General features: G+C 34.3%; 4 protein-coding genes across 16 annotated transcripts; all 4 read left to right on the forward strand.

The window, feature by feature from the left end:
- The first annotated feature begins 333 nt into the window (after positions 1 to 333).
- Positions 334 to 4,563, forward strand: LOC149423208 (uncharacterized). 4 transcript variants are annotated; one of them, XM_089632566.1, is made up of 4 exons: positions 334 to 1,611; positions 1,763 to 2,183; positions 2,335 to 2,469; positions 2,620 to 4,563. In XM_089632566.1, exons 2-4 carry the CDS (start codon positions 2,105 to 2,107, stop codon positions 4,515 to 4,517), a joined length of 2,112 nt encoding a protein of 703 aa, XP_089488692.1. In that variant the 5' UTR covers positions 334 to 1,611; positions 1,763 to 2,104; the 3' UTR covers positions 4,518 to 4,563. The 4 variants fall into 4 exon arrangements, with proteins under 4 accessions (XP_089488692.1, XP_089488693.1, XP_089488694.1 ...); XM_089632567.1 differs by having other exon boundaries at positions 334 to 1,324; positions 1,477 to 2,183; XM_089632568.1 differs by having other exon boundaries at positions 334 to 1,156; positions 1,235 to 2,183.
- A 3,217-nt stretch (positions 4,564 to 7,780) lies between these two features.
- On the forward strand, positions 7,781 to 16,132 carry LOC149423209 (chymotrypsin-2-like). Its single transcript, XM_089632916.1, has 5 exons — positions 7,781 to 7,847; positions 10,650 to 10,857; positions 12,058 to 12,292; positions 14,166 to 14,333; positions 15,919 to 16,132. The coding sequence occupies exons 1-5, from the start codon at positions 7,796 to 7,798 to the stop codon at positions 16,066 to 16,068; spliced, it is 813 nt and encodes a 270-aa protein (XP_089489042.1). The 5' UTR covers positions 7,781 to 7,795; the 3' UTR covers positions 16,069 to 16,132.
- A 4,848-nt stretch (positions 16,133 to 20,980) lies between these two features.
- LOC149423210 (uncharacterized) lies at positions 20,981 to 226,488 on the forward strand. Of its 10 annotated transcripts, XM_089632583.1 has the most exons (24): positions 20,981 to 21,201; positions 33,238 to 33,379; positions 131,184 to 131,352; positions 132,809 to 132,914; positions 135,386 to 135,513; positions 139,404 to 139,795; positions 145,758 to 145,812; positions 146,680 to 146,856; positions 148,051 to 148,352; positions 149,485 to 149,630; positions 150,748 to 150,968; positions 151,384 to 151,699; positions 152,945 to 153,069; positions 153,890 to 154,015; positions 156,892 to 157,072; positions 157,819 to 158,016; positions 213,298 to 213,511; positions 214,628 to 214,654; positions 216,835 to 217,005; positions 217,228 to 217,377; positions 218,196 to 218,269; positions 219,075 to 219,132; positions 221,500 to 221,508; positions 223,618 to 223,758. In XM_089632583.1, the coding sequence occupies exons 2-24, from the start codon at positions 33,260 to 33,262 to the stop codon at positions 223,624 to 223,626; spliced, it is 3,474 nt and encodes a 1,157-aa protein (XP_089488709.1). In that variant the 5' UTR covers positions 20,981 to 21,201; positions 33,238 to 33,259; the 3' UTR covers positions 223,627 to 223,758. The 10 variants fall into 10 exon arrangements, 9 of the variants coding, with proteins under 9 accessions (XP_089488709.1, XP_089488700.1, XP_089488705.1 ...); XR_016302279.1 differs by having other exon boundaries at positions 219,075 to 221,508; positions 223,618 to 223,755; XM_089632574.1 differs by lacking the exons at positions 219,075 to 219,132; positions 221,500 to 221,508 and having other exon boundaries at positions 223,618 to 226,488.
- Positions 226,489 to 242,771: 16,283 nt separating this feature from the next.
- On the forward strand, positions 242,772 to 245,624 carry LOC149423211 (patched domain-containing protein 3-like). The gene is made up of 2 exons (XM_089633064.1): positions 242,772 to 244,017; positions 244,441 to 245,624. Exons 1-2 carry the CDS (start codon positions 242,772 to 242,774, stop codon positions 245,622 to 245,624), a joined length of 2,430 nt encoding a protein of 809 aa, XP_089489190.1.
- The last annotated feature ends 9,435 nt before the right edge of the window (positions 245,625 to 255,059 follow it).

A 255,059-nucleotide genomic window follows, 5' to 3' on the forward strand; every position in this document is an offset into this window, starting at 1 on the left:
TTGTTTTTGCGAAATTTTCGTTTCGATCTAAATACGCATACATTTCTTATAAACAATTCAAGCAACACACGTCATTTTGATTTGAAACGGTACCATTTCACAGTCATTTCATGCGATATTCGACTCTAGAGACTAATACTTTGAGTTCAATATCACAAAAGATTACGGAATCACATAAAACCTTGTGATGAACAGTCCACCGATTGCCCCTTGATTGGTTCATTTAGTAAAACCATATATAGGGACACAGATCAACTTTGTCTAATAACTTCTTACCTGGATCAACATACTACGGGAATAGATCAATATATATGAGATCAACATAAGTATCGTCGCCGTAGATGTCAAGAGAGTCAAGCCACAAATTTGGCGAAAATGAGTTAAGTATGCAGAAGTGTTTGAAAACCTTCAAAGTTGCCGTGGTCAAAAGATTTAAGCCATAAAACACTCCGTTATTGAGTATTTTGAAATTTGCCAATAGATCTAACACACATCGATGAAAACAATCAAAGCAGTCAAAAACTACAAGCCGCATAGACTTTTGACTTTCGAATAATTTTACACAAGTTAAAGCAGTCTATGACGACAAGCCACATAGATCTTTTGACTTCCCAATAATTTAATTTTATGCGTGGCTTGACGCCATTGGCAACACAAACTTCTCTCGAAAGCGTGCGCACCTCTACTCACATTCGACAATGATTTATAGTGTTGTCTTCCTCTAACTCAGCAAAATGCCTATCGTGTCGGTTTGTTCACGCTTGCACATACGTCTGCGCCCACGACAGTATCGCGAATCGCGAACTGTCAGTTCAGTGTTCAGTGCGTCGGTCAGTGTTATTTTAATACAACATCAGTTCGGTTCGTTCAGCGATTCTGTGCTTTATTTCGTTTTGTGCCTACAAACGTTTGTACTTTCAACTTTATTTAGTGAAACAGTGATAAGAAATGAATCATTCACGCGGAAAACAAATGGTTGCAGCAGCCAGAGCTGCTTTAAATCCACCGGTTCGACATAACATATTGGAATCTTCACGTGGCAAACAAATGATTGCATCAACTAAAGCTGCTAATCCACAGAACCTAATGAGTTCTTCACGTGCTAAACAAATGGATGCAGCAGTTTTAAATCCACAGGATCAACATAACCTCAAAGGTAAGAATCTAGTTAAAAATGTTGATTCCGATTGTTTGAAAACAATGCGACAATCTGACAGTTTTACTTGTTTTGTAGATTCTGAGGGGAATGCTGTACAAGCTGGACGTGCAGAACACGACCTGAACATGCAAAATCTGGACGTCTCTCGAAGCATGTATGTGGGAGGTTAGTATTTTTATTTGTTATCAATACAATATGCATACTAGTTATTATGTTGGCTGTGTAAAACCTGTGACTATCAGAGAAGCATTTGCTTGTAAAATTCAATGTTTATCTCGGTGTTTCAAAGAAGTAAACTACTTTGTTTTGTTTTACAGGCTCTCCTCTAAATGGTGTGCAAGCTGGATGTGCAGAACACAGCCAGAACGGTGGCATGCAAGTTCCGGATGAAATTGCTGTCCCAGCATTATACGCAGAGCTCCGAAGCTTCGCTTCAAGCACGCATGCGGGAGGTCAGTATTTTTATTTGTTATTAATACTAATGCATACTAGTTATTATGTTGGCTGTGTAAAACCTGTGACTATCAGAGAAGCATTTGCTTGTAAAATTCAATGTTTATCTCGGTGTTTCAAAGAAGTAAACTACTTTGTTTTGTTTTACAGGCTCTCCTCTAAATGGTGTGCAAGCTGGATGTGCAGAACACAGCCAGAACGGTGGCATGCAAGTTCCGGATGAGATTGCTGTCCCAGCATTATACGCAGAGCTCCGAAGCTTCGCTTCAAGCACGCATGCGGGAGGTCAGTATTTTTATTTGTTATTAATACTAATGCATACTAGTTATTATGTTGGCTGTGTAAAACCTGTGACTATCAGAGAAGCATTTGCTTGTAAAATTCAATGTTTATCTCGGTGTTTCAAAGAAGTAAACTACTTTGTTTTGTTTTACAGGCTCTCCTCTAAATGGTGTGCAAGCTGGATGTGCAGAACACAGCCAGAACGGTGGCATGCAAGTTCCGGATGAGATTGCTGTCCCAGCATTATACGCAGAGCTCCGAAGCTTCGCTTCAAGCACGCATGCGGGAGGTCAGTATTTTTATTTGTTATTAATACTAATGCATACTAGTTATTATGTTGGCTGTGTAAAACCTGTGACTATCAGAGAAGCATTTGCTTGTAAAATTCAATGTTTATCTCGGTGTTTCAAAGAAGTAAACTACTTTGTTTTGTTTTACAGGCTCTCCTCTAAATGGTGTGCAAGCTGGATGTGCAGAACACAGCCAGAACGGTGGCATGCAAGTTCCGGATGAGATTGCTGTCCCAGCATTATACGCAGAGCTCCGAAGCTTCGCTCCAAGCACGCATGTGGGAGGTCAGTATTTTTATTTGTTAACAATACTACTGCATACTAGTTGTTATGTTGGCTTGTAAAACCTGTGATTATCAGCGAATCATTTGCTTGTAAAATTCAATAATTATTTCAGTGTTTCAAAGAAATAAACCACTTTGTTCGGTTTTACAGACTTGAACGTGAACCTTTCCGAAAATGAAGACAATAACAGGCAAGAACATTCAAATCAACACCACGTTAATGCCTCAGGAACATCCATTTCTGAAATATTGGAAAGCAACCAACAGACAGATGATTTAAGTAGGAAACGCAAGAGAACCCCAAACCAATGGAAACGGAATTCCCAAAAGATATTGAGAATGGCAGGTAAAGAATACCAAAGCAGATCCGGAAAGACAGTTCAAGCAAGGACAATTAGAGATGTTAGCTGTAAATGCCATTATAATTGCGCATCCAAAATAGGAAAATCTCAACAGGAGCAAATGTTGGCTGACTATCTGAGTCTGGATTCCGACAGAGCGAGATGGGCCTTCATTGGTGGCAATGTAAATTGTATTCCAGTAAAACGACGATACCGTAGTGGAGACACCATCAAACGACAACATACATTCGAATATACGGTAATGTTAAATGGAGAGAGAGTCCAAGTGTGCAAAAAATTTTTTTTGGCCACCTTTGTCATCTCGGGAACAAAAGTTGAAAGTGCAATGAAAAAGTTGACTCCTTCAGGTGTCACTGAAATAGATCAGAGAGGTCGCAAGGAACCGCCAAACAAAAAATCCGAGGAAGTTAGGAATATAATCAGGGACCACATCAAGTCATTGCCCGTAGTTGCCTCGCATTACTGTCGGAGCAGCAGTAAAAGAAAATACTTGCCATCTGGTTTGAGCGAGACAAGAATTTACTTAGACTATGTTGAGTATTGTAAAGAACGTAACGTGGTACCAGAAAAGCTCGGCTTCTACAAACAAATATTTGTGACAGAATTCAATTATGGATTTCACACACCAAAAAAGGATCAGTGTGATTTTTGTACGCAGTACAAAAATAAGTCTGACGAAGAGAAGTCAAGAGACGAAGATCAATTTAATCTTCATTTAACAAGAAAAACAGAAGCAAGGGAACACAAACAAATTGACAAAGCCCAAGCTATGAATGATCCTAGCATCAGTTGCTTCACTATGGATCTGGAAAAAATATTATTGACTCCGAGCTTACAAGTGGGACAGTTATATTATACAAAAAAATTAAAAACGTATAACTTCACGGTGTATGAGCTGGCTTCCAGACAAGCAACGAATTACATGTGGCACGAAGGTGTGGGCACAAAGGGTGCTTCGGAGATCGCTACGTGTCTGTGGAACCTCTTGGTGTCATTAGGCCCCAAAAAAGTAGTGACGCTGTACTCGGACACGGCTTCTGGTCAAAATCGGAACTCAGTAGTATCCGCTATGTTCCTACGTGCAGTGGAACAGCTGCCGATTGACGTCATCAATCAAAAATTTATGGAATCAGGGCACTCAGAGATGGAGTGCGATTCTGTGCACTCCACAATAGAGGCCCGAGGAAGAAAAATAGACGTGTTCACACCAGATGGATGGTACGTTGTTGCCCGTACTGCAAAAACTTCTAAACCATACCACAAGGTTGTGGAAATGGATTATGCTGACTTCCTTAACTATAAAAAATACAGCAATAAAGTTATGACAAACAAAAATATATCAGAAAATGGAGACAAATTAAAGTGGCTCAAAGTAAAGTGGTTTCAATACCGAAAAGGTGAACCCACTACTGTTTTTTATAAGTATCAATTGAGCCGAAATGACTTTGATACCCTTAACATTCAGCGAAGACGGCTTCGAACGTTATCCTGTGCAAGCGTAGAAGTAGAAAGACTGTATTTTTCAAAGCCAAAAATAGGCCAAGACAAATTAAAGGACCTACTCAAATTGTGTGATAAAGGCAGCATTCCGTCCACCTATCATGATTTTTATAAAAATTTGCAGCCTGAGGACGGTCCATCTCGGGAGAATGATGGCTCGGAGAGTGACGGAGAAGATGGAATTTAAAAATTATTATAACATTTTTGTAATAAATATTTTCTTCAGAATCTAACTTTGTATTAATTTTTTTTATGTACCTCAGCCAACTTTATTTCAACAGGTATAAACATAGTAACCATACGATAGATTGCTTGACTATGGACCAAATTTTAAGGGATGATACAGTAGTACATTCACAGACTTAAAATGCAAAAAATGGAATGCTGATACCAATCTTAATGTGTATGGCAATGAGGCATAGAACTGGCAGAGGAAGTATACTATGAGCGTAGAATGATAGATTAGCCTGATTTATTTTGGGTTTTATGCCGTATTGCGCTACCTTCTTCTAATAATGGACACTAACGCTGTTCGACACATTGAAGAAGGTCGTAGCACAACACGGCATAATACCCCAAAAATCAATCGCTAATACTTTTGGTCGTGAAAATCTCAAATCTTGTCTGAATGAATTTTGGACAAATAAGATCTCTGAGGTGTATGTGTGGTAAAACCATGTTTTTATTGTGTGAAAAATGTGGTAATTTGCAAATAATGTAAGCGTGATGAGAAAAATTAAGAAAAGGATGGTTTGAGCGTGTGATCGGAATAACGAAGCATGTAGAGTGGATGAACAATGACATGTAGGAGGACTCCTGAGAAAAACTTGGCGCGATTAAGTGAACCAGATACTATTGTCGGGCCGTGCCATGAGTCAGAATAACTGAAGGGTTATGTATGAATGTGAATGAAGCAAGCAGTGCCAAGCTCTGTTTGGCGGTCCATCCTCTCTGCTCAACCCTTAGAGAAACAGCGCGGTGGTTAGATAGTTAATAGACTTTCCTTTAGAGTTTAGAGTATAGTCCAAAAAAAGTTAGTAATTTGTCCGCAAATTCTCAGTAGTCAACAGGCGTAAGAGGCTTAACTCTTTTGACTACCACACAAATGTACCATCTGTTTATTTCAATATTCAGTGGTCAAGAGATATAACCCAAATAACTTTTATAATACTGTTTTTTACATTTATTCAATCTAACTAATAAAAAGATAACATCACAAAATATCTATGTCTAAAATTACACTCTTCTATCTTTAAAAACAAAAAAGTTATGACAAAAAAATGTGATTTTTTTGTAGCCAAAAATCTTTGAGGGCCGTTTTCTCAGCTTTCTGGTTTTGTGGCTTGACTCTCTTGGCATCTACGGCGACGGTATGCCAATTTGGGTAGATCAACATAAATTATGCATCCGATTTCCATACAAATTTTGAAAATTTTATTAACAGTATATCAAATGGTTTTTCTGGCAAACTGGCAACATTGATAATAATTGTACCACTGTTGTCAATTCATTCAGATGTATTCCATAATAGCCAAGTTATGTGGTGTTAAAGGTGGATCAACTTAGTCTAACAACTTCTTACTGGATCAACATAATACGGGAAGAGGACAATATATATATATATATATATATATATATATTTTTTTTTACCACTTATTTGTTTTTATGTAATTAGAAATTGTTAGTTACCAGCCTCAGAACAGACTTTGTCTAGTGAGGAGGGTAAGGAGAAAAATCATGTATGTACATAACTAATAATAAATAAACGCCCGGGTTGCCGGCACTGAAATTGAAATATTGTGAGGATCTCACAATGGGAAGTAGCACCCATAGACGTAATGTGGAAACAATGATTTAAAAACGTAATCGATATGTCACCTACAAAGTACCTACCTATGTATCAAAACATGGCAGTATGTAGCAAATCTCTCAGCGTCTAAAAATATGCATTATCAATAAACCATAATGGCATTCATTTAAAAACAGTCCTGCAAACCATCTAAGGTACAAGTCCATCCCTATGCGGGCGCAATAGGAGCAGTCCACTGCGGGCGCCGAATTTCCAAGGCGCCGAGGCGCTGATAATACCTAACACCTAATAGTAATTACCCTACATAACCTAACCTAACCTGCATAATAATGCGCTGATAATATCTAACATTAATTACTCTACATAACCTAACCTAACCTGCAGCCAAGGCGCTGATAATACCTAACACCTAACAGTAATTACCCTACACAACCTAACCTAACCTACAGCCAAGGCGGTGATAATACCTGACAGTAATTACCCAACATAACCTATCTTAACCTGTAGCCAAGGCCCTGAAAATACCTAACACCTAACAGTAATTACCAAAGATATTAGAAGAACGAGATATGCTATGTTGGCCGCCGGACCGTAGGCGGAGTACTACCTAATTAGGGTACTTTGAATACTATCGGGACGTGTACGCACAGAAATCTGTTCTATGTATTAGTGCGGATACCTTAGCGTAAGCGAAGGTGTGCAGTAGTATTGATGAAAAAAACCGGCGACACTGGGCAAAACAATTCCACACAGTATGAACTGTTCATAGTACATCTCGTTCTTCTAATATCTTTGGTAATTACCCTACACAACCTAACCTAAACTGCAGCCAAGGCGGTGATAATACCTAACAGTAATTACCCTACATAACCTAATATTCCTAAAACATCGCCATTGAAATTATTTTTCATAAAAAACGGTTCTCCATAAACTACCAATCATTCGAATATTATTGATTGTAGTGATCATCTACCTAGGCACTACTGGTTTTGTCAAGGGGCGCAATGTTTGGCTCAGGGCTGGCCATAAATTCTTTGAAATATTCACTAGAGTGGTTTCCATCTTTTAGATTTTTTAACAAATTAGTCTACAATGTAATATTATATTTTGATGCGTGCGGTCTGCGGGTCGTATAATGTGTATCCCTGGATTAGAGTTAAACTAACGATCATTGTAAAAATAGTAGCCGGGTAGACAAATGCGTCGGGTTACAATTCAGCCATCACTGGTTCAATCCTCTTCTCCTTGGTTTCTGTTCCTAACCATATATTATTTTGATCCCAGTTCTTCTATCATATACTTACCACATACGTTTCTTGAAATGGTTATAAGACATATTTTTGGTATCGTTAAATAAATAAAACATTACGCAATAGTGTTACTCAGCTCATTAGTTATTTTGGGTTTTATTAATTAAATAATCTAATCCGATTCCAGTCAATCAATTATTTTGACAAGGTCCATTGGTTCCTACAGAGATTATGAAATACAACGATTTAATTTTATTATCTCTTCAGACTGGGATTCTTTAAATCTAATATATTGATAAAGCCTTTATCTCAATGATATCTTTATTTCAATTTTAGATCAGCATATAAATGGGAAGCAATCTTGTGGTCTTCAGTTCATTTGCTATATTTGATACTACTAGAAACATGGCTTCTTTCTCTCTATTCGTTATTTTGGCGCTCGTCGCTTGCGCTGCTGGTAAGTTGATGTGTTTTTGTACTTTGTTTAAACTGGATATCAGAATCGTTAATATTAAGGCTATGCACTACGTCGTGTAATATTTTAAATTGAGCCGCTATCAATAACAACCCTTACGTAGATGGCGATAAGGTTTAAATTCCCGTTTAACACCATCCGCCTGTTTTGATTTATGCAAGAAAAAACATGGTCAAAAAGTGCCTTTTATTTTATTTTGTGGATGTTCAGGCATAAATGTGTAATTTTTTTCGATCATTTTATAAATAACTTAATTTTCCACATTAAACAATAAAATCATAACCGAAAATGGATTCGTAAGTAGGAGATTTTGAACATTAAAGATGTTTTAATAGGCCTTTACATTATTTTTTTCTGGGCTTATAAAAAGACTTATTTAAAAAATAATCGATTATTTCAAAGGCCAAGATGTATTCTACTCACAGTATTTAATTAAAGAATCTGAAACTTTTCTAGGCGACCAAATTTTCAAACCAAAAACACATGATTTTGCATTACTACGTATGGCATCGCTTTAAGTTATACGTGAGAAGTGAAAGCTGTAGACGGTGTCCGGAAACTCGTACTACAAGCGGGAAACTGATAAATCACATAAAAATGATCTTTGCTAATGACATCAAGCTATACAAAAAAATAACTGATGTAAATCATTGCCAAATACTACAGTCAAATATTATTAAAGATTGGTGCTTACAAATCTATTTACCTTGAATTTCTACAGAAATAAAAATCCTGTTTTATTTGAATATTCCATTAACAATACAGCTTTAGAAAGATTCACGGAAATGAGAGATCTCCGAATTATTTTGGATGAAAAACTAAGTTTCGTTAATCATATCCACCAAATTGTAAATAAATGCATGAAAACACTAGGCTTCGTATTAAGAGCAACTAAAAACTTTAACTCCATACAAGCCATTAAACGGTTATACATATCTCTAGTTGGAAGCATAATTGAATACAATTCAGTAGTTTGGTCTCCCTCTTACAAAATTCACTTGTAACATTGATCGAATACAAAAAAATCTACTTTTTATAAATTTTAAATTTTATATCCCACTAAAAGACTTACAATATCATTTCTTATTGAATACACACATTGGAAGACAGGCGTAAAATAAATGACTTAACTTTTTTATTAAAAATTCTAAACTGTAAATTCGACTGTTGCAAACTTCTGCAAGTCATAAACATACAAATACCTACATCTACAATAACAACACGACAAAATACACTATTCCACTGCAACACACATAACTCCCCAATACAACGGTTTCACACTATTGGAAATCAATACTTAGGTGATATCGAAATATTTAATATTAACTTTGTGAATTTCGTGGATCATGTAAAAGATTTATTCCAACACTATTCCTGAATAGAAGTTGTATTTTTGTAAGCCAGTCAAATCGCTGTATTTTTTAATTTATTTTCTTGTTCTTTTTCTTGATTTTTTTAAATTTAATTTTTACTATTTCTTTCTTATGTTTCAAAATTGTCTGTCATCAAAATTGTACCACCTACGTGGCGTACATTCACCGGTTTCCCGTTTGTACTACCAGTTTCCCGTCACCGTATATAATATGTTTTTTGAATAAATGGCATACAGAGCTCCGGGCCAAAAAGGCCCCTTTCTTTTTGGACCGGAGCTCTGTATGCCATTTATTCAAAAAACATATTATATACGGTGACGGGAAACTGGTAGTACAAACGGGAAACCGGTGAATGTACGCCACTATGTATGAGTGAATGTACAAGTATGAGTATTCATTGAAATAGCTTCAGCTATGTATAGTGACCAGATATGAAGAGAAAAATATTTCCCAACGACCCCATTCGTCTCATTCCCGACTAAAAATGAATAGAACTTTCGCAGAACTAGAATTTAACTTTTAAATTTGATGAATTTTTCAAATTCTGTGAAACAACCTATTTACTAATCTAATGGCCTCCGTGGTCGAGGGTAAGGCTCTCGACTAGCAATCCGAAGGTCGCGGGTTCAAATCTCGACGTGCGCAAGCAGGTTTCATTTGATGAATTTGTGTTATTTCACAAGTTATTCATTTAAATATAATATATAATAAATTTGCGGCAAATTCCAGTGTAGAAGATACTCTCAATATCGCCCTGGTATAAGACCACCATTCTGAATTAAAACTTTGTTTTAAATGGCTTTAGACGTGTTTTGTGACCTGATCTAAATAGTCAGGCACTCCCCCACCTTCCTCCTCCGCATTTCCTTCCCCTTCTAAATATCTTTAGCCTCACAATATACACATATTTAGTATGCTATATACTCACTAGTTTCAGACGGTCGCGAGCAGTTGGGACTCTTGTGCGCTTAAAAAAAAAATCAAATGGCCAATGCAGAATAGTGTATATTCATTGTTTTTTACTTTTTTTATGTAGACGAATGAATTTTCTATAACTATTTTAAATGTACCATTTTTATTTGCCGCTAAACGTCACGATCGTTTTTATTCGTGAATTGGCCAAGAGCATTGGCACCAACGTTGGTTACGGTGTTCATACGTTGGTGAGTTGGGCAATGCGTTGGGCTATCGTGAATTAGGGGAATAAGGATTACAATTAGGAAGTACAAATTCACGTATCAATAGTTTGCTGTTATACCAAATCAATCTTGGTTACTGATTTTGCCGCGGCAAGTAAATGTAGCAATTGTAGAATGTAAATACCTAAAATATTATGTTGCCTTTTTAAATTTGGTCCTTCGAGCCGGATACCGTATAATTTAATCTTTTTAATTTTTCCTTTTTTGTCTAGCAAGCGACTACACCAGCGGGCGCATCGTTGGAGGTGGAGTGGCCCCAGCTGGCCTGGCCCCCTTCGCCGTGTCTCTCAGGACTGGTGTCCTCATCAAGAGCCACTTCTGCGGGGGCTCTCTCATCACCGACAAGTTCGTGGTGACTGCTGCTCACTGCATCGACGCCGTGTGGAACTCTGGTATCATCGGATCTGGATCCTTATCTAGGTAAACCAGATAACTTACTATTTCATTTTAAAATATTTTACATTATTAGATAATTTTCGATAACAATAAATTATAATTAGATAACAAGATTTTATATAACTTCAATTTGTCGCCTGCTCTCAACAGAAACCTAGCGAGACAGATATAGTACAGGGTGGGGCAAAAGTAATCACACTATTTGAAAACTATTGAATAACTTTTGCAAATGGCGCCAAATGTAAATCCGGTTTTGACATTTGTGAAGTAAACAAACGCAGAATACAAATCGACAAGACATGAATCGGTTTATATTCATGTAAACAAATTTCACAAGCAGTACCAAAGTTTATCATAAAAAAAAATTACAGCAAAATAACATCGGGTGATTACTTTGGCCCTAACCTGTTTAACCCGTGTTGTCATTTTTAAATAGAGATTAAAAATATTATACGGTTTTAAATTCCATTCTTTCACCATTGTCCATTTTAAACTTCTACCTTTTTTTACAGTTTAAATAGTAAACGGCAGTTACTGTAGCTATTGGCGAAAATACACTTGGCAGGGTAATTTTTAATACATATTTTTATATTGGCATCTACAGGTGAACGTAGAAAAATGACTAATGCTAATTTATTAAGAATCTCTCAAAATTATTGGGATTCCGGTTCAAAACGGGATTGCAGGCCTTACATACGAATTAACAGGTTGTAGATTTAGTAAATTACGAATATATTATCATGATGCCGGAACACGTGTTCATGAAAATATTTTTTCATTTCGTCAAGATTTATTAGGTATTAAGGCACATGCGTGCGCATTTGCTTGATACTGCCGAAATATTGAACACTCCAAAATTATGTTTTATAAAACTTATTATGTAAGAAGTTAAAGTAATATGTTTACAACAATCAAATAATCACCATATAACCTAAGTGCCAGAATTTTTCTTTTATATTTAATTCCGAATTTTGTATAATCAGCGCAGAGTAGTTTAGGATCACTTGCCGTCATAGAGTTCTCGATATCCTTGGTCGATGAGGTTCCGTATATCCTATGACGTCAGAGCGGATCCGGTGCGTTTATATAAAATGTTGGCAATACACCGATTTATTAATTGTACAAATAAGATTCTAGGAATCATTTAGAACGACTCGTTAAACAAGGTACGCATGATTTTGTAGTTTACTAAAAAATCACAAAGTATTTTTCGTGTTTTTTTAGCAATCTGCAGGTGCTGTCCGGTACTCAGAACTACAATGACGGAGGCATCAGGAGCACCGTCAGCCAGAACTTCACCCACCCAGCCTGGAACACCAAAGAGATCAAGAACGACATCGGCCTGTTCCTGCTGAGCACCCCCCTCTCCCTCACCGGTACCACCAATATCATCAACCGCAACCCCGCTTACATCGTCGGTGATGTGGATGTCATCGCTGTTGGATGGGGATATACTTCAGTAAGTAACCCAACTAATCTTTTAAAAACTCCGACGGTAAACACTACCTTTGGACAAAGACACCATAAATACCACGCCATTAAAGCATTCAACAGTCTTCCACTTGAAACAAAAATTGAGGAAAATAAAAATAAATTCAAACACAAAATAAAAAAATGGATTAAAGAACAAAAAGACAATATTACCAAAATTCTATGACATAAAATAATAAAACATATACACGCAACACAAAAAAAAAATAAAACACGCAACACGCACAAACACATAAATCATTATAAATGCCGATTTACATTCTCTTTTAATATTTTTCTTTTAGTGTGATAATTATATTTTAATTTTTAATCTTTATTTTTTTTTAGTTTAAATTAATCTTTATTGTTTTTCTTTTTTTTTTTAAATGTATAAATTCTTATATTATAAAATGGGGGCCTCAGCACGGGTAAACAACCCAGTGAGGCCAACATTACTGAATTAAAATATGAAATATTGTAAAATAATGTATCAACAATAAAAAAATAAAAAAATCGAAACCTAACCAAATCAAAAAAGTTTAGACTTAAATCAATACTTCTTTTGTGTGACACTTTTGTGCTCAAGTGTTCAGAATATATTTATTTTTTAAATAAACCCTTACACAAGAGGCTCTGAGGAAAATAATTTCCCTCGGGGCCTATATGGTCTTTGGATATGTTACGTGGACGGTATTTAAAGTAGAGGGAGGAGATGAAGTTCTGGAAGGGAAAAAGGTATGAGGGTTAGATAGGAATCTAGGGATCAGAATGTACAGGAGTGACGTAAAAATATATCCCTCCCGATGCGGCGCAAAACTCTGGGTCGAGAGACCAGTTGGACAGGTCAAAACCAGCCTCTCCCGATCTGGCATGCCACGCAGGTGGTGGGCAGGCACATTCTGAACACATCTCCCTCGATGAACCCGGGAACCCGTGCTAAATCACCAAACATAGTGAAACACTTGAGGTGACCCATGGCAGAGGTGTTGGTTATCTTATAAATGGTTCGTGGGGCGGCGGTACCCAAACCCGCCTCCCAAATTAAAAACTTTTCACTTTATAAAGGGGGTATTTTTATCATAATCCTAACTAATATTATGAATGCGAGAGTATGTTTGTTCGTTTGTACTTCTTTCACATCGCAATGGAACGACCGATCGAAGTGATTTTTTGCATAGAGGTAGATGGAGGTCTGGTAAGTGACATAGGCTACTTTTCATACCGGAAAATGGGATTCTTAGTACGGTAATTTCACCCAAACAAAAAAGCTTTATAACTAGGACAGCAAAAACTCTAGAAGGGTGAAATATAAACAGCTATTTCAGTCTGGGATTTCAAGATCGACGCAATATTTTTCAGTTCTTTAAGTCATGAGCTTTGAAATATCAATTAATGGAGCGGTACTGGCACAAACTTTCATCGTTCCTCTTTAAAACGAAATTAAGATGTCCATTTTTAGCCGATTTATTGAAGTGTCAAAATTACTTTGATGGAAACTGTCGCTCATTCGGGCGCAATTATCTCCCACGCACCAGTTACCCGGCATCGATTATTATAAACTCTTTCACAACAAAAAATACATTACCATTTACTATACTTAGCCCGTCTCTCCACTGGATCGGTATTGGTTCTGAATCGACAAAAATCCGGAGACCTGCGCAAAAAAGTAAAGTTAACTACGGTTTGTAGCGCAGCCATCGTGGGATTTTTCTGCCCAGGGTCTCCGTTTTTTATCGATACGATACCGATACCGAGCCAATAACTTGATCCGGAATGGTGTAAAGTTCATCAAAAACTTAGCAATTCAAACTGTACGATGTTCACTATTTCTTATACCTTCTGATAATATTTTTGTTCGATAGTACCCTGGATCAGTGACCAGTCAGCTGAAGTACCTGGAGACCGTCGCCCTGACCCACGAAGATTGCGTTGCCAGGCGTGACGAGGCCGCTATTGGTGACCCCACCTATCCCCTCATCTCCGAGGGAGAGATCTGCACCCTGAAGGCCGTGGGACAGTCCGTCTGCAGCGTAAGTATTTAAAAAATCAAAAAAGTACATTTTCTATTTTAGAGGAACAGACCGGTGGAAGCCATACTCTGCCATGTAAAATAATATGTAAGAAATAACAATAAAATGTATAAAAACATGATGACATAAAATAGCAATACAAAAGAAAATATGAATAAACTAGGGCAGTCTTGTTAAAAACAACGGCGTATTAGAATTATTGTGAAGCTTGTTTGTGTAAAGAATACATCAGAATAAGGACAATAATTGCTGCAGAGCGGTTGAAACATATTTTTGTTGTCATTTTCAAAAATGGAACTGATATATCAAGAATGACAATTCAGAACAGTGACAATTTAGAAGAATTTTGGAAAGTGGTATAAATTCATTAAAAGATGAAATAAAACTAGCCTATAAACATAACCTAGTTTTTTCGCGACTTACTGGTAAAATAATATCTTCCTTATGTACGGTACCCTCCACCTCACAAACGTAGGATCCCTCCCAAACGAAGGTCACCTCCCGTGCTTCAATTATTATTTCCGCGGGAAAATGTGAAATGTAAATTAACTAAAGGATGAACTTTTAATATTATTTATTTAAACATTCTACATATAAAATATGGCAGCCAATTTATGGATGGTAAACTATATTTCTTAGTCCTCCTCACTAGAGTGACCTGTACTGAGGCGGACTAAAGTTATTCACTTCTATTTTATTTGTTTAAATGTTTTTTTAGAGTTTTTGCATTGACCTCTTTCAGCCAGATTTTTATTCTTAATTTGTAATCAATAAACTTTCCTTTCCGCTTTTTATCAGGGGGGAAGGATGTTGTGGGAGTTTTGTCACAAAATAAATGTAGTTTCTTTGTCCGAATGTGGTTTTCTAACTTAAAAATATTTTTTATGTTATTGTGATGGTATAGTAGAAGATTCCGTATTTTTATTAGTTTCAAGAGTATATTTTTATCACATATTTGTTCTACATTTGGTACATCAAAACTATTAAAAATTTCAATCGAATGCGTTTATAGGTACTTTCAGGATGGGTTTTATGATTCCTTTTTTAATTGTATTCAGGTTATGTATATAATTTGATACAGCAGATCCCCATCCTATAATTCCATATTCAATTCGAGAATGACGTTTCTTAGATTTTTAAAGATATATAAGGCTTGTATATTTCTATGATACCTTTGATCTGTAGGTCCCATCTAAGGTTATCATCTATTTTTTTACTTCGCTTTGTGATTTTTTTTTATAACCAGGCAGTGACATTGAACATTATTTCTATGGCATTCGTGTATTTAGTTTTGCTTATATTAAGGGTAAGCGCGTTAATTTACAGCCAATTTTCAAGTGTGCCCTTGTTCACACACATAAAATGTTTCCGTCCAGTTTTCTTCTCGAAATAATATAACAAAACTGATTATCTTTCGTTCAATGTTAAGGTTAATTATGTCATTTAATAAATAGAATCGGTCCCGATACAATTATGAGATAACCCAACTCCTTACCGAATTCTGTCACCTAGTTTAGAAAACCTAGTTGGTCGATGGTAATGCACGATGGTTTCATACTAAAATGAAATTTGTTCTTTTCCCCAGGGTGATTCTGGAAGTGCCCTGTTCCTGGAGAAGGAGCTGGTCGGCATCGTGTCCTGGGGCCTGCCCTGCGCCAAGGGAGTTCCCGATGTGTTCACCAGGTACTCTGCCTACGCCGAGTGGGTCGACCTCATCCTTTGGTTGAACGCATAAGAACGTCATGATAATCGTTATGATAAAAACATGAAAAGCCATTACCTGGATTGATGAACTGAAATAAAGCATTTTGATAATTTTTGATATTGTTTATTTTAATTTTGAATAAGGGAGAGTGGAATCATCATATACATGATAAATAATTTTTGATGTCACTTTCCACAATCTACTGACTTCTAACAGCGTAACCTGAATATAATTTGGACACCGTGGTCGACAATCTGAGAACTCTGTCTCTAACCTGAAGAAACTTATGGTTACTGGCAAAGTGTTTGGTATTTGGCCGGAGAAGCAGAGAAGTAGAGTAATATCACCGATGTGTTGCGTTGGAGTCGGGGCCGGCTCTGGGCAGGCGCAATTGGAGTAATACCTAACACCTAATACAGCGCCCTCGAGCTCCTGGTGCCATTTGGCTCAGCCCTTCAGAACTTAGAGGGAGATTGAGGCCACTAATCTGGATAAACGAACTTTAATATGAACTACAATATGTACATTAAGAGGCGTACACTCTAAGAGAAACTCCTCCAAGGGCAAGTAAAAGTTTAGTTGATTGATATGTTTTATTTCACGATTAAGTCATTAAAAATAATATAAGGTTTATTTGTGGCACGTTCCAGAGTTGAAGATACTCTCAGTATCGCCCTATAGTATTGAAACATTGCTTGAGATGGCTTTAACTGCGTTTGGTAACCAGATGTGAATAGCCAGGTAATTCCCCACCTAACTCTTCCACGTCTCGTTCCCTACCTTCAGCCTCACAACATATACCCTAATTGGGGGTGCCATAGTCTCACTGGCTCCAGACGGTCGGGTTAAGTTAGATTGGGACAGTAAGACATGGAATTGGCAGAGGAAGGATGAAAGATGACAGAATGATACACAAATAAAATCATAAAGGATTAAAAAGAAAGGATAACAATAAACAAGGTGTGTGGATCCTTCTAATTAATTTATATCTATGTTTTCGGTGCGGGGCACCTCCTGTATTTACTAATTAACCATTGTGGTTAGATTGCTAACCCTGGAATTTTCTGACACACTTCGGTGGCCACAGTCGCAAAACAAAACCCGAGGAGTTCAAAATCGAAGCATTCTCATTCCTTGTTCAACAGCCCAAAGCAGGGCCATTCCTTTTGGCTAGTGACCGATGAGTCCAAACTCGTGATTATTTTAAAACTGAAGACTTGGAATATTGGAAATCGGAAGTCATCTGCTGATGCTGCGTCCTGACTGGTATTTCACATGAAAAGAGCTGATGACAAGGCTCCCCGCTCTATTAAGGAAGAAATATTTTTGGTACATCGTACAAGTTCGACTTCAACATCGCCATGAAATTGCACAGTTTCTCACCATAATATTATTAAAGCAAGCCATTTTGCCAGACTAAGGGTGCAATTGGTTATACAGTATTATGTATTTTTTTTAATTGTTACGCTTTCTTTCTGTCACAAATAACCCCATCCGTTTCGTTAAGTACTTTACAAATAATTTCATTAAATAATAATTGATAATTGTAGCCATCTAATTCCGGGGTAACAATTATTGAGACCGCACAGTATTGGAGATTCGAAAATAACGCTTAGCTGATGTAACGATTCAGAAAAGGGTGCATAAAAGTATAGAGAGGCTAGATGGGGAAAATATTCTTAACGAAAGATGTCGGGAAGCTCGAGAAAGATATGAAAGAATCAAGTCATTTAAATACCTCAGTCGGATCGTGTCAAGAGACTGTACAACAGAAAAGGATCAATGTGAATGGAGCAATGGGTGCAGTGTGTGAAGGCAGAGTTGTGTGGTGGTCCTCGGTCTATAGACTATGCCAACCTTGCTGAGAAACAGAAAAATGGAAAATAATTGAGTTAGGTACTGAAATTTCTTCTGGGTCCATGCAAAGGGTAACAATAAACTTTTCTCTCTCGTATCGTATTCACAAAAAAACGTAGCCACTCAAGTACCTAAAGGTTTTCCTTGATGGATAGGTTAGGTACTTATCTATCTTTACACGTGACTTAGGTAAGTACCTGTTCTAATCCGACACCACATCAAACAAAATGCGAAATTAACACTCGATTGGGTATTACCAAATCGAAGTGATTTTTATTACTAATCAATAAATAACACGATAATACAAATAACGATTATCTAAGACTATAGATAATCGTTACTTCCAGGTAAGTATGTTTTGGTATCTTTTCTAAATAACAAATGTAGATCCTAGGAAATAAATTGTACAGCGCCCTTGAGGTGATTTTTCACAAAAACGACGCTCTACAAATTATCCAATTATTATTATTATTATTGCTGATATACATGATTAGGAATAAGAACAGTAAATAATCAATTAAAAATTGTTGTTTATTAACCATTGTGTTTTCTTATCTGTTTAGAAAACAAGGTTGAATAACCAGGAAGGTAAAATGCGACGAGACCTTTTGTAACGAGTTAGATTTCTAGCCTAGATGTTTTGTTCACACGAGGGGGGAATCGTAATATTAGCGGTAATTTACGCAGAGATGACATTCCTAACAAATTTCTGAAAATCTGCCGATTTGGTCAAAAATCTATCGATATTCGTAGAAAATCTACCGAAATTTGTGAAAATCAACCGATTTTTTATGAAATCTGCCGAATTTTTAAAAAATCTTCAGTTGCAGTTAAAATCCACCCCAAGGATGCGAAATATTGGAGGAAAATCGTATTTTCGGATAAATCAATAAATTGCTTACCCCCCATACCCAATTTCTACCGATTTATAACAAGTTTATCGTTAACTGTATTTATTGTAATGCCGAAACGTTAATTATATGAAATTCCCTTGATAGAATAAAATCGCAAAATAAGCTCAAAAAATTATTAAAAAAACGTTTTTTTGTTGTTATTTTATGTGTTATGTTATATGCATAAACAATTATTTATCTATGCAACTAAAGCATTTTTTCGAGAGATTTTTGCTCTATTTCAAACAAGTTGTCTTTTATTAAATTTTTTCACCTTTTTCGCTTAATTATTATCGTTTTTTTTTAATATTAGCGCGATCCTTCTAACATTCTTATTTATATATCTCCCTTTCAAACCATCTTTGAACGCTTACTACGGGGCCTTAAGGTAGAGCGACCTGTGATGAAGCCATGTTAGTTAGGAACAATAATGATGTTGATAGGTTTTACAAACATATCAAGCACTAATTTCTCGAAATGTTTCGATAAAGCACACAATATACAAATTGGTATGTAGTTTGATATATCGCTTGTATCGCATTTTTTGTGAATAGTTGTTAAATCACTCCTTTTCCACTGAGCCGGAACATTTTTGATTTTTTTTTTAATTTTTCCGACTTTATTTCCGGGTTAAATCTTCCCCACAGGAAAAATTTAACCCTTCCACACACTTTTCCACAAATGATCATCTAGTTAATCCATATTATGCAAGTGAACTATATAAGCATAATAAATACAAAACAATACAAGAAAAACACGTCAACTCACCAGAGGTCAAATGGGAAAATAATTCACCGACTCCAGATATTTTCATATGTTCGGCTCGGTAGAATTCCTAAGTGGACCTATAAATCCTACTGATCCCTCAATATAAATATTTAAAAAAATTATCGTAATCATACAATCTACATGTATTTAAAATGACTGATTTTTGCATTTTTATATATAAATTCTTTGACAAATCTAATACGCCTAAATTTTGAATGAGAGAGCTAGGTATAATTCCAGTAGCCGAAATAACAATAGGTTATTTATTACCTTATTTTAATAGTTGGAGAATGCCGAAATTCTTTTAAAATGTAAATGAAATTACCATTATTTTTTCTGGACAAGAGTTTGTATTTTTGCTAAAATATAATTAAATTCGTATTTTAACAATATACAATATTAAAAAAAAAATTGTACACAAAACCATTCCAAAGATTAATAAAGGGACTCTCAGATGTTTTGGACATGTAGATTGAATTCTCGAAGAAAGGAGTGTAAGGAGAATATATGACGCAAATGTGAGTGGTAAAAGAAGTCGGGGACGTTCGAGGAAGACATGGCACGATTAAGTGAATCAGGTACTTGAGTCGGGCCATGTCAAAGAAAGTGCAAGAGACGAAGAGTGTGTGGCAAGAAAGAAACAAACAAACCCAGTATAAATAAATAATACCGAGTTGTTTGGCGGTACGTGCTCTGTGCCTTCCCCTGCGGGGAACAGCGTGGAAGTCCTCATTTGTCAATACCTATACAGGATAACTTCTTTCCTTAACTTCTTAAAATCCACACTCGTCAAATGTTTTTAATCCAAAAGTTTACCGAACAAACTAAGAATTAGATCTTATTTGTGGGGACCTTTACACTTAACAATATTATTTTCTTCTGAGAATATCTTTTGTACCTGCTCATCCATTTTTTGTTACTTTTTCTAACCGAAACATTCAATCAAGCTACAACTTCAACACAACTTCCAAAGATGGTGCTAACATTTGCCGAGAAACTGAATGCAACATCAATCGCAGACGAACACAAATACAACGAAAGCAATTTAAACCAATACTCAAAAGTCCTTATCAACAATACGAACGCAGTATTCCAAAGCATACCAATACAATGCTCTTTTTAAAAACTTGCACGAAGATAATGAACTGTACTTTAAACTTTGTTTATTCACGACCATACTTGAAGTTCGTAATCGGTTTTAATCGAGTGTAATAAAACAGCATTTATAACCAAGAGTAAAAAAGATTTATGGTGGACTTCCGATGAAGATGCAGGTTTGGTATACGATCTGAGCTTTTTATAAAGTTGTAAAATTTATCATGTAAGTGAACTAGTAAAGTTTTAAAAAACACACGTTGGTCGTATTTTGCTTCATACACATTTCGTACAACGAATATCAAGTGACAGGTGGCTAGAAGTGGTGTGTAGAGAGGTTGGTTGTGTTCTGTGTTGTTAGTTTTGTGTTTTGTCTGTTTTGGAGAGTCGTGTGTTGTGTCGTGTGTTTCGGTGTAACCATCAAACTTGTGTGCTAAGTGCTGTTAAAATGTAAACAAACTGTTTTCAATGAATGAAAACATGTCCTGTGGTGTGAAATGATAAGTGCATTCAATTACGAAGGTTATTCAGTATAACTCTAGCTAAAAAGGTATGCTTAAAAGTTTTTACATACATTAAGAACCGCCTTCAAACATTCTTCGGAATAATATTTAAACACATTTGAATATCCAATTCTAATAAGTGTCTTATTAGAATTTGATTTTGCCTTGGGATTGAGTCATAAATATTTATTAAAAATTATAATTATGCACCTTCCTGCATCCTACGCGAATATTTCTTCAGGTGCGATAATCAGGTGATGCCTATATCTTTATACAAAAGACAGAGCACGTAATGTATTGTCGTTTATTTATTTCTCTTGCTGTTACGTTTGGTTCTACATTATTCCCAAATTATGTTCTGGTTCCTGGCAACAAAAGTAGCATTATAAGTTTCAAACGTTTCAAGTTTCAAGTAAAAGTCGAAAAGCATTGAAGTTGATTGAAGTGTTTAAAATTAGAACATTTTGTATATTATTTTTTTAAAGCATTTAATCATGCCGGTAGGTGTAGATAGGTACTTACCTGCATAATATTTAATTTAAATCAATTTTCGCCTTGGAAAACGGACGGGAGGTCGATACCATAATTCTGAATGATATTTATACCTTGTTTTTACTGAATATTATCTTATCTCTGACACATAATATTAATTTAATTGCGAGTGCAAATTCGCATGTATGCAGTAATAGTAAGTTTTAAAGTATCCATGGAAAAAACGTATACAATATTTGGGAATTACACAGTAGATTGAACTTTGTAAAGGTCGGTTCTGTTTAGAAATCTACACACTTTGGCTTCTTTCTCCATTTCCAACTAGGTAATAAGTAGCCACTCCTTGTGGTAAAATGTTTTTTTTTGGATAATTAAACGAAATATGCATAATATAGTAAAAATATAGTTCCAAGTTAGGGAGGGAGGGGGCAGATTTTTTTATAGAGCTTACAACGAAGGAACAGGGAAGTAGTCAGAATAAACTAGAAATATTTACGTACAATCAGACGCACGTGAACGTCGTGAACCCGGTGTTTACAATATTCTAAATAACGCTCTTATCATTATGAATTGTGTATTACACAATTTACGTATGAAAATATTCTTTTGAATTAGGAAAAGTAAAAAAAAAATTAGTTGTATAAATTTTTGTAGTTTTGTAAATTTGCTAATACCACACATTAGTTTCAATTCCTCAATAACCTTGGAGCCTGTGGAACTACGGCATCCCCCACTGTATGGAGTAAGTGACGAAAGCGAAAGGAACGAAATATTAATTACAACTCTCACATAATAAAAAGCAAATAGCGCCGCAGGCGACATTTTTTCCGTGGTATCCCAAATTGGGATAGGTATGTGGTGTGAGTGAAGGAGGTGGATTAGTATGCGAGTGAACAAATGAGTCGGTTTTCCACTCACACGGAGATAAATGAGTATTGCTGATTTATTAAAAAAATCTCTTCAAATTATTTGTAATCCGGTTAAAAACGGGATTGCAGGCCGTTTCCTGATAAACTTTTAGCTCATTCCTAATATATCGGAACACGTGTTCACGCGCCTGCACCATGCCTTGATAATATATAATGACGAAATGCGGAAATTTTACGGTTTTTACGAAAACGTGTTCAGACATCGTGATAATGAATTCCTCTTTTACAAAAAGTTTAACAGGAAACCTGTCAATTCATTTGTTAAGGGCCTGCAATCCCGTTTTTAATCGACGAATATTTGAAGAGATTCTTAATAAATCAGCAATATTTTATATCAGTTAGTTTTCTCCGTGCAGGCGTCGCGAGTTCAAGCCACTATTAGCGAAGCCCTCCATCATTGCAGGAGAATATATATTTGTGATTTTTGTGTCCTTAATGTGTATCATTTTGGCACTTAGCCGGGACACCTTCCGACATTGGGGCCCTACGGCCCTGTGTCCTCTGTGTACTTTCCATTTTCATAGCATCCCCAATGTTGATGCCTTAAAAGGAACTCATTTTCCTATCGCGGTCTCCTATGTGGTGTTAATGTTAAAAAATAAAAGAAAATAGGTCCCTGGACAGGGCCCCCATCCTAAGGTTGAAACTCTAAGCCGAGGCCTTTCGGGCCTACGGGCGTTACGTCTGCATCTAATACTAAAAACCTGTCAATTTTATTATAAAAAAATAACAGTTTTGTGGTTTTGGCAACAGTTATGAACGTCTTTTATTTAAAACCAATTTTTATAGGGGGGGACTGACTCCCGCCCCCTGTCGAAGTTCATACCACAGGTATATCTTGTGCATTGTAAATAATATAACATTATTTTTTCATGGCAAGCAAACAGTTTGAAATCGGCCAATTTATCGATAAAATTAAAATGAAAGAATTGGAGCAAGGGTCACATTTTTTATGCAAGAGCCGAACCTGTTTCCGCCGTTATCACAGACATAGGAATTAATAGACGAGAAGATAATGGCGAGGGGTAAAATCAACTGTTGAAGAACGAAGGGGGTTAAGCTGACTGTGATTCGTCAATAAATCAATCTGACAGTAAATAGGCATCTCGCATTATAATATCACCATTTACTTCTTAAAAGTAAAATCTGCCTTTAAATGAATAGACATTTTTACATGGGAGCGCAAATTACTCGCCACGTTATGAACTAATTTGCGAAGTCCAAATTCGGCAAAGTAAATTTCTTCTGTTTGCAGAGTCGTAGTTAGTTTCAGGGTATTTAGTTAAGACACTTTTATAAATGTTCATAATTTACTTCCCAGCAACCCACCAGCTTTGTGTTTCGCGTCCAGACGTTTCTCGATGTGATAGTAACAACTGATTCATATTATACGATGTGAATATGCTTAAAATAAAGTAAAATAATGCTTATATATGGAATGTAATACGACAATTGGGTTTATTCTCTTTTCACATCTATTTTTACAAGTTTTCATAGTACAAGTCAACATTTTGCCGTGTTATTTCGTAAAATGAACCGATGATGCCTCGACCATAGTTCGCACAAGAATGATGACGTCACGTTTTCAAATTTCACTTGAGGCCATATGCGAGCCCAGCCGGCTCAATGGAACCGGTATGGGGAGTGGGGATAATACGCTTTTAATCACTTAGGGCAGGTCTACTAATATTCAGATGTCTATGGCCGTTATATACCACGTTATTCAGAGTTTCTTGTGCTAAGTGCAACTTAGAGCACAATGCACTTAGTTTTGTTAGGTTCCTAAACAATATTGCAGCATATCATTAACTGGAAAAGTGTATTTTCTGACACTTTTTCCACTAAGTGATAATTTAAACATTTTAACATTGTGATAATTTAAAAAAAAACTTTCCTAGTTTTGGTTTATACAAGGTGAGAGCTTTATTACCCGATTTCGCCCGAGATTGAAATTGAAAAAGGTGTCTTCTATTTTACTGATAAATTAATGTTTTCAAACTTTTTAGCTCATGCCGGAGATGACTACTTAATGATATAACTAGTTGACGTGTAACCGGTGTAGCTCGACTTTTCTCTACTTTCATTAAATATAATATCCATTTATTATATATATAAACCTTCCAGAAGAAAATCTCTAAATGATAGTTAAAACCCTATCAAACTCCGTTGCATAGTTTAGAAGAACTAAGCGCCCAAACATACAGACGCGGAAAGTGACTTTGTTTTAGGCATACTATTTAGAGATGACATTTTACTTTAACCTACAATTGAATAATTCTTGACAAAAAAGCTATGCAAATTTCATGACGCCAGACATACTAGTCGATTGAGAATTTTTGGTGGTTGTGAAGATTTTTTTTTTAAGAGGAAAAAAGCTCACTTTTCGCCTTCCTTATTTTGCATGACATCTATTGAAGGTTGGACACGATAATGAAAATGATTAAAACAAAAGAAATTAGGCTTACTACTCTTTATCTTATTTTTTATAAACAGCTTCAGAAACATAGTTTTCTGAAGCTATTGAACCTGAAATTATCAACTATTATTATTTACATTTACAGCATATGGTTATTTAAACTTTAGAGACAATCCCTCTAAACAATGGAGTTGTAGGTACTAAATAACCATAAAAAAAACTGCACTGTGCAAACTATATGTTATTATTTTTATTTATTTTACAACAGCTGTTCCATTTTATTATAGAAGATTCTCGGCGTACGGGTTCCTACTTCATTTTTGTTTAAAATTTACTTTGAATGAACAGTTGTTATTTGTCAAACCTACTCCGTATTTGCCAATGTATATGTGCTTTATACGCCCAACCAAAGTATTATTTGCATTATATATTTATTATGAACACATTTGGCAATGCATACGCAGTACCTCGTTCTGCATTCCCATCGAGTAGCTACTTATGTTGTAGGTATAAACTTATACCGGAAAAGAAAATATTTAACATTACAACAGCAGCATGTAAAGAAGCAGAAATAAGAAACTTAAATGATTTATTTTTGTTGTTTTTTCCCATTTAATGATCGCGAAAGCAATTATAATATTGTGTCTAATGTTTTTTTTAATGTAAATCCTAATTCCTTCTGCCCAGAGCCAATGGGGACATTTTTTTTTTTTTAGAGAATACCTCACAAGAGTCCCAACTGCTCCCGTCTGGAGCCAGTGAGACTATGGCATCCCCAATTGGGGGATGTTGTGAGGCTGAAGGTAAGTGGGGAAGGGAAAGAGGAAGGTGGGGAAGTACCTGGCTATTCAGATCTAGTCACTAAACACGGCTAAAGCCATTTGGAGCAACGTTTCAATTCTGAATGGTGGTCTTACACCAGGGCGATACTGGTAGTATCTTCCACTCTGGAACGTGCCGCAAATATACTATATATTATTTTAATTAATTAATTGTGAAATAACACAAATTAATCAAATAAAATTTATTTGCGCACGCCGGGTTCGAACCCGCGACCTTCGGAATGGCAGTCCAATGCGTTACCACTGGACTATGCCGGCCGTCACATATTAAAAATACCATAGAATTTCACTAAAAACATATCGAGCAATGTTTCGATCCCTTTCTTGTGAATGATAGTTTTCAGTTTTTCATCAAGGCGGTGCAACACCGAGAATATCTGCCACCCCGAATGTTTTCAAAATTCTCCTGGTAAATCTACTAAAACATATCTACTTATCAAAATTAGGCCTTTTGTTAACCTGCACTGTAGAAGACACGTTAATGATCGAAACCGGTTGGCTTCAATCAAATGTATTACTTCTTTGTAATAATAATGATTCGATTAATTATATAGCACCGTTTTCATGGGAAAATTTCCTGAAGGGAGCATTACAGCTTAATTTATTTAACCCGTAACTTATCAGTCGTATTAAAACTAATTATATGACTTACAGCTAAGATTTATTACTAGTGCCTTACAACTAAAATTTATAACTACACAGTAACTCACAATCAACATTTATAACTACATAGTTATTTAAAACTAAGATTTATAGCTACATAGTGACTTACAACTAAGATTTATAACTACATAGTAACTTACAACTAAGATTTATAACTATATAGTAACTTGCAACTAAGATTTATAACTATGTAGTAACTTACAACTAAGATTTATAATAGCTAACAACTAATATAATCGTTAATTTCCTTGTGAAATACGAAATACGCGCGAAAGAGATGATAAAACGTAATAGGCAGTGGGAGGACTGTAACTTTTATTTTTATTTCTAAAGAATTTGTCATTGTTTTAAATTTGGTTTAGCGAGCAATAAAACGAAACTGAAAACAAAAAGCGCATTAGTATTGACGTGTCACGCTACTGGTTCCATGATTATATTGTATGTCTATATAGCTAGACTGCGTACCCGAATTCCTTGTTTAATTACACATTTAACATGTGTATACATATTATGGACACACTTTCGCCTTTCCTCATTTTAATCTAACAATACTTTTTTTATGTTAAAAGATAAGATAACAGGGCCGTACTTGATTAATCCGGCAATCTTTTGTTTGTAGAGCTTTTTCCTTAATTCCACAATAGAATATATTGCACAATTAAATATCCAGCGTATCTAAATACTCCGTATGCATTCTGACGTCATATTTACCGTTTGGGGTGTCACCGAACGGGGACATTATAGACGTAACGCCATGTGATGCTATTATACTCCTCCGCATTGATTTTAAATTGTGCCATTTTGGCGAGGTAAAAACAATAATGTGACACGTTTTTGTTGGTTGGTGAATATAGTTAAAAAAATGCTGGTATTCCTGTTTAGAAATACGGTTTTATCAATGGCCCCTTAATTCAAATCCAAAATTGATCATTTTATAAATTTCCTTAAATACTACCACACAAGATATATTATTATGCAACTCCGTTTAGTCCAACAGTTTATTATTACGCGTGACGGCTATTTTGCCTTCTGAAGGCACACCGGTAAAACTTACTGAAGTGAAATATTGTTAATGTATTAAAAGTGTTTTGTATGTTAAAAATGGGACTGGAGGCCTATAACGAATGATTTGACAAGTTTCATAACAAACCATCAGTAACGCACGAATATGTTAAGAGGAAGTCGGGACACGTTTTCTTGAAAAAAATAAAATTATAGCATCTTGTCCATTATATTTATTCGGACAGGGCCACCTGCGTTGCACACAGAGATGTGCAAAATGGGTACCCAAAACCATTTGAAATGCAAAATGGAAATAGGTCAAAACTTTTCCATTTGAAAATACAAACTGCAAAATGGTTTTAGAAAAGCATTTCAAATGCAAAATTCAAAATACCTATTTTCAAAATGCATTGAAAATGCAAAATGGTTTCTCAGGTCAAACAGTTAAAATAATTATAGAATTTTTAAACAGTTTAGTCATTTAATAATGGACATCAATGTAGAACAAATATATTATTAATCAAAAAATGCCACGACTACGGATTATGAACCACAAAAAATTTGCGCGGGACTAATTTTGCCAACGTAAAAACATAGAAACTGCTATCTAACATTTAATATTACAGCGTCATGGCCCCATGTTCAGTATTTGAATCAGTAGTTTTTGTAATGGTATCACTCAATTGCCAGGGCTCCTACCAGGGAGCAACTTGACAAATGTAAATTATCTCTCATAGCGAGGTTGAGGACCGACTGATATTTTTTTTTTTTTTTTTTTTTTTATATTTACTCCACACAGGAGGCCCTGAAGAAAATAATTTCCCTCAGGGCCTATGTCATCTTTGGGGATGCTGTGTGGAGGGTCTTTTTGTGGAGAGGAAGGAGTGAACATGGGTCTTGAAGAGTCCCATGTTGTAGGAGGGAGGAAACACAGAGGCCGGCAGTTCGTTCCACAGCCGAGCTGTTGAACTTAAGAACGAATCATAGAAGCGACCCGTTCTCATGTGACAAGTGTCAACTGTGTACAAATGTTGGGCGCGCGTTTGGCGTGTATCCCGACTACGCACCGGTGCCGAAGGGATCAATGACGCTAGTTCCTCAGAGCATCTTCCATTGTAATACCGATAGAACAAGGACAGCATACCTACCTGCTCTAAAGATTGCAGTCCGTTTGTTAAGATTGGGGAATCTATCAAACGGACCGCCCGTTTCTGCACAGAGTCAAGGGTTTTTTTCAGGTATTTTGGGGCTCCAGACCAGAGATGGCTGCCAAATTCGACAGTAAAGTATTTGGGGCTTATGAAAAAAATATGAGTGGAGATAGTAAGAAGAATGTTGCAAAAAAGCATTTTAAATGGAAAATGCACTGAGAAAAGCATTTAAAATGCAAAATGGTTTTTAGAAAAGCATTTAAAATGCAAAATGGAAAATACCCATTTTGCATTTTGCATTTCCATTTGAAATGGATTTATTTGAAATAAAGTACATCTCTGGTTGCACACGTGTTCAGATATATTCCGAATGAACAATATTTTAATAGGAAATGGTCAAGCAGTAAATTTTTTTACGTATCTTGATATATCTCAAAGGACGACATAAAAGTAAGAGGGTTCCTAAAAGTACATTAAAAAGAAGAAAAAAATGGCTACCTTGAACACATGCGACGGGTAAACTAGGTATTATCGTAATCTTGTTATTTATGTATTATCCCGAAAATGCCATGAAAGAGGGGTGAAATGTCGCAGGGGTGCAGAGTGTAAGAGATATGCTACGTTGACCGGTGAACAGATGTGCAAGTTGTGGAAGAACCGGGATAAGTTTGGCAGAAAGTTCTTAAACCTCAATTCCTCCCGAAGTAGGAGACGTTAAAGATGAATGGAAGATAATAATAATAATGATTATTATTGGATAATTTGTACAGCGCTGTTTTTTGTGAAAAATCACAAAGGAAGCTTTACAAATATTACTACCAAGAATCTATCTAATTATGAACAAAGAGATACAGGAACCATACGTATATAGAAGATCTCTTTATACACACAAGATAGTTTTGTTGTTGTGGTTTTGCTGGAATACATAATTATATTTCACACTTTCCAATGAATATTATTATTTATAGGTAGTTCAATAAAAATTTATTATTCTTCACACGAAAAATATTATTTGATTATTTTGCACCCTTTATACTCGGCCATATGTCACGGGAACTGGGCAGTTGGAAGTGAATATTAAAAATATATTATAAATTATATTTTTATAATTCACACTTTCCAATACAAATATATTATTATTCACACGAAAAATATAATCAGATAATTTTTCGCCCTTTATACCTCAGCCATATGTCACGGGAACTGGGCAGTTGGAAGTGAATATTAAAAATATATTATAAGTATAGTCAATAATGAGCACATCCTCAATATTCCAACTCATTTCACGCATTCATTGTTTTTTTCAACAGGTCCCGTACCTATTTCTCTCACTGTACCTACTTAGTTAGAACTGATATTTAATGCAATACATATACATATTTAACTATTAATTTAACAAAAAAGAAATAATTTCAAATAAGAAACAGATAGCGATGGCGATCTTGACAGCCGGCCGCACATTTATTCTAACCTGGACTCAAACTCAAACATTAAAACTCTAACCATTTTTTAGATTTAAAGAAAGCCTTTGACACAGTCAACCATAGAACTCTCTTAAGGCGATGCCATACGTAGTAATGCAAAATCATATGTTTTTGGTTTGAAAATTTGGTCGCCTAGAAATATTTCAGATGCTTTAAATAAATACCGCAAGTATAATACATCTTGGCCTTTGAAATAATCGAGTATTTTTTACATAAGTCTTTTTATAAGCCCAGAAAAAAATAATTTATAAGGCCTATGTAAACTGTTTTAAAGTTCAAAATTTCCTAATTACGAACTCATTTTCGGTTATGGTTTTATTGTATAATGTGGCAAATTAAGTTATTTATAAAATGATCGGAAAACATTTAAATATTTATGCCTGAACATCCACAAAATAAAATAAAAAGCACGTTTTGGCCATGTTTTTTTCTTGTCTAAATCAAAACAGCTGGATGGTGTTAAGCGTGAATTTAAGCCTTATCGCCATCTATGTAAGGAGTGTTATTGATGGCGGCTCGATTCAAAATATTACACGACGTATGGAATCGCCTTAAAGAAAATATCCAACATTGGAATTAAACTTAAATGTCTCATGCTTTACATAATATACCGGCACCGCCTAAAAAACATATTCAGTATTCATCTAACTTTTCACTCAGAACACCATACGTAGCATGTTATAATTTAGCAAGCTTTTAGGGCTAGCCTTCCTTTCCCCTTTCAACATGTTTATAACTATAATAACTATAATCCTAGTTAAGGTTTACCATCTCTAACTTTAAAATCTTAACCTGTACTTACCTAATGGTTTTGTTGTATGCATAGCCAACACCTTCCTAAAGTCAAGATGGTTGTCGATCTTGTTCAAGCAAAAGTTCTTATAATACAATAAAATTGTAAATTTAATAATCAAATTTCGCAGCCAGTTCTAGACACAATGTCACGACACGTCTAAACTATTCTAAAAACTGTCTAAAACAAACTTTTTATTATAAATTATTGATGTTATTATTTTTTAAATAACGAAACAGTATTCATTTTTCTTAATATCTACCTAATACCTAATCTTACAATAATTTTATGATAAATTCGGTTAAATTTAATTTCACCGCTATATTCTTCTATCGGATTTTGTTTAGTGTCTAAAGAACTTTGTAGAACTGCACAAATTTCGAAGCCATTCAGGTGCAGCCACTTTCTTTATCATGTTTCCATTATTTCTAAATTTTGGTAATTTTGTGAATTGGTAAATTTTGTAGAACTATTAAACAAGAAACTGATGGAAAGACACCCGAAAACAAACAAATCCGTTCTCCAGTGGTAGCAATCAAAGGCATACCGAAGAAGAGAATAACTGTATGAAAATTTTTGAAAGATTCAAAGTTTTTAAGACTGGAGACAAATGGCAAGGGTTTAGAGCAAGAGGAGACTATTTTTTGTGGCAGGCAAAATCCAGAAACATTTTGCATGTAATCGTTTCCAAAAAATCTGGTTGTTTAAGATATTAGAAGAAGACGCCCATGAATCTGGCGGCTGGAGGCTGGTTCGGCCCTGCAACCTGTAGACGTGTGTAGTGTGACCGGTGCCGCTTAGGTCCGCCATACCCGTATGATCCGGTCCTACTTGCTCACGGAACGTGAAGCGATCCACTATCTTGTCCGTGGATCTGAAAGTCCGCGAAATGTTTAGAACTTGTTATTCACGGCTAAAAAAATGTATTCACATCGGAGCGGTGCATTTCGCTAGGCCATTTGCATTTCTACATAGGAAGTGCTCACCGGAAAATAAACCCATTGGCAATAATACCAATACGAGTTGCCCATTTGTCGCATTCTTTGTTGAGAAAAATATATTACCAAATAAAATAAGCCACGATTAAATAAATTGTTGTGCGAGTAGGTTAATTTTTACGTTTGCTGAATGGATTTGATTAAAATGTTTATAATTCGCATAGTTACCTATAAAATAGATTTTAATATTATCAAGCTTCTCGTTGCCATTTTTGTCAGTTTCACGAAAGCTTCGAATGAACTAACAGTCCTGAAAATTTAAGAACTCTGCTACGGTTGAACGTAAATCTTCCTACTAGTGTCGGAATTGTCCAGCTTCTGTTTGCAGAATTCATGGCAGTTTATTGATTCTAATTCCGATAAGACTCCTCCAGATTTTCCTCTCTCCGCTTTGGTGACCTCGAAAGTCTCTTCTCACACAATATTTGCTTTTGTTTTGCCTCCACAATCAAGTTGCCCTTCCTCTCTAGAATTGCTGTTGTACGATAGTGGCTCAGTGAGATCCAGTTCATCTGAGAGTTTTCTTTAAAAAGAGCAATTTTTAGCTATAGTGGAGCTTCTCACTCAGTCCCTCGTGATGATTTACGCCACCCCTTTTAAAAATCTCATTTCCGCCGACGAATATAAATACCGTGTAATGCATCTCTCGTTAATCATTCGAATTTCTTTAACTTTCTTTTCATACGAGTTTGGCGTTCCATGATCGTAATTATTGATTGATCCCCATATTCGTGTCTTTTTCTAATCACGTCTTATTGCTCAGTCTCAAAAGTATCGCCGAGTCTTGACATTGCTGCTCCGGTAGGTAGTTTAGTCATTATCTAGAAAAGAAGACGGAATGTTTTTTTCTCTCATCTCCTTTATCTCGCCTGTTTCTATTTAAACTCTCAATATAAGCAGGGCGTTATACTAATTAAAGAACTACAGCTACTAGCCTATCTTAATATCTGACTTAGACCTCCCTCAAATATCCTCAGTTTTGCCGATTCTTAGCAGTAGGCAGTTCTCTTTAAAGTTAGATCTTGTTTTTTCCCTCTTCCGAACAAATAACATCAGTAAATGCTATCGGAATGAAACGAAATCCCTGTTAGTTTTGCTACATGCCTTTTAGACAAAGATTAATCATGCAGTTTTTGACTAGTTACACTCGCACAATATGCTAAGACCCTCAAACATCAATTTCCGTCTATATTTAAGTACGTTTATTCAATTTATTTTCTTTGTATCAATTTCCAGAGATTGATCAACCCTTCGTGCGCGACTTTGACATGAACCAAGCATGGTATTTATTAACTCTTTGCTTCTTGTTCCAGGGCTGGAGACTTTAGTGTTCTTATGGGGCAATGCGTGTCCCGCAACCCCATGGCGCCCTACGCCAGCGTCCGCCCTTATGACGCCGCCAGCCTCGAGGGGTTCTCTTTGCCCATCCCAGGCTATGAGGACTACTGCTATGGGGTAAGTTCTTAAATTTATGAATCTCTAGATTCCTAAACATTTTGAAAAGATCAACAAAGATTTCATTCGGGTTTACAGATTTTATTTTTGTATTCAGAAAATTAGTGTACCTACAAGATTGCGTGTACAATGGACGCATGGGCCCAAAGGACTCTGAATTGATTGAATGTTAACAAAAACAAATTACACAATACATCGTACAAGAATTTTTACCCCAAAAGTTTCCACTGTCTGAATAACCCAAGCATTCCACTTTGATATCCACCGTACGAATATGGAGAATTATTATTACAATATTTTGTTGGTTACTGCTCTCATATTGAAGCACACCCTCGTGTATGGAAGAGGTGAGTGTACCGTATACATCAGTAACTATATGATTAGATACTAATTACGTTAATTATAACAGTGTTCGTCACTGTACTATTAATGTATTAAAGTTGAAAAGTATAGCTATCACGAAATGTTGCGTCGTAGAATCGTAGTAAAAATTTCAACTATTAATTTATGGCAGGTATCGTAACTTATATTTCATTTGCACGAAAAGCAGAAATAATGTTGATATGTACTAGCTACTGGAATCGGAAAAAGGTAATAACATAATCTATGAAAGTAATTGCGAACATATTTGGCAACACGTTAGTGATTTTTTTTAAAAAAATTAGTTAATAATTTCTTCTAATATCCAAAATGGCAATTGAAATTAGTTTTGAAAACAACCCTGAAGCTGCATGAATAAATTAGTTAGATTCAAGGTTTAAGAAGCACCACTAATTCAGCGCCACCAGTAAAATTCAAAATAAAATAAGTTTTGCAAGAGTAATTCATGATGTCATTATCATGATCACGTTTGTGATTCCATTTAATTTGATTAGAATCGGTACGGATAGATTAGCCACGGATATAGCGGAGACCCTGAGTGTCAAGAAAAGATATCTCCTGAGATTGTGAAGTTGGATTCAACCACTTTGTGAATCATCAACTGTCCATTGACTCTACGATCAGAGCTTCTATAAATACCTTAGTACTTATATTACCAGGCTAAGTTCAAGAATTTAACTGGTTTTCACATGTGCATAAAGACCAGGAATTTCTTGTTTTATAAAGCTCGAGTCAAGCATTTTAACGACTTTACTAATGCTTAGATCTCAAATATGTAGGTACATTTGAGTTACATTTAGAAGTTGAAAGCAAGTCAAGCAAGTTAAGCATGTAAAATTTGAGGGTTTCCACAAGAAAGTGAATTTAACCCTACATTAAAATAAATTTGGTTTCAATGAGAAATGGAAATTCCTCAATAAATCCGATACACATCGCCGTTCTATTCACTATCATTTGGAGTAATATAGATTTACTTTACTCAGATAAATATGAAATGGCACTATGATTACTTAGGTCAATAGTACTACTCTTTTCTGATTACAATAAGCATGGATCAATCTTACTACAACCAGTGTTGCCAACTCAACTACTTCAAAATATGCTATAGTGATGGGAAAAATATGCCAAAAATATGCTAAATTACTTTAAAAAATGCCAAAAAAAAAACTAACATAAATTTAACTTAGAAATAAAATCAGTGAAATAAAATATCAATATCTTCATCTTCTTCTTCTTCATTAACATCAGCTGATGTGGAAGGCTGAGAAACGGAGTCGTAACTTTCTTTGGTCCCAATGCAGCGTAGTACTTCGTCAGGAACAGTGTAAGAATAACAGCACTTTCCTGCTCTCTTTAGGCCAAATCTCACGTATAAAATGGCATTCAGGGTTCTCACCGCCAAACGATTTCGGAGTTTTGTTTTGACCAGACTCATTTGGCTAAATACACGTTCAATGTCCGCATTTGAATGCGGCAATGTTAAAATAGACATTGCAAACTGACATAAATCACCGAAGGGGTTATTATTAGCTGCATCTTTATATTGCATGACTTCATTCCAAAACTGTACAGTGGAAGTCAAGGATTCCCATTTAATGTGAACTATGTTTCTCCATTGAGACACCAGTTTTTCAATCGTAGGTTCATTTAGTCGGAACTCTTGGGCAATTTTTACAATGGATGGTTTTACTACTTTTAAAGTATCTTTTTCTTTATTGCCCGAAAAAGTGTTTCCATAGTGCAAGTGAGGTGGGGAGACTGACAAAGTTATCGATATCATTTTTGTTAGTTAAAAAATTGGTTCTTATTATTTTCATGTTTCTGTAAAAATAAGCCAAATAAATATGCTATATGCTAAAAGCATAATAGTTATGCTAAACATGGAGTAATTATGCCAAATTTAGCATATAATATGCTAACTTGGCAACACTGACTACAACAGCAATGTACATATCTGACAATAATTGTGACCACTACAAAGCATTTTATCCTACACATATTTTGGGTTTGGGCTGATCATGTTTTTCTGCAGAACTGTTTTTATTTCAGTCCAATAATTTCTTACTTTTCTTGCAGTCGATAAATGTTCCTGTCAATATTACCTGTGTTCGGCATGTGAATTGCCCACATAATATGACGCGAGTATAACGTATAGTGTTTGTGTGAGTATTTTATTTTCTCGTCACGAAACCTGATTGCTTTTAGACATGACTAAGCTTTTTGTGATCACGTTTCCTTTCGAATATGGTTTGTTTTTTAATTAGTATTTTAAGCCATTTATGGTGCACGCGACCTTTTAATGTTTAATCAAGGCTGATGCGAAGAAAATATTGCTTATAGTTATTATAAACCGCACGTTCTTCATTGGTCTTCCCATTTTGAAATATAAAACCTTTGACGACATAGTCGTCTTTCATAACTTTGTTCGTTATTCTTTGGAAGATCTAAGTGCTGCATCAAATCATCATTAATGCTAAGATAGAAGGCTTTCAGCACTAAAAACTATGATAAATGTATGCACAGTGTATTTCTGTACTGTGCGCTCACATAATAAATTATCTTTGGAAAGAACTCAAAGAGCTATTGATAAAAAACAACTGTGGAATAAAATTATAAAGTTGATGATAAATGCCTTAACACGTTAGGCGTGTAGTCAGATTTTACATAAATCACTTCAGCAACAGAAGGCTTTAGTATTTTAATAGATAAACTTAGAATCGTGGAGAATACCTATTTCATTAAAAGCTTTATAAAATTACTAGTTTGTCTCCCGCTCTTTCACAAGTTTCAACGCAACCAATGTTCAATAAATTATAAATAGGAAGTAAATACTAATGAGTGTTATTTTTTTTACTTGTTACGGAAATGGTTTTGTGTACTGAAACAATGGGGTATTATCACAAACTATGAATACCGTTAAAAATGTATGGAATATTTAATGTTTATTTTTCTGATTCTGACAATAAGGAAGTTGAGTGAAAAATATTTTGACTTATAAAAAATATGTTCATGTAGATCAAAAAATATCGATTCTAAATATATAAATATATTTCTATATTATTATTCTTAGAATTAGTTAAACGTTCTTGAAAAAGCATTAAATAGCAATAAACTGAATACGCTCCACGATTGGTCGAAAGAATTCTGACGTCACATGTGTCGTGGCTTGTATATCACTGCAATGTCTATGGTGCATCTCTTTCTATTACATGAGAGATGGTCGGTTTAGATGAGAGAGGTGTATAGGCCAAACGTTTATTTGGTCCAAATCACAGCCGGTCGTAGAGTTAAAGCTTCCAAGTAAGTATATCAAATTATTAATTGTGTTCATTTGTACGTTACGATAAATATAATACATTTTTACAGTATAATAATCATTGCGTATCTACCCATCTGACATTTCGCCATAACCACTAGTTTTGTGCAGGTATATTTATTGATTTCGCATGACATGATAATTATTCTCTACTCATTATAATATATATTATAATGTGGTGATGGCTTTTAAATATTTCATCTTTTGTTTACCATATAATAAGGCACTGCTGAAAACCAGCTGCATTCCCGGAGAAACCCCCTTATCAATAGGATCTATGTGAAAAAAATAGCTCCCATCTATTGTCAAATATTTATGTAGGTATTTGTTGTTATTATTAAATAAAATAGATTTCTAAAGATACATATTCGTAAAGTGCTTTATAATAATATGTTGTTTATTGCATCGCTTAGAAGTTTTTATTATTATACATGTCACATTACATGTGATTACACTTCAGGCCTCTGCGCAGAAAAGTCTCACAGTGAACTGGGCTGTAAACCGTTATTTTACTTTTGGTCTTACTTTTCTGCGCGGCGGTCAACAAAAAGCGTCTTCAATACCGTGCCGGGCGGGCGGAAGCAAATATTCTAACTTTAAATATTAATTTAACTATGAAATCTTAATCAATTTTTTTTTAATAACATCAATTCTAATAGACGGTTAACATTGGTAAAAAAATTACTGGAATTCCTTATTGAAGAATTAATTTTTTTTCCATACAAAATGTTTAAGCGACGTGGTTCTCACAGTTTGAATGACGTCACACCCACACCCCGCCTCTTACCGCTTGGATTCCGCTCGTTTTGGCGGGCTTAATAAAATTTAAACTTTGAGAATTAATTTAATTATGAAAACAGACTTAAAAAAAAATACCAGTATTTAAGTTTGAATGCGAACATTGATAAAAAAAATTTAAAAAATGGACTCAACTTCCTTATTATACTAAAAATGTGTAATATTCATTCACAATTATTGAATTGAAAAACAGCACAACCTGAAAGGTTCCAACTGGCTACAACGTCATAGAAACTGTCAATGTTTGGTTAGACAGAAGCTGTCACCAACGTGGCCCGGCATGACATCAAATCAAAAATGGCACATTTAAAATAATCATTGAAAATTTATTCGTCAACATAAAAATACCTTCATTATTGTATTTTTTTCTAAAATAAAAAAAAAACATGGAAGTAACATATTGAGTTATCCTAGAATTTTCTAAAATACTGTGAAAATTTTATAACACCAGTTTAGATTTTTTTTTTGTTTGGGACAATGCAAATTTTGTGCTTTATAATTAATAAATTTTAAGAAAATTAAAATAACAGCAATGCATTTATAAATGTCGTAAATCATCTCGAGTATAGAAATAAAACCAAAACACTATTATTTATTATGCAAGAATATTTTAGAATGCAAGGCGAAATTTAGCAATTTATTGCTGACCGCAAGATAATATATGGACATAATAGAACCATTTTAACGTAACACCAGATCATGCTTGCGAATTTACGATTTTCGTTTAGTTTTTATTTCATAATATACAATTTTTTCCTCGTAATTCACCATTATCATTTTTATTAGTACATATTAAAACTTATTTCACTACAAAATAAATTTAATGAGTACCAAATCTAACACGAGACTTCCTGAGTTGTTCTTTGTTTATTCAGCTAAAACAAACTACTTTATTAATTCCTTGGGTATAAATTCAGTTCGCTGATATTTTTATTTGTTACATACTAATTTTTTTTTCGCCAACTTCATCAATACTTTTTTTTTCTTCTCTCTTCTATGTTTTTGTTTTTCTTACGTGTATTAAGTTGATTCATTTTGTTCCTATCTTATTTTTTTATATTCTTTTGTTTTCTATACTGCCACTTATACTGTTATTGCAATTGCAAATCGCATTCATGCAGCTGGGATTAAAAATATTATTTCTTTTATTATTGTTGTGTTAATTTGAATGCCCTATGTAATGTAATTAATTTTTACTTGTTTTATGTAAAAGCCCGAAGGCCGTTAATAAATATAAATTGTTATTTCTTTAATTTATTTAAGTAGTTATGCTTATAGAATATTATGTAGAATGTTTTATTAAATTGGTCTCCGAACGAGACACCCACTTTGTTTTTAATGGTTCGTGAGCACATTCATTTACAGTAATGGAAATAGACACCAAATGAGAGATTTGAATTAATACAAACTCATTTTTGTCATACCTGCATGAGCACAAAACACAATCACGTAATAAAAACAACTTATTACACATTCACTTAACATAATATTATATTAACTCTTTAAAATAAACTCAACAGAATTCAGTCTACCAAATGAACTTCTACCGGTAGCAAATTGAATAAAAAAATATGTGTCACTGTTTATGCGCAATGTTTACTAAAATCATATCTGATTACATGGCTTGTAATAATTTTTTTGATGGAATATACGTATCAATTCTTCTTTTTTGTCTTTATTTATATTTAGCGTTTCTACTTTATAAAATCTGTTGCATCCACTTTTTTATTCAAGCGGGCCTTACTTTGACTAGAGGGCTAACTTTGACTAGGTGGTTAACTTTGATTGACCTTTCAATATTATGGTACTTACCTACCTGACTGTAAAAAATTTGAAAAAAGAATTGTCATAGATATATTTACGTTAATTTGGACAAATTGTACAATTCCTTATTTGAAACAAATCAATGTTGGCATTTAAGTACCTACTCACAAATTTTATGATATCAAAGAAAATTAGAAATGTACTTTTGAAACCGATGACACGAAGTCATCGGTTTTACACAGAACTAATAGTTTTTTTGTTACATCATGGCTTTAAAGACATCTAAAAGTATTACGCTAGAAGTATTACAATAGATAATTATATCACAAAGATGGCCAGGGCATAAAATATAATATGGCTTACTGCTTCCTACTCCAACTCCTCGTTGCTAAAATTTACTTGTACTAGTTCAAAAAATATTGTACATAGGTCTTGTAAATATCAATCAAGCAATTTCTTAACTTCTGAACTTAGATGGAGATAAACATAAAACACAACAAAGGGGTGTGGAAGAACATTCTCTACCTTTGGAAGAACATTCTTTAACTTTACATAGACGAGTCAAGGCGATAAGATGGATGAATGTATCTGGAATGAAAAATGGTTCAAGACAAGAAATATAATTATTAAACTCGTTACTGGTCTATATGATCTACGAACGATGGTTGCTAGACCTAAGAGAAGGCAGAACAAAACGTGACTTGGTCTAATGAATGGACCAACAATAGAGGATCGGATGACGTTGGATACTTTATAATATATGAAGATGATGTTCAGCGGTTTCTACAGCGTACAATTGTTTATCTATTTAGTTTCGTATACATTGCGGTTTGTATAGTAAAGCATTGTTTCTTGTACTACAAATGAATATCGTACAATGTGGTAGGGACTGGTGTAAATCAGTGATTCCAAAAGTGGGAGATATCGCCCTTCTGGGGCATTGCAGGGTAGCTTGGGGAGGGCAATACAATGCGATTCAACATTCTGTATTATTAGACTAAATATCTTGTATCGTCGCAAGAGTAGGTATTACATTTGAACAATCAATATCATAATAAGTGGGACATAAAAATATCACTTTCCACAAATCCAAATTATAATAAGTCGATTCAGCAAATTGTCCTTGAAGAAGTTAAATAAACTGAAATTTGGGAAACTGTGATGTAAATGGTTAACTTTGCTTTGAAATACGAGGCGAAGGTTGTGGTCACCCTTTCAGCCAGATTTGCTACCGTAATCTCCATTGCGAATCTTGGAAACGTCCAAAGGCTCAGCGATTTTATTATCTTTGGCTGATTGGTGAAACCCCTGCCTGATTTGGCTAAGCCACCGCGACGAATTGGTATTTAGTCTGAGTGAATTAACTCTTTTAAAACCTATTTAAAATTAATGAAATGGATATAATGTTTTTTTTAAAGTTTTTATAAATATTGAAATTTTTCGTTTTGAAAAATAATACATACAATTAATGAATGAACTAACATTATCAGGAGGCTACATGACAGAAATTATATGCTTTTTTTATAGCTAATAATATTGCTGAAAATCGGGTACCGTAATGTTAAATAAACACAATGTGTAATTTTGTAAAACAACATATTTGTAGCCACCGACGACAAAAACACATCAGCTAACAATAACGCGGGGTTTATAATATATAGATCTAAATCTAACACGTTTCATATGGCCCTTCACGGTTTGTTTAATCGAGTTAATCAAGCATCGAGCACATCAACCGTATAATCCCTTAGAATACCACTTTGCTTCAACAAATACTTGGTAATTTAATCCATGTGACCTTTAGGGTTACAGTTTAGCAAGGCATGAGTGGACGTAATAAGCCATAATATCGCCGTAGGCATACTGCTCGTACCTCCGTTGTAACCTCTTGTTCTTTATCATAAAAGAGAGGTTACAACGGAGCTTTTAGCAGCGGAACATGCCGTTAGGTTAATAGTAAAACTGATTGAAAATTTCCTATTCTATAAATAATATCGCACGTTCTTGTGATGAGTGATCATTTTTGATTTAGATGAATGGTAGAACGTAGACCTTGATAGAACTATTTAATTGATTTGAATTTAAAATTGTACACTGATCCATTATTCTCTCCTAAGTTCTTTTAAAAGACTATATTATTGTTTGTTTCAAAACTAATGGATTGTGTAGTCAATCGTCAATATGCTGGAGTACAAAAATCAAAAGTCAGTATTGTAATAGCAAAAATAGACGCCTTATATCATCCACATTCTTGTAAAAATCCTTTAAAATTCTACTGATAAATGTGTGTAACGCATACTTTGAGCCACATATTTATATGTGTCTTTATACGGCAACCTGTCGATTTCGAATATAAATGCGAAAATCATACATTTTGCCCTTTTTTCACAAAATTTCAGTACCTTGAGTGAACATTTGTACGTCTTGAAAATATTATTGACCCAAAAAAGCATCGCGATTTTATTTATATTAAATCAATGTTAGGGATATCCCTGTGTTGTTGTGGTATTTTAGCCTATGTATTTAACGGAGACTGGAGTAAATAATTAAAAATCCATCACGTAATCAATGTTAGGGATATCCCTGTGCTGTTGTGGTATTTTAGTCTGTATATTTAATGAATATTGTATTAAATTAATAAAAATCCATCACGTAAGAAATCATGTTTGACTCGGCGGCCAACTTGAATGCCAGTGTGCAGACTTTTATATAGGAAGGCGTTGTTAATATCCATAAAGCGTCGTTACATTCCTTTCTTGGTGTTGCTTGTGTCTTGTACCTATAATAGAACACGGTGCCTTAATTTTTTATGAATTTTTTATGAATTTCAAATCCGTTAATAACATTATTAAAGTTTCTTTCTTCATCGGCTTTCTTTACTTGTTTTTGTAATCAGAATTTTTCTAAATTGCTTTGTGTGGATTAACCATTTTATTGTATTTATTATTAATATTATTAGTAATTACACCCTTTAAAAAGCCTAGATTTTGTTCAACCAGGTTTTTCTCTTGCATTTCTTATATGCGTCAATTTTGTTCAGCCATAATGTATAGTGACTGATGACATAAGTTTTGTTTTTTTATATAAATACGTTAGAAATTGGGCAACTAGCTTCTCAAAATAAAATATAATACGTCTTATCGCTATTTTCTTTACTTTACTCGAGTTAAGTTCAGGTCCATGTTTCGACATTGACTTAATTTATAAACTTTCGGAAAAGTGCTTTCGTAGCCTTTTTTTGTCCGTCCTCATCGAATTGCCATTTCGAGTCCCACTTTGTCTTTATTAAAAGGCGACGCAGCGAGCAGTGATTGGGTAATCGTGCCTCCGACACTTGCTACAGCGTCCAGCTCTGCGTTGTATCTCAGCCTCTTCTCTGGCGCGGAGTAACGGTCCCGGGTGAAAGGAACTGACCCGAGATGTTGACTGGCCCCAGGGTTGCCTTGGCGAGCTTTCGAGATGCTTTTAACGGACATTCTCCTGTTTAAAACATTCCTTGGGTCTTCATCATTCTTCCTCGCAGTCATAGTCAGTGATTCATAATATATTATGGTCAAACCGAAACCTTTTGCTAGTCAAACCAAAATCTTTTAGTTCACTTAAAATATTGATTATTAGGTATTTTAGAAAATAAATTAGAATATCACTACGAAAATTTGTTTTAAAACGTGTTAAGGTAGCAAAGTTGAATTTTTTATTTGTGGCGACTTACAGCTATTTTTTTGCATTTCTTCGGCATCAATTACGTAACTATTTCTAGACATTTTGATGAGATTTTCTAGACATTTTGATACAGAAGAGTTTTCCTTACCTACTAATAAACGTTTTTTAAAACTGATAAGCCACCATTAATGTACCCATCGCAAATGATTTTTAAAATCAGTTTTGTTATATTTAAAACATGTTTATTTACTATAGGGAGTGAATCTTTGATTAAATCATCAACTTCATAACACGTACACATCGATATATGATTAATACTTGGTCGATACACGTATAAGTAAATTAATTTGTTATACTGTAGGAATGATAGGGAATGAAGAATTAATTCCGTGTAAAATTTGGGAATTAGATTCAGTGCGTCTAATAAGGGAATTGATTATTTTAATTAATTCAGTCGTCGTCCTCTGAATATCTACGTAGGTTACCGTTGGTTCCGGGCCATTTTTAAAACTATTTTGAAAAACTCCTTTGTAAACCAAACGCTACGATTATGTTTCGTCGTTGACTGATTTCAGTTTGTGATGATCCTTTCTTTTTTTAAGATTACACGGGTCCGAGCGATTCCTGCGAATCACTATTAGATAGCTTATAAGCAATGATCACAAAACCTCGTCCCAATTTAATAACAATTTAATGAATGTGAACATGTTACCCATCCCTGTGATTTGCGATTCACATTCCTTGGAGAGTACTATCTACGTAGGTTTAGGTATGCAGTACGCCGGTACCTGTCTGTGCATCACCGTACCTAGCGCCCAGCATCCAGCGAGCGGTAAGACCGTAAGGCGGCTCCTCCCTGGCCATTCCGTAGATTCTGTTCAGTTCTGCACACTGCACAATGTACGGAGCTAAAGTCGAATAATTTTGTAATGATAGCTGCTGCCTGCATTGGACCGCCTCGATTGAGGGTGCATTCCACCTGTGCTGCATTTTCCCAGAAGATTTATTTTCTGTAGGTAATTACTGATACAGCGTAAATAATGAAAATACGAGTATTTACAGTGTTCACATTTATTCCGAGAATCTTCAGGGTGTTATTATTCACGACAATTCCACTAAACATCCTAATAGTGTTTAAAATAAAGCCATTCGAATTATACGCCTCTTATTTTATATATAGCGTGAGCCTAACTTTAAATTTGGCTTCCTAATGGTACGTATACATATGCTAACCGAAACGTGAACCGTACCACGAATTACGGGAAAGGAACGAATCAACTGCAAACAGCGTTTCGCGCCATTTGCGTTTGCTTCGTTTCTTTCCCATAAGTTGAGGTTCAGTTCGGCAGTTCGGCTTGCGGATGTATACGTAGCATAAGATTACGCCGTACGCGGGTAGATCTTATTAGCAAATTTTGGTTAAACTTTTGTGAAGTTAGTTACTCGGAGAAGAAAATAAAAATGAATAAAAAAGTATCGTTTATAGGAATGCTTTGTCAACCCGTTACAATTGAAAGAAATAAAACTTTACGTATTTCCACATTTTTTTCTAAGATTTTCTTGAATCCCCTGAAATTTCGCGGTATAAACACGATGAACATTTATTTATTTATCTGTGGCCGAGTTGACATCGCGTTTGGATCCCACCCAGGCGTAGTGTGTTCAATTCCTCGGCTGGCTGAGTCCTCCATCACAATACAAGCAAAATTTTCAGCTTTCTGTGGTGGTAGTAGGAGATTTTCAAATATTGTCAGGTTATTCGTAACCAAGGAATGTTTGACTTTCTTTAAAAAAAAAAATATACGCCCATATGGTCTTTTACAAACATTTGCTAATATGTATATAATAATTCAGTGAAACAGTAATCAATTTAATTCAATTAGTTTATTCCTTTAAAATCATTACAAAATTACATTTTATTTCGTTTTTAAGTACATTTGTAAAATGGTATTACATAATAAGTAAGCGGTGTATCAACTATACCAGCATCAATAGAGCTTAAAAGGCAGAAGGCCTTTTAAAGGCAGCTTCACCGATGCTAAATATGTCGATATCCGAATTGATTCTGTTCAACAGAAAGACTGCTCTCCCCAACGGCATGACCATTGGCAAGTTAGTCCTGCAGGCCGGGAGATAAACCAGTCTATGCTGTCGGTGACGGAGATAACCATCAGGAACATAGAGACTAATACTCTCCATGATAGTCGGATTTTCAAACCATCCACGAATCAGTTTGAAGAAATGTGATACAATATGCACATCTCTTCTGATCTGTAGATGGTTCATACCGAGCACGCCCAAGAAAAAGTCAGTAGGATAGAGCCACGGGTAGTAGCCATACTCCCTCAGGTAGAGGAATCTCAGAAATTTCTTCTGCACTCTCTCCAACATGAGGGAATACTTCACCTGATGTGGGCTCCAGACCACCGACCCACTCTCAAGCCTACTCCTAACCAACGCAATGTATAGCACTTGGAGAACCCGGTTGTCTCTAAAATTCCTCGCAGTGCGTAGGACGAAGCCCAGCATTTTCAGTGAAGCACTACACGTCATTTCGATTTAAAATTAAAATTATATAGAACCTATGCAGAAGAACAGTATTATGCTAACCTTAATTGTTATTATTACCTACTGAGGTTTTTTATTATAGCCTTCTTGTAAGCATGTACCATGCAGTTGAAAACATCTAAAATTTCTGCGAAAATGTATGCAATGACAGTTTCTCAATTTTAGATCGAGATTTAGAATCAGTCAGATCAAGTCTGTCTATAATTTCATTTGATTCTGTAAGACACGTTATTTAAGTATTATTTATAGAATTAGAAGATCTTAAGAACTGTATTCTTACGCCAGTTTCCTTTAAAAAAAAAGTAAATTATTGTGTTTCTCCTTCGTTGAATTCGTTTATCTGACCTTTTGATTTTTCGAAACATTCATCTTTTGTCCTTGATATTAAAACCTAAAAACATTTTACCTTCGACCTTACCAAAATATTGTGTACCTTCTAAACTTGAAAAGGTTAACCTCGTTATTTTAAACATCAGTTGTAAAATATATATCAGTCATATCCAATCCGCCATATATGTAAGTTTGTCGGCATTTCGTTTATCACCCACTTTGTTTTCTCTTTCAAAAGATCCCAAATAACTTGACAGGTGAAACGCAGAAGCTTTGTGCTTGCATTGTTAAATAATAATTAATGATCTGACAACACCAACGTAAGATAATACTCTTCATTAAGTACTCATTTATTTTCAGACCTTCAATACTTAACGGTGCTGTTTGAACAATGGCAACACTAATGGCGCAACAACTTAATTAATGCTTGTTTATGGGGTCAAACATAAAGACAGAATTTTCCAAAGATATTCAGCGTAAAAAATATGTTCTTTTTGCAAATAATATTGCAAAACGCAATGCAACTGAAATTTTGAGAAATAATTTCTCTAGGCTACGGACCGTGATGCATAAGCACAACTAATTGCGTATGAAAGTAAACATGCATTTCATGTTCATATCGGGTGGGTAAGGGTATGCCAGTCTGCAGTTAAAATTGTATATATTTGTTATCCAGACCGTCGGGGTCTTTTGGAATACCCGTATTCTAAGAATATTGTAATTCTCCTTATATTATAGTCCGCAGTAAGCTGAAAAGTGGCTCGGCTATTTGGAGTCCTCACCAAATGGGTTGCTTCCTCATGTTGGCTAAGTAGAAAAAACACACAAAAACAAGAGAGGGGTATGCCGCTACCCACTTTTTTACACTACTGCAAGGCTGCCATTTATAATACAAGAATTCAGCTATTTTGCAACGGGTAGATTATATTATGGTTTATGTTCTTGATGACTATCTAAGACATCGTCATAATAAATTATTGTATCATCCTGTCCGTATGACAAACCTGCCAATGGTTATCCTGGTGAGGAGGAGAATATTGCTCTCGAACCAAATTTATTCGTATATAGACATATTATTTTGCGTTAGTGGGGAGAGATTCAAAAGGAAATTTGATTGTTTCATAAAAGAGTCTCGCCTCATTGACCCGATTTCTAACACTGTCTGCATTTTTTTCCTTTTCAATATGGTAAGTCTTTGCAATCTTGTATCTTTATTTCTCATATAGTATTTCTTATATGTATTAAACTTTTTTGTTTGTAATGTGTAAAGAATTTAAAACTGTACTCGTACCGGTCAGGTAGATTACGAAGCCACGAAGTGTTGCGTCTTACATACGATACGACCAAGATATTGAGATTTATTACTTGCCCCTCTGTTGCCATACGGACACCAATGTCTCCTAGATCTCTTCTACGTCAGTAAATAACATCCACTTTAAGAATCACTGCTCTAGAGGTAATGCATAGATCTCTTTAGATTGTATTTGACTTAAGTCCAACACAATTTTAAAAGTTCCCATCGCCTTTCGCATGGTTAAATTTATCTCTAATCAGCCTTCTTGAAAGGGAATGATCCGAACACAATCGGATCAGATCAGATTTTTAAGTGAAGTGACTATTACAACCTCCAATTTTCTCCGTTTCTAATCTCCCCTGATCTTTATTCATTGTTCTCCTGTTCTCTACACCATGGCCCCGTAACCATGTTATAGTCGGTGTGCGATGAGGTTCTTTTTAGGCTCGGTGAATGAATTCTTTAGTATTTTACCTTCATTAAAGTAAACACCATTAGCTGACCGCAAAACGCTTTGGAAAATGTGAAAAAAAACTGTCGCACAACACATCATAGTCACGATGCACTATTACGTCTTTGGAATCGGGAAATAAAAGTCATAAACGATTGTGTCATAAAATATGTGTTTTCTAATAAATTAATACCAATAAAGGCTCACCTTTCATTGTTGAGATAAACGTAATCATACATTTTTAAAGCTTATTGCATTTTAACTGTTTTAGACATTTTTCAACTGAAATACACGAAACACAAATGTGACAATCCACAAGATGCCCACTTCAGGTGCCTTGGTGATATGGTGACTATGTATTTTAGTTTCGAGAGTGGATTATTGTAATAGTTTTTAATTCTGCCTAATGCCCATTTGAACAGATTGCAAGAGTTGTTCAACAAAGCAGCTCAAGTTATATACAGGGCCACCGGATATCACGAAACTGCAGTAATGCATTGACATCGAGTTTATACTCCTTGGTCGGCCTAGACTGATACATCTCACCGACTTGTTGGGCTTTCTCAAAAACATGTTTAGAATTCTATGCTTTTAATTCCTTAATGTATTGTAAGGTTATGAAAGAATGCTATTTACGAAAGTAGACGTTTATTAAAGAAAGCTGCGATGTGCAGTGCAACGGTGACACATAAGATTGTCCCAGACAGACCCAGATTAACTAATAACGTGTGTTAATAACTTGTTACCGGTCTGAGAGCTACTTTGTCTTATTTATGGTTCATCTCCCATAATTATCGTCCTCCTTAGATTCACTCTCTCCATCACAGGTCCATGTAAAGAAAACACGTTGGCTTCGTACTTTGTAAATAAGGCCGCTGAGATTAGATAAGTTCTTTTCTCTGATAACAGAAACAAGTGGGCCATTGGAAATCTTTGAATTATATTATATCTAAAAAAATACCTGAATCTGATCAAATGAATTCGTGTAAATATATAGGTACTACGCTAAGCTATGCCTCTAACAAAAGACACAAAAGCCTTTACATAAACCCGACACATTTTTGGTACTATTTTAATAAACTATCGTTTGCCATAATGCGCAACCAAGAGTTCTTTATAAACACCTGCTAAACTACTACTGATTAGTAATCAATATAGTTATGCGGTTCATACTCTTTTTAGAACAGTAAAACACAACCGAAAATGATGATTTCTTGCAAGATCGAATAATTACTTAATAAATACATCTGCCAAACTCGGGAAACAAATTTTCAAACACAATCTTCTCGCAATCCATAAATTGGAAACCTCTACTACGATTAACTCAAATAATGTCGTTATATATAAGTTAACAGTTTATAAGGATAAGTATAAGTACTACATCGGAGTTGAACTAATTGAATTGAAGAACCTTGAAAATGCTTTGAATCTTTATAACATTAAACTGAGTGACCTATACTGGTAATAGTTATAATCTCAGCCTCCGGACATAAACCGATTCCGTAATTGAAATAGCGTGTCTTTTATCAATTTACAGTACTACGATCCGATGTATTTCGTGCTTTAAACTGTACATTTATTGTTGATTGGAGGTGATTTTGGGTGAGTGTTATTACAGACATTATGCTTTAAGCTTAAACTCGGGCCATAAGAATATTTGAGTGCTAATTCCTCCACTGCAAACAAGACATTTTGCTAATTTAAAAAAATTGACTCGTTTGAAAATAGAAGTGAGAAAGACAGGCGCAGCAGCTCATTGTAACATTAATGTATTTAAATTGGTTACATTCAAATTAAATGTTCATGAGAAAAAAAAAATTGAAATATTAATACTCTCAACACTAAAATACTAAAAAAATAAGGAGAGTGTTAATTTTCGAATTAAGTGTCATAATAATTTGCTGTTTTCATGAAGAATACGAACGACAAGTAACTCCTTCTGGTTCTCGTTTTCCTTTCTACAGCTTTTTGATAGCGTCTACAGTATTAAGTGCTTTATTAAATGAATTTCCTGCTGTCATTGTCCTCATTAGCCTTTCCGTCTTACGAGTTACTTCCAAAGTGCACAAATTAACCCACTCACAAAAGTTTCACGCATTACAAAACACACTGTTTTCGTATCCTCTAACTTTGGATTGAATTAATTCCGTGGTATCACCTGAAGGCTACCAAATCCAAACAAACCTGTATAATAAGTTAGCTATACTAAGCCGTTTTACATAACATGGAAGCCAAAAAGCTTGACCCATTTCTACTGGAGCTCTGTGTCACATTGCACGAAGCCTTAGTCTATGTTGCGAAAATAAAGCTTTTGTAGAAAAGCAATTATTTAAAGAGATAAAGTGCACCAACTTCGGAAGGTGATTCTACATGAGAGTACAAAGTAAAAAAGATAAAAAACTTTTTCATAATTCCAGTTTTTAAGTTTTCAGGTAAAAAAGTTTAACTGTTTTTGTAGAAATAAAAACTTCTAGGGAAAAATATTTTTCAATGAAAAAAAAATGGAGTTTCTAAAAAGGTTTATTTTTTACTTCAACCACACAAATTTTAAAATAAAAGAACAAATTGCGCTGATAGTCGATTTGATCCGCAGTTAAATGTGACGGTTGTTAGTTCAGTTATGTGAATTCACAGTGTAACTGATTTCTGGAACATATTTCTTGCTTCTAGAAGAGATTTATACGAGTTTTAGTTATTTATTGTATTCGCGTTTGCAAATATTAATAAGGCCAATAAGTTTATGAATTATCGTGGGAAGACGTTCAATTTGATAAAATCTTGTTACGTTTTACGAGCCGCCATGTTTTGTTCTGATTTCCTCATCTACTGTGTTAAATTTGAACAGGTCGTAAATCTTGCGGTAAAGAGGAAAATCTGATTGGTTCCTATAGAAAATGAAAGACGTTTTACATACAATGGTATTATGCTGGAATTTATGTGCCATGCATATTTCAAACGATTTTGAATTTTTTCTCAAAAAACTCTCTCTCTCTCTAACTATTTATGAAATATAAAAGGAATGTTTGTTAGGAACAAAAAACAAGTGTAAGAAGCATGTGCAAGCAGAGACTTGCATTCCATATAGGCGCATAAGCACTGCCTATCCTACCGTACTAACATCAAAATACAAATAATATTGATTTTATAAAATTATTGCAAGAAAAATAAGAAGAATACGCGCGAATCGCAGCGCTCTATTGATTGCCCTACCATAACGTGTCAAAAGCAGTAACTAAGTTATTATGAATTTAATTTAATTTAACTAAGTTATTATGTTATTATAATTATGAAGACAATGTAAAGACAATTCAAAACTAAATACAAAAATTTAAGATAAACTACAGGTCGCCTCAGAACAGGAAACCCTAGTGAGGAGGACTGTGAAAAAAAATACAAAAAATATACTTATATAATACTTTAAAGCTACATAATGTACAAATTTTGCTATTGATATTAATAAAAAAAAAAAAAAGCATGTAAAATGAAGCATATGTCATATTATTCAAATGTTGACTTATTCTACATAAAAAAAGTACATGCGCATCAAGTGAAGACTCGTTTGTGTTTTGTACCGAAAAAGGCCGTGCCTTTCTGTACAAATGTATCAGTTAATGTCATCTGTTGGTACCTCTATTAATTGGTACAACTTAACGAAATAAAAATCGTCTTCCACACACTTGTGCGGTTGACATAAATATTAAATTTACATATACATTTCTAGTAATAGGTTTGCAATATCCATATATGAAGCGGTTATTTGGATATTCGACGTGACTGATAAGTAATCCCAACCAATATAAGCCAGCAGCGTTCGGTGGTAATTTTTTTTAAAATTTATATTATCTCGCTTCTTTTCCTACTCCCTACCCTTATTAACAAATCTGTGCACACCACTGGGTGCAGGTGTTATAAGAAGAAATACAAAAAAGGGTTAAAAATAAAATATGCACACGGAGAAAAATGAGTATTGCTATTATTATTAAGAATCTCTAAAAAAATATTGGTAATCCGGTTAAAAACGGGATTGCAGGCCTTTAAAAATGAGTTTGTAAGTTTCCTGACAAATTTTAGTAAACTACGAATATATTATCACGATGTCGGAACATGTATTCATAAAAAACCTAATATTTCCGATATATTATGAATTAACTAACAGTTTATCAAGAAACGTTCAGCAATTCTATTAGCAATAATTTGAAGAGATTCTTTAATAAATTAGCAATTCTCATTTTTCTCCGTACAGTAATGAAAATACATATCCAAGACATTTTTTAAAGGTTTTGTTGCACGCCGACCCATGAATTATTCTTCTACCGAAAAAAAAGTTTAGTGATTTGATTTGAATATTGGTTCCATTAAGAAATCGGTAAAGTTTTCATTTGGGGGTCTCTAACAGAAAAAAACTTTACAATATCGGATCGATATGCGTAACTACCGATGATTTTATACAGATTTCCCGAGCACGGTCGCGCTGTAGATAGCCAGAATGATGTTGATAATGCAAATGGATATACGCTGGCAAAACCGGTGCATGTGTCTGTGAATTGACATTCATAAACGTCAGACGGCTATGCGAAAGTTAAAAAAATAATAAATTGTAATTGGATTTTTGATACTAAAAAGGGAGTTAATTAGTTCACGAGGTCTTAATTAATAAATAACAACTTATTTTTTTCTGGCTGGAACGGAATCAATTGATCACGTCTTAGATGAATTAATTAAGTCAATGGCATATAATGTCACAGCGCATCCGAGACCTTGGAGGCCTCGCTAAAAATAGCGGCTTTTGTCTATCGACTGCCGGGATCATATTCTGAACGTGCTCGCAAATATCGCTAACTGACTATATATGACGGTGTTTCGTCAATATCATTTTTACAAAGGGCTTTATCGATCGTCCGTGCTAGACCTCCAGGTAAGTAGAAATTTCGTGTTCAAAACATTAATATATATTTTTTAACGATTTTTTGATGCACGTTGCTTGAAAATTAGGTAATAATATTGATTTGGTGATTAAATTTATACAGATGATTTCTACAGCGGTGAGGCCATGATCGCGTTTCCTTTAGAGATGATGATCTTCTCTCTGGTATTACAATCTAGTTACTCCGTGAACATTTCATCTAGAAATTCCTCCATTGGTCAAATGTTTCCTCTCTGAGGGTTCGGTCACGATTTTAACCTTCGATTGTTATTTAATATTTTCTTGGCACTGCTGCATAAAATATTAAGCAGTCGGATAGTCATTGATATAGAATACAGTAGAAAGGCTACTGAATTAGATTTCTTAAATAAGCATCTTATCCAATCGAGCGATTTTTGGCTTATTATGCCAAGTTTGCAAAAACGTTTTGAGCGATCGCTTGGCATAATGTGCAAAATATAGAGAACCTAAAAATATGGGATAGATGGTAAAATCTAGGTAAATTCATTGGCTTTTAACCGCGGTAAGAAGATTCATATATCCGATTTGATAAAATGTTGTTACGTTTTACAAGCCGCCATGCTTTGTTCTGATTTCCTCATCTGCTGTGTCAAATTCGAACAGGTCGTATATCTTTCGGCAAAGGGGAAAATCTGATTGGTTCTTATAGAAAATGAATGACGTTTTACATACAATGGTATTATGAAATATAAAAGGAATGTTTGTGATTAACAAAAAACAAGTGTAAGAAGCATGTGCAGGTAGAGGCATGTATTCCATATAGGCAAATAAACACTGCCTATCCTACCGTACTCAAATAAAATACAAATAATATTAAAATTTATAAAATTATTGCAAGAAAAATACACTTAAAAATACTCGCGAATTCCGATGGCAGCGCCCTATTGATTGCTCTACCATAACGTGTCAAAAGCAGGAACTAAGTATGTAAAATGACGCACATGTCATATTATTCAAATGTTGACTTATTCTACATAAAATGTACATGCGCATCGAGGGAAGACTCGTTTGTGTTTGTACCGAAAAAGGTCGTGCCTTTCTGTATAAATATATCAATCAGTGTCATCTGTTTAGAACAACTTAATGATGAATAAAAATCGTTTTCCATACACTTGTGCAGTTGATATAAATACTAAATAAAAAAACGGTTAAATATGGGTGGATTCATTGTCTTTAAACTGCAGTAATCAGTTTCATATGTTTCAATATTAATATTTTGAGGAATGATATTAATTAAATAATATGCTAGCCCTTCTGGGCGGAAGGAGAGAGGCTCCTCCGACTACCTCTCACCCCAGAAGATAGGTGGAAACTTGAGTGGCAAACGGCTAACGTGGGAAGTGCCCATCTTATACAGGACCCCACCGAGAGACAGCCTGGGTTCTCACTGCCTCGCAAAACCTGGTCCGCCATCAATAGGTTAAGGTGCTCCCATAGCCGCTGTGCCCACATGATGCACAGATGGGGCCTTAAAGAGTCGGCGATGTGTGAATGTGGTGCGGTGCAGACTACCGAACATGTGGTCAACGAATGCCCGCTCCATTCATTCCCCGGCGGGATTGATGAGGTTCACATGGCGACGCCTGAGGCCCTAAAATGGCTCGCAGATCTAGATGTCCCCCTCTGACCCCCCACCATACGAAAGAAGAATAATATGCTCACTATATATAATAATAATTGGTTTCTCGCAAAATTATTCAATTTGATACGTTATATATTATTCAAGTTACCGCTCAAGTTAACTGGAAAATTTACGGTATAATATTTCATTTTAATAGAAAAAGGAAAAGACGCTTTTTTGTTTAGTGTTCAATTAGATAAAATGTTTCCAAAACGAGTGATAGTAATACTAGTGAATTATTATAAATACACACACACGCACGCTCTATATGACGAGTACGAGTGTAGGTATTTATTAATGTAAAACAAATAAATATAAACTGGGAGAAAGAAATAGCAGTGATAACAACTATAACAAGCCGGTTAATTTCGGTTGTCTGTGATGTGCTGTGCGTTAGTCAGACCTGAGTCAAATCTGGTTCAATTACCTCAAATTTACTTTGAATTTGGTCATTTTCAAAATTGGAACTGATTATTTGAAGAATTAAGACTAGCCATAAAATAGATACCTACCTCAAAATATAATTTTTATTATCCTTTTCAAAATTATAACTGATTTGTCAAGAATTCTGTCCATCCCGTGATTTTTCACGATCTTCGCTTGTACAATATATTTAGATATAACGGGGAGGAACACTAAAATCACAAAAAAAGTGGAAGCTTTTTTATTATAGTTTCTGTTCCGCAACAAATATAATAAAATTCTAAACGTTATTTTTTTAACCAGTCAAGATGGTTAAATTATGTATTTAAACGATAGCCAAGAACACCTACGAAGATGAACCTAAAATCAAGTGGAAGCTTTTATATTAATACTTACTGTTCCGCAACAAAAAATTAAATAAATTCTAAACGCTATTTTTTTAACCAGGCAAGACAGTTATAGTATGTATTTAAACGATATCAAAGAACACCTTCGAAGTTGAATAACAGATACATTTCAAAAGAAACTAAGGCCTCTGTAATGTTTTTACTCAATACCAACACTGTTTACCATTTCGCACAACATCAGAAAATGTTTTTCTGCAATCACTTAAACCATGAACTCCACCTCTCACAGCAGTTGAAATACTTATCCTTATATTAATGTTGTCTTCTATTTCATTCGTTAGAAAACACCGTTTGCATTATTTGTTATGGGTTCTAGTGAATCTACCGTGCTATCTGATAGCGGTTCAATCCTATCACCATCCAATCGGGCTGAGATCAATATACAGTTACAATATTTTCCTTGTGTTTATTGTACTCTGGCGATTTACACTGTGAGTCTTACTAGCAATCTTCTACAACTGTATTAAAGCCAAAGGCATTAGTTTATGTTCCGTTAATACCAATTTTTCTAATTTAATAAAGCTTTTTAAGATATCATGTAGACGTGTTTGTAAGAATAAGTCCGATAACAACGTGCTTTGCTTCAAAGTTCACAGCGGAAAGGTTGTATCTTAAGCTAATAAAAGTTATTTTTAGAAGAGAAGGAAAATATCATTTAAGTAGAATAAAAAATTATATAAAAGGAGAAGATGGTAAAACAATATACTAATTGAAATATATTCAGGATAATGAAGAGTAAAATAATAGTAAAAAAAATAATTATCCTGACGAAGAAGCCATTGACTTTGAAACATGTAGATTATTATTGATTAAAAGTGGCATCAAGTATTTCATTTATATCCTAGTATAATCAAAATTACGCCACAGACTAATTTTACAGCTATCGAAGAAGTTTCAAAATTTAATTTTTGCTTATATAATAATTAATAATTTTAATTATTTTATTACTTATTACCTAATTTATTTCAGAAAGAAGAACATTAAATATAATATAATTTAACTATAGAAACTACGTAGCTGTTTATCTTACTAAAGTTTGGTAATTTTCCTATGGTACACTCCATAGTGGAGTATCTAGTTTCCACTTTATTTCGTTTTGACATTGTTTTTGTTTAAGAGGTTGTTTTTTATTATGTCTTCTATTTTCTTTTTGATTTTACTTTGATTTCTTATTTTTTTTTAATTTGCTGTGTTTATTTAGATATTCTTTGTAAAAAAATAAGAAAATAACATGTAAACGCCCACCCGGGCGTGAATTTATGGATAAATAAATAAAAAAATTTAATAGTACTTATTACATTTTTTTTTCCTTGAATATGCTTATTCTAGGTTTATTTTTTCACTGGGAACTAAGCTATATATTTGTATGCCTTTATATAGTAAACATTCTGTGTTATTGATTTTTTGTATCTTTTCAGTACACTGAAAATGTGTGTAATTTCCATCCATACGGGAAGGAAAAGGTCCAACTTACTCCACTAGCATTTTCTCACCTAGAGCTTTAGCTAACGAAAGTTTTGGTGATTTTAAGTACGTTTATGGGAAAGATAAGTGTCAAAGGTAACACATGGTCGAATTCATAACTGCAAGTACCTCAATTTCTTCAAGGGTTATTTTATTAACGGTTTTCTGAGAAAAGCCAACTCCAATGATAATTATGGTAAGTTATATAAACTAGATACCCAGATACTTCATTAAAATACGTGATGTGTTGAATTGGAATCACACCGATCACTATAAAAAAGGTACTGAATTAACAGAGTTTTTTTTGTAAGCTGTGAGCTTGATCATCGAAAGGTCATCGTCGATTTAATAATAATTGATTCAGAGTATAATAAGAAAAAAATAAATTTATACGCTGTTTGAACATCTTCTGATATGATTCTTCTTGTCATAACTTCCTCCAGTTGGACTATTCGGTTCTTCAGTTTACATTTGACACCGTAGTATTTTTACTAATACAGCCGATTGCCCGAAACGTCCTACTTCAGTTTTGCACGGAGAAAAATGACTATTGCCTATTTATTAAGAATCTTTTCAAACATTGGTTATTCCGGTTAAAAACGGGATTGCAGGCCTTACGAATGAATTAACAGGTTTCCTGAAAAACTTTTAGCTAATTACGAATACATTATCATGTTGTAGGATCCGAATATTTTGCAATACATTATATAATATATTATCAGGACAAATCGATAAAACATTATTAAATTGATGTTTTATTAATAAGGCATATTAATTTGTAGTGAGGGCACTATTCGATTTCTTTCTATAAAAACCGGGACTGCTATGGCCATGGCAGTAATTTTCCAGACCCTGATGAACAATGATTTATTTATTTATTTGAGGAACATAAACAGTCTTAGTAATACAATATGCATAAGAGGATAACAAAAAACAGTCCAATTATTAATGTTCACAGATAGATATTCAGAAACATAAAAGTAACCTGTAAACTAGAATATTTAATAAAAATAGAAAAAAAACAGAATAAAGCAGCAAATAAGAAAAATAATAATACGAATGTAAATTCAACAAACGATAAACCTATAATATGCCTACAATAAACAGCAATAAAATAAATGTGATTATAACTATACTTAAATAGACTTGGGTTGGAACGGGAAAGGGGAGGAGAGGGATAAGGAAAAGTTGCCACGAAAGTAATATTAAAATATTAGGTACAATCAATTTAACAGTCGTGAATATGAGTTAGAATGTGATACAATGAAATTCTGTAGTGATAGTAACTAACAGTGAATATGTCAGCATGATTGTCTATATTTGCAAATTTATTATTATAGTAGTTACATGTCCTTTGCATAAATTCATTTTGATTGGAATTGGTATTGCATCTATCAATGTAGAAAAGGGTATTTTGTCTGCTATATCGACTTGGCGCATGGAAATTTATTTTGTTCAGCAACTCCGGGCAGTCAACTTTTGAGTTAATAATTTTATACAAGAGCATCTGATCAGCGACAATGATTAGCAACAATCCACCAACAAAATCACCCCTGCTGAAGTAAGAAGAAGATAATATGTAAGCGGTGTGAAGGGTCCCGAGCACGTGCAATAATGAATTTAATTGGCTATTGGAAGCATACATTACAATCGCAAAGAGTTCTACGAGTACAGCCTGTTGAATGACTACAAACTAATGTTTAGTATTAAATTCTCCTCTAGGATGCTGTTGCTGTCCATCGAGGGAACTTAAAGTAATGAGTGTCTAATGCACGTTATCCCATAGCGTGCTGGCTCTTATCATCTCGATGGTTGATTACAGGTGAGCGGAGGTTGCGAAGTCGACAGCCGGTAATTCGATACCGTGGATCGTAAAATACTATATTTACTTTGCATGAAAAAGCAAAACGAAAGATTTGCGGAGTCGTTGACCTGAATACTAAACGCAAAACTCCAACACTTACGTCGTTAAAGAGAAGCAATCAGTTATATAGTTACGTGAAGAAAAAGTTAACTCCGTGTTTTTACGACGTGCATTTAGGTTATTAACAATCTATGTTCTGTGTATCGAGTAATTTTATTTCCTATTCTTTCGTTTGACGGCGATTATAGTGACAAAGCAATAAACAATGAACAAAAACTCCTAGAAGGCGTCTGGGAAGTTATCTTCCACTTTGTTACGGGCCAGCAATTTATATGCCTTATTGATTTAATTTGACTTTGTAGGCAAAAACTGTTTTATAATCTATTTACGTATTATTATAAAACTTTATTTTATTATTTTTTCACAGAAATTCTCAGGCGGGCTAGAGCAGAGAGAGAACTGCTTAGATTAATAAAAATCAGGAAAATTTCATATCTGGGTCATGTACTTCGAGGGGAGAAGTATCACTTGCTCCAGTTAATATTGAAAGGCAAGATAGAGGGTCGCAGAGGGCCTGGTAGGAGACAAATGTCTTGGCTGCGAAATATACGAGAGTGGACCGGCATTAGAAGTGTGGAGGAGCTATTCCGGGCAGCGCAAGACAAAGAGACATTTTCAAGAGTGATCGCCAACGTCGGGGGGACCTGATACGGCACATAAAGAAGAAGAAGATAAAACTTTATTTGTAGAACTTCGGTTAAATATTAAGTTTTTTTTAATTATTTTATTTTAACTACAATTTCATGAAGTATCCATTAATTTTATAATTACAAAAAATATGTATGCTTTCTAAATAACAATCTTCACTCATATCGTTACCTTCATAAAATTTGGATTGGATTGGATTTGCAACTTTAGCACGGAGGTGACGATATTATGAAGCAAATATGTGTTTGTGATGTGAGCGCCTTTGAGGTCATTTTTCACAAAAACGACACAGTACAAATTATAATTTTTTTACGTGAATACCGCACAAGAGTCCCAACTGCTCCCAACCGTCTGGAGCCAGCGAGACTATGGCATCCCCAATTGGGGTATGTTGTGAGGCTAAAGGTATTGGGGAGGGGAAGAAGAGGGGGAAGATAAAGGTGGGGGAGTACCTCCCAAAGCCGTCAAAAATTATAGTTATTATTATTTAAAATAAAATAACCTCTTCAATAAAAGTGGTGTTTACATAGTTATTTTTATTTTCAATTAAATAAGTATATTAATCTAATAATAAAAATAAAATAAATAAAAAATATTTTTTACCATTTCGTGGGCGTAACGAGTAGATTTACATTAAATAAAAGTAGAGGAATTTTAAATGACAGTTATTGATGTTATCTAATGGACTGATTAAATATTATTCATGACGGATATACTCGTAGGTATAGGCTACGGAGTTATCTATTTAACAATTTCTTAAAGCCTTCCTGGGTAATTATATAAGTGAAATACTTACATACAAACATGCGGAATTAATTAAATAATACACGTCATAACAGATAACAAAAGAGAAAACAGATATCGAAAAAGAATACTTTAGGTGTGTTGATATTTATTTTGTTAATAGGAACGACTGCGTGGCCTTTTTCATGCAAAATATCAAATTTCGATTTGAGGCCAAAATTCCCAAACAAACTGAAAAATTATTTTTTTAACAAAAGGTATAACAGATGTGTGTTACCTTATTTATTTGTGTTTTTAATTATAAAATAAGGCAATTAAAGAATTTAATTTGATGGAATCGTTCATTCATTATGTTAATGTTTTCTGAAAGATCATTCATATGTCTATGATTCATACAAATGTTTTCTGAGAGATCACTCATACATTATCTTAATGTTTTCAGAGAGATCATTCATACATTATGTTAATGTTTTCAGAGATTATTCATACATTATGTAAATGTTTTTTGAGAGATCATTCATACATTATGATAATGTTTTTTGAGAGATCATTCATACATTATGTTAATGTTTTTTGAGAGATCATTCATACATTATGTTAATGCTTTCTGAGGGGTAATTCATACATTATGTTAATGTTTTTATTAGTTTCTATTTAAGCTAAGTTTGTACATGATTTTAACTTAAGTGATACATTACAGTATTTACTGTATAAAACATATTATTTTAAAAATATTATTAAATAATAAAGAATAATTTCACAGTTTTCACAGTCCCTCTCACTTAGGTTTCCTGTTCTGGGGCGGCCTTTTTATCTGAATACCGCATAAGAGTCCCAACTGCTCCCAACCGTCTGGAGCCAGTGAGACTATGGCATCCCTAATTCGGATAGCGGGAAGGGGAAGGAGATGGGAAAGAGTAAGGTGGAGAAGTACCTGGCTATTCAGGTCTGGTCACCAAACATGGCTTAAGTCATTTGAAGCAACGTTTCAATTCTGTCTGACACAAGAGCTATAATGAGATTATCTTCCACTCTGAAACGTGCCGCAAGTATAGTGTAAATTATTTTAAATGAATAAATTGTGAAATAACACAAATGAATACAATTTACTTGCGCACGCCGGGATTTGAACCTGCGACCTTCTCCTAAATGTGCTAGTTTTTATATTATTGTATTGATTATCCAGATGTCTTTAAATTGTCTAGTATTTTTCGTAATATTTTAGTCTTGCAATAATAACATACTAATGTGCAATTGACACGTTACGAAAATGGATTAAATTAAATCGAATTTTTTTCCATCGAAACGGTGCCTAGCAATGTTGATATTATGCAGCAAGGAAAATTTTATGTAATATTATTATTCTCACGCACTCGGTGACACCGCAAATAAATTATCTAAGATTGATGCTTTTTCATGTTTACTTAATTAATACCATGAAATGCAAATTCTTAATCAGTCTTCTAACTTCCTTTTCCACAGTCATTCAATGTGATATCTGATTCCAATTCACATCATATCTGAAACTACGCGAGTTTGCTAAAGACGCATGGGAATTATTAAGAGTGCAAAGGGTTTTTGTGAGAAATATTCAAAGACAATCATTGGTGCTTTTTAATCACCTGCAACTTTCCCACGGTGAGATTATCTTAGTTGTGGAGTTTTCATACCTTCGTACTTCGGTAATTATTCTTCTATCGTAAATCCCGCAAAGTTAATTACAATCTCCCAAGGAGAAGTGGAAGTCGGTACTTAGTCACAATTGTTATCATGATGGTAACGTAATCATTGCAGGTACAGAGTACAGGTAGCACGATAAAGCGGTTCCATGATAACTCAACACAGTGACAATTCAACACACTTTTAAAAAGTGATATAAAGTCATTAGAAACGATTTTTTTTTTAATCTAACTTAACCTAACCTAACCTAACTTACTTAACCCAGTTAATAAATTTTTTGTTTATCACTTTTTATGACTTTATATAACTTTTTAAAGATGTGATGAATTATCATTGTGATGATTTATCCGGTCACCGATAAAGCATGTCGAGAATTTGATGAATGAGAATATATTCAGTCGTTGGATTAGGTTATGTTTACGCGGAGGCAAAGATTTAAAAACAAGCAATATTTTGCAAATTGCTAACGTTGAGCACTGGCGTCATGAAATTTTGCATTGAATTTTTTTATTCAGAATTTAATACTTTTTTTCCAATAAACGATGTTCAGTAATTTAAGGCGGTCAAAAAAATACCCGAAATCTTCTTTTTATTGGCTTTTGTCATTTTTAAAAGTTTCGCAACTAATTACATTTTTCAAAATCTTTGCCTTCTAGCACTGTATGGTACCAGCCTAGTGGCGGCTGGTGCCATACAGTTTTTTTTATTGTTTTCATATTTATATACCTACTCAATTACTGACCGAATGCTGTATAAGTGAGATCCCTGAGGCGAATGTGGATTAAACCATGTGTGACCGTGTGAAGAATGTGAAGATCTGTCAATGTGAGTAAGGGCATGTAGAGCGAATGAATGAAGAAATTAGTGTAAGGAGAATATATGACGCAAATGTGAATGGTAGAAGTCGGGGACGCCCAAGGAAGACATGGCATGATCAAGTGAACCAAATATGTCACTAATTATAAAAACACAAAGGTATGTACGAGACGATGTATGAATGTGATTTAAGGCATTTGGCGGTCCGTCCTCTCTACCTACCCCTGCGGGGAATCGGCTTGATAGTTAGTTAGTTCGGTATTCAGTTACTCTTATAGTTATAACATCATCTAATGTAGTAATGTAGCAATATTAAGGCGAAGCTCAGTGTGCTAAATCACTATTTTGATTAATCTTTATAAAGAATTGGTGTACATTATGCATACCAAAAAATATGCTTTAGATAAATTGAAGGTTTTCCTATCGTTTCGCTTGAGTAGAATACAAATATAAAAATTAATTACTAAATAAAAAATATAAATGTAAACTACTAAAAAAATAATTTATCATTAGAAATGTATGAACGCGTAAAGGAAACAACTTTGAAAAATACAGTATTATAAGATTAAGGCTAAGGCTAAGATTATCTGTGACAGTTTCACTTGATTAACTTTTTTGCTTTCTTATAAAATTATTTACAAAATAAACAAAAACCAGTTTTGTGCTTAAAATCGAACGTTTCTAGATTCCGTTTGTCAAGCGATTTTAATGACTATTACCTACAATATAAGGTATACCAAGATATATACATTTTTGGCTTGTAGCTTCCTCTTAAGTCATAACCTAAACATACATACTACACCATGTTCAACACTAACTTCTGTTAATCTGTCATCGAAATGCATAATTATTTCACAAAATATTATTTATTTATTATTAATTGATAACTGATTAATTACTTTACTTTCAAGATCTTGTTAGATTAAATATACCATTACCAACATTTGACTGTCCGCATCCGGCATCATGTATTGCAACTTTATTGTTCAACGATTAAGCTTCCCCTCAAAACAAGCAAACGTCACTTTCTTTCCTCTTCTGTCATTTCACTTTCAAACATCTCTCTCTAAAACTAACGTTTTGTTTGTCACATACTCAACAATGCACGCTATACGCGTGTATAACCATGTCTCAACACAAAGCTTGTTCAAATTATTATTTCCCAATTTGCGCAATTAATTATCTAACTAAATCTTGCGTCAACTCACGTAACTCTTTGTTTGAACATTTCAATTGTTTTCACTTTGAATTGTTCGTAAATAATAATAATAAATAGAATAAACAATAAAGACACGTTTCGCAGACAAGGGTCTCACCACCATTCAAATGTTTTCACAACCTTTCGTATTCAATTACATTTTATTATTGCATTATACAGCGCAATAAAAATAATTTCAGAAACGACTGCAGTCGTAATAGAAAGATTATTGTTTCGCATCCGCCATTTGCAATACTTACGTCAAAGTGTCTTTAACCCCCCAGGTAATATTGACCGTTATATTGAATAAAGACGCTGTCACAAGTCAAACAATTTGCATGTATTTTCGCAAAGCAATTAAATCCAAATAAAAATAAATGGAGAAAACTAAAAAGTGTTTTTGAAAGGTGATAAAATACGCTTAATATTTTATTATTAGAAATAAACATATAATTTTTTAAATTTTGAAATCAAAATAAAAACAAGTTTAAAAATTGGCTCACTTAAAGTTTTCATCGTCTGAACATTGAACTAAAACTACTGATAACGAAATAAAACAGATATTTTTCTTGTCAAATGTATTATAAACATTAATGCCATCACATTTTTTGTCGTTTCATATAAAAATAATTTATTAAAAATTCACAATTTTTTTTTCTGAAATTGCTGTCGGAACCTTTGGTTTCATAGAGGTGTACATTTTAATTATTATGTGGTTACCTTCTATATTTAAATGTAAAGCTTTGTGTTTTTTTCTCTTTCTAACACCGCTTAGTTCATATTTATAATTACAAAAGTAAGGGAGATACAACGGTTTCTATGAGACCATGTGAACTGTTCCCAAAAGCGAAAAAACGGTTCGGATAATAACTGCTTGTTCGCAAAACCGAACAAATTACCCCGAGAGGTTAATAATTTGACTGCTTTTTACTAGTTTGTTATTTGATACTTTATGTTGTGGTTTAATTAATTAGTTTTAAACCGAGATTCGAACATGTAGGGGTGTAAGTATAAGGTCATATTTTTGTGCAGTTTTTAATCCCTTTTATAGAGAACTGTTTATACGAATGTCTCCGCGATACAGCATTATATTATACCAGAGATCGAGAGTTCAAATCCCCGGGTTTTGCAAAAAAAATATTTTTCACACTTGAAATACCAATAAACCCACATAACGTAAGATTTGTGTGTGCAATTTTATATTATGTAGGCTTTTGTGAAATGTATGAAGATGATTTAATATTTTGTTACGTACAATAACGTTTAATGTTCTAATTATAATAGATATTATATATCGTAAAGAGGGTCTTTTGAATCGGGGGGCGAATTTGATCGTCTCGGATATCTGCACAATTATTCTTGGTTCCACTCAGAAATTTTAAACTTCTTTTTAATGATTTTTGTTGTGTTTCCGGGGTTTCTCACAAACTCTATTCGTTCTAGTATCTTCGGTCTTTTTCGTTTTCACACAAGGCGTGCGAGGAGGAGATAAACGTCGATGACGTACGTACGAGCTCTCGTTGGGTCTAGTACACACATAGACATATGAATCATATGTCTATGAGTACACCTAACTACTACAATATTCGGACTCCTATTTTTTATTCTCCGTAACAAGCTTATCAATATGGTACATACAAGTCGCACCACTTCAAAAGATGACTTGATCACGATGTATTTTTGACTCTATAATATATAAAAACATTTTTAAATATGTAAAATAAACGTAACATAAAATTTTCCGAGCAAATGATTTAAAAAAAAGTTATTTAGTTTCTAGTTGAAAATTGATCACAGTCACCCCAATTTTTCTTAACAACAAACTTTTTAATATAAAATAGTGTAAATATTAGAATACCTGACTGTTGTATGTTGTATTTCAGCTCATGTTAATAATTTAGATTGGTGTTTACATAATAATGGTTTGGATAATAATGGCAATAGGTTGACGGCCTCCATAGTTATGTAGAAAGCCTGAGGTCACGGGTTCAAATCCCGGCGTGCGCAAGTAAATTTTATTTGATTAATTAGTAATTTTTCACAAATTTACTCATTGAAATTTCGGCCCGTTCCAGAGTGGAAGATACTCTGAGTATCGCCCTGTTGTAAGACCATCATTCAGAATTGAAACGTTGCATGAAATTGTTTTGGCCGTGTTTGGTGACCAGATCTGAATAGCCAGGTACTTATCCACCTTACTCTTTCCCATCACCTTTCCCTTCCCACTACCTTCTCACGGTATATCCGAAATGGAGATGCCATAGTCTCACTGGCTCCAAACGGTTGAGAGCAGTTGGAAGTTTTGTAATTCACAATTGAAAAAAATATTGCCTCACTCATAAAAAATGTTCTCAGCGCCTTAATTTCAAATACTATTATTATCATGGAAAGTGCTTTTTCCGCAATATTACACTGTAATTTTGATTGTTTGCTATAATGCAGATTGAAGTCGCACTGGCACTGTCCCGTTTCACCTTATTGTCGTCGAGTTCAGAGCGCGAAGTAGTAGTTACCAGTCCGCCCACCGCACAGAACGATCATTTACTTGGCCAAAAATATTTTTATTTGTTATTGGAAAATCTTTCAGAAAACTATTTAATTAAGGTTGTTTAAGGTCAGGTGCTTGAACTATTCTGATTTAAATTTTTATTTCTAACATTATAAAAATTTTGGTTTTTTTCTCTGATCTTAATTTCCTTTGAAACGGGGTCGCCAAGATTACCTGAAAAGAATGCGCTCGATTTAACAAAGGTGGAAAAGGGTATATAAATTCAAAGTTTTTTTATAACTCATAAGATATTTTTTCGAACTAGTTAAAAAATGTCGTGGAACTCGGTGAAACTTATTTTTAAACTAAAGTTTAGTAAACATTTCAATAAGTTTTTTTTTTAACAAAAATATAGTGTTTCACGAAAAATGCACTACGTTAAAAATAATTGCAGATTAAAGTACATACCTGACAATTAAATGTTGAAGACTTTCCGATCTTAAAACAGGTAAAATAGGACGAGCACAGTTACTCCTTCAATGAATCAGACGCAAAGCAATATTTTCTGCGCAAACAATAACTCAACTTTGCGCGCATTTTTTTATTATATAATAAAAAGTTGTTTTACAGGTGTTTTTCGATATCTGTCTCACTATTTGTGTCGAGACGGACGTTTTAGATACAAAATGAGTATTTACATATTATTTGATACATGCATAACTAACTATAACTAAAATATAAGTTATAAAGTTGTATACATTTTAAACCGTGAATACATAATAGAAAGTGTTGGTTATCGTACAGGAATAACAATATTATAAATAAATATGGAAAAGTTAAGATAAAATAGTTAATGAAATAACAACTGGAAGTTAATATAAGCAGTATAACTAAAGATAACATATATAACAATATTTCATTACTTTAAATGACAGAGGTCAATCAGCATCTAGTTAGAGTACATAATTATAAAGGGGCTTTTAAATTATTTTTTTTTATCTTATATCTGTCTTGGCTGATGATACAAGACTTGGTGTTTTATATTTAAACAAAGTTGTGTTCAGTCTAATGGCTAGTGGGAGAGCATTGTATAGCCTTGTTGCAAAATATCTAAAATTTCTCTGGCCAAAAGTTGTTGGGGATAAGTAAGAGATTATGTCTTTTGGTTCTGGTATCACGAGCAGTTTGGACATTGTCAAAATCATTTTTGTGTTTGAAGAGGTATGCTAGTATGTTTTTGGCATAAAGTTGCCTAATGTCCATAACACAGATTTTCCTAAAGATTTCATCCAAACTGTTTGTGATCGGTAGTTTGAGGATAATCTTTATAATAAGTTTCTGAGCTTTGGAGATTGGATCAATGGCGGCAGCGTTTGCTCCTCCCCATGCTATGATACCATACTCTATTAAAGATTGACAAAGTGCATAGTAAATTGTTTTGAGCTGGTTTAGGTTGAGAAAGTTGCGAGTTTGTCTAAAAAATTAAATGAATTTTCTAAGTTTGTTTTCTGTAGTGGTTATATGTTCTTGTCCACTTCAAATTGCTGTCAAAAATAATACCCAAGTTATAAGATTAGACGTGACTATTGGGGTGCATTCACAAAATAAATTCCTGCGGCCCACTTTTGAAATTTTCGGAATTGTGAAGAACGTTTCAAATGAATTTATGATTAGTTTGAAGACAGTGCTTTTACCTATTTTTGGCCCCGTTATTTCCTTTGACCGTCCTTATGTGCACTGCACTGAGTCTGCATGATATGTGTGGAAATTCACTATTCTCTTCACGTATCCACTTAACATGCGATTGTTGCATTTATGTTGACAGATGTCATGAGAAAACATTCGCCAATACATTCTATTCAGCGTTTTCTATTCACTGCATACGTGCATACAGGATCCACTATTGAATACAATCTACTTAATTGTATATATAATTTAGTACGTATACTAATATTGTATACTGTATAGGCCTAGGAGATTCTTTATTCTATGTCTAGGAGGCATCACGGATGATTGATGTACGTAGTTACTTTTTCAAATCTTCAGTAACATGGGTTCAACACACTTTTTTCTTTTTATAACCATTACCACAGAGAGAGGTGCGATTAATTTGAAAACCATGTTAATGAATACAAGGCTATATTATTTTAGGTTCGTTTATTATATGTTTTAATACACACTAAACAATTCGCAGTAAGTTAGTGGCATTTTTCACAAATAGGTATGATGCAATAACACAACTCCCCCACCTTCCTCTTCCCCATCGCTTTCCTCCTCTACTGCCTTCAGCCTCACAACGTACCCCAATTGGGGATTCCATAGTTTCACTGGCTCCAGACGGGAGGTTGGGTTGGGGTTGGGAGCAGTAGAATCTTGTGCGGTATTCACATAATTCATTTCATTGTTTTTATTTTATTTAAACTTTTTACTAAATTAATGTTTTCAATATATGTTATCAAGAAATTTAAAATAAATCTGCCATAGGATCTTAGCACGTAATATTTATTTATGAAAGAGTCTTAGATATTTTTTATGCTTGATTTTTAGCACACATTTATTCGATTGCGATCTATAGAGCACAGGCGTCAGGTAGGATTGGTATTGGTAGGTATTTATTCCTTCAGCATTGGTGCATAGTTGGGGAATATGCCAAACGCGCCTAACATATACACGTTTGGCTTTTGTCACATGAGAACGGGTCGCTTTTACGTCTTACAACTCGTTCTTGAGTTCAACAGCTCGGCTGTGGAAAGATTTACCGGCCTATGTGTTTCCTTCATCTTACAACATGGGTCTCTTCAAAACACAAGTTCACTGCTTCCTCTCTTCAAAAAACCACCCACACAGCTTCCTTAAAGAATATTAATAAAAAATCCCACAGCACGCTCCTGATCTTTTACTGAAAAGAAACATATTATAAAACTAGGAAACTAGAAAAGAGAAGACATTATTAAATTTACCTTCTTTATTATTTATCCATTTATTATGGTACGGTACTGTATTTCATTTTTTTAAATTATTTTAATTATAGGCTTATTCTTCTTGAAATATATATTTAAATTTAAAAATACCTAATTCTCATCTACCTCACCTACCTCAGAACGGGTTACACTTAGTGCGGTAAATTAAATTATCTAGAAATTTATGATAGAAACTTATATTGTATGAAGAAACATTAAACTATAAAAACAATATTTCAATAAACGCCAATTTATCGGCACTGACACTGAAACTGAAAAACGTAATTTGAAACATTTTTTTGAAAAACGGTGATCCTAGCTACACACAACGATGATGAACATCGGTAAAAAGCATCAATGACTCGATAGCCAAGTTACTAACCTCCTAGATATAATGAGCTGCAAAGAATCTACGAGTATTTAAAAAAACTTGGTTTTCTTAAGAATGTCGCTGAAAACAAAGAGAAACAATTCCGAGATTTTCCTTCCACATGTCTTCCTAGCAACTAGGTATCCAGCAGTGATAAAAAAACATGCACGAGTATTTTATTCAATAATAGAATTTTCCACTGGTTTTAAGTTCCAGTCGGTGTCAGTGCCAACACTGCCAACCATTGACTACCATACGATGCTGCCAACCTTATATCGCTCGAGTTACCTTCCTGCTTGTACAAATAATGAACATGTACCTTCGTCAATTACTTATAAACATGTCTATACGAATCGGGATTACCATAGCAGTAAAGGTACTGGTGGCAATATTGGTTTAGGGGAGATCGGGGACAATTGTACCACTGATCAGTAGTACCAAGATGAATAACTCGCTAACTATAATAGGTACGTATATGATGCAACTTAAGCCCCTGCATACCCAATTTCTACCGATTTATAACAGGTTTCTCGTTCAATCTTTAAGTTTTTAAGTTTAAAAAAAAAAATTTAAAATGATATCTATACATTTGTTATGCCCAAATATTAATTATATGAAATTCCCTCGATAGAAAAAAATCACAAAGTAAACTCCGAAAATTATTAAGAACACGTTTTGTTCTGTTATTTATTAAGATATATGCATGAAAAAATTCACAGCGTATCTTTGAATGCAACTAAAGCATTTTTTGACAGATTTTTGCTGAATTTCAAAGGAGTTATGTTTTATTAGAAATTTTCACCATTTTCGCTTGATTATTAACGTTTTTTTTTTAATATTAGCGCGCTCCCTCTAAAATTCGTATTTCAATATCTCCTTTTCAAATCATCTTTGAACGCTTACTGCGGGGCCTTAAGGCAATGGCCCTGACACATGTGGACTTGACGACAATAGCCCCGCAATCCGGACGTTTGCAATTGGAAGAATAAATTTTTAGCACCAAAAAAGTAAGGTTTTTCGATTACGTTCGCAGCGTTCGTGCTCTGTTTGTTCCTACATTATTGTCCACACATTTCTTTGTACAAGCGAGTTTATTTTCGCACTGGTTTTGAAGCGTTCTTAAGTAGAGAATATTCAAAACATTGCGTTTCAATTTGAATTGATTGTTCGGGATAGTTATACCGATTTTTCCGGGGATGATTGTACCGGTGCAATTGACCCTATGTTACAACTAACTCTGAGTTTTTTTAAAGTTTCTTTGAGTACGGCTCCCAAGTCTTATAAGCTCAAGTGCATTTCGGCGCTGTAACTTTCAAGGTCCTAAGCCTTTTCGCTTTATGTATGATCGTTCAAAACCAAAAATATATTTTTGAAACGTTACTGAGAGTTTCATAAAACTTCTACGATAAAGTTCCTATTTTTATCGTGTAAAATATGTAATATTTTGGGGACATTTGCACCACAGGGACAATTGTACCACATTGTATTCACACAAAAAAACACCCTTTTCTTTAGATCAAAACAAGCCATGGTATTAACACAAATATTGTTTCTTATTTTATTACATTAAAACAGTTAAGGTTCGTGACGACACTTCAATTGACGAATTCTCTTTGAGTTTTCTAGAGGTCAGATAAATTGTGTATTACGTTGATAAATTCTGTGAGAGTTTTCTTGAGGTCAAATAAATTGTGCAATATGTTTAATTTACTTAAAATTTTGAAGAGTCATTTTAAAAATTAATAAAATAACTGTTTTTCCTCGACAAAATTTTGTAAACTTTATGGCTAAATTCTCTGTTTTAATTAAAATATCGCTACTAGTATTTCCCCCGATCTGTTTATGTGCTTACGGTTGAATTTCTATAAGATTTAGAGAAATAATACTATGAGTATTGGGTAGACCACTAAATTATCTGCCGTTGAGTATGAGTATTATATGAGTATATAGTAAACCTTACACCTACGCAGAGAAAGTTAAAAGTCAAATTGGTACAACTGCTCCCGGTCTCCCCTACCATTTATATGAATAACTGCATAACCTTTCCAGACCAGAACATATTTGATAACAATTGGTATACTAATTGAGTTATTTAAAAAAAATCCCTGATTTTCTTTTAAGAGTTTAAAAGTTATTGCTAGTTTCATTAAAAAAAACATCAAGTCTCAGAAGGAGTTTTTCACATAAAATTACAAATCGTGCACTGTGTATCAAAAATACAACATTTTGTAAAATGAATAAAATAAAAAACATAAATTAAACACTGAAAAAATATGCACCTTTGAAACTTATCATTATCTTATCGTATCATTAAAGACTTTTGATGTTTTTTTCAAAGCTCATGATGATTGCAAGTTGAAGTAGTTGAAGTTTCCAGACCGAATAATCTGCAATTTTTACGACGCCAGAGCTCATCATTTGGCATTTTGTGTTGCATCATGAAATAAACTTCTGTGATTAATTGCGCATATGTATAAGAAGTCCGAAGACCGTGAAATGTTACGCCACTGATAATTATATTAAATTATACGCCATTATCATGCAGTTATCGTGTAAAATTATAATGAAATTCACAAAGTTAGAGAAAAAATAAATATTAATTGAGCAATTAGGTTGTAGTTAGTACAAGAGAGATTTTATTACGGAGTAATGGGTGTTTTACACGATTTTTTTTTTCATACCGATACCCATATGGAAACTAAATCGGAACATGAACATCAAAAATCTTTGGTTTAGATGATCATTATTACCAATTATCTATTATTTATCGATTTTGGGATGGAGCTAATGGTCAAAACACCTTGAACATAATATAAAATGAAACCATCTGTAATATGAATGTATGGTTGTCGTCAACAAAACATAAAGAATACACGCGAAATTCACAATACACAACCAGTAAAAAAACATAATATAGTAGTTTTATCAATATATTAACCCTCTCAGGCCGTGTGTGTATTTGAAAATTCATAGATTCAAGAATTTTTTCTCACTATCTAGAGTGAATAAAAATTGCCTTCGTTGTAAAAATTGTTTTCGTTTTCCATTTGATGGTACAGCAGAATTTGCACACTATTTTTGTATTTTAATTTTGTTACTAGTTCAGTCGGCAGCCATTTTTATACTTTCAATCTCGGCAGAATTTTTTCTCCTGATTTTTTTGTGTTTTTTGAAGGTATTTTTTCATCTTCAATATTTTTTTAATTTAAAAAAATATTTAACCATGTCTTATATTTTTGGTGTACAGTGTAAGATTTGTCATTTTATTTAAAATACAACCTAATGTTATTTTAAATTAAAGTACTATAAATACTAAACTATTGAAAAAAACAATTATCTAACATCAAATATGTTCTACCACTGCCATTCTTAATTCTCGTCTGAAAGGTTTAAATATAAAACGATGCAACATAATTCCACATGATAAAGTTTATGTACGCAAAACAGTGACAGGCGATAGAAGATGTGAAATAGTGGTCGCCGTCTTAAACTGTACGAATATCGGTACCAAAACCGACCACGTTCTTTTTTCATCTCGTATTTATATGAGAAGGCGAACCTTACGGAAACTGGACGAAAAAAAGCTTCGTGTAAAACGCCGATTTCTAATATTATAACTTCATTAGCACGCAGAATTCTTATGGTAATAGAATAGTTTTGATTTCGATTTCCCTATTGTTTTGTTACCGACGCGCGACGTAATTAAAAGGGTCGTAGCAAGATACCTACATTTTTTCTTAGTGTGGATAAAAATCTATTTGTTGAAAACATAAATCTAACATAAATTTAGACGTTTTCTAATAGAAATAGTTTAAGTATGTTATTCACAAACACATTTTATTTTTTTTTATTTCACGGTGTCTGGAAATTCGTAGTATAAGCGGGAAACTGGTGAATCTACATTTCATTCAGAGTCCATTTTGTATTATAACTTTTTCAAATTTTTTAGGTCTTTTTGAAAAACAAATTGGAAGCCAGGTGGTTAATATTCGCTGTTTAATGTTTTTTTTAACTTTGAAGCTTAGAACTCACTTCAAGATTTTCACCCTTTAGTTGCCGAAAAAAAGGAAAAAGTTTTAAATATATTTTTTATAATTACTATTTCTTTAGTTAGTTTATATTACGTATTCATATATTTATTTAATTTATATTCTTCATAAAATGGTTTTGTACCCATATATTACGGATATTATCACACATTTGAGGTACATGTAAGTATAAAAGGTCATGGGGGCAGTTTTAGTATTTGTCACATACGCCAAAAGATGGTTGTTGAACTGTCTGTAAGTGAAGTTTAAAATGTCGATGGTCAATGTAAAATCGTTAAGCAGTTGAATCGCTCAAATATATAAACTAATATGCATAAGGTTACATTTCATTATTATAAAATTATATTTTTACAGTATTTCAACATTATTTTTTAAATTTTATTTTTGGGTTCTCTCTGTGATGTAGATTCACCAGTTTCCCGCTTGTACTACGAGTTTCCGGACACCGTGTATGAAATGTATTTTTTTATATCACATATGAATATAAATAATATTATATAAGACATAAATGGCACATCTAGATTAGTAGATACTTTCAGTATCGCCCTGGTAAAGATCACTATTTAGAATCGAAACATGACTTAAAATGACTCTAGCAAAATTAAAGATCCACAAAATCCCTCTTCACTAACTTCTTCCCCTCCCAACTTGAATGCCATAATCTAACTGGCTCCGGGCAGTTCAGACTCTTGTGCGATATTAAAATTTTAAAAAAATCTGAATATATCCGTTCGGGCATGTAATGCAAAACAAATTCCGGTGATGTGATTCTTATTTCAAAGGAGAATAAAATGGCTGAACATAACTGTAATGAATTAAAAATGATTTAAGTTGACAGTTGTCAATTTATTCGTGCATAATGCGACCACGCCCTGCCTCCATAATTGGAGGAATCTACGTCTCGACTAAAAAAATATTAGTCCCACGAAGGTCGCCGTTACGCGGTGTTTTGTTGACATTGTCGTGGGTTATTTGGACTTCGAAGTGGCCGGTGCCGGTGACTAGTTAGTGACTGTGCCAACAGACTTCAGTCGGCCAAATCGGGCCTAAACACACTCGGATGAATATTCAAAAAATGTCTTTGGTTCGCCAAGGAAAAAAAATGATCAGTTTATCAAATCAAATCGAATTAAACTCGCTCGGACAAATCCTTGATTTAGATTCATCGTTCAAACTCGAATACTATTTTAACTTAACTGTATTTTGTAATATTTCGCACTGCAGCGCAAACATAGGAAGGAGAAATAATATTTTTCGACTGAATTAAAGAGATTAGATTGATTTTATTGATAAGTATTATTTATTTACAGTTTTAAAACATTTATTCAGTGAAAAACGTCACAAAAAATAGTATTTCTTTACGTTATCAGTGTTATTACTCTAATAAGTACGTTTACAAATGCATACATATGGTAAAAATGTTAATTTGTTTAAGAAATGCTTTTTTTAAATATATTATTGGAAACGATCATAAATTACCATCTAATCTGCTGCAATAGGGTTGCCAGAGCATCAGATTTTTTTCATTTTTTGAGCATTTTGTATAGATACATGCATATTTTTTTTTTATTTCTCTGCAACTAAAGGTCTCAAAAACCCCTGGAGCCGGGTGTATGCTTCGATTAATTTTTAAAGACATTTAACACCTGATATTAATTCTCTAGCGATTGATTTTTTCAAATTGACTTTAAAAATTTCAATTTCGGAATCGATTTACTGGAAAACGAAATGTCAAATTATAAGTAGGTACTTTATACCACAAAATAGACTTCAAATGTGTTGTAGATTCTAGTTTCACAGGTTTCCCGCTAGTTTCCGGACACCGTTATGTGTTTTAACGTGTTCAAATAAATTCTAGTTAAATGTAATGTAAACATTTTTGGGTAGAGTTTCGTTTCAATTTTTCTTCTTCTGGCAACCCCGGTTTTATGAAGACATTTTACTGCTTCGAGAACATTCCAATTTGCAGTTACACTTTGTTTTATTGTGTACTTAAACTGCGTATTGTAACTACACCTACAATTTGCTTTTCCTAATTGCTAAATTAATCATTACACACGTTGAAGAATATGAGGTGATTAAACCTACCTATCTAATTAAGCATCAGAGGCGTGATGTGAAATGGTTTTTTACTTTCAACAAAAAATTAAGGCACAACTGAAAAATTTGATGAAATAACAATCTCCCTCGTCAACATAGATATTTTTATACAGGATGCATCAGGGCATCTCCGACGGACGTTAACCAGCGATTCCCAAACTTTTTTGCTCTCGGGTGACATTTTTTTTCACATATCGTTATTGACAATAACCTAATTCCAGTAACATTGTACCACGTGATATACGCCGTCCCTCTTTTAAAAACCGCATTGGTAAAAAGTGAAATTACTAAATCCTGTTCCAATAGAACACATGTTTGGTACTTTTTGTTAACTTAAGACGTGTTAAGAAAAAGTCAATTTTTGACAAAAAAAGCATTTAAAAACAGGACAAATTATGGATTAAATTATCTAAAAATAAATAGCGTATCCACCCTTAAACTGTGATCTTTAACTTATTGCATACATATAATTTATAACAAGGTTCTCGTTAACTCTTCAAGTTTTAAGTTATAAAAAAAAAAAAAATTTTAAGACAATATCTATACATTTGTTATGCCGAAACGTTAATTATATGATATTCCCTCGTTAGAAAAAAAATCGCAAAGTAAGTTCCGAAAATTATTAAAAACAGGTTTTGTTCTGTTATTTGAAATGTTATAGGCATGAACATTCACATGGTGTTTATAAATGCAACTAAAGCATTTGTCGAGGGATTTTAGCTCTATTTCAAACGAGTCGTGTTTTTTATTAATATTTTCAAAATTTTCGCTTCATTATTATCATTTTTTAAATATTAGCGTGCTCCCTCTAACATTCGTATTTACATATCTCCCTTTCAAACCATCTTTGAACACTTACTACGGGGCCTTAAGTCCGATACTAGATTCGAATTAAGTAAAAAAATAATGTTTTACCACCGATAGAATTATTTCACAAACTATGTCAATTTTGCAAAATCAATGCATTTAAAAATATGGTAAATCTCTGTCGGACCTAAGTATCTAAAATCTAAATGTAAATAGCGTTTTTTTAAATTTAATGTAAATCAAATATAATAATATTATTATTAAGTTCTGCAAGTATTTTTTGGTTTTTGTTATTGTTATAACCACGTTTAGACGACTTATTTATATGTTTCCATTATACCCCCTCCCAATTTAAAATGATTTATTACCGGTTAAACCGATTTACTGATAAAATAATTGTGACAATATATTTCATATTCTGTTTTTCCCCACATTAGAATTAAGTAAAGTTCTACAAATTAAACACAAAACAATAAATAAATAGCGTATCTACCCTAAAAGCGTAATCTCTAACTCATTTTATTTTTAAGTCCGATGCTAGATTCGATTTACTTAAAAAATAAATATTTTACCTCTATTAGAATTATTTCATAAAATGTGTCAATTTCGACAAAAGCATGGCATTTAAAAAAGGTTGAACATCTGTCAGATCTAACTATCTAAAAGCTAAACATAAATACTGTATCTACCCTAAAAGCGTAATATCTAACTCATTTTATTTTTAAGTCCGATACTAGATTCAAATTACTAAATAAATAAATGTTTTACCTCTGTTAGAATTATTTTAATAAAATGTGTCATTTCGACAAAATCAAGACATTTAAAAACTGGTAAACCTATGTCAGATCTAACTATCTTAAATCTAAACATAAATAGCGTATTCACTCTAAAAGCATAATCTCTTACTTATTTTACTTTTTAGTCCGATGCTAGATTCCGATTATTTAAAAAAAATTATATCTGATAGAATTATTTAATAAATCATATTTTAATTTTATTTTAGTGTTTTTGGAATACAATTTAATTTAAAATGATGTAATTCCAGTTGGTGTAGGTAGTTAGGTAGGTATATACATACTATGTTAGCAGTGCAGGTATCATTCGATCTGAAAATAGCGCACACAGCACTTAACTGGTTAATCAAATTTCTGCGTACTAACCAGGTAAACGTATCCCTTACCCAAATCCAGCCCACGGAGTGCTTGCTTCCAACAAATTAAACCGGACGCACACTAATATGTTGTATCACGTAGGTACTCACCTGAATGCTGAATGCTCCCAGTGAAAGCACTTAACCCTTTCAAACCTGAATTAAAACTATCAATTTTAAGAAATATTTGATTCTTGAATAATTCCTTGTAGAATGGGTAATTTTCATAAACTATGAATACGGTTAAAAATGTGTGGATGATTTAAAGTTTACATTTCTGATCGTGATTACTCTACTAAAGATATTTAATTTTAATAATTTCATTCTAATTAACCGGTCGGTGGCTGAGTCGACATCGCGTTTGGGTCCCACCAAGACGTAGTGTGTTCAATTCCTCGGCTGGCTAAGTCCTCCATCATGTTATATCTCTGCTTTACTTGCAGATTTAGTGTTGGGAACTCTTGTGAAAAGTTAAACGTTCTTTTACTATAATTGCGTTTATTTACGTTACAATAAATAAGTCTGGATTTAGCTACACTGTTCATTACCCGAGGGTTGGTAATTCGCTGTTTCTAGAAGCTTGTTGTCTGTCAATAATATCCCACAGGCAATTGCTACACTCTAGCGACATCTGTCGGACTCTGGAGTAAGCTTTATGACTGGTGCCATCTATCGCTTGAAAACCCAACTTATTACCAAAAATCACACAACACAATCAACATTTTCCGCCTACTGTGGTGGTAGTAGGAGATTTTCAAATATTGTCAGGTTATATTATAACCCGGGAATGTTTGTCTTTCTTTAAAAAATATATATTATTAATTTTACGATCACCACATATTCCGGAACGGTTCCAACTGGATACAAAGTTGTTGTCATAGAAACCGCTACTGGCTAGTATGACGGTTGTCACCAACGGCATGACGTAAACGCCGCCGAAATCACGAATAAAAACGAACATGTTATTTTGGCGGCAAATCAAATATGGCACATTTTAAATTGTTATTGAAAATTTATTCGTCAACATAAAAAATATAATATCTGTCGTCGTCATAAAAAAAACCAGTGAAAACATATAATTATTGCTACGTCCATTTTGTATTATGTTCATTTGAAAAACATCAGGTCTCAAAGTCAGGCATGTACGACTAATCAAACACTGTATTCAATGAATAAAAAAATGTATTAATTCTGTCTATTTAGTGATACGCTTAAAGATTACAGAAGAATTAAACACAAACGTCTCATCTCAGAGAACAAATACAAATAGAATGCAAAGAAAAAAATAGTAACTTATTAATAGCAATTCGAAAACGATAACTTCAAATTTTTATTCGCTCTAGATGAGGACGAAAAAAATCTCATAATCTTTTGGTTTTAAAATATACTTACCTACATCTGAAAGGGTTAACTGAAAAAAATACACAACTTTCGATCGAGAATAATAACACGATGACAATCCACATGACAGGATGCTGTACGTCTCGAAACGAAAAGTAAAAAGAAAGCTGTTTTTACGAGGTGCGAGCTTTTTTGCCACAGGTTAACGAACGGTATTTTTTGCCATCGCGCAATTACTAAAAATTATAATCATATTTGTAGTTTTTTAGGTGCTGCATCATTTGTAAATTGTAATGTACAATTTTCACAAGTTAATTTATAAGCATTTTATAATTTTAAAATTTGTTTTATACTGTCTTGTCATTATCGATAAACTGTAATGGGAGTTAAAAAGTCGTTATTATTACAATAAATTGAATAAGTACTTTGGGAACTTGGTTTCAAGTTAAGTATTGATCAGCATTTGTGGTAGAGTTTATGTTATACAACGGAGGTTCAGTCATTATTCATCTTTATTAATTTTATCTGAAATCTGGAAAATACTTTGTTTCAATCTGTAAGTTCGTCGTATGATATAATGACGGTGTAAATATGATGTTTCGTTATGATTATTTGGCATATCTTGCCATTTTATATTTTTTGATTATTCCATTAACAATATGTCGTTAGTATCTGTCTCGGAAATCAATGACTTAGGTATTTGGTTTGACACGAAACTTAACTTTATCAAGCATATTGAAATAATAACCAATAAAGCTTTGAAAATGTTGGGATTTATTTTAAGGGTATCTAGTAAGTGATTTCAATGATGTAAATACTGTAAAAAACATTATATACGTCACTAGTAAGGAGTCATGTAGAATACAATTCCACGGTTTGGTCCCCAAATTATGAGGTTCATTCACATGCGATTGAAAGAATCCAAAATAAATTTTTAAGATATGTAAATTTTAAAATGGGAATTCCTAGAGAAAACCTAAATTACGATAACGTACTTTGTTCATTAAATTTAATAAAATTATCTGATCGCAGAATTATTTCTGATTTAACCTGTTTGTAACTAACTAACTAACTAACTAACCATCACGCCGTTTCCCCGCAGGGGTAGGCAGAGAGGACGGACCGCCAAACAACTCGGTCTTGGCACACACTTCTTCCCTCATTCACATTCATACATCGTCTCATACATACTCTTCTATTTTTCTGACTCTTAGAAGAGTATGTTACCTGTTTGTATAAAATTATTAATTCAATGTTTGATACCCCTAATGGATTTTTTATGTTTTGTACCTGCATGCTGTGTAGATCAAGTTCATTGATATTTTGACTTTATATTTATTTTTCTACAATTGTTGTAAATAGTAGTTTCCTGCACTATTTTCGTGTATAATTTCGTAAATATTTTTTATATATATATGTATGTAAAAGCCTTAATAGGCGTGAAATAAATAAATAAATAATTTTACAAAAACGATGCTTCAAAAACGATCGCTTGTGATATTGTGCCATATTTATTGAAACTAAAAATATGTGATAAACGGTAAAATATTGGTGGATTCATTGGCTCCTCCTATAATCTCCTTCTTTAGCCAAAGTTTCGGACTGCATTGCAGTGTCCATCATCAGGGCAGATGTGTAATCTAAGGTTGTGGTGAAATGTTTGTTTATGTATGACGATGCCATCCCGCGTGGCCAGCTCCAACCCTCGAAGGTTTTCTGCGTTTATTTCTGGTGTAGAAATAATGAATAGCCCAACACGGCATAATACCCCAAAAACAAATCACTATAATACTTTTGGCCGTGAAAATCTCAAATCATGTCACAGTAAGCAGTTTCATATGTTTTAATATTAATGTTTAGAGGAATGTTATTAATAAAATAATATGATAAATGCATATATATGAAACCAATCACTCCAATGTTGTGTTGTGAACAGATAAGAAATATAATAAGATCTCTCTTTACCAATTTGAAAGAAAATTGATTTTATAAGTGAAACCTTTTGACTACTATTGAAGTCCAAGGGATGCCAATGAAATTGATTGTCTGCTCAAGACAAAAAAATGTAATTCGTAAAATGTATGATCAATTTTACCCTAAATGATTTAAGATTTTCACGGCCAAAAGTATTTTTGTTATTTGTTTTTGGGGTGTTATGCCGTGTTGCGCTAACTCCTTCTTTAGCCAACGTTTCGGACAGCATTGCAGTGTCCATCATCAGGGCAGATGTAAAGAAAATATTTATTCTAAAATAACACATCTGCCCTGATGATGGACACTGCAATGCTGTCCGAAACGTTGGCTAAAGAAGGAGTTAGCGCAACACGGCATAACACCCCAAAAACAAATAACAAAAATTTTACCCTATCTCAAAAATAGCTTTCTTCGGTAACACGACCTGGAGATCTATCACGGATGATCAACAAAGCCCTTTGTCAATACTATATTGTAGAGATGTGCCGATTATGACTTTCGCCGACTAGCCGACTGGCCGATTAGTCGGTTGTAATAAGACCGACTAGTCGGCTAAGCCGATTACTGTTTCGGGGATTTCCGTAACGCTTCGTTTACGGCTGATTTGCGCATATATTACTGTGCATCTTGTACATACAATCTTGCTTTAATACATATAACTGAGTTTGTTAATTTAAAAAATCTACTTTTTATTTTAATAATAAGAAATACTTATAAATGTTCATTGAAGATAAGAAGATATTATGTTGTTTTTTATGTTAATTAGGATAGGTACTAATTTTGTTCAATAAATGTCATAATTATGTTTTCTTTACAAGCAAGTAATTTTAAAAACTGATTACCAAAGGAAAGATTGCTTTACATTTTTCAATGTATAAGACTGATTATAAAATAAAAAATATATAATCAAGGTTTTTATTTCATGTAGTTCCCCCGCATTCATATTATTGAGAAATACATACAACGTAAGAAGCCGGATAGTCGGCGCTCTTTGCCGATTAGTCGCCGACTAATCGACGACTACAATAGTGGCCGGATAGTCGGCTTTACCGACTAGTCGCCGACTAGTCGGGACATCTCTACTATATTGACTAAATCCGTCATCTATGGTCAGTATGCTATACTTCCGAGCAAAGTCAACGATTGATAAGAAATATTATAACCGACAATATACAATTTTTACTAGACAAACTGCTTTGGCAGTTTAGCGGGTGTAAATAATAATAATAAAAAAATAAATAAAAAAATTAAAAAGCGTGGCTTCCATACTATGAGATATTCTTCGGTCAATAAACAAATCTTGTTTAATAATGTCGGTCGTTACGCAAAATGACTCGCTTATTATCGAACGAAGCCCTTGGAATTAGAATAATTTGTATACTCGGCGATAGTCTGTTAGGGTCAATGACGCTATATTTGTTCGAGCTTGCAGATACGAAATTTGTTCATGTGAAGTTGTGAATAATGACCTCGTTAACTAATTAATTCCCTTTTAGGGTCAAAAAGTAAATCCGGACTGCCAATGCCAAGGCTTAGTATTTCAACTACATTGCCAAACTTCTTTATAAATAAAAATGAAAACGTTCGTTAGTTCAAAATCTTAAATCTCCGAAAATTCTTCACCAATTGTTTTGAAATCTTGACACAACTTTGCATTCGAAAACGCGTGTGTTTTTATATAACTATTTTGTATAGATGTCACCTGTGACTGGTAAAAACATTTTTTTTAAACTGCATCATCTGTTGGACGTAAAATACCGACATTTTTTCCTAGCACGGTCGCACTATTGATATCGGTATTGCAAATTATTGTAAATCGACATTCACTGGCAATACTGGCCAGCGAAAATACTAATAAATTGACAATGTCGATTTGAAATAACAACTTTACAATACTTTTGACACGAAAAAAGGAGGTAACGAGTTGACGAGATTTTAGTTATGACTAACAACTTTTCTTCTTCCAAGTGGGAACGGAATCAATAGATCGCGTCTCGAACATCCATGGATCGTGTATATGATATCTTTCAATTCTAAAAGCTTAGTTAGTTCAGCTCCATTAATTAATTAGCCAGTTATTTTGCATAAAGAACAACATTTTCCAAAAAGTCGTGTATATTGACAGCTTATCCAACCAGCGGCTTTTGTCTACCGAATGTCGGATCATATTTTGAGCGTGCTCGCAAACATCGCTAACTGACCATAGATGACCAATTTCATCAATATCGTATCGACATAGGGCTCGGTATAAAATCATGGTTAGTTAGGCTTATCGATCCGATATTGTAAAGTTATCGATTTTACTGTGCTAGACCCCCAGGTCCACAAAACACATCGGTTTTATCTATTCGGTTGTGGTGCAGGACAACAATGGGATACTTGGAGGAAATATATAGGTAACTTTTAAATTCACTTTTCTGATAAATATAATCAACATTAAAATACTCTTTGCACATTTATGGAATGCAACTTAAAATAAATATACAAAGATATTTTACTTACAAAGATTTATTACCAAAAACATTTTTGATTGGTCTTTCTGAACTCTGAGCCTGAATCTCTATTATGTCTATATATCTAGGTATATTCAATTCAATTTCAATTTTTTTTAACATATATTATGGTAAACTTTTAAATGCAAAAAGAAAACTTGATGTTCTCATGATATATTTGATGACAGTAAAAAAGATGATAGAACGAGTTTTATGAGGACATGTCAGTTGGTAAAGTTGGTGACAAATTTTGATAGACAACCACCTGTTGTTGGGAATTTAGTTTACCATTTAATTTTTCCATCCATTACTTTTTTCTCTCTACGTCACAGATTATATTTGGTTTGACAGACCGGTGTATGGTGTACGTGCATATTTAATTGCTTATTTAACTTTACAATCGGATGAATTGGACTCGGAAGGCTTTATTATTTGTCATTTCATCATCCTGCCATTAGATGCGCTCCTAATAAGTCTTGGCAACGCATTGGAATAGAAAAATATATATTATTATTCTACAGGTGATGTTTGAATGTTCGTATCGAAGCGATGGATTAAATAAATTCTGTCAATGGGCATCCGGCGTTTGTTGGTTAATTTTTAATTACGTCGATTTTAAAATTTAATCATGACAAGGCCCAGGTAGTGTTATACAGCATTGACCAACACTATTTTAAAAACTTAAATCTACGGTGCATGAAAAATCAACATTGTTTTTATATGCTCCCCCTCCCCCTGGGTATTTATGTGTATTTATTTAGTCAAAGTCTTGCTGTAATATTTGCCATTACATGGGTGATATACAGGGTGTTAAGGGACGTACTTGACTTACTATATGGAACTAGTGATTCCTGACATTATTTGGATTAAAAAATATTAGTGAAACTTTGGTCTCTGGTGACTTTTTTGATGATGTTCTTTTTTTTGTTTTTAATTTTATCAAACTTTTTTTTATAAATTCTTACACTATGTCGACACTAGTCACTCTGCCGATTAATCGCGAAACTGTAATCCTAGCTGTCCAATTCCTACTGATATTCGATGTTTTGTAGAAAAAATGACACGGGAGTCCAAAATTTCATTTACATTTTTTTACTCCAAATAATGTTGGGAATCACTGGTTAAAGTTAGTCAAGTACATTCCTTAACACCCTGTATTGTGCGTGTCTCACTTAAGAACTCCTGTGTTGAGAGCAGGCTCAGTGTAACTCAGTGTAACTCAGTGTAACTCAGTGTGACTCAGTATACTACAGTGTTACTGTGTGAGCAAATTAAAACAGTTTATAACATAAATACAAATAACGTAATAATAGATATATTGTCAATCGTCCACAATACACATTGATACAGATTATTTATTTGGCATTTTAAAAAAGTTAGATCCTGCCTCACAATTTCAGTTATACGGGAAAACAATAATTTATTATTGTACAACGAACGTTGCGTTATGCAAACGCTAGTCTGGTTATGACGGTGTGAATCAAGTTCTGACACATGCCACGGGCAGGTAACACTGTACACGGTAACACTCCCACCTAGAATTACGGCCGAAGTTAGCACAGGTAGAAAACTGTTGCATGTTTTTCAGAAATATCCCATGACTTCTAATAACGTCCCTATGTGTCATAAAAGCGACTTCATAAAACGAATAAGTTTTATAGGATTGTTCAATTGGGATTTATTTAATTGGGCAGGTTTTTTCTTGCTAGGTGGCTACTAAATACTGAGATTATTACGTTGTCACGTTGGTATACTTAGTACAATTAATTTTAATTTTAGATAATATAATTTTAGATAGAATAAAAACGTCCATTACTTTGCAGATGATTTTCCAACGACAAACTAAAGTAATTGATTAGCATAGCAAAAGTAAATGTGGACTTTCTACGTTCTCTACATCGACATCTGCTAAATTTTCATCACAAAAATCTAAATTTTGAATTAAATTATTAATATTTAGATTCGACACATTTATAAGTTATTAAATCATTTATTTGATTTATTAAACAACCTATCTCTTTTTTAAAATACCTATTAATTTATGCAAGTACCTTTCTTTATTCTTAAAAACATAATAATTTATTCTAATACCTATCTCTTTTCTTAAATACCTATTAATGTATTCAAGTACCTTTCTTTTTTCGAAAATACCTATTAATTTATTCAAGTACCTATCTGTTTTCTCAAATACCTATTAATTTATTCAAGTACCTTTCTGTTTTCTCAAATACCTATTGATTTATTCAAGTACCCATCTCTTTTCTTAAATACCTATTAATTTATTCAAGTACCTACCTCTTTTCTTAAATACCTATTAATTTATTCAAGTACCTATCTGTTTTCTCAAATATCTATTAATTTATTCAAGTACCTATCTCTTTTCTTAAATACCTATTAATGTATTCAAGTACCTTTCTCTTTTCATAAATACCTATTAATTTATTCAACTACATATCTCTTTTCTCAAATATCTATTAATTTATTCAAGTACTTACCTATCTCTTTTTTTAAATACCCATTAATGTATTCAAGTACCTTTCAATTTTCATAAATACCTATTAATTTATTCAACTACCTATCTCTTGTCTCAAATACCTATTAATTTATTCATGTACCTTCCTATCACTTTTTTTTAAATACCTATTAATGAATTCAAGTACCTATCTCTTTTCATAAATACCTAATAATTTATTGAACAACATATCTATTTTCTCAAATACCTATTAATTTATTGAAGTACCTACCTATCTCTTTTCTTAAATACTTATTAATTATTTAAAAATAGTCACTAAAATTGGTGACAGATTAAAACAAAGTGTACATACGTGCAAAAATCTTAGACTAAGGTAGTTTTTATAACTTACAAGCTGACGTTTACCCGGCGTTGCTCGGGGTTATGTATTATTAATATGAGTTTGTGAATTCTAGTCTATGGGTGAATTTTTAAGGTGGAAATAATATAATGGTATTGAAATAAGTATTTCTTTCACTTAGTCGTGCCATGTCTTCCTCGGGCGTCCTCGATTTCTTCAACCATTTACTACATCTAGTATCATGAACCGGAAAAACTAAATTATATCAACTTTCATTCGACTGTCTCATTCCAGTGCATAGATAACGCATCTAAGTCTTCTTCGGATGTCCCGGACTTTTTCTATCACTCCCTTCTGTATACCACACTGTTACTATTAAAAATAATTACTACTATGAATGGTCGTACGACTCTTGGTATCGGCACGTCGCGCCGTACCACGATAAAAATATGATGCTAGGTAGTTAGTAGGTGTAGGTATATTTATTTAAGTCCAGATGTTAGATTATCAGATGCAGTTTACATCTCTGAGTATGCAATAACATAATAATACTTAAATATATGGATAATTTTACTGGCGCCAATTTTTCTTAAATATCTCCTAATAAAAAAAGTATCTTGGTACGGTTTACTGGGAGTCGTAAAAATACGGCTCATCAAAAAGAGCTTGCTCAATTGTGCAGCTCGTTCATGAACGACTCATCCCTACAAACTACATCTCAATTATTTTGCGCTGTGATAGATGGTCATATATAAAATAAAGCGCAGTAGAGAAAGTTTGGGAAGTAATAGAATCTGATAGGTGACATAAAAATCTTGCATAAATACTAAAATCTGATGTCATATTTTCACAATTTTGTATTTGGTTTACTTTGGCACCGCTGTTAAGAATGACGTCACTATTAGAATGACATAAACTATTCGAATTTTTCGCATTCGTTTTAATATTATTATTTAATCTCATTTGAATCATTGATGGTTTGATTATTGCAGTTGAAACTGACAATAATAGATTTTTACCAATATCTTTTATTTTATTTATGTTTAACATAATTATTTTAACGATTAGAATTACTTGGGAGGTACCCGCGTGATTTGCAATAAACTTATTACCCGCAATGCATTCTCTACAAAAATAATATCCCGCTGTGCACACCAGGCAACAGAATAAGGTTATTTTTTATATTCACATGCGATTCGCCGAGCATGCATAACGTTATGGGCATGCATAAATAGAAAAAATTACTGGATTAAAATAATTGAAGAAATTTCATGCGCGCCATATGTATATACAATTTAAAAATTGACATGTATTTGTCATCTTATAATATTGCCCCACCCTTGTAAGATGGGTTCTGAAAACATTTTAATTCTGAATATTATGATCCTCTGCAATAAAGAAAACATTATAATCTCATTGTTGTCTAGGCTTTTTTCTTTGTTCATAAAAAAACGTCCGGAACTTTTTAACTTACAATAAATACGAACTGGGCATTCAAGTCCCGCCAGCCTTGCAGACTACTAGATCAAAAAGCACCCGAAGGCAGCTACGAGTATTTCATATATGGAGCTTTGAGGATGTGTACTTTTCCTTTGCTGGCAAGCCTCAAGCGCTTTATATGGTCATAAATGTCCCTCGTATTGTGCAAGTTACTGCGTAGGAACTCGACAAAACTGGAATCTGGCAAAACGAATTGTGAATAGTATTATGAACTTTATTTATGTGTTATCTTGTTAAGAACAAACGGTCATATTTCAAGCAGTCGCTGATTATTTGTATGATGTATAACTGCAACATATCGTCTGTAAAAACTCAGAAGGACTGAAAGAAGAGTTCTATCTCCGAGGTCTATTTTCATGTTGCACGTCAATAATGTAGAAGAAATTTCATTTATGTAGTTCCAAAAATGTATGTTTAGTGATTGTCAAACATGTCACGTATTCTTTCGTAACGTTAACGTTACGGAGATGGCATTTTGTTTGCCGCAATTATTATTCAATCTTTGGCTGCTGTGATGTCATTTTTTAAAGTAAATGATTTGATTCTTACCGCTTTGTTGGTATATATTTTGTAATTTTGGTGTTTTAGCACCTTCGAAATCAAGAAAATTATAAGTACTAGCTACTAGGTTTTTTTCTGCTAGGCCCTGCGGGCGGCTCTTGGTTGGGCTTCGCCCATTTTAAGTGATATTAACAACAGTTACATTTAATAGATAGATATTAGGACATTCACAGAGAGAGGGTGAGTATATATATTGTTAAAACACGGAACAGGTAGGAGTTTATTAATAAATTTAATAACATGCTAAATTTACGCATAATAAGAATGACAGTTGTTTGAATAAATGAAATTTTAGGTATTTATGATGGATTATTTCAAATTAAACACTATTATTGACTACATGTCTACAACTGATATTAACTGTTATCTTAGGTACCTAATATAATTAGCTCATAGGAGACTTGCAGTGCTTAAATATGTGTTACAACCGTCAATGTCTATACGTTGAATCAATATCGTTTAGTTTGTCACAATTAAAGATAGTTATAACAAAGTTGACTTAAATAATAGATTATTACATATTTATTAATTGTACCCGTGTTTATGAATAAAGGGAGGGGAATTGTGCGATGAGATTAGCAGTCGGTTTAATTAAAAGGTGTTAATTTTACTCCAACTGGTGGTAATTCTTTACCTACTGTATCTAATAAAGTTTAAAGTTAGATTATATATAGAACATCATCAGGAGAGTAAAATTTTATATATAAAGGTAGATTATTACAATATAGCGCCCCTGAGGTGATATCTCACAAAAGCGGCGCTATGCAAATTGTCCAATAAATGAATAAATATAATGTTTACATTTTATTGTGTATACACCGAAGTCAAAAATGAAATATAGATTGCAATTGGGAAAGAAGAAGTGGAAGGAGGGGGGAGGGGTAAGAGTAGGCTGGGTTTATAATAATTAGGAATTACAATATCGTTAGACGGGAAAGACCAGTTGAGTGGGAAAATATTTAAAAGAGAGTTCTTTTAAACCGTACAAAAAATATGACAAGCAACCTATTCTTAGCACAATATTTTACATTGGTTCAAAAATAAGTCTTTTGATTTGTTCCGAAATGGGAGAAAAAATACTTATCGGCCGAAGCCGGGTGGTAAAACGTCTAACCGTTTAATTTATTGCCCTTTATAGCAGCTGAGAAGAGTATTGAAATTAAATGACAAATAATCTTTTACCCTCTATTCAACCATCTAAAAGTTGTTATATAAAATATTTGTATTCGGTTACGTAGCCAAAATGTCGATTATATTTTTACGCATGTCCGAAGATGTGGTTATTTTTAAACGAACGTGGAATCGTATGCATTCAGTCGAGTGATGCTTTTAAACCTGGCGCCAAGGCGAGGGGAGGAACGACGCAGGCGCCAGCGTCGGATCGATTCTGCCTGCACCGGCCCAACCACCACCCCAACCACCCCCGACCACCCGCACCCCTCCCGGCCAGCCAACTAACAGCCCCTACGTACATTAGTCACGTCGCAGCAGCCACAACAAATGCGTCGGCCGCTTTTCCGTCTCGAAAAACCAACCAAAACCCAATCCTAATTCAGCCGGTTCGATTATCACTAAACACCATCTGATTGGGTGTCAACGCTTCAGATCGCGAGCAAATGGCAAAAAGTACAAAGCTATTGCGACGCAAAAACATAACTGCACTTTTTCTACGTGGATGAAATAAATTTGCGACAGGCGACAGTAGCCTCGTTGCATCGAACATTCAACAGCACTTGACAGATTTTCTCTTGTAATAATAGTTGTACCGAGGCATTCCGCAATAACACTGCGACAATTCCGATCATTGTGTTTTTGATTTGCTGTGTCTAAGTGGCCGGGTCGTTTTATTTCGGTGTTTTGACGGTCATGGAGTAGAGTGTTGTGTGGTGTTGTGCAAAGAAGGGGAAGTTTGGAGTTTCCAGGTTTGTGGTGCACCCTGTCTGCAGGGCCTACCCACCAGCCCACACGATTGAGGGATGGATGATTGCAGTAATCTAATTTATGACGAAACTGGTGATATGGTAAGATATCTCGTGTAACTGTACTGTGTAACCATTGTACTCTATCATAACCATCACCATTATTATTTACTGCGCATTAATGCGGCCAACATTATGAATAACCACAATTAACTTATCATAATACAATCATCTTGAAACTTTCTGTAGATTCGAGATTGTATTGAATTTGGAAATCAAGCTGCACCATTATAATATGTATTCAGTTTTCAACTGAGCTTTAGATTTTTGATATTGAAAGCACGCTCTGTGCGAATTTGTCTAGTCACCTAAGAACATGTATAATACTTACTTCTAGTATTATTACTATTAAAACTTTCCATTCTATTCTGATATCTATCAATGGCCCATTTTTCGCAATTTAAAGAACGCCGTTAGTTTTATGGTTTGATTGTAAAAGTTATTTTATTGCGACGCGAAAATACACAACAACCTCGGATTTACTGCTTAAAGTAGATTAAAAACATCATTATTTATTTTGGTTGTGGATAAGAATGGCTACACAAAAGTATGGATTCTGTCTTTTGAAAGTTGTTTAAAATTAACGAAGCATATCGATGTATTAAATTCATTAGATTTTGACATACTTAGAAAACGTTTATAGATGTTAAACTTTTCGTTTTCATAAACGCACTCGTGTTGGTACTTTGGTTGATTCGAATTTTAACGAATATCTTTCATCTTACACGATATTTTATATCTGATTTTGTATTTATGCTAAGATACAGGTAACATTACGATGATTATGATCCACATTTCCTTTTATGAAGTCTCTCAACCGCCCACCGCCTTATTATGACATGTACGGTATCGTTCAAACATATTAAAAAAGAAAGTGTTATTTATTGCAGTGTATGCTTGATCAGGAAATATTACGCAAAGGAAGATTTTGTGCAATATTGCTTAATCTCGACAAGAGTACGAACTATATAACAGAAATAAACAACAATTAGTCACGTATTACAAAAACAGTACCAGTTGAACAGATCTACATCATTATGTAGTAGGACTCTTTCTACTACAAATCATCAGGCGAATACTGGCACAACTGCTCCCAACTGACTATGAAATTCCTAATGTTGTAAAGCTGAAATGGGAAAAGAAAGGAGATGGGTAGATGATGGTTGGAAAGTTGGGAAGACACGGCTAAAGTCATTTCAAGCAATGTTTCGATTCTGAATGGTAGTTTTTCATCAGAAAGATAATTTAAAAGACAATTTCATTTTCATTTATGTTCTGAAATTTTTTGGGAGTATGATTAAGTTAGTAACATCCAATTTGTTAACTTGTTCAGAAAAAAAAGTATTCAATTCATGTTTGCAAGAATAAATCGAGGTTAGTTCTCCGCATTGTGAAATGTATATGCCATGTCTGGCGCGTACTTGCGCAAATTTTCAGCAATGCTGAAATCTTCATTGATTACACAACAAGCAACTACCCCTAGTTTAAGGCTGTTGGAAAATATTCAAGGGTAAAAGCTAGCTTCGACAACGTGGTATACGGCTTACAGTGGCGCACCCTCTAATTTGTCAAACAATCAAAACGTAAATAAACGCGTTAAAATGTTAGTTCATACTACTGTTATGTACTACTGGTGTTGTATAACCTTGTTGGTCACCGGTTGTATATTTTATTATAAAAGAAAGCTACAGAAAAGTGCAGAATATTATGGATTCCATTTTAGCCCAAATTATTGAAATTCAAAGAAAATTGTTTTCGTCAAGATTTCGTCAATCTTTCTCAGTTATCATCATATTTCTAATACCATTTCTCTTTCAAACCATTCCCATAATTCGCTTTCATAAAGTATAATTTTAGTTAGATTGTGTGCTTATTTTTTTGCACATAGGTAATTGACCCTATAAACATAATAAAACATATTTTTTAGTTTTGTTTATAAGGTCAATTACATAGGCGTATATTATATAGGCTTATAATTCTATGTACCTATGTATATGCTTTCAGTTATGGTGCGTGTTTTGAATAATACTTTTTTAATGGAAGACTTCTTCTATTTCGACAAAACGAATCCCAATATTTACAAAATCGCGTTTTCCTTATACGTAAATATAAAACAAAATACTAAATTCAGATGCGCCACTGAAGTCAATAAAGTTGTCCGATCTCATAAATGTTGAATGTAAATGTAACTATTTGAGACAATAAAGCCATTTTATGCCCTGTTCGCCTATTTGTCGTCTGGCTTATCTCATTTTGGTAGTTCTCGGATGCTTTCACCCAGAATGACAAGAGATCTTATCCAATATAACTTATTTATCTTTACTATATTTATTCTCGTTCCCCTTACTCTTTACCATAGATGTCGCCTAGTACGATACTCTGCTCGAAGTTTTCGGCTATAGTCTATATCGTCCTAGTCCTACATTCGTGTTCGTTGGGGAAACCTTCTCCGAGAGAGTTATTGACTTTTTCCACCATTCAACGGTTTTATTTTAACTTCTTTTCCTGTTTTGTAGGTTCTGTGTCATTAAAGATATAGGTACCTACTCTTAAATTTAACGTCTCGGAGTCCATCAAAACTATTTGAGAAAATATAAAGGGTTTTATAAATAGAGATAATTTTTTAAAGTTATCTTATCAACTCAAAAAAAACAATGAGTGAGAAAGAAGTCATTGTGAGTTCATTGTTACTTTGATGGTTATCAAGAAAATAGCGCATACAAATTCAATTCATATTCGTTGTAGCCAGAAAGATATCAAAGCTAATATCGAAGAAATAAACGCCTCACAAAAGCTAAGAAAGATTCTCGTTGAAGGATATCGAGTACTCGTTTAAGCTTTTCAAGACAATATCCGGCGTTCTTTTAACGTTCCATTTCAGATATCAATATCCGCCTAAAAATCATCTTTTACGAGAATTTTGATTGAAGTTCCCAAGGCAGTGGCTTCGAGATTGTACCTCGTTCTCAGTTTTTAAAACCAAAGAAACGTAACCATGGCTGACTATTGTTTCTACTTTGAGCAATTCAATAAGATTAACATTTTTTTTAAATGTTTTCATTTACTAAAAGTTTCCAGACAAATATTTTTTCCTTGAAACCATATTAATCATTAAATGGCACATTGCCAAAGTGAAGATGAAAGTTTTAAGAACTTAAGAAGATAGTTAAACTGAAATGACCTAAATGACCTGTCTGCAGACTGTTGACCTCTTCTTATATATTTCCCAGGAGCTTCTTCCCCATAGATCTTTCAATCTATTTCCTCAGAGGCGTATTTGCCCTTAGGCCTATGTAGGCCCGGGCCTAGGGCGGCCAGATATTAGGGGCGGCCAATCGTGACAAAAAAGTCACAGATGATAACAAGAAATTACTTCCTAAGTACCTAAATATTCTACGTACGAAATAGCGATATGCAAGAGCGTGTTCACACACAGCACAGCATGAATGATAATGGCAGGAAAATTAAAACGGTTTTGACCCTAGGAACTTACTGAAAAGTTTGGATACTCCTGGTCAATATGATGGGTACTGAGAAAGGGGCGGCTACATGGTCTGGGGCCTAGGGCGGCTAAGACTGCAAATCCGCCTCTGTATTTCCTGTAGTATTAAATCTGTTTACTTCTGAATCTATACAGGGTGTTAGGGACGTGCTTAATTTACTTTAACCAGTGATTCCTGACATTATTTGGAGTAAAAAATATAGCTGAAATTTTGGTATCAGGTGACATTTAAAAAAAAATATATATATAAATTGTAGGAATTGGACAGCCAGGGTGGATGTAAGGGGTCGGGCAGTTACTCGGCTGAGCGAACAATGACAATATACGATCCTAAAATTTTGAATAAAAAACATCAAATAGTCACCGCAGACCATAATTTCATGTACATTTTTACTCCAAATAATCTCAGGCGTCACTGGTTAAAGGATGTCAAGTACGTCCCTTAACACCCTGTATAATTTACGGAAATATTTTATTCCCACGACTATTTATTATTACAAAAATATATTTCCCTTTTTTTAATAAATCCACACGACTCTTAATTGTAATGATGTTTTTATTATTATTTTTCATTATCATTAGAATTATAGCAAATATTTTTTTTCGAGATACGGTTATTTCATGGTTGTTTAATGCTTCGTTTTCCAAATCATTGCTAAAATATAAATTTATTCACATTTTCGCGTTCACTGTTAATTTGCCTAAAATTACAGGTCAAATGGACTTCACGCCAAATGACATGGCCTTATAACCATTACAAAAGTTATCATATTACTAGCAGAACATCACAACCTTTAATCAACCAATTAACTCGATAGAATAATTCATTTTCAAGGTCTAAAATCAACAAACTACAGTGAAAGTATGAAAGAAAAATCAATAAAAAAATTATCTTCAAAATTTACCATAATAATGATATGCTAATGATTAAACGTTAAACAACAATGATTGTACAATTAATTTTGGGTCTAACTCCACGCCCTGTGGGTATCCCGTTTAAACGTTATTTGGTAATGGTTGGTGGTTTTCTGGAATCAATCAATTCAACGGCACTTATAAATATTGTTTTACCTTGTTTGCGATTCGGCATCGTTTAATCCAAATAACCACAGCAGTTAGCCATTAGGATTTTTTGTGGAACTTTAAATAAAAATTGGTTTTGATGATAGGCAGTTAGTTATTATTGATGAATTTGATATAACCACAGATTGAGATTCAGCGACAGTTCATAGTATCGTTTTTATTAAAACTTTTGTTTTAACTTTTCTGTGTCATCAAAAGAAACTACGAAGTTCTTTATTGCAAAGCAAATACAGTATCTAACCCAACAGTGGATATTTTTCGAGCATTCTAAGAAAAGATTTGCATTTCCCGTGAGGGGAGGCATGTCAGCTGTCAAACCTAAGGGGGATAACAACACGAATGCACCTGACAATGTTTGGTAACTATTGAACCTGTCTGGTTTAAACAAGGAGGCAATGATTTTAAACTGAATAAATTCGAATTCAAAGGAAATACACTTGCCAAAATGTATTTAATAATGGGGTAAATAATTACACGAGTTGGTAACTATTTATCACAACGTCAACCCGTTTAGCCCGTAAATAGCATGTTAACACGCAACACGGAGAAACTGGTTGAATTGTTGATGAAGTATTTAGCTTTTTCAACTATAAACATATTTCCACATTCAATGCCATGGTTCAAGTGTGGAATTCTACTCGTACGTTCAATTTTAAGGCAAGTGGGTATAGTTAAGCGAGAGTTGGCTGCAATAAAAAATCTCAGCATTAAATGTGTTTGTGCGTCGGTATCCGCTTCCACTGGGGAGGAACAGCCTTGTGTCTTGTTTACATCTACTTGTCACTAGCGGAAGAGGAACAGCAAGTGTGTACGATGCTTGTAGTAGAATATTGTTAGGAAGTTTACAGCGTGTCCTATTCTAATTCGATCGGGTGCATGATATCGCAAGTAAAATAATCTCAGTTTTCTTATTTTCTAAGATCGCTTCGTTATGAATAGATTTATTTGTGACACTTTTTCTGCTATAATTCGTTCTATTAGCTTTTCATCTCATTCTATTATTTGACACGTGGACTACTCATAAATATAGGATAAATACAATGGCTGTTGCTAGTATTACGTGCTAACAAATAGATATTAACCTATTTATTTATAAATATATATTAATTTCCCTTTCTAACTATGCTGCATAACTATGCGCCATGTCCTTTGCCCCGTTTACTCCTATTTATTGTAACTAACGGAAAAGAGACAGCAAGTTTACTTCTCTTATGTTCACTTTTTAGAATTTTCTAGAAGAGTACAAACCTTTTCATTGTTTATTACGCATTTGAATTCAGTCCTGAAGATTATCACATTTAGATACACTATTTTAATAAACTTCAGTATTTTAATAACAATGTAATAAAACAATATTCGGCATGTCAAAATACATTATATAAAACCGTATTTGCTTCGAACTTGTAAAATAATCATTATTTTTTATTAAGGTCTAAACGAAACACGCTGTATGTAAGCTATGCATCAGTGTGAGTGCTGTGATGATTTAAACTGAGGTAAATGATACACATATAACCGCGTTTAAGGCCTACTTCAAAAAATAAGTTTTTTAGCATGGTGAAATTTTTGTCTCCAAAGCTAAGGAGACTGTGTTTGCAACTAACAAGTTTAAAGATATTATTCAAAATTACTTCCATATTTGGAATTTCAACTGCTGTATTTTTATTATTAGTGGCAACATCTCGAAGACATAAATAAATATAATCAATTCAAGAAATTACGATTGAAAAAGATCGGCGGCCATCTTGGCTGTCAATGCTAGGGCATTTTATATAGGAGGTAACAATTCGATTCGGACCCCGGGGGGCTGCCCAGTTTCTATGCGGTGGTTACGCCACATTTTACAATGCATTAAAAAAATCTGTATCGGAAACATGGCCAAATCAATAAACTGTTACGACGTTACACAATTTTTTAAATTGTCTATAGATTTTATTTCTCTACCTCTTGTGGTAAAGTCTACCTTTAATTTCATCCTGTAAAAGCGGTATACATCCGCTCTAACTTTTGATCTAAACAAACAAGTTTCACTAACCCGTCAGGCTAATTTGTTCGGTTTTGGGATTTTTTTTTAAAATTATATTTATTCAATAAAAAAATTTACAATGTGTGATATACTTATATTTATACTCATGTATCACATTATTGTAAAAGCCTTTTATGGCGTTTAATAAATAAATAAATATTTCACTAGTAATAAGATAAAAGATATTATGATGTCATTAATATTTATTATTTATATTAAAATAATAAATATTAATCCTATAAATATTAATCGAATAAACAGCCATAATCTGTGCTGAGTCAATTTGTTCGCTTTCGGGAACAGCTTATATGGTCTAATGGAAATCGTTGTGCCTTCCTTACGGTTATGGTGAGAAATCAGATTTTCACAGTGTTAGAAAGAGAAAACACCACGCTTTATATTCAAATCTAAAAGGTAAGAGCAAGCTACAAGCCAAAAATGTGTATATTCTTGTTATACCTTATATTGTAGGTAATAGGCATTAAAATCGCTTGACAAACGGAGTCTAGAAACGTTCGATTTCAAGCACAAAACTGGTTTTTATTTATTTTGTAAATAATTTTATAAGAATGCAAAAAAGTTTATCAAGTGAAACTGTCACAGATAATCTTAGCTATATTACTGTATTTTTTAAAAGTTCTTTCCTTTAAGCGTTCATACATTTCTATTGAAATTTTTTTTTGTTGCATACATTAATATTTTTTATTGAGTAATTTTTTTTTATTCTACTCAAGCGAAACGATATGAAAACCTTCAATTTATCTAAAGCATATTTTTTGGTATTCATAATGTACACCAAATCGTTATAAAGATTAATCAAAATAGTGATTTGGCATTAAGCTTCGCCTTAACCATAAACGAATTGAAATATACCTACACCGCTATGAAAGCAAAGGTTCCGATCGCAAATTGAAAAAAAAGAAACTTTATTAATATGTGATTTTTTAACTAATTATTTTTCTACGAAACCATAAGAAAGTGAGTGTTTTTAATAAAATGTTTATTTTTTTGTTTTAATAATTTTAGTTCAGTGCGCATAAGTGAGGTGAGTTATTTTTTAAACTCTTTTATTTTTGCATTCAAAATTATGTTTATTTCTAATAATAAAACGGATAAGTTCAGAAATATTCATTTATTGGGAATTTATTATAAAGCGGAAAACAAACATATTCTCCGTCCATCTGACAGTTCCTTTATGAAATATAACGGTCAATATGTCAGAGACCTGTGGGGTTAAAAGTAGTTAATAATGTTTATTATATCTTTCTCTTCATTTAATTACCTTCTGAACAGAGTAACTTGAGTATATAAAGTACCGAGTCTCTTGAACTCTTAATTTAATTGTTCACCTCATGTGGTCAATGGACTTGGTCGTAATATTATAAATTCGCGGTCGATGATCTTTGGAATTCACGCTTCAGAATGTAACATGTCAGCGCGGCGGGACATTTCGATCTGCGCCCAGATAAATACATTTACGGGTTCAAAACATAGAGCAAAAATTTCTCGACAAATTCTTTAGTTGTATTTTAAGATACACTGTGAATTTTGTCTTGCCTAAAGCATATTAAATAACGGAACAAAATGTTTTTTAATAATTTTTGGAGCTTACTTTGCGATTTTTTTTCCATTTAGGGAATTTCGTATGATTAACGTTTCGGCATCACAAATGTGTAGATATTATCTTCAAACTTAACAGTTATTTTTTTTGGAACATTAAAACATATAGAGTTAACGAGAAACTTGTTATAAATCGGTAGAAATTGTTTTTGCGGTGGCTTTAGCGCGACAACCACCGGGAACTAAGCTAAGCTAGTACTAACTTAGTTTAGCTTAGCTCGCATCGTAACGAGTCTTTTTCATACTTTCATAATACATGCTCGTGGTGGAAACGAAAGTATGTCTCAACTAAGTTAGTACTAGCATAGCTTCGTTCGCGGTGGATATCGCGCTTTAATCTTTGGCGGGGTTCAAATAAATGTTGTTAAAATGGACGCTTTATTATTTGTGAGGTCAGAGAGAATTTTCATAATACCAGCCTACTTTTAATCACCAACATTATTGTTAATTTTCAATGGTATGAAATGATATCTCACAAGAATGACGCTATTTATTTATATATTATCAGAGAGTTACGTATGATTTCACCATTGACTGCCCTTAAAAAATAGACGTTTCAAAAGATAGCCCACGCAAGATGATCCTAGAAGTTCACAGGAATTTAAAAAGAAGTGAGGTTAAAAAACCATTAGGTATGCCGCGGGCTTGGTAGCCGATTTGTTTGCCTTTGGGTCTAAGAAAAACGTGACTTGAACAAAAAACGCATCAAAGGTAATATCTCTCGGCTTTAAATCCTTACAACGTTCAAAAATGTAACAAATTCGGAGGATTCGTTGACCTGTGTTGTAATATACAGTGGCGAGGAAACAAATTTCTGGACCCTGGGCAAGCTTGGAAATATTTCTTTTGACTAATTCATTGTTTTTGTTGACTTGCAACGCCGAAGCCAATTAACATTCATTGGGTCATTCATTAGGTAGCCGGATAAAACAGAACATTGACAATATAGAACACTATAAATGAATAGGTTAGGTTTTTTTGTTCTTTTTTTCATTTACCCCACACAGGAAAACAATTTCCCTTAGGGCCTATATCATCTTTTGAGATGTTGTGTGGGGGGTCATTTTTAAGGAAATAAAGGAGAGGAAGTTCTGGGAAGGTAAAATGTATGAGGGTTGTGTTGGAATCTAGGGATCACTGTGTCCAGAAGTGACGGACATGTGCACATATCTCTCCCACTGCGGCGCAAGTCGATGGGTCGAGAGAAGAAGAAGGCGTCAAAGATCTCTCCAAAGCAGCCCCTCGTGATCTGGCACACCATGCAGCTGGTGGGAAGGAGCATCCTGAACACACCTCACCCGATGAACCCGGCAACTCTTCAAAATCACTAAACGTAGCGAAACACTTTGGGGTGACAATAAATGGTTCCCGAGACGGCACCAAACCCGCGTCCCAAATTGTTTGTTCTTTTCTTAAAATTTTTTCATCGTTCTCTTTGCTATAGCACACATTCATTTACTACAAACTTTAATTTTTGTTCATTTTGTAATGTCTCTTCGTGGAATCCTTTCGAGGTGCAGACTCCCTGGAGACATCGCTGGCTGTCGCTACGCCAACAGGGTAATAAAGCAGTGCTGCTACTCTATGTACTTAAGTTAAACCCTCTTTCCTAGTACAAAACTCTGTATTCATAAGATAGAAACATAGATGCTCATGCATTAATAAAGAAATGCACGAGCATCTATGTTTCTATCTTATGAATAAAAAGTTTATTCATAATTTAGAGAGAATGCATGATCGTCTATGTTTCTATTTTATGAATAAACTTTTTATTCATTAGATAGAAACATAGATGCTCGTGCATTTTTTGTTAATTACTGTGAAAAAGTGTAAAAAATAAATTCATTTCTATTCATCTATTACTAAAGGTCTTCTTAAAATTTACATTTTGGCAACCAATATATTACCATTGAAGAAGAAGATAATACTAATAAATCAAAATGAAACATTAAACAGAACAAGACACGGAAAATAAAAATGTAACGGTCTCAACTGGGAATCGAACCCAGGATCTCTGTCTTGCCGGCCTAGTTATTTTTGTCGATCTATTTTATGTTTCGTTTAGATTTCTTTGTGTTATCTTCTCCTTCAATGCTATATTACATTGATGGGTATAACCTTCCAAAGTTATTCCAATAATATCTTACAATTTTTAATCGCAATTGTTTGCAATTTGCAACCATAGGTTGTTGTTGAATTTTATCCTCGCTTTTGTTGCAAACTTGTCTAATTTACGTTGTCGTCGCTCTAGTTCGTTTTTGTCCAACAGACCTTTTTTGGCGAAATTGAGTTAAGTATGCAGCTGTTCTCAGAAAGCATTTATTTATACGATACAAGTGAAATGTATATTTTTTTAAATTTGTTTTCAAGAATTTGTCTTAAATCCGCCAAAATTAAACAACATTCCGAGCGTGTTTATTGAACACTTTGTCCTTCATCCAAATTAAAAACGTGTTTTCTGCGTAATTTTTAACATTTGGAACGAATTTTACTGAAAAATAATAATTTCTATCACTTTAAATCAATAGTAAGCTTAGAATTGAGCTAATTTCATTGTATATGCGTTTTTCAAAAAAAACTTTGAAGCGCTATTTCTCCCGATTTACGTTTTGGTCTGTTGGATAAAAACAAACTAGAGCGACGTTGTACGAGTATGTAACCTTTTCAAGGTTTATAAAAAAGGATTCTAGATTCCAACGCCGTTATACAGGTTTATTAGTCCTTATGTCTTTGAAGTATTATGAACTCAATTTTCCTGTTCAACAGTTTACAGTGGGTAATACAGTAGTCATCATTACCTCCGATATTCCCTTGGATTTTAATTTACCATACACAGATCATTACCATTATGTATCAGGTGTTAGATCTTCTGGTCCAAAGATTCTCGATTTCTTGACTCTGTTGATGTTGCTTGATGACCATCATCAAATAGGATGGGTATTGAGGTATTGAGTATAATAATTATGGATTATAAATGGTCATATGTTTAAAATCATTTACGTACAACTTGCCTTTAACCCTAGAACCGTACCCTGGGGTACAAATTTTAAAAAAAATTGAAAATTTGCGATAACTTTTTCGTTTCACAACGGATCTTTTCTTGCCGCCGCGTATTTGCAAGTGGGGGGGAGTCGCTTCGAAGCATCAGTCGAACGGGAGTCCTGCTAGTGTGTGGTCGTGGCAAAACGTGCGTGGGGCGCTCCAGTACCCCTGGGTACGGTTAATGTAATTATTTTCATTACTATGATTTTAATGTTTTTGCGAAATAAAGCATGTTATTGTGCTATTTGATACGTGTTTCTTTATTTGAATGTTATTTTTATTTGCATAATAACCTTACACATAACTTTGTTTTGGAAAAAATGTGTAATTATTTATTATATTTAGGTATTTTGCATTTAGTTGGGTGTAACTTGAATAATTCTTTTTTTTTTAGATGGCTTTACGTCAAAATCTATCGCAAGATGAAATTCAACGCCTTCTTCTGTATGCTGATGATGAAGAAGATGTGGTTCTTGGGGATGAATTGGAAGATGAACCTGATGAAATTATTGCTGACTTTATGAATACATCAATGTTTGCTTTTCATAACGAACTTACTTTACTATCATCTGTGCCTCCAAAGTTAAGCAAAAAAAGGTGCTTATGCTTTCCACTACACACTTCCAACCAGACCAAGACAAATCTGTTGATTTACCAGAAATAATAAGTTTTTACAACCAAACCAAGGGTGTGGATACGTTTGATCAACTTTGTCATACATACAGTGTGTCTCGTAAAACTCGTCGCTGGAGCCTTTGTGTCTTCTATGGAATTTTGAATATCGTCGGAATCAATTCTATGATATTACTGCATTCATCTAACGCTACCGGAAAACAAGTTTTCAAGAATAGACGAACTTATCTGAAGACTTTAGCTTTTGACCTTATAAAACCTCACTTGGAGGATCGATTTTTATATAAAACTTTGCCGATGCATCTCCAAGAAAGTATTGGCGGAATATTAGGAAAAAAGCGGTCTTATGATGCTACAACCCCTTCAAAATCAAAATCTGGAAGATGTTCATTTTGTCCCAGGTCAAAAGATCGTAATCGTCACGCGCTCAGTGTCAGAAATGTAAACGTTTCATATGTTTAGAGCATCAAACAAAGATTTGCCAAAATTGTTAAGAAAAGTTACTTTTAATTAAGCCTTATTGTATTATATAAGACTGAAATAAGTGCCATAACAGTCCATGTAAGTTAATTTTGAATAAATTTTTTTTCTCACGTAAAAAAGATGTTTTATTTAACGGGGTACTCCAGTACCCCTGGGTACTGTTAGTGTATGATCTATGATGGGTACGGTTCTAGGGTTAAAAATTCCTCAATAATTGAAATATTAATGATGCAAGTAAAAAGGTTCACAAAAAATGAAATACTTTAAAAATAATACTTTTTATAAGAAGTTCTCCCAATAGTTACATAAATCTAGATAAAAATTAGCAAAAATTTATCTATTGTGGAGTTTCAGTTGCGTATTTTTTTATTATTCTTGTCTCCAATGATGTCTCCATGATGTCTCCATGATGTCTCCATGATGTCTCCAATGATGTCTAATGATGTCTCCAATGATGTCTCTCTCAATGATGTCTCTCTCAATGATGTGTCCAATGATCGCCATTATTGTTAGTTAACTAATAAGTGATTGATTATATCTTGTTCGTAATGGCAGTGAAAAGCTTTCTGTTGAAAATTCGATATCTTTAGGAAACAATCAGCATCAAAAAATCCTATCTATAATCGGCATTGTCATTGGTAAAAAAAGCTTGAGCTCACAAAGGCAAAGAGAGCTTTTTGACTCCCAGTGTGAATAAGTCGTTTGTTTCCATAAAAGTGAACTGCTCGGTATTATTTTTAATGAAATTACAACATATTATTACCACGACCACACCAATATCTAATTAAAAATTGTTTCAATCCTGTTTTAACTTAAAACATGTGAGAAGGTCGTCCAATTAACCGCTTATTGATTAAATTGCGGTCGCAATGGGAACCTAGTAAACCTCCTGTTGTGTGTGTTATTGGTCCTCGTGATATCGTGCTATGTCTAGTTATGATCAATGTTCATTGTTTTATTTGGATTAAAACTACGAAATACGTAAACAACAACATATTTCAAAACTCATTTCAAGTTACACAAGACGTGGTTTAGCCGTTTTTTTATTGTTATTTATTAGTGTTAATACGAAATAAAATCATTTATTTGTTTAAAGTCAATATTACAACATCGCAATTACACCTTTATTTACTTTTACCTATTTAACTGCATGGAGAATAATGATCCTGTTAAAAAAGTGATAGTATTCCAATTTCCTGATAAAATATAGTTAATTTAGAATATATCGAGAACACATGTTTTTTTCCTAATAAATATCATGACGGAATGCGACAATATCAGTATCAGTAATTGTATAAACACGTGTTCCGCCGTCCTCATAAAACTAGGAACTCTGAAAATTCATTATTTTAAGTCCTACAGTCCCGTTTTTAACAGGAAACGAATAATTTTACCAGATTTTTAATAAATTAACAGTATCAGTCAGTTTTCTCCGTGTAACCGTACAACTTATTCGTTACGCAATACATTAAAAAATCAATATATAATAATATTTTACCTTATTCAATTCGGGAGCTCATAATAATACGGACATTCATAAATGATTAGAGAACCTGTCAACTTCTTCATATATTTGGTCACTTCTTCACGAATCAATCGAGAAAATGGAAACTTCTTAAAAGTATGTAATCCGGAATAGGATAATCTCTTCTCCATGCATCAACAAAGAATATCATAGTAGCTGTTTCACCTAGTACATACCTTGAATACATATAACAACTTCTTCATTGATATAGAGAACCTGGTAACATCTGCATAATTAATCTTGAAGATGGTCACTTCACCATGGATCGATGGAGAATAATATGGTAACTTCTTCGTAATTAATATTGAATAACGTCACTTCCCAGCGAATCTACAGAGAATATCGTAACTTCAAATTAAATGATATAAACTATTATGATCACAACTTATCCGTGAATTGAAGAAGAAAAAGATAACTTTTTCATAAGTATTCTTGCATATGGTCACGTCTCGATGGATCAATGGACAATATGATAAATTCTTCAGAAGTAATATTGAATATAGTCACGTCTCGATGAATCAACAGACAATATGATAACTTCTTCATAAATAATATTGAATATAGTCACGCTTCGATGAATCAGTAGATAATTCATAAGTAATATTGCATATAGTCACATAATAACTTCTTCATAAGTAATATTGCATATAGTCACGTCTCGGTGCATCAATAGACAATATGATAACTTCTTCATAAGTAATATTGAATATAGTCACGTCTCGATAAATCAATAGACAATATGATAACTTCTTCATAAGTAATATTCCATATAGTCACTTCTACATGAATCAATAAATGTCTACAATTATAACTCATTTGTCTATTTCAGATATGTTTCATTTTCATTCAGAACTCAATAGAGTCAGAATGGTGACTTCTTTAGGAGTTAATTTTGGCTGTGGAAAATTCTTCAAATATCAATAAGAATTATTCACACTTCTTCGTGAATTTATTTAGAATACTGTAACTTCAAGTAGCTCTGGTCGATTGTTCGTTACACAATAATGAAATTCCTGCTAGCTCCACTGCTTGGCTGACGCTAATGCGCAAGTATAAGTAATTATTTTGATTCGTGAGGAAGAAATCGTAAGTCATAAATGCCAGCCAACCAACAACCAACAACGAACATGCGGGCCTGCTAGTCTAGCATTCCATTCAAATAAATAATTACACGTATAAATAAATGGTAATTGTCACGGATGATCCGTACCTTACCCTGTACAATGAAAGGAAACGACGTACACACATTGTATATGGTTTTGAATGACAAAAATAAAAAGATCCAAACGAAAAGATTACGTCGTGCTTCTGGGCTGTTTTGTCGGCGTGTTATTTTGTCCAAGTTGTTTTGTAAACATCACTATAAAAAAAAAAATTTATTTTTGTATGATACATCACAGTATTTCCAAATGACTGGAGCCAGTCGACGTTGCCGAATTTTGAGGAATTTCGTAAGACTGGACGAAATGGGGTGCGACGAAGAAGATTGGAAAATACCGGGCTCTTCAGAGGTATAATAACAATAAACATAGCTAAAGCCAATCAGAGCAACTTTTTGATTCTGAATGGTGGTTTGCCTTCCACTCTTGAATCAGGTATCACTACAAATAATTATTTAACATATATGTACTCGACTAGGTTACTTAGAAAGTTATAAAAATCTTTGTTTGCTATTTTTATCAACGCGATAATATTTTTATAAGGCATTTATCCTTATCGTTCAAGTAAATTTTTACGTTCATTGTGTAATTCTCAATCTCTGTTTAACGCACGCATAAGAACGAGATGCATAGCGTGTTCAAGAAAAGACGTACGTTTGTTTATAATGAAAGAGTAAACCTATCGCGAGAATGAGAGGTCAGAGAACACGAGAAAAGGACAGAGACTGTGAGACAGATGCACTGCTTGAAAAGGTGTGAATATCGGCTAAAATATTACAGGTGATTTTTATCTGAGTATTTTTTTTACCAAAGTTCAATGATTTTTAATGTTTGTCGAAAAACTAAAATCTACAACAAATTGGAAAACACTACCTATTCCTACCTTTGGTCAAATAATATTTTCCCGTCCTATCTTTTAATCACCTATCCGTTACTCAAATGAAAATTTAGTTAAATTTAAAGGTGTGTCTCTAACTCTAAGATTTTAATTTTTCGTATTCATAATGTTAGCAAATTCAATGATTTTTTGCCCTCTGGATTGATTAGATTTGATTGATTGAGGAAATAATTACCATCACAAGTTCACCTTCAAATAATTACTTTTTAAATTGTTCTTTCCAGTTCCATATAATAAAACTGTTTTATTTATTCAAAATACGTACACGATAATCCTATCTTTATTTTATAGATCGTACAAAATTTCTCGGACCACGTTTGGAAATATTTACATGAAGCTTATGAGCAGAAACAATTATGTTCCATTATTCACGACTTTTGTCACAGTTTGGTACATTTGTCTAAATTTGTCACAGTTCCATATAAAAACAACACGGAAAACACACAAAATTCTTGTACGGTATTGGCGTGTCGGCGGGCAGTTATAGTTCACAATCGTTTATAAGTTTTTGCATGACATTGCACCCACTACTGGGTAATTCCACTGGGTAAGGTAGAATGATCGATAGCTTTTACTAGTATTCTGTAGGCAAGTCTGTTCAATGTTCAACCCTCCAAAGCTTTCAAATTATTGGATACATGATTTATTCTGTATTTCTAGGGGTAGGTTTGCCATTAATTCTGTAATGCGCAAAATAAATTCTGTAGCTAAAGTCTTCTATAAAAAATTGAGTAGCCTTCAACAGCAAATAGATAAATTGTTTTTACGATGTTTTAAAATCGTTTTATCGCGAAAACGTGTTACGACGTTTCTAAATTATTGACTTCACTAAAGTGACTAACTTATTGACTTGACTTAGCTAGTAGGATATTTAACAGAACAATGCCACCTATGGAGACACATGGAAAGCACCAATAGCAGTAAGAAATGTGGACAAGAAAAATATACTCCGATCCACCTTTGGTGCTAATGTCCTGCCTTGATAGGAAGAAGGCTCAAATAGCTGGGAAGACCTGTTGTGAAACCAGAAGACAGCCGAATACCCAATGACAACCCTGGTGAACTTTAAGGGCCTGGGTTACTGTCAGGGGAATAAAGTAAAGATTGGAGACGGCTCTATTGAAGTCAGAGTTAGTCTCCCAGAAAATGGGCGCATTGTACAGGGCCGCAGATACTGAATTAATTAATAGTGAAAAACTGCTGACCCTGTACAAATCGAAAGGGCGCCCCATTGTTGAATTTGGAAGCCACCTCTGGTCTGAAGCCGCTTGACTCTATGCAGAAACTTAACGAACAGATTCCAATCTTTAAAGCACAGGCGTCAGGTGGGATTGCTGTCTTTGTTCTACCGGTATTACAATACACGATGATCCGAGGAACTAGCGCCATTGATCCCTTCGGCACCGGTGTATAGTCGGGAAATAAGCCAAACGCGCGCCTAATATTTGCACATGGTTGACATTTGTCGCTTGACCTCATGTTATAAGAACGGGTCGTTTCCACGACTCGTTATTGTGTTTCTTCTCTCCTACAAAATGTTCACTCTATCCTCTCCACAGAAAGACCCTTTACATTACATCATTCCCAAAAATGACACAGACCACGAGATAAAATTATTTTCCTCAGGGCATCCGGTGTGGCATTATTTAAAAAAGGTTTATGGTCTGAGTGCTTTAAGAGCTATGCATACTGAATATTGCAGACCGTCTGATTAATAAAAATAATAATTAAATCATATTCACACATTTAAATGTGGCGCAGTTTCCGCCATTACTTTTTTTTATGGAATCTTAGTGTTTGTATATTTATCACCACATAAAGAGCTTTAGACATGCCAACATAATACTAGTAGTTATCCAGCCAACCCAGCCTCAAAGCTCCATTATATGAAATAACAGGCCTGAGGAGCTTTTTAATGTGGAAAAGCTGAGAAAAGACTTTACTGAAGAATATTAAAGCCTCATTCATGTAAGAAGTATTTTAGCGCAATAACATTTTTTCTATTCCATGTTAGTATGAGATCTCACAGAAGTGTAGCAAATAAATGACGTTTACGGGAGTAATTAAGTACTTCTGTCTCACCGAAAATTACGAAAATTGGCTAATTTTATCAGTATTGACTATTACATTCATCGAGCGATGAGGGTTGGTGATGTTATTAATTGATAATCAATCTAAAATAGACAAATTCGACAATCTAACCAAGCCGAGCTTAAAATTAACTGATATACCGAGCCAATACAACCCATTATTATTTTAAAAAAATATTTATCTTTGCTCGTAACTCGTAAATTAATATCCATGAACGACTCATTGCTAGTTAGTTGGTCTTGGATGGTTTTTTCTTCCAGGCATCTTTTTTCTTACTTTCTACCCGGCTTCGCCCTAGTTTTAACACTTATGACTTGTTTAATTTTTGTTTTATGGATATTTCAAACGGCCCAAGCTCACAATGAAAATGTCTCTGAGAGCTACGAATAGTTACGTTGACCGACAAATTCCAAACAGAGTGCTGTGCAGTATTTAATTAAAATTTGATATCCAAGTAAGTATCGACTTGTAACTTTATATTTTTTCAAGGGTAAATAAACTAAATTCTTGTGTCGAATGCCGAGAAGTGGGTAAGGAAAGAAGCAATATAAGTGGGGGGGGGGAGTTTCTTGCTAGAAAATGGGATTATTTTCGCGTGACTTCCCATAGCTAAAAATCTAGCGATAAACGGTTTTATGCTGCGTCAAAATGTAAACGGAGTGAGTGGAATATTATGTTATTTTGTAGTACCTATTTTAGTATAAGCCAGTGTTACAGTAAAAAATTTAGGCAAGGTAAAAAATTAATACTAACATAATCCTGTAAATCGACTTTCTTATGTAAAATTAGTAGGAACTTGTTTTTACTACAACATAGCTGTTTATTTTATGAAAGTGTTCAAATGAAATGTAAGTGTTGGTCCCGTCAGATATTGGCGATTATCGTTATTTTGATTTTTAAAACGGTTCGGTTTGATCAGCCGTCAAATTAATGCTAACTACCGAGGTGTTTAACGGCTGATAAAAAATTGTTTAAGCAATGAAACGGGCCGAGAATCAGCCATTAACGGTGACTTCAAGGGCGTTTTAATGTTTTTTTTACAAATTACGATGATAAATAATAAATATATCATTTTTTAAGTCACATTGTTTATTGTTCAACCAGAAAATTTAGTTATATTTTTTTCTCTTACCTTTATTGTTCAACCAGAAAAATTATTTAATATTTTTTCTCTTACCTTTATTGTTCAATCAGAAAATTTAGTTAATATTTTTTTTTCTTACCTTTATTGTTCTACCAGAAAAATTAGTTCATATTTTTCTGGTAGAACAAATAATGTTCGACCAGAAAATTTAGTTAATATTTTTTCTCTTACCTTTATTGTTCTACCAGAAAATTTAGTTAATATTTTTTTCTCTTACCCCTTTACAATTTAAATCTCCAATGCAGCCCTGTTACCTACGTGTGTTTTTTATTGTAACTTTCTTGTTTGCGACAACTTCTATGGACATGATATTGATAGCCATTTATATACGTAACAGCTTTTACAAATGTGTCTCCATTGTGTGAGTCCATAAATACAAATGGCGGGCACACGAGCTCGCCTAACATCAACACTTTATAAAGAAGTGAAAATGAAAATGTCATTCAGCAAATGACATGAGACATATTAAATTCAATGGCACCATTATTACCAACTATTTCCTTTGAAAACTAAGCGAACGAGTTGTATTGTGTACTAGGTTATTTTATTTGAACGCACGAATACATATTTCGTATTATTTTTTATAAACGACTTGAAATTCTGCCACCGACTTATTTGACGTAATTAGAGTTTTTTCTTCTTTGAAAGCCTATGTTAAAAATAAAAACCCAGTGTGGAATGTGTTTACCTTACAATACTGTTATGCTTGTCAGCTAATCATAATCTCATCAATTTAAAAAAAAATTATAAAATATTATTTCGTAATGTGAGCCTCACTGGGTGACTTCTAATGTGATGGAACGTATTTTATTTGATAATGTGAGCCTCACTGGGTGACTTCTAATGTGATAGAACGTATTTTATTTTGTAATGTGAGCCTCACTGGGTGACTTCTAATGTATTGGAACGTATTTTATTTGATAATGTGAGCCTCACTGGGCGACTTCTAATGTGATGGAACGTATTTTATTTGGTAATGTGAGCCTCACTGGGTGACTTCTAATGTGATAGAACGTATTTTATTTTGTAATGTGAGCCTCACTGGGTGACTTCTAATGTATTGGAACGTATTTTATTTGATAATGTGAGCCTCACTGGGTGACTTCTAATGTGATGGAACGTATTTTATTTGGTAATGTGAGCCTCACTGGGTGACTTCTAACGTGATAGAACGTATTTTATTTTGTAATGTGAGCCTCACTGGGTGACTTCTAATGTATTGGAACGTATTTTATTTGATAATGTGAGCCTCACTGGGTGACTTCTAATGTGATGGAACGTATTTTATTTGGTAATGTGAGCCTCACTGGGTGACTTCTAACGTGATAGAACGTATTTTATTTTGTAATGTGAGCCTCACTGGGTGACTTCTAATGTATTGGAACGTATTTTATTTGATAATGTGAGCCTCACTGGGTGACTTCTAATGTGATGGAACGTATTTTATTTGGTAATGTGAGCCTCACTGGGTGACTTCTAACGTGATAGAACGTATTTTATTTTGTAATGTGAGCCTCACTGAGTGACTTCTAATGTGATGGAACTTATTTTATTTGGTAATGTCAGTCTTACTGGGTGACTTCTAATATGATGGAACGTATTTTATTTGGTCATAGGATGGAACTTGCAACTCCTAAATTATAAGAACTTGCTTACACAAATAATTTATTTACATTCGATAGTCAATAATTATCAATAATATAATTAAGAAATATCCACGATTTGACACACATCTTTGTAATTTCACATACCAAGTTTCACACTTTTTCATAAATCATATTATTTATGTGAATACCGCACAAGAGTTCCAACTGCTCCCAACCGCCTGGAGCCAGCGAGACTATGACATTCCCAATTGGAATACCTATGTTCTGGGGTAGTAAGGTAGTTGGAAGGGGAATGAGACGGGGAGGGGAAGGTGTGGAAGTATCTGGCTATTCTACTAGATCATCAAACACGGCTTAAGCCATTTCAAGCAACGCTTCAACTCTGAGTGGTGGTCTTTCTAAAAGTATCTACCGCTTTGGTGGGGTGTTTCAAACCACATTTAACGGCCATTGAATCGAAAAAAGATGCCATTTGAATTTGTGACATTTGAACGGCCCTCGTTAAACACTAATTCTCGGCCTTTGGATCAGCTGACACTGATCTTACTATATATCCTTTTTTTATGAATTAGTTGTGAAACAGCACAGATTAAATAAACTAAATTTACTTGCGCATTAATTACTCTTTACGCAATTAATTACTCTTTAAGTTTTTAAGTTCCAAAACAAGTTATTTTTGAAGATAATATCTACGAGTATACGTTTGTTATATCTAAATGTTAATTGTATGAAATTCCCTCATACAAAACGCAAAGTAAGCTTCAAAAATTATTAAAAACACGTTTTAAAAACATATGTTATAGGCATGAAAAAATCACAGTGCTTTAAATAAAAGTAAAGCGTACAGAGTCGTGTTTAATAAAATAATTTCACCATTTTAGCTTCATTATTATCGTTTTTTTTTATATTAGTGCTCTCCCTCTAACATTCGTATTTACATATCTCCCTTTCATACCATTTTAGGGCCTTAACTTGTGAAACCAGTTCTGCGAAAGTTCTATTCGAGTTCTGTTATTATTTAATTATGGGGCAGTTTCAAAAAACTGAAATATTGACAGAACACGAATAGAAATTTCACAGATCTTTGAAATTAACTTTGAAATTTAATGAATTGTTCAAATTCTCCGGGACAATCAGTCCTAAGTACTTTTTCTAGTTTTTCATCCGCCCACAAACAATTTCTCGAATTCCGTTAGCCCTGTGCGGTACGTATTTTTTTGTTTACTCCCCTTGACCTGACCTATTAAAGTACCTTATCGATTTTGGGTTACACGAGCTTTTAAGGGAACTTTACTGTGGCCTTGGAGAGCAGTTGTTTCAAGAGTACAAGAGTCCCAATACTCCAAACCGTCTGGAGTTATTGATATAATTATCCCCAATTAAGGTATTAATGTGATGCTGAAGCCTATGGATAGGGGAAGGAGATGGGAAACAGAAAGTGGTAAAGTACCTAGATGTTCAGATTTGGTCACCAAACATGGCTAAAGCTATTTCAAGCCAGGTTTCGATTCTCCACATTCGAACGACTTTTTGGCATATGAGCGATCGTTTGCAATAATCTAAAATAAAATAATTTATAAAAACTATAAATATGGGATATACGGTGAAATCAATTTATTGGCTTTAAACCGCAGTAAGCAAATCATAAATGTTTCCATATTAATATTTTTAGGAATGAGATTAATTAAATCGAATGATGAAATCGAAAACCGAACAATCGAAATCTCTCGAGTGGTTAAACGTGCCGCAAATATATTATAAACTAGCTGTACCTCGCCACGCGTTGCTGTGGCTCAGTCTATCTGTGTAGATAGAAAAAACAATAGCGCCTGTTGCTTTTAAGTCAATCAGATGGCGCTGTTAAAAAAAACATGTTTTCCAATAGATTTCGCTGTTTTTACCTTTCCCAGGTGACATATACAGGGTGTATCGGCACTAACCCGACAAACTTTAACCAGCTATTCCTTAGCACATTTGGAGTAAAAAATGTTATGGGCACTTTGCTGTCCGGTAGCATTTTTTTTTCAATTAAAAACAAAAAAAAAAAAAAAAATTCCACACTACATCACTGTCATTGGCATTGCGTTTCATGTTCAACAGCTGTTATAAGCAAGTATGTCAAAAAGCGTCTTCGCTCTTTCGCACACACTAAATAATAATAGTTAAAAATGAGACGAATGGTGCCGTGTCATTTCGCTGTGCTTGTAAAAGTGCGCCAATATAGGTACACACGTGCATTATTCAACGGAATTCGAATAAAATATTTGCCAGATGGGTTTTCAAACTTTGACAAAGGATAAAACAGTGGTGACATGTGGTGAAAATATGAAAAATAATTTTTTTATTAAAAAAAAACGTTACCGGACAGCAAAGTGCAAATAAGATTTTTTACTCCAAATATGCTAAGGAATAGCTGGTTAAAGTTTGTCGGGTACGTGCCGATACACCCTGTATATATGTAAAGAAATAACTACTAATAAGTACCTACCTAGAAATGCCTAGGATTCCTTTGCGTTTGAATTATGAATTTTTATTTTATTTTAGGCGCTTTTCAAATGTGATGTGTTGTCTCGGTTACACATTAAACAGCATTATTGTTTTCTCGCTATGTGGCTGACATTTGAGTGATTGAAATATTTAATATGTTTAATATAAAAAGATCGACAAATAAACATTAAATGTCGTTTCTTCGTATTGCAGGTAATATTTCTAACGTTACGATAATTTAAGACCCTATAACTCAGTTAATAGTGCCGACCCCCACCTGATTCTTACAGATTCGGATTCTCCAGCCCTAAATTAGTCTAAGGACGGGTTGTTTCGGAGAATTTGAACAATTCGTCAAATTTCAACGTTCATTTTCGGGTTCTATGAAAGACTTATTCAAGTTCTGTTTTTATATCATTGTAGGGTAGTTGTTTGACAAAACTGAAATAAAAACAGAACTTGAAAAATCTTTCACAGAACTTGAAAATGAACGTTGAAATTTGATGAATTGTTCAGATTCTCCGAAACAACCCGTCCTTAATCAAGTTCAATTTCGGTTATTCGAGTGACTCCCCTGAACCGAATTTTAGCCTAATTTAATTAGTATTTTACTAAATGTGAAAATAAAAATAAATCTTTGTATTTCAGAGTAAAACATGGTTTAATTTGTCTTATGTACAATTACATTAAAACACACGCGTATTCGAATGTAACGTTGTGTCAAAATTTCAAAGCAATGTGAAGAACATTCTGAGATTTAAGATTTTGAACAAACAAACATTTGCATGTTTATTTACTATATAGATTATTTCAAATGAATAAATTGTGATATAACACAAATTAATCCAATTAAATTTTGTTGCGCACGCCGGAGTTGAACCTGCGACCTCCGGATCGTTACCAAGGATCGAAACCACTCAACCGTGAAGGCCGTCGAAACCTTATCATTTATTTCATTTCCTACTTTACGAATTTGTGAATAACGGTTGCCTTTTATGAATTCGGTAGACCCGACGAAGCTTTTAAAGAAGATAAATTGTGATAAATTGAACTAGATAAATTATAAATTATTACGGTCCATTATTTGCGGTTAGCTTATTTTTATTAGGTATAACATAATAGCTAAGCTACTGCTCAAGTTGATCCGGAACGCCGCTCCGGTTCGAGAAATATATCGTTCACGTCGACTCAACAATCTCTACCTACATAATATTATAGTAATTTTATTGAGTATAACATAATAGCTAAGCTGCTGGTCAATTTGATCCGGAACGCCGCTCCGGTTCGAGAAATATATCGTTCACGTCGACTCCACAATCTCTACCTACATAATATTATAGTTATTTTATTTAGTATAACATAATAGCTAAGCTGCTGGTCAAGTTGATCCGGAACGCCGCCCCGGTTCGAGAAATATATCGTTCACGTCGACTCCACAATCTCTACCTACATAATATTATAGTAATTTTATTGAGTATAACATAATAGCTAAGCTACTGCTCAAATTGATCTGGAACGCCGCTCCGGTTCGAGAAATATATCGTTCATGTCGACTCCACAATCTCTACCTACATAATATTATAGTAATTTTATTAGGTATAACACACTAGCTAAGATACTGCTCAAATTTTAATTAAATCACTTTTCAATCAAATCTTTCATTTGTTAACCACATAACAGAAATCTCTAATAAGGGCATAAAAATGTTGGGATTTATAACTAGGCTAACCAGAAATTTTAACAATATAAAGTGTATTAAATTGTTATATATTGCCTATGTAAGAAGTCAACTTGAGTACAATAATTCTCCTGTCTGGAACCCACATTATAAAATTCATGTACAAGCCGTTGAAAGAATACAAAACAAATTTAGGTTTTATAAATTTTAAAATGGGTATTCCAGCAATTATGTTGAACTACAACACTCTGTTAAATTATATGAATATGCTCAAATTGTCAGACAGGAGAATTTTCACTGACTTGGTATTTCAGTGGAAATCTTCAATTTATGTTTAAACATATATAAAGTGTTGTTAATGAAGCAATTCAGTTATGTACAATAAATAATATATATTTCTTAATATATATTCATGTAAAAGCCCCGAAAAAGGGCGTTAATTAATAAATAAATTGATCCGGAACAACGCTCCGGTTCGACAATATATCCTTTATGTCGACTCCACAATCTCTACCTACATAATATTTTCGTAATTTTAATAAATAAATTATAAACGATATAGGTAAAAGATACCTAGTATTCAAGTAACATCTTATTTTCGCTAATACTTGTTTTATCGGTGTGCTATAAAAATCAATAACATTTTATAATTTGCCAACGTAATCAATTAGGTGTTTGTACATTAACTGCCTTATATATTATTTATAACCAAAGCAGATCCGTGAAAAAATCACCAGACATAAACATAAAAAAAAATTATAAAATAAAAAAAATTAAATTTAAAAACAATTTGCTACCCTCGATTGGAGCACAACCCTGCTGACTATTACACCACCAACTATTGTAAATTGTAAGAACGACGGCATACATTTATTAAATTATGTACGTACCTCATAGACATATGAATATTAGTAGACCTGCCCTAAGTGATTAAAAGCGTATTATCCCCACTCCCCATACCGGTTCCATTGGAGCCGGCTGTGCTCGCGTATGGCCTCAAGTGAAATTTGAAAACGTGACGTCATCATTCTTGTGCGAACTATGGTCGAGGCATCATCGGTTCATTTTACGAAATAACACGGCAAAATGTTGACTTGTACTATGAAAACTTGTAAAAATAGATGTGAAAAAGAGAATAAACCCAATTGTCGTATTACATTCCATATATAAGCATTATTTTACTTTATTTTAAGCATATTCACATCGTATAATATGAATCAGTTGTTACTATCACATCGAGAAACGTCTGGACGCGAAACACAAAGCTGGTTGGTTGCTGGGAAGTAAATTATGAACATTTATAAAAGTGTCTTAACTAAATACTTAAACGAAATATTCGACTCTGAAAATACAATCGAATTTTTTTGCCGAATTTGGACTTCGCAAATTTGTTCATAACGTGGCGAGTAATTTGCGCTCCCATGTAAAAATGTCTATTCATTCAAAAGCAGATTTTACTTTTAAAAAGTAAATGGTGGTATTATAATGCGAGATGCCTATTTACTGTCAGATTGATTTATTGACGAATCACAGCCAGCTTCACTCCCTTCGTTCTTCAACAGTTGATTTTACCCCTCGCCATTATCTTCTCGTCTATTAATTCCTATGTCTGTGACGTACCTACTTAAATATGAGAATTAAGTATTTTTTAAAATTTTATGTTTAAATTATTAATATAGCATTTGTTTTAAAAAAATGTATATTATTATATATTAAATATATCGCACCTCCGGTGCTAAACTGTCACTTATGCAAATAATGTAATTTTTCAGGAGAAGCGTTTGAAAATTCGACATCCTATTATGATGTATAGTTCTTCTTGTCTAAAAAATGAACTGGTAATTATTTAAACTACAACTTTAAACTTCATATCAAAGTAAAAGCAAACGTCTCAAAACTTTGTAATAAAAAAATATAAACATTTTAAATTTACAACCCTCCCAGAAGTGACGTTATGGCACTAGAAAACAATTTATCAGGCAATTGTGTCATAACAATCAAAACACGATATCATACTTTTATAAAGTTTTATTAATTAAAAAATCAAAGCAGTTTAACAAACTTTCTTAATTCTACATATAGAACTTTACTATTAATCAGACTTTTTAATCTCAGTCTTCTTACCATTTTACGAACGGTTTTCAGCGACGTTTCATTGGTCACGTATTGTACCTATTTAAATACTATAATTACGGAATAATTTCTTTTACTTATTATTATTATTTTAATTAGCACTAATTTTGTACTAATTGGGTACTCTTAAAAAATCCAAAACCTTAAATTTATTGTCACATTCCCAGGAAAATCAGGGAGTCTTTAACGCTGTGGTTTCAATAAACTTGTTTTCCCTGCAAGTGGAAATGTGACTTTATAGAATGTTAGAAGTACAAAAAATTAAATGAGATCATTATAGAAACTTTCATAGTATCTTGGTATGATATTTGCCTCCACTAATTGCAATAAATCACGCTTTTTGCATTCTGTAATTGGTATTTTTGAAGTGTATGCTTGCTTGAAGGGAATGTCATCTATTCTTTGGGCGTTGCCTCTACTTCCGCGTAAATTTTTTCCTCTTGGTTGAATTATAGCTTTTGCTTCCTCCCAGTTTTCAGTTTTGTAAGTTGTTCGATATTGGTAATTTTCACAATTCTTTGTGAATTTAATGCATTTAATATCACCAGTTTTGATTACATCTCCGTTTAAATTTTTTGCTATATTGAACTTCATGTTTTCCTCAAGTGACTTTAAATCAAAGAAATCATCGTAATTCATTTCTTTTACCACAAATGGTTTACCAGTCTTCTTCGCCCCACGAATCAGTGACATATATTGGTCGGGTACATTAATAGATCCAGCATTTTTTGCTCTTGTTACAGCTTTTTCAATAACCGAATGCGCTACGTCGCCTTCGTTTTGCGTATGACCTCGAATCAAAAAGTTATGTTGAATGGAATTAATGTCAAACTTACTGACTGCATAATAGTACCTACATCGCAAACACAACCCTGTTCTTTTGTTGGCCACAGCAATTGTCCGAGTAAATAATTATATCGCAGCCATGACTTTCAAGTGCAATCTGCTCCGGGTATACACACACGATCCTATTTCTATGGCTCCTCTATTGCCCAAGCCTTCGTGCCAAAAATAACAGGTTGTTTCTTTCTTTTGTTGCATTAGACATTGTTAAATTATAACAATTTAGTCTCGATTTGTAGTAAAAAGAGCTTGATTTGCCAACAGGGCAGGGTAACACTGCTTGTAAGTCATAGATGAAAACAATTGTGTTGGTGTCAGGTTCATGACACTTTTTCATATCCCTGTCTTTTTCAAGTTTACTTAAATTTTTTTCTTCCTGATGTAACTTGAACCTGTCATGTAACCAGTAGCGGCGTTAGGGTAGGGCGCGGTTGGGCGACCGCCCAGGGCGCCGGATTTAAAGGGGCGCCACAGGCGCCCGGCGCGCCCCTTTATATCCCTCGTTCTTGGAACGAGGCCTACTTAACTATTTACTCGTAAATTCCCTAAATATAAGGAAAAAATTGTTATGGTTGCAACGCTAGAATCTAATTCAGCGTCGTTGGTTAATATACTCCGTTTCTAAGGATCGAATTTATTGTTTTTGTTACAAGCTATTTGATAGTAGCTCAACGTCGAGTTTAGTATCTGAAGGATATAACAACTGGAAACACTTGTCTGAAATGTTAAAAAATCATGAGAATAGCACTTCACACAAGAAGTTTTACCTTTCATGGGTTGATACTGAACTACGATTAAAAACAGGAAAAACAATAGATTGCCAAGAGCAACATTTGATTAGAAAGGAAACTACCAGATGGAATAATGTTTTGTCTAGATTGATACATATTACACTTTACTTAGCTGAAAACAATATGGCGTTCAAAGGTACTTCTGACAAACTATATACGCCAAATAACGGAAAGTTCTTGGGCTTAGTATAACTACTAGCCAAATTTGATCCAGTTATGCAGGAGCACTTGCGATTAGCTATGAAGGGTGATGTTTCAGACCACTACTGCGGAAAAGACATTCAAAATGAATTAATAGAGTTGATCGGTGAAAAAATAAAGTCAGAAATCATATCTCGCGCAAAGAAATCAAAATATTATTCTATTATAGCTGACTGTACTCCGGACATTAGTCATGTAGAACAACTTTCACTGACAATACGATTTGTTGATTTATCATCAGATGACGATAAAGTATCAGTAAAAGAGCATTTCATAGAATTTATACCTGTAAATGAGTCGACTGGTGAAAAACTGACTGAAGTTATTATTGATGTTTTAAATAAACACGGACTGGAATTGAACGACTGTAGGGGTCAGGGTTATGACAACGGAGCGAATATGAAAGGGAAAAATATTGGGGTTCAAAGGAGGATTCTGGACATAAATCCCTTAGCTGTTTATGTACCTGGTGGTTGTCATAGCTACAATCTCGTACTATGCGATGCCGCTAAGTCATCCGTAAAATCAGTCACTTTGTTTGGGGTACTTCAGAGGTTGTTCACATTGTTTTCAGCTTCTGTTCATCGATGGAAAATTCTAACCGATCATTTGGGATTATATACTATAAAAAAGCTCAGTGACACACGTTGGGAAGCAAGAATAAACAGTGTTAAAGCAGTCCGTTATCAAATTAGTGCCATCCATGACGCTTTAATTACTTTGGCTATTGAAACTCAGAAAACTGATGTTCAAGTCTCTCATGAGGCTACTACTCTAGCCGAACAGTTAAAAGATTTCAGCTTCATAGTTTCGTTGGTTGTTTGGTATGATATACTTTTTCAAATTAATGTCGTTAGTAAATCTCTACAATCAACAGATATGGATATCAGTAAATGTACAGAAATGTTGAAAAAATGCTGCACTTTCTTGGAAGAATATAGAAATACTGGCTTTAAAAGCGTCATTTTAACTGCGAAGGGATTGGCTGAAGAAATAGAAATTGAACCTGTGTTTAGAGTCACAACAAGAATTCGATTTGTTAAGCGTCAAGCTGGTGAAACTGCCCACGACGAGCCTATAACTTCTCCAGAAAAAAATTGAGGGTGAATTTTTCAACTCTCTCTTGGACACTACATTAATTTCAGTTAATGAAAGATTTGAATAGTTAAATGAGTACTCGGAATCTTGGTCTTTTTTTTACAATATAAAACAGATTCCGGAAAAACCCGACATTGTCAAACTCTGTGGTAATCTCCAATTGAAATTAACTGTAGACTCTAAATCTGATATAGATGGTTGTATGTTGTGTGATGAACTCGTAAGCCTGAAATCTTTTTTGCCTAATCAGAATATGGTTACCCCTGTTTATGTTTTAAATTTTATCAAAGATCGCAACCTACAAGAACTGTATCCAAATGTGTGGATAGTATTGCGTAAATTATTGACTATACCTGTAACGGTTGCTAGTGGGGAGAGGAGTTTTTCTAAGCTTAAGCTGATTAAAACCTATCTGCGATCGACAATATCACAATCTAGATTGACAAACTTGGCAACTTTGTCAATCGAAAATGAAATTGATGAAAATATCGATTTTGATAGCCTTATAAAAGAGTTCGCCGATAGAAAGGCTAGAAAAGTGAAGTTTTTTTAAAATAAATAGTTTTTTTTTTAATAAACGGTTATTCCATTATACCCATTGCCTTTTTTCGTATGGAATTGAATTGCAGTTAGGGGGCGCCGTAAAAATCTCGCCCAGGGCGCTGATAGTACTAAAACCGGCCCTGCATGTAACATTGTCACAATTGTTAATCGAACGAAAACTTTATACCATAAAACATAAGGATTGGGGAAACAATGTCACTACGTACACAAGTATCTTTATTATTTCAAGAAAAAAATGTCACAACAAACTTTAGTGTTGTTATTGCTCCAAAATCATAAAAATGAATTGTCACAATTACCTTTGTGGTGTTGTAGCTCCAGGAGACTGCTACTCGTGCGGGGTGCCGCGCGCAACTAACCAATCAAACGTTGTTTCTCCCAGTGGAGGTTAGATTTGCACCAAAACCATAACGACATAACTGCCCTCACGCGGAAATTATACGCACTATACAAGCGACGATGACACACCAAGTAAAGAGGTACATTAGTTATTTTTTCTCATACTCAGATCAATTTTGACAAAACTTGCATAAGTGACAGTTTAGCACCGGAGGTGCGATATGTGAAACCACACAAGAGTCCCAACTGCTCCCAACCGTCTGGAGCCAGTGATACTATGACATCCCCAATTGGGGTATGTTGGGAGGCTGAAGGTAGTGGGGTGGGAGATGGGGAAGACGAAGGTGGAGAAGTACCTGGCTATTCAGATCTGGTAACCAAATACGGTCAAAGTCGTTTCAATTCTGAATGGTGGTCTTATACAAGGTCGATACTAAAAGTATCTTCCACTCTGGAACGTGCCGCAAATTTACTATATATTATTTTAAATGACTAAATTGTGAAATAACACAAATTAATAAAGTAGAATTTACTTGCGCACGCCGGAATTTGAACCCACAACTTGCAGCTTGCTCCGTGAGCCTTACCTACCTCATGACCAAATTGACTTATACATTAATGTTTGTGGTTCTATAACAAAGTTATTCTATAGTATATAGATTGGCAATATTAAAAAAGATGTGTAGCGATGCTACGAGAATTTTCTAGAAATCTCGCCAGTAAAAAATGCATTGTAGCGGGAACACTATAGTCGCAATGCGAGTGTTCGACGTCCTACCAACAGTTATGAAATGTTCTCGAATGCACCAACTTCGTTCAAAATAGTCGTATGATAAGTTATTTTTAAATCTCTTAAGTGTCAAAAATGCCGTCGCAAGTCTCGAACGCGCCACCTTTATCGTCCCAAAATTAACTTCTTCAATCACAGCAACCCGTACACTGAAGAGATCAACTTATGGAAGTGCCTTGTAGACGAGTCTGTTGCAAAAGCAAAATTGCGCGAAATTGATCAAACGTTTTCAAATATCGAATGTTTTTCTCGAATAGATAATTAATTTCATCTGAGCGCAGCAGTCGAAAGGTATTTACAATATAAACATACATTTGTTTTAGACCACATTAATTTAATTACACTCAACCGGTTTCGGAAGAACTCTTCCTTCATCAGGAGAATATTAAACCTTACTTAAGACCCCGCATTCCCAATTTTTATTTATACCGATTTATAAATAAGTTTTTAAGTTACAAAAAAAAAGTTATTTTTGAAAATAATATCCATACATTTGTTATGCTGAAACGTTAATTATATTAAATTCCCTCTATAGAAAAAAATCGCAAAGTAAGCTCCAAAATTTATATTATATTATTAACACGTTTTTTCTGTTATTAAATATGTTATCGGCATGAAAAAAATCATAGTGTATCTTTAAATGCAACTAAACATTTGTCGAGAGATTTTTGCTCTATTTCAAACGAGTCGTTTTTAATTATTTTTTTAATTATTAACGTTTCTTTTATATTAGCGTGCTCCCTCTAACATTCGTATTTAGATATATCTCCCTTTCAAACCATCTTTACCACAGGGCCTTAGATACGCTATACTGACATCTAATATATATAAATTTCTAGGTGTTAGAGTGGGAGGTACACAAAGGGAAAGGGGTAATCAGGAGATTTCTGGGAAGAGCAGAGCGGTTTACTAGAAATATGTCGTAAATATTTCTCTCAGTATCGCCCTGGTGTAAAACCACTATTCAGAATTGAATAGTGATAATATATTGGTATTTTACTATAATATTATCAGAAATCCATTTAATTCATTCGTTATGGGCCTACAATCCCGTTTTTACCGGATTACCAATAATTTGAAGAGATTTTTAATAAATTAGCAATATTCATTTTTCTCCGTGTAGTTTCAGGTGTACCAAATAAAAATGCATTAGTGGAAATGATTTAAAGTTTTTTATACATGATTTTATCAATTAATTGTGTGGAGTCTAACCATTATTTACAAATACGAATGGTCTTTAGTTGGATCAGGTTTCAATATATTACACTTCTATTGATTTTGTGTTCACTGTTCAAATGATCTCGTCTTATTCATCTCCCAGACGGCTGATTGGACTATTATCTGGCAATCTACACTCGCGCGCGAAGTCGCGCCGTGAATTCACGCCGTGAATATACGCCGCGATCCGCGCGTGAACTGTGTCCATCCACACTCGCAAAGCTTCAGTCTTGTTCGCCGCAAACCCTTTGTCGCGGGCCAAAAAACCGACAAAAATCGGGGAATGGCGCGAAGCGCGAATGCGAAGATTGCGAAGGCGTGAACAAGATCCACACTCGCGTTTCGCGGCCTTCGCGGCCGTTCGCGCCGCGAGTGTAGAGCGCGCTTTAGGTCTTCTGCGACACAGCGAGACGGAGATTGATTTTAACTAATTGACTCAAATTATTGGTGAACCTTGTTTGATGAGATGAAAATTTAAACAGGTACCAACTAATTCAATCTATTTATTTGCAGAATTGTGAAAATTTTGACATTCCTACTGGGGAATTCCCATTTTAGGACAGTCAAATTTACAATCTTAGTTCATATTACATATTATTATGTCCGGGGATAAAGTGTACTAACTTCAGGAGGTGATTCTCCGTGATGGTAGAAGTAAAAAAAAAATAACTTTTTTGTTTTACTCCTCTGAGATTTTATGATTTTAGATGTTATGTCTCTTTACTTGCAGATTTCTGTGTTGGGAACTCTTTGATAAAGTAAAAGGTTCTTTTAATATAATTGTGTTTATTTACGTAACAATTAATAAGTCTGAATTTAGCCACACTGTTCATTACCCGAGGGTTGGTAATTCTTTGTTACTGGCAGCTTGTTGTCTGTCAATAATATCCCACAGGCAATTGTTACACTCTAGCGACATCTGTCGGACTCTGGAGTAAGCTTTGTGCCATATGACTAGTGCCATATATCGCTTGAATACCCAACTTATTACCATACATCACAATATTTATGGGTGTAGAGGAAGGTTGGGAGAGCTAGGTTATTCAGATCCGGTTACTAAAATCAGTAGTTCGCGGTTAAACAAAACAGATAAAACAAACATAACCATAACGTTCAAACAAAATTCAGAAAAAAAAGTTTGGTTAGTTATTCCTGTAATACGTCATATATATTAATAATAATAATGCTATTTGGATAATTTGTATAGCGCCGTTTTTGCAAACAATCTTCTAGAGGGCGCTGTACAAATAAATATAAAATATCATTAATATAACTGACTTACAGCATATAACTGAGTGACAATGACGTTCATATTTACATAATAGAGTCAAGTAAAATGTTTAAGTTGGAGTCATTAATTATATTTAAAAATACATGTTTTGGGTTATCTGGATTTATATGTAGAAAAGTATAGAATATAGTCTATCTAAGTAGGTACTCGTACACATACCCTGAGTGAATGAAATGAAATTAATCACCAATATTTACCCCATAAAGATGATTCATCGCTCAACATTAACCCCTCAGGCCTCTGGCATATTCTGTCAGAAGTTCGTAGTATTTCCGCTTTGCAATAAAATCCAAATAAATGCAATATTTCTGAATGTATCCAAAAACTAAAAACTGTTTTTAAAAGGCGATGAAATATAATTTAAAATTTTATTATTACAAATTAACATATAATTTTTAAATATAAAAATTTTGAATTCAAACATTAAAAAATCACTTTTTTGTAAGTAAAATTACCTACTGATAACGAAAATAAATACACTCATTTTATTAGACAAATATATTAAAATATTATTGTCACCACACTTTTTTGTCGTTTCATACAAAAATAATGAATATAAAATTCACGATGTTTCACTTTTTTTTAAATCGTGGTCGCAACTTTTGGTTCATAAAGGTGTACATTTTAATTCTTCTGTGGCTAATTTATAGATTTGAATATAAAGCGCGAGGTTTTCTCTTTCTAACACAGTTTAGATCATATTTTTCACAATGACAATAAGGAAGACACAACGATTTCTATGAAACTATATAAGTTGTTCCCAAAAGCGAACAGATTAGCCGTGAGCGGTTTATTTATGCATTAGCCTGAGGGACAGAATGAGATGTTAGGCTCCCACTGACATTGTCCATTGGTAGGAAGATCAGTAGCACTTTGACATTGTAATGATACGTTATTTTAAGCATTGTCCAACCTTCGATAGGATTTACACATGACGGAGATAATTTAGTCATAATTGAAAGACAGGAAAATGTAATTTCAAATGTATTTCACCGTCTATTCGTTTATCAAAATGTAAATTGAATTTTGATAATAATAATAATGAACACTAATACTCAGAAATACTACACAATGCATCGATTCCGTTATATTCCAACCAAACAAATCACATTACAGGGAGAACCTGACATTCCACACAGTTTTTTATTTATTTTTTATTTCATCTCTGGTCGCTGATTATAAGTCATTAACGGGTCCATTGATGCTGGGTCCGCATGGTCTGATCGTGTGAGATTTTTTCAGTTGGGCTTTGCCTTTACAATTCAGCAGCGTCACACGATATAATGAAGTGGCCTAACGGAAGATAAACGTGTAAACATTATGTAGGTAGTATAGAGTATTACAAATTACAACACGAACATCGAAAACGATTGCGTACAAAAATCATATTGATCAATAGATATTTGACGGCCTCCGTGGTCGAGTGGTAAGGCTCTCGACTAGCATGCTGGAGGGCGTGGTTTCAAATTCCGACGTGCGCAAGTAAATTTTATTTGATTAATTTGTCTTATTTAACAATGTATTCATTATAAATAATATATAGGATAAGAGGACTGTATATAAAAAACAGGATTGACCAGATACGGAATACACAAACAAATTTATGGACGGACAAAATGCAAAGCGGTCGAGTTAAAACAGGACTTCGCTAAGGTCAGTCAATTAGCTGAAGTCCGGCGCTGCCCGGGCTTTACGAAGTGTTTTTCGAAATCAGTAGTTAGATGACAGTTATTTTCCTAGAAATGTCTTGAATTAATTGAATTAAATTCTGCTTTAAGGGGTGGAAAAAGTTGATGGGGGTGGGATGTTTAAATCTCAAGTAGCCAGTGACCTTCTCCTTTTTTGAAGGTAAAATGTGCAAAATTTCATTAATCTAGGAATAAAACTATAGATTTATTTTTTAAAAAAAAACAGCCAGCTGTACCTCTGGAGAACACGCACAAAATCCTCTTGCTTTAAAAAACAATAAAATTGGTATCGCTCTAATAACATCGTTAACTATAAACATGAAAAGAAAAATACAAAATTTTTGGACGCGCGGCCTACTGTTAACAGAAGTACTAGTATTAACTACTGATTTGATTATTGTTATTTTTGCTACGATATGTATATCTTCTTGTTCATATCAGATCATTATTATGTGAATTTTACTGCATTTCCTTGCAAAAAACTATAATACCATGAAGTTATCTTTAGTTTATACTGCAACGGTAACTTTAATCGTATTTTATCATGCGGAATAATCAAGTAATATTATTATATTTATGGCCTATTGTACATAGACTTCTTAGATAATGATAGTTGAGTAGTAGGAACTAGGAGCCCGCATGTACATTGCACATCGCAGATTGGATCATGTTATAAGTAACAACGCAACCTTATGAGACTATCAGCATGTCTACATAATAAATTATTTTTATTATATCCATGCACTTACCCATAGATACTTCAATGATTATATTATGGTTTATGCAGGTACGCCTACAAGAAAATTCATAGCCATAATATTTCAGGTACCTAATATCAAAACGAAGCAAGAAAGTGCTTGAAGAAGCTAAAAGAAGCATGAAAGTGTTCGAAGAAGCTAAAAAAAATCAAGAAAGTGCTTGAAGAAGCTTAAAAAAAAGAAAGTGTTCGAAGAAGCTAAGAGAAGAAAGAAATTGTTTGAAGAAGCTAAAAAAGCAAGAAAGTGCTTCAAGAAGATTAAAGAATCAAGAAAGTACTATAAGAAGCTAAAAGAAGCAAGAAAGTGCTTGAAGAAGCTAAAAGAAGAAAGAAAGCGCTCTAAGAAACTAAAAAAAGCATGAGAGTGCTCTAAGATGCTAAAAGGAGCAAAAAAGCAATAAAATGAGCAAATATGAGAATGAAGGATCTTGAAGGGGTACACGGAGAAAAAATGACTTATATTGAATATTGCTAATTTATTAAGAATTTCTTTAAATTATTCGTAATCAGGTTAAAACGGGATTGCAGGCCCTTAAGGAATGAATTGATAGGTTTCCTAATAATCTTTTAGTAAAATACGAATATATTATCACGATGTCGGAAAACGTGTTCATGAAAATTCTAATATTTTTGCATATCGTAAGTGTATGTTATCAATGCAAATACAGGTGCATGAACACAAGTTCCGATGTATTAGGAATTTACTTTAAAAATATCAGGAAACGGCATGCAATCCCGTTTTAACCCTACCAATAATTCGAAGAGATTTTTAATAAATTAGCCATACTACTCATTTTTCTCCGTGTAACTAGAAGCAACAAGGGCATATAGAGCTAGACTCAACTTGAATACCCTAAAAGAATAAGAAAAAACTAGAATAAGCTAAAAGAACAAGGAGAAGCAAGAAAAAGCTAGAATAAGCTAAAAGAACAGGAAAAGGCAAGAAAAAGCTAGAATAAGCTAAAAGAACAAGAAGAGGCAAGATAAAGTTAAAATAAGTTAAAACAATAAGAAGAGGCAAGCAAATTCTAGAATAAGCTAAAACAAGAAGATGCAATAAAAAGCTAGAATAAACTAAAACAATAAGAAGGGCAAGCAAATGCTAGAATAAGCTAAAAGAACAGGAAAAGGCAAGAAAAAGCTACAATAAGCTAAAAAACAAAGAAGAGGCAGGAAAAATCTATAACAAGCTGAAAGAACAGGAAAAGGCAAGAAAAAGCTATAATAAGCTAAAAGAACAGGAAAAGGCAAGAAAAAGCTACAATAAGCTAAAAAACAAAGAAGAGGCAGGAAAAATCTACAACAAGCTGAAAGAACAGGAAAAGGCAAGAAAAAGCTAGAATAAGCTAAAAGAACAAGAAAGGCAAGAAAAAGCTAGAATAAGCTAAAAGAACAGGAAAAGGCAAGAAAAAGCTACAATAAGCTTAAAAACAAGTAGAGGCAAAGAAAAAGCTATAAGTAATAAGTTAAAACAATAAGAAGAGGCAAGCAAATGCTAGAATAAGCTAAAAACAAGACGAGGCAATAAAAAGCTAGAATAAGCTAAAACAACAGGAAAAGGCAAGAAAAGGCTAGAATAAGCTAAAAGAACATGAAAAGGCAAGAAAAAGCTACAAAAAGCTAAAAGAACAGGAAAAGGCAAGAAAAAGCTACAATAAGCTAAAAAAAACAAAAAGTGGCAAGAAATAGCTATAATAAGCTAAAACTATAAGAAGAGGCAAGCAAATGCTAGAATAAGCTAAAAAACAAGAAGATGCAAGAACAAGCTAGAATAAGCTAAAACAATGAGAAGGGCAAGCAAATGCTAGAATAAGCTAAATGAACAAGTGATATACAAAGACCAAAACAAAACAAAAGGAAACAAATATGAAGCAGAGGAAAAACAACTGACTCTAAATTGCTGCTGATTATACCGACTGATTTAACTAAAACCTCCTTCTCATCCTCTGATAATGTACTCCGATTCGTAACAACTCAGTGCTCCCTGGTGCACTGGTCGCACCAGAATAGGCAACAGAACTTGGCTGGGATGGTACATTCATATAGTATCCCGTCTCAACTTGATTTAAATGAAAAATCGAGTAGGTACTTCACTTCTAAACTAAATCATCAAACGAATAAAATAATATTAATGAAATGCAATCCATCGAAACGCGCAATAAACAATTTTAATTTATTTATTATATCATTTGTTTCGCTGTGTCTTCTAAATTTACCTGTGTTATTGTATTGAATAATTTATAACACCGCGTGACGAATGATTCACGTATGACTTATTCACCGTCATTAGTCATGTAGGAAAGGGGAATCCCCTTCAAGTTAAATATTCAGAGGGAAGTTAATTAGAAAAGTTCCTAACTACTGAATGTTATACGGTAAATCTCAATGTTTAAGGGGTTTAGAATTAACCTGCTGGAAGAGAAATTACCAACCTCATTTAAACTTCAACAATGCTACAACGTACTTCCCAACCTCCCTTCTTCTCCCATTACTTTAAACCGTCACAACTTACCCAATTGGGGATGCCTGGTCCCACTGGTTTCGGGCAGTTGGTAAGATTACCTCTTCCTTCTTCAGTCTTCCCCAAATGGGGATGACATAGTTCCACTAGCCTCGGACAATTTGAGTGGAACTCTTGTCACAAAAATCTTTAATTTAGTAAAATCTTTAAGTAGTAAAATTTGAAACAATAATTTAAATTACGTCCATTATCTACAGTGGTGTAATAATTTTTAGTTATTTTATATTTCATGAATACAATGAATTTAAATTTTACACTAATACAATAAAGACTGAACGTGATAAAAGAAGCATTTATGCCACGAGGCTATACATATTTGCAATCTCCTTCCCTATAGCCTGAAAAGGGTGAATTAAATAAATATACAAAATTTAAAAAAATTAAAAAAAAAACTCTTCAAAATCTTGAGATAAATGATAAAAAGTATGATTTAAGATAAGATATTATGTATGTATTGTTGTTATATTTTTATCTTAAATTAGTATTGTTGTAATGTAAGGCTTTGGATTATGTGGTGACAAATGACAATTCAAAACACCTTTAAAATGTAATGTAACGACATGAAAAGTGATGAAACAAAAACTAGGTTAAATAGGTCACATAATTTAGTTTTTTTTCATCGCTTTTATTGATTTTATATCACTTTTTAAGTGTGTTTTGAATTAGCATTGTGTTGAGTTATCGTGTATCCGAATTATGTAATAAGAAAGCGAAATATGTCTTGAATCATAATTAATACAAATTAACTGAAACTGATTACTCTAGTAAACAGACTTAGCATAATTATATTATAAACTCATGCAAAATATTTTATATGTTCGATGATTTAAATCTGAAAAATCTAATACAAGGTTATAGATTCAGAATTATTCGATGGTTCCGAGGTACCGTAACTCCTATTTTTTTCACTTCCTTTCCTGTCTAATTAAGGAAAAAATACAAAATTCTCTCTAGCTTAAATTTAGTAATCATAATTCAATTTTGAAATAAATTATAGATATAATATCATATATAATTCTGAACCATTAATCTATATAAATAAAAATGTTAATGTTCGTATGCTCAAAATCTTAAATCTCTGAAAGTTCTCCACGGATTGCTTTGAAACTTTGATCCAACGTTGCATTCGAATACGCGTGTGTTTTTATATACCTACATTATATACAGAGTGGAACAAAAGTAATCATCCTATCGGAAAACGCTATAACTTTTGCAAATAGCGCCAAATGTCAATTCGGTTTTGACATTTGTGAAGTAAACAAACGCAGAATACAAATTGACATAGATATAAATCGGTTTACTCCGCAAGAACGCGGAATAAGAAGCAGTACTAAAGTTTATCTACTCGATACTTGATATGCTATGAACGAAGGGTTAAGCCTTTAGAAAAAAACTATAATTGTGGAACCACTGAGAAATTGACTGCGATTGGATCAGAAACAAGAGAATTTAAAGTACTTGTAGTTCCTGATTTCGCCGCCTTCATGCACTTGGCGTTAAATATCATGCTGTTATATTATATAATTTTGGTCCTTCGAGCCGGATACTTATTTAACATTTTCTTTGTTCCAGGGTCAATCAGATTCGAAGGGGGCGCGCAGCAAGCGCGGGGCCGGGGGCGGAGGCTCAGGGGGCCGCGGGGCCTCCATGTCCTTCGGCTTCCGGGGCCGCAAGGGGGGCGCCAAAGGGGCCAGCGTGGCGCCCGAGGCACCCAAGATCCCGGACAAGAACGGTAATGGAGGTAAAACATGCTGCGTGAATGGAAAAGTAACTCACCTTAACAAAAAATACTATCTAACCTAACCTTAGTCACATAAACCGTACCTAACTGTAGGTACAGAATACAAAACAGTGGTATAATATTATTCGTACAGAAGAAGTTTAGCACTTCAAAGACACAAAGTGTTTTTATTTTCAAATATTTTTCTTTCAAGGTTAAATTATTGCTGTTCTCCTAATTGAAAGCTCAGTTATACAGAGGTTATAACTTGTAGGTAAAATCTATTTGCGTTGTAGGTTTAATGGAAAATGTGGGTTTTACCAACTGAGCAATGAGCTGTAAGCCAATGTATTATCTGCTTTTATTTAAAAAATTGAATTTTTATAGCTAGGTGCATGACATTATGATATATTTCTGCGAGACTTTCCAACCAGAACTAACTCCTTACATTATTGTCGATATGTTTTTCATGATCTTTTCTTGGGGGGAGGTTTTCTATACAACAACCAATCTCCGTCATAATATTTATGATTTATGCGGTTCGGAATTTTTTGGATCTGGGATTTTATAGATTTTTCTAACAAGCAAAATCAGGTATTTCGTAGGCGTCTAGCAAATGTACGTAGACCTCTGGATTTTGCATCAAAATATTTCGGGGAAACCAAACTTATGTAATTAGTGCTATGGTATTTGTGAATGTTGCCTGTCTAACATAAAGACGCATCGTCAAATTCTGTAGAAGAGGAATATAATATATTCTTTGATTTTTCACAGCTAGTCGTTTAATATTTTATTTTTTACCTTCCCCGATCGACCAATCTCTGAAAAAATGCTTTGATATGGTTGGTTACCAAAATTGCTCGATTTCTGAAAATACACTAACGGTTGGTTTCCAAGATCGACCTTTTTTCTAAATTTGCTTACGACATTGTTTCCAAGATCCACCAATCTCTAGTAAAATGCTCGTGGTGTGGTTGGTTTCCAAGATCGACAAACCTCTGAATAAATTTATGGTATTTTTACAATCAATGTGTTGGTATAACTAAATGGAACGTGTGATATTGCACTAACCTCCACTTACCGAAATAATTTTTTTTATTATTATGATTTCATTGGTTTCCAAGACTGATCAATCTCTGATAATATGTTTTTGATGTGGTTTAAAACTATGTGGTATCCAAGGTTTATAAAACTCTGATGGCTTACTAATGGTGTGGTTGGTTTCCAAGATCGGCCAATCTCTGATAATATGATTAGTTTCCAAGACAGGTGAATCTTTGATGGCATGCTAACGTTTTGGTTGGTTTCCAAGAACGGCCAATCTCTGATAATATGATTAGTTTCCAAGACAGGTGAATCTCTGATGGCATGCTAAGATTTGGGTTGGTTTCCAAGAACGGCCAATCTCTAATAATATTGTTAGTTTCCAAGACTGATATCTAATGGCGTGCTAATGGTGTGGTTGGTTTGTTTGCAGGGTCGACAGAAGAGTTATTCACGGGCAGCCCCGTCATGTCGGGCCGCTCAACACCGCTGGCCCGGCCCCGCAAGGAGGCGGCTGGCCAGCCCTTGCGCACCAACAGGTCTATACCATATATTATTATAACGCATACATTCATCACTTCATAAGTGTTGTTGGCGGAAGGTTACTAAAAACATGCTACCTAACCTAACATTTCCATGTTTCGAATTAAGATGGGATTGGACGGCCAAATAAAAAGTGTCATTTTTTTTCTTTAATTTTTCACCCTTCAAGGAGGGAAGGTGATTTTTTATGTTAATTTTATTAATTATTTATTTATTAATTTAATAACGCCTTTTTAAGGCCTTTTAAATTTAAAAGGGTAAATATGATAATTGTATGGAAGATTATGTCATATTGCTTGGAAATATTAAAAAATATATACCTGCTAATTAAAAAACTTTACCACCTTTACTGAAGTTATTGTGGTATCTTCAATAATCTTAGCATCATGTCAATAAAATTAAACAGCTCTATTTTAAAACAATTCCTTCACATTTATAAAAACAAAACACAAGAAATGACAATGAACACGCCTGTTAGAAAAGCTAGATCTCAGGGTCAAAAACCCATTTTTTTATTTTTTATAGTGATTACCTCACAAGAGTCCCAACTGCTCCCGTCTGGAGCCAGTGAGACTATGGCATCCCCAATTGGGGGGTGTTGTGAGGCTGAAGGTAAGTGGGGAAGGGAAAGAGGAAGGTGGGGAAGTACCTGGCTATTCAGATCTAGTCACTAAACACGGCTAAAGCCATTTGGAGCAACGTTTCAATTCTGAATGGTGGTCTTACACCAGGGCGATACTGGTAGTATCTTCCACTCTGGAACGTGCCGCAAATATACTATATATTATTTTAATTAATTAATTGTGAAATAACACAAATTAATCAAATAAAATTTATTTGCGCACGCCGGGTTCGAACCTGCGACCTTCGGAATGGCAGTCCAATGCGTTACCACTGGACTTTGCCGGCCGTCAATATCCGACAAGCAACCCAAATACAACCTTTGGACAAAAAGCTTCTACTAAACTCTACAATAAAATCCTACTTCATTCGAAAATCACAACAACAACAACATTATAACATTTAAAACTCAAGTAAAAGTTGGATACAAAATATAGGGAGATCAGAAATACTAAACATACCAACGGACCCCAAAAAATACAGACTGAAACAAAAACCACTCAACCACACTAAACAGAACACCAGATAACATATGTGTACTTCTTTCAGTATCTTCATATTATTCATTTGATTAAATTTCAATACGTAAGTGAAATCCCAGTGATAATTTCATTTTCTCTACTTGTAAAAAAGGAAGGTAATAAAACTATGGTAAACTTGTAGAATTCCGCTGCGTGCAAAGGCTCTTTAATAAAACAACACTTGATTTGAAATTAAATATCGAATGTAGACAACTATTTAGGTCGGGGGTTTGAGTAAACATGCACAAAACAGGTTTTTAGGGTTTAGATTGGATAATTTTAAAAATTTGTGCCTATTTCCTAACCTAACCTATCATTGGTTGAGAAAAAATTGAACTTTACTGCATCTTTTACCATCTACCACCACAAAAATTGTTATTTATTGTAGTAATTAAATTGAAACAAGTACTGTTTAAATTTTTTTCTTATTAAGTGTGCAACAGAATTCAACAAGATCAATAAAACATGATGATTGACAGGTTCTCCGTCTTGGAATACTAGAAGACCTATGCTCTGTGCAATTTCTTCCCATAATAATAGCAATGTATTATTTTTGAGTATTGCAAATAACTTAACCTACACAATGTCAAATGCAAGTTTACTTGAATTTCAAAATTACACATTTTTTTGGCTGCCCTGTATCTAGTAATCTGATATCTTGATTGAAGAGTCATGAAACTTGATAATGATTTCACAATTTCTGTGAGGAAGATCTAATTACATTTCAGGAATAATAAATGATGTTTATTTTGTGCCACAGAAAAGCTTTGAATTTGAATCCAAAATATGATTTTTAAAAATTAATGAATGTAAAAGCTTTCAGATTAAACTTTATTTACATAAGAAAGAGTAAAGATAAGTTATTAACTGTCTTTCTTACTGGCTATACTCTAGTTTTAGGATATAGATAGAGTATTGAATTGCATTCTTTTATGTCAACGCCACACAGGAGGCTGTGAGGAAAATATTTTCCCTCAGGGCCTATGTAATCCTAATAAAGGGCCTTTTTAAGGAAATGAAAGAGAAGATGTCCTGGGACAAGAAGTGACAGACGTATGAATCCATCCCTTCAATTGTGGTGCAAGGTGATGGGTTGAGAGTCTGGCTGGAGAGGTCAGTGAGTCTGTCTCAACCGGAACCGGCAGTACCCATCCCCGCCTCCCAAATTGATTCGATTGAAATGCACTGTGAAGAAGTAAATTATTGTGAATCATAGTATCTAGAATCTGTCTTTCTTCTTCCTTGCCTCTGGTGGAGGGTTCATAGGCTAGGCTGGACAAAGAACACCAATAATGTATTTAAACTTTGACATCTTCTCCTCCAAGCAGGTTCGGCTTCCGGCAAAGCACCATCCCCAAGACGGCCAAGGTGGCGGACGTCAATCTCTCCGTGGAGCAGGCGCTGAGTGCTAACCACCGCGAGATGGAAACCAAGAATAATAATTTCATGAGCGGTATGTTTTATTGCATTGTTTTTAGGTTATGTGACACCTTATAACTTACAAAAGCACTTCTGTCTGAACTGTGTACAACGTAGCCACCCTGAAAGATCCCAGGATATCGGAGAAACTTGTGGTAATTAGTAATGTAGTTAGAAGAGGCTTAGGTCTAGAACAGTACTTTGTAATATGTAAAATAATTCTGTGTTCATTGTCTAAAATGAATATACTTAAAATATAGTAAAAATAATCTTAGGGTGGGTTGTTACACATAATTTGTACAATTCATCAAGGTTCAAGTTCTGTAAATGTTCTATTCAAATTCTGTTATTATTACATTATGGGCCAGTTGCATCACAGAACGAAATATAAACAGAACTTGAATGGAACGTCCACAGAATTAGAAAATTAGATGAATTGTTCAAATTCTGTGAAAAAATCCGTCCTTGGAGTCTTTACTTCACCAAATTCACAGAATTTTTTTTTTTAACACAAGAAATAAAAGCTTTCCTCCTATGTCAAAGTTATGCATGTAAAATTTCTATACATTTTTTATTAAATAGCTGTACCCCACCACGCGTAGCTCTGGCTCAGTCTGTCTGTGCAAATAGATAAACAATAGCTCGTGTTGCTTTTACGTCCAATAGGTATATAAAAACACATGTGTATTCGAATTTCGAATTTCAAAGCAATCGTTGAGGAACTTTCGGACATTTAAGATTTTGAACAAGCGAATATTTACATTTTTATTTATATATATAGATAGATAGATTTCTGCAACGGTAGCTGCATCTGACAAAGTAACGGGGTTGGCTGGGGTTGTTGGTACTCAACGGGTTAAGTGAATACTAGATATAATTATTTATGTGCAATGATTTTAATTACTGATGCAATCTATTTAATTAACCTCAAAGACATCCAATGACATCACTGTAAACATGCAACTGTAATTACTATTGTAATATGGATAGCAGTACCTAACCTACCTACTTTGAAGTCAATTAATTACAGTGTAAAGAACTCCAGCTATCCGATGCAGACATGGGTGTGAGAAAAATCAATTTGTTTGTGTTTCTGAATGAATAGAAAGAGAACGGTTAATATTGCGGACAATGAACTTTGTACATACATCTTTTATTTTATGATTTTTATATCAATTTTAGTGTCCAATTTGCATTCATTTTGTAATTATTTATTGCATTCTCTCTTTTTGCATTTGGGGCCGTTCAAGTATTACGTAAGCAGATTTATTACAATTATTTACCCCCTCTCCCCCCTTGTCACCAAAAGTAAGCAAAGCTCTTACCCCCCCGCCCCCCCTCCCATGCTTACGTAAAAATTGGTACCTGTATGCATTTTTCTGTTAATGTATTCTGTTTTTTTATTGATTCATAAGCAGCACTTATAAAATAGACTTAGGATAGAGGACTTTAATGCACATAATATTCATTTAAACAAACTAAGCGAGTACCTAAACGTATTAATTATTTGTGGGAATCCCCGAATATGTATTCGGTTTTTAAACATAGACAATGTGTGGGTTGCCAATGTGTAAAAAAAATAACTACTGCTGAGCAGTGCTGACGTAATCACTATCTCAACCCCCCCACCCCCCCATGTCATCAAAAATAAGCAAAGCTAAGACCCCCCTGCCCTCCTATAGTGCTTACATAATACTTGAACGGCCCCTTTGTTGCTAGCGCAGAACCCTGAGTATCCACAGGATATTATAATTTATAATAAGATTTGTAAAGCTGAAAGTTTTCATAAGAAAATATTTACCTCAGGATCATTTTCAGAGTCTTTCAAAAGAAAAAAAATACCATTAGAATCTATCCAGCGACATTATAAAAATACAAAACACATCGTATTCATACTAATCGAAGACAAAATGTAGCTCCGCTCATGAAAAGGGAAGCCATTCAAAGAATATATGCATTTTTAGTTGTAATGTGCAAACTTTCTTAAATAAAGATATATATATTATACTGTGGAAAAATGAAATAGCTACATGATCAACCCGCCAAATTAGTCCACTGAACCTAGTTCAGTGAAACCACGCGCATTTACTCAGTGACGAATCTTCACTCTAAATTCGTATAAATATCTGTCAAACATTTAAACAAAATAAATACATATTTTGAATAAAGAATTATCTATCTATATAAAAAAAAATGTTAATTTGTTCAAATTCTTAAATCTCCGAAAGTTCATCAATGATTGCTTTGAAATTTTGACATAACGTTGTATTCTAATATGTATGTGTTTTTATATACCTAAATTATACAGATGAAAAGAGAAAACATGCTTTTTTTAAAAACAGCGCCATCTGTTGGACGTAAAAGCAACACGCGCTATTGTTTCTCTATCTGCACAGATAGACTGAGCCATAGCAACGTGTGGCAGGGTACAGCTAATTATTAATAAAATTCTTTTGGTACCTTCTTTATCGCTTATCTGATACGATAAGTAGTTACAATTGTGAAAATTAAAAGTTCATTGAACTTGAATAATGTTACGTATTACACAGAAATATTTCAGATTCCCCATGCACCAACAACAGTTAACCCTTGAGACGTTGTTGATTTGCACGGATCGAACCTTCTACAAGCTTCCATTTTTTCAAAGACAATAACAAGCACTATTTTGTTCTCTTTCTGACATAAAAGAAATAATAAATTTTTAGATGAGAGGAAGAGAGATATATGCATTTTAATAATGTGCGGTCGTTCTGGGACAAATATGGTCTTAGGAGAGTATAATGCGCGCACGGCATTTGGGACTGTTTGGGTCTTAGAAGGTCCCAAGGGTTAATAGCATTACATAGTTGAATTTACTTACAATTTATTACTAAAGAACTCAATTTTAAAATTTTAAGGATTTGTGAAATCAAATTGAATTAACCCCAGTTTGACAAACGTTTGATAGGATATAATATGAATATTAATACTCAAGTAGTTATTTAAGTATATATTTAGCTACATATATTATTAATCATCTCTTTGTCAAGTGGTAGTTGGAATTAATATCAATCGACAGTCTGTATTTGAGCTAAATACTTAATTTGGCAAGCTTCTCTATCAGAACAACGTATCACCATTCCTGTTTGCAATTTCACAACATGACCTACCTTCAGTGATAGCGGCAACTAATAAAATAAAAGGCATCTATTCACCTACAAAGCCCGGATCAAATGTCAAAATGCAAAAAATTTGCCATTGTCATAATTAATACCTGTATATGATAATAACAGCATAAGGTTGGCAGCAATAATTTTAGTAAAATTAAACAATTATATATGTCATGTTTAAAATTTAGATGCTATATCATCTTCATAATTAGGGCATCTTCAGTTCTCATACCTTTTCATCTTGCTGCAATCTTCTTCTATAGTGTCAGTCTGCGTCTGGACTGCTTTAGGTCAATTGCCAAGGCGCTGATAATATCTGACCTAACACATCGCCCTTGAGATTATTATTCATAAAAACGGCACTATACGTAATATTAATGATTACAGTGATCTCCTACCTAGGCGTCTACTGGTTTTCACAGGGGGTACCAAAATTGTACTTGTGCCAGGCGCCGTTTGGCTCAGGACCCTGCTGCTTTCACTGGTTCACCTACTTGACCATGATTTTCAGTGTCCTGTCGTCTGGCATTCTTTATATTTAGTCAGCTTATCGCAGACTTTCATAACTACAATATCTTACAGTGGTTTCATGCTCAATTATATTCAAGATTTAATTGTTCTTTTTGACACTCTCTATCGTAGATCCAAGTATTTGTGTTCAAAGACTGTTGATTGGTTTTTCTTATTGTGTTAGGTATGCAACGTGATTCTAATAAGAACTCAAAATTAATAAGTATGCATTTTGATTGTTAATATTTTTCTTTTCTTCTTCCAGACAAACCAGCCAGGCCGGCCAGCGTTTCATTTGGCTTAATACCAACTCAGATCAGTCCAAACGGCATAGCCAACATAACCTCACCTCCCAAACCCACCCACACAAAGCAGACAATAATCCTTACCTACTCCGCCAAACAGTATCCTGCGGCCACCCCGTACAACCAGGCCCTCCGCAGTAAGAGCCCTGCGATACCTAATCGGGTTACCCCGCAACACGTCCCAGTTAATCCGAGGAGTATGTCTGCTAGCCGGGCTTACACCAATAGTTCTGGGTATGACGCGGGTGGGTACAGATCGGTGAATCTGAACAAGTATACCATGCAAACGAATCAACTGCCCAAGCCTCAGTATCCATCGGTCAAGTTGCTGGACAGCAAGAGTGCTAAACAGGTTGGTGGAATTTTATTTTGTTTTTATGATGAGGCAAATACAATTGCCTGAAAATTTGAACTAATGCTTGAACGTGAAGCCATGTTGTAGGAGAGCGGAAAAAAGTTGTGAAGTACCTGCCAACTTTATTCTTAGTTTCAGTTTAGTTTTAGTTTATTTATTTTTTGCTGCTGGTGATGCTGAAGCTGAAGAATATGATGCTCCAAAACAATTGCAACTTTAGTAGGGTTTTTAGGTAACAAATTTTTCCCTACTGAGAAAATACGAGACCTCTAAGTCTATATTAGCCAGGTAACATTTAAAACAACCATATGAGGTACAAATTGTGAGACGCAATGATGCCGTTCTATTTGTATAAAGAAAGGTAACTTTAAATTAAGTAAATTTAAATTAATGATTCACCACTTCATGGAAAATAAGAATCTAGAAAATGAAAAAAAAAAAATTATTTTTTTGAATTAATTTCAATATACTATGCAGTATAACAGCACTTACCCGAAGGATTTTAACCAGCGATTTTTGAGCATATTTGGAGTAGGAAATGTAGATGTCGTTTGGCTGCCCGATGATATTTTTTTTTCAATTAAAAACAAAAAATATATTTCTTTATCACCTGTCGCCAGATCATTATATATATAGATAAATTTTTCTCAATCAAAATTTTAATTCTGAACGCTTGTCTCTCGCCAAGGGATATACCATACATAGAGACACCCATTCATAGCTTTATTTTTTAAGAAATGTAGCATTAATTATTGAAAAAATAATTTTTATAACTTTAATTTTGCATTTTCATAGCGTTTATAGCTAAATAGGATAATGTCAAGAAATGGGAGTAGGCAAGAGGGGTAAAACAATTAAATTAGCAAAATCACATGAAACATGTTTATTGTATTATTGATTGAAACTCAACATGGCACATGTTTCTGCAGTAGAGTGTGTCATGTTCGTTCTACGATCTGTCAATACAAGATTGCCACTAAAAAATCTTATTTACTATCGCTAAAAACACCATTTATCACTTTAATTTGCGAACATATCTTTAATGCTATGAATGGGTGACTCTAACCATACAATACCATATAATCCTCTTGAATTAACCATTGGTTTCGAAACAAATTATTTTCATTAAATAAGTGCTGTATACATAGTATTTTCAGAGTGGAAGATACTCTCAGTTTCGCTCAGGTGTAAGACCACCATTCAAAATTGAAGCGTTGCTTGAAATGGCTTTGGCCGTGTTTGGTGCCCAGATCTGAAGAGCCAGGTACCCCCCCCCCAACTTTCTCTCCTTCCCCTCCCCAGTACCGTCAGCCTCACAACACACCCCAATTGGGGATGCCATAGTCTCACTGGCTCCAGACGTTTAGGAGCAGTTTGATTGGTTTTGATGCGGTATTCAAAAAAAAAAATTATATAAAATATATTTTCAAAACTAAAATGACACCACGTGGTTTTGCATTATCGAAGAAGTAAAATTGAATTATTTACAAAAGTTGCGTGCAACAAGGAAGCATTCAGTTTCCTATCCAATATAAGTAGGTATGTATTTATATAGCTATTCTGGACACAAATAGTCCATTCATTCTCCGAAGTTCTGCTGGAGTGAACAAAAAGTCTGTCCATTCCATTTTCTTTAGGCCACGGTATTTTTAGTTACAGCTGATGATGTCTTTCTTAGCATCTTGATTTTTTATTATTTTTATTATTTCCTGCTGTCGAGTTATGAAACTCATTAGTGTCACATAATGTAACACATCATGTTACATTTCCTGGGGAATATTATGTAACACAATATAAGTGTTCTCAGATACAAAGTTAACTCAAACATTCATAAATAAAAAAATATATAGAAGTAAGCAATCTTTAATATTCAATTTTTTTGTTGTTTTATTACTAAATATGTTAATTTCACTACAATAAGTTTTGTAATTGGTCAGTCACCATAATTACAGCTAACTTTTAAATGATTTTTTTTTTATATATAATTACACAAATGTCATCATATTTGTGTCACAGTGTAATGCACTCTAAAATGACACTAGGAAGTTGTGTCTATTTTTGTCTAGACACTTTTACTTGATGCATGTCTCAACCATAATGCCCTCTGCAGACCATCTTACATGCTTCCCTAACAAATATCATAAATTCATCCATTTTAAAGTGTATTTTTTTAAGCTTTTTAAAACATTTATTTATTTATTCTTGTGTAATAGAGAGTCAGTCAATCAGAATTTTTTTTTAATGGTTACTAAATAAAATGTTTTTACAAAACTTTCTTACGTGGATAAGTAGTTAGTAAGTAGATATAAGTATTTGTATAATTAATTTTTTATGAGATTCCGCCAAAGAGATCCAACTGCCAGTAGCCAGTGAAACTATTATGGTAATTTTTTTTTGGAAATGTTGTGGAGACGGTAAGTTGGGAAGAACCTGACTATTTATATCATGATCAATAAGCCTACAAATAACTAAAGCCATATATAAAAAATCTCTGGGTTAATTTCTAAAAAGCTTACTGCTTTCCCACGGAGGTCGTCATTGTAAGTGGTTAATGGATTTATGTATTATTTTTGGACACATTGGTAGTCTATAAATAGTACTTACGTAATATGTATCTCGACCCTGCAAAGCTAACCTTTGACCTTAGGTTTAGGATTTCGGTTGGGGATTCAGTATTCAACCTTTAACCTTAGTAAGTTTACCGTGTAAGTTAATATCCAATTACAAGTGCTTCTGAACTATGATAGTCAGTTTATGATACTCATATAAAACATTAACATATATATTACATAATTTATTTTTTTTCCACTTTGTGTCCGGGTTAAATCTTCCCCACAGGAAAAACTAAACCCTTCCACACACTTTTCCACAAATGATCATCTAGTCAATCCACATTATGCAAGTGCATTATATAAGCATAATAAATACAAAACAATACAAGAACAACATGTCAACTCACCAGAGATCAAATGGGAAAATAATTCACCGACTCCAGATATTTTCATATCAGAGGGTTCGGCTCGGTAGAACTCCTAACTGGACCTATAAATCCTATTGAACCCTCAATATAAATATTTAAAACATCTTTCATAATCCTACATGTTTTTAAAATGACTTTTTGAAATGAAATTTTTGTATATAAATTCTTTGATAGATCTAATACGCCTAAATTTTGAATGAGAGTAGTAATATTTATTTATTTTTTATTTGAATAAAAGTAATATTATTATCGAAGACCTTTTGTTATTAATAGTTTTAAAAATTACTTTCCTTTCTTTATTAATCTATATGTACTGAAATAACAGGTATTTTCGTCTACTTTTTTTAGATGATTTAAAAATGTATGTGCGTCGCTTTAAAACTGTGGATTATCCAAGCATAACATTTAATGGACAAAATAATTGTATTTTGAGAATGCATTATTTTATTAGTAGAGTAAATACTCTCAGTATCACTCTGGTGAGAGTTCACCATTCGTATCAAAACATTGCTTGAAATAGTGTAACATATTTAGTGACCACGTCTGAAGAGCCACATAATTCCCAACCCTCCTCTTCCCTATTGCAATACCCTCCTGAATTCTTTCAGCCTCACTCAATTTGTAGAAGCCGTAGTTCACGCAGTCGGGACTCTTTCATAATTTAATTAATACCATCTATGAACTTCCCATCACAACTATTTTCCGTTATTGAAATATGAAAAATATTATTTAATAATATATTTATTAAGTCAAAAATGAAATGCTACGATAATGTATTGACATTAATTGAAAACTAAAAGCTTAGTAGAAACATTTATTTACACAATATATATTTGTTTGTGGCATCTTGTAATACAGTCTTGCTATTTTGGGAGCAATCTGAAAGTGAGAGATGCTGTGGGATCTGGTCAGTTGCATAAAGTTTCAGTGCTAAACACATCTCTACTGTGGTTCCTATTGTGATGTAAACATTAACACACGGACACCTGCTCAATTGGCTAAATAATAGTTTTGTCGTCAACATTGCCAAAGTGACAATTTGCGACCGGCGGGAATGTCAAAATAGTTAGTGTGTTAGTGAGAAAAATAAAATGGTAATATTTTTATAAAACTTTTATATTTATTATTAATTTTTCAATAAGTGAAAAGTTCTAACGAATACATTATTTATAATATTTTATAATTATTGTAACTAGCTCAAGCATAATTGGGTCATTTAACCCATTAAGACCCCGCGTTCCGAATTTCTACCAACCTATATAACGATTTTTTTTATTAAAAACTCCTGGTTTTGTTATTTAATATGCTATAGGTATGAAAAAGATCACTGTTTTCCAAATGCTACTTGACATTTTAGGAGAGATTTATTCATAACTTGACTTTCATTAAATATTTTATCCCTTACCGGTAGCCAACTGAAAATATAAAATTACTACATAATAAGTTTTCATAAATAACTGTTTTCTTAAAAATTGTAAAATTGTAAATTGAAAATATGTCTTAGTTTGGAACCCACATTTTTACAAGAAGTTTTTCACATAATGTCTTATTTTACTTCTTATATCTAAAAAAACCTTATAACAGGGTTTCACTGTTGCCTATTTTAGGATTTGCCTGCCACTTTTTTATGAGTTTGCTTTCTACTCAGGTAGATTGAATTAGAACAGAGGTTCTCAATTGGTGGTGCATATTTCTACTGTGGTTCCTATTGTGATGTAAACATTAACACACGGACACCTGCTCAATTGGCTAAATAATAGTTTTGTCGTCAACATTGCCAAAGTGACAATTTGCGACCGGCGGGAATGTCAAAATAGTTAGTGTGTTAGTGAGAAAAATAAAATGGTAATATTTTTATAAAACTTTTATATTTATTATTAATTTTTCAATAAGTGAAAAGTTCTAACGAATACATTATTTATAATATTTTATAATTATTGTAACTAGCTCAAGCATAATTGGGTCATTTAACCCATTAAGACCCCGCGTTCCGAATTTCTACCAACCTATATAACGATTTTTTTTATTAAAAACTCCTGGTTTTGTTATTTAATATGCTATAGGTATGAAAAAGATCACTGTTTTCCAAATGCTACTTGACATTTTAGGAGAGATTTATTCATAACTTGACTTTCATTAAATATTTTATCCCTTACCGGTAGCCAACTGAAAATATAAAATTACTACATAATAAGTTTTCATAAATAACTGTTTTCTTAAAAATTGTAAAATTGTAAATTGAAAATATGTCTTAGTTTGGAACCCACATTTTTACAAGAAGTTTTTCACATAATGTCTTATTTTACTTCTTATATCTAAAAAAACCTTATAACAGGGTTTCACTGTAGCTTATTTTAGGATTTGCCTGCCACTTTTTTATGAGTTTGCTTTCTACTCAGGTAGATTGAAATAGAACAGAGGTTCTCAATTGGTGGTGCATATTTCCAGAGATATGCAAAGATTGATTCAAAAAATTAATTTGCCATTTATTTTAATGTGCAATTTAAATTGAACCTCCAAAATGACCTCAGTGGTCGAGGGGTATGGCTCTCGACTAGCGATCTGGAGATCGCGGGTTCAAACCCCGGCGAGCAAAATTAAATTCCAATTAATTAATCTTTTTTTTTTCCACAATTTAATTAATTAAAAAATTATGTGTACTATATTTGCGGCATGTTCCAAATGGAAGATACTCTCAGTACCGCGCTGGTGTAAGACCACTATTCAGAATTGAAACGTTACATTAAATGGCTTTAGGCGTGTTTGGTGATCAGATCTAAATAGCCAGGTGCTTCCCCGCCTTTCTCTTCCCCATCTCCTTCCCCTCCCCACAATCTTCAGTCTCACTCCCCAATTGAGGATGCCATTGTCTCACTGGCTCCAGACGGTTAGGAGCAGTTGGGACTTTTGTCTGGTATTCAAATAATATTTCTTTTCTTAAATGTTAATTTTACAAAAAAAATATTTGTTATGTTTCAGGTCGCTAATAATACTCGTAAGGGTTACGGGTCCTCTGATGGTTCTTCAAAAGAAGGTAAAGTTTAAAATGATTTACCTTTTTTCTCTTTGTTCTTCTTCTGCTGAAGGTTGATCTCTTTCGTGGCCACTACTTTTGGGCTCTTGTAGATACTTACAAACTACTAAATCTACTTTGAAAATTGCACCAAAAATGTAATCTAGACATAGCAAATTAATTAATAAGTATACTGCAACAATTCATTCACTCAACTTGGTCAACTTAGTCAAGTGAATTTTGCACAACTTGGATCATGCGTTATCCAATGCATCTGGAATAGATTCGTCTAGGAATACAAATTTACAATGTTAGCACTACAACATTCACACATTGGCACTCGTGCATTTGAACGGTGTAGCGAGATTTTACTATCGAGAAGATATTGCGAACTTTGACATAACCGTATTATTTATTTAGTTATTTTACAAATTTGACTAAGTGGAGTTAATGAATTGTTGCAGTACACCTTTTAATTAATTTGCTACATCTAGATTACGTATTAGGTGCAATTTTAAAAGTGAAATGCACTGCTGGCAATTTCAGTGGTTACATTCCTTGAATTTCAAAAATCCTACAATTTTAATCATAAATTGTTATTGCGTCTACCTCTTCAATTCTTTATCTGTATATCTTAGCTGTGTTCCCACAAAAACACAACACTATTTTACCTGACAAAAAAATAACCTGAATAAGTTACCTATTTATGTAATAACCTAACTATAAATATCTAAGAGCCAATCTATCACAGTGCATTAGCGTTGCCATGTCTAGTAAGGATTTTTTTATGTTCTTCATACATGTTTGCAACCAACTCTCAATTTGATCTTTTTACTTCTAATTCACCTATTAGCTACACCATCACTGTATGAAGTTTCCATCCGGCAGGTTCGATGACCGAGGACTCAGGAGTAGGTGTGGACGTGGACCCTCCGCCCGAGGCAGGCTGGAGCCCCCGCTCCTCGAGGCGGGAGAACCGACGCCCCCGTACCCTGGAGATGGTTATGAGGGGAGAACACAGCTTCCACCTCCGGGAGTTGCAGGTGTCAGATCTGGATATAATGGGTAAATAAAATAATCAATTGATATCTTATTTCCTATTATGGGTCAATCACTTGTACCTACATATTATTTAGAATTGAATTTTGCGTCATTATTATCACCAAGATAAAGCAGTTAATTGAAGTTAAATCAAAGCTAAATCATTTTGTTTATACCACACTATTTATTTATTTAATCTGGCTACCAATTTTGAAGGAACATAAACATATTTATTTTTTTATAAAGAATGAAACATTTCCGGGATATGAATAATGTGACAATAGTTTGAAAATCTTCTACTACCACCACAGTAAGGGGAAAATGTTGCTTGTGTCGTGATGGAGGACTGGGCCAGTTGAGGAAATTAACTCACAATGCCTGGGAGGGACCCAGATGCAATGCACACGCAGCCACTCAAAGCTCTTATATTATTGTTAAACTAACGAAAAACATAGGAAGAATTATTTTAACTTTCGTCCTTGTGGTGTTTATTTCTTTAAGGTTAAACGCAACGCTCGTTGTATTCTACGTGTTCACAGATGGCGTTAATTAATTAATTTTGTTTAAATACGCTTTTGCAAGGTATTGCTTTACAATATTAAGACAAATCATTTGTTTGCGCCCGTATATACGCAATATGAATATGAATCAATAGTTTTGTTCGTTTAAAGACTTAATTCTTTCGAGAAAGGCACACAAATACAATATTTTACCAATGATTCAATCCAATATTGTATTTGTATGCCTTTCTCGATAGAATTGAGTTTTTATATGGACAAAACTATTTATTCATATTCATATTGCGTATATGAGGGCGCAAACAAATAATTTGTCTTAATACTGTAAAGCAATACCTTGCAAAAGCGTATTTAAACAAAATTAATTAATTAACGCCATCTGTGAACACGTAGAATACAACGAGCGTTGCGTTTAACCTTAAACAAGTGCTTCAGTCCTTCACACAACATCCATAAAGATTACATAGGCGTTGAAGAAACCTATGTTGCCTCCTGTATGGAATTAACATATTTTTTTTAATAAATCCTTGCTACCATTGCAGCCAAATATGAAAATTCGAATAGAGAGTTTATTGAACTAGTTGCTTTGTTGTGTCTCCATGGATCAACGAATCCTAAAGAAAACAAATGCATTTAGTAAAGATTTACCTTTTCATTTAATTTGCTGCTTTCCCCTTTTAAAACTTCCCCTTCGCACCAGTGAATGATTTTGTAGATGAGGCGATCGTCACGGACGTGGACGTCATACCGCTGCCCAAACTCCCGAGCACATTTGGCAAGGACAACCGGCCGGACCAGGCTTCAGATTATCCACCCCCAAACCGGTTCTCCAGGCTACTGAGCAGCATTGAGGACTCTACCAGTGGGGAGAACCAAATGAGTAGGTCGGGACTCTCAACGCTGGAGCGGTACAGGCGGGAAAGAAGACCGGAGAGCGTGATGGATAAAGGGGAGGAAAAGGCCAGCAGGGATAGACTGCAGAGGGAGAAGATTGAAAAACAAGTAAGAAAATTTACTAAATTTTATTAGGGGGATCCATAAAAATCGGAAATAATTTACTGATGTGGAAGAAGTGATATAGAAAACCCTACAAGCATTCAAAGACGTCGAAGTTGATGAGTTCCAACACTGTTTCGAGCAATGGAAAAAAGTCTCGATAAGTGTATTGCACACCACCGAAAAGTACACAATTTATTATAAATAATCCATAAACTTTTTTTGGCTTTCACTCGTCAAGAGTGTTCTGTGCCATCATTTCAATTTATGGAGAGAGGGAAAGTGAATTTATAAATAAATTTTGTTTAAATTGGCAAATTTAAAAATTATATGGATGATTGGAGTCGAATTCAGAAGAGGTGAGATGTTGAATGGAGAGGAGTAAATTTTAGATAAGGATTAATAGAAAAGAGGATTTTTGTTTAGAGAGGGACAGCCAAAAAATATGTGAGCTAAAGTTCCCACTTCTAGACCACAGAATGTACAACTTGAAGAGTCAAGCATGTGAATTTTAAAAAGGTGAGAAGGAACGGAACAATGCCCAATTGTTCTGTACCTTCTCACCGTTTTAAAATTCACGTGCTTGACTCCCCAATATTATATTATATCTTTTCTCCTGTGAAGTAACAGGTAATCTAGTTTGTGTAGGGCACAACAATATAATATTCACAATGCCACAAAGATAGCAATAACCTGACTTTGGTACTGTATAGTTAACAGCAAACAAATTTATAATACTTTAGTTGGTGTAACCAAAAACAATCTTTTTCTTTTATATGATGCATTTTTTCCTCGCAGTCTACTGACCAGTAGTCAATTACTTCTGTGTGTAAAAAGTAAAATAAAATAAAATCTCATAATCTATTGTGTAACCTGTGTAACGGCTCAATATTTAATTCATTACTTTAATTATTAAAGTTCATTAACATTTTGATGAAATTCATCACTTTCACATGAATACATTTTACTCTAGCTGAGTCCATTATTCTAAAGTGGAGAGTGTTTTCTTTGTGTACTTCACCAATGACTTTATTCATTTTTGTGACATCATCAGAACTCGTCAGGCTGTTGTTATGACAGACAGCCTGTCACATTGTGTTTGAATTTTGGTGTTTAAAGTGATATTGTGTTTTTATAGGATTGCATGAAAGTGTCAACGAGTTCTCATTCTCCATTGACAAGGAATTCTAGTAAAGAGTCGAGTCCATCTACTAAGAGTGAGGAAAGGAGTGATCCTCTGGAGGCTTGGATGAATCAGACTGCAGGAGAATCTATGGCGTTGCGGTGAGTTACTTATATATTTTATTATTTACAGTTCTTTCCATAGAATTAATAATTATGTTAGCCAACCTATACTTCAATTGAAGAAGAACTACAGGATTTTCCAATAAGAGGTGTTATTTTGAATAGCCCGCTATTTTGGTAGATGTTACTTTTGAAGCTGTCATTTTTTGACATTTGTCAAGTAGAAACTACGCCATTAATAAAACTGGAACGATACACGCTTCAACAACGCATTGAAATTATTAAAATTCACTTGAGTGAATCAAATGCAAATCATCTTGAGTGATGAGGCCCATTTCCACCTCGGTGGCTTCGTCAACAAGCAAAATTGTCGCATCTGGGGCTCGGAAAACCCAAGAGTTATTGTTGAAAAGCCTCTTTATCCTCAATGTGTAACTGTTTGGTGCGGTTTATGGTCCGGCGGAGTCATTGGACCTTACTTTTTCGAAAATGAGTCTAGAGCAACAGTTACGGTGAATGGATTGCGCTATTGAGAGATGATTAATGATTTTTTATGGCCGGAAATGGATGGTATTGATCTGGACACCGTTTACTTTTAACAAGCTGTTTGGTGCGGTTTATGGTCCGGCGGAGTCATTGGAACTTACTTTTTCGAAAATGAGGCTAGAACAACAGTTACGGTGAATGGATTGCGCTATCGAGAGATGATTAATGATTTTTTATGGCCGGAATTGGATGGTGTTGATCTGGACAACGTTTACTTTTAACAAGACGGCGCTACGTGCCATACAAGCAACGAAACCATTGATCTTTTACGATTGAATATCAAAATAACACCTCTTATTGGAAAATCCTGTATAACATTTTGTTTCCTTATATTGATATTTTATGACATTTTAGTAACACCAAGCTTGTATCTCGAACTGACAGTGCTCATATCTGAAATAAAACAAATCATTCAGCTTCATTGATAACATTATAACTAATTGCACAACACTGCTGCTGAAATGGGTAGAGATTCGGTGTTTAACAGTTACCGACTTAAAATACCCTAACTTAATTTTAACTTCTTAAATTATGAATTAGCTAAATTAATATAAATTCTGTCATTCGTTTTTAAATCAACAATTTTCTGACTGTAAACAACTATTTCCAGATCAAATGATGAGGACATATCAGCCGCCCTGAGCTTATCTTCCAGCTGTGATGAGGAACGCGGCTTCAACAAGACGTCCGACCTGCCCTCCTTCACACAGGCACACGTGGAGATAGACCATAACGAGCCGCGTGACTACGCCAAGCTCAGCGCCTGTCCCCTTATGCTGAAGTCTCTAACCCTAAGCCAGAACTGCAACATACAGAGCATGATGATGTCAAGTATGTGCATATGTATTATCAACTCATTTCCATTACAGCAAACTGCGATATGCAGATTTTCATATTTTTAATACACTGTCATTCTACGCCTCTGTCTACTGATTGTACAAATTGTTCCATAGACGAGCTTTTAATTAAGCACATGAGCAAGTCGAAAACGATCTATTCACCTGTAGAACACGCCAATAGTGTGCTAAAATTTGGTATGCTTGACATGTTTCCTGATCGGTGTAAAAAGAATGACATCCAGTTCTTCGGCACCTTCAATTGAAATACATTCTAATAATACTAATACTACAGCATTCCCGCCAGACGAACAAAACTAAAATTATTAATTTGATACCACAGTTTAGACAATGTATTTGTATGTAGTTCTAACTTTAATAAAATAATCATTTGTTTTATTTTATCCTAGCTTCCATGTCATCATCAGCATTCAGCGGCGGAAGCGATTCACAGCAATTCACCCTTCTGACGGAAGATCCCCAAGCAGCTCTCGCCGCACTGGCCTCCTCTAATCAGAGCCTGATCGATGATGAAACGTCTCCCGCTGACAGTCTTATCTCTTCGAGCAGCGAATCCAACAACGACATGCCCGTATTGGAGAAGGACACCACCATGTCGTCATCTGCCTATCACACTGCCGATAATAAGAATGAAGAAAATAAAGAGGATGAAGAGAAAGAAGTGTGTGAAGAAAATATGACAAAGGAAAATGGATCCAGCGAAAAGTAAGTATATTATTTTGTATTTTAATGCTGGTCTCACACGAGCGCTATACTCACATGCAGAGCTGGCCCTGAACCACACAGCGTCTGGGGCTAGTAAAAATGTTAAGGGTGCTGTGTTAGGTGATATCAGAGCTGTGGTTCCTTGACTCCATGGTGGCTTTAGAAGTTGGCGCCCGGAGCGATCTGCTCCAATTGTGGCTTTACAGAAACCGCGCTGCTCTCATCGCTTACATATGCTATTTCACCATATTTTTTGTCCACACTCGCCATACATTCCCATTGGCATTCCTATAGACGATTCAGAAATTTACTTACAAATTCATCTCACGATATCTTGACTCTCTCCATATAGATGGCACAAAACTCAAGCTCAACCCATTCGCCGACAAGTACTTAATTATCGAATCATAATGCAAGTCTCCTTTTTATATTTGTCTTCGTGATTTTCGTTTACATCAGTATTTTAACAAAGAGATAGTATATTATTTGTTATTGTAATAATTCAATTCCTGGAGAGAGGGTTTTTATGACCGTGAAACCCGATTTGAATCTCTATCTCTGTCCCGTTTCCACTCAACTCCTATGTGCAAGCGAGCAGGAGATGTTGGACGTATTTAAAGAAAGCAGGTATGGGCAAGAACTGATAGGCGGACCGTAATAAACATATTACAAGGTGTATTGAGTTGCATTTCAAATAATATTCGATTTTCGTATAGTACTTTTATAGCTTGGGTATGCTGAGTTACTAACGACGGGTTGTTTCGGAGAATTTGAAAAATTCATTAAATTTCAATGTTAAAATATTTTAATTATTTTCGAAGATATAGCGATTTAAAACAAATTTAAAAAATTTGCGCAGGACCTTTATTTTCGCTCGGAGACAGCGTAGCGCCAGCACAAAAAATACCCACCAGAAATGTGTTAATACAGGCTTGGCAGCGATTGGGTTTTGAACTTCCCAGATTTTAATATAAAAACGTAGTCTACATTACAAATATCGGTTCAAATCCAACTGACTTTCTACCCGGCTTTTCTTGCTATTGAAAATTTTGGAAGAAACCATATAAGATCTTATTTTTTGACATTCCAATGCTCCGTAGCAGATGGAGCAGTTTAAAAACAATTGCATCTACCTAGATGTTCGTGACACAAAAGCTGTGCATTTTTTATTCCGTCTCAATAGTAATAATTGCTACGTAAGAAAACAGATTTACTACATTACAGTAATAATGCTTTTCTTTTCAGGGCCTCTCCTCAAAATAAGAGTCCCCACACACCTGGCACCCCGTCTCATTCTCTATCCCTATCAGAAGGAAGAGATTTCCTTATAGACGATGAGATAGCTGACCAGCCAGCTCTAATGTTTGAAGGTAAGCACCATCCATAGATACAACCAGCTTATTTATTGACTATCTTCTTATAAAATTATTTATCTATGTTCAACTATTTTTTTTCTATGCAGATAAATACTATTCTGCAGATCTCTATAATTATTATTGCACCCCAAGTTACCACTGTCTTGTTTGTACAATTATTATTTTGGCCAAAATATAATATTATGATTTAGATTGATTGCTTATTGCACATGCTTTCGAATTGAATCTCAGACCGTCATTTCCATTGGTTAGGTACTAAATGGAAATGTTTCTAGCTGAATAGAAGTGAATTTGAAAGTTTCAACAACACAAAGCAATCATTTACAATGAAATTGACAGATTTGAAAAAAACTGGCATTTTTTATACACTTTAAATTTTGAGTGAACCTCGGTCACATTTGAAGTTGTCATAAACTGCCAATCAGCGTAATAAATTTTTTTTTACGGCGCCATTTCTTTTACTGCTCATTCTCGGCTGGTGTCATTGGTTTAATAATTTTATTTCCATTATTCTTAACAACTGATCAAACTCCGACACGGGCTGAGATTTGACAATTAATGAAGGTTGTTATTTAGTGACATGTCAAAAAATTCAAAATGGCGCTCGTTTCTGATTTGTGACATTGGCAATTGTTACAGAGGTTCAACCAACCAGCTCTAAATCCTACAGAGTTTTTTTGGAGAGATTCGTAAATCAGTACCTTCTATCCTTCAACTTTGTCTGTACTTTTTGCAACTCATGTGAAACTTTCATCAATGTGTAATTTGGCCTTTTCTGTCGTAACCTTTGTTTAAACCCGTGACATATTTGCAGGCAACAGCACGGCTGAACAAATGACCTCCTCCCTACAGTTAGTTCACTTTAATGCCACAGAAAATACGGCAACACTGCAGGACCATCAAAATGTCGAATCACCTTTGGTGACAAAGAAAAACAAAGGTGAGGTGGGGCTTTGCTTTCAACCGTGTAGCGTAGCTAGAACTATTGCAAGTCTTTATGTTATCTTTACTTTGTTCAAGTAGGTACCTATCTAAAAATATTAACATCATTATTATAATTACGTATATACTCAAAATTATCTAGCAGTTTAATAAACAAAATATAATAAATACATAATGACTAGGTAGAAACGTAAGCCACATTAACAAAACTCGTTTCAATTTTAATTTACAATTTGGGAGGTGGGCTTGGTTACCGCCGCCCTGGTAACCATTTATTGGACAACCAACACCTCTCCCATAGGTCACTCCAAGTGGTTCGCTTTGTTTGGTGATTTAGTAGGGGTGCCCAGGTTCATCGAGTGAGGTGTGTTTGTATGGGGAGATGCTGGTTTGGGGAGAGGCTGGTTTGGAAAGACACTTTTAACTCTCCAACTGGTCTCTCCACTCATCACCTTGCACCGCAGTGGGAGGGATATATTCATATGTCCGTCACTCCTGGACACCCTGATCCCTAGATTCCTACCCAACCCTCAATTTCATCTTCTTCCTTTTCTTAAAAAAAAATATACTCCACACAGCATCCCCAAAGATGTCATAGGCCCTGAGAGAAATTATTTTCCTCAGGGCCTCTTGTGTGGGGTTAATGTAAAAAAATAAACAAATCCATACATAATAATATAATAGCCATTTTCCCTTTCTGCTATCTGATAATTCAATAGAACAGTAAGGTGTTCAACAGCCAAAAACTACAGATGGTTTTCTGAGCTACATATTTTTTTTTAACATTAACTCCATACTCAGGGTCCATGTCATCTTAGGGGATGTTGTGTGGAGATTCTTTTTAAGGAAAGGAAGGGGGGAAAACAAAGTTTGAAGGGTGGGTGGGAATTTGGAGGTCAGTATGTCCAGGAGTGACCAACGTATAAATAAATCCGTCTCACGGGTGGAAACAATCCGCTGAAGAGGTCAAATGGTGTCCCTCATCCGGCCTCTTCCGATCCGGTGAGCTAAGCAGCTGGTAAGAGCGCGCATCCGCCGCCAAGGCCTGGACACCCCTGATAAGTCATCAAACATAAGTAACCACTTGGGGTTACCTATGGCAGAGAAGATGGTTATCCATTAAATGATTCCAGGGGCGACGGTACCCATATCCGTCTCCCAAATTGAGTTTGTTCCCTTATTATTATAAAGCAAGGGTTTCCAAACATTTAAAGGGTCGAAAATCTTAACAAATATCTTACAAGAATTTTTGCTGTGGCTTTTTTTTAGTTCTTCAAAACTGTGACCATTAACAGCTTCATTAAAAAATAAGCACGAATGTGGCAAAACCAATTTGTCCCAGGACAACAATACAAGTTCTCTCATCAAGAGCTGTAAATTCAATATATGGAAATAAGTATTATGTTCAAAATTCACAATCATGTTTATCGGAGACCAACCAATTTTCGCTCCGCGATCGACCGGTTTTGAACCGTTGATATATAGCATCTTTAAAATGGCTGCTACCATTAAAAAATATTTTTTCTTACTGTGACTTTTTACTTTTGCTAAAATAATATTTTCCGGAGAGATTTTTGTAAACCAATAAATGAGTGTAGTTAATTATCTACGTACATTTTCACAGTCCAATTGTAACATTAATTAAATAATAATTGATACTATTTAGAATTCTTTTAAATATTGCAAATATTGAAATCTGGTTCAGCCTGATAAGACAAGAATATAATTTACACTACAAAAATTAATTGCGCAATTGATTTTCCCATATTTTTGTTGTTGTTGTTGTTATGATTATAATTTTGCTGCCAGTTTATTTTTAAGCTTAGTAAAAGAAAAAAACACAAAACCTTAAGAAATATATTTTTAATCTAAGAACTATTTTGCTAAAAAATTTATTCCGCTTGCTGGTACTAGTTTTTCGCTTTATTATATTTTTGCCGTATGTTTGTAATATTATGCCTAAATGGCCAAAAGTATTTTTGTTATTTGTTTTTGGGGTGTTATGCCGTGTTGCGCTAACTCCTTCTTTAGCCAACGTTTCGGACAGCATTGCAGTGTCCATCATCAGGGCAGATGTGTTTATTTGAGGTTGTGTTAAAAGAAGTGTTCTGAAAGAGAAAAAAAACTGAAGTGTTCTGAAAAAGTTCAGAGCTTGTAAACTCGGCCACCCTGACAAATCGGCAATTGCCGAGCATTTGATTGACACCGGGCATTACTTTGGATTTGTTCCTAAAATCCTGGGGAGACCCAAAACTTATAGAGCACGGCTGATTACGGAGGCCATTGAAATTCATAAAAATCCCGTAAACATTAATAGAGACGATGGAGCTAAGCTCAATAGTTCTTGGTATCCGGTAATTGACGGCTACACCAGAGCTAAACGAAGAAAACCACTTTAAATAAAAAATGATACGTTAATGTTAGCTCAGAGGGTTGGAGCTGGCAACACGGTATCACAACCTCATACATAAGCTCACATTTTAACACAACCTCAAATAAACACATCTGCCCTGATGATGGACACTGCAATGCTGTCCGAAACGTTGGCTAAAGAAGGAGTTAGCGCAACACGGCATAACACCCCAAAAACAAATAACAAAAATTATGCCTAAATGTTTTTTTTTTTCAATATTATATTTATTAATTCATATCAAGCTAAATGTGAATTCCAGTTCAAATAGACAGTTTAAAAAACTGAAACATGAAATAAATATGTACCTCTTTCTAAGAATGAGTTGAGTAATTAATTTATCTCTTATAGCAAAAGTATATTTTGATATACTAAGCAACTCTGGTAACGGCATTCAAAGAAGGTGTCTCTATACCTTTGTTTCCAGAATGAATGGTACGTTAATTAGTATTTTGATTTCCCAGGGTTACAGAATTCTCAGAAGGTGTATTCCTCCCCCTTGTTCTCCCGCCGCCCCATGCCCCGCTCCCCCTCCCTGGACACCCTGTCCCCCTGCGACAGCATCGCCTCTGATGACCTTATCTGCGATATGGACCTAAACCACTCCCTTACAAGCCTCAACAGCCAAGATGATTATATTGACAGGTAAGAAGTTATTCAATTATGTACGGTATATTACAATTTACGATTTTCATGATTTAATTTTCATCTATATTCTTGAGTTTGGGTTACTTTAAATTAGTGCATGTAAAAACTGAAATATTATGAAGAAAATATATATGAAGTTAGCAGTATTTCATTTGCTTTTGCCCTGCTGGTGGAAATTGGGAGGTTGTCTGTGATATGTGGTTCAAAAAGGAGGATAGAAAATACAACTTAATTTAACTTTTCAGAAGCTGGGTTAACTGTATAATTGTACAGGGCCTGTAAGAACTTCTTACCAACTGCATAAATCACGAGTGCACTCCACTGTTGAAATTGGCATTAAATTATTGCATTGTGAGTCAGTGAAGAGAACATTGTTATGTCGCAAAGGCTGTGGTTTACAAGACATGTAGAAATAATAACAGATGACAGGATGACAAAAACCATGACCAAGTGGGTGCCCTAATCGAAGCTATGCAGAGGCAAGCAGAAGAAGAGGTTGACTGACTGCTTGGAAAAGGATTGGAGCAGGACAGGAAGGTCTGAGGACTGGAGGCGATTGGAATGGTCAGATGCCACTGAAATGAAAACTAGTGGCGAACGCGGAATGAATATTGAACATTAAGTTATGCCCATTGAACCAACACTTTTCGGTCTTTGCAAGGGACAATACACCATCGATAAAGAAAATGTCAAAATATTTGTTCTTAAAGAAAACTGCTAATGTTTGTTTACGTTTTTACTAGGCTTGATGGATCCATCCGCAGCGGTCTGAACTCCTTAGAGGATGCCCAGCTACGCGAGGAGTTGATGAAGTACACTATCAGCCACAAGCGGCAGCTGACCAACGCGCTGAACAGCGAATTATCTCTGAATGGCACCCCAACTCACAAGCATCAAGGGCAGTCCGCTTCCACCAGCAATAGCAGTCTTGCCAACATCGGGTAAGTCATTATTGGTTATAATAATTATAGCGTAATAGTACATGAGGAGAAAAGGAAATTTGTGAAAAACTTGATTATTCCGGTACATACTAATTTGAAGTTATGTTTCAAATCTGAATGGTGGTCTTTCATTAGGCCATAATTGATTTTTTTTTATGTGGTACCGAACATGTGTTCAAATTGGAGCCGGTGAAACTATGGTAACCCTAAATTAAGGAATGTTTTGAGGTTTACAGAAGTGGGGGGAGGGGAAGAAGAGAAAGAACAAGGTTTAGAAATATTTGGCTACTGATCAACTAGACATGGTGATTTCAATCAAGTTTCTATGTTGATAGGTTGATATGGTTGCTTCTCATCGGGGTGTTACATACTTTAAACCCATCTCAATGGGTATAGTTAATAAAGCTTTAGATTGGTTGAGAACTTATCTTGGAAATATATCACAGAGAGTATTGTTTAATGATAACATTAGTTCAATAAATTGTATATGGTGTTCCTCGGGGTAGTTTTCTAGGTCCAATTTTATTTTTGTTATATATTAATAACAAATTATTATTATTTTGTTATATACCTCTGTAAGCTGCCGTTTTCTGGTACTTGACTTGTATTTGCAGATGACACTGTTTTGGTATTTGCTGGTGGTACATGGGATTAAACTTATGCTAAGTGCGAGGCGGGAATAAGGACAATCAAAATTTGGCATGATCAAAACCTGTTAACCTTAAACATGACCAAAACAAAATATATTACTTTTAGGTTATTCTCTGTAAATCAGTCATCTTTGGACCATTCCTTAAAAATACATTGTTGTGTGCAGGAGTGTAACTGTCAACCTTTGGAAAGAGTAGACAATATCAAATAGCTTGGCTTAATAATTGATAGAAATCTAAAGTGGAACTACCCTAGAGCCGTAAAATGTTGCACAAAAATTAATTAAAAAAAATAATGTATAAGAAAAGTTTTTTGTATTTGTCACAGTTATTATATGTATAGTGAAAGTAAAATTATGTCAATAAGGCGGTTGTACATAATACTGGCTCTCTGTAAATTTTTCAACAACATTGATACTGCCAAAAAGATCACAACAAGTGCGCAACACTAGATTGGGTTCTTTTTTAATGTATCAGCCGGTGAATATCAGAATTTCCTTTGGACAGAGGAGTTTTTCTTATAAAGCTTCGTTGCTTTATAATATGCTCGGTGAAAATATAAAAACTATTTTTTTTTTTTTTTTTTTTTTACAGTATTACCGCACAAGAGTCCCAACTGCTCCCGTCTGGAGCCAGTGAGACTATGGCATCCCCAATTGGGGTATGTTGTGAGGCTGAGGGTATTGGGGAGGGGAGGGAGATGGGGAAGAGGAAGGTGGGGAAGTACCTGGCTATTCAGATCTGGTCACCAAACACGGCTAAAGCCATTTCAAGCAACGTTTCAATTCTGAATGGTGGTCTTACACCAGGGCGATACTGAGAGTATCTTCCACTCTGGAACGTGCCGCAAATATACTATATATTATTTTTAATTAATTAATTGTGAAATAACACAAATTAATCAAATAAAATTTATTTGCGCACGCCGGGTTCGAACCCGCGACCTTCGGATCTGTAGTCAAAAGCGTATACCACTAGACCACGCCGGCCGTCAACTATAGGTTCGTTGAATCTATTCGAGAAAATGGTGAAAATTTCATTTGAAAAAATCATTTGAGCACACACATAAATAATTTTAAAAAACTATGAATTTGTACCTGCAACCTCTGGGTACTGAGATAAGAAGCTTGCTACTCGGCCACAGCAGTTGTCAAAAAATAAAATAAATTTACATTTCACCTGGCTTATATTTTGAGTTTAGTTATACATATATCTATCTATTCATGAAAAGTGGTTACTTCAGCATTTATGACGCCATGCAGAAATCCGTGGGAAAACTACACAGGTGCCTACGTATTGTTTATACGTAAATATTAAACCACATCAGACATGTTATATTATTATTGTTTGTTATGAACATTTTTGCAGACTATAAATAATATTGTGAAAGTGTTCTCAGAAAATTGCACAAATGAGGGCCTAGTATTAAATTAGATTTATTCTGTAATGGTTTCTACAAATCTCAGGTTCACACACTATATATATATTTTTTTAATTTAGTAAAGGATATATTGATATATACATTTTGACTATCCAACTAGGAGGATTTCCCCTTTTAGGACAGTCAAAATTTAGGTAAATTAGCACACATATTTTGTGCAACTAAAGATTGAAAAAATAAAAGAAAAGGAAAGAGAGAGAAAAAAAAGAAAATAGTTTAAAATATAAAGTTAGTTGATGTTTGTTTACCGTACTTATTGTATTCTAATATCTTCGATGTGAGCGCATTAGCATTAATAATAATTTCATTTTAATTTTATTCTTACTATTTGACAAAATATTTTTTATAATAAGTGCAATACTTATTATTTAATCCTGTTGATTCCGATTTTGTTCTTGATCGCTTTTCAATGAAACCAAGAGCAGAAGCTGAATTAAATTTGCATTATTTGTTGTTATTTTATCGACAACTGTCGGTTAGTTTCGCAACTAATTTCCGTTACGATTACCGTTGGTAAGTGTTATTTATTCTTATCTTAAAATTCCGGTCCCAACGCGGATTTCCCGCTTTTTTTTAACGCGGCCATTTTTTTACAATAATTAACAAAAACTCGTCTGTATTAAAGTTATCCGCCTTTTTTATGTGTAGCTTTATTCTTTCAACGCGAAATGCAGTGAAAACATTGCTATTTATGTAGAATCTGGAGCGTGAACGCGATTATTTTGATTATCTTCGCTGAAACTTTATCGATTGTGATACTGACTTTAGATTTAAAAAACCGCTTTTATGCTGCGCTGGATTGATCCATTTAAAAACGATTTAAATGCGAGAAAAACGTTCACAAATCGTTTTAATTCACAAGCCTTTTACAGGCGTGCCATTTACAGCCAGGAAATAACTTATTGCACATCAAATTTTTAAAATTAAAATAACACTCCCGTTCCGAAGAGGGTAATAAATACCCTTGCCCCAAACGAGAGTTTGGTGCGATATCTAAATTGTTTTTACGTCACATACTCTCTAATTTAGGTAATCATAGAAAAACCTTTCGGTAATCGATCTGAATGAAAAAAAATTACTCGTCACTATTTTTTAAGTTAAACAATATCAAATTTCGACGAATTTCTCACTTAAAAAAAACTATCCGTATGAACGAAGCTCGTTCTTGACGGAACCTACCAATTAAAAATTTAACGAGACGCCAATGGATGAGAACGAGAAATCAATTATGTATTTTGTATTGTACTAAAAGTATTTGCAAAATAAAAGATTTTGCACAATTTTTACACTACCTATTTTCTGATGGATTTCCATATTTATGAATATTATACAATAGAATGAGATCACAACAATTGAAAAAAAAAATTTGCGACTACCAACTTGTACTCATTAATTTTTTCTATTCGTTTTATATCTGGAGGAAAGATTTTGTGGAGTTTTTTTGCAAAATATAATGTTTTGTTTCGTTGTCCAAATGTGGTTTTATAACTCGGAATCTTTTTTAAGTAATTTTGATTCAAGTTAGTGTGATCAGTATGATGGATACGCGGTCTAGTTTCAATAGTATATTATTTATAGTACGACCAATGATTTCATTCCATTAAATTTATCGGATTAAAAACGAATTTAAATTACGACTGTTCAATGTATGAACCAAGTACCTATCATGCAAATGGAAATTATATAAGAAATTGGGTCAGTCAATATAATTGAAGCCAAATTCTTCCGAAAACTTTTTATGGAAGCGAGATTATCTCAATATAAAAAAGTAATAAAATCTGCATGTTTGATTTTTTATCAGGAAAGTAGCAAATGGAAAGTTAATATTATGTGAATATATATAGTATCTATTTTGTCAGAGTTCTCCTTTCCTGTTTAAAATAAAAACAAGTATTTGCAATCTCGGTAAGTTCAAAAAAAGGTAAAGGCGAACGTTGGTAGAGAGTAGACTCGTTGCCTTATGTTTATATTACTGTATAATTAACCCTTCCCTTACGGTGCTAGAAAATCCCTTACCCTCCGGTGCTGTCTGCTCAGTACACAGTCTACACAGGGAACGCACTTAGAATTTTGTAATTTTTAAGCGGCATAAAAATAAATAGTTAACATTTATTAAATATGTAAATCATTTTATTCATAGTACATATTTTGGACACACTGACTTAATAATAAAATATTACGTTTTTGGGCTGAAAACGAAGAAAAACGTCGGTCATGCACTTAAGAGTCTTAACGCATAATACGTTCCATTATACAGCCGGCAGACCGCCGGCTTGCCGGCTAATACTGACAACAAGCGCATCGTGGAACGGTGAGTGAAAGCCCGTACCCCTCTTGCACACCTACATATACCGTACCTATATATTGACGAATTTTTTTCCGAATTTTTCGACATTTGTTATTTTTTGTTTCGTTCGAAATTTTTAAATATTTTATCCGCTACATGAATCTATTGCTGAGTAACACCTACAATAATGAACTCTGTGTTTTATATAAATTTACAGGATGTTGAAATAATTATAGACATGTCAAATCAACACACAGCACCACTTGATAGGTGACAAATATTACATATTTTTTTTCTTAGTTCAGTAGGAAATATTTAGGAAATTAAAATTAAATTGGAAAGGAAAAGTTATATGGCGTGGGTAGGAATCTGTGGGTCAGTGTGTCTGTGATTTTCAGACGTATGAATCTATCTTCTCCTAATGCGGTGCCAGGCGTTAAGTCGTGAGAGTTCGGCTGGAGAGGTGAAAGGGTCTCGTGGGCAGACGCATCCGCCGCCAAGACCTGGAAAAACCTCACCCATGAATCTGGGCACCCCTGCTAAGTCACCAAACGTAGCGAAACACTTGAGGAGACACATGGCAGAGGTGTTGGTTATCCAATAAAAGCTTCCCGGGAGGCGGCACCCAGACCCGCCTCCATGAAATGAAAGTACCTACAACTTGATATATTTGACTTTGCAGTCGGTTGCGTCGCTAGTAAAATAATTTAATAGTATTATTTTAAATACTTCGTTCGGTAATTTCTTCTATTACAACAATTTCATCACTGTGGTGGATAACTATTAAAACTCAATTTCATACCACCCAGACTTGCAGCGCCATAATAAATATGAAATGATAAAAATCGGGTCTGATTTTCAATCAACTGACCAATCAAAGTTTAAAAAGTCAGGTTCTAACGAACTGCCCCTTTCGCGTATCTTTCTACTCCCTCTCGCTTAATTTCACCTCGCAAAATTCAAAAATATCGGGTGTGTCATAGTTGACGATTTTCTGTGGTCTTTATAATAAAGGATTCGTAATAATGAACTTAAGGTGGTACTTACATAGGTATCCTTTTACTGTGATAGATTCATGGTAGGTACTCGTGTGTACCATAATAATATCAGTATTTGTTTTCACGGGCGAGTGGAGCCCTATTATTGTTTCAAATTAAATTGAGATATTTATCTGCAATAATACACCCAGGTAAAAGGTATGGAACACGCAAACCTTTGAACGAACCAACAAAGTATCTACTTACCACTGAGAGCACTTTGTTGCGCACTCTCTTACTTTTTTTATATATTTGTATACAGAGACACAGTGGGTAGGTACCGGACCAATTATTAGATCCACGGCGCTTTCAAAATGTAATTTTGTTCGGACACGTGCGTCAATAATATGGCGTTACATTTAAAACCTCAAACAAGTTATTATAGTGATCTTACTTAATATTATTGCACAAATGTCCTTCGAAGTGTTAAATCAATCCAGAATTGTTAATTTTGTTTTCAGAAATTTTGCCATTTGTTACAAAAGCAATTGCTCAGTTGAGTACCTACATAATTATCATGATTTGGGTACAAGGACAATAATAATATTTGTAAAATAATGATTATCCTATCGCCCATTGTTTTAAGCGAAAATCGAAACGCCGGCAAAGCATTTCTGTATTTTCACAATGGATACATTGTATGTCGCAATTTGTCAACTACCTTTTTGCATGGTTTTACCCATTACCAAAATAAAAGTGAACTCTGGGAACAACAATGGTCATGCCAAATTGTTTTTAAATTGCATAATCTCAATTTGATCGCGAGAAGTCAGCGACACGTATTTTATTTACGGCCGGCCTAGCGAAAATAAATGTTGTAGATATTACTTTTTTATTATTCATCAGGGCTATCTCCACTCTGATGTGAAAATGACATAGTGTGCTTTTTGCATACTAGTAGTTACTGCCAAAATGACATTCGTGTGCTTTATGCATACTAGTAGTTACTGCCAAAATGACATTCGTGTGCTTTATGCATACTACTAGTTACTGCCAAAATGACATTCGTGTGCTTTATGCATACTAGTAGTTACTGCCAAAATGACATTCGTGTGCTTTATGCATACTAGTAGTTACTGCCAAAATGACATACGCGTGCTTTATGCATACTAGTAGTTACTGCCAAGGCTTTGACTTTGTCCGTTATTTCTACGCATTTATTGTTCCATAATTATATGACGCATTTGTTTTTATTAAATATCATGTAACTATACAAACAGACTTCTAAGTTCCGTAGCTCACGATGAAAACATCGTTGAAAACTGAAAATATTTTCACAGGACTAGAAATCCCAATCAGAAAAAAACCGTAGTTAGGTACCAACGTTTTTTTTTATTTATTCCGTGAATTGAGATTAATTGGATTCCTACTAGAACCTAATCGTAGTTAGGTACCAACGATTAGACCACGTTTAGTTACGTTTCGGGGTCACCTGTCCTAACACCAAATGCTTACATTAAAATGCAATAACATTTCATAGAATATCGACAATTCAATCAGTTTTCTTTTTTTATAGCACTAGGTATACAATTATACTCTTATTAGTTTACGTTTGCATGAAATATCAAAAGAATTTAACGCTTTACTGGACTGTTATCAATAATAATAGGTAGGCCTTTAAAAATCAATGGACTTCTTTAGACACGAAGTTAATAATCATTCTCAGTTTATAATATCTCGCAAAAATCGACTTCACTTATTTGCCTCTTTGAAATTTTTCGTAAAGTTTGTTCGGTGCACGTAGTGTATAAAAAGTCTGTTCGTAAATAATTTGTCGGGAAAATGAATTTAAAAAGCAGGACAATGCACCGCCTGGCACCGCACCGCGCCGGCTCAGCTGTGAGTCGCGGGGCTATTGGCATGGAGCTACGCGACGGAGCTATGGCTGGCACCGTTCTGGCGCAAGTAGGTACTAGACAGTAGTTGTACCTACGCGCGGGCCGGTTATATCGGTAACCTGGCAGCACTGTCACGACTAGTGCTGGGATATCGACTGTGTTATAAATATCTACATATAATAATAATATGGAGGATTTGAATAGCGCTGCTTTTGTGCAAAATCACCCATATGTTGTGCTATTGAGGGACAGTCGGGGGCATTTATAATCATTAAAGAGTACGTAGCTTAAAACGGGTCGGGAAAATGTTCACAAATACCAACAAAAACTGAATATTACATAGCAGCTGAGGAACCACTTTCAGCTATATTAAGGGGTTATCGATAATCAGGTTTATAGAACGCTGGGCTAGACTCTGACGGATCGATTCTCACGGATCGATTAGAGTTATGCTTAGTGAAACGCTATGTGCTATAAAGTTTTGTGAATAAATGATATGTGTTTCTTAACATTGCTCCCTAATTTTAGAGTTAATAAAAATAAAATAAAAATTAGGTGCTGTTTCGCTTTCAGTAGTATAATTTTACGACCTATAGCTTTTTACTCTTTCATAAAATACTACTTATAAATGGTTCCTAGTAGCTTAGCTCTTTCTGTCTAGCTATTTTTAGTCAGTGAGGTCTTTTTTCGTGGGATTTCTATTTTTTGCAAAGAAAAGTAAAAGAAATTTCTCTCGGAGATAAATAATGTTTTCCGCAACTCATTTGAAATAAAATATAATTACTTAATTTCCCCCCGACCATCCCATCACTAGCCCAGCGGTAGCCAACCGGCCACCAACCACACGCGGAGGCCGGTTCTAAGGCCACGATCAGCTGTCCGGCATTATTGTTTTCGTCATTTTCAAACGCGCGCTTCACGGGTGATTACTCCCGCCTTTATTCGAAAGAAATTTACCAAACTTCTTGCCGCGTTATAATGAAATCGCCGCGATTCGATGAGATTCAAGATTCTACTGTTTTGTTCATTGTGCTCTGTGCCAAGTCGACTGATTTAGTTATTTAGAAATTCTGTGTGAAAAATCAAGCGGGGTTTTAGTAATGAACAGAAATCCGACAATGTGATGTGCATGTAAATAAAACTATTTTTAATTGTTTTAACAGTTTTTCGCGAATCTAACGTTATTTTGACACGTGACCTTCACAGGTGCAAGTTCTTACCTAAGCGAGTGTTATTATTCCATGTGGATTCCGCTTCGATAGATCTACTATCCCGCAAAAGGAATGGGTTTTATTCGCCGGCTTGCTCGGGCTCCTATTGTCTCTGTGCTCTCATGCTTGGCGAGAAAGAGTTAATACCCTCGTCCCATTACCTTCTCCAGTTCTCCCGAGGAAGTAGTTGTTAAATGTTGATGTAGAAAAGTTGGTTATTTCCGACTACCGCCAAGTTCAGACATTACGAGTATTGTCGTTCAGCAGTCAAACGCTCAGAATAACTGCACCAGTTTAACTAAATAATAATAATAACAACAGTGAGTGATGTAATAAAAATGTTATGATTTAGAATTAATACAAAAGGTGATTTTACTATCATCACTATTAAAAAACTAATGAGTGCGGGTTCATTTTGAATAAAGAACGTAGCTCGAACGACATCATTTGAAATAATAATGAGCGCTTATTATCATTTGATATTTGAAATTAGAATTCGATTGAAAACTTTTTGAATGCATGAAGACTCCAAAAGGTTTTCCATAGTAAAAGATTATTTTGAAGTTTTCGCGGGAAGCTTGGTTTAATCTGCTGTTTTTTGTGGCAATGGTGGTGTATTTTTATAACACTCAGTGTATATTATTTTAAGTGCGTGTTTAGAGGTTATTGGCTATTTCTGTGGCAATATGAAGCAGTCCGAGTTGGAGAGAGATGCTCTCCCCACTCCCGGGCTGGTTGCTCAGGTGGTCACTCTGATGAACAGCAATAGTGTTGGGTAAATACTTATTTTTTTACATTATTTAAAACAATCTAACCAGTATGTTCTCGTTATGTATCAATTTTACTTAGAATTCATCGATATTTTTAGAATCCTTTTCTATTTGCTCATCAAATAACGCAACGTCACAAGAGCTTTTCCTAGGGAAATGCAAACCATTTTACTTGATTCTCATGTCCTTTGAATATCGTTCTTGTCGTTAGATGAATTCCGTTGATCATTTTTGATAAAATTTGCAATGTTTTTAGTGTGATTATAAAAATAGAAAGCGTAAATTGAGTTCATGTTTTTACGAATTGATTGACTTGATTAGTGTTTCATTGAATCATTAATTATCATTTAACCTAAATGATTGTGCGTATACCTACTTATATGTAGGCAGAAGATGATGTTTGTTATATTTTTCTGTTTGCCGTGATAAGTCATTGTTTACATTGTTTATTGATTAACGATTAGCCCTACGTAACGCAATTTATCAGCAAATCTTTAACTTTACAGGAGCGAACATTTAATCGGAAGTTAATCCAACTTGAAAAGTGGTAATGAAAAATGCTATGATGTCTTTGAAAATTTTAGACATTTTTATGATTAGGATTTTTAAAATCACTCTCGTAAATTTATCTTTATGGGTCTTTTCCGTAGTACCAAATTAAAAATGGTATATTTTTGAAGATTTTCTGATTTTCTTCTTATGGTTTTTTGACAAGTTTCTCAAAACACTTAACACCCTTGTTTTGATATATGTTTCTTATTATACAATTAATTTTATATGGTATAGAAAATATTACATGTTTTTAACAGTGAGTGGCAATGCGAACTGAAAATAGTTTTATTACCCTTAAAATTTTAGACAGAAATAATTGTGTAAATTTCATGAACCGTTCCAGATTATTTAAATGCCTATCAAATTATCCAGTATCACTTTTAACATAAATATTTTTTAAATGTATGTTTTTTTAAGATAATATCCATACATTTGTAAAGCCAAAACTGTAATTATATGAAATTATTTAGATAGAAAAAAATCGCAAAGGTCCGAAAATTATTAAAAACACCTTTTATTTAATATGTTAGAAGGATGAAAAAATTGAGAGTTTATCTTTAAATGCAACTAAAGCATTTATCGAGAGATTTTTGCTCTATTTCAAATCAGTCGTGTTTTATTAAATAATTTCACCATTTTCGCTTATTATTTTCGTTTTTTTTTAATATTAGCGCGCTCCCTTTAATCATCTCCCTCTCATCGTATTTACATATCTCCCTTTCAAACCATCGCTTAATACGGGGCCTTGAATCTCTTGTATTATATTGTTTATGTACTTGACTATCAGACGGTTGTTTTACTCGTAAACTTCGAATCGTTGTAAATACTAACAGATTACAACCTTAATACCGTACTATCGTGTAGAAACTTACATACTACATAGTTATTAGTACCCCTATATGAGTGTTGATCGTCTCCCCATATAAAATAAATCGTACTTACACCCCTTTTAAATTTTCCGTCGCCTGGCAACTGGCTAGCCAACAAAAATAACGATTCCAAGAAAATCCATTTCCCTGCATTGGGATTCAATGGGAAAATTCGTCTAGGGGAGGAAAATTTAATCTCATGGGTTATTTCAGTGAAGGAATACTCAATGTAACAATATGACAAGTATTTCAAACCTTATTTTATCATTTTAGTTAAGACTCCGCCAAAATAAAAAGATTTGATATTTACGATTTCTTTAGCTAATTAATTAGTGTAGGTATGTATTTATGAATGATTGTGGGCGTGTCTGTATGCCTGAAGTATGCTCAATTTAAACTTTCTTGGAATCAAATTTCGAATATCGAATTTCTTTCTTGAACAAATAGTCAATTTCATTGTCCTGTCTGGAGCCGTCTAATTTCGTTCTTTCAATCTTTTACCGAAAAATATTCAAGTGATTTCTAAACTTCCTCAATATTCAAAAGAGTTTAAATTATGGCTTTTCAATATAGCAGATGAAACTTTTTTTATTTAATTTGTATCACTTTATGTTTCTTATAAACTATTCACCATATATTACACTAAACACTTATAAATTCCCCATACATTATTGTAAACACTTTTTATACAAACCGCTTAGACAAATTGTAATCTTGTTTTTGTTTTATATGCCCACAGTTTGTTTCTTTATAGGTACAATAATATAATGTATTTAACTATATTACCCACGTACAGGATGCGCTTTAGTGGGTTCCCACTATTCTTATTGATTTTTACAATATTGTATGTAATTAATGTAAAAATTGGGAAAACTAAATGTATTAAAAACACTATTTTATCACTCTTACCAAAAATATGTTATATAGAAAATATGGGAAACGATATTTTCTTCTTTTCACCGTTAAATAGATATTTCTAAACTTCATAACTGATGTTGTCATGATGAAAAACAGATTTAAAAAAATATTTAAATGAGTTTAATATGCAGTAAGGCTGGCCGCAAACATACGTTTTCCGTATTCGATTTACGAATTCGTTTTCCGTATTCGGAATTCCGTGAGACTAGCGCAAACGTTCGTTTTTCTTCATTCGGAATGTATAAACGTCAGAACCAGTGTTGCCAACAAGGGCGATATATCGCCATTTAGGCTACACATGTCCCACCTAACAGCAAATTCGGCTACTTTACGCTACCTTATGTATGAGAAACGACGATATTAGGTCAAGATCCGCTGGCAACACTGAATTACGAATGGAAATTTCCGTACGTTTGCGTCGGCACAAACAAACTGTATGCAATAGCTGCGTTCCACATGACGTCATTAGGTTTTTTCCATTCGTTTTCTCCGAACGCGCCGGCTGGCATTCGGAACGTGCGTAAGGAATTTGTTCCGTTCGGAACTAAAACGAACGTGTGCGGCAGTTAATGTATTTTCTACTGATTCCGTGCATTCGGATGTCCGAATACGGAAAACGAATTCGGAAATCGAATACGAAAAACGTATGTATGCGGCCAGTCTAATACTTTGTTCAACGAAAAGCTCATTTTCTACAAGGGACAAATTTTTTTTTCAAGCACAGCTCTATATACATAGGGTGTATCATCATTCCATTAAGTGCCCGATAAAATTGACCAGTGCCGAAATTTTAAATTTTTTTTCTAATTTGCAATAAAATTATTTGATACCATTTTTTTTAAATAATTTATCCCAATTAAGCAATATTTTTATTTTTTAAGCAATATTTTACTCAGTATTTACTTGAGTACCTACCGCCTTTTTGGTTTAATAAAATAAAAATAAATCAATCAATATAAAAAATAAATCAGTACCTACATACTCTTTCCGTCTCTTCTTCCCCTCCCTCAATTCATTCGCCCTCATTCCTCAATTATTAAATGTACCATTCATAGCTTCTTTGTGGTACTCACGACAAATCATCTATCTATGAAATCAATAAATAATTATCAACACAGCAATTGCGTACAGTATAAACCGTTATCTTACCATTAGATATAACTTTGTTGACACAACTCTCCAAATATAACGAATCATAGACCTATCCCGCATTCGGATGGATAACCCGGTATTATCTGATGGTATCAGTAGGACAAGGTATCGCAATTTATTGATTAATGAATCATCACAGTTAATTTATTATCGGAAATAAAAACTCACGAGGTTATTGGTGAATTTTCTGAATTTTTCTTTCTTAGAATCATTACCTTGATATCTGCTTGTAATGACTAAAATACTGTAAGTAGATATAGATATAACAGACTGCTAATATTAGATGTAACTTTCATGTAATCAAATATACATATATGAGTATTACAATCGAGCAATTAAAGATAAATTAATTATTACCGAGCCTTGCACCCAAGGGAAGCTCTGAGCCAAACTTCTTAAAACTAATAGGCAGGGCCGGCCCATTGCAGGCGCAACTGGAGCGGTCCGCTCCTAGCGAAAGAAGCAAAGGAGCCAAGGCGCTGAATAATACACAATACCTAATTTTATACTTTAAATTATGTGCATATAGTCCCTTCACATTGCGAGATAGCAGTTTGTCAACGGGTTCGTAAAAACAATATATGAACCTAAACAACGTAACTTATTTAACCTAGTTTTTGTTTTATTACTTTTTATGACTTTATATAACTTTTTATGACTTTATATAACTTTTTATGACTTTATTTCACTTTTTATGACTTTATATCACTTTTTATGACTTTATATCACTTTTTAAATGTGTGTTGAATTTTCAGTGTACCTACTGAGTTGTGCGGTTAAAAACTACACGAATTATTGAATCCTTATGGTACGTATACAAGGCGAACCGAGCCACGAATTACGGGAAAGGAACGAAACAACTGCAAACTAGGTTTCGCGTCATTTGCGGTTGCTTCGTTCTTTTTCTATTAGTTGAGTTTCGATTCGGCAGTTCGGCTCGCGTATGTATACGTAGCATAACACTTACAAATGTGAACTTACCAGACTATTACCCATGTCTTTACTTACGTCTATATAAATTCTATTTACGTCAAGTGTACCTGCTTGATCCGTGACTTTGGTTTAAGTCTGACACGGATAGAAGTGGCAGGAGAGGGATTCGAAAGAAGAAGCCTTCAAAGTGAACGTATTACGTGACATTGAGAACTGAGACACTAACCCATTTATGAGCCGCCGTGTGCAGTCTTCTTTCAAGCTCAGTTGTAACACATTCGTAATCTCTTTATTATTATTTCTGAATCGAATCGATAGTACTTAATAAGATTTATAATATTCGTGTAATTTTAAATTCTAAATTGAATACGTAGTGCTTTCCTGGATTACTATAAAAATACTTTAACAGTCTGACAAATAAATGTAGACAAACGAAGGTCGCTGCAATTGTTTAAATTATAACATAAAGATGTGGAAAGGACTTGGTGCATATTTTTCACATTATTTTGACACGGCATTCAGGATTTAGTGGTTCTCTCCTAAAGGAGATGTTTCTAAGTTAAAATAAATTGCCACATAACATATTTTTAAGGTAATTTATCATTCAAACTTGTCATTTTGTAAGATATTTTTTGGAAAAATATGTATTTTTCTAATTGATTATATCAAACAAGCTATATATCAAATGTAAAATCAAAATAAAAACAATGCAAACGCTCACTTTGCCAAATTAAACATACTAATTTCGTCAAATATGATTTGAGATTTTCACGGCCAAAAGTATTTTTGTTATTTGTTTTTGGGATGTTATGCCGTGTTGCGCTAACTCCTTCTTTAGCCAACGTTTCGGACAGCATTGCAGTGTCCATCATTAGGGCAGATGTGTTATTTGAGGTTGTGTTAAAATGTGAGCTTACATTTTAAGCTACATTTTAAGCTCACATTTCAACACAACCTCAAATAACACATCTGCCCTGATGATGGACACTGCAATGCTGTCCGAAACGTTGGCTAAAGAAGGAGTTAGCGCAACACGGCATAACATCCCAAAAACAAATAACAAAAATACTAATTTCGTATTCCTGCATAATTCTTAAAATTATTCAAGTTCAATGAAGTTTTAATTGTAAAAAAATTGAAACTGACAAGTATAAATCATTTCAGATCAGTGATAAAATAGGTACCAAAATAATAACAGGTACATACACACGTGTATTCGAATGCAACGTTCTGTCAAAATTTCAAAGCAATCGGTAAAGAACTTATATTAGCTAAAGAGCTAAGGAATACGCGAGAGTAGGGTAAGCACAGCCATGGTGCAAAGTGTATATTGAAGGTACAAAGGGTATAGGTGATTTATGGTCACCCCTTCGGAGCTCTCACATGAATCTAATTTTTTTGAATAAACGGCTCTACAATTTATATAAATGAAGCTAGGCCTTCAATGTCCCCGCATACGGTGTTATGAAGCGGTATGCAAGCGCTTACAAGTACTAAACTAAGGACAACACAGAAAAATAAACAACAAAACAATCAAGTTCAAGTGTCCGGCAGATAGTTGGTGGAGGGGACCCACACTCCAGTACCTGTAAACACATAAAAGTAAAGTAAACAATAGAGTGACGGGGGAGTTTCGCCGAACCACGACTGGCAGTCCTGTTGAGAAATTGGTGGTGGTGCAAAGTGTATAATTGTTATAACTACAGTGTAGTACAGTGTTAAGCTCTGGTTAACGATAGTACAATTAATGCATAATGAGACTCGCAAATCATCCGGCCAAGTAAGTATACTACATATTTGTAATTAATTTATTTATATTAAATTTTGAATTAACTGCAAAGTTTATTTAAAAGATTTTCATGAGTGAAAATTTTTGGATTCTTAAATTAAAAATTGTTGTAACCGATACAATTTTTAGCTCTCAAATAGTACTGCAGGAACGTAGGTTTATCTTTGATGTTATTTTTATTCGAAGGTTAATTATGAAATATTTACGCAATTGAATAATATTGTTATATTGTTCTCGAGTGTAACGACTGACTACTGTTCTGGCCATTCAATTTGTACTTGAATTTTCATTTTTCATACCAATTTACCTCAAGTATGCACAATAATTATTGTATAATGTAGCATTTCAAGTATTTTCATACAGTGTACCTACTGTAGGTCAGGGGCGTAACAACCAGTGCGCCAAATTTTAATGCCAAAATTATAATCACATTGTGGGCGTTTTACTCTATGATTTTTTCATCCTGTTTGCATGTGAGTCGTCTTTTCGTATGGATTTGTGATGAATTGAACTTTCTATTTGGTGCCGATTTCCGTAAAGTTTAAGATTATTTGACATCTGCCGTCTGTCATTGTTTTACGTAGCTTTATTGTTTTTTTTATTTTTTTTATAGTGAAATTTTTGTGTCGAAATGTTGCATGTTTATTTATTTATGTTGTTGCATGTTTGTTTATTTAAAATATTGATAAACATAATGAACATGTGTTTATAACTGATTTTCAAAGTGTATTAGTGTTTGGTATTGTGAATTTCGTGTATTTTTCATGATTCATTGACCGTAACCGCAACGGAAAAGGCAAATGACTGATTATTTCAAGTTGATGTAATGCTGCATATACACATGAGAAAAAAAGCGCGAGCGGAGCCATGAATTTCAGTCGGTTCATTCCTTTGCTATAATTCGTAGATCAGCTCGCGCTTTATTTTCTCATGTGTATACGAAGCATTATGTTCAAGGTGTAGCCATTTTTGAAGATTTAGTACCGCTCCAAAATATTATTTCATCTTTAATGGTATGCTATCTGTATGAAATCGTAAGTATGAAAATAATGATCTTGTAAAGCAAAGGCATACGGGTCCGGGGTTTCTTGATAGGGATCGGCATAGAAAAAAAACATCATATCTCCAATTGGTGCCTGAAAGATAGCAAAATTTTATCTCATTCTAACAAACTTTCTTGTTGAGATTTCGTTGCCGGCAACCCGGGCGTTCATTATTTTATTTATCATTCTACAATATATTATAATATGTACCTAACTGGCCTCGCTAGACATTTTTTTAAAAATTTATATATATATATATATATATATATATATATATATATATTTTTTTTTTTTTACAAGAATGTGTATATGTATAATAGATATTGATTATATTCGTAGTCCTCCTCACTAGCAGATCCTGTGTTGAGGGGGACTAGGTTTTGGAAGTTTTCAGCGACTTCTATAGTTCAACTTGATGTTTTGGGTAAGGTTTTCCAGAAACTTCTACGACGATAATATGCTCTTTATCCGGTAGTTCTTTAAGCCAAGATTTAATGCCCTTAATGTAGTTATTCTTTGTTTTGAATTGTTTGACACTAAGTGGGAGTTTGTTATATACCTTTACTGCTAAAAATTCAGAGCTAAGGTACCAAAGGTAGGGTTACACTTTGGTATATTTAGTATCTCTGTTATCTGTGTTTGTTTGTAAATCATTTTTGAGGTGATGTACCAGAAGAATGTTTTTGGCATAGATTTTCTGTATACTTGGAACTTCAAACTGTTTAAAAATCTCTGTAATTGACGTCCTTATGGGAACTTTTAGTATGGTCTTTATGATGCAATTCTGAGTTACCTTCAGTTGTTTAACGTGTTTGGATGCTGCTGAGCCCCATCCTATTATTCCATATTCAAATTTAGAGTGTCATAAAGCATAGTATACTATTACTATTACTTTTTGACGTTGGGTTTGCGAAGGTTAACCAACATTCGTTAAAGGGGTCTTCAGGGTATTTAACCACGAATTTAAATACAAATTAAAAATAATAATTTCACATACGTACAGTAGTACAGTTTCACTAATTACACCTTATCAGGGCCATGGTTGGTTCAGAATAGCCAGGGTCAAAAGCCACATTTAAAAAGAGGAAATTTGTTTCGCTAGACTATGGCTACATTAGCTAGGTTGTCCTAACTTTTATCTTTATTTTTCATTTCCTCGGTATACTTATCGCCAAACAACAATCACCATTTTGCTGGACCATTATTACAGTGGGTCTTGACAATTGTTACTTTATGTGTTATATTTAAACGCGTTATGAAATTTACATCTTAAAAAATATGAAATTTATTTAGCTTTAAATTCGTTTCAGAAAGGTCCGACTTACACGCTTGCCCGGGGGCTTGAAAGTTTATTGTTCCGCCACTGACCAGGTTCACAAACAATAAATTATTCTTATGTTAGTGCACACCACGTTCGTTACAGATAATTTTATGTAAAAATATTTTGTTTTGTAGTTTATTCTTCGCTTGAAGTCGTAATGTACGATTATGCCAATTTGAATCCATGTAATCGGCTAGAATTGCGTTGAATTAACTAAGCACGAAATTAATTTAATTAGCATGATACGTCAGTCGTTTGTCGTAGGTAGGTGTATGATGCATTAACGTGTTATGGGTAGGTACTTAATTACCTACTCTTGTTTTGAAAACTTTCAAATACCGACTTATTTTAAACGACGTTTTACTGACATATTGCATTTAAAAAAACTTTAATAACTCCAAAACTACTTTGTGGCGTCATTTGATTAGACCAAAATTATGTTTTCTGAATAAAAACACTTGAACAATGATATCAGGAAATGTGCACAAATTTCTCCGTGTAGAATTTCTACTTATACGATACATCTTTTATCAGTTCACAACGTTATATCCATCGTCCCAGATATGGAACTCTGAAGTATCCCAATTTGGGAGGCAGGTATTGGTACCGTCGCCCGGCAACCATTAATTGCATGACCTCGGCTGTAGGTCACCCCAAGTGGTTTGTTACGTTTGTTGACTTGGCAGGAGTGCCCGGGTTCATTGGGTGAGGGTTGTTCAGGTCTTGGCAGTACTGTGTGGCGGGCCGGATTTAGAGAGACTGGTTGAAGGAGTGTCCAGCAGTACTATCTAGACCCACTGCACCGTACCTTTTCCTTCCCAGGTCGCTCCTAGAAAAAAACCCTCCACACAGCATATCCAACAATGAAATATACCCTGAGGGAAATTATATTCCTCAGGTTTACGTGTGTTCTGCTCCTGAACTGCTCCCAACCGTTTGGAGCCAGTGAAATTATGGCATTCCCAACTGGGGTATGTCGTGAGGCTGAAGGGTAGTAGGAAGAGGAAGGAGATGGGGAAGAGGATGATGGGGAGTACCTAGCTATTCAGATCTGGTCACCAAACACGGCTGAAGCCATTTCAAGCAAAGCTTCAATTCTGAATGGTGGTCTTACACCAGGGCGATACTGATAGTATCTTCCATAAAGTGTGGAAATAATGTAAAAAATCCAATTAAATTAAATAAAACAAGGAGCCATATTTTTTAATGAGTAATTTTAACATAATTGCTCACAGAATCTAATTTTAATGAGCCATTTTAACATAATTGCTCACAGAATCTAATTTTAATGAGCCATTTTAGCATAATTGCTCACAAAATCTAATTTTAATGAGCCATTTTAACATAATTGCTCACAGAATCTAATTTTAATGAGCCATTTTAACATAATTGCTCACAGAATCTAATTTTAATGAGCGATTTTAACATAATTGCTCACAGAATCTAATTTTAGTGGGGCATTTTAACATAATTGCTCACATAATCTAATTTTAATAAACCATTTTAACATAATTGTTCACAGAATCTAATTTTGCCTTTAAATTACGGCTTTTATGCAGCGGTACAATTAATCATCTTAATAGCCGGAGACTGCGTATCGAATCTTTATTTGACCTAAACCTTTTCAAGAGGTCAACGCAATTAAAAATAAGTACCTACATATATCCCTATATAACAGTAAAAATTAAAAGGAACAATTATTTGACTTAACGTTGGCTAAATTGACTTGATGAATTGAATCGTACTCTATGATTCAAAGTAGTGAATTATTCTTGTAACACATGAAAAAAAAATTGTTCTTGACTGTCTCATTTCTCGCAATTTTAATTACGCCGTGGGGGAGATAATTATAAGAATCATTCTTTGGGGAAACGTAAATGGTACTCAACATTAATAATAATTGTTAATTTCTTCTGCAATATGGATTTTTTTTTAAATATAACTGGGTAATGTCTATTGGTGGTTTCATCAGAGTTTTAAAATGCCGACCGAAGGCGAAACAGCTGTTACGCACTAAAATATATACCTAGTAAAAATTGGAATTTAGTTGGTCAATATACGTGATAATAACTAACACAATAACACATTACGTTTATTCGTTCAACCGGATGAATTCGAATTGAATCAATGTTTTGAAGCATGTAACGTAGCATTTGCCCTGGAAAGAATTATCAGACTTGTGATATCCCGAAAGAAACCATTCATCTGTTCTGAATGCAATTACTAATGTTATCCAAATTGACCCTGGTAATAAATTACATCTTTGCGATTCTTTCAAGGATAAAGAAACCATCCTGTCACTTTGAATGCAATCAACAATGTTCTCAAAATTTGTTTTGACAGCATCGCCATTCCATTGTAAGAATATTATGTACTAAATACACAATTTGGTTGTCCTGAAACGGGAATCCTTCCCAGTTGGACAGACAAAGGTTCATTTGGTTTTGTATTGTTTGTAATTTACATACATATATAAAATAAATTTAGATATAACGCTTTTTCTTTCTTGTAGACTTCGCTTGTTATCAAAGATTTTTAATATGTTACTTGCACTTTGAAAAACTGAGCCTAAAATTAGTTCTGGGTTATGGCTCTATTAGTTATTTAAGTGCTTTCGGCCTGTTAAAGCTATTAAGCTCACAGATAATAGCCAAACACAAATATAGAAAGTAATGATTATGTGCGTTTATTATAACATAGAACTTCTCAGGAATTAATAATAATAATAGGGGTTTATTTCAGAATGTATGCAGGGGTAGTGCAATGCAATACATTCCATATTTTGAAATAACAGACGACTACTAAGAATACATAGATATGCACAAAAATGCGGGATAGAACTGAAAAGTTTTATGGAGGATATTTGAACATCTCCCGTCTCCAGAGTCCAGAGGGCTATCAGGGGGGACTCCATCCAGGCAAACATGGCAGTGATTCTAGTGTTATTTGATTGGCGTAGTCGGCGCTATAAGCTTAAGGTAACTACATAAATCATATCATTTATGTTACTGGCACTGTCCTTAATTATTTCGTATAATTACAGATCTTCGATTTTCCTCGTTTAGGTGCGAATTTATGATGCTGAAATGTAACGAAAATCACTCGCCTTTTATCTGTTCACAATTTTGTTTGATGGTACATTATATCATTGCATTATTTTAAATTATTTGCAATGAGTTTTGGTGTCACAACTGAACTCATTTGACCTCACGTTGCGTTGACCTGTATTTAAATCTGTCGACATCCACTGGTTTACATTGACAATGGCGCGTACCTTGCAAAATACATTATGATTTATTTATTTTGAATGTAGGTAATTAATTGTTTTTGAGAGCATCAGTACAACAATCTCCACAGATAATCTGCCTCTATAGGACAACGGTTCAGATATTGCAACTGTCCTCATAGGTCAACTGTCTCCTTATCCTTCGGACATTTATTCTGATCGTTGCCTATTTGCAATTGAGCCAGTGCAACAATTTCAAGGATAGTTATCCGGGTTTGTAGAGACCGTAAGACAACTCTCTTCATAGGACATTTGTACCCATAAGTAACTATCCCTGTAGGACAACTGTCCCTATTGAACAATTATTCCCTACGACAACTTTCCCTATAAGATAATGGCCCCTTTTGCCATTTTACATTTCTGCGCAATATTTCCGCGGAAAATACAATGCGAAATAATTTAGAATCCTTGTACGCGTGTCCATAATGATTTAATTTGATGACTTAAAAACCACAATTAATATTTCGAGTATTGCGTGATTGGAATATTCGGTTAGATTTAAGCAACATTCAGAATATCCCTAAAGTTTTCAAGATAGAGATTTATGAGAAGCCGATTTTAAGTTTTATTTTTTTAAATTACGCCAAATCTGACGCACCAGGCAGGAAAAATTGGCACAAAAGTTCGTAATGGGTACTATAAGGTACTGTTTTACACCCATCTTAATGCGATTTCACAAATTAATCATACCTAGAACACGAGTATAATATTAGTGTTATTTATGTTTAAGCCTTGTATGCTGTGATTAATGCTTCCGAAGTCTCATATTATACGTGAATTAATCATTTGCACGTTAATACATGTCAAGAATATTCGTATCTTGACACAAGAGAACTAAATCAATGGCGGTAATTAACACCGCTTCTGAGATAATGGATATCGTGGGTACAATAAAACTGGGGTAATGCAAAGAATTCATGTCGTGTTCTGCTCTTGAAGTTCAGTCTTCTTTTTACTATGAACTAAAATAATATCTAGGGACAGAGATATTCCAGAGGTTGTTTGTTCTAACCATTGAGGTATAAAGATAGAGTCAGCTTTGGCGTTAGAAGTATAGGCCACGCATATCGGATCGGATTATACTCCTTTCCTCGTTCACCCGTTCTACATGCTCAAACAATCTAAGCATCATTTTATTAATATTAACCACTACACTTACATCAACCTTGCATTCTTTCCAAAATCTTTGGAACGTATAAATTTGTATATTTTTTTCAATCAGCTCTTAGCATTACAATGTGCGTGCATTTTCCCTACACTATCCACGTCACTATACAATATAACCACATATCATCATCAGGGCAGATCCGGTAGATCCGAAGATGATGGACACTGCAACGCTGTCCGAAATGTCGGCTAAAGAAGGAGTTAGCGCAACACGGCATAACACCCCAAAAACAAACAACAAAAATATAACCACATGCTCATATTCAATTATACTTGTGTTGCCACAAGCCAGGAACCATCAGTCAGCCAAGCAGGTAGCAGGCAGGTAGGTAGTGATTCTGCCATTACACAGGCGTCTGCGTCTGTTACACATGACGAACTGCAGTGGCAGTGACTGCTGCCTGCTGTGGTAGTGTAGTACTGGGCTGCGCGGTTAAAGTGGAATACAGTACACGGTGTATAAGGTATAAGTACTGTACAGTGGATGAGTCACGAGGCAAGGCTTATCAGTGCACGACGCTTCGCAGAGCGAGAGGTCGAAGCCTCTTCATCGACACTGCAGGTGCAATCGTACTGAGACAGGTCGTCGTTTAATATAAATGGATGTTTTCAAACGTACAAACCTCTCTGTCCGCGCAACCGTCTCGGTACGCGCATTTGATACATTCCAGACATTTCTGCAGATAAGAGAGTGTTTTACTCGTAAAATAATCAGTATCATATATTTTTTTCATTATAATAAAAAAATATGGTTTACATTTATGCTTAAATATTTTACAAAATATTGTATTTAAGGTTATTATTGATCATGTAAACCTTATCAGAAAAAAGGAGCGCTTGTGTCTGATAAAGGAGCCACGATTCTTATTTTGGTAGTACAGGTTTTGTATAATATATATATTTTAATGATAATTTTATTGTAGCTTTTTAAGGCCATGTAAATATAATGGTTTTGGATTAGGGTTGTTTTAAAATTAATTTTATATATGATTATTGTTTTTCAATTTCTCATTAGTTTGTAGTGTTCTTGATATCCTTTAATATTTTTTCTTAACAATTTTTATAATAGAAGCTTGTTTAAATATGCCTTCAAAATTTGGCGCTGAAGACAGTTTAAAAGGGATTTTGTTGAGAAGATAAAAGTATTATTTTTATGATGATTCTTTGACATATGAAAATCTATTTCAGAATTCAATAAATATAGAAACCGGATAAAGATTTCTTTTTCACTACTAACAAACAGACTGGATGACCGCCTTCAAATTTTCAACATTGACACAATAAGGTGCTTATAAACAGTATCGATTATTAGTAAACCTTGACTAGCACGCCCACAATCGGCAATGCCATTTGACAGCTTACCTAAATCAACTAAAATCTGCGTCTGTAAGTTTATCGCGGCTCTCCACATCCTAGATAAAGTTCTGTTTTTCACAAATTTCGCGTGTTTTTCAAAATCATTGGAACGATTATTTTAACTATTGGCTAAAATAAAAACAATTAGTAATGCCTAATCGTACAGCTTTTTTACCGACAAAAATTTATTACACAAAGCCGGGTGTACCAACGATATGGATAGAAAAATTATTATAAGCAATAATTAGTCGCTAGAAATATCCCCCGAGTAAAAATAAATGCCACCGACGGGAATTGAATCCGCACCTTCTGATGTCCGGCCAGGTGCTCTGGACCACTGAGCTACGTCGGCTTATTCCAAACACGCCAAATAATTCAATATGTACTAGTACTTCAATCAACCATTACTGCATATATGTTTTTCACCTGTAAACAACCAACTTTATTTTTGTAGGAAAGGCTTTGTTCGTGCAAAATTTCCCACTAGATGGCGTCGAGACATATTATATGTACATTTGTTGGAGAAATATTTTGACTTGTCAAATATTATTATTTTTTTAATGATAAACTAATTTTTATAAGATAAAGTTTTTTATGGTAACAAATTATAAGCAATAATTAGTCGCCTGAAATATCCATACAAATAGAAAATATCTCCGATATGGATAGACTACAATCCTGCCTAATTGTCGATATGGCCATGCTATGTCCCAAGAGAGAATGGGAGAAACAAATTATTGATGTGAAAATGTAACGAATCGTAGAAATTAGAATGGTTTCATTGAACTTTCTTTAAATGCATGGTAATTAGTAAAGCACTCTAATACAGAGTGCCTTTTTAACCAAATTACTATAAATCGTAAGATTTATGCAAACATATTCTTGTCGAAAAGAAGAAATCTGGACTATTTGTACGATTCGAACTCGATAGTCCAAAAACTACAAGATTTGCATTCAAGAATACCCATGGTCTCCTTTTTTGCATCCATTTTGAACAGAGCAGTTATTCCTGTTTCGTGTGGTGAAAGACCACCAGTCAGAATCCAAACTCATTTAAAAGAATTATTGATTGCATCGGCACATGAACATTATATGAAAGAACATAATATATCAGAACAAACGGTAAAGTTTGACCACAGACCGCGGTTTTCACACTAGATGTGCCCACCGTACGATTTTAGTTTTGCCACAAGACCCCGTTTAGAATTCTGTATTGATTTGACCCTGGTGCCCAATAAGGACTGACTTGCAAACTGGACTGGATATTGCGAACATAACACATGGTGCATATCTGAACAGGCGGGCGGACATGTCCTTTTTCATTTTATGAACACCATATTAAATTGAATCTGCAGTAGAACGATTTTTTTTCAAGAAAATATGACAATGTGATGTGGGCAGTGGGTAACAAATTATCAACTCAAACGTCAAACTAAATATATTAGTACAAAGTTATGTAGTTTGTAATATGCAGTAAAAACATTGGAACTGTGAGTTCAAATCTGTCTGGGATTTCTAGGTCAAAATAACTATTTTCAGTCCGCAACGCAATTTCCATTATGCACTATAGAGCTATGTAATGATCATCAGCGGAGGTATCGACAGTCTAAACGAAAAGGGATGTATCAAAGGTTCTGTGTATCATTGTATATTGGTTTATACATTCCAAGACATACTGTTAGTTACGCGTTCAAAATAAGACATTTTTAGGTTTTACTCTGACTAAATTCTTTGTATACGGACTGACACTGTGCCAACGCTTGAAAAATTGAAAATTCTTCCGCTAAAGTTCCGCCTTCACGCAGCGACTTGCATTCGCAATCAGTTTTGTACAAAATTTGGCGCAAATAACACGGTATTATGTGCGGCGTCTATTCGACAGCGCCTTGCATTTAAAGTGCATCCAAGCTATTAGCGCATTATAGAGTTTTGCCGTCGTAACGTAATTGCTTACTTGTTGCAAATTATAGCAAATTTGGTTTGTGCGAATTACGTTTTGTGCAAGCCGTTAGCGAGGTATACCGTTTAGCTCTCAACTCACGTGTTTACTTGTGCAAGCAAGATTGAGCGTGTAGACCAGTGATTCCCAAAGTGGTCTATATCTACCACCAGGGTCGATTTCTACCTGCAGGGGTATTGTGGGGAATTCAGTAAAGAACAATCGAAAATACTTCCAACATACAAATACAAACCCATTCTCAATTATCATCAATATAAGATTTGTCACATAGAATCCGTACAACATCGCTTCCTACGAGGAATCGCTTGGAGGTTGGGTCTTGAAAGAGGAGAGTACTCATATGATGAAGTTGAACAAACTTTAAACATTTCTTCTTTGGAGAAACGTAGAAGGGACACTGATCTGATTTGCATATTTAAGATTATCAATGGTATTACAGACTCACCTGCTTTGTTGCAACTTATCCAATTCAACATCCCTTCCCGTAGACTCCGAAATAATGAATTGCTGTTCGTCAGTCAACATTCTACCAATTATGGATACCATTCTCCTTTGTCCAGAATGTCGAGACTTGTCAACTCACTGTCAAGTCAAAGCATTGAATTTTGTGGTATATGCCTAAATGACTTTCGACAGTCAATACGCAATGTCTAATTTCTAATGCCCTTTGAACCATCTTCATGCTTTGACTTATTATTATCTCCCATTCTTACTTTTATTTTATTATTGTCATTGTTATTGTCTTCGCTTCTCATTTATATATGCTCTCCTTTCACTGTCATCTCTGTTTATAAAACTTATTCGTGTAATTAATATGTTGTTAATGGACTATTTGTCCGTAAATAAATAAATAAATAAATAAATATAGTATGTACATAATTAATTAGTGTGATCTATTTACTAATAATTTCTCAAATTTTTCATCTTCTTATAATTCTCTAACTTCTCCATCCTCTTCTTGCAACCCAAACTAGCTATACATCATTTTTCTTATTTTTTAAAATATTATAGTAATGTATAGATTCTATGTCCGCAAACTGTAAAATTCACCCGCCATAACACAGGGTATCCCTAGCATGGAGGGTGAACTACCACAAAAACCACATGTACTCTCTCTAAATCATGTATCAATAAAATAAATAAAATAAATATTAGAAAAGCAGGGGGTCTACCCAAAACAGAAAAAATCGGAACGTGGCGTACGGGACAAAACAGTTTGGGGACCTCTTCCTCCTAGGATTTACCTCATCCGCCGCTTGATTTTGATTTGTGAAAGCCATTGCGAGTCACATAATAATATTCAGCTAAATCTTCAAGATATATTACATCTTTCATAAGCTATATTCGGAGCTGCAGATAAGAAGAAACACATTACCTTGCGCTATTTCTATTTCCATAGGTATGATATTTAATTCGATTACCCAAAATATTATTACTATAGGTAGGCACTTGCTTTACTTACGAGTAGGCAGCTGCTACGATTGGAACCCACGCCTTAATATTATTTAATTCGTAATCCAATTTAGCCATCTTGAAATCACCATAAAAATATGAAACCTGTTGTACCTGTTGTAGATTAATAAAAGAGGAAGCCCATATCTAGGTAAGCCGATTAAACTTGTAGTCACACCTATGTATTGTGGATTTCCGAACCTGCTTATTTAAAGATAATAATCCAAGTAGATGTGTATGTGGCAGTGGCGGCCAGCTAATATGTGCTCCCGAGCGCCGAACAACCAACAAGATTTCCGACATGGCTAATCACAATACGAAACTCGGTTCGGTTATAATATCTCATTCAAAAGGTACCTACTTATTAAGCGCGCTTAACTTGCAGACCGACTTTGACTTGTGCCTATGTTCGTAGCAGTTCGTTTTCGATTGCGATCCAAAATTTAACTGCTTTGTCGCATATTCTGTGGAACAGTCGAAAGCGTGGGTCCATACCATTACATACTATTCTTTGCAAATAATACCATATCAAGAACGGCGTTCGGAGTTTTACCACCACATCAGAAGGAACGGTTTATTCAGTAGAAAGTTAAACTAAAACGCGTATGTTTGATATTATTGTCGATATCGTTGTTTCAATTTACCATCTGCTATTTTTCAGCGAATGTTACGCTTCTTCGATACAAGCATACAGGATAAAACTTGTCATTAAGAGATGAGTGATGGTCAGATTACTTATTATCAGTTCAGTCAGTACTCGCCGTTGCCAGGCATTGTCTCTTGAATTTAAAACTTTTCTTACTCTGAGAAAGTTTTGAAGTTTAATTGCAGGTTATATCGATCTTGTATATCAATTATTAATAAGGCATATCAATTGCATGTTATACTAATTTATGATTACTTTTGTGTTTGTTCAACGTATAAATTAAGAATGAGTTTGAATGTGGAATACATTAAGAATAATAGGTCGAGTTTTGAAAACAAAGTGATAATAAAAAATGCCGGTCCACCTAAAACCTGAACTGATAATAAAATAAGAGTGCAAATCTGGATCGAAGAAGTTTACTCGATCATTTAACAAAACAATGTATAACAAAGCTTGTAGCTCTGTGCATGTGATCAATTGAATAGTTTATTTTGTTTTACGTGTTTAATTTACGATGTTGATTCAGTTTGGACAATCAGCGGTGTTACTGATGTAACTCACCTTTCTGAAAAAATCAAAAAACATAATTCTTATCATTTACATTTACAAAAAGTTTTGAGCTTAAAGGTTTTAGGAAAAGTTGACATCAGAATGCAATTGGATTCAGGCTACCGTGCCTAAGGTAAACACCATAATGAGCTATTTAATAAAAATCGATACAGGTCAAATTTCCCAGAACATGATTTCAATGTGACGCTTAAAACGTATGACTTCCTAAATAAAGTTCAGTACCTAAAAGGTAAACTCTGTGCAATTTACGCCCGCGACGATTTTTCAAAAGCTAACGGCGCTTTATCAATTTTACAACTTTTTTATAGTACTTGTTTATTAGAAGACTTTCCCGAGACTGTGAAATTACTAAAACTTTTGTGCACCATTCGTGACCTTTGGAATGACCTCAGTTGAAAGCTAAAGATGTTTCTCAACGTTAAAAAGAATAAAATCTTTTAACACGTTGAGCCAGGACAGACTGAACGCACTATCAGTGTTAAGCATTGATAGAGGTCTTTGCTAAACAAAATGAACAGAGAATAGAACTTCTTTATAAATAGGTATGTACCTTTATTTAATTTATTTTATGACTTAATGTTGTAATCCGGTGAACCCCCACATATTTTGACCACCGGCCGCCACTGGTATGTGGGTACTGTTATTTAATATGATTTTAAATTATTTGACCCCTAATGTCATCAGAGATGTGCTTTATTTCAAATAAATCCATTTCAAATGGAAATGCAAAATGGGTATTTTCCATTTTGCATTTTAAATGCTTTTCTAAAAACCATTTTGCATTTTAAATGCTTTTCTCAATGCATTTTCCATTTTAAATGCTTTTTGCAACATTCTTCATACTATCTCTACTCATTTTTTTTTCATAAGCCCCAAATATCAGTCGGTCCTCAACCTCGCCATGAGAGATAATTTCCATTTGTCAAGTTGCTCCTTGGTAGAAGTCCTGGCAATTGAGTGATACCATTACAAAAAATACTGATTCAAATACTGAACATGGGGCCATGACGCTGTAATATTAAATGTTAGATATAGTTTCTATGTTTTTACGTTGGCAACATTAGTCCCGCGCAAATTTTTTGTGGTTTCATAATCTGTAGTCGTGGTGTTTTTGGATTTACCATCATGTATAATGTTTGTTCTACATTGATTTCCATTATTAAATGACAAAATTGTTTAAAAATTCTATAATTATTTTAATTGTTTGACCTGAGTAACCATTTTGCATTTTCAATGCATTTTGAAAATAGGTATTTGGCATTTTGCATTTAAAATGCTTTTCTAAAAACCATTTTGCATTTTGCATTTTCAAATGGAAAAGTTTTGACCCATTTCCATTTTGCATTTTAAATGGTTTTGGGTACCCATTTTGCACATCTCTGAATGTCATCACAGGTATTCATATAAAAATATTACTAACGTCCTGTTAAAGCGAAATAATGTTAATTTTCGGTCACCCATTATTTACAAAAATAACAATTCGTTTTCGATTAATATTTTACTGAATTTCTGCTTCGATTTTTTGCAATGTTTATTATTGTAATAATGTTATTAAAGTATTCAATTTTATTTTGTTGTAAATTTAAAATTCTTACGAAAATGAAGATGATGTTAGTAATTCTCATTCAAAGTATGATACAGTTAAATATGACCGAAGGGAATAGGGTCGGATTAGCTCAGTGGTAATATAAAAGCCCTGGCAAAGCTGAGGTCCTGGGCTCAATTCCTAGATGCGACCTGATCCTTTCTGATTTTTTCTGGTTGAAATTTTCGTTTGAGAATCGCTAATGATTAAATATTTATTAAGCTATAAAATCACTCTAGTAATATATTCATATCAAATCCGATTAAAATTTACCAAGAGATGTAGATATTTAATTTAATGATACCGTTAGATTGAACGTATTATGATACTCCGTATGGGGCTGGTTAGTCGCATCTTAGATTACAGATTACAGCATCAATGCTTGAAATACACTGTAGTTACAGCGTGTTGGATCTCAATCACAGCTATTTCTCTATCAGTTTGTAATTACTGCGGTTGAATCATACGTGCTCGTCTCAAATTACAAATAATCCGTGTTGAGAAATCACAACTAAATCAAACAGAAGCAGGCTTTTTGATTATGTTTTTACATTTAATTGCCCCATTTTGTACTTTTTTGTGGCACTTAGTCAAAATTATAGCAAATATTATTCCAGTTTCATTCAAAGAGGTTATTAAAAAAAGCGTGTACTTATAATTAATTAAATAAATAATTTAGTTCAAGTGATATTTTCATACGCGTAGTAATCACCCAGGCCGTGGATAGGGGCGATCGGTCTATCTAGATAATTAAAATGTAGTAAATCTTTATACAGCGCCCTTGGGGGTTTTCACAAAAACGGCGCTTTGGAAATCATGATAATATTGTTATTATTTATAAAAATATCGTGATTCCTTATTCTGATTGTTTTTAATCGGTGATTCCCAATTACACTGTGGATACGGTTGGGGCAAACGAAAGTTGAATTAATACAAACATACGGACCTATATACCTGTAATATTTATATGATGTACAATTTAGCTAAATGGGCTGTAATGTCAGTTTAAAAAAATCTAAATCCTTCAAGCTGGTAGGCCTACATCAATAATCTATATTCTATTTATATAAAGGTCGTCTGTGCCGTGCGGCGTGATTTTGATTTATATACAAATCTACAATTTTATTCCTAGATTGATGAAATTTTGCCCACTTGACCTTCAGAACAAGAAAAAGGTCACTATCATCATGGGATATAGAAAAACCACCCCCATCTTATTACGCACTTTCTCATCCCTTCCCCTTTTCTCACCCCTTCCCCTTTTCTCACCCCTTCCCCTTTTCTCACCCCTTCCCATTTTCTCAACCCTTCCCCTTTTCTCAACCCTTCCCCTTTTTCTCACTCCTTCCCCTTTTTCACCCCTTTCCCTATTCCCCACGCCTTAAAACAGAATTTTGATATTTTTATACGTCTTTATATTTGCACAGTAGGTAGGGCAAGATTATTTATTGAAATAATTAGTATTAACTAACAAAAATGTCAAAGTTGCCACTAAAATCATGAAAAATTGAATTCTTTAATGGCCTGTATTTTATAATTTAAAACACAAATTCATAAAGTAGCACATATTCGTACTAGATATTTTCTAATCCTTTTGATCAATAAAATAACAATTCAGTTTGGTCAAGTATAATGGACTCAAATCCAAATTTAAGATTTAACTGACAAAAGCCGCGCAGCCATCTTACAAATTCAACAATCGCTCTTTAACAATAATATAATTTTTTAATAAGAATTTTTGGAACTTTGGTGGGTAATTTATTATATTCGTACAAAAGTGAAATTGGAAAAATCACTACATCGTTCTTAAACCCACAGGATCTAAGAGAAAAGCAAACAAGAAAAACATGGAAAACTTAAAAATTTTCCTATCTTGGATACTTACCACTTTTTTCTTATTTCATTTTTTAATCAATGAATTAAATTTAATCTCTTTAGTGACCTGGCACTTTATCCAAAAGCGTGTTAGTTTGCTTCATCCATCCAATTCCACAAATTACACGCCTCGCCCACTTTTATTAGCTGCCAACAGACTTTAAGAGTCTCTACATTGTATGAGTCAGCAAATAAACTACTTTCTTAATAGGTACAGAGTTCGAATAGTGATGCAATTGTCTAATGAGCCACTTGCATGGTGATTTTTTCGTTTATTTAGGATTTCTTTTGCATTATTTTTATTTTATTTTATATTATAGAAACAAACAGTACATGATTTACAGAGTTGAAACAATATACAGGAATAAGATACTTCATGTTGTGTACCTATGATATGTTTCCTTGTAATGTCTGCTAAGTGGTATGTTTATTCCTTAATTACCAGGTGACTTGTGTAGTTTATAGGTGTGTGTGTGACGTATGTAATGTATGTGTGAGTGTTTGTGTGTGTGTATCTGAAAGTATGCACATTGAATAGTTTAAATTATTGACATGATGCCACGTTTGAATTTGGGCAGTGAATCCGAAAATGTTACGAGTTAAGACAAAGATTATTTAGAGTATGAAGAACTCGGTTAATTGTCCAATTAGATGCCGCATTTGTTTTATATCCCATCTTATTACGCACTTTCTCATCCCTTCCCCTTTTCTCACCCCTTCCCCTTTTCTCACCCCTTCCCCTTTTCTCACCCCTTCCCATTTTCTCAACCCTTCCCCTTTTCTCAACCCTTCCCCTTTTTCTCACTCCTTCCCCTTTTTCACCCCTTTCCCTATTCCCCACGCCTTAAAACAGAATTTTGATATTTTTATACGTCTTTATATTTGCACAGTAGGTAGGGCAAGATTATTTATTGAAATAATTAGTATTAACTAACAAAAATGTCAAAGTTGCCACTAAAATCATGAAAAATTGAATTCTTTAATGGCCTGTATTTTATAATTTAAAACACAAATTCATAAAGTAGCACATATTCGTACTAGATATTTTCTAATCCTTTTGATCAATAAAATAACAATTCAGTTTGGTCAAGTATAATGGACTCAAATCCAAATTTAAGATTTAACTGACAAAAGCCGCGCAGCCATCTTACAAATTCAACAATCGCTCTTTAACAATAATATAATTTTTTAATAAGAATTTTTGGAACTTTGGTGGGTAATTTATTATATTCGTACAAAAGTGAAATTGGAAAAATCACTACATCGTTCTTAAACCCACAGGATCTAAGAGAAAAGCAAACAAGAAAAACATGGAAAACTTAAAAATTTTCCTATCTTGGATACTTACCACTTTTTTTCTAATTTCATTTTTTAATCAATGAATTAAATTTAATCTCTTTAGTGACCTGGCACTTTATCCAAAAGCGTGTTAGTTTGCTTCATCCATCCAATTCCACAAATTACACGCCTCGCCCACTTTTATTAGCTGCCAACAGACTTTAAGAGTCTCTACATTGTATGAGTCAGCAAATAAACTACTTTCTTAATAGGTACAGAGTTCGAATAGTGATGCAATTGTCTAATGAGCCACTTGCATGGTGATTTTTTCGTTTATTTAGGATTTCTTTTGCATTATTTTTATTTTATTTTATATTATAGAAACAAACAGTACATGATTTACAGAGTTGAAACAATATACAGGAATAAGATACTTCATGTTGTGTACCTATGATATGTTTCCTTGTAATGTCTGCTAAGTGGTATGTTTATTCCTTAATTACCAGGTGACTTGTGTAGTTTATAGGTGTGTGTGTGACGTATGTAATGTATGTGTGAGTGTTTGTGTGTGTGTATCTGAAAGTATGCACATTGAATAGTTTAAATTATTGACATGATGCCACGTTTGAATTTGGGCAGTGAATCCGAAAATGTTACGAGTTAAGACAAAGATTATTTAGAGTATGAAGAACTCGGTTAATTGTCCAATTAGATGCCGCATTTGTTTTATAATTTAGCGTGTGGAATAGCACTGTATATCGTGTACGTCTCAAAGGTATGTTAAAGTTAATAAGGGACAGAAGTTCAGTACAGTCAATGTCATTGTTTAAAATTCTGTGTATAAATATTGAGTCATCTACTGTTCGTCTTCGCTGCAAAGTTTCAAATGTACACTCAAGTAATTGTTGAATCTGTAGGTCATATATTTTATAGATTTGTATTGGATACGTTCAATACTATCTATGTAAAGTTTAAATTGTGGATTAAATATTATTTAACCTTTTTTTTGATTTTCAAAGCCGCGGTAAATATGAAAATAGTGCACTTATAAAACTTTGATGCTGAAGATTTTTTTCTAAACTATTATTCATATTTTTTAAAATTCACTGATCTAATGCTGTCAGTGAACTGTCAGACGTAATCAAATAGTGATATTTTCTATACATGTATTTCACACTTAGGGGATTTAGATCATAGACATACCTACATACTTACATACATAAGTTAACTTTGAAACAGCGAACGCAAGATAAAATCATCATTTTAATTTTTTTTCCCAAAGTTGAACTTTCAAACCCAGTGTTATTTTTCATTCAGGTTTCATAAAATCAGGTATATGTTAAATTTATTAAAAAAAAACGTTATTATGTATTTTGAATCGTTATTTTTAAATGTGAATACCACAAAAGAGTCCCTACTGCTCGCAACGCAAACAGTGGAAATATGACATCCCCAACTGGGGTATGTTGTGAGGCTGAAAGGAGCGCGAAGGGGAAGGAGACGAGAAAGAGGAAGGTTGGGAAGTACCTGGTCACCAAACGCGCGCAAAACCATTTCAAGCAACGGCAACGTTTCTATTCAATCAAATATGGTATTTCATTCAGCAAAAGAATACTCAGAGCTATAACAACAATAATAATCGTGATTTTTTTCTAAACCAATTAAAAAAGCTTGTAAGAGGCTCATTGTCTAATTACATTGACGAATCGCAGGCCCCGAATCTAGCTTACGTTCCAGAAACTCACAGAGATCGCAGTCTCTTTCGCGGAATCGAAGATAGAAGATTTTGAGAAAAATAAATATTGCAACGCCAACCCACTGGCAAAATTCCGCAATTCTCCTACGATTTGAACGCCAAAATGTAAATTAACATCTTGCACAGGGTCACTACAAAAGTTTTATTTTAATATTCATAATAATGTGTCCCTTTTTCAATGTCAGATCTGTTTTAATTGATCACATTATGTTAAGGCGAAGCTTAATGCTAAATCACTATTTTGATTAATCTTTATAGCGAATTGGTGTATATTATAAATACCAAAAATATGCTTTAGATAAATTGAAGGTTTTTCTATCGTTTCGCTTGAGTAGAATACAAATAAAAAAATAAATTACTCAATAAAAAATATAAATGTAAACTACTAAAAAAAGTAATTTTTCAATATAAATGTATGAACGCGTAAAGGAAACAACTTTTTAAAAATACAGTAAGATTATTTGTGACAGTTTTACTTCATTAACTTTTTTGCTTTCTTATGTAATTATTTACAAAATAAATAAATAAAAGTTTTGTGCTTGAAACTGAACGTTTCTAGACTCCGTTTGTCAAGCGATTGTAATGCCTATTGCCTACAATATAAGGTATACCTACCAAGAATATACACATTTTTGGCTTGTAGCTTCCTCTTAAACATAATATTATCGCTTTATTAAAATTTCGTTGCCAGTCTCACTAGACAAAGTAGGTATATATTTTCATTTCTATAGAGCTGTGGGTTCATGTTAAAGATATAAATCTTGCCTCGTTAGTGATAATATATTTATATTTTAATAGTTGAATCTATAAGTGAAATTGTCTATATTATTTTCCCGATCATTGTTGACTTATTCTAACTAGTTTTAATGTAATTTATAGCTTGCTTGACTGCGAACTATGACTATACTAATATTTTATGATTTTTTAGAAACGGATAAAACAAGAACATGCACATGACGACCTCCGTAGTCAATGGAGAATCCGAATGTCGCTGGTTAAAACCCAGCGAGCGCGAGTAAATTTGATTTAATTAAATTGTGTTTCAACAATTAATTCATTAAAAATAATATATTGTACTGTATTTGCGGCACGTTCCAGAGTGAAAGATAATCTCAGTACCGCTCTGGTGAAAGATCACCATTCGGAATTGAAATGGCTTTAGCTGTGTTTGGTGACCAGATCTGAATAGCCCCCACCTTCTTCTCCCCCATCTCTTTCCCACTACTACTGCCCACAGCTTCACAACATATCCCTATCGGTGGAGCCATACTCTCATTGACTCAAGACAACATATTAGGAGCAATCAGGACTCTTGTGGTATTCACATATTTTTTTTTTAAGTTGAGATCTTTTTTCCGCATTTGTTTGAATGTGTGTTATGGGAAATGACTTATTTTCCCAGAGTATCAAAACCAAAAACAAACATTTTATTAATAAGCATTTTGTACCATCAACTCCCACCATCCACGCCTCTATAGATTTCGCCACTTTGCATCCTCCGCTAATTTTCTGCCGTAAATATGTATACTTTACTTTTACCTGCAGGGCCGAATTTAAAAAGCGCAAAATATTGCTGGTCCAGCCCTGTTTACCTGTCCCGTTTGTTCTGTCTCTAACGATACAAACTGCGGAAGAAATCGAACCTTCCAGTGGTCTAATCAATTAAGTTTTTTTGTCGGAGCAATTCGCGTAACGGTATTATCCAGTTGGCTCGAGGTGAAAGAATAAATCCGTATTATAATTTAATAAATAATGTAGATTGGTAATCATACTAATAAATTATTAGAACCTTAACGTCTCTCAATCAATCTAACGCGGTATTTTTTGCTCGGTCTTCCATGACATAATATTGATAGACGTTATAATAATGTTGCAATCATTTGTAATGATAGTTTTTTGCAGGTTTCTGGAGTACGTTGATCTTTTTAAAGACGGTAGCAGCTATACAAGACTGATATTAAATTCTTTTGTGCTCTTTAACGACCTCCCAACTTTTGTGTTTCCTCCCTCCTGTAAGATCTATAAATAATAAAATCGGTTTGTGTAAAATCACCTCAACTTATTTAGTAGGATTTTTTTATGTATAACTAGCTGACGTGTACCCGGCGCACACTGGGCTGAAAATCGCCTTTCATAGACATAGAGAGTTGAATTTTCAAGGGTCTTTTTTGGCTAGAAATGGATTCTGCTGATGCTATACAATTTCGTATGAAGCAATTGCGTGTACAAATGAAGAGGATTTAAAAAAACGCAAGTTGCACCACAATACGAAGTATGTCAAAAAAATACAAATAGATAGTAGTATATCAGTGTGTAAAGATATAATGACCAACCTTATGATTCCAGAGATAGCCTCATTTCTACTCCTTCATTTGTACACACAATTGCTTCATACGAAATTTTATAGCATAGTAATGATCAGCAGAATCCATTTCTAGCCAAAAAAATACCCTTGAAAATTCAACTCTCTATGTCTATGAAAGGCGATTTTCAGCCCACTGTGCGGCGTTGCCGAAGGATGTGCTTAGGAGATATAAACATCCATAAACATATATTTATATATATATTCTAATTAAGATTTACAATTCCGTAGTACATTATTTTGATGTATCTCATAAGGTTTAGCCAGCGTTGGCAATATAAGCGCCCGAAAATATTTTTTTACGGCTTTATTACAAAACATCGACTTTTCTTAACTTTCTATAAATATAATATGCATGTTTTATATATACAAATCTTCCGGAAAAAAATTTCCAAATGATAGTGAAAACCCCTTAAAAATCAGTTGCGTGGTTTAGAAGTTCTAAGCGCACAAACAGACAGACGCGAATATCGACTTTATTTTATACTATTTAGAGATACCAATAATTATTTACATTTCCATATTAAATTTAGCTTTTAAGATATGTGGCCAAAAATATATGCAGTTTCTAATTTTTTTATATTAAAAATATGTTGCATCTACTATGCTCTACTAACATTGATAAACTATAAATATTCACAAATAATTTTTGTAAGCATTTCACGAGTCCCTTACGAGTTTTCATTTCGCGTCATAATAAATATTCCACTATTCATTTCAAATGATTGACCAAATATTAACCAGTAGTACGAAAGATTTTTTTTTTGTATTTGAAAAGGAGCGAGTTTTGAACATAACTGCATCAAAATTATTATTTTATTTTATTTATGTCTTTACTCGAGTTCCTTACATTGCCTTCCATTCTTACAGGCCCTGAGGAAAAAAAATCCCTCGCGGCCGATGTCATCTTTGGGGATGCTGTGTGGAGGGTCTTTGTGGAAAGGAAGTTCTAGGAAGGAAAAAGGGAAGAGTAGTGGTCGAGAGAGTCCGGCTGGAGAGGTCAAAGGATCTCCCTCAACCAGTCTCTTCCGATTCGGCCCGCCACGCAGTAGGTGGGCAAACGCATCCGCAGCCAAGGCCTAGAAAAACATCACCCCATGAAAGCGGGCACCCCTGCTAAGTCACCTAACTTCCTTGGGGAGCCCTATGGCAGGGGTGTTGGTTATTCAATAAATGGTTCCCGGGCGGCGGTACTCATACCCGCCTCCCAATTTGAAAAAGCCCCGTCTCCCAAAGTGTCATAAATTCTAAAATATGCTTAATAAATTAAGTATAATAATGGCATAGTTCTAAAAACGAGATAGGACTTACTTAGACATTTGCTTATTTATACATCAACAGTGAAAAAAGCCAAAATTCTAACGTGTTATTCCTTTCAACTAACGCCTAATAGGGTCATACACATTATTTATTATCTACAGATCTTGTTTTTATACATTTGGAATGTTAAAAGAATGAAGAATTTCTGATCATGAGATCATGCATTCACTTACCGTTATAATGGCAAGAAATGTTTCGCTCTGCCAATAAATAACTACTTTATTTCCGCCTTATTAGCTCCGAAATAACCGTTCAAAAAGAAGAAGAAGATGGTTTGAAAGAGAGATATGTAAATATGAATGTTAGAGGGAGCACGCCAGTGTTAAAAACACCAATCGAGCAAAAATCTCTTAATAAATGCCCAAGTCGTATTTACAGATACGCTGTAATTTTTTTTTCATAATATATATAAATAACGTGTTAAATAACAGAACAAAATAATTTTCGGAACATACTTTCTAGCGAGGGAATTTCATAAAATTAATGTTTCGGATCTACAAATGTATAATATTAACACTTAAAAAACAACTTAAAAAACAACTCAAGAACTTAGGAACCTAAATATTGTTCAAGAAGAATGTGTTGCATTTTTATATATAATTTTAATATCTTCAAATTATTCGTAATATTAATAGTATACGAATAAAAATTTAAGAGGATTTAAGAGGCCTTTGACGAATGAATTGACAGATTTCCTAATAAACTTTCAGTAAAACAGGAATGTGTTGTATGTTATATTGCGACGTCGGAACACGTGTACATAAAAATTCTAATATTTTAATGAATGTACCAAAAGTTTATTAGGAAATGTCATGCAGTCCCGTTTTTAACACGATTTTAATAATTCAGCCAACCAAATTAATTTGGTCCGTTCACGCACTTTACTAGAATTTTCATTAAATCCAAAATTCTTTGTGATTTTCATCGATAGATGGCACTAATGTCTTTATACTGAAAAATATTCTGTACTCAAAAATAATTGATAATCTGCTGTATATAGATGGCGCTAATTTAATTATTTTATAATAAAAAACTTGTTGCAAGTTATAATTTCAAAAATATTTGTTTGCGCTCGTATATATGCAATATGAATATGAATAAATGGTTTTGTCCGTAGATAAACTCATCCCTTCAAATAAAGGCATACAAATTCAATATTGGATTGAATCACCGATACAATATTTTATTTGTAAGCCTTTCTTGAAAGAATTGAGTTTTGTTATACAGAAAAAACTATTTATTTATATTGCGTATTCATGGACGTGTAACAAATAATTCGTCTAAAAATTTTAAAGCATAACTTGCTAAACGTACGTGTATTTTAATAATTAAATTAACGCCACCTATGAACGCGCAGATTATTAGGGTGCGCATAAACAGGACAAAATTTCCGCGAACCTAGCAACGTTTCGAGCCGTTTGCAGTTAATACGTTCCTTTCCTGTAATTCGCGGCTCGACTGGCGTAAATGTTGACCTGTTTATACGTAGCATAACGAACGTTTCATTTACCCTTAACCCCTCCAGCGTTTGAGGGTCTTATATGACCGGGATTCCATATTTAAAAAAAGTTTTTTTTTGTCGTGCGAAAATGCATAATTTTTTTGACGTTAGAACGAGAACTAATAAGTTTTTCCAGTTTGCCTCAAATATTTATACTGGAAACCATGAATAAAATCCCAAAAATGGCCAAAATGAACGTTGGGTTTAACTTTAAAAATTATTTCTTATTTTTTTATTATTTGAAAGAGATAAAAGTGAAGGTTTAGTTTTTCTTACAAATTCATTTTTATTAGTTTATTTTTTTTATTTATTTAAGTAAGTACATAAAACAGGCATGGTGCCCAAAAATTTACATACATGGATGTTTAAATACATAATAATAACAAAATGATAATAACAAAAATAGTAACAAAAGGAAAATGTAAGTAATATTAATATTAATCTATTATAATAATATGTAAGCTAAATATGCAAGTAAATAACAAATAAGAATGGGTAAAAGGTTAATACAAGTATGTTCATAAACGATTTGTTATTGTCACACCTGTACTGTTATTAACATTTTTTCATGGGTGATATTAAAATTTTATTGTTTTGAAATAGTAATGTTTATTTTAAATGCATACACCGGAAAAAATAATTTAATCTAGTTTCTAAAACAGTATTTGTTTTTACGGAAAATTAAAACATATGATGTATATAGCGGGTTTGAAATTCACAGAAAACATTGCAAACTGAAAGAATGTGATGATTGTACTGAAGGAATCTGGATTCAATAGAAAATTTTGATTTAATTTTCGTGAGATTGTGTAATTACTTTTTAAAAAAATGCTTGATATTTTATTGTGTTTTGTTTTTTTCCTTGTAAATCCAATTAAGTTATTTTCTTTTATAAATGCAATTAAGTTAATCTATTGCCTATTGTTTTACGGGGAAAATATATCATGAGGGTGTGTCAGTTTACACGATAGTAAATTTTAAGTGTGAAAAATTACTAATTATTTCAAACACTTCAATACTAATGAAATAATGGTATTAAATTAAGGCCAGTGATGTGTGGTAGCTTTTATTTCGCGACTTTGTAGTTCAAAAAATCTTAGTATAATTTGTAATATTATTTACACCGGTGAAAATATAATTTGTTGAAACTTTCGATTTATAGTGACAAGTTGATCGGGTATAGAGGTGTTGGTTATCCAATAAATGGTTTCCGGGGCGGCGGTACCTAAGCTTGCCTCCCTATTTCAATAACTGGGAAAGCATGGCGATGTTTATCAAATCCTTTTAAATTTATACTCGTAATTCAATTCGACATGTTTTTTTTCATTCGTCAACAACCTAAAAAAACGAAATTATTATTAAATTAAATATTTTTTTATCCACCCAGTACCACTATACAAGCAAGGGTTTCTTTGAAATGTTTTAACCGTAAGTATATATGTTATGCTTATTTTGTTTATGGGCTGAAAAGTTGTATTCATCTAAAAAGGTTATTTGTTTTTCTTTTTGCGGAATATTTTGATTAGAACAAGAAAAATGATTTTATTTTATACTCGTTATCTCTTATTTATTTAACAGCAAATTATTCCTCTCATCCTAACGGTACTTACAAAACATCTTTCAATCCCATAGCTAATTAAATACCTACCCAAATATAGAAAAAATATTATTAAACATATTTTTTAAATTTTCAACTTTCATTATTTATTTTTCGTAGTCTTCATAAAAAAAGTTGTTCTCCAATATATTACAGACATTATTACTTCTTTTGGCACAATTTTTCGTGTTTTAAACTCGCGAAACGTACGCAACATTTCATTCTAAATTACAGCACAGTGTAAATACATTTCCACGAGTTTTATAAAGCTCTCTCTTAGCGCAAGGCCCGAGACATACACTAAACATGACCTTTTACTCAAACATTTCACACCCCTGGCCCCGGTGACTCATAACACTTTCAGCTGTTCACAGAATCAGCTGATCTACTAATATATCACTTAAGGCAGGAGGGGATTATCGCCCGGCGTCTCTTTCTTCCCCAGGGGAATCATACCTTATGCGAGAGGGATGGGGGTAGTTGTCCTGAACGAGATGAAAACAAATATTTTAGGAGCGTATTCCCCTAGGTCGTAAAATTATATTTTTATTTTATTGGTTTTTTGTGATGTACCTTTCCTTGGGGAAATGTATTTACTAAATTTATCCGAGAAAAATACTTTGTTTGCGAATGTAAATGAGGAAAAATGAAAAAAAGAAAAATAGGTTGTAAAAAGGTTCATTAGCGCACGGAGAAAAATGAGTATTCCAAATTTATTAAGAATCTCTTTAAATTATAAGTAATTCAGTTAAAAACGGAATTGCAGGCTTTTAACGAATGAATTAACAGGTTTCCAGATAAACTTTTAATAAATTTCGACTGTTCGAACACGTGTTCCGGCATTGTGAAAATTTATTCGAAATATAATAAAAGTTTATCTCAAAACCTGTTAATTCATTATGTCTGAAATCCCGTTTTTAAACGAATTACCAAAAAAATTTAAGAGATTCTTAATAAATTTATTAGCATTACTCATATTTTTCCGCGTAGTCATCATAGAGGTTAAATTAATCCGATGTCCTAAGTTAAAACACCCCTTGAGGAGATTTCGCACAAAAACGACGCTATACAAATCATCCAAATATTTAATAAGTGTAATATGGGAAACTTTGTTCGTGTTAAGTTTTTTTAGTGTTGGCCATTTCGGGTTTTTTGGGTAGCCGAAATTATGAGAAAAAACAAGACATTTTTTTACAAAGATTACAGCCTTCCACTACTGTATTGATTGGAATGGTTTATTTGGTCTTCCTTCCATCCACAGAGCCCTTTTTCTAAGTACTAACAAAACAGTGCCGCCAGTGTACCGGTCGCACCGGGACATGAGTGCTCCTGGTGGGGTGATACATTCGTATCATACCCTTACAATATTTCCCATAGGGTAGTCCTACTGACTTTTGGCAGTGAAACTTCTGTGTGATATTCACTCACAATTCTCCGAAGTGGCCTCCCAAAATTTAACCATTATATACTTTTTGTTCGGCTTATTATTTTGTCTCATAAGGTTTAGCTAGTGTTAGCAATGTAAACGCCCGAAAAAATATCGAAATAATATCTTTTTACGACTTCAACCTTTTCTCCACTTTCTATAAGTAGTCTATAATTTAGTATATAAGTAGTAGTCTAGTATTTAGTACTTTAAATGATAAAGAAAACCCTATCCAAATCCGTTGAGTAGTTTAGAAGAACTAAGCGCATAAACAGACAGACGCGGATAGCGATTTTGTTTTGATACTATTTAAAGATTACGGGAGAAAATTCAAACAAGATGTGATAGTATTGAACAAGTCTATTGAATTCATCTTGGCCCTAGTGGCCTTTTAAACCACATACAATCTCCAATGTATTCCACTGCACTTTATACATCGATCCTTTCTCTACCTCCTTCCCTTCCCTCCCCCCCCCACTACCTCACAGCCATCCCTTCCCGTTCCCCGCAGATCTGCCGTCAGTCGGCGCCGCGACGCTCCCCGAACTAGCGCCAAAATGGCGACTGTTTTGACGTCGGAAATTCTTCCACTTCCGTTTGTAGAAAACAGCCTCTTCCGTTTCAATCAACACCTGCTTGTTGATTGTACCGCTGTTTGTTTCCGTATGGCAATGCGTTTGTGAGAAAATAATATCGATTTACACGTGTTTTAAACATCTGAGTTTTAAATATAATCTTTTGATATTATAGATGCATGTTTGAGTGTAGTTAAAATGTAACATGCGCTTATGTTATGATCTTGCAGCTATCTGATTTGAATTTAACTATAAAATGATATAATGCAATCACTTATTTTAATAACAATATTATATGGAATGGATTTATCGTGGCAGTTTTGTGTTGAATATTTTTTTTTCTAAATTTCCTAACCTATTTACTAACCATTAATAATTACTCTAATAATAATAATCAAATAATTATAAACGTGATTTGACGGATCACCGTTATAATTTATAATGTTTCTACGTTTCCGTTTTGTCATAAATAACGAAGTGCTACATTTGTTTTAAAAACTTGATTTCCATTTACATTTATGCTAATTGTTTTCCATGTTTGCAAACATTTCGTACACACAAAATAATTTTCATTACACTAAAATAAGTATCGAAAAATATCTTGTTGATAATGTAATCGTAATAACACAAAACAAGCTTATTTGCATGGCAACATAATAAAACATTTTATCATTAGTCAAACAATATACTTCTTATCAATAAATAATATTGCAAGTTTGATAAAACAGCTGTACCTATATCATTGATTATTTTTTTCCGCTTGACTTGCTTCGATATGTCGGAATAAATAACAGTCCGAGTTTCCCAAGCGAGAAAGAGAGAGAGATGTAGTGCATTTCGCAAGAATTATTGTTTTTATAACTTTTTTTATTATTTGTGTTTTCTACATCAACTCTTGTCTGTTGTGGTTTTAACGCTTTCTTAGCTGCTTCCATTACTGATGAAACTCAACCGTGAACGGTAGAATGGGCAGACTTTGAATTTCTATTGAAACTATGTAGTATATGAAATTTCTATTGAAACTATGTAGTATATGAAATTTCTATTGAAACTATGTAGTATATGAAATTTCTATTGAAACTATGTAGTATATGAAATTTTGTTAACCATTGTATTCTGAATTGGCATCGGATATTACCTACAGACGATTAATAATAATCCTTTCACACAGAATCCTCATACATTCATTATTTTACGGATAAATTGTGCGCTAGCAATATAACGTCATTAGAATAAAGAAAAAAATAAAGATGTTAGAGGAAGGAGAGCACATTATACACAAGTATAATAGTTATAAATAATATGTAAGACAAAAATATAAACATAAGGAACATAATTTCAAGTCAAAGACTGAATAAGGTTCAAGAATTGAATCTCATGAATAGAAAATAATATTAAATTTTTATTGAAATTAGTTTTATTTTAATAACTGTTTAAGGTTATGTCTTATAACCTTTCAACGAAATATATCATTGAAGAAGAAAATAATACTAATATATCTAAACAAAACATAAATCAGATCAAGACCCAGAAAAATAAACAACGTTATTAGAAAATTTATTTCAATGAAAATTGATTATTCATTTAGACTTTTAGAAAGAGTCAATAGGTGTTCAATAAGAATAAAAATTGGATATGGTTCTCCGAGACACTATCTAGGTTACAAACCAATATATTACAAACATATTTGGAACTTTGTTTTAATTCAAAAAAGATTGTTGCCAAAAATATGACGAAAATTAGTTGCTAGATAATATATTTTCAATTCTGACTTTATCATATTATATAGTATATATCATATATAGTATAAATATGATACAGGCTTGGTTAAATTAGATCAGGAGCCTCCTACGGCGAGTTAATATAAATAATAATAAAATAACAACTGTAAAATTATATGCTTTCTAGGTTAAATTCACTTGTAATGGACGGTCCAGTAATGCTTTCAAACATACGACATTTTGGTGAAACTTTTAAAGATGTTAAAAGTGTAAAATAGTTTACCCATGCAAATCTACATTTTGGTGACCGGATAACTCATCAAAATGCAAAAACTTTACTAACTGGGTTAAGTAGGTTAGGTTAGGTTTATTTTTTTTTGTCGTCGTTTCTAATGACTTAATATCACTTTTTAAAAGTGTGTTGAATTGTCACTGTGTTGAGTTATCATGGAACCCTACATTTTATATTAGAGGTGACTGACACAATTGTGCCTTTTTCGGATAACATTGTTATCGTTATTGCTCAAGTTGTAATAAATTGTTTTAAAATCAATCATATACCTATATTTTTTAAATTATGCATAATGTGGACCGTTCTTCTTTAGTTTAATTCTAAAAATTTAGCTTTATTACATCACACTATTTGACATTAATCTTCAGTGCGGCGGTGTATACTGAATACCATTTGAGGATACCTGTATTTAAACATTTTCATAATACGAAAAAATTCGACCAGCTTGAACAAAATTTTTGTTCCTTTCGTCAAAAGTTAAGCAAATGGGTTGGAGTAACCCCACCTTACAACGTGGAGTGAAATATCAATTATGATTTTTGTATATTTTCAGATCAGCGATAGATTGATACAAACATTGGTGATATAGTGTCGCGTATTACAATACTTAGTCATGAATAAAATTTTCAAAAATCCTCTAATAACTTTTATCAGCGCTTTGATTGAACGGTTAATCTTATCATTTTTTTGTGAGATATCGCCAGATGATGTTCATTATAATTATATTGACAGTTCTCACTGTAAAAGAGCAAATAAATAGTGTTTCATATCTGAGTGCAAAATGATTATATTACCAAGTTCATTGTGTCCAGTGCCACGCCAAAAACATCGCTTTTAAACAGAAAGTTTGATGGTGTCATAGAGATAATGTGATTATCTGATAGTGTGAAAGTGTTATAGTTGAGTGCCTTGAAACGTAGGTTAAGAATGGAGGGTAGTTTACAGATTAGTGGTCCATTGGGAGCAAGAAGACAGAAGACAGATCTTCATATTAATGAACCTACTCTAACGAGAGCGGTTGCGCCTTCGTCTCCAAGAACTCAAAGAACACAGCATTATATTAGGTATGAAATCAAAGTCGATGTCCAAAACTTCAGCTTTTTGTCTAGTGTTGTTGTTGTTCCAAGCTTTTCCGGAAACCTATTGATAAAAATAACTTCATAAAAAAATATCTGTTGTATTCCAGCAATGTGTTTCTGAATATATTGAAGGTTTTTTTTCTTGTAAACCTGGTACGATACGATAATTCAATACCTACGCCGTTAAATCAACGATCATGATGTTGATCGATTTACAACAATGTGAAAATAAATATTATGTAATCATTATAGATGTCAACAGAGTGTAATAATGTGTAATATGATTACAATGTCATACAGCGCACGGCGCGCTCCTTTTTTTAAAGGTTAAACACGACGTTCGTTATAATCTACGTGTTCATAGATGGGGTTAATTAAATAATCTTATTAAAATACGCCTTTCGCAAATTATGCTTTACGTTGTAATGACGATTTTTTGTTTGCGCCCGTACATACGCAATATGAATATGAATAAATAGTCCGTATAAAATCTCAATTCCTTCAAGAAAGGCACATAAATACAATCCAATATTGTATTTGTATGCCTCTCTTAAAAGAATTGAGTTTTTATACGGACGTAGATTATAACGAACGTCGCATTCAATCTTATGTATATTTAAGTTATTTTTAACAAATAATGTACATTTTAGTATGAAACTGTGTACAAAAAAACAAAAAATAACCTTTCCTAAGGTAGGAGACGGCGGAATTTTGCACGACATAATATTTTAATTTAATATTGTTATTGAACAAAAATTATTACTTTTCCAAAAACCGTTCTCTTTTTAACTCAATCTAGTAGTACCCACCTATATTATTATTTACTTTAGTCCTGCCATGCCGCTGAGATTCGCCTTTATAACGTTGAAGGGCCAGGTACATTTGAAAAAAAAAACTTTATTTATGTTGAGAAGTGAGGTTACAATTTACAAGGGAGCTTTCGTTGGGATGCCTATACTACATTATATTTATATTATGTAGTACATATCTTTGATAAACGTGAAATAATTCATTATAACTAGTCTATAATTTGGTCATAAAATTGATTGAAAGTTGATAAATGCATTATTGTGTTTGTACCTTGTATCGATATTATTTTATCAATTCTTATCATTATTTTGCCGAATTGGGACGTCATTCATACTTCATGTTAATCAATTTAACCGGTGTTACGAAATATCAATTTTCAAAGAATTTCACCAAATTGATGCATCTGTGAATTAAATTTTTTTTATTATATTTTCATGTGGTTAATTTACGCAGCCCGAAGACACGACGCCTGGAGTGGTCGACCACCATAGAGTCTGTATTATTATGATATTTTAATGAGTTTACCCTATAAACTTGGCGAACTCTCAGATATCTGTTGCACCGCGGAAATCAAAAGAGAAGTGTAATTTATTTATTACCGATAAATGAATCTCTGTACGACTTTCTCTCGTCATTTATGCTCGCGGTGTCGAATCAACCGTATCAAATTGTTACAAACGCACGTCAATCAAATGTCTACTAGTTAGGTGAACAATTGTGTATACGCAATATGGTACGTCACAACAGTTTAAAAAAATCTTTTTTGTTTGTTTATGTGACACCTCTGTACAGCGTCCTAGTCTGTACAGTGTAAAGGCAGGGGAACTATGTCGCCACCCTGTTGGGCAGCGTTGCGTGGCATTAAGGCAGGGGCAACCCGAATTATATGAAGGAGGAAAAACCTTAAAATCGTTTGTTTGTTATTTCCTGTATTGACGGCTTGAATATATGCATTAGGTAGTAAATCAGCCAAATCAACAAAAAACGGTGAAATTTGCACCTCCTTTTCCGTGTGAAATGTGTAGGTCAACGCAACTATTTTTAGCTCGCAATGTTATTTGCATCAAAAGTTATTGAGCTCTGAACTACCCATTTTAAAAACACAAGTTTGATTATTTTGTTTATTACTTTACATTATACGAGTATAAGCTAAATGTAGATATAGGTATGCAAAAATCCTGAACTATTTCAGGAGGTCTAGCACTGACGATCGATAAATTCAATACTATATTGACGAAATCTGTCATCTATGGTCAGATATTGCGATATTTGCGAGCACGGTAAAACAAATAAAAGATAACACAAATAATTCTTATTAAGAATGTGAAAGAATATGATTCCGACAGTAGGTAGACAAAAGCCGCTACTTTTAGCGTGGCCTCTAAGGTATCAGATAAGCTGTCAATATGCACAACTTTTTGGAAAATATCGTTCGCTATGCCGAATAACTGGCCTATTAATGAGTGGGGGTGTACTAACTAAGCTCTTAGAACTGAAAGAAATCGTAAACACGATCCATAGCCTTAATTAATTTATCTAAGACACGATAAATCGATTCCTTTCTAGCATTGACAAACAAAAGTTGTTAATTTTTACTAAAGACCTCATGAACTAATTAACTCCCTTTTCAGCATCAAAAGTTACATGCGGATTGCTAATGCATATTAAAGTTATTATTTCAATTCGACTTTGTCAATTTATTAGTATTTTTATCTTTTATGAAGCTGTCTGGTGTTTAATAATGTCAATTCATAGACAGATGCGCCAGTGTTTCCCGCGTATATCGATTTGCATTATCAATTTCGGTCTGAATATCAATAGTGTGACCGTGCTAGGAAAATCGGTATAAAATCGTCGGCAGTTACGCCTATCAATCCGATATTGTAAAATTATTGATTTCACTGTGCTAGACCCACAGTTTGCTTTATATTATTGTTATTATGATTATAACTGTATATCTTCTGTTTTTTTTTGTATATTAAAGGTTAAAAAGTAAGCACACAAATCAATTCCCGTGTGAATCGGGGTAGTACCTAAAGTTAGTAATTTCAATACGTGCTCATACGAGCACAAACGATAAATCATTTGCATACAAATGGAAATTAATTTTTCCGATTCTTTTTTCCCAGGTGATTTGACTGTAAAGGTGAACCTTCCCAGTTTCGTTTTAACGTGGGCATCCGAAATGTCAAACATTCACCCCAAACTCGGAAACAATGAACCATTAATCTTTGGAAGTGTAATCTGTACACGGAGCAAACTTATACAGAGATAAATGTGAACGGCTTTTTTAAAATCAAAATACAGTCTACAATTAGACTGCTTCCCATTTCCTGATGAAATATTAGTCATTCAGAATATATCTGAACCAATTTTTATTTTTAAGAACACGTGTTTCGACTTCCTCACAACATATTCGTGCTTTAATGATAGTTTATTATGAAATTTTTCAATTCATTCGTTGTAGGCCTGCAGTGCCATTTTTAACAGGAAGTGAATGTTACCAGATTTTTAATGAATGAACAATATTTCATATCAGTGAGTTTTATCCGTGTAATGATATAAAATATAGATCAATTTTTAAAAATTTCTTAAAAATATTTGTAATCCGGTTAAAAACGAGATCGCAGGCCTTTAACGAATGAATTGATAGGTTTCCAAAAAAACTTTCAGGAAAACACGAATGTGTTATTGCGATGTCTAACACGTGTTTGTAAAAATTCTAATATTTTCGCATTTTGTCATTGTATATTATCAGGACAAACGCAGGTGCATAAACATGTGTTCCGCTGTATTATTAATGTACTGAAAGTTTATTAGGAAACGGCCTGCAATCCCATTTTAACATGATTTTAATAAATCAGCAATAATAATTTTTCTCCGTGTAATACCGATTTGAAAGGCAACTACTGTTGTACTTTCAACCCTAAGACCCTAATAAAATTGATTATCTGTTCAAAAATAATTTCTACATTTGAAAATGTTCGATCAAGTTTTTCAAACACGTACACGCCCACAATGCACGACTATCAATTAATATCTTCGGTGCTCAGAAACGTTTTCATTATGGATCACTTTTTTGTATTATAAATTTCACAAAATTTATAGTCTGGAGTTAATGCTCGCTTTTCACAGAGTAAATGGCTTTTGCTGCCAAGGCATTAAATACATTGGCTTACATTATTAAGCCATGCTTATTTTTTGCAAAGATATCCGTCAAACTTAATCATAAAATTTGCAAGTGCTCATCGCTTTCTTAAAAACACCACTACGTTTCATTATATTTTTGTTTGTTTCGATTCCCCCTCACGCTCGAACCAACAACGTTTGGATTGCCTTACAGTGTTTATAATCGGGGCAGATATTTGCATTTATAAAGTAGGTATTATCGTTTCAAAAGTTTTTCGATGAGTTTTTGCTGTCTCCTTTATTCCAAAGAATTGACCAGTTTCCAATGAACGGTTTTTCCGGGTGGCCAAATTTCACTCCCGTACACATATGTTCAGTGACCATTTTGGTCTGTTTGGATTTGATGTCTCATCCTGCGCTATATGATAGGCTCCACTGGTTTCAAGAGAAAACTCATCTTTTTTGCGCTGACCTCAGAAGTCTTGGATCTTACTCGATTTTACCATGATTGAACATTTTAATGTTTTCGTTAGAATATCCGATTTAATTGCATCATTTAAATTCGCCTATTTAGTTTTCGGTTGGGGTTGAAGAAACCACAATTGCGGGGTAACCATTGCACTCTAATCAAATCTGGCCCTAAGCCAAATTGCTCCCACAGTTTTGCCTCCTTCTAGATCTGCTTGTGTTTTTGCTGTTTTGTGTCGTAGTTTTGTGTGTATATAGATATTGTATGTGGGATACATATGTGATTATACCAAGTGGTTCGCTACTTTTGTTGACTTAGCAGGGGTGAACGGGTTCATGGGGTAAGGTTTATCCTGGTTTTGACAGTGGATGCGTCGGCTTGCCGGATCTCCTTTGACCTCTCCCGCCAGACTCTCTGGACCATCGATTTAATTTATTGGTCGATGCTTTCGACCAACCGCCTTACACCGCGGTGAGGACTGATGAATTCTTCCTTCCGTCACTCTTGGATACGCTGACCCTCCAAATTCCTACCTACCCCTCGTGCCTTTTTGCTTCCTTTAACTTCATCTTCTTCCTTTCATTAAAAAGACCCACTACACCGCATCTTCAAAGGGAAATTAATTCCCTCTGGGAATTCCCCTGTGTGCAGCACTGCTAAATACTCTCATTGGCTTTATACAATAAATAACAATAAGTTTATATTCAATCCCCTTTTACCTCAGTCCTCTTTTTATTGTAGACATTCCTTCATCGGTTTGTGTGTTTAGAGGTTTTCTATAGATTGTGCAACCCAAGTCTCCACATTCTGTTATGTTTTCCACCTAGGAAAAATAAAAACTTACGAAACATCCACAAAATTTAATGTTGATCAGAATCAAATAGTATTGCGATGTATTTCTTTGGCATTATTTCACTATGATAGAGTAACCGACTTCACAACAATAACAGTTTTATTTTGTGAAGAAAAAAATTACTCTGTTTTCATCTCAATTTTGCGTCACTTATTTTGCTTTGTTTTCCATATACTTTCTCTCTCTAGGTCTAGACACAAAACGATTATTAGAAATAATTATTGAAAGGATTGTAATCTCTCGATTTTAGTTTTTGGAATGTGAAATAACTATATTCAGTTTTTACTGGGGTATTTATTATATAAATAGTTAGCTAGCTTTGGGTTTATTGATCAAACTATTGGGAACTAAGCGATGTTTGTCAGCAAATACTAGAATCGTATTTCAACAAACTCGACTGAGTTTATATTTATTTCGTTACGAAAAATCCACATTTTATAAAATAATTCCACCAAAATCTAAAATATATTAAGTAGGTCAGGAGAGAGGGAATATCAACTATCGATTTATGTTTGTTCTGCGTGCGAAAGGAAAAATAAAATTATTAAGAGATATCGGCTCTTGGGATAAGTGTAGGTACTTAGTGGCATCGAAAGAACATATTAATTTAACTTTCATTAGTTAATTAACGCACCTTTTTATACATACAAGATAATAATACGAAATGTTGCGATTCAGTATTTTTTAAATATACAGGTTGAGTTTACTTATGGCTTTAAAGTTTTGTGATTCATCCATCAGGTCACCCCGAGTGATTCGCTGGTGACTTGGCAGTGGTGCCAGGGTTCATGGGGTGAGGTTTGTCTAGTAGTGAGAGGGATAGATTCATAGGTCCGTCACTCCTGGACACATTGATCCCCATTCCTAATCACCGCACATACCTTTTTCTTTTCCAGAACTTTCTCTCCTTCCTTTCCCTAAAAAGAGCCTACACACAGCATCCTAAAGATGACTGTACCGTGTTCTATTACACGGTATGGACTGTAAACCAAATCAACAATGATGCGAAAATATAAAGCACATTCAATTGGGTTTGAAAATCACGGGAATGTGGAATGATGGAAACAGCCTACCTTGAATTCCCACGAATCCCTGCAATATGGCTCTCGACGAACTTTCACTGTACACAGGGTGAAAATTTCCTCCTAAACGATTTGATATTTTGCAAACAGAGCACAAAGCATATGAATATACGACTCCAATTCACGACGACGCAACGATTGCACCTGCTTGCCACACTACATGAATGCGAATAATGCACTGACTTGCGACAATTTACAATGCAACAAAAATCATCTTCTTTCCAATATGGAAAAGGCTGTTTTAAGGAAGGAAATGGATAGTAGATATGATGGTAGGTATTATCCCAAACTGTTTCAATACTAAACAATGACATAAGCCCTAAGGATTTTTTTCTTCTGGGCCACCTGTGTGGAGTTAAAGATAAATTTTGAAGGCATTACATAGCAGTTAGTACATTTACGTGAGCATGAATACATTATTTTCGACGACATGGGGGATCAAAATTTTATTAAATAGCCTCAGAACATCGCTAGAAATTCACAATATGAAACTTCTGAAAGCTTATTTTCATAAATCATCCCTTAGCATTCATTTGTTCCCCATTTGATAATAAGGCTTTGCTCACTCAGAATACAAACAAAGGCTGCCTTGTTCAGTGACAAAACCTCCAAACACAATATTCGTATACTTTATTATATCTGAAAATTAATAGCCCAAATTAGTAAACAAATTTTGGCGGAGCTTGTTGGGTACTTTCGTAAGCTTTTGGCATCTTACGACAATGAATTAAAGATTAGTGCTTTAGTTTGGACGTTGTTAACATTTATTTGCATACATTTAAATAGAGGAAATAGGCACTTTACTCAATTTATAGGCAACTAGCTGTACCCCGCCACGCGTTACTGTTGCTCCTTCTAGAACTTTCAAGAGCATTCTCGAACTTTCCGGAACCTTTTAGACTCACCGACACACTCCGCCACTTAGTTTGGAACCTTATAGAACCTTCTTTAAATTTCTCCTTACAGAACCTTCTAGAGCTTTCGAGAACCTTTATGAACATTCTGAAACCTCCCAGAGTCACCGACACAGTCGGCGGTCCCTTTCTAAAATAATCCGAAGCATTCGCGGCCTTCAAATAATAAAACAATGAGCTAGAAAGCAAATTTTCGTCACCCACTCCCACCCACGCTCAGCCACCCCCACCAAAGTCTCTTACTTTCGATGTGACACCAAGGGTTACCTACCACCATAACCACCGGTGGGTGGCAGTGGCTGGTTATGAAGAAAATTAGGCGGGTAGGGAAACGCGGGTTTCTTTTTATAATATATATATATATATATATTAGATATTGATTTATTTACAATACAATACTATCTCAACGCTAGCATTATTATTAACGGTTATTATCATTAAATTATATCAACACTAAATGGAAAACTGAAACATTACTATGGAGTGAAGTACGGATTACCTTCGACAAGTAAATAGAATTAATGACGTAAAAGTTAATAAGTGAAATTTTGGCGCAGTGACAAAAAAGATTATTTATCTATTTAAAAAAAATCACTTTTAATCCCTAAGGCCTCTGGCATATTCTGTCAGTATATACCCCTTTACCCGTTGCTGTGGCTTAGTCTTTTTGTACAGATAGAGAAATAATATCGCGTGTTGCATTTACATCCAACAGATGGCGCTGTTTTTTTTAAATCATGTTTTTACCAGTCGTAACAATAGTAATGTTTCAGTTTCCTATTTAGTGTTTAGTGATCAAATCTGGATAGGCAGGTACATCCTAAACTTCCTCTTCCTTAACTCCTTTGACAGTCAACCCTTGGATCTGTGTAAGGGCAGTCCGCTTGAAAGATTCCCCTGTCCTAACAGACGGATTGCAATCTTAAGAGCACAGGCGTCAGGTGGGAATGCTGACCTTGTTCTACCGGTATTTCAATGGAAGGTGCTCCGAGCAACTACCGTCATTATACCTTCGGCACAAGTGCATAGTCGGGAAACAAAAACGCGCACCCAACACGGTTGATCACATGAGAACGGTTAGTATCAACTACTAGTTCATGAGTTCAACAGCTCGAACGTGGAACGATTTGCCGGCCTCCGTGTTTCCTCCCTCCCGTAACATGGGGTCTCTTCATGACTCATATTCACTCCTTTCATTCACAGCATCCCCAAATACTACATAGGCCCTGAGGGGAAAACTAAACAAAAACTCAAGGCGTAATTCGCCAATAATAGAGTATGTTTTGAGGTCGAAAAGAGGTGTTATGACTGGCTTATAGCAGCTGAAACTTTTGCGAGGTACCTATTTATTTAAAAAAAACACTTTTTTGAGGAATAATATTAATAACTTCCATTTTCTTTCATTCCAGGGCCGCCCTACCCGTGCGCACGCGGCTGCTGTCCCGCTCCCGCGCCCCCACGCCCGAGGTGAGGGCGCGCGCCCCCGCGCCCCCGACCACCGGGCCTCCCGCGCCCCCGGACGACGGGGCCCTGCGCCTGGAGCGGGCCGCGCACGGCTGCATGCAGCAGGACATAGTGGCCATCAAGGCTATGCTGAACAAGTTGAAGAAGGTGCTCCAAGAGGTAGAGTTGAATTAAAAAAATATATTTGATTAGTTATTTTTTATAATTTGAATTCTTGACGTATTTTAAGAAATTTCGCTTGGCAATAATGAAAGGCGGCATGATCATTCATTTCAGTTGTTTTTATGCTTATTAAATATTTTTAATAGATGTTTTATAATAATTTTAATTCATATAACCAACACCTCCGCCATAAGTCACCCCAAATAGTTGCGCTACGTTTGATGACTCAGCAGGGTTGCCCGGGTTCATGGGATGAGGTTTGTTCGAGTCTTGGCGGCGGATAGGTCTGCCCACAGTGCCCACCAACTAGAAGGGATGGACACAGAAAAATTATAAATAAGATATTAGGACAAATAATAATTTACCAAGTACAATTTACGTCGAAGATAAGCTGCAATAACACTGACTGATTTCTACCTACCCCTCATAGCGTTTTCCGTCGCAGAAATTTCTCTCCATTATTTCGTCAAAAAGACTCTCCGCACAGTATCTCCGAAGATGACATAAGACCCGAGGGAAATTATTTTTCTCAGTGACTCCTGCAGTGCGGAGCTTATTTAAAATGAAAATATCAACAACAACTGTTCATTTGTGAAAACTCCTAACTTGTGTTTGTGATTTTAACAAAGATATACAAATATTGTATACATGGTATCCGGGGGTAAAGTTCACTAACTTTCTGAGGTGATTCTGCACGATGGTATAAGTAAAAAAGATTAAAACAAAATTTCGACATTCCAACTTTTTTTCGCATGCAAACAATTCAAGTTTTTTTACCTAAAAACTACCTTAAAATGTTGAAATTTCAAAAAAGTTATTTATATTTCTACTTCCAAAATCATGTTGAATCACCCCCCGAAGTTAGTGCACTTTACCCCCGGACACCCTGTATATCGTGTTCATTGACATAAAAGTAAAATTATAAAAGCTGTCAAAACACATGTTTATAATATATTATCATTTTATAAGTTTTTCACCAAATTATTAATATTTTTATCATTTTTATATTTACCACTTTGCTTATTTTCATTTAACTTGCTTATCATATTTTATTTTTATTTGTTTTTGTTTTTTATTTCATGTTATTGATTTGTTTGCCGTTAACAACTACAGCCAGATGAGGGACATAATATGATGAGGGTGAGACATTAACAATATCATTTTATTTATTTAATTTTTATTTAAAAACAATTATGTACCTACCTGCTTTTGAATTGCATGCCTGCATTATTTTAAAATTCACCGACAAATAAATTTTTGGTTCTTATATCATTTTAAAATACATTCTAGATTTATAATCATTTCAACTATGTGACCTAATAATGAAACTACAAAGTCAATGTAAAGAAAATACATTTTTTTTTAAATAATGAAAAACGAGAAAAAGTGATCTACACAAAGTACTACGATTTATTTTATTGTATTATTTCTGACTGTAAAAATTTAAAGGACAATATTTCAACTCCGAATCACATGAAAACGTTTCTTCATCCCTTCTTTAAGGCGATGCCTTACGTAGTAATGCAAAATCACATGTTTTTGGTTTGAAAATTTGGTCGCCTAGAAATGTTTCAGATCAGTAGAATACATCTTGGCCTTTGAAATAATCGAGTATTATTTAGATAAGTCTTTTTTTAAGCCCAGAAAAAAATAATGTAAAGTCCTATGAAAACTGCTTTAAAGTTCAAAATCTCCTTCTTACGAACCCATTTTCGGTTTTGATTTTATTGTATAATGTGGCAAATTAAGTTATTTATAAAATGATGGAAAAAGAATTAAATATTTATGCCTGAACATCCACAAAATAAAATAAAAGGCACTTTTTGGCCATGTTTTTTTCTTGCATAAATCAAAACAGGCGGATGGTGTTAAGCGGAAACCTTATCGCCATCTACGTAAGGGTTGTTATTGATAGCGCCTCAATTTAAAATATTACACGACGTAGTGGATCGCCTTAATAAAACAAATTAATAAATGCCTGGTCTACTCGTGCAAGGTACCATCTAGTCTAGAGTGCACAGAGTGCACGAGTCTATCGCTATCCTTTTCATTTTCAAGAACAAATAGCATGCGCACTCTCTTTGTTTTAATGGACGGATAACTGCTATGCTTTGTCCTCTTCTATCGCATGGGATGGTTGGTTGGGACCTCTCAGTCGCACACGAGAATTCGCGGCATGTTTTCAAAAAGTTTTAGTTTTCAAAATTCGACAACCGGAATTCGGGACTGATTTTTAGCAGGCAACCTTATACCATCGTGTTCATAATGAAATAATCTATAATTTCATATAATTTTTATTCAATAATCAGACCGGTGCAAATTGCTTTTTCGATTTACCTGTTTATACATGGCAACCTGAGAGTTGTGACCGGAAAAGAGTAGGCAACCTAACGTTTGCATATTCTATGGGTTTCATACTTTCGATTGGTATAGAATTTCTATAATAATCAAACCGGTGAAATGTTTAAAATTTTTTTTTTTTTAAATTATTAATTAATCATACCCTGGACTAAAATTTGCTAGGCAACCGATATACAATATATTTATTGACATATTAAATTAAATATAAAATACGTTTCATCAAATAAACATCTCGGTGACGGTCGTTCTGTAAGGGATCCTATACTATAGTCTTTTATATGAAACACTGTTGACAAAATACATTGACATTTCAAATTCAACAGGCAGCAATACAGGAATTGTTTTTGCCGACGCGACTTAACAACAAATAAATAGCAGAGGCGAGAACCTTTCATAAATACTATAACCTACCCTTCACAGGTGACACTAATGGTATATAATTGATTCAATATACTGCAATCAAAATATTACACACTGAGAGAATTAGTTCAGAAAAGTGATGGGGTCAGCATTTCATACTTACTATATATACAATATTTATGTGCTGAAATACACTCCCTTAGTTCGTAGGTACCCACTAAGAAACAACCCGTCCTGAATTAGAGACGAAGTTGAATTAGAGACATTAATAACAATTCTTAGAATTTCAAATTTAATTTTTAAGTTCTGTGAAAACAAAATTCATGTTCTGTCAAGCAACTAGACTATAATGATATAATAACAGAACTTGAATAGGACTTTCACAGAACCAGAAAATGAATCTGCAAAACAACCCAATCTACGTGTATTGCCCATCGGTCTATTTAAATATCATAATTTTTTGTCTCTTCGAATTCTGGTTATGACTCAAATATGAGTCAAACCTCCGAAAATATTGCACTTAAGGCCCTGTGTAAAACCGTCTTCTGAAATCAGTTTGTAAATTTGTTTAAATATTGAACATTAGTTTTCCATTTCAGACCGAAACTCTCAACCCGTTAGACATTCAGCGTGACCAGACATGGTACTCGCTGAAGAACGGGCCGTCCCTCCATCTGCTGGGAGAACTGGGCGAGGCGTCTCCTCCTCCACCACCACCGGAGCCACACGAGGAGGTTGCCGATCTACGGAGACAGCTCGTCTTCCTGCAGGTAACATACGTAGATACACTGAAATACTCAACACGTTGGACATTCAATGTGACCAGTCATGGTACTCGCTGAAGAACGGGCCGCCCTTCCTTCTGCTGGGAGAGCTGGATAAGGCGTTTCCTGCTACAACGTCACGGGAGTTATGTCGGGGACTATCTTTTATACATCCCACGTATCAAATCTACGTGTCCCCCAATATTTAATCAACTGTTTCTTTAACAGAGCCAACTTGAAGAAAGGGAAAGAATGGTGAAACTTCTTCAGCAGCAGATGAGCAAAATATCCCAGGACAACTCCCCCAATGGAGACCACAGCCGCTGCAACGGCCTCCCCAGTGATGACATGTGCAACGTGGCAACACAGACAGAAAGGGTAACTTAAAAAATACGAAACATCACATACCCTCAACAGAACATTTGATTTCCTTGGTATTTCATCTGCACTAAGTGCATAAGCCCAGTATGCTTTGCAGCTATTATAACTTCAGTATTTTGCTTTATTCCTTAACAGTAGCCCAGTGCTTTTAATAAAGTTCTCTAGGGTTGTCATTGGGTATTTTTCATAGTATCCTGATTCTGCAATGTGATGTTTGAGTCTTCTTGCCATCATGGCGAGATATTGACAATTGACACCATAGATCATTCATTCCCTCAGTGGTCTATATCCACCCTCGGGGTTCAATTTAGACCTGCAAAAAAAAAAATTGAATGTACATGAGATGTAAATGGGGGTCTATGAAAGTGAAACTTGTACATTTGATATTTGTAGCAATGCGTTGCGCCCATGCGCTCAATACCAACATTTGACCAAACTTGTATGATATTTTGAATTCTTCATTTATAAATACGAATGTCAGAGACAAACAGGGAAATTTTTGTCCGAAATGCGTTAAGGTGATATGAAGTATATTCTCGAAATTCCCTAGCCACCCTCCATACAAACCATCACTGGGGTCTACCCAAAACAGAAAAAATCGGCATCTGTTCTTCGGGACAAAAAAGTTTGTAGACCTCTGCCTTAGATGAATTAGTGAAATCATGGGAAATATTGTAACTCTAGTCGATTGTTTTTAACTACAGAGTATTGATGATGTATGTATTGGTACAAAATTATAATTTACATATATTTTGGCGAACAAGAGTTCTAGTTTATATTTGTTTGCTTATTTATATTCCTGTTTGTATTTTCAGTTGCGGCCTCTTTCACAGGGACAGAATTTACTCCAGAGCCTTTCTTCCGATACACACACAGGAGGATTAGTCAGGTATGTAGACAATTTCTTCAAATATCATCCCATCTGATACAAAGCTAACCCCATTCAATTACAGATTTAACCCGCTATCTGATAATACTGTTCGCCATTGAGTAAAGCACAGTTCTCATTGATTTTAGGTTTTTCGGACGAGCTTATCATTTCATTCACGACTCTATCTCTCATCATGTTCCACACTTTGCCCGTCTTCCATTACCGCATTGCAGTTTTACCTTTGCTCCGAACTCTTTCGGTCACCGAAGCCATCTTTTCACCTTCAACTATCATCTTCCCCTGGTCAATAAAACGGTTGACATAAGAATCATTGGACCCAGAAATAATGTGATTCGACGCATTATACAAAAGGGAAGTGAGCTTATCAATCGATTGAATAATTTCATATCTTCAACATTTAACTCATTTTCAATCATGAATCTGCTTCCCCTAAACATACGAAATCTGATTCCTAGTTTGTTGTTTTGATTTATTTCATCATTCATTATTAACTTACGCTTATAACTTTTGTTCTAAGCAGCTTTCCATTATTAAAATCATCATCTTTTAACCTCTTGAAAACTGGTGATGACTCAAAGTGAGTCAAACCTCCGTAAACACGGCAGGCGTAACTCATATGTGAGACGCTTTGTATGTGTATGTAACTACCCGATGTAAATTGCGTTTAGATGTATTAGAGCACTATGAATCCCACACATTGTTTAATGAAACTCCTGTAATATTCTGCACGCTGCATTGATGCCCAAAACAAATATAATTGGATTTGACAAAATAATACACGTTGGGGACATGAAATGAGCAGTTTTCACCTCGGGGACGACTCGGCTAGAGGAATTCGAGGGCAAAGTTCAATGAATCAGGTACAGTGGCTTGATTGCTTGCTGGCTGTCTGCCTTCTGTGTTCCGTGAACCTCCTGTGCTTATTGCATCTGTTTTACCACTCCTCCAATCTTTTCAATGACAGGGACTCTTGCTACAAAGGATGTGACGAGAACTAACCCTTAACCCTTCATACTAACTATTTCAACACCTGCGTGTGCCTTTTAATTTGTCCCTATCAAAGTCTTCTAACAATCGGTGACATATATCGATCTTCCTGAGTACTTCTCAATTTTACTGAAATATTTTTTCATTGTAAACTGTTTGTTAATATAGTAACTAAAACCCAAAAGAAACTTTATAACTGTTTTTTGCTTGGTTCAATCGAGCAACCAGCTTTGCTTTTACGCTTATTTTAAAACTGTTAACCAATTGAAAAGTTAATAATATTATTATCGTCATTACTATCAAAGGGAAACATGAAATAATTCGTCTTTTCGTCAGCAATATCTATTAACTCTTGGAATGCCAGAGAATCAGTACAACTCACCGCACTTGCCTGGATTTTATTCGCTCGTCAAGGAAATTATCGATCTTAATATTATCTAGCTTGTCGTGTCGTCACTTGCAAGCCTTGATTATTAATCTGTGAAAAGCGCATCGCAAATTCCATGTCAAATGTCATAATTTTTCATATTCAAAAATCACAGCACTGTATTTATGTACAGGAAAGAAAATTTATTTAGCTGGAAATATAATAAAACTAGAGCATTTTCATATTTGTTCTTAATATTATATTATTTTTATAACATTAAAGAGAAAAAAAAGAAATGTAAATATGTATTTCCTGTACTAAAAATAAATAAAAACTTACAAAAAGATTATTTTGCGAAAACAAGTAAGATATTATGAAAAAGAATGACGCATGACGGGCCGCTCCACATTTTGGCTGGTACTCCAAGGGTTAAGTGACGAGTTCATTATCAAGATTTTAGTTCAGTTTTTATGATAATATTTGTCACTTAATAGATATTACTGGTTTTTTTTAATTTAACTGGACAAACTTGGTATAAATAGATTAAAGTGAAACCATCTCAACTGGTGCCTTCTGTATTGCGTGTGATCTATCCAGAAAAGATGAAATCTTAAATGTTTATTTCTACACTTAATTTTTTAGATGTCAGTAGCTACCTACGCTTAAATACTTAGTCCTTAAAGGAGTTAAATGTTAGTAAAATGTTTTAAACAAAATACCTACATATTCGGTGTTCATATATAATATATAATTGAAACAGGGATCATCATTTTAGAAAGACCAAAAGTATATAAATATAGCTTAATTGAATAGGTGTATTATGTGTATTTAATACAATTTCTGAGAGTTTTAAATTCTAATAAAAACCTTAAAAAAGAATGCTCATTTTAACTAACTGGAAAATGCTGTGATTTTAAATGAATCATAATTTGTAATATTATTGCATTCGTTAATAAAGTACTATGGTTAAAAATCCCGCAAGGTATTGAAGCTTTTGCATGTTGTGTGGTTTTTATTTCATTAATTAGGTACCTAATTGTGTTGTGTAATAAATAACGATCAATTAACAGTGCCACCAATACTTTAAAAAATAATAATTCATCTGTGTTAGTAACAAATATAATTAGGTTTTAAGAGGTAATTAGTCATGTATACAATGGTTCCATGATATTTCATCAAAATTACAATTAAATATACCTTTAAAAAGTGATAAGAGTTATTAAAAGTGATGAAACAAAAACTAGGTTAAATAGTTACCTAGTTAATTAGTTTATGTCACCTTTTTAGGTGTTTTGAACTGTCATTTTGATGAGATACCTGGTCACCGTATACAATGTGTGTTTAATTATTTATTTCTACGTGAGAATATAATATATTATGTTTTAAGTATCATTTTTTACCAATGTTTTTTACTGTGTCTAAATTTTCCTACTTGTTACATAATTTACAAAAATTATACATGTATATTGGCCATTTACAAAAATTTACAATTTATACTCTGTAATATATTCGATTCGGCCGTGTACATTTTTTATAAGTTAATATTGATGCATTAGTTATCTTCTTTTGTAAGGAGTGCAATTTTTGAACAATACTTGCTTAATTTTTTTTTGGTGTTTTTTTTTTACATGTTCATTAACCAATGTATTTACTAAAAATAGATCAATTTATAATCTATTGTATGATAATGGTGATGTCAGTAGCAAAAAAAAAATATATTTAACTGTGAGTTCAAAAAGTCATTGTTAAAAAAGTCTATAACTTTAAAGGTTTTAAAGACGTTATGTATTACACTGTATGACATTATTATGGTGGTTAGACTGATTATTTTGGTCATGGAAATATTTTTGTGTGTTACACGCTGCTTCCTCAGGCCGTAAGGGTAAGTGAAGTACATTTAGATCTAAGTTTTAAGTTTTTCTCTTTTTCCTAATAGGTACTGAAGTTTTTAAAATTACCCTTATTTGGTTTATATCTACAAAGCTCTTTAAAAAATTAATAATATTTTTTCAACATTCAAAATAAAAAGATCTTATTTTTTATTTTCTATGGAATTAATAAAAAATAAAAATAAATTTTTTTTTGAAACTGTTGTTATTTTTTGTAAATTTGTAATTTTTTTTAGATGGAAAAAATTGCGAAAATATATGTATATTCTAAGTCAGAAGAGAAAGAAACATACAAACTTCACGTCATAATATTTGTCAAAAATCTGCCAGGGAGTGGAATATATGTTGTGTTTTATTATTTAAATATGGATTCATTAATTACTGTAGGGTCAGAGATGGTAATAATACTTAAAGTCCGGTGGTAAAGTACACAAACTTCTGGAGGTGATTCTATGTGATAGTACAAGTAAAATAGAAAAAAACACTTTTTTCAAAATTTCGTCATTTGTAGTTTTCAAGTAGAAAAGTTGAATTTTTTGTATGGACAAAATAATATTCTTCTATAGAAAAATATTTTTCCATTTCTAAAAAAGTTATTTTTCCTTTATACTTCTACCATCATGCAGAATCACCTCCTGAAGTTTGTGCGCTGTACACACTTTATAGTTTCTTTGTGCAACATTACTTAACTCTTTGCACGCGGCCGTATCGAAAGAGCGCTGGAATATCGGCCGTCAAAGTTCCCGTATCAACTGTTGATACAGCCGCGTGTGAGTATAGACTTTTTGCCGTAACAACAGTTGATACGGGAACTTTGACGGCCGATATTCCAGCGCTCTTTCGTCATAAATGTATTTCTTGCTCACTTGGACATTCGTAGAACTATCACGATGCTGACATCTACAAAAATTTCTCAAAAATAAAATTGTATTTCATAAAAAAGATCGATAATCAAGTGCGCCTCTTCGCGCCTTTTAGTCCTTTAGTTTACAAAAATTTCTCAAAAATAAAATTGTATTTCATAAAAAAGATCGATAATCAAGTGCGCCTCTTCGCGCCTTTTAGTCCTTTAGTTTACATTTTTGTCAACGGATGGCGTTAGTACTAGTATGTCATTCACAACTTTTCATAACTAAAAATGATAAGTGATCATGGTGTCCAACTTGTGTCTATCAACGCAGTGGCCTAAGTACACACACACCGAGAGTGGTTTATTTATGACGCCGAGTGAATGGCGGGACCACATTCAAAAGATACAGTACGTCTTTGTATGAAATTTTATGTTTTTGTTTTTATAAACATCTAAGAGTGTTGACACACGAGGATTTGTTTTCATACTGTGGAGAATAATCTGTTCTGTCTATATAGTCCAATAAATCATGCCAGAATGCTATAATTTGACATTTAATTGCGTGCATAGGTATTTGAAAATATGTACCGCGTACGGGTTTAGATAAAACGGAGCAAATAACGCGTTCAAAAGGTTAATAATAAAAATATTTTTCATTATACCGTGAAATGAAGCATCGAAGTCAATGGAACTTTCAGTTTGACTATATATATTTTTTTAAATCAGTGTGGGTTTTAACTGGCTATTTTTTATATGATGATTTCTCATGCTAAAAAAACTGTTTTTTTTTTTTTTTCTCTTTTATTTTATGTATTTGTTAAATATTACAATTTTCAACTACCATAATAGGCTAATGCCCGTGTAGTCATACAATGTCAAAATAAAAATAATAAAATATCGAAAAGTGTTAAAATTCTATTTGTTTCTAATTCTTTCTAGTAACATTTTCGAAATCTTAGAAAGATCTCTCCACTCGATTTTCTCCAAGTCTTTATAGAAAACATGCAAGTGGCTTATTGAACGAATAATACCGGTGATCAATAAAATGACCGATTAAGTACACTGCATTGTACTAAAAAATTGATCATGTTAATCTGACTATCTAACAAAGAAGTTAAATTTTTGCTTATATGTGTTATTTACCTTTCCATTCGCCCGTGATTATGCATTTAATGAGAAGTTGTTAGTTTCCTCTAAAACCGTAATAATTTGAATGTGTTTGTTGCCTGACTAAATCTGATGTATTTTACAGTTGGAATGAGCAATGGAAACCTAGCAAGCTTTCTTCCCCGAATGACTACCACCAACAGCATCCACCCACCGGCAGCTCCACCCCCCGACTGCGGAAACCATTCTCCAGTTCCGTCTCTTCCCCCAACAACAGTGACTGCGAGAAGTCCACCCACACCTCCTACACCCGCTCCCCTAACAGCACCCAGAGCTACCCGGAATCTGCTATCAACACCACTCCAACATCAGACAACTCAATTCACGTCAAAACCAACTGCCGAATCGGATCTAGATACCTCCAAGCTATAGCCAGCAAACAAAATGGTCAAAAGAAGGAACCAACCGAACGATCGTTAAGAAGTCGGTCTTTATACTCGTCCAGATCAAAATCAATAGAAAACTTCAACAATCACAATGTTTTTAGTAATAACATAGCCGTCAACACAGAAAACAAGACCAACGGATTCAAACTAGTCTTCAACAATCCTGAAACACCAAGGTTAAATATTAGAATACCCCTCAACGAAAGTGACACGCGTTCAACCAAACATCACAATTCCCATTCAAACATATTCAATGGACACAGCAATAGTATCGACCATAATGAATGCAACTACTTTAAAACTGATGGCAATCTTCTAAATGGGTACGGCAATGGAAACCACACGGACACCGATGAGAATTCTGACAGCGGATACAAATCTCTACCTCCTGTGATCGGATTGTCCAACAACCGAGTCAGCGGCATTCCGAGGAAATCGCCGCGAAATGAAATGAGATATTCATCTTCCAAACAAGCACAAACAAATAAATGTTGAGATGGGTTGTCATCGGAACTGTACAGCTAAATAATTTTAAACTGTTACTACAAATGTATTATTGCTTATACAGCATTTACTATTTGATATTTTATTTGTAAAACTTATTTATTTCAATGAAATAATCAATCATCTAATTTTAAACATCATGAATCATCTATCATTGTTTCTATACCTGTTAAGTATAAAGATCTGAAAGTAGACATTTGCTTTTACCTTTGAACAAACTGTTTGCGTAATTTCTTTCAAAACAAGTTTGCTTCTAGTAATTTGCTGCCGATTCAAAACCTTTCTTAACTAATTTCATTTGCATTTTTATCTATTGATTCATTATTTGTTTTACCGACATTTAGCGTAAGTCAATGTTTACGTTTCTGTGTACCTATTTTAATTGTAAATATATTTCAGCAAGCCTCGGTTAGTTAAAATAATGTTTGCTTCTCATGCTGACATTTTATATCCTCTTAGGAATTTATAAATTTGCCAAAATCATAATGTTAAGTATTTTAAAGATGTGATATCATTTTTTCTTTCCATGCAATTTGGATAAGTGTAAAGTAGCTGCGTTGTTTTGTATAGTTTTTGTCAATCTATTATCCCCACATTTCCTTTAATTTTAATACCTTCTTTAGATAATTAAGGACCTTTACACCCGCTTTAGCTTTCTACGCTCCATACCTTTTTATTTATTTAACTTCTTTTCACATTTTGCAGTAGCAGGGATGGAGTGTGGGAAAAATAATAATTGTTATCGTAAGAATATTATTATGTATACAATAATATTCAGGTATTTATATAACTTTGTCTCATAAAACACAACTTACTAAGCATATCACACTTTGAGTAGTTTAAAAAACGGTACAACTGGATTAGATTAGAATTTGACATCCAAACAGCAAAATAAGTGCTAATTTTTATTCCATTGGATAAAGCATAATTCTGGCCCCTTTTATCATATCGATTCTGTGTGTGTTTTTTACACTAGCAAGTTTACATGCAACGATATAAAATTTTTAAAAATTACTGCTCCAATTAAACCTGTAAATAAATTTGTATGTTTAACATTGTTCAGTATTATGATTGAAGTATTTAAAAAATATTATTTTAATTTTCAAGACTAATTGGTGCAATAATGTAATTTTTTTAATTCGTGAAATGTTTTGAACACTTGTTAGTAGAATAAAACAAACCTACCCGCACATATGGATAAGTTTAACAAAGGGTGTGGAAGTTTTGATAAATCTAGCAAATATTAATCGAGGTCAACTGTCAAATATCTGTTAGAGCTAGTCGTCGACTAATTGCCGAAAATGTTGATAATAACCTTTATCATGTTAAAGATGACATTTCAAACTTGGTCATGCAATTCACCTGGGCTTGGTTTCTCGATGAAGTAATTCCACTCGAACAACGAATGGTTCGACCCACTCATTTTCGAGTGGAATTATGTACCTTAGACGAAACTCAAGAATAAGAATGTAGACCGATGTATGTACTTTCGACGGCGATTGCGATCGCCTGGATTGCAGAATCGATACCCTGGTCTGTTGGTAATGGAGGCGAAAAATTTGTCTTGTCTTATTTTGCCTTCAAAATAGTTGTCCATATCATGCTGATTATTTTAGCAGTCCTAGTTTTCTTGTTACGATGTGTTTTATGTGAGAAAGAACAAAAGCATAATTAATATGTATCCTGTGATTGTAACAATATATATATGTATTTGCCTTAAAGTAGTTGACGTCTTCTATACATTTAATCCAAACCCATTTAGTTAAAAAAAACAATTTATAGGATTTACATATTATTATAATATTATTATGGTATCGCCTGCCAAAGATACACCTGTTTTTAATATATTATTATGTACCTAATATTTGTGCAGTTATTATTAAAAATTCTTCAATTTTTTATCTATTTTAGTTTTGTTGTAACTTTTTTAGTTTTATCTGAAATATATTATTAATTGATTGACTTGATACATATTTATGTAACTTTCCTTGGGTTTGTACTAAACTGATTATGTACTTATTATTTCTTTAACAATGTTCCTTCTTACCATATTGATTAATTTAGATTCTCTCGTAATATGGAGCTATTATATATTTTTAAGACGTAGTGAAATAAAAACATTAACTTAATAAAAGTTGTTGTTTTAATAAATTATCTTTATTTAATGCTTTGTTTTATTGATTTTACCACGGTCTTAAACTGAAATGTTATATTTCCAACGATTTGGGAGAATTTTTTCTTTCTTTCTCTATTTTCTCAAATTTAAGCCCCATTCAGATGGGGGTAAAATTTTCAGCGCTGATACTTTCCAGACAGGTTTAGTTTTTAGAAAGTTGATACCAGTATGATCAAATACTCTATATAAGTACCTACATAACATGATATTTAAAACTAATAATAGAGTTAACAATTCAGATTAAAACCTAGTTGTATTTTTGAACATGTCTAACCAACTCTCAAATTTAAAAATGTAAGTTAAATTAAAACTTACTTTTACAATTTCGTAAAAACAATTTGTTCGTTTTTAAATTTGTTTAGTTGTCAAATTTTAAAACTGACCTGGTTTTGCTTTATTAAAATAGACGGTGGATATTTATGAAAAAATAAAGAGTTAAATAAAACAGTTATTTTTCGTGTAGTAGCGTCACCAACTATAATGAAGATTTGTTTTATTTACTGTAAAAAAGCAATAAAAAAATTATACAAATGGGTGATAGGAATTATTGATCGACGCCTTATGAATGGCGAATGATGGTCAAAGTCTAGGAGTCAGTCATAAGGGTCTGAACTCTTTTTCTGCTGATTGCAAGATTGAAGTACAGCCGGAAAGCCCGCTGAGTGGCAACGAAAGAACGGCCATTTTCCAGAAACTTGTGGACAGCGAAGCCCCGGTGTTGTCCGGACCAACCCATGTTAACGACTGAAAACGGCATGACCCTCCCGACACAATGAGACCCCTCCCAAGTTCCTATTCCCACCACACGGGATGTACCAGCTCTTCAAAACAGCACTGTCTTTTTTGCTGCACCTTGTATAAAAATAAATTCTAAATGATGTTGGAAGTAAAAAAAAAAATAACTTTTTTCGAAATTTCAACGTTTTAAAGTAGTTTTTAGGTACAAAAGTTGAATTGTTCATATGAAGAAAATAATATTTCGGAAACAATATTTTTGTATGTAAAAAACAACGAAATTTCGTAAAAAAGTTTCTTTTCTACTTCTACCATAATTTAGAATCACCTCCGGCAGTTTGAGCACTTTACCCCCGGACACCTGTATATAGCATTTCCTTTTCATGAAAAAATGCTTGAAATGCCTACATCCGTAATAATAATATTTATACCTGTCAAGAATGGTCTGGATTTAAGGAAAACAGTTTTCTTTAATTAAAAAACACAATCTATGTTAACTAATGGAAAGGCAGAAAATGACATTTCTCAATATGAAACCTGCCAAACTCTTTTGCCACTGTGAAAAAAAAATCATGGTTTGTTTGGTTTTGTGAAACATTTTTGCATTAGATACCTAGACTTATTATTTAGGTATCACGGCTATACCAAACGAAAGAGGGCTCAAATCTATTGAATTAGCCATGGTCGTCACCACTACATTGTTCAAGATATCACACAACAGAACAGATGTTCTTGCACAGCATGGCATGAAAAGAGGAATGGTGCTATTGAATGACTTTTCAAGAACAGTACGTATATTTAGTTACTAAAATAACATTATAACGTTTTTTAAAACCTAAGAAGTAAACAATAAGAAGTTTTGTTGGTACCTACTATAAATGGATGGTTAATTAATCTGTCCTACAATAATATAAGTAAAATTAAAATTATATTGACTTTTACATAAGGCAACAGAAGTTATACTTTATACAAATATTATAAATTATTTTTTCAACGAAATTAACAAACTTTCAAGTTTGTGAAATTAGCAAGCTGATAAAGGCATTTCCAGTTCAAGCGATCCCATCGCTATTTAACATCTACACTCGAGACTTCCCTCACACTGAAGGCAGAAAATTTGCTTACGCAGATGACATCGCCGTCACAGCTCAAGCCAAAACCCTTAAAGCAGCAGAAGTGTAACGGACGTAGTTGACCACATTATTTAATTTCATAAAATTTGTTTTACTTTTATAAAATGTGCCTACCCCACGCCACTGGCAAAATCACCACTCCCGCCACTGGCCATTTTGTTCCCGGCCTTTTTCATTTTTCATTTTTTCATTTTCTAGATTCTTATATTCCATGAAGTGGTGAATCATTTAAATTTACTGAATTTAAAGTTAATGTTCTTTATACAAATAGAACGGCGTCATATGCGCCTCACAATTTTTACCTCATATGGGTTTATTCAAATATTACCTGGCTTTTATAGACTTAGAGGCCTTGTATTTTCTCGGTAGGGAAAAAATTTGTTAGCTAAAAACCCTACTAAAATTGCATGTATCATCATCCAGCATCAGCACCAGCGGCGACCTACAGCGGCCATATACTACATACGTGTCTGTTTGTGTTGTGTTGGGAATGGGAGGGAAATTTTGGCTGCGCCCTTTTGTTGGAGTCCTTCCGCATTTGCCGTTGGGAGTAAGGAAAATCGCAGAAAACCTTACCCAGGAAGGAGCGGCCGAACGTCAACTTGAAACGTTTGCGGCCTTCAGTAACATCGGTATATGATGTCCTGCATTTTTGAGATGTGTGTGTGTGTGTCTGTTTTTATGTTAATATATACTTATGGGAAGATAGAAAATAAACATACATATACATACAAATTATAAAATATTATATAAATATATAAATAGATATATAAACATTATATATTTGGGAAGAAGGTCGGGAGTTTAGGAAATACCTACTGCTCGCTATTCGTCCGCGTCTAGTTCTGGTATGTGCCATATGTGGTCATGGTCCATGAGGATGTGTTTTGGTAGTCTATGTGTGTATCTGAATGTCAGGTCGCTCGGAGCATTGTATTGTCCTATGTCTCGTATTAGTTGATTTTTACTAAGTGTGAGTGATTTGTAAAAGCGTTCAGTCAGTCTGTGTGTGAATTCGTATAGAGTTGGAATTTGTTCTCGTTCGTGTAATCTCTTCAAGTTTGTTCTGAGTCTCGTGTTGTATGTGATTTTAATGCAGAGATTTTGAAGTGTCTGTAGATTCTTGTGGTCTGTGTGTGAGATGCTGCTCCATACGGGAATCGCATAAGAGAGTACCGGACGAATGAGCGAGTAGTAGATGAGGAGTTTGGTTTTGGGAAGTAGCGGACTCCGTCTATTGAAAATTGGCTTCATCATGCCGATCGCTTGTCGCGTGCGCGCGTGCATTTTCGCTTGGTGAGATTTCCAGTTGAGGCGGGAGTCCATGGTCAGGCCGAGATATGTAACTTCATCTTTCCATTCAATGCTGTGTCCTCCCATTTCGATGTTGAAGTCAGGTTTTCTATTTATACGTTTTCTCGTAAACATGATGGCTTCGGTTTTCGCCTCGTTCAGTTTCAGGCGCCATTTCTTGTAATACTCTACGAGCGCGTCGAGCGCTCTCTGTAGGTAAATCGCGGCCATGTTCGCTTTCAGCGAAGAAACGTATAGTTTGACGTCATCTGCGTAGATAGACAGATTGCATCTCTCGTCTCGGGGGATGTCGTAGGTGAATAGAATGAAGAGAAATGGTCCCAGTAAACTTCCTTGCGGCACGCCTTTTGGAATCTCACGCATTGAAGATAGCACGTTCCTTATGAACACTCTGAACGATCTATTCTTTAGGTATTCCTGTATCAGTCTCGTTAGGTATATGGGCGTGTTAGTGCGGTGCAGCTTATGCACGAGCCCGTCAATCCATACGGTGTCGAATGCCTTCTCTAGGTCGATGAGCGCAGCGGCGGTGAAGCGATGTTCGTTAAATTTTCTTGCGATAAATTCCGCTACTCTGGTGAGTTGATGGGTCGTGGAGTGCCTCTTTCTGAAGCCGAACTGCTCGTCTGGCAAAGTCTTGTTGTCGTCGTGGTGTGGTACAAGCCTGTTGAGTATAATTTGTTCAAATACCTTGCTCAGCGTAGATAATAGGCTAATCGGCCGGTAACTTGTCGGTTGCGTTCTATCTTTATTCGGCTTTGCGAAAGGCAGCACGGTCGCCGATTTCCAAATCTGGGGGAAATGCCCGGTCATGAGGCAGGCATTGAACAATTTTGTTGTGTAGATGATGGCTTTTTGAGGAAGATGTTTGAGTAGAATGTTGTGTATTTGATCGCTTCCCGGCGCCTTGTTCGTTCTGAGTCGCTTGATTGTGACCGCAATCTCGCTCGGCGTTGTGAAATGAATATCTTCAGCGTTTGTCTGCTCCGCTTCGTTCAAATCTCGTAGAGAGTCAGCTACGATCCGGTCCGTAGCCGGGTCGGAAAGGCCGTCTGTAGCGGCGTAAGCTCTCTCGAACCCGTCGGCGAGTGTTTCAGCTTTTTCTTGTAGCGAAAGCGCCGTCCCGGGGCCGTTCAATTTCTGTAGCGGGGGAATTGTGTAATCTTTATGTCTCAGCGCGCTCGCCATTTTCCATAGGGAATTATCCTTCGGCGTGAGCGACGCAACTTTTTTGTCCCAAAGTTCGCGCTTGAGTTCTGCGATTTCGGTCTTGATTTCCCTCTGCAGGCAGTTGTACGCTGTCTTGAAGTATTCGTCACGCGTGCGGTGGTACATGCGTCGCAGGCGATTTTTGTCCTTGATGAGCGATAAAACGTGTTCGGGAAGCTTGATCGTGTATGAATGTATTTCTTTGAGAGGAATGTGTGTGTCTTGTGCTGTTTGAAGAATCTCTGTGAGAGTGCTTGTAGCTTCGTCGATTTCTTGTGGCGAGCGCAGAGTTCCCGAAGTGAGATGAATTCGTTCGTTGACTTCTTTTTTGAATCCTTCCCAGTTCGCATCCTTGTAATTTCGCTGTTTTCTGGGGGTCCTTGAAGTTGTGCCGCCTATAGTAAAGCTCACGGGCAGGTGGTCCGAAGACAGTTCGTCTAGTGTGCGCAGTGGAGATATTGTCTTGACATTTTTCTCGAGTACTATGTCCAGTGTACTCGGATATCTAGATCGTTGCGAGTAGTACGTAGGTCTGTCGGGCGCCATTATCGAATAGGTATTTGTCTGCATGTGTGTAAAGAGCGTATTTCCGTTCGCATTTCCTCTGTAGTTATTCCAATAGTTGTGTTTGGCGTTCAAGTCGCCTCCCATCACAACAATCGGTCCCAGATTGAGCAATTTATTGAGATCTTCTCTCACTAGGTTGTGTTGGGTGCAGTATACGGAGATGATGGTATGCGCTCTACCCTCTATGGTGACTTCGATAATCGTGGCTTCAGCGTGCTTCAACTTCGGAGTAGGTATTCTTGTGGACGTCATAGATTGCCGAACGAATATTGCGGTTCCTCCGCCTGATCTTCCTTGTCGATCGTCACGATAAATCTCGAAACCTTGCACTCTCAGCGGTACGCTTGGATTCAAGTGAGATTCTGATAGGAGAATAATGTCGGTGTGTAATTCGTTTGCCAAAGCGAGCAGTTCGTCTGTCTTGTTGCGCACGCTAAATGCGTTCCATACGAGGACTTTCACCGTCTCGGTATTAGGCATCGAGGGTGTCTAGGAGCTCAATCAGGATGACGAGCTTGTCTGCTCTTGTTGCGCAGCGGGCGAGCTGTGATCGCATCCTCAGGAGGCCTTGGAGCAGGGCCATCAGGTCCAGGTTGTCATCTGAAGAGGTGGGCGCGCGCACGGGCTCCTGCTGTGGGCGTGGCTGTGGGGGCGGCGCGGTCTCGCGCTGCTCTTGGGCGGGGGCGGTGCCTCCGGCTACGTTGGCCCATGTGCGTCCATCCGTCCTCGGCTGAGGAGGTGGCCTGCTCGGGTTCTGTTCTGCCGGCGGGCGTTGGGCCCTTCTGGCAGGTCGCTGCTGTATTGAGGCGACGTACGCTACCCGCTTGGGGCAGCCTCGGTAATTGGCGGGATGCGGGCCTGAGCAGTTGCAGCATGCGGCGGGCTCATCTCTCGTCTTCTTGGGGCATTCTGCCGAAGCATGCTCCAGTAAGCATTTTACGCACCTTGCTGTGTGCGAGCAGTTTCGGGACCCATGCCCGAAGTCTTGACATCTGTAGCACTGAGTGCCGTGCTGAAGGTGGTTGCTCCTGTGCTTCTGGAGTCGAATTCGGCAGTGGCACAGGTACTTGACGGCCGCGCGCAGCTGTCCCATGTTGACTTCCTTATTGAAGTGCGCTAAGTATATGGGATATTCTATTGAGGCGGTCATCTTGACCACCTTCACTGCTGGGAATCCCTGCGATTCCAGGTCTGCCTTGATATCTTCCACTTCTACGAGCGGCAGGCCCTTGATGACGGCCTTTTTCATCTTTTCTGCTTCGGCCGTGAATGTATGGAAGCCGCGAGCCTCCGCCCGCAGTCCATTGGTGAGGGCGCGATGGTCCTCCATCGTGCGCACGAAGATGTTGGCCGTGCCGCCCCTGTTATACCTGAAAGTAAAATGCTTACCAGCCCCCAGATGTCCTTGCACCGCAGCTGTGATCTGCGCGTGCGTCATGTTCCCCAGGGTCATCACAACCGGGGGAACGCGGTCTCTCCTGCCGGTACCTGCGGGAGAGAAATTATTATTAGTATTGGCACGCTTTATACGCGGCGCGCCGGCGCCTTCGCTTACCTCGGGCAACTCATCAAATCGGTTGCCACACTGGAGCGGTTGTGGTCCCCGTGGGGACATGGGCCTCTTCACGGGGTTGGACGGCCTCGTCCAGCCTCCATCCTGGGGGGCAGCCGTCTCCATCGGCTGCTGCGGTCTCGGGGGCGCCACGTAGGCCGACGCTGGGCCTATCGGGGGGCGCGTGGGGGCAGGACTGGGTCCTGCTGCCCAGGATGGGCCTGCTACGGGCTCCGTCATCTCGGTGGCGTCGGGCGTCGTGGGAGCCGTGGTGGTGGATGGTCTCCGGGTCCTTGGGTCCTCGGGGCGGGGCTGTGGTGCGGGGACCGTATAGCGCACGGTCCCGGTCTTCTTACGCAGCGCGATTTGGTGAGCGCCGGGCGGTACCACGACCGGGGAGTCCTCGTGGTCTTCAGGTAGCATCCTCGTCGGGAACATCTTGACATGCGGAAGTCTGTGTCTCCTCTTAAAAAGAGAGCACGTCTCGGGTGCTTGCGGGCGGTTTGTAGGGGCCAGCGTGGATCTTTATGTTGAGTAATACTTTGCGTGAAAAGTGTTGCCTTGAGAAAGGCAGTTGGGGGGCGCGAGCGCCTGCTCAGTGGGCCGGCGGGATTCCTCCGGCCGGCAAAAGTAGCGGGGCCTGGCTGAGTACACAAGCCAGACAAAAACGCTTGTGTGGTTGTGTCACAAACCACAAAAACGATCTATCCAATCTCTCTATCTATCTCTATCTCTATCTCTAATCTTTGTTCCCGGCCGCTTGAAAAACTTTGTCTACGAACGGCATCGATACCGCGTCGCCGGCTTACCTGCCGCGTTGATCGATGTCCAGCATTTTTTCTATGTAAAATTTACTAGGAAAAATCAATTTTTAAATGTTGCAAATGTTTATATTTTACTTGTTCATCCCCTCGGCGGTAGTCAAATAAACACTATTTTAGATATACTACCGCTGAGGAGATATTAAAAAAGCTGTTTTTCACACATATGTACAACCAATTTTGAACAATATTTTTTACCTTTTTTGCGTGTACAAAAATCCAGGAACCTCGTAGCATAGTGAATCTTATCTCTTTCTGAGCGCTATGTTACGGGGGACCTGGGAAAAATACTAACTTAACATGTTTTACAAATTTGATCGCTTTGAGATCATATTTACACATTTATTTACAAACTTTTCTTATTTTTTGTCGTATCTTGGCAAACAAAAAATCTAGTTGTCAAGATACACATTCTCATAACTACTATGCATTTAAACTATGTAATTGTCATTCATGTAAGCGTTCAAAATCTTTTCTAACTCGCAAATTTAAGCGACTACTTTCACCAGTGCTGCCGACAAAATGAATATGCAACATTTTGTCGGGGCCTATAAACTCATTGTTGGCGCGGGTACAATCCCCCACCACCTTTAGGCTCCCAACCCAATGTCGGGCGCGAGTCAGGCTAATCAAATATAAGCAGCCACATAATTGAAAATAAATTAGTTCATCTTTACCACCGAAACCAAGCGTTTTATTATCTACAAGTGACTCCTGCCCAACATCTGCCTCACCAAGTCTTCTGCTCCAAGATCTTCTGGTGTTACCTCTTCAAGACCAGCCGGCCCTCCTCTGGAAAACCGCCAACGCCAGAAGCGAGCAGAGACGACAGCACACCCAGTGCCCACTATTCACCAAGCCTGGGTGCGGGAGGCAGATTTCATCAAATATACTACTATCATCATCATCATCGGCCGTAAAGGAGCATTCTCATCGGTTGAAGACACGGTTTGGACCCGGCGCCTAAATCTACAGTCTTGTGCGGACTCCCGTCCAGTACAAGAAGATATCCTCAATTCTGACCTAAAGGCTTTGGAAGAATATTTCCTCAATTGGCGACTAAAGCCAAACGGGTCGAAAACAGTTGCGACAGCTTTTCATCTTAGCAATTCACAAGCGGATGCCAAACTCTGTATTCAGTTTGATGGAAAAAATATTTACCATGACCCCCACCCCCGCTATCTCGGAGTTACTTTGGACAGGAGCTTGAACTACCGTCAACACATGGAAACAGTCAGTAAAAAAACCAGGACAAGGCTTAACTTAGTTAATAAGCTAGCTGGAACTAGCTGGGGATGCGACGCCAACACGCTCAGAACAGCATCCATTGCCCTGGTTTTCTCAACGGCTGAATACTGTGCTCCAGTATGGGCTAGAAGCGCCCACACTTCCATGGTAGACGTTCAGCTTAATGCCACAATGCGAACCATCAGCGGGACTTTAAAATCTACTCCTCTCCCTTGGCTCCCCGTACTTGCAAACATAACCCCGCCAAACATCAGGCGAGAAATTGCAACACTGAGGGAATACAAGAAGGCGCTGCAAAAAAGCGCAATACCTCTACACGAAGATGTCGTCTCCCACCCGGCATGCCGCTTGAAGTCCCGAAAGCCCTTCTGGGCGGAAGGAGAGAGGCTTCTCCAACTACCTCTCACCCCAGAAGATATGTGGAAACTTGAGTGGCAAACGGCCAACGTGGGAAATGCCCATCTCATACAGGACCCCACCGAGAGACAGCCTGGGTTCTCACTGCCTCGCAAAACCTGGTCCGCCATCAATAGGTTAAGGTGCTCCCATAGCCGCTGTGCCCACATGATGCACAGATGGGGCCTTAAAGAGTCGGCGATGTGTGAATGTGGTGCGGTGCAGACTACCGAACATGTGGTCAACGAATGCCCGCTCCATTCATTCCCCGGCGGGATTGATGAGGTCCACATGACGACGCCTGAGGCCCTAAAATGGCTCGCAGATCTAGATGTCCCCCTCTGACCCCCCACCATACGAAAGAAGAAGAAGAAGTTCAAGCGATATCAAGTACCTAAATTATGGCGACATATACTCAGCGCTACTTAGTAGCTACTTTTTTTGACTTGACACAGATTGGCAGTGAATAGAAAATATATATTTGCCTGTATCTCCATCATCCGCGACGATTAACAACGTATACATACGCAAGCCGAACTGCCGAGCTGAACTTCAACTAATGGGAAAGAAACGAATCAACCGCAAATGGCGCGAAACGCCGCTTACAGTTGCTTCGTTCCTTCTCCGTAATTCGTGGCTTGGCTCGCCTTTCGGTTCGCAAATGTATACGTACCATAATATTTACGTAGAGTGTCCAGTGTTCAGTAACTAACTCAACTGGAATGCTGAAAACCTTCAGACACCTGCTCTTGCCCAACTTGTTTAATTAGTAAGTCGAACGGCGCCCCACCTGGACAGCACCCACCTAATTAAACTAGTTCTGTAACAGAACACCAAGAACACCTAGCGGCCAAAAGGATATTTCTAATTACTTCTTATAATAAATAAAAAACCAAAATTTCCTCTAAAATCGTAAGATTTGTAAGTAGGTACTTAAAAATTACCTACTTACTACGTAATTTATTGTTTTTTTTTAAATTAAAGTATTTGCCCAGATGATTCTATCTCAATGACAATTCTTTTTTCAAACTTTCTTCAGGCAGGTAGGTACCTTATTGTTTAAAAGATGCGAATAAGAAAGACAAAATAAACGATTTCACATTTGAAAAAAGAATCTTTCTTCAAATGTGAAATCGATGGCCCAGTATTAAACTGCAACAAGTCTAAATCTGTTGTTTTCAGATAATCCATATATTTTTTTTATATTATTATTATTTAAATATGAAAAAGTGTAAAATTTCAACAATTTTCAATGAAATTAATAGTTTAATGAAATGTACGGACACCATCGTCAGTTTTAAATGTAAACAATTCGAAATATTCGAAAATATTTTGAAACAGTTTGTTCGACTATTATGGATTTAAACATTTTTATTGAATTGCCTTTTGCCGAATCTTGTGGTACCCAAATCGTGATTTATGGTTTTCGGACTTGTTTCCTTTTAATACTGGGCCATCCAAGTAATAAGTCTAATATGGTACAGTTTTTTAAAGTTTTTTTTTATGTGGATAACGCACAAGATTCACCACTTCCAGCCGTCTAGAGCCAATGAAAGTGGGGAGGAGAAGGAGATGGGAAGAGGAAGGTGGGGAAGTACCTTGCTATTAAGATCTGGTCACAAAAACTCGGCTAAATCCATTTCAATCAACCTTTCAATTCTGAATGCACCAATACGATACTAGTATTTTCCACTCTAGAATGTACCGAAAATTTGCTATATATTATTTTAAATGGGTAAATTGTAATACCACAAATTAAATTTACTTGCATACTTTGGGATTTGTCATTATTTTTACCGCGTAAAATTTAAAAAGCCGCCTCAGATTTATAATTGTCAATCTGTAAATATGCGTTATTGTAAATTTGCTATAAAAAGAAGAGTTTTATTTGAACCACTAGTTAACAAGCGCGCAATATTCTTTAGAAGGCTGGAAAAAAACATAATTCTTTCGATTATTAATTTCTACGACTCGTCGATATTTATTGTTTTTGTGTTAATTCCGTCATAAATAATAATAAAATTATGACAAATCAAAATAAAATAATGATTATAAAAAATAAAAAAAACACACTATAAAATACTTACATTTAAACGCCATCAGTTTCTCTCTCTTTCATTTTAAATTAATTCCAATTAACCTCGAGACCAAGAGTCAAGTGTACTATAACTTATTAATAAATGGATTACTCAGTTATTAAGTATGAGACAGATGTCGGTAATGATACTTCTTACTGATTTGATTTGATTTGAAGAATAAACAAATAAATGAAGCTGTGATAAATATAAATGAAGCTGTGATAAATATAAATGAAGCTGTGTTAAGACTAAATAAAGATGTGTTAAAGGATAAATACAGCTGTGTTAAGGATAAATTAAGATGTGTTAAGGATTCATAAAGATATGTTAAAGGATAAATAAAGCTGTATTAAGGATAGATGGGTTCGATAAATAAATATGTGTTAAGGATAAATAAAGATGTGTTAAACGATAAATTAAGCTGTGTTAAGGATAGATAAAGCGGTTCCATGATAACTCAACACAGTGACAATTCAAGTTAATAATTTTTTGTTTCATCACTTTACATGACTTTATATAACTTTTTAAAGATATGATGAATTATCATTTTGATGAGTTATCCGGTCACAAGATAAAGCAAGGGTTAAGGATAAATAAAGATGTGTTAAGGATATGGGAGGGATGGATTCATAAGTTCGTCACTCCTGGACACACTGACTACAGATTCCTTTCCATGACTTATTCTCTTTCCTTTCCTTAAATAAAATGAACACAGCACCCCACAGATGACATAGGCCACGAGCTGGCATAGTATAATAATGCACTAGGGTGTATCGATTTTTAACTTTTTTTTTGTTTACAAATTCCAAGTTGAGAAAAAGTTGCTACTAGGTACCACAACTTACCACAAAAAGTTTTGGATTTTTAAAAAAATGTTTAGGTCTCCCGCACAAGGCCTAAAGTTTTAATTTTTTTCAAAAATATCCAATTTTTTTTAAATTTAAAAAAATAAAATCGTAACTTTTGTGTTTATTCCAAGTTAAAAAACAGTAATATTAGCGCATAAAAATAAGTAAGAAACGATTTTTTTTATAAAAAATGGATTTTAGGTCTCCCGCACAAGCCATAAAGTTTGTTAATTTTGATGAAATATTGTAATTTTGTGTACATATATGAACCATGTTTTTTTTTAAGTTTAAACCACCGAAATTAATTTTAATTTTCTTACAGAAGGCATAAAATGAGTTCAGAACACAAAAGTTACGATTTTATTTTTTTTAATTAATTTTTTTTTTTATATTTAAAAAAAAAATTACAACTTTAAGCCTTGTGCGGGAGACCTAAACATTTTTTTAAAAATCCAAAACTTTTTGTTTTAAGTTGTGGTAACTAGTAGCAACTTTTTCTCAACTTGGAATTTGAATACAAAAAAAAAGTTAAAAATCGATACACCCTAATGCACATTTCTAGCTGAATGCTATGAATGAAAAATTCAGAACTTGTACATAAAAATATTGCATTAAATAACATGAATTGCTTCCGCATAGATACATTCTAATATTATAAAGCTCCTTTTAGTTAGTTTCCACAATCTACAGAGCTCCAAAGCTATGCAATCAACAAAAATAAGAGATTGCATAAGATTTGTGTTTTGAAGTTTTCACAAACTGTATTCGCTTATGTGTAACCTTTTGTATTTATGTTCACGGAAGGACGAGTTACCGGATTTGCAGCATTTATGAGAGAAGGAAGTTGAAGGAATGAGGGAAAAGATCAAGAGTTCAGGTTCAAGAATCAAAGAAAATTGTACATAGATAAAGACCCCAATTATCTTCAATCCGACGATAAAGAAAAACTTAATCGATGATGTTTCCTTATTTACACTTATTTGGGAGGTGGGTATGAGTACCGCCGCCCAGGAACCATTTAGATTAGATAAACAAAACCTCTGCCATAGGTCACCTCAAGTGGTTCACTACGTTTGGTAACCTAGCAGGGGTGCTCGGGTTCATGGGGGAGGTTTGTCTAGGTCTAGACGTTGGATGCGTCTGACCACCTCCTGACCTTTTGACCTCTTCAGCATCACTCTCTTGGCCCATCGCCTTACACCTCATCCTTTTTTCCTTCTCAAAACTTCATCCTATTCCTTTCCTAAAAAAAAACCCACACAGCATCCCGAAAGATGACATAGGCCCTGAGGGAAATTATTTTCCTCAGGACCTCTTTAGTGGAGCTAATGTAAGAAAGTATATTTTTTCAATTTATTATTTTCCTTATTATACTTCTATCTTTTAAATGTTTTTTTTCGTTTTTGTTTAAAATTGTTAAATTTGTGTTATTACTTGCTTATAATATATTGTTACGTATTTACCCTCTATGGGATGTGTGGGGTTGCACTATCCTCCCTACATTCCTGAATAAATACCTTTATTATTTTTAGTAACGATTAAGGGCCTTAACAAAAACGTTTTTTTTTTAATTTACACAACTGATAAACAACCATTTACCAAGAAAAAACATTATTATAAATGATTGTTTATCAGAATTGTAAAATTTAAAAATACGTTTATTAGTAAGGGAGTAAGTATTTTTATCGCAAACTTTTATGTGGAAAATGAATTACACACGGTTTACGGTACAAGAGGGAAACTTGCGAAACTACATCACACATGGAAAATGAATTACACACGGTTTACGGTACAAGAGGGAAACTTGTGAAACTACATCACATATGGAAAATGAATTACGCACGGTTTACGGTACAAGCGAGAAACTTGTGAAACTACATCACATATGGAAACTTTTTTAAATTTGATCATCCGTTTTCGAGTTCGTTTTTCTGTAGCTACGGGGTTGTTGTAGCTGTTATTGTCTTTTAAAATTCGTGAAGCGCAGACCCCGGATTCGGTAGTTTCTAAAACTAAAGTTCACAAAAAAAAATCGACAAAACGTATTTTAGGGTTTTCTCGCCAGTATGCAGCTTGTATGTACCACTGACCCCTAAATATCCTAGGGACTCCTACCACCTCTCATGCCTTTTTCCTTTTCAGTACTTCCTCTCCTGCCTTCCCTAAAATAGACCCTCCATCCCCAACATGACACAGGCCCTGGGGGAAATTATTTTATTCACGGCATCCTGTGTGGAGTTAATCAAACGTACTAATTTCGGTTAAAATACATGATGTGAAATATTCCTGCGTATTCATAATTGAACTGAATCGAACAAGCGATAAAATAGGTTAAAAAGGTTAATAAGGACGAACATCCCACTAAATTTTAGAATTCCTATCTCCGATGTCTTCCCGATTCTTAAATCCAACATGACTCGTGCCAGGGAAGAAAATTGGGCAGCCTCCAAAATAAGAACTGGATCTTTCTATGCTGGAATTCAAAACCATATCCCTGCTAAGCCATGGTTTCACGGTAAAAAACTTTCAAAACGATTCATTTCATGTATTTCGAGAATGAGAATTGGTCACTGTTCAATTGCATCTCACTTGGCTAGAATTAGAGTTTTGGATGATCCGGTCTGCCAGTGCGGTGTGGAAGAGGAAACCCTCGACCACGTTTTCTTTAACTATAAAAACAATTCATCTTTCAAGAACATATACCGCCTGCTTATTAAAATCACACACCAGTCCCCCCTTAGCATTTCATACCTTTTATCTCTTAACAATTCTCGTGTTCATACAGCTTTATGTAAGTTCATTAACCTGAATGAATTCAACATTTAATATGTTTTAGTGATCTAAATAAGTCCAATATTTAATTTGTTTTATTATTCTCCCAATAGATTAACCGAATTTTTTTATCCACTTTAACTGTTACCGGCACAAAGCACTCTTTTCAGGGTGAAATGCCTAAAACCAAAAAAAAAAAGGACGAACATTTTCGGGTACGAATAACCGGACAATATTTGAAAATATTCTACTAGCAGCACAGTAAGCTGAAAATATTGCTGGTATCGTGATAGAGTACCTACTCAGCCGGCCGTGGAATTGTAAATTACGATGAAACCAGACGCAATACCAACTCAGCCATTGACCGGTATTTTTGAAATTTTTGACAGAACTAAATCAAATGTCAAAAATTGACAGATCTCAATCTGAATCATTAATGATTTTAATAATATGTTTACTAATGATGTTCATTCGAAAGGTAAACATGATCGTCAATCTAATTATTTGCTAACAGACAAACATAATTACCTTTATTACAAAGAAAATTAATAATATTGTTATTGATTGCCAATGATCTGAAGCAAATATTTTATAAATACTTTCAGCGTTATAAATAATATAATTATAATATTCTAATGTAAAAATAAAAAATAAAACACACGGTTGCTAATGGACGTAATGGATTTGCATAATTGAGTACTCGTGGTCTTTGTTTTGTTCGACGTATCTAATTTAATTAAGTTAGCTAATGATTCACCTGTAATCTGTAATATTAAACACACAATAGCACATTAATAAGAGTTATTAAGCATTGGTTTGACCTGACCTTTCGCCTGTAAATCGTATCGGTAGATACAGTGTGTTTTTAGTTACATAAGTTTAGTATCATTGTTATATTTGCAAAATCCTCTTTACACTTTTCAATAGTTGATTCCGAAAATCTGAATAATCTCGTCAAACTCAGTAATAATTGAAAGATCTTGTGTGGCTAAAAACTTAAATTGGTAAAATTTATAATTTACTTTCTTCAGTTTTCACATCTAAGCACAATCTGTTATGATAGCCGTTGAAATACTAATCGCTTCTAGTACTATATTCTTGTTTTTCTCAGTTTCAGTAAAATAAATTGTCTCAGAATTAAAATCCAATTTGGACCTGTTGAAACTAGAATCATTTTCAACGGTGGCTCCATAAATTTATTCATGTGAAGGCTGTTTTAGGAATAGCACTCTGTACTCTGTGTGCTGGAATTCAGTTAGAATACTACTTCATCTTTATCTGGGGGAAACAATAATTGCATTAGAAATAGTGTACATATGTTGTCTAGTTTATGCACTGCTCGCTGCATTTTCAAACATCATTCACTAGTCAGTGAGTCCGCAGCTTGGCCGCGCGCCGGTACCGAGTTACCGAGCCAAGGTTACCTCAAACAATCGCCCGTCAAAGTTTTTAACAGAACTTTCGGTCTTTGATTTTAATAAGTGAGTTCTGTTTGTAAAGATGGGGAAACCCGCGTGCTTCTACTGGAGTAAATTCACTCTGAGCATCGTTCATCAGGTTGAAAAGTGCTTTTATACCTTGGGGGTCGCTGTCGCAACTCACCCTTGGTGGACTATCTGGCTGTGCTGTCTGCTTGTAGCCGTCAGCAGTCTAGGAACATTGAACTTTTATCAAGAAAAACATCCATTAAAATTATGGATACCCGCAGATTCAGATTTCATTAAAGAAACTGACTACTTGGTCAACACGTTCAAAACTGGATACAGGCCCCAGTTTGTCATCGCCACAGCCCCTAATGTTCTCGAACCGACAGTTCTCGCTGAACTAGCGAGAATCAATCATGAGGTGGATAATGCAAAAGGCCTCTTGAACAATAAGGAATACTTGTGGACCGACGTGTGCTTTAAGGTCCCCGTTATTCCGGATATGGCCATGCGAAGAAAGAGAGCAATCGGTTCCTCTCTGTTTATGGACAGTATATTTAGCGATGAAACGGAACCAACCCTGGCTCCAAAACCTTATGAACCCAGTATCGATGTCGATCCGGCGATATATTGCGACATAGTAAACAGCTTTGAATTGGGATGCGTAAAAAAAAGCATCTTGGATTTATGGAAATATAACATCACTACAATAGCGAGCTTAAGTCATAAACAAATTATAGATAAAATCAACTCTACGAAGATAAGTCCTGTTCTGGGACATGACATGGAATACGTCAGTTCTCTCGGAGGAGTGGAAAGGGATAACGACGGGAAAATTATATCTGCCAAGTCCATTATTTTAATTTGGTTCTTACACGTTAACTTTTCAAGTGTAGATATGCAGAAAACTGGAAACAATGCCGGAACAGAAGTGTGGGTTAGTGAATCGGCTCTCGCCTGGGAAGAAAAATTTATAGAAACAATGGGAAAAGTCTCCTCCAATCCTCCTCTTGACTTAAAAATATTTTACGAATCAGGAAGGAGCTACGGAGATATCAGTGAAAATACTATGTTTGGAGAAATTGATAAAATGGCTTTAGGAGTCATCACCATGTTTGCATATATCGTCATCATCCTTTCTAAGTTTAACTGGGTGGAGATGAGGTTCATCCTCGCGATATTTGGGCTGTTGTGCATCGGAATGGCGTTGGTTGTAATGCTTGGACTTTGCTCTCTAATCGGCATCCCCTACGGCCCGGTGCACGCGTCTCTTCCTTTCCTGATCTTGGGTCTCGGGATCGACGACATGTTTGTGATGAAGGGTTGTTGGGACCAACTCACTGAATCTGACAGGAGACTTCCCCTTGCAAATCAGATTGGACTAATGCTTCAGCACGCCGGAGTATCAATCGTAATTACGTCGTTTACAGATGTTGTGGCTTTTCTGGTAGGTTCAATCACAATTCTACCATCTCTGCAATCATTTTGTTTCTATGCTGCATTCGGAGTGATTTTTGTGTTCGTTTTCTCTGTGACGTTTTATGTTGCCATAATGGTGTTAGACATTAAAAGAATGCGAGACAAACGAAATGGAGCCATCTGTTGTATCGTCTATCCAGACTTCACCCCTACCGACTTAGAGCAGAAATCAATATCTCAGTCTATCTTACACCAATTATATGCTAAAGTGATATTATGGACCCCTGTCAAAGTAGTGGTGATTTTATTTACATTGACTGTTGCAGGTTTCAGTGTTGAATCCTTATTGCGATTGGAACAGAGATTTGATCCAGCTTGGTTTATATCTGAAAATACATATTTCAGGAAGTATTTAAATGAACGCAGTATTTATTACCCGGAAATGGGAAATGAAGGAAGCGTATACGTTGGAGCAATTAATTATACTGAAGAATTGCCAAAAGTGTTCGCCTTAATTGAAAACTTAGAATCGGAAACAGATGTTGTACAAAACATCGAGACATGGACAAAACCATTCAGAAATTACGTTCTCACGCACTTTGAGAAAGATGTTGCCAACGAATCGTTATCTGATGTGGAACTGCATACATATCTCTCCAAGTTCCTCTTCAGCCGTTCTGGAGCAATATACCAACCGAAGTTTAAGTTTTCCACGGATTTAAAATGCGGAGAGCCGGCACCACCGATCTTGGTATCAAGTATCGAGTTTAGATTTAATCAGTTTCCTGGGCCAAGCGTTTACCTCCCCGCCATGCACCGGATCAAGGATCTTGTGAGAAACGCTAATTTTACAACAGGTGACAAATTCGCCACAGTGTGGGCTAGAATCTTCGGTAATTGGGTGACGGATGAGATAATCGCTGTGGAAGTTGAGAGGAATTTGGAGCTGGCTTTGGTTTGCGTGATGGGGTGCACGGTGCTCCTGATAACGGATATCCAGATGTGCTTCTGGATCCTGATGTGCGTGCTGCTGACGCTGGTGAACGTGTGCGGAATGATGCAGCGCTGGGGCTTGACGGTAGACACGGTATCGTGCGTGGGGCTGGAGCTCGCAGTGGGTCTGTGCGTGGATTACGCGGCTCACGTGGGGCACACCTTCCTTACGGTGCAGGGTACGCGGCATGAGAGGGCCTTCAAAACCGTCACTTCCATCGGGGCGGCTGTCCTCTACGGAGGAGGTTCTATGTTCATATCCATCTCAGTACTTTGCACCTCAGATTCGTATATCTTTTCCACATTTTTCAAAATTTTCTTCTTGGTTATTGTATTTGGGTTGTTCCATGGTATTGTATTTTTACCGGTAGTTTTGAGTCTCGTTGGACCGAAAGCCTATTTAGAAGAAACAGCAGTGACAAAAGTTGACCCTGAAAAAGATGCGGTCAACGGGAAGGAGTTAGTTCATTTAACTTCAAATGATGATGAGCCTGTCAAAAGGCGACATCCTTTATAATGAGTGCGTTCGCATACCCGATTCTATACTTTACAATATTTACATCATGAATGGTGAAACAGTGTATTTAGTGTACTAAAAGCAGTGTCATTTTTAAGTTACATAAACGCGTTATGGTATAAAAATTAAGTTATGCAATTTTATGTAATGTAGGTACCAATATCATCATAATTCATACTCATCAAGTCCAATTTTAATTTTATAAATTTAACCACGTGATAGATAAATATTATGTAGATTTCGTCAAAAAATTTGTTCAATAACATCTTGTGAAAACTGGATTTTCAAACAGCTTAATTAATTGGATCCACGATTCATAAATTTGTATTGTTATGTAGATAGTTTAAAAACTTTACATATTTTGTTAATTCTTCTGGAAATTCTGTGATATTATTATACACTTCCGTTATAATAACGTGGAAGATATAATCAATGCAGATTATTTTGAAAATATTACATTTCTAAGCATAAGTACGTACGATATAGATATTGATAACATTTGAAAATTTTGGAACTTTGGAGGTGCTATTACGTTCTAATATCTCGTCGAAACGTGTTCCACCAATTTCAACCACGCGAAAACCGGTGCACGGGGATCGGATTAGGTAGTTTCCGGTCTTTCGCCATTAGGACGCTAGGAGCGTTTTGTCTTATCAAAATACAGGGTGTCTGGAAACTAGTAGTACTCGCGGGAAACTGGTGAATCTACATCACATGCACAACCTAAAAACACATTTTTTTCGATCTGATCATTTAGATATATTTTTTTTTAATTTAACTAACTAACTAAACATAACGCCGTTTCCCCACAGGAGTAGGCAGAGATGACAGGCCGCCGAACAAATCGGTCTTGGCACACACTCCTTGCCTCATTCACATTCATACAACGTTTCATAAATAATCTTCTATTATTCTGATTCTTAACATGGCCCGACTCAAGTATCTGATTCACTTGATCGTGCCATCTCTTCCTCGGACGTCCACGACTTATTCCACCATTCATATTTGCGTCATATATTCTCCATACACATTTCCTTGTTAATTCACTCTACATGCCCAAACCTTCTAAGCGTCCCTTTCTTAATTTTACTCATTACGTTTACATCAGCAAATCTACATTTCTCACACGATCATACATAGTTTTACCACACATTCGCCTCAAGGATCTCATTTCTACAGCATTTAGTATTTTTAAATTTATTCCATGTTATGTCTATTACCCCCTAGCGACCGATTAATTTCAATATGACTCCAAACGTGATGTAACAGTTTCCTGCTTCCACTATGAATTTCCAAACACCATGTATAATACATATTGATAGCCAATGAGTGCAATATGAATTAAATTTATTTACAATTTGCTCATAGATATCTTGGAGTTTATATAGCCATAATAAATGTAATTTTATGTAGCGATAATTATCGCTATTTCATAATTTAATGAAAATAACAAACTTTGTTTACACCGCTATTTAATAAATGCTTCAAACCATTGGTTTTGAACCATTTAATTAAAATTCTCTAATTAAGGGAATTCGTTCATTGAACAATACTATTTATTTATTTTGTTTTGAATAGACAGTGGATGTTGAGAAGAAAATATATGTTTTTAATTTCATTTTAAGATACAAACTTTGAATTACGTTGAAAAAGATAAATGTGTCGGGAGAATATAATTTTTACAAGAGGTCCATAAAAGAATATTTCTCTGATGGTTTGTGAATAATGTTTATGTCTCTATTGTTTATATCTCTATTATGATTTGAGTTATATCTACAACCTCTCTCCATGGCTATAAATGTATTGTTTTGTAATTTTTTCATTTTATATAATCTTTTGTTTTATATAAATTTTTTAATTCATATTCCTTTCTCACAATTTTAAATTTAATATACTTATTCCATATTATGCTGTCTCAGTAGAGGTAAAGTCACAAGGAGGAAATCCATAATTGGTTTTATTTTACTAAATAATACGTACAAACTGATTAAATGTAAACTCTCGATTTCCCGAAAATTAATAAATAAATACATATTTATTATATCGAATATCAATTAATATACATTTATTTTATCGAATATAATTTAATATATGTTTATTACATCAAATATAAGTTTAAAACATATTTATTATATCGAATATCAATTAATATATATTTATTATATCGAATATAATTTAATATATATTTGAATAATAATATATCGATGACAATTCGATCTGTGCAAAGAACGTAAGAAGATCAGGGAAGCTTGGATGCATGGCATGATCAAGTTAAAATAACGGGAACCATCTAATTGATAAATATTTAAGTACGAGACGATGCATGAATGTGAATGAAGGAAAGGGTGTATCCAAGAAATGTGAATATACAAATGAATACTGAATTATGTTTAGTTTGGATTTTTTAGTATAATCTTCTTTTTCGGTGATTAATAATATTTAAAATTTACTGAACTAAAGTTTGTGCAAGCATTTTCAATTTCCGTATAATACAGGCGTGAATTTCACGGACCATTAGAATAACACGGCCAAAAGGTAAGTAATCCGGAGGTCACGAGCTCAAATCCCGGCGTGCGCAAGTAAATTTAAATTGATTAATTTGATTTTTTCACAATTTAGTCTAGTTTTTAGAATAAAAAAATCACGTTTCCAGAGTAGAAGATACTCTCAGTATCGTCCTGGTGTAAGACCACCATTCAGAATTGATACGTTGCTTGAAATGGCTTTAGCCGTGTTTGGTGACCATATCAGAATATCCAGGTACTTTCTAACCTTCCTCCTCATGACCAGTGAAGTGGTTTACGGCGATGCACTACGCAGTAATTCAAAATCAAGTGTTTTTGGTTTGAAAATTTGGTCGCCTAGAAATGTTTCAAATGCTTTAATTAAATACTGTGAGTAGAATACATCCTGGCCTTTGAAATAATCGAGTCTTTTTATAAGCCCAGAAAAAAATAATTTATTAGGCCTATGAAAACTGCTTTAAAGTTCAAAATCTCCTACTTACGAACCCATTTTCGGCTATGGTTTTATTGCATATTGTGGAAAATTAAGTTATTTATAAAATGATCGGAAAAAATTAAATATTTATGCCTGAACATCCACAAAACAAAATAAAAGGCACTTTTGGCCATGTTTTCTTCTTGCATAAATCAAAACAGGTGAATGGTTTGAAGCGTGAATCTTGAAAGCCGGAAAGCTGTGAAAGCCTTATCGCTATCTACGTAAGGTGTGTTATTGATAGCGGCTCGATTCTAAATATTACACGACGTAATGCATCGCCTTAATTACGGATGCAATTAACCAACATTTTCATCAAGTAACCAACATTTTCATCCCTTTGGATGTGATTTACATTTATGATGATTTCCTGAAATTTCATCATATAATAAAATTCAAGGGTAGAAATACTCAATTTTTTTAAATGGTGAAATATACATGCATTATGATGATGTTTATTTATTTATATCTCAGACACATCGTGTTTAGACTCTGGACCTATGCGAACCAAGGTGATGAATTGCTAGATTTTATTTATTGACGACAATGCAAATAATACTTGAGAAATAAAAGGATTAACTCTGACTTAATTCTGCATTATATTGTGAACTGATTAGTGGAATTACCTGCTAATTGATTACTTTGATTTTTTATCGAATGGCGTTGGATTATAAACTAAAAAATAATGCAATCATATTTATGATAAGACTTAATAAAAATATTATATAAATATATTTTAAAAATTGTTGTAATTTTTCAACATTCTATTTTTGAAAAGCACATGTTCGATGTAATTATAAAATACTAGTAATCCCCGCAATGCTTCGCTATTGCTAATGTCTTTCTCGGGCGCCACCGACTTCTCCCACCATTCACTACTGTATACCACAATGTTACTGTTAAAAAACTGCATTACATCGACTTTAATTCAATTCCGTAATTCATTCTGGTGCTAAGATATATTGGTTCTTCTTCGTGCTAAGATAGAATTCTTCGGGACTTTTACCATTTAAGGCGATGCACTACGTCGTGTAATATATTGAATCGAGCCGCTATCAACAACACACCTTACGTAGATGGCGATATGGCTTAAATTCCCGCTTAACACCATCCACCTGTTTTGATTTATGCAAGAAAAAAACGTGGCCACAAAGTGCCTTTTATTTTATTTTGTGGAGGTTCAGGCACAAATATTTAAATGTTTTTCCATCATTTTATAAATAACTTAATTTGCCATTTTATACAAAAAACCATAACTGAAAATAGGTTCATAAGTAGGAGATTTTGAACTTTAAACAGTTTTCATAGGCCTTATAAATTATTTTTTTCTGGGCTTATAAAAAGACTTATTTAAAAAATACTCGATTATTTCAAAGGCCAGGATGTATTCTATTCGTAGTATTTAATTAAAGCATTTGAAACATTTCTAGGCGACCAAATTTTCAAACCAAAAACACTTGATTTTGAATTACTGCGTAGTGCATCGCCGTAAACCACTTCACTGGTCTAAAACGTGACGCAAATATTCCATGATTATATTATTTCATATGAATTAAATTTAAAATATTACATATTAATCAGTATCAATTATAAGTAGAGTTATTTGTAAAATGCATTCGACAAATCTCTAAACCGGATCAACTAATGCAGTATTTCGTCACTTAGGTAAATACTTTAATAAATTTATTAGAAAACATTTCTCAATATAGCGACTTTATTTTATGCCATGTTTTATATTTTATTATTACAGTCATTCTGGTAATTCGTATTTTAGATTCATTCTGCAGAAAATGATTACTTTTCCTCCATTTCCATATTTTATTCAACAGCCTTGACATGCTTATCTCTGCAGGCGGTCTCAAGAAGAACTAACGAATGAAATAACTAAGTATTTTTTCAGATTCATCAACATAAAGCGATACAACAACTTGGTAACAAATATAAACTTTTTTCATTAGTGCCCAAATACTACAGATAAATGGTTTTTATTTTTGTTTGGTTTGTAAAGCGTTCAGTAAAGTGGCAATTCAAATGTGATATAAAGTCATTAAAAGTGACAAAAATGGCCTTTTAACCTAGCCCAATGTAACCTATTTATTATTTTGGTTTTTAACTTTATATCACTTTTTAAGAGTGTATTGAATTTTCCACTGTACTAAGTTGCCTTGTTCGCAATGTTTGGTCGGAGTATTGGCACATTGCTAGTCAATCCAAGGGAGCCTGCTATGCCTCAATACAAAGGACTATTCCATCAAAACCGTGGTTTCAGCAATTCCCTCATTTTTCCAAAAAAGAAATTTCTTCACTTATTCGAATGAGGATCGGAAATTGTTCCGTTCCTTCCCATCTTTTTAAAATTCACGTCCTTGACTCCCCAGATTATACATTCTGTGGTCTAGAAGTGGGAACTTTAGATCACATATTTTTTGGTTGTCCCTCTCTAAACAAATATTTTCTCTTCTATCAAGCCTTATCTAAAATTGCCTCCCCTCCATTCAACATCTCATCTCTTCTAAGTCTGAACTCGACTCCAATATTCATTATAATTTTGAAATTTGCCTATTTAAATAAAATTAATATTTGAATTCACCTTTCATTTCTCAATAATTTTAAATGATGGCCAAGAACCCCCTTGAAGGGTGAAAGCCAGAAATAATGGAAAAAAAATGTTGCCTTGTTACCGCGTAAATTAGGTATAAACACACTTTTATAATTATAATTTATTCTTACTCGGTCAGCTGTTACAGACTCACAAATTATTGTTCACTTTTTTCTAAGAATACCTTGGATCTATTAATATATAGGTAAGTACCTATTTGTTTACTGTAATCCATTATATTATATTATTATAAGTAGGTACTTTGCGTGATGGCATGTTGATGTAGTAATATACAACCAGATCTATAACATTAATGCATTCAAATAGATTATGATGATAAAAGAAAATGTTGTAGGTACCTTTGACTTGCTATTTTAATGATTATTATTTTTATTTACTATTTTCTTAGAAATACTGTATTACGTATAAAAATATTGAGATACATAATATTGTATTATGTAATAAATAAATAAAATATTGTATGTATTATATACCATTATATTATATAATATTGTATTATGTTATATAATTATATCGCATTATGTGGAGTGTGGCTTGGTAAAACCCTTCAACCCACAAATGAAAACTTAACAGGAGAGGATAAAAACGAATATTTACATTTCGTAAAACTGTTAGAAAATGTTGAAGTTTTTGTGAAAGTGGTTATTTTTTTATCAAAATATTGATATAAAATTTTAAATTCTATATGAAATCACTTAATTGTAACATTCCCGAAAAATGTGTCTGAAAAACACGGTGGATGTATAAAAATATGTAATTTACTAGTATAATACAAAATTTTATATTGTATCATGTGTAAAAATACTGTATTAAGTATATTTTTTTAACAAAGCTGTTGCTGACAAGCTACTTGCAGTAGCTTAGCGGGTACAAATTCTCAATGTATGAAGATAATATTTACAATAATTTTTAAAAATTCATAAAAAAATATATTGTCATCTCTGTTAAATTTGTGTCTGATTTTTGTGTTTAACTGGATAGACAGTATGTTCTCGTATTCCTTAGTATTCCCCCATTCAGAGAGAAGGAGTAGAAAATATACATTTTGCTTCATAAAATTTTATTTTAGATCTGATACTAATGATTATATTCTTTCAAGATTTTGTTTAATTGTGGATTTGAAAGAAAAACATAATTTGCGAAATAAACATTTGGTTAACTACATGCAAGTTTTATTTTTGTTAACACCACTGCAAGAGTTCCACTTCAAGAAGCCTATTTTGGCAAACTTTATTAGGAAATTGTGAGAAGAAGGAGAATTGGAAGCAATACTGAAGCTACTAAGTTGGGTTCCCCAGTTTTCTATTAAAATAAAATTTTGATACCGATTTAACGTAGGTAAACAGATTTAGGTTTTCACATAAAACACAATTATCTGAAGAGTGACAACCGCGAACGTCCAGGAATATGGAATGTTATTAAGTGTACCTACGTGTTATTGTCATTACTATTACAACTATTCACTACTCGTATAAGGTATATAAATGGACGTGTAATTACCAAACTACAGAATCGTGATACTATTCAGTTCAGATTCTCAACTTAGATATATTCTTTGAAATGTAAGAAGATTAATTTATCCATAGGATTCTTCAACTATGGTTACTAAAAAAATTGTGATTTCAATTGTGAGTCGATTTGAAACGTAATGTTAGATTTAAGATCAATGACTGCCTATCTATCATTGTTACCAGCGGTGTCCTCCAAGGTTCGCATGTGGGACCTTTATTATTTATCATTTTCATCAATGACGTTACCAACATTTTTACATTGTCGATGTTTTACTCTTTGCCGACGATATGAAGATTATGTGCAAGACTACATAATCTTGCATGAGAACCTTAATAACTTTTCAAATGGTGTTCTGGCAATAAACTTCAGGTAAATATTAACAAATGTCAAGTTATGAGGTTCTACAAAATTAAACATCCAATAATATATAATTATTCATTGTGTAATACTGACTTAATTTCAGTGGTAGAAATTCTTGCTCTAGCCATCATTTTTGACCAGAAACTATGCTTCGTATCTTTGAACATAAATTCTATTGCTAACAGGGTTATGAAAACGTTGTTTTTTAAAGTAAGGATTTCCAATAATTTAAAAAAAAAATCTTTTTTTTTATATTAAAAATTCTGTACGCATCTCTCGTTAGAAGCATTCTAGAATATAACTACAATTTGGTCACCTGTCTTTAATAATCAGTAATCACATTAATATTATTGAAAGAGTCCAATGTAATTTTTTTGAGGTATTTTAATTGTAGACTTGGAATTCTTATAGAATCAATAGATTATGATTTTTTTCCATTCATTGAAATGTGACGGAAGATTTTTTATATAAAATTGTAAATTATCAGTTGGATAGACCTGATATTTGTTGTTAATTCAAGTTTATGTTTCAACCATCAGATCAAGGTTCCCTAGTATGCATTATTGTAACAATTATTATATGGTTTCAGGCTACAATTCTGTTATGAGTAGATTAGTACAAGAAGCTACTTAATTATTTTAAATAAACAAATTGAAGTGCAAACGTACTACACCAGTGGGCAATATCGCTCATCAGTGGGATCTAGTGGGCCGATTATGAGTTACATTTGCTGCGATATTATTTTGTTTGGTGGACGGTGGGAGTACTTTGTACATTTGCTTTATTATAGTAGATAATTCAGGGCTTTTGTTGTTGATATCTACGTTAGATTAGGGGTATCTGTTTCATAAAATTCCAAAAGCTCGGGATGGCTCTGCGTTTACATATGGATCCAACTTATGGTAATTAATGTTCACGGAAGTTTAACTTACGTAAGTGGTCACGCCTTCCACCTGAAAAATAAATGATATCTCTTCGCTTTTTGGAATTAGAAAATCTTCTTTCCGTTTACATTCGTTTTCGTAGTGCTTATTTGAGTTCCATTCAGCGATATTATTTATATTGTTTTCGTAGTTAACAATGTACTTATTCGCTTATCCTAATCAAATTTTAGTTCGTATAGTAAAAAACTGGTTTCTATAGGAAAAAAAATCCTATTAAAAACTGTCTTTTATTTTTTTTACATCTCGCATTGGCGCATTTTGTTACCACATCTTACGAAAAGCGTCTCAACTTATCAAACTGATTTCATAAGCTGTGTCAAAAACCTACGTCTCTTACGACTTCTTTAACTTGCTATAAATTATGGTAAGTAATTAAATCCTCCTTTACATTGGTAACATTGCCATAAGTCACTTACGTGAGCGACTTACGGGAAAAAAACTTACTATGTAAAGGCAGCCTAATAGATTTTCAGATGTCCTCAGAGCGGCAAGATTAAGCGGAAAGGTTAATTTTTATCATACTAGTCTAAATTTTATGCATCAGGAACAACTTACATATTATTAAGAATCAACAATTGTTTTCCCTTAGTGTGGATTAAAGTTGTTTTGATTGTTAATGTTAATACGCGGAGAAAAATGAGTATCGCTGATTTATTGAAATACTATTTAAAACGTGATGGCATTCCATTTCCTAATAAAATATAAGTTCATTCATATATTATCGGAACACGTGTTCATTCAGGTATATAATGACGAAATGCGACAATATTAGCATTTTTATGAACACTTCTTCCGCCGTCCTCGTAACACATTCGCGTTTTACTGATACTTTGTAAGGAAACCTATCAGTTCATTCGCTAAAGGCCTGCAGTCCCGTTTTTAACAGGAAAACGAATAATTTGACCAGATTTTTTATAAATTAATAATATTTTATATCGGTAAGTTTTTCTGAAAGGTGGTTAGTTACCTACGTGTTTTTTTTGGGTCATTATGTTTTTC

Source organism: Hesperophylax consimilis, chromosome 6 (genome assembly GCF_061612785.1).
Source record: "Hesperophylax consimilis isolate HC1 chromosome 6, BYU_Hcon_1.0, whole genome shotgun sequence".
Lineage (NCBI taxonomy): Eukaryota > Metazoa > Arthropoda > Insecta > Trichoptera > Limnephilidae > Hesperophylax > Hesperophylax consimilis.

Excerpts from the sequence above, each read along its gene's own strand:
- LOC149423208 (XM_089632566.1), top strand. The coding sequence starts at position 2,105 with ATGCAAGTTCCGGATGAGATTGCTGTCCCAGCATTATACGCAGAGCTC. Across the intron at positions 2,184-2,334 it reads TTCAAGCACGCATGCGGGAG|GCTCTCCTCTAAATGGTGTG; the intron begins GTCAGTATTTTT and ends TTTGTTTTACAG. Across the intron at positions 2,470-2,619 it reads TCCAAGCACGCATGTGGGAG|ACTTGAACGTGAACCTTTCC; the intron begins GTCAGTATTTTT and ends TCGGTTTTACAG.
- LOC149423209 (XM_089632916.1), top strand. The coding sequence starts at position 7,796 with ATGGCTTCTTTCTCTCTATTCGTTATTTTGGCGCTCGTCGCTTGCGCT. Across the intron at positions 12,293-14,165 it reads TTGGATGGGGATATACTTCA|TACCCTGGATCAGTGACCAG; the intron begins GTAAGTAACCCA and ends TTTGTTCGATAG. Across the intron at positions 14,334-15,918 it reads TGGGACAGTCCGTCTGCAGC|GGTGATTCTGGAAGTGCCCT; the intron begins GTAAGTATTTAA and ends TCTTTTCCCCAG.
- LOC149423210 (XM_089632574.1), top strand. The coding sequence starts at position 33,260 with ATGGGGCAATGCGTGTCCCGCAACCCCATGGCGCCCTACGCCAGCGTC. Across the intron at positions 33,380-131,183 it reads ATGAGGACTACTGCTATGGG|GGTCAATCAGATTCGAAGGG; the intron begins GTAAGTTCTTAA and ends TCTTTGTTCCAG. Across the intron at positions 154,016-156,891 it reads GGTGACAAAGAAAAACAAAG|GGTTACAGAATTCTCAGAAG; the intron begins GTGAGGTGGGGC and ends TTGATTTCCCAG.
- LOC149423211 (XM_089633064.1), top strand. The coding sequence starts at position 242,772 with ATGGGGAAACCCGCGTGCTTCTACTGGAGTAAATTCACTCTGAGCATC. Across the intron at positions 244,018-244,440 it reads CGACATGTTTGTGATGAAGG|GTTTCAGTGTTGAATCCTTA; the intron begins GTTGTTGGGACC and ends TGACTGTTGCAG.